The following is a 288,358-nucleotide window of genomic DNA, read 5'->3' as shown; positions in this document are numbered from 1 at the left end:
CATTCCCTGGATTTCTTCTTCCTTCTATTCCTTCGGTTGCCATTTCTATTGAACCTGCGATAGATAGAGACATATACACAGATAAACGTACAATGTAGCGAATAGTAAGTAGCGGTATTATATATATATATATATATATATATATATATATATATATATATATATATATATATATATATATATATATATATATATATATATATATATACAGAAGACATTTCAACAGACTAAGCCGTGGTGAATCGATGGGTTTAACTGTCTATGTCTATGTCAGTAGACAGACACTGTCACAGAGAAGTCCATCTTGTAGGTCTTCTTTATTTTGGTTCACTTCTCGAGGGTTTTCTTTATACTTATACTCATACTTATACTTAGACGCCGAGATCGAATGTTGTCTTCTCTACTTCTGTACTTTATCCCTCCATAAATGTATATAAATGTCTATATATACGTATATAGAAGACAGACTGTTATTTTACAAACTAGTGGTGGACAAACAGAGCAGATCGGTGGATGAATGACGAAAAATCATTGGCTCGGATGAGAAGGAGAAACCTGACTGTATACTCAGCGGCTGCTGGATCTTTGTTCTGTCGCGATTCATCGCCACCGACCGGAAATCAGAGGACGAATTTCTGTGTGTGCTAAGAGACCAAGCAATACAAAATACTAAATAGTGATTGTGGGAACACCGACATTACTTTGTGTGTTTTTTATTTTAATTTTTGGTTTTGTTTATTATACCTTTCTTTCTTTCTTTCTTTCTTTCTTTCTTGCGTACTTTTTTTGGTTTTATTTTTGGAGCCTTTATTATGCCGCAGATCGTGATTGTACGTCAGTAGGGGGCACTTCGAACGTCGTCAAGTTCATGTGGGAGTCGGGGAGTAGACTGGGACTCAACTGAGGACGGAAGGAATTCGATCCAAGCTTAAATTATACGTCACCTGAGAAGAATTGCATTGCTGGGGCTTTTAAATAATATTACAGTCGGTTTTCTAGTTTTGTTTGGGTAAAAGGGGCGGACTTTTTTTTTATTCGTGTGAAAAAATTTTTGCCAGAGAATTTTGGGGGTTGATTGACAATTTTTTAAATCGATATTAATTTTTTAGATTTTTAAATTTAGTGAAAATTATTTTTATTTAAATGAACAATATAAAAATTTTTAATGAAAAATTTTAAATTAAAGTTTGTAAAAAGTACAAAATATAATTTATAGAAGCAAAAAATATACTTATGGAGTTCTTTAAGGAAGTAATGTTATATATAATTATAAAATAAAGTAACTTCTTAACTCAGTTGAGAGTGTAACGTCAAACAGTAAGAATATTGACAAGCCTTCTGGTTAAATTAATTACCTTAATTAAGAGTGTATATATGTATTATAAGGTTCTCTATATACACATTATTAACCAAGTTTAACAATATTTAAATAGATTCAAATTCGAGCTGTCGAAACTTTCAAGATTTATATTTCATTAAAGTAACTTCACAAGTTAAATGGGTCAAAAAGTTATCGAAAATTTATCGCTCCAAATATAAATCTAGGTATCGTTATATATATATATATATATATATATATATATATATATATATATATATATCGGTATCTGTTACATCACAAAAAAAATTATGCCGTTGAAAATAATAAATAAACAACCAGTTCATCAATATTATTTAAAAACTAAAAAAAGTTTTATAAAAGTTATAAGTTGTGAGTCGGGAGGATATTGACTTCTATTTTCTCGATTCCCAGGGTCGATCACAGTCAAGCATTTCAAGTTTCAGTTCTAATAATTGTGTTTTCATTTGAGCGAAACGTGGCTCCAGATTCTTTCTTCTATTTTCTCTCATTCGATTGCTGGAAAAAAGAACTTTGAGGATTGAGCAAACACAAGATGAGCAAATACCAGCCAGCCATTTTATGATCCTTACCAATTGGTCTCTCTATCACTCTACATATAGATACTTTTATTTGCAGTAAGCTCGCGACTTTATTATTGATTCCCTCGACTGGCAAATACATGTTATATACTTCTATTTTTATTTTTATTTATATACTTCATATCATGCTCAATATATATATAAATGTAAATATAAATATAATAATAAAAAACCACCCGATTTGTCAAGCTGTATATGCCAATATAAACTTAGATATATATCACCTTTTCAGAAAAACAATGCATTATATATTATATATATGGTGTGTGAGTTATATGGTGGATGGAAAATAATGTAAATGAAAAGTTATCGAAAAAAATAAATTTAAAGTATATTTATATGGAAGTTTTCAAATAAATACTGATGATTTTGCCAATAGCTGTCAATTTAAAAAAAAAAATTATGAATAATAATAATTTTGATATTTTATTTTTTCTAACGACTGGTTTTATAATACTTACAGGTTTTATAATAAATACAGACTAATAATATTACGAAAAATTAGAGAAAAAATTGTTGTATTAGACTGGACAGTTAATAAAAAAACTAAAAATATAGTCTGTATTTTCCTCCAGGCATAAACAAATTATCGTCAATTCAGATCTAAATTTGTCATTAAAGATAAATTTAACTGAAAAATTATTTGGATGGCTTAAATAATAAGTTTGGGTAAAAGGGGCGGACTTTTTTTTTATTCGTGTGAAAAAATTTTTTCAAAAGAATTTCGGGGGTTGATTGACAATTTTTTAAGTCGATATTAATTTTTTAGATTTTTAAATTTAGTGAAAATCATTTTTGTTGACTTAAAAATAAAATTATTGATTTTTTCATTTAAATGAACAACGTAAGAATTTTTAATTAAAGTTTTGTAAAAATACAAAATAAAATTAAAATATAATTTATAGAAGCAAAAAATTCCGAATTATTTTTTCAGTCAAATTTATCTTAAATGACAAATTTAGATATGAATTGACGATAATTTGTTTATGCCTAGAGGGAAATACAGGCTAACAATATTACGAAAAATTAGAAAAAAAAATTGTTGTATTAGACTGTACAGCCAATAAAAAAACTAAAAATATAAAGTATTATAAAATCAATCGTTAGAAAAAATAATAATAATTTCTAATTGTCAATATTTGATATTTAAAAAAAATAATAACAGTAGTAATAAATTTGAGGATATCTGTAATTTAAAAAATGATAAAAACTTAGTCAAATAAATAAATGGATTAATAGAGTAAGATTGGCGTTCTCCATTCGGCATTCTCAGTCTCGAACAGATCGTGTCCTTTATAGTATTCGGTCGTTATATTAAAAAGCATCCTCTGGCCGTATACTTGGGTGTTTAATCCCATGGCTCTGGAGAATCGGGTGAGACAGTGCCCGAAGCGATGAATTCGCGCCTCTACGGGTTCTTTTCACCCTTCTGTCTTGTGTCTTCTGTCTTCTATCCTTCTTTCCACCTTTCACTGGTTGACGATACACCTCTAAAGAGAACCACTTTCTTTATTCTTATTGTTGGTCCTTTATTTAAACTCTTTTTTCCTCGGTTCTTTTATTTATTTTAATGCCGAGTATTTTTCTTCCTCTGCTACACTTATTTTTATTTTCTGGCTCGTCTTCATCTTCTTTTCATTCTACATTTCGACATTCTCGGGCTTAAGCTCCACTCAGTATCACTCCTTCGCGTGTATTAAAGTATCTACATATGTGTGAGTGTGGATTTTATACATACATAATAGCTCGGATACTATACAGAGCATTTCACATTTCTTTATTTTCCTCCCCGGTCACAGCCAACCCGGTCTACTCATGGATACATCGTACGTGTTGATGTTGATGTTGCTGTTGTGAATGTGCCTGTCCTCGAGATTTTTACATATAAGCAGATCTTACACGAAAACAACTAAACAACGGGCAGAGCCGAGAGCTGCGTCGTGGATCTTCCGCCAATTACAGACACGCAGCCTGAATTGTTGTCTGAATTCCCGAGCCTTGAATATATTTGTACAAAAGATACACCATGAATAATAAAACGGCGAAACTATTTTTTATACACACCCTCCACCCAGACAGTAATTGAAATAGAGTAGACAATAAAACCAGATAAAAAGGTTAACAAACCGCTAAATTAAATTTTAAAACGTAAATGCCAGTGCTGACAGGAACCGCCTGAAAATATGCAGAACCGAGAATTTTATAACTAAAAGTCGATCCCGTCATTTTTTAAATTTATTATGCATTCATTGTACTATTCTTTATGAGGTTTTTTTTTTTTATAAAGGGAATACAATATATGATGTGTGATAGAATATTTTAAGTTAAATTGAATTCAATAACAAAAATTAAAAACAAAATAGCAAGTATCATTTTTAATATTAAATATTTATTGTACTTTAAATTTACTAATTTAACTTGAAAAAGAAATTATTCTGAAATTTTTTTGTAAATAACTTTTCAGGTTATTTATAAAAAACTAGCTGATCCGGTGAACTTCGTATCATCCACAATATATTTTATTACACCTAATCAGCGATTATCAATCTTTAAACTCTAATCTACTTGGATAAAAGTTAAGTTATTAAATGAAACTCGCTTCTCATTGTCGCCTGACAATCAAGATCCCAAAAAATAAACATTGAATTTATGAAATTTTTTTTTTGTCTATGTATACAGAAGATAGACGATAAATAATTTTAGATCTATTGATTTCCTTAGCTGAACTTTCGGGTTTTCCAAAAATTTTATTCTTTCAAAACCATCCCTGACTTATAATGAGCAAAACAAAAAGAAAATTGTTGAAATCAGTCTAGTCGTTTTTGAGTTTTTGCGAGACTAACGCACAGCTATTCATTTTTAAAATAATTGTATAGAAATTAAAAAAAAAATCATTTTTTAAAGCTCCAAGATTCTAATTTTTAGACTTTTATTTAAAAATTTATCGGACTTGCGGTTCTAATGATATCCTAAGAACTATCGCAAAAAAAATATTCTTCTATGGGCTTGATGAAAATGATTTTTTAATTGAAATGAATTTCTAGGAAATTAATTTATTTTTGATACAAAAAATTTTTTTCTACCATTAACATTAATTTTAAACCGAAAAAAGTGACTTTTTTTCATTAACCAACCGTATTTTTGCTAATTTTAATGAGACAGCTTAAAAAAAATCTCAAGATGTTTTTTCTATTTTAATGAAAATTTTTTTCAAATTGTTCTATCAAAAAAAAATTATTTTCCATAAATAAAAAAAAATGTCCTTGTTAAGCTAGTGACTAATCTTGTACGCATTAGAACTTTATTGACCATGTATAAAACGGTCTCGGGCATGGCAAACACATCCGAGTATATCGAAGTATCGGGCAGGCGGCACAGCATAAAATGCGTTGGCGCGAACGGCAAAATCGCATCAGAGGCACCGTTTTCGCGCTCTATATCCTCGCGTGGTGATATCATAGTTCGTTGCTGCAGAAGAGGAAGAGGATGTTGATGTTGATGTTGGTGAGCTGGTGAGCTGGTGAACTGGTGCATCAGAGACGAGAGTGCGGAGCGGTAAAATAAGAGAGCCAGTGACACGGACAGATTCAGTGCATGCCGTCGTCGATTGTTCAACTTGAGAATACAATGGATGATCCATGCGAGGACAGGCTCTATCTTTGTCTCTGTCTTATTCAAAGTGAGGACGGGTAAATGCCGCATTCTCAAACTGCCACTGACTTGGACAACCTGGATCCCAGATGAGGAGAGAAGATCCTCCAGTTGTGTCACAGGAGGGAATTAACCTGAGGCTGGAAACTGAATCTGGAATGGAAAATTCCCCTTCTTATTCCCATCTTCGGGGCATTAACATGGCCCGCATTACCATTTAGCTGAGGACAAACGATTGTCTGCGAGCGTGAGAGTGACAAAGAGCAAAGTGGTGTGAAACCCGAGGTACAGGTGGCATCAGGAATTCAACCGATAATGCCAAAGTTAAGCGGTGCTATTCTTTCGGCTCTGGTGTTAGGTTCTCGTGTAACAACCGAGACTCACTTGTTCTCGGGTGGCTGTCTCAAAGGAACGGCAAAGTGCGAAATCCCGTAGATTGTTGCGCGAATCTTGTGGGAGATGGAACAAAGACTCGGTTATCCACCAGCATCTCCGAAGGATAACTTCGAGACGATTGAAACACTAGACAAGGCACTGCTTGGTATTGTTTTGTGTGTCATACTTTATACTGTTTGTCTTTGACATCGATATGAATTTCAAAAATTTTTACGTTTTTTTTTATCCTAAAAATCTTTTACGTCCGTGTAATTTTTTGTTCGAAGCTAGTTCTAAAAAATTCCGCTAGGTGGCGCACGATAGATAAATCTGTTCGCTTCAAGAGAGTTAAGTTTGTAAAATTAAGTATAAAATAAAAATCACTTTCTCTCCTAAATTAAATTATGTTTTTTATCCGAAAATAAATTATTTCTTTTATAAATATGTAATCAAATTAAAATAATTAAATTATTCAAAATTTAATTTATGCCTGGTATGAAGAAATCATGAAATAAATCAACAGAAAAAAATGTTGTATAAATTTGAAACGATTTAAAATATTGATTTAAAAAATGATTATTAAAACAAAATTTAAATTTATTTTTTGTTATAACAAATGACTTGATATGGTCACATAATACGGCAAAATTTTTTTCCGAACAATCAAAAAAAAATTCAACTAAAACTCCATCATATATCTTCTATCCTTCACCCTATTTAATTTTTTGCCGAAAACGTAAAATGAGATCGTTTTCCGCCGTGAATTTCTGTGCGACAAGATCGACCGTGACCTTTTCCCAGAGGAATAGGGTGACGGAGAGCGATTTTAAATAAAAAACTCCGAGGGAAGGAGACGTCAACATCCAACATAGAAGCATAGAATTCGACGGGCTGGCATACAAGGAACAGGGAACAGGGAACTTATTCCCATCTCGATGAATTCGCATCCTCTTGCGGGACGCAAGTGACACCGACCGGATTTGGCAGTCACACCATTTGACAGCAGCTAGATTGGCTCTCGGTAGAGCCAGACGAACCGCAAAAAGTTATGAATACCGGTTTTGATCTCCGCTCCATTGATGCTCCGAGATACCCGCCTAAGAACCACAAAATGAAAAATAGATCCCATCTTCCGATGAGCAATATAAAACTTAAGCGAGCCACAGGCGCGTCCTTTGCCCAATAAATACTCATCATGGTATAACTTTATCATCATCATACTATTAATACTACTACTAGCATTACCAGAGAGGTAGTGTAGGTAGCAATAATACAGGAAGTTCTACAGACCTGCTGTTGTTCAACACAAGGAGGCATGTGCAGCACAAATTGACAATATGTCCTCTGTCTCCAGTGCTTGCTCGAGTGGTTGTCCTGATTGTCCTCTATACACAAAATAAAGTCCCTTTCCTACCCAAGTTTATTTGTGACAACGAGAATAGGATCTTCAAAATAAGGACCCGCCTTTTGCCCGCAGAAGGCCCTTCTTGCTTCTTGCTCCTCATTCTATTCCTTTTGTGGCACAGACTTAAACGCAACCTCTATGCTAGATATATAAATAAATTCAGGTCTTATTCCTTCTTCCTGGTGCGCTTTCCATGTGTGCGTGTGTGTGTCTATATACTGCTGTACCACGTGCGGAAAGCACACATGTGATCATAGATAGATGTATGATGTATGCAGATACCATCTCAGCGAGTAGACCGAGGAAATGGGAAGGTAGACATGTCACCGCGATATACACACTTTCCTTCTCCTCCCTTGTTGCTTTTGGTCTTTTCTCTGTTGAGCTGGAGCTCCTTATATTATTATTTTCCACTGCTACTGGTAGTACCCCCCTCTCATCCCCGGCCCCATTCTGTGCATGGTAACACACAATGTATGTACACACCACGCCTCCGTGCTCCAGGGTAAGCGCAGATGTCGAGATAGTCTTCTTTCTATTTCTAGCTAGCGTAAGGACCAACATTGTGGGACACAATAAGGACAGGATGATGCGTGATCTGAAAGATAAGGGGATTCGCTCTCCACCACTCCCACTAGGTTTTTTGGTGATGGGTGAAGGCATTAGGAAAAGAAATGTGATACCTTATCGGGAAATTCGTTTTACGACATGAAAAGAAGATGATGATGATGATGATGATGATGATTTTTTTGGATCCAAATTTGGGAAGGAAGCACTCCCTCACCTTTTGCTTGAAAAATCAGCAGGGGAATTTATTTATCTTGGTGCATGTAAATTCTAAGAGATGAGACGGATTGTACTTTCGTGAAAGGGTTTAATTTATAAATAAGCGACACGTGACTCGACTCGTTCTTTCGTGGTGGTTGCGGTTGGGCTCGGAGCGCGACTTCCGCCGCTGCTATTAAATATTGCTCGGGTGTTCCATCCTCTGGAGATCCGGCGATTGAGATGAAATTCAAACACGTAGTTGGCGGAAAAGTCGACGGGGCGATGATAAGTCCTGGCTGGACTTATGACAACTGCGATATAATGTGAGACCACGGCACGACAAGAGGCCACTGAGATCCATGTCTGATAGCTTATCTTTGTTCTCTTATTCCAGCTCCTTATTCATCTTCTTATCGTTCTTTTAGCTTGTTTTGGGATTTTTTTTGTTCACCTCGAGGTAAGCTTTAAGGAGCAGGTATTTTTGGTTAGTTTATACCAGATGAGTAAAAATCGTGACTAACTATTTTTTGAAATAGCTTTTTCTTTTCAAATTGGTGCCTTATTTTGATACAACTATATCTGAAAACTGACGAGTCATTTTCTCGAGCCTCTTTCATTCATAAATTTATTTAGAAATTCATTTTTTTCAGACTAAATCACAGTATTGATGATCTTCACTTCCTCCCTCAATGCTTCAGAAAGGACTCAAAAGTGAGTAGAGCCATGTATGAATGTTAAAAAAGGGTATTCCAGTGTAGAGGCATCAATTTAGGACCTTTTTTAAAGCTCAATAAAAAAAATCAGAAAAACTTTTTGTATTCATTTTTTTATCATTTATTTATTCAGATTTTAAGAGGATAAGTAAAATTTTAAAACGAAGAAGAAACAAAGATTCTTAATCATCAAGGATGTTGTTACAGTCTCTACCACTGAAAAGAAAATTTTTTTTGTAAAACGACGAATGTTTGAAAAAAGAAGTCGATTTTTTGCCGATTTTTTTTCGCTTGGAATTTTTGAAAAATAGCAAAAATCCAAATTTTGGGTTTATTCTAGTAAGGACTGTAGAGGAATGTATTGAGCAGGTTCATACTGAATTTGAAGTTAATTGGTTCATTACAACTTGAGATATCATATATATTATTTACTGCGTCACAAAAATAGCTATCATTCGTAAATAATTGAAATTTTAGATCATTCTTACAGACATTTTTTTGAATTTATTTTAAAAATATGCCGAAAAAAATTTATTATTTTATTTGTAGATTATAATGATTTTTAAATTCCCTCAAAGTATTTAAAAGAAATAATTTTTAAATGGACAAATCATTAACGAAGCAGATTAAGATTTTACAAAAAAAAAAAAAATAATAATAAAATAAGGGCGTAAAACAGCGGTACTGGATTTTCTTATTGCGGGTATTCAGAGGTATATATGTATATATATAAAGTTTAAGTAAAAGGGCTTATCGAAACCGTATCTTTGGATACTTATCGGGAACCGATCTCAGCATTAAGGCCTTTCTCCATCTGTGGTCTACCGACATCGCCTCTAGGACCCGTCTCATCGGCGGGCCTCGTCCGATCTTCAGATATCCATTTACGATAGTACATATATATATATACTTATTCTCTATACATGTATGGAGTGTGTGGGTATAGAATATGGACAGCGAGAGATAAAGAATAAAAGAATAACTGAAAATAAAAGATTTATCCGAGTAAAGGTTTTTTTTTTTTTACAGAACGTCACACGTCTCACCTATACCTCGACTGTCCGTTATGTTATACCTTGTATTTTCGATGCTGTGTGCATTGTACAATCTCAATCTCTTATTCCACGGCCTCGACTCTTTACTTCTATAAAATCTTCTTTTATTTTATTATAATTTATAATACACTCGCACCTTGTATCTTAGATTTGTTCTATTGTGTTGGTAATCACAATTATTGAGATTCACTCTTTTGATCTAAAGATGTGATGCTCGATTTTCTAATCGACTAATTCAAATATCTCTTCTTCGAGGATGATGTGATATGATATGATATTGGTTTTATACTTTTAATATTGACATTTACGGGCTGGTATTTCAAACGGTAGCCAGCATTCCACTCGTTTAGATTCTCATGCTTTTTATATTCAGGCACTTTAATGCTAATGGGACGTTATGAAATTTTATAGGCAGAATTTATTTAGTTTAAAATTAGAAAGCATTTGAAGGTAATTATTTTTATTGTCAATTAATATCAACTTTATTGATTTTATAATGAGGATAATAATTAGGTAAAATGGTAAAATTTTGAAACATAAAATGTTATATCAAATTTTTCTCTAAAATTGGCTAATATTTTTGTGAATTATTAAATTTTTGATAAAGTCTGTAATTAATTTTTAATCCATGAAATTATGGTTCATAATTATTCATTAAGCACATTTTTTTTTTAAATATTAACAAAAATAATTTTTGTTATTTTATAATATTAATTTTTTAGAATTCAAAAAATTAAAAAATAAAATTTACGTTCAAATTATTTATTTAAAATTTTTTTTAGTAAATAAATTTAGTTAATATGTGTAATTTTTTCTTTTTAAACAAAAATCCCTTAACTTTAGGTCTTATTATCCAACTAAACCTAAAATATTTAATTTTAATTTTTTTTTTAAATAAAAATTACAATTTTTAACAAAAAATATCCTTAAATTCTAATAAACATAAAAAGTAATGTCTACTTTTTTTTTTACTCCAAAAATCTCGTAACTAAGCCTTGCATACGGCCCAAGAATAACAAATTCTGAATATAACACAACAATAATCGTATATTCAACCGCACATCAATGCGAAAAGGAACCAACAAGTGAATAGATCACGAAATGAAACAGCAATGGTTGATTATTAATAAATTACCAAGATAATGAAGTAACAAGGTATTTTAGTGAAAATTAAACTCGTTTTGTTCTCTTCAGCGTTCGCCAGCAAACGAGATAATCAATTGCACATTTAATTGAAGCACTCACTGGCATTCAGTGCTAGAACGTGCCTGATTGATTGGTGTAAATGATAGAACCTTCCGCCCAATTTCCTTTGTCCTCCGTTTCACTCAAATTCGCTGCTATCTCGTGCAGCGCTTTGTACCTGCACTCTTCATAAATACCCACGCCGCGGTCCAGCTTCCAAAATTCCCTGGCAGGCGTCGCTACTCTGCAGCGACGAAAATCGGGAGCCGAAAAACCGTTCGAAGGTTTGTATAAAAATTGTGTTTGTGTTTGAGGAATAGAGTTTTAAAATAAATCTAAAAATGAATCTCTGAAGATATAATTTAGACTCAGAGTTGCGAGCGACCCGCTGAGACGAAAATTGAGCCAAAGAATATTTGGTTGCGGCGGGGTGAGGGGCTGAGGAAGAGACAAGTTCCGTCCTCTCTTCAGATACAGATTGAGGGGTGTGATGTCTTTTTATCCAACATAGGCAGCTGCTTCTAGATACATAATGAAAGCTATAAAGAAGTTAGACCACATAGGGCATGCGCGTGCTGTTGCGCGCCTACCACGGATAAATCACTAAAGCAAGATTAATGGTCTATAGTTATATAACTTTTATATGGATATGTATGGATACATTTATGCATAAACCAAAAAAATTCATTCGTTTTACTCTCGGCGAAAAGATTTTGTTGTTTGTTAGTTTGAGTTCGTGTGGGGATCGTAAGTTTACGCACGAGGCAAACGTACAATTATCCTGCCACAATTTTTTATTCTCTGGTAGTAAATATTAAGACATTTATAATCTAAAGAACAATATTGATACCATGTTTATTGTATTAATTGATAATTATGGTCAGATATAGATTTAATTTATATAAATTATCTAGAAAATTTCTATAAAAAAAGTTTGATTAAATGTTAATTTTAAATCATGGTTTGAAAAAAAATTTTTTTTTTATAATATGTATCCTAAATAATTTTTCGTCATGAAAACTTTTTATTCAAAAATTAAATTTGTTTAAATTACATATATTTTTGATAATTATCAAAAATATAATTTTTTTTTTTTAAAAAAAGGGTCAAAAAACTCTTAAAAAAATTTTTTTTGGTCCAAAATTTTTGTTTTTGAATCAGTTTAACTTTTTATCTAATGTGAATTAGTATTTTCTTTAATCAAAATGACAATTTTAAATTTTCTTATAAATTTTGATTTTTTAGCTATTAATTTATTTCGTTAAGAAATTTTTCAAATAATTACTAGTTGAAAATATAACAAAATTATTTTAAAAAAATTTTCAACTCATCAATATTTAAAAATAATTGATCAAATTTCACGAATGACCTGAATTAAAATTTTTTTAAAGCTTACATTTCAATTAAATTTTCGTTAATAATTCAATAAAAATCACCTGAGTAAAATAAAATAAAATAAAAAAGTAAGGTGTAACTCAATAAAAATGAAGAGAAATCCTGAATTCCAAATATAATCTGAAGTAAATTGATCTGGACAGGCATCTAAATCGAATGTGTGACTATTTCCCTGATGAGATGCCTCGTAAATATAATCGAGAGCTATAAATAATAATTTAAGAGCAGCGAGCGGGAGTTTGAATATATATCGGTGAGTTTGGAGCCCGGGATCACCCCACACATGCATTAGTACCTTCAAGCATTCATACATTTTCATATATCTGTCCATTTATACATTTATGCATTCATACCCAGAACCACACTGTTATATATATTATACACGTTATATATGTTGTGTTAGGTGTTATATCATTATATTATTCGCGATGTGCATTCGCAGACCGCGGCTTAATATAAGACGTGCTCGGGACGGCGGAACCGACAGACGAGACCGAGAATAAGAGCGTCCAGCGACTAACTAGTGTAAAGATAAATTTCGCTCTAACGATTTGGAGGCGTCTTTGTGACTTACTGGGCGTGTACCGGTTTGTTAGGGCGGATTATTATTATCCACACGTTTTTTAATCGCGACCCCCGGGGGTCGCCACATACATATTCACATATTCACGTATTTACAATATTTTATCGATTGATTGAGCTGTATAATAATATTCATAAAATTCAAATGTCCCACTATTTTTATTATTTTATTAACATTTTTATAAATTCCTCTCTTGGCCGGTGTCGCTGGAAGCCCGAAAATAATAACAACAACTGTATAATGGATGGACCGAAAATATTCCTGAATGGAAACACCTGCAGCGTTCGCGCCTTCTACCGATATTTAGCGTGTAAATTTATAAAAGTCAATGACATTGATAGGTGAATTATTTTTTTAGTTAATTTAACTAACTGACACCATCCTAGTGGTTCTTATCTTCCGTAAATTTCTGTTCATTAATTCTATAGACAAATATTCAATTTATGACACCCGAATTTTTTTTTAAATATCTGGAAATCTTTTAAGTCTCACTGACATTAACAGTCATCTAATCAATATTATAAAACATCATAAATACTTGCTTTTTTTTAAATTTATATTTCAAAATTTAAAAAATTTATTGATACAATAAAAAATTAATTTTATTGAAAAAAAATAAATTATGAAGTGAAAAATAATTAAAAAAATTTTGTTTTATATTTGAGTCGAATAAAAAATTTTTTAATTGAAACTAAAACTTAATAAACTCAAAATAATAACCACCATTCATTTAGTTTTGAAATTTTTAATTTCAACAATCCAAAATTTGTCATAAATATTATCCGAGTCTTTCAGTACTGAAAGACCAGCCAGAACGCAATCCATAAATATAAATCTCAAATAAAATAAATTGCTATAAAAAAATTCGAATACTATTATAATATTAAACCGAGAATTTACACAACATATTCCCAAATCTAATAATCGTGTATTAAATGCCGTTAAATAGAATTTAACCGTTAAAATAAAACTTAACAACACTCTAATGGTATTTGTTGATTATGTTCACGAAAAAGTAAATAAATATAAATAATTTTGACGTGTACACATAGGCATATAACTCTTGTAAATATAAAAGTGGAGTCTCTGTCGCGAGTAAGGTCGATTCAAACCGCGTGACAAGCCGACGAAATTTTGCTCTTCGGATTCTCCCAAGACGCGACCCGTTTATTGTGTAATTTGGCTCCTCGCGAACATTTTTGTCGACTGATATACGACCACCCGACCTCTACCTGGCTGGATCATCATCAGAATTGCGTCCTTACCTCCTCGTTCTTAATCGCTTTCTATTTCTTGTTTTCTTCTGTTCTCTCTTTTCCCAACAGCATCATCCTCCAAAGGCATGTAGACATCGTGTCGGCATGCCAAGTGCCGTAAGGTGTGGAATTGGCTCTTCGCTCCATACCAACACTCGGGCACAAGAATTATAAAGAGCATTCGTTATTTTAAACTTTTATGTTCATCCAATTAGCACCAGCCTACTATATTTTTTACTCGCTAATGCTGAACCTTCACTGCACGCTCTCATCCCCCATCCCTCATCCCTCATTTTTCACCTCTATTCTCATATCGCGATAACAAGATATATATTAAAATTATAACGATAAATATTTTAACACCCCAACAAAGTGCCAAGTAAATCATCAAGTCTATTGTCCGATATACTTTTTATTATTTTTGCCAAAATAAAATGAAATTTCACGTCCAAATACTCAGGGAAGATTTATTTCAGAGTGATAATTCAAATTTAAGATGTAATTCTTTTTGACACAGTATAAATTATAAATAAATTAAATTAAATTTGGTGAATTCAAGTTTGATATGAAAATTGGCCATATAAAGCCATATATAATTTTTTATAGTTCTATAGTATGACTTAATGTGCCTCAATATGGTCTTAAATGGTCATACATATCCATATATGAATTTTGATGAAAACTAGTACTAAAAAATTCCGATAGGCGGCGCATGATCGCAAAATCTTCTCAATGTAAGAGAGTTAAATTTGCCAAATTAAATTCTAAAATTATGATGAGAATAAAATTTTTTTCACCAGTCTGTTGTTATTATTATGAAAATAAAAAATTTTTTTATGTTCATTATTAATATTTTTTTTAAAATTATTTATTATAAAAAAATCTAATTAAATCCTGGCTTAGAATTTGTCTCAACAAAATAAAAAACTTCATCCTCGTAACTTGCAGTATTCTAAAAAGAAAAAAATTCAATTATAACCAAGTGCCTGTTAGGAGAAACTTAATAATAAATCTCCGGAGTAGAGAGAAAAGGAGTAATTCAAGTTAACCATAAAGCATCTTCTTGTATCAGTTGGAGCTGGATTAGCCCGAGGTATCTGCAGTAGATCCACTGCCTAATCGCAGCATCTCGGTGTAAGAGATGCGGGTCAGACTGTAAGCACACATACACACATACCTAAAGAGAGTTACCAGTCAACACACACTATCAAACCCGAACATGAATTTTCGCGGCTCCGGATAATCTGATACTATCCAGAATAGAAGATGGTGATCATGATCAGCAAAGATAGATCGATGTGTGTCAAACTCTTGCAATATCCAGTCCTCCGTCGATTGTCCAAGTGATTAACGAGATTCTAAGCACAACTAATGCCCGGATAAGACGGCTAGAACAAACAGTCCCGTAGTGTCTTGTCGTGTGTCGTGGGCGTGAGTCGGCACCATGTCATCGAGTCAGCTGTTTGCCGGGCAGGTGTATAGTTGTGTATAGGTGTTCGGGCAATCCATTTATTTTCGTTATACATACATTAAATTTGGCTTTTAATTTTATAAAAATGAATAATGACAGCCATATTGCTAATAATCATTCTCATTTTACATTTAACAGGACAGAGGACACATTTATACCCTAGAACATACTTGATACTTGGCCTTGTGTTCTATACCGGCGTTTGTCTGCGGTCTCACCACATAATAAGCCATGGACGAACTTGTCTGTTATTAATTTGGCAGGTGGTACAGGTGTTGGCCATAACGGAGAGCCAAAACGAGTAGAGGGACTGGCAAAGATAAAGCACGATTTAAAATTATGCTTGTCAAACTCTGATGATTATTTGCCGTCAGTTGTTATTGGCTGAAGTGAACAATCTTGGGTTGTTGCCCATCTTTCGACTTTGGTCTTGTAGGTTTTTTAATTTACAGATTTTTAAGCTGATAGAAGAATTTGTTTGGAATCACTGACAAGCATAAGATCATTTTTGCATCAAAATTTTAAATTATTTACTTACTAATAAGGTGTTGAGAAATTTTTGGGTTTAAATAAAAATTGTAAGTAAATTTTAATTTAATTGTTCAAGGACTTTTTTTTTTTAATTATTGATAAAAAAAAATTATTTTTTGGAGCTATATAATAAAAAAATTAAATATTTTTGATAAAGTTAGAGTAATAATTAAATTACACTCTATTTATTTTGAATCTTGAAAAAGTTTGAACTATTCAATTATTTTAAAAAAGGTTAAAATAATTTGCCTACAAATTCAATCCTATCCCTTATTGTTAAAATTTTATAAAATATTCAATTACATTTTTATTAATAGTAAAAAAAAATTTTTTTTAATAATTGATTAAATTTAATCTTTCTTATTTTACAAACGATTCATAAAAATTTTACTAAATAGTTTACATGCGAAAAAATTCACTCAATAGTTTGAATATCAGAAAAAAAAATTAAATTTTATTTGGATAAAATTTAATTATTTAAAAAAAAGGTTTTTTGTATATTTTTTTCAATTTAACAAAAATTCGAGTATAAAACATTAAAAATAAAAAGACAAAAAATTTTTTCTTGTGATTTAAGTTGAACTTTTATGGTAAAATAAGTCGGGAATTATTTTTCTGGCCTATATGTAACATTTAATGGTGATGGCGTGGAGTTGCACTGCAAAAAGTGTGTATATTGCCGAGAAGTTAAAGAAAGAATAAGGAGGAAGTAAAAGATAAAAGAGAAAAATAAATGCAGACTCGCGCAGTAACGAGATCTGTGAACGTAAATACTCAGTCAAAGTGTATAGTTGTTGGCGGTGTACAATTTAAAGTAAAAGGCGTGTGTGTGATAGAAAGAGTGAACTCGTGGTAGTGTCGCTACAAATGATCTCGTCTGTCGCAAGTATTTTTTATTTTCCTCGCTCAATCTTTTTTAACGTTTTCCCTAGCCACTCTTCCGACTCTGGTTAAACTTCTTCTCAGTAGAGCGACTTTCTTAGGGATTTATTCTTGCTTTTCGGGTTTTTATTTCGCCGGATAGGAAGAAGGAACTTAACTGGGAATAGAACCCGGCTAAATACCCTCCGCGTTCGGCAGCCTGATATAATTGGGTGTTTTATGAGGCTGGTGTGTATGTGGCAGCGAACACCGAGAAATGGCTCCATACTCCCGTGAATTTTATGCAAAGTTATCGGCTTTCACAATAATCCAACCACAGTGGAAAGGATCATGGATTAATCGGTTTTGAGCCACGCGCGGGATCCCACGTTCAATGGAAATCCTATCAGCCTCGGCCATGCCCGTTAAATGCTAACGCGTGATAGCTGTAACTGACGATCAATTATACTTCTATTATCCATTCAGTGTCACCCATCGTGTGTTCTTTCCAAGGCGACACTCTAAAATTTCATTTTCTTTTTATTTTACTTTTTATATTAAAATTCTTTCAAAATATAGAAAAAAATTTCATAAAAATCGACGTATTACTTTATCAATTTTATGTGCTTTATATTTTAGATTAATAATAAAATTTTTATTAAAAATTGTCCTAAAATTTTCAATAATATTTATTCAAATTAATTCTATTTAAAATGTAAAATAATAATTAAAAATATTTTGCTCAAAATTTTAAAATAAAATCAATAAATTTTTTTTCAAATAATTTAGACCAATTTTTTTTTAATTTTAAAAACATCAAATGTGTTCATAATAATTTTTTTTCATCAATTAAAAATTTAAAATTGTTTAACAATTTTTTTTTACATAAAAATTATTAAAAAAAAATTATCTACAATTTTTTTTTAAATAATTACTAAAAAAAAATGTTCCAACCGCTCAAGCCATTTAACAAATTTATTTCAAACAACCGTTTGTTAAAATTACACCCAACAACTAGTACACCCACCCGACAATGTAAACTATAGAGCCTTTCTCTTTCACCGAATCCTAAAAAAGTGTAAGCCGAACTCGTTACCCAAATAAAAAAGCCCTTGCAGGAAAGAAAGAGGAGTAAGCAGAAGAACTTAAGAAAGAGACAGGGTAGAAGAGGGGGGGTGCAATAAACATTAATCACGGCAAAGTAACGTAACATTAGTGTAGTTAATTAGACAAACACCCCGACTGGCTTCACACGCACACCCTCCGGTGTCATTTTTTGGGCATACTTAATATTTTGTTGAGTGCATTCTCGACTCGAGTGCCGCGCTGGCAATCATGTCGCTTTTCATCTTTGGAGGAAGGAGTGAGGCTTGACAGCGGCCCCAAAAAGACCAGAATAAGACACGGGACGAAAATAAGAGCAGACTCAGATGGAGACGAATTGGCCTGTAAGAAATTTGCCCTCTCTTTTGAGGCTCGAATGTCCAATATATATACATATGTATAATTTAGCTTGAAGTTAAGGGTTAGAAAAAAAAAAAAAGAGTCATAATAACAAGCATGAGTCGGCGTTTCACACAAACAAGTCCCCACATGTCTTTAATTTTTGACACATGAATATCTCTAAGGACAAATTTAGGATGGTTAAATTATTAGTACTAATTACAAATGATATACACAGCCCGCTAATGACGAATAATGAGGACTCGCGACCACCAAGACTGAATATTTTGGACATTATTGTTTCTTCTAATAATAACAGGACATTTCGCTTGGAATAAAACCGAGGAAGGGTGTGATGAAAAAATATAATAAACCGCTACGAATTTGGTATCCACCTGAGCGATGACGAGACGAATCGAGTTAATTATTAGATGAACATGTGGGAATACACTTCTATTGATTTCCAGCAACACCATCATTTTAATTATACGGATCTGAGTGTGTTCGGCGGTCGAGATTAATAAAAAGCAAAAAACCCCCGATATATGGGTGTATATGTGTATTGTGTGGATAGATGTGGGATGGGACGAGGAGTCTTTGAATGAATAAGGTGAACGAATCGGATATATCCGATATTAAATGTATAAAGGTGAATGAACGCAGTGATGAGAAATCTTTTGTAAGATTCAGTCAAAGGTTCCTGGATATAGAGCGAAATATCCGTCGCTGAGTTTATTATTTTTTTTTTATGTCGAATCCGGGCTAGCTCAAAGACCGGTATGGTAGATAGGAGGTAATAGCAGACCGAATGAAATAATTAGGACTGATAGAGTAATATTCTGGATTGAGGATATATAAATTAGATTTGCACTGATAGAAGAATTTATTAATTTTTGTATTTTTTTTTTAGAATCTATTTTTTAAATTTATACTTTTAAAAAGAATTTTAAAATTAATTTTTGAGAGAAATTGTTCATTTATTTTTTAGTTTTAAAAAGAAAATTTTTTTTTTTTAAAGAAAAGCACATTTTAAAAAGTAAGATTTGGATTTATTAATCGACTGGTTTTAATGATTCAATATTTTTAGATTAAAAATTGCAATAATAAAATAAACTATAATAACACATGAATTTTCATCCGACTTTAAAAATTTTGACACTAAAATAAAATAAATACAATTTATTAATTAATATTAACAGGTAATAATTTTTTTAGACTAAATTATTTTGTTATTAAATTAATTTTTCTATTAAAAAATAATCAATGAACCTGATCTGATAAAATTATCTTTATAAAGTAATGAAATTGTAAAAAGTATTAAAGAAAAATTTTACTAAAAATTAATAGATATTTATTAACTATAAAATATTAATGATCTATCAAATGATTTAATTTTTAAAAAATGATTATCAACTGCTATTAAATATTAACAAATCCTTCGATCAAAGTGGATTGGTAAGTGCGAAGTTACCACAGTAGGGAATTTGTCGAAATCCTGATGGGAATTGAGATATCACTGGTAGTCGTATTCCTGTAAGAGAATGAGGATCTGAGGAGTGCGGAGAGAGGAGTGAGTATGCTAATAGATCCTCGAGGTAATATATTATTCCGAAAAAAGTTTAAACTGATGACGGTGATGATATTCCTTCTGCGGAATAACAAGGGAAGAGGATTCGCGGAAAGACTCCTTCTCCGACAGGTATCCAGGTTTTGTTTGTAATGCAAGCTTACATATATTAACGCTCGGAAACTCGATTCGTAGTGACATATCTCCTGCGGTGAGGCTGATTGCCTCCTCATTTTGTGAGCTTATTGCTTTTCACGTCAATTTGTCATTTCGTCCGTAAGCTTCAGAAAGCCACTTGATGGGACTTTGCTCTATAGTTTACTCTCTGCAATAGTTCTCTCTGTATAGGTATAGTTATAGGTACTGAGAAATTTACTGCTATTGCTTCAACTCATCCACTCGCGTAGATCTCTCAGTTGGCTCAGCCTTTCTCGCGTTTGTCCAGCGAAATTGCTTCCGACGTTTTCTCTCGCTTTACCAAATTACCTTTAAACTCGGAAACTACATTTATACCTTTTTGTACCTTTTCTAATGCACCAAGAGATCTAACGAAATTCCACAGTATTTTTATTCGCTTTCAAAGAGTTAATTAAATGTTCTACATAGATATTTTAGGATGTTACTATTATTGAGTATTTTATTTAATTATAAATGTTACGAATAAGTTTTTCAAAAAATCATAATTTCTCTCTATAATAACTCTCAAAATTATTGTTAAATATAATTAAAATACATTTATATTTTAAATAATTAACTTCTTCGAAATCCTACGACTTAAAAATTTAATTTTTTATTAGTTACTAAATACTATTTAAAATGACACTGAAGTTGCCAGACATTAAAAATTATTTTAAAATTTTATAATAATGCAATTATTAAAAAAAAATTAATTAAAAAGTTTCACATTTGAAAATTAATAAAAATTACAAGTGAAAATTTTTAGATGCATTTTTTTATTGTAATTAATTTATTAAAAAAATTTTTTAAATTTACAGCTGACCGCTAACTTCAGTATTATTATTTAAAACAGTAAGTTCGTGGTTTTGATAAATAAATAAATAATCAACGAAATAATGTGCAGTGCAGAAATTTAAACTTTCTGTACTTGTTGTAGTGTAATATACTATTTTTAATATAGTGAATAATTTAATATGGTAAATCTAGGCTTTAAAAAAAATTATATAACATTGATTAACTTATCACCTGATTTATTAGATCCGGAAGCTATCAATAGATTGTGTGTCAAATTTATATGCAAATCAGATGAAAAATCACCAGTATAATTTGTCACGACCTTGTCTTGAGAGACAAACAGCCGACAGGCTTGTATATATAGGTTAATTTCTGATGCAAGTAGTCATATCGAAGTCTAACATAAATAAGCTTTAACACGTCTCAAATTGGTTGATAAGAATTAAATTTTTTTCCAGAACCTTATAAAAAGCTTATTTTTTTTAAAAAAAAAATTACTTTTGTTTGCATCGAAAATAACACGTGCTTAAAGGCGATTTAAGTTCATTTTTTGGAAAAGTCATTTAATTTATTTATCTATTTAACCATTATAGATTTCATAGACTTCACCATTTATAAATTTACTGACCTTGAAAGTAAATAATCCCGATCACCCTCTACTCGAAATAATCCTCAAAAATTATCATAAACTTCCCAGCCAATAACTATTCCCAAGCTCACTTAAAATTAAAAAAAAACGTTAAATATTTGTCCTCACTTGCGCTCAATAGCTCAGCAAACATATTTCCTCCCCAACAATCGACAATCCAGGTCCCGAAAAAAGGAAAAAAAATATAAATAACAAAATTAGTCGATAGTTGTTCACCGACCTATCAGAAAAAAAAAAAAGTACACATAATAACTAATAACAAACCGTAGCGCGGAGCGAATATCCAAAGATGTGCCATGTGTCATGTATCATTTCTATCAATTGAAGAGATGTCTTTTACGCGGTTCGAGAATCGACGCTCATTCACTTTCCGAGCGCGATTGCAGCTTTCCTGAACTAATTGGCCCTGAATGGGGAGCGAGAGGTGGCAAAGGTGCATCGGAGGTATACCTTAGCTCCATGGCGGTCGTCTTTGGTGTGACACGAGACATAAAGGATGTCGCTCGATGAGAATGAGCCTGATCTTCCCTTACTTTTAACTTCTCTTCGTCTAATTTGATTCGGTTGGACCAGACAGAAGTTAAATGTGTAATGGTGTCTCATTGATGTCATTTTTCAGTACCTGTCACGCTTGACCCGTCGAATCGGGCCCGGCTTTAAGGTGCGTTCATCAAACTACATATAATAAGAATAAAAATGAAAATATAAATAAAAGTGAAACTGACTTTGACTCAAAGGGACGGTTTTCGTTTTTGATATTGAAGAAATAGAAGAAGAAAATAAAAAACTAATAATGTAATTTTTAAAAAAGCACCCGGAAGATTCATAAAACAAGTTGTGCCTTTTATGTTTACGCCTGACAGTAGAAGTGAAGAAGTATAAGATGGCATTATGCCGCGGTAGGTCTTAAACTCCATTATAATAAACGATTTCAATAACTCAAGTTTAGAGACCGATCAGCAGGGAAACTATTTGAAGCGCTTTGGCGGTTAAGCCCAAAAATGTATTTATATATCTGCATCCTCCAGCACTCCAGTCCGGCTCAGACACTTTACTTGGCGAAGCCAAACATTATTGGTCGCAATAACGGCAAGAGCAATTACTTTTTACTACTGGCATGGCTTCATTCGCGGGCAAGCCCCAGATGGAACGCCTGAGAAGTATTTTCTCGGGTCTCTACCCACCCTCACAGAACGGTAAACGGCATCGCTACTGCCAACCGGGTGACCGCAGATTTATTTCCCAGCCCGTGCCAAATTCCCTCATAAAGTATCCGAGCTTTGTTTGTACTTAAAGCCTGAGTAGGATGGACTAGGCTGAGGAGCCCAGGTCAATATTGCTAAAGGGTGCTCGATAAATTCGGCCAGGGTTCTTTTAGTTCTCCAGAAGTTCTAATGTTCTTTGGGTTTTAATTTTGATGTTATTGGTAATTATATTTTTAATGGAATTAAATTTAAATTTTATGATAGAAAAAGTTGAGACACGCTTTTATGAAAAAGTCGAAATTTTTATTTTATTAATTTGGATTTATAATGTTTACATTAATTGATTTTTGAAAATATATATTTTAAATCAATCATTTTTGACAAATTATTATATAATTTAAATATATTTAAAATTTATAAAAAATACATGTACAGAAATATAAAAACAAAATAATTTAAAATATTCAAAAAATTTTAATTTATGCTTAATATATTTTTAATATTATTTAATTTATTTAAATGATATCTAAAATAAAAAAAAGATCATTCAGCAGCCGAAATGAAAATAGATTTCACAAATAAAAAGAAACGTATTTTTTATAAAAAAATATTATTAATAATATATAAGTTCTGTTTTAATAAAATAATAATAAAACGAATACAAGAGTAAAATTACGTTAGATCTGTTTGAGAGAGTAGGTAATTTTTTATCTAGACTGATGGTGAGATATGCAAATTAAAGTTTATTTAATAAGCTTTCAGATGCAATTTTCAAAAATTTTACAAATTATCGTATTCAATAGTTATTTCGCAAAGAAACAGTAATAGTTCTAAATTTTAAGGATTTAGAAAAATTCAAATTTCTCTCATTCCTAAACTATTTAATTGTATAGCTGAGTTGAAATATAGCAAAATTTTTCAAAAGTTCCGTCATGAGGACCAATGCAATAGATTTCTATAAAATCTACTAAAAAATATTTTTTCAATATAAATTTGTATAAATTTTTTTAAATGACGGGAGGCTATGTTAACTATTTTAGTACTTAAAAGGCGTTGGAAAATGAGAATTTACTTAATTTATAAAAACGATTTTTTATCGAAACATTTTGATGTCACCGTCAATAAATCCTCTATTGTGCCCACATTATACTCTCTAGAATAAACCTTTTTGATGTTGATGGGAGTATAAACGAGCATATCATACTGAGATCGTAATAACGATAAGAAGTATACGTCTTTAATTTATCTGATGGCCTAACAAACAAACGCGAATAAAGTTGGTACATAAATGTCAAAGTACAAGTATGTATGCAGCTGATGCTCCCAACACTTACATCCGAGGACCGGTGTACAACGAGTGTGTGTCACATATCCCATAATGAGTGTCCCTGAACTCCAGATCAAGACTGCTGCATATACCATCTTCAATCTGCGTATTCTCGAGAAATACGTATGCAGCTTTGAATGCGTTAGTCAAAGCTGCTCCATATAATTCACATTCTATATAAATATAAATGTAATATTATATGATATGATATAATGCTAGGATCATTACACAAGTATTATACAGATACCTACCGAGCATGAAATGTTACTGCTCAAAATCAGTGTAAATGTGTGTGGTACGAATTTTGTACGAAGATTCGTCTATTCAAGTGACGAGCAGTAGAGAAATTAGCGGTTTTCATTTTTAGTAGGAGTTTCGCTTCGCTTTGATACTCCTCTGGGAAACGCAAAACTATGAAGCATCGTTCGCTGATATATGCTTAACATTCAACATAAAAGCCCTTTTAAGTCTTTCCAATTTGTGATTAAAATGTCGATGTAAATGTGAATTCCGAGCAATGGTAACTTCAAGCAGCGGTATTTTATGTAGAAGACCGATGAATGGCCCGTGCTGTTTGAAGGATTCTTAATTGAAAATTGGAAATCAGAAACTACGCTAACGAATCATCAGTAGTAGTCTTTGTGGAGTGGTTACTATTCTACACATTGACTAGTTTTATTTTTAATAAAATTTCAAGCAATACTATTTAGGATGATTTTAGAAATAAATTTTATATTTATTATCAGAAAATATTAATTATTTAAAGTATTACCAGTATAGAAATTTATAAAATAATTATTTTTAAAATAAAAATTTTTTAGTTGAATTTTTATTACAATAATTGATTAAAACTTTTTTATTTTTCATCCGTAATTTATACTTAAGAAACCTTAAAGTATATTTTTATAAAATTTCCAAATTTCATTTTTAAAAATCCATTAATTGATTAAATTTTTCTAAGAATTCATACTAATAAATTTATTTTTATATAAAAACTTAACAATTAAATTATAAATATGCAGGGAATAATAAATTAGAGAATTATTTTTCTTAATTTAACACAGTAATAATAATTATGTTCTTATTTAGTTAAATTCAATATTGAAAATTGAATAAATTAGTTTTTAAATAATTTTTACCATTAAAAATTGTCATGTAATTATTTATTTCTCTGTATATAGTAGTTGATATTCATAAAATAGCACTTTGCTTCCTCGCTCGAAAGAGGTTTACACGGAAAAATCGATTCCTTAAAGTGTGTATACTATAATGTATATTAAGGGTAAATATAAAGGAAAAATGAGTGAGATAAAAATTAAATAGTATTCCTGAAGATATTTTATAAGCCGATTAACAAGTTTAAGTGTATTATCATAATGACGATGCACTCTGTTTTTAAAATGGCTTATTTGTGTCGATCAAATTTGCCGATAAATGGAATTAAAATCTCCAGAAAGATGTCCTTGTCGCTGTCTGTTATTATTTATCATTTTAAAAAATTATTCTCCAGCTCCAGGCCATCTATCATCCTATTTAAAGATTCAAGAGCGGCGAAAAAAGAAGGAGGAGGAGGCACTCTCAACTTCGGCTTAGATGGATCCAGAATGTACGTCTTGTTTTTTGTTGATGCTCTCAAGCTTGAGGACGAGATAGCGGAAATGGAGGATAATGCGAGCAAGATGATGGGATCGACGCAAGGATCGAGGAAGAGCACATATGTGTACACATTACATACACTGTGTCACATAAACGAGCACATAGACGGAGAAAGCACCAAAGATGAGCCCATTGAAGCGTGAGCAGGCCCAGGAATGACTTCGTTGGTAGACATACCACTAGTTGTCATTGTACGGAATAATATAATGCAATATAATAAATAATATATATATATATATATATATATATACCGAATTCAAAAACTGATTTTCAGGGAGCGTGACGCCAGATGTCAGACCCCATACAAGTGGATCGAGGCGTGCCTGTATTCGCTCCCGGGACAGGTGACAAATACTGGAGAAAAAGGTGGACTAAGATGTTGCAGAAAGGAAATTTATAATTTATAATTTTGGCTTTGAATAGATGTTTTATTATCACTTGGAAAGAACAATTCGTTAATTTTTATATATATTTTTTTTTTTAATTAATTAAATTTAACTAGCAACCTTGCAGTCACTGTGTGACTGCCGTGATTTGTAAACTATGAAGAAATAAAATTTTGCTTTATTAAATAATGATTTTTGTTAAATTGCACTGTACTTTCTTAACTATTGACGTTTTTAATGATATAAGCTCATCCCGGTGTTACACTCATCAATAGCTTTCATTTGAGTACACACATGCATTTTCATATATTTTTCATATATACATATATGTAAATATATCTTTAAAAATGTCAATATTTCACAAGATAAAAGGTTATTTCTTAATTATTTATCTAGAGATGGAATATTTTCGAATGGAGCCTAAATACTTATTATCATAAATTGACTAATGGTGAGAATGATATAAAACCATAAAAAGGCACAACTCCAAGTCAAGACTTTGCCAACGATACCAAATTTAACCATAAAAATCTATTTTATCAAATAAATACACTTTTAAATTAGGACATTTTTTTTTAACTAATTTTATTTTTCGGTCCCATTGTAAAATTCTGTTGCAAGTACCAAAAAAAAAATTCCCTGAAAGTTTAGGTCTTTAATATTATTATCAAATCCTGGACCAAAAAAAAAATTAAGTGCAATTTTCTATTTCAGTATGATGGTGTTAACACGATAACTCTTAAACAATACAATTAATTGACCCGATTATTTTTTTATTCTAATCGTATATCTCATGCCAAGAGATGATTTGAATATCACGACTCTACGATAATTCGTTTAATTGTAAATAGAAGATTTTAATAATCATTGAATTATTAAAATTTGTAATTGTAAAGAAAATTTACTAAGATATTTTACTGAAATTTCTTTTGAATTTTTCAGCGCCGATCAAAATCAAAGATTGCATAAGAGTTTAAAAAGTGAAAAGTGAAATATACAGATGGTATTCTTGATGGAGTTTTTCCATTTCCGGCACGGAGGGATGTTGGATGAAATTAAAAAGCGTCACGATGTTCAGTCCAGGCACTCTGCCAATTCTCTAGGAGATCGTGTAATCTATCCGAAATAGAATGGATTTAAGCGAGCGTTATTTAGGGAATTCAATTGGGTGTTGCTTTTATCAATTATGTACCGTGTCCGCTTTATTACGGGCGAATACGGGTCAGGTTAAATACTAATGGATTACGAGATCGATATCGAGCGTAAAGCATGTTAATGTCGCGATAAATGGGGCTGCATTTCCATTTGTTTTACCAGAATTGATGTTTTCCTCCAGGAAGAGCAAAAATGATCTTCCTGTTTGATTATTCATGAGTGATTAATGTGCATGTTAATGTTTATGGAAAATTGTGTCTTTTGAAGCAAATGAAGAATGAACGTTGATGAGCTTAAGCTTGAACTATAAGAACTGAAGACGTAATATCATAAATTTATAAGCCGTGGGATTATTTACGCTCGTGTCAGCAAGCAAACACTGAAAGCAAACACTAGAGTTTCCCATTGACCTATTATTATGTCTATAGAGCACGGAGCTTCACTAGTCGTCAGATGTAGGATGTATTGACGGCTTGGTATTATGTGTAGCTTGAGGACGAGGACGAGGGAGGACAAAAAGATGAGATGAGAATGAAAATCTAAATGCAAATAGAAACAGTGTTCTCACCTATTCAGAAACGCATAAACTTTTGTCTGAGACTTTTAAAAGCACCTGAGTCATCTGATGCATGTAATATACTAGAGTCACTAGACATTGTGCCTTGAACAGCAATCTGCTTGTACTCCGACGCTGGAGTACATCAGGTCGCAAAATGCTCTACTATGTAGACAATATTCGCATGCATAGCTAAATTGGAGTAAAAGAAACATTAGACCTAAATTCCTCTGAAATGTGTCGTGCGAGTAACGATGATATGAATATTCACTAATGGAGAGGAGAGACTCGTTATATATTCTTGATGGACTACACAGAGGGAAAAGAATAGAATTTATTCCTTACGTAGAATGATAACCATTACCATGTTACATAGTAACGGAAATTTTTCTGAGAACCCTGTGTAAATTTGATAATAAAAATCTTAGAAATTGTGATAAAAATATGAACAATCACTCATTCGATGTGGAATTAAATTCTGAAAATAATGTTATTGTTTTTTTATTTTTTTTTTTTTTCGATGAAAATTTCAATTTGTTATTAACAAAAAACATAATTAAAATAAAAAATCTCCGTGTTTTATAAATAACTCAGAAATTATTGATGACATCAAAAATTGGAAAAAAGATCTTTAAAGAGGAGAAAATTTATGAAAAAAAGCCTTGACTCTCGAAACTCTAGCTTAAAAAACAATAATTTTTATTTAATGTTGAAAACAGGGTTCCGTTAAAATACGCCAGCGTTATTTTTTAAAGGGTGATTTTTTAATATTTCGCTGTAGCAATAGTCCAATTATAAATTAATTGAATGATCCAAACCAAAATATTATACCTCTAATAAATATTAAATATTAAATAATCTGTTTTCAAAATTACATGACCTAGATTTTCTCTAAAATTATTATTCATTTAAAATTTTGAGCGTGATATTTCTAACAAGTTAATTGTTTTAAATAAGAATTATCTATTTTTTTGACAACAATTACTAGAATTACTGTAGACATTTTTGTTATAAATAAAGCTGGCAAATATTCCAGTTCCCTTTCTCTACATAGATCCCAGTCGAGGTTTACTATCCCGAGGATGTACACTCCTTAATCATCCGTCACGGCGAATAATGAGTGAGTAACTAATTAAGTATTTACTTAGGATCCAATTGCCGATTTAATCTTCCGGATAATTCATTATATCTCGGCTGTAACTATTTTACGGCTTCATCCAGGAGCTCCCTAACCCTTTGCTTGCCTCTTTATCCTTATCCTCGACATTTTACTCTGTTATTTTCATAGCCGTTTTCCCGACAATGTCTCCTCTTCCCTGTTGGTTCCATTTTGTGAGATTGCGCCGAACGCAATACCCTTGTGCGCTTTTCCTAGCAAACATTTACCCTTTTCGCGAACAAAACCCGAACTGTTGCAGGGCACATAGCCACACAAACTAAATTTCCTTTCTTTGTCCCTTCAGCTTTTCACAACTTACACACACACGCACTCTCACAGTTTCTGGCAAAACTGACAGTAGGTTTTGTCTAGTTCTACTTCTGCGTTTGATAAAACAAACTCGTACTCCCAATTTAATCATACATGTAAAGCCACCCGTACCAGATGAGCATATGTTGGTGTCTGTTAGAAGAGCTGGAGAGAATTCAAACGGAATTCATATCCCGCAAAAATAAACTCCTAACAATTACATCATTCTGAAGCAGGAAGGTTGAAAAAAAAAGAAAAAAAAAGCGAAAACAAAAACAAACACAAGATAAGCTTTCGATCAGCGCTCTGCATCCTCATATCATATGCTCTAACTGTCGCCCGGCTCCTAATTTAATTCCTCGGCGAACCGTACCGGGTTTTTCCGTGTTCTGCTTGCCGGGTTGTCTGGAGCATTAACATACTTTCCAGTTTCCGAGCAAATGTGGCTGGTTTGGTTGCTGCCCCTCACACCTATACCTTTCGGAATTCTCATCCACATCCTTCTTACTCCTCTGTCCCACTAAAAGTACCGCCGAAAAAGCTTAACGGAGGTTGAACGTGTGAGCTGCAGCTCTGCCCAGTAAATCTGGCATCCAGATCCTTTTTTCAACTTAAACAACCCTTTAATAAGGACATCACGTCTACACTCAGACGCGCATATCAACCACTTTTCGATTTAGTTATCTTTTAAAATGGTTTATTCACAGGATCAACTCAATATTACCCCGGAAAAATTTTTTAATAGAAATAACATGTTCGTATTTCATCTGATGTAGTATGAAAACATCATATGTATCTGGAAAAAAAGTTGAATCAAGAAAAATTTACTCAAATCAAGAATAATTTATCAGATCAAAAATTTTTTTAATGTTATGATACAGTTTGCTATGAAGATTGGTCATGTTAGGACATTTTTGGTTTAATATGTCTCAATAAGATTTAATATGGCCATATTAGGCTTTGTATTGTCATATATGTCTGTATATAATGTTTTTGATCAAAAGTAGTATTAAAACATCCGACAGATGGCGTATTATCGCTAAATCGTCTCAATACAAGAGAATTAATTTTTTGACTTATTAAGTACTAAAATCAAAATTATTTTTTTTACTAACATAAAGTTTTTTTATGTAATTTTTTCCTACTGATAGTAAAAATATCATATTTTAATTTTTGCGTTGCAGTTGGTAAATTTTATTAAAAGGAGATTAATTGTTGTATTTATTTAGGTCTATTGTACATAAAAATTTATTATTTACCCTCACAATAACATATAGCCACATACGACAAAGTCAACCCACAAAATTACTCTCCAGAAAATTATCACTATCTTCAGCTATTTGAAACTTGTCTCAGCCGAGACCAGTTCTTGCTCGTACTTTTTGACGGCTCTTTCCTCCGAAGAACCTGGGATTCACGCTTATGCTGGTACGCGTGAAAGGGTTGCTAAATAAACCGACTTAGACATTCAGAGCACGTGCCTTTTTGGGTAAGTGTACCACGAAGGGTGAGGCAATAAAAATACGGATAGATGTGGATTTTACGATGTTGGGAGAAATCATTCGGGGAATGTGAATACTTATACTTATACCTCTGCTTACTTTAGCGTGTGTGTAAGTGAGTGGGGGTGTGGGGAGGTATGAGTTAAGAGAAAAACACAAGGAAATACTCTGGAGACAAGACATATCAAAGAACGCTCTTTGCCGGGACTCGGATCTGATGTTATGTTGCGCATCTCCTGTTTCGCCCTCATATGTGATATGTTAGTGTGTATGTAGCTGTTAGAGATCCCAATAGCATCCTGGATCCTCGTCCTCACACTACTGTTTTGCAGCAAAGAAACAGAAAACGCCCGCGGGCATATGTGATGCCGATGGGCATGCCTGTTATTGCGGTTATTGCGCGTCACGTTATGAAATTCGCTCGAAATCGTACTATGATATCTATATACCCTCGGATATATTATCCGTGCCTTTTATACCAGTATTTCCCTCCCCCCTCCCTCTTTCTGCCGATCCAGATACAGATAAAGATAAAGATATCGGTACAGAGAACATGTTCCTGATAGTCGCGAGTTTAAAGAAATGGCTGACGTTGTATGAAAACCGTCAGGAATACTATTTTCATTTATAAATAAAAGATGGATGAAAAGTATCGTGCAAGCGAAAAAATAATATTTTATTTTGGCTTACTGCCATAAAAAATTATTGCTGTCCGGCAAATGAAAATGCCCCGGGATTATTCCCAGAATTTTAATAAACCGGGTAATATGTGTGCTGTAAAGTAGAAAGAAGTTGGAAGTTGGAAGCCAACATAAATTAAAAAGGAAGAGACTGTTAATTTATTTCTATCCGAATTCTTCCTTTTATTAATCCGGTGTTACGTTATCCACTTTGTACCCGTAACCGTAGTTGTATCAATGAATTCAACGAATTTTATGTTAATTCATGGATTTAAGTGCTCGGATGCTCTGTGCTCTGGTAGCACTTTTCCTGGTACACTATATAGTTATAGGAATAGTCAAGGGGATTTCGTTGCGAGAACAGAGGACACCCATAAATCGTCGTTGAAAATTCTTGGCTGATCATAAAATTTTGTTAACTTTTACGAGCCCGACAAGGTATAATACCTGGCAAAGCTTCCGGAACTCTTTTTTTAACCAGGCCTTCTATTTTTATGCCGAAAAAAAATTCTATTTTTTTACAATCTTCATTTTGTGTAATTTTAGGAATAATTTTTTCCGGGTATTAAATACTTAAAAGGTTTAGAGTTATGCTTATGAAAAAATTTAATTGCTTTTAGAATAACAAAATTTGACATTTTTTAACGATAGTATATTATATTTTAGTAATCTGATTAGAATTTTAAATCTAATTTTCTAATTTTTTCCCAAGAATTTTTTATAGCTGAGTCAATAAAAATTTCTTCATACAAAATCAAAAAATCAATTATTTTTTATTTTTCTATTAATTCAAAATATTATGAAGTAAAAATAAAATTTTTAATTTTCATTTCAATTTATAAATATTTAATTTAAAAATTACCATGATTACATTCTTGTACAAATTTATTTTTCATAATATTACCCAAAACTTTGTACATAAAAACTTGATATAATTCTTCAAAAAATAAAATTTTAATTTTTGAATAATATTAATAAACTAATTTTTTTCCGTACAAATTACTGACCCAGTATTGGTACCGATTGTAACAATTAAAAAAAAAATAATCCTTAAAAGTAAAAAAAATTCTAAAAGTTAAAACCAGAAAGTCAGTAACAAAAAATAGAGTTTTCTGTGGGGCAATAGGCTTAAACTAATCCAGGTATATGTAACTTTTTGTACATCCCAGGGGGGATGTCGTTTATGGTCGCTGCAGTGTGGGAATAGTGTATATCGTGGGCATTAAAGGGCAACAATGCAATAGATCGTAAAAAAGAGGAAGATATGGCGCTTCTGGAGCCAAAGAAGAAGACACTAGTAAAAGTTGAGGAGAAGGGAAAGGGCCTGCAGGTCAGAATATAGGAGTCGTTCTTCCAACTTCCAAGGCAAGGTATGTTGAGACCTTGCATACATATATATCTGTGTCATACAAATACAGAAGGAAGAGAGATTCCAAAGCACAAACGGAGCAGTGGGCTTGAGTGGCCACAAACAAAAATACAAAGAACCCAAAAATATGTCAAGCGACCCAGGTCCTTTACTTTCCAGGCCAGGCCTCCCCGCGGGGCGCCTCCACAATAATTCGTTGCATCTCCGAATTTCGAGTATTTCAACGCCCTTTACACTATTCATCCCGAAATATTATTCATCTGGTGAATAAATAAATCACTTACATCATTTTGTCACTTTTAATTTGCTCCAAAATCGGATCATGATCATCAGAAATGATCAATGTGTCATTTTGAGAATGAACAGGGGTTCGACGCAGTTACTTTTCCTTTAATTATCGAAATTATCAAGTGGCAAGGAATAAATCTCGTATGACATGTGAAAGGCTGAATGCGTGACACACCTCAGGCGGTTCACTTCGGAAGCCGTTGGGATTGTCCTCGACAGGATAAGAGGACAAAAAATGAACCAGGGGGATTTGAATGAGCGAGGGTGAGGATCAATCCCTAAGTTCCAGCGTAGAGATTGATCGTATCTCTGCTCTCTTGATCTGGATATCTGGGTATCTTAAGATTCCGCGATACCGTGCGTACATTGTATTGTTCGAGGTATGTTGCTCGGCGTATGTGCTCTGGACATTGTTGCGCTCGGCATTGTTATGGCCACAATCAGCCGCGAAATCTCGGCTCATTCCATTCGTCACATACAGATCTGATGGTTCCTCACAATTTGACCCTTAATTAACATTTTTGGGGTTATTTAAAGATAAATTTTTCATTATTTATCAAAATTAATCTACTAAAAATTTAGCAAGTCTTTCAAATTAGTTATTTTTAAATTAATTAAAAAATCATACTACAAAATTAATAGAAAAATAAATTTTTGATGCTTAATAAATAGACAAAAAATTGTGTAATCAATGGAATTATTTTTTAGTATTTTAATTTGCAAATAATTAATATTTTTAGAATTTTTTTCAGTATATAAATTGTTATAAATTTAATTTAAAAATTCTAAAAGCATAAATGTGAAATAATTATTGATGTACCTTTTAAAAAATATTTTATTCAAAAGATATTAAAGTAGCAATAAGACCTAGTTAAGAAATATTTATGATAAAAATAAAAAAAAAAATAATTGGTACTTTAACAGCTTATTTTAAAAATAAATTTTTAATTAAATCAATTATTTACATTTTTCAAATAAGCTTTAATTTTAAAATTTTACTAATAATTTTATAAATTTTACTATTGCATTAATTTTAATAATCTTATAAAATTTTTTTAAAAATTTACTTTCATTCGGCTGGGAAATGGGTTTTTTATTACATCTTTTGGCACTCGAATTGAAAACAGTCTCATTATAATATTCGAATGACATATATTGCACATTGACATCATATCTCACATCGACACAATCTCATAACAAATAACAAGTAGGAGGATTAAGACAAATAATGTTTATATTATATTACATTCATAGCCTGTGATAAGAATCCTGATACCGATTTATGTTACGGATATGCTTCTCATAAAATAAATGATTCTTTTTGTTCTCCTTAATACACTTTTTTATTCGGTGTATTGTATAAATTAAATCGCGAGGCCATTACAGTATGGAAATATTATCTCGAGATTTTATTACTATTTAGATTTGGTTCAACTCGAAATTCAATATCGGCTTAATGGCATGTCGTGCATTTAAATATTACCTTAATGCAGTAACTGATATGCAATAAAATAATCCTGTGTAATACTTTACTGTATCACTGTTACTTTAGTTTATAATTTAGCATTAAATGGGACTGCAGAGGAGGTTTAGATTAGAGATTAAAGATACCTTAGATCTAAATCGGGTCGATCGCGCCCTCTGACCGCAAAAGGCTATACTTTTAGATGCTTTCAATGAATGATCAGAGGATCATAAATGTTTCCCGATGATCTACGATCCAAAGTTATTGTACCCAATGTCGGTAATGGAGTTTGCATAACTTATTTCCACTGATTTATAATTTTTTCGTTATCTTCTGCAGGATATTCTTAAAAATTATACACACTGAAAAAAACCGAAAAAATAAATTTTTTTAAAGAGTTTTTTTTATTAATTAATATGAAAATTAATACACATTTTGTAATGATTTCAAACTTTAGTTACAAGTTATTTCTTTTAACGAATAATCATTTTTCTAGTTCTTGTAAAAATTAAAAAAAAATTTGCACTTTTAAAATATTTAGTGGATTGAAATAAAATTTTTGGTTTTGTTATTAAATATATATTTCATGTAATAAATTTATTGTAATAATATATTCATTAAAATTAAAAAAATATGTATTAAAAAATATTTTTAATAGCCTAATATTTTCGTAAATATTTTAGATATAATTTAACAATATTAAAAATGTATTTAAAAATATTTGAAAATTGATAATAAAATATTTAAAAAATCTATTGAATTTATAATTAAAATTTTATAAAAAAAAAAAATATTGGTATAAAGTATAATTTTTTAGATTATTATTCCGATATTTTTTATTTAATTTTAAATACATTTTTTATGAATTAAAATTAAAAAAAATTTTTTTTACATAATATTATAAATTTTTCATAGAGAAAACATTAAATGTAAAATTAATATTTTTTTAAAATAAGTCCATAAGTAACCTTTCAATTTAATCGTTAGGTGAATTGATTAATGATACATTGTAACTGATCAAAGACCATAAATATAACCAGTTTCCAAATAGTATTGAGTCCTGATGATAATTAAAAGGATCAGTGGCAGTATATTATGTTTTATGTTATATTATAACGATGATAATCTAAATTCAGCGATTCGGCAACTCGGAACTCAAGCCCGTAACTCCCTTTGGTAACTGTTATGTTGTTGTTATTGTTGATGTTGGAGCAGAAGCAGTATTGCCTCTTCGACACAAATTAATAATGAAGATTCAGCATCGGTCTGTTCTGTGCAAACAGCACCGACGTAATCGACTGTTGAATTAAAATCTATGCGTTTGGTGACCGTATGAATATAAACAGCCGCGGGTTAACGAGGAATAGCATATTCATACATACACACCTACCAAGCTTAGAGCATTGCGTAGGGTATATTATATATATTCAAAGCACAATGGCAACAACAGTAATGCAACAGCTAGTTTCACCAGACCCTTTGCCCATTTGCATTACTAACATTTCTGACTAACGGTCTTCACTGAGCATAAATAAGACCGGTTGGTTAATAATCTTACTCAGTTCCCCTCCTCCACCTAACCGTAATCGCTATTTACTGAATCTTAACCTCTTAAACACTCTAGAGCACTGATAAAGGGTTTCATTTGGTAGTAATTAAATTTTATTAAGAAATAAACTCATTTTTTTTTTCAATTTTTTAAAAATAATTTAAATAAAAGTATGTATTGATGTATCGAAAATTAATTAAAGATATATTCGAATTACATAAGAAATATTTTATTCCAAATTTATGAAAAAAAATTTTAATTAGTTTAATTTTTTAATCTGTATAAAGAATTTTTTGATACACTGAAAGAAATTTTCTTTAAAAATTTCCGTTAAATTCACTGTAATCGTGCATTATATTATGAGTCTCGTTCTCGATGATGTTAACATGTAGTAGTATCTACTGCCCTAAAACTTCACAACTTTTAGAGTATTTGAATTCAAATTTCCCGCTGTGGGCGCTCCAAGCGTCCCGCTTGGGTCTGCTGCCGCCACGGCGTACTATATTTCTCATTATCGTTTTTTGTGCCTAAAACGAAACAACGCTTAGAGTTCAATTACAAAAAGAAATAAAATTTCTATAAAGAAAATTTTCAAAATGAGTAAAGGAAAGAAGCGATCAAGATCACGGTCCAGATCAAGTGAGAGAAAGAAGGAAAAATTACAAGATGAATTGAAAAGTATGAAAAAGCAGATGGATAACCTAACTCGAGTTGTTAGAGAACTCGTGGATGTCCAATTATCCCAGGCGGATAAAGATAAAAATAAAGGTATAATTTTAATTATTATTTAAAAATTAAGAAAGATCTCTGTAATTCCATACGAATATCAGAGAAGTCAGTTCCCATACGGAACTGGCTGGGAAGCATCCCGATTAAGTCGATACATACATACACGCGGATCAATATACTGATCAATGCAATTATTACATACATTTGTATGAATATCAATGCGTGAAATGTTGTTAGACTGTCTTTTGTTCTTTCTTGATAGAAAAAATAAGTTAATGAGTGTTCAACAAGAACAAAAGCTCAAAAATTAGCACAATAAGTGCTTTATTTAGGTAATGACAATAAGTCCAACCTAACCTAGTCCTTTCTTTTTTTTTTTTTTTTTTTTTTGTTCTTGTTATAACAGACCAAAATGAAAGGGAAAAATCACCAGAGGCGGCAGAAGATACACAGAGTAGTGTAATAACCGAAACGCCAGATGAAGAGGACAAGGGAGAGACTACTGAATCATCAGTTTCCTCAAAAGACAATAAAGAAGAAGATTCGGTGAAAAAAGATGAATCTAATAAAGAAAATAAAGTAAATGAAGGGATTTTAAGAATTCTAGGAGAAGATCCAGATGCTTCTGCGAAATCCTTACAAAAGTACCACCCTGAAATCAAATCCAGGTGGACAAAATGGACTAGAGAAGGACTTCCAGAGAAAGCCAAGAAAGAAATACTAGAAAAATACCCGAGACCGGGTGAAATTTTTCTAGAAGCGCCAAAAGTTAATTTGGGGGTGCCTATGACAGAAGTAGCCACCAAAAGAGATAAACATTTCATAGAGCTGCAGAACACGGTAGGTTCGGCAATTGCTGCACAAGCTACAGCAATTTCTATGATGCTGGAAACTGCTCCAGGAGAAGAGGTGGATCAAGAGTCCTTTTGTGAGCTATTATCCCATGCAGGTCAATTGTTAACTGATACTTTCTACCAGTTATCAGTTACTAGGAAGTCTTTCATCACGCCGTTAATGGACAAGGTCTATAAGACATCATTAGAGGAGGCAAAATCTGACGCCTGGCTTTATGGAGAAAAGTTTACAGATCAGGTTAAGGAGGTTAAGATTCTGGAAAAAACTAGCACGAATCTTAAACCGGCAGCTAAAAAAGTAACTCCGCCAAAGAGCTCGGGAAACGGGAAGTACCCACCTGCGAGGTCCAAGGGGTGGGTTCATCACAGTAAAAGAAACCGACCTTCAAGTTCAGCAGGAAGGGAACCTATCCACAGAACCAGAGTGGGCCCAAGTCGAGCAGCCGACCAGCGAGCCACACATCGTCGAGGAAGTAAATCAGGTAATGGCGGGACGTTTGAAACACTTTATAAAAGAATGGGAAAAAATAACGAAGGATCAATTTGTTTTAAATTGCCTCAAAGGTTATAAAATTCCTTCCCAAGAGTTTCCATTCCAGAGTAAACCTCCATTGGAGAAAAAATTCTCTGAGGAGGAATTGGTAAAAATAAAACTAGAAATCAATAAATTACTAGATAAGGCAGCTATAGAAATATGCAGAGATGAACCGGATCAGTTCATCTCATCCTTTTTCCTTGTCCCAAAACCGGATAAATCAAATAGATTCATTATTAATTTAAAAAACTTCAATAATTTTGTAAAAACTATCCATTTTAAAATGGAGGACATCCGCTCCGCGAGAAACCTAATCTCAAGATACATGTATATGTGCTCCATTGACCTAAAGGACGCATACTATTTAATCCCCATACACAATAATCACAAAAAATTTTTACGCTTTAAATTTGCAGAAAGATTCAACGACGGAGCCAGCTATAGTACAGTGAACACCGCTAGATCAGCCATAACGCTTATTTCACAATCTGACTTATCTTCGAACGGCCTAATATCAAGGTTGTTAAAGGGGGTATTTAGACAAAAACCATCTAAACCACGTTACTCAACCACCTGGGACGTAAACCCAGTTTTGGAGTACTTAGAAAAGTTGCACCCACTCAGCAGCCTTAAACATAAAGAGGCAGCGGAGAAGGTGTCACTTCTCCTAGCACTAACAACTGCACACAGACTTCAAACGTTAGCGCTGGTAAATATTGACAATATTAAAAAATCAGCCTCAGGACTAACAATAAAAATCCCAGACCTCATAAAGACATCAAAACCGGGCTCGGATCAACCAGAATTTATACTTCCTTTCTTCAAAGATAAGCCTAGCATCTGTACGGCTTCTGTAATACTAGAGTATATCCAATTTACGAAGGATCTGAGAAATTCCAAAAACAAAAATCTATTCATTTCGACGGTTAAGCCGCACGGACCAGTGGGCTCTCAAACATTGGGACACTGGATAAAATCCATCTTGCAAAAAGCTGGAGTAGATACCAGTCAGTTTACTGCATACAGTACCAGACATACAGCAGTCTCAACAGCATTTAAAAAAGGTATCAGCGTAGACACCATACGGAGAACCGCAGGTTGGACCAAGAATTCTCAAACATTTGCCAAATTCTATAATAGACCAGTTCAAAATTCAGAGTCATTTGCACATGCTATTTTAAAGAAATAAAATAATTCAGACTATAACTGTTGTCGTTCATTCTCTAAACATCTACATGTTAACATCATCGAGAACGAGACTCATAATATAATTGGCCGATCAAACGAGCGACCGCCGAAGGCGGTCGCTCGTTTGATCGAAATTATATGAAGAGTCTCGTTCGAAGATGATCCTTTTCCCACCACTATAAATAATAGTCAATAACACCCAACCCTAGGATCATCATAGGTAGGTACGACAACATCAATTAAAACGCTAAACATAATGAGAAATATAGTACGCCGTGGTGGCAGCAGACCCAAGCGGGCTGCTTGGAGCGCCCACAGCGGGAAATTTGAATTCAAATACTCTAAACGTTGTGAAGTTTTAGGGCAGTAGATACTACTACATGTTAACATCATCTTCGAACGAGACTCTTCATATAAATTCGATCAAACGAGCGACCGCCTTCGGCGGTCGCTCGTTTGATCGGCCAAATATAATGTGACCCTTTTCTTTCTTGCCATTTTAAAAATAAAATTTACGGAAAAATTCATTTATTTTGTAAAAAAATTTGGTGAAAAAAAGTTAAAAATTATCTTACTTACCGAAAGAAAACTACACAGAAAGAAAAAAAGTCTTGAGTCAAGCGTAAATTTTCTTAAATAAAGAAAATCTTAAGGAAGACTAAAAATTTCTTGAATTAAATTAAAATTTTTTTAAGCTAAAAAAATTTCTTCTTGCCCCAAAATAACTTCGGTCTTCTTTATAATTGTCTTGGTTAAAGAAAATTTTTTTTCTGTGTATAAATACTAAGTTAATTTATCGATAAATGTATTTTTTATACATTTGACATAAGTTTATACCACAAATCTCTCAACCCACTACAATAAACGATTCGTATTTGGTATTATATCAGCATGATACAATATAACCCACAATATAATATAATGAAATGAATGTTTGCTGGATATGAGGGTGTGCGTGGGCATATTTATCCTTATCTCGCGTTATGTTCGCGGCGCCCTTTCGGAAACCTGATGGAGCCCTACACTACTCTTAACAGCCTCGGGGCGATTAATGAATTTATGGTAGCTGGTTGGGAAGGTACGCACGCTTTGCTACGCCAGGATTTGGCCATAAACTAGTCGGCGAATCTAACCACCGTGTTTGAAACTACCCGGTACATGCTACACAGACATCACCTTGCTGTACATACAACATCGGCCTATGAGCTTTACTCGTTACTTTCAGCCTTGTTTTCACGTTCTTGACCTTGCTGTTAGTATGTAACACCGTCAAATAACCGCGTTAACTGTCCGCAAGAAATTTTTCTGATATGGCCGTATACATCCACACAAAGCCATATCAGAAAATTTAATATATATTTGTATCTGGCCGTATGTAGTCTGATATATCCATATATAACTTATAATATGTTCTAATGTGCCTATAAGTGGGTCTAATATGAGAATTAACCATATCAGGCCATTATATGACCAGACAATGCCATATATAGCCATATGAAGCCATAATATATGGCCAAATATGAAACAATCCCAGTTGATATTTCATACCAGGCCATTCATAGCCACGTCAAAACATATTTCATTAAATCATGCCATATTTGACCAGATAATGCCATATATAGCCATATAAGGCCATAATATATGGGCAGATATGAAAATATATGTTTTTATCTGGTGAACTATGACGTTATTCCCATGTTGGGTCATATAAGGCCATAATATGGCCAAATATGGCAATGTATGGCTTGATATGTCCTCATAGAACCTGATACAACGAGTTCAAATCATAATACATAGCTATATGAGGCCATATATAACCAGATGAAGCAATATGTTCGAGGTTTAAAGTCAAAACTTAACATGGTATATTGTAACACAGAATTTATAGAGTATAATGTTTTTGTTTTTTCTGAATCATGACTTAGTCTTCTAATCTTTTCATCTGAAGTATTCGACACTAATTTAATTCAAAATAAATTTTGATAATAACACACAGAAAAAAAAATTAACTTGAATCAAGAGAAAAATTCTTAAACTAAGAAAATAATTTTGAAGAGTTTTATTGCTTGGATTAAGACAGAAAATTTTTTAATCAAGTAAAATTTACTTAAATCAAGAAAAATTTCTTAGTTTAAGAATTTTTCTACTCAAATTAAGAACATGAAATTCTTCAAAATTATTTACTTAATTCAAGTAAATTTTTTTTCTGTGCAGTATAGCTATCAATGAATCAGATAAACATATATGTTATTAACTATAGTTAATTAACATAATATAATCATTAAAATGTAATTTGTCTCTCTTGTGTGAAACTCATTGTAATTATAATTATTATTAGCGGCAACAGCTGTTGGGCCTAAGTGTAAATAAATAAATAAATAAATAAATAAATAAATAAATAAATATGTAGCCATGTCAGGTCACATATGGCAAAAAATAAATACTGGCGATATATAAACACTACAGAAATTGTTTTATAGAATTATGAAAATTTCACCTTATCAAGGAAGGGCAATGACATCAACAAATTTAATCTAATTTTATTTGTCGTCTAGACACACTGAGAATATAAAATTAGTTTTATATTAAGCCACGGAATACCGGATAGTATCGACTTTGCACTGAACTAATTGCCATTTTAAATATTGACACCAATATACTCGAACCCGGCTTCGACAACTGGGGCAGTTTGGCCAAACTTAACTATAATTATAATCAACTTCCCCTTATGGAAAAAAGCGATACAGTGTCCCACACAGGATCGAATTATTTTTGACACAAGACGCTTGAATATTAATACCAACACCTCGACTATCATCTGCTAGAGAGGCTGAATGGAAGCTGTTTTTACTGTTGATGGAAACTGGCGAGAATGTTGCACTAGAATGGTCACATGTAAATTTTTTATTACAAACTCAAGCGCCAGTATTACGCCGACATTCAGCTGGAATGTTGTTTTCAGCCATCCAATAAACCGACTAATTCTATTGCGGTGAAAAACATGGTTCGCGGGCAGAGAGAAAAAATCAAACAACAGAACGGAAAAAAGAAAATAATCTATTTATCCTATTGCTGCTGAGTACTGTTAAAGCGAGGGCGCGAGGGCCGGGGGTTCTTGCCGGGATTAAGTGCCAATTAGTGATCCAGCAGTTTTCGATCCACAGAATTCCGGGGTATTTAATCCCCTCGTAGATAAAAAATTTATCTCGTTGCATATTTTTATCAGGGTGCAATAATGCTTAGTATGTATTCAATTCTATAAATTTATAACTTTCTATATATATAAATATGAAAAAAAAATGTCAATTTTATTTTTATTTTCACTATTTTAAAAAATTTTTGAACTTTTTTTAATTTTAATAAATTAAAAAAAATTTTTTTAATCATTTTAATGTTTTAAAATATTCTAATTTTATTTAAATAGCTTAATATGTCCATTAAAATTTTTTTATATGTTCCAAAATATCAATTCATGGCAATATACATGAAAATTCGGCCTATCAGGCTGAGTAAAAATTTTTTTCTATGACCTGATATGGCCAATTTTTATATGAGGACATATATGGCCATAAAATTTTTTTTTTTTCATAAAAGAATATTTATAAAAATTAATCACATGAAATCTTATACAAAATTTCGTTATATTTATGGCAATTAATAAGACTTGATCAAGTATATGACAATTTTCGATCACATATGAAAATTTATCTAGAATTTAATCAGAATTTTCCCGTAATTAAAAAAACATAACCAATTTAGTTTCCCTTGCGTAGTTAACGTCAACAATTCATCAACGAAATTCGGTCTAAATAATTAATTCGCGGGGCAATGCATCTAAATCCAAACTGTATAGCAAACAGGTGTATAAATGACGCGGTAAAAGTGATTGTAGAGCACACATGTGTGTAAGTTGACTGCATGCATGATATAGATATATGTGTGGCTATAAATAACTAAGGCAACGTGTTACCGATTCCCTTGTTCCCGTGTACGTTCAAGTAGACCTGTCAAACCCTCGAGATCGCGGAACCCGGGGCAGAACAGGGCACTGGCTGACAGTATGTTATGCTCATGGATATCGCCATATATGTGAGTGTGTGTCGGAGATATCGATTGTGCGAACGCAAACTGTGTCACTGTGGTTTATGCAAAATACTGTTATCGGAGAACTAGCCTATCGTTTGGCAAGTCAACACTACTCTGGTGGCGCGATCCGCCGTTACCAACTAGACCAACTCACGAAATCTAGATCCTGTCTACAGATTTGTTCTCATCCCATTATCTACTGAACTTGTTACACTATATTATACTACACACACATATCCGCTGATACATGCTCAAATTTCGTGTTAATGATCCATAATCTTCACGTTTTACCCTCATAATTTTTCACTTTTTATTTAATTTCGCTTTTTATTATACATTGTGGAAAACTTTATTTTTTGGTCAATTTTTCAATCTCGTCATTTTTATATAAAGCTTAATTGGATCATTTGTGGCCATGTATGGAAATAAAAAAATTATTAGGTATAATTTTATAATTTTTTATGTTTTCTAGAAATGTAAACGTCAATTATCAAGACTCATAAGACGAAATATTAATTTATTAAAATTAAAAATAAACTCTTTAAATGATTCAAAACTTTTTTTTATCAATTTTTATTGCCATAAATTTAAAAGATATGAAAGAGTTAAAAAAATGAATTTTATTTCATAAGTTAAATACCTTAAACTTAACTCTCTGGTAACGAGAAAATTTAGCGATCATGCGCCATCTGTTGGAAATTTTTAACACTATTTTTTTTTCTCTTTTATTGTCATAAATTCAAAAGTTATAAAAATACAAATTTTTATAATTACAAGAAAATCGAGTGCGCTTTGCACGCTTCTGTCAAAATGTATATTATGAAAAATTTAATTTATCAATATTTTAGTAATTTTATTCATTAATATTTAACCGTTGCCACCGTAACCGTTGCTTAGGTGATGACCATAGTAATAGATTGAAAAATATGATTTTTATTTCAAAACTTAAATACCCCAGACTTTAACTCTCTAGTAACGAGAAGGTTTACTGATCATGCGCCACCTGTTGGAAATTTTCAAAACTAAATTTTAAAAAATCTATATGAATATATCAGAAAATTTTTTCATAAAAATTTTACGTTCACAGGAGAAACAATAAATTTAAAATCAAAACTCGATAATGAATCTTGACCCAAAAAAATTATTTTTAAAAGTTTGATTAAGCAAAAAACTTCTTTTATCAAGTTAAATTAAGTGGAACTAAAATTAATAATTTTTGAATAAAAATGATTTTACAATTCAATTTTTATCAGAGCAAATATTGTAAATATCTCCCGACTCGCAGCAGTATGTGACTGACTCGTCAAACAACTAGAATCCCCGACAACCCGAGATTATCCCTCGGAGCTGTCAATGTCAGTACGAACAGAATAATAATCTCGAAGGTTACTAATCTCTCAAGAGACAGAAACTATTTGTCATCGTGATCAGCGATCTGCAATCTTGCTCAGTTAGAGGACAGAAGCTCAATTTTGACTCTCTTCACCTTGATCTTCCTCCATCTTTTGTCCTTATCTGGGTGGTTCTGTTCCGTGAATAGGGTATTGGCTGATAGATGAAAGGGCTCCGCGCGAGACTGTCATGTATGTACAAGTAAATTGACCAATCATCATTAATTCTCAATGCATATAGTTTCTCTCAGTAATGTAAATAGAACAGTCTGGCTGTGCCTCTAGATCCATCCATACATATAATTCTGGGGCTTACTGTGTATGTAGCGTATAGGGATACCGGGGTCAGGTCCCTGTCCTTTGAATTTGATTCAAGATTCTCTTAATCCATATGCATATACATCCCGACAGTTTGCGCTTTGTAATCTGAGGCGCGCGGCTTGTTATCCTTCATTTCGATAAGTAATTGGGAAATAATGCTCAATAATTTGGCTCACTTAATTACCTTGCACACAGTACCAGGCTAATTGCACATTACTCGGAGTTATCAACCGCGGAGGGATCAATATTTCAGCGCTAATTACGCGCTTAATTTTTGAGCTCCTATGAATTATTCTGAGCAATTGTCGTCGGGTTATCAAAGCTAATCTAACTTAATGCATTCACCTTCGATTATCTGACAGACTCTGCTTGGGATATCAAACGCTGAGGCGTTTGGCATCTACCTGAGCTTAATTACAAGTTATGAGAGTTATGCTAACTAAGTTGTAACTGCGATACGAAGTTTTTTTGCGTAAGTCCTGTAAAGTTTACTTAATTATAATGTTTCTTTGGAAATCGAGGAAGTACTTTTCAAAAATTTGGAAAATAGTCTGTCTCGAAAGGCCATTGTTGAAAATTTGTGATATTTTTGAGCTCAATACATGCTAAAATTTGAGCTTTTTAAGCTTGAGAAAATTTTTTTTGAATTTTTCAGCTCAAAAATTAAACCATCTTACACCACTGTCCATCTTAAAGCTTTGAATAAATTATGTTATTTTTAAATAGAATTTTTATATGAAACATGTAATTTTTTTTCAGCCCTATTGTTTCCGTCTTGAAAAGTTTAAAGGTTTGATAAAGAAGTTCATTTTTTTTTTAATTTTTGTAATGTGCAATATTTATTGAACAAATAAAATTATCAAGGAGCACTTTGTAGCAATTTTAACAGTTTTTTAATTGTAAAAAAAAATTTTTTAGTTCAAAAAATTGATTCGTTAAAAAAATCAAGATTTTAGAAAACAAAAATTTTCTTGGCAATTTTTAATAAATATTTATATTGAAAAAAAAATTAAATTGATTAAATAGAAAAATTGTTAAGCCAAAAAATCATTTTAAAAAATTTATTTTTTTTTAAAACAACTTTTATGTGATTAAAAAATGTCTCGATAAAGCTGTAAAAAAATTTTCCACCTCTTATGCGAAAAAAATATTCACCTCAACACGAGAAATAACGACTAAAAGTAAAAGTAAAAATGAATTTAAACTTCTGTCGGATTTTCCAGACATGTAAGTCAATTATCGTTGTTGTTAGTCCGCACAGTAATGACCATTATTTTTTTCAGGAGTTAGAATGTGAGAAAGGATCCTAGCCGTGTTAGGTATGCTCCACTCGGATATGAAAATAATACCGAAGGGCGAGGATTTTTACAACCGACGAAAGAAATAACCAGTACAGGGGTGGTTTACTTGAGGGAATTTCGGTCCCGCGTCCATTAACCCAGCGTATCGTATTTCAAAAATTCACGCGGAAGTTGCCGAGCTGAGTTCGAAGCCCACACGCGGAACTTACTTAAACAAATTTCCAGTGAGAGTAACGCGGAGGAAAAGAGAATGCCTGTTGTTTTGTTGCCAGGAGCGACACCCATGGGAAATTGGAATTCTGAATACTATCATGCTCATCTTCATGCTAAAAATATTGCGCTGAGTGTCATATTATCGTTGTCAATGACAGTTGATCCTCATTTTGACGACAATGATCGTGAAATTCACTTATATGTTCATTTCTTTAAAATGAAAATAAAATAACATAGAATTTACGGAGGATAGAAAATAGTTAGATTTATTATTTTTAATATAAACTAAGAATCAACTTTATTTTTTATAAAATTCTAAATAATATAATTTTAAATTAAATTTATTTTTAAATCTTATCAGCATCATCTTCAGAACATTTCAATTAAATTAATCAAAAAATTATTAATTTATTTAATTACTGTTCATTTGGATATTTCAACTTTTCAGTCGACATATAACGAAGTTTGATAGTAAATAAATAAAATAAATAAATATAATTTTCATTTTTCAATATGTGGTTAGCGTCCAATATAAATTTAGTTTAAGCGACTTGATTTTTTCTCGGTACCCGCTCGGAATCGTCAAACCGAATTCGGAGCGTATTGTTTTAAAGCTCCCCCAATATCCGAATGTTATTTTTTGTGATCGGTTCTAGTTATTGTTTTTTTTAATTTTTTTTTTCTATTATTTCAACTTGTTTGTTCTTCCTAAGAAGAAGCTGCTGGTAGAGGTAGGTCGGGGAAACTTGTTTCTTCTATTCCTGAGGTTCAGCCGGAGACAAACCGCCCCCGGTCGTCTTTTATACAAAGAAACTATCAGAGAAGCTCCAACTGGCGCCCATCCAACGCCCAAGTTTACTTTTCTATTCAGTGATCAAAGAGCTCGGCGGTGTGTGTCTTTTTCTGGTTCCACATACACCTAGACTGACAAAAATTTAGGTTGTGAAAATGCTTTCGAAAAAAAAAATTATTAAAATTTTTGTTCATAAATTAATAATTAAAAATTTTCAAAATTGTAATTTTGAATTTAATTATTTATATTACAGCAATTAATTATTGCATAAAAAATTAAAGAAACTAAAAAAAAATGTGCCATGTTTTTCTTAGGAAAAAAAAATTTACCAATAATAATAAAAGTATTTAATTATAATATTTTTTATATATTTCTAAAAAAATAAACTTTTTTATTGTAATAAAAAAAAAGTCGTGAACTTTAGTATTTTCCAAAGTGCACTTGGTATGCGAAAAAGGTCCTCAATATGTCTGCACCTGTTCAGTATGAAAGCTTCGTGTCATTGAGATTAAAAATGTGTTATTTTACGGGTGGTGTTTATAGCAAAAAATGTATATTATCTCGAGAAGGTTTTCTTGCTGAGTGTAGGTTATTTTTATAGGGAATAAAATTTCAATTGGATACACAAACTCGATCGGATGGCGGATGCCGTTCCTATCGCTTAATCCGTAGGATATTCGGCGCTTCTTCGTGACACTACCAGGCGAAAGGTACAACAACGGGCGTTATGTGCTGGAGCGAGAGCCAATGGCGCAATTTGCTCGTGCTGTTGCTTTTTCATTTCACGGGTTGCCGCACCTTGCATTTTAATCAATGTTAACGCTAAACTCCAGGCAAACATCTGTACAGTTACGATATCCGACTGATAAATTCTCCTCCTCCATCCCTTTCGCAATTGGATTCCACTTCTCAATAAAATCTCAATCATCTTCGTCTACTTTGCACCAATTACTTACGCCACGATTTTTATGCCCTATTTTTATCCCTTAAATTTTTATCAATAATACAGATATTGGAAAATTTTACAGGAAAAATAATTAGATCTTATCAATTTTTCAAGTATTGCCTGATGAAGTTTAGAGTAAGATTATTCTTGCAATTTTTCATGCAGCCATTAGTATCAATTTTTATTTATTTTATTTGTCAGAAATGTTTTTAATCTTAACCTTAACCTACGGGGCGTGGATCGAATCTCAACCAAGCTGGTTTCTTAGACCATCTTGGGATTCGAACCCACGCCTGGCCGGTGAGTCAGTCCAAGTGCTCTATAGGCCAAGCGCCTTAGACCACTCAATTAAAAATCCGACTCTAAATAATAATTAATTAAAAAAAAAAAAAATATGAAGGTCCCAAAAAAATTTTAATTTTTTAACCAAAATGATAAATCATAAGTAAAAAATTTTCCAAAATTTTTTTGATATTCTGAAAAAATGTATTTTTATTTTATAGGAGCTATTTACTGTTAAATATTGCTCAATTATTAAAAAAATGTTAATAAATTATCTATTAATTAATTTACTTACTATAAAAACTGATGTATCAAAAGCTTACTAAATGCACCAAAAGTATTTCTAGTTAAACAAAATTTTCTATCAGTGACATGCAAAGTAAAATTCCAAAATCGATTATAGATTCCATCGAAAAAAATAAAATCTAGATGTCAATGTGTGTGGCAAAGCCAGATGGTACCCTCATCGTAGCACAAGCTGAGGACCACCCCCCGGGAGGAGCATCAGCACAACCTTGATATTTCATGTAGGTCACATCTTTCACGCTCGTTCGGATACTTGAGCACGTATTCCGGACTTGTAAACAGTCTTCACCCCTGAAATATAAGTCGGGGTGAGTCAACATTTATTTTTTCATCTTGATTCCCCGTCTCTTCCACAGAGTATAAGACACGTAAATTCCCAGCCCGCAAATGAACGAAATGGAAAAAAATGCAGCCCCTAAAAAGTGTAAATAAACCTCGCATTGTTTTCGCCTCAAGCCTCGATTTACAATTCCAAAACTATCGACATCCAACTCCTGCATATGCAAGTCTTTATTCTTTTTCTTACTGCTGCTTCTTTCCCTTTCCAGCGAACCTCCTCCAGAACAATGATGAGAGCAAGCCAAGATAGACAGCCGTTATAAGCGTTAATAGAAAGTTGATCCGAGATTAAAAACAACGAACAGCAGAAAGTTCTTCAGGAAGATCTCGCTCCAGTGAATATCGACGGTAGAGATTTCCAGCGAAATCTCCAGTGAGCAGAATCAGAGAGATTGAAGCGGAGCGCATCCCTTCGGACCTGACTGCCGCGTTATCTGGACCAACTACGAATAGAAGATTCACATAACTGGAACGGGAGCTGGAGAACTACCAGGACGTAGGACGTAGCTCACTTCTTGCTCGATCGTGCAGCTGGTTTGCCATTCAGAATTCCCACCGCTCCAGCCTTCATGGAAATGGAATCAAAGTCGAGTTGGACTGACTGAGCCACTCCAGGCATGACTACCCATTCCTCCAGATACCTTTGCTACAGCTACAGCTGTATCCAGTCTTCCTTTCCTCATCTTCTGTCCTTCATCCGAGAGCTTCTATCCCTTTTTGTTGCCAGTGGCGAACTTGCTACGGCCGATACCACTCCAGTTCTCCAGTTGTCCAGTTGGATCCTCGCCAGGACGCCGCTATAGATGGGGCATAAACTTAATTTTGCTGTGCGCCGTTCGAGTGAACGATGGATATTTATTACGGGCCATCGATAATCTGATAGGTCGATTGCGAATTATTTCCATTCAACAGCCAGTAAGATTATTTGCTCAGTATAATAATAAGTACACGAGGTATTTGAGGTATATGCTCTGTAGATACTCTTTAAGTCAACAGCCGCGACACAGTTAGATTACGGGAGTTAATAATTCATTGAATTATGGGGTAGCTTCAGTGACTAGTGTTTGATCTATGCCTTGAAAAATAAAGACGCTATTTCTGGATCTAGGTCTTAGTTTGATAATGTATGCAATGTCCATATGCTAATAAAAGAGTTTATTGGTAATTTCTATAGTTAATAAATTTATTTAGTTTGTTTTAAATAATTTTTTTAGTAAGAAAATTACTTTTATTAATTATTAATTACTATCTTCAGAATTAAAGGTCTTGTCTTAAGTTAATGTTAGCTTAATATATCCATGTTAATATTTATACAATGCAAATTAAAGAAGAAGCCTGCACGCTGCACGTAATAACACACTTATCATCTCCGGTATTTGTCTGCACCCTACACGTAATCTACGATGCTCTCTGCTGCTGAAAGCCTTTGATCCTTCAAGGTAATTAGGCGGATTCCCGCGACAACGGGAATAAAGTATAAAGTATATCAACATTTGTGAATAATTATTATAATTATGTGTTATACAGGATAACGCGTACAAAGGTATGTCATGTACCTCACATGGAATTGTCGATGGAAAATACCTGAGCTCAGAGGATAAACCTGCTTTCATATTCCGCTCGATATGATTATCCAGTTGACGAATCAACCTTCAGTTCGGGATAACGAGACTTCAATCCGGTTTACAGGAATTTTTTTTTTCCTTTTGCTTTTGAGACGTTGGAGAAATGCATACGCTGCACACGGGGACTTATATCCGTGCTTCTAGCTAACATCGTAATCAACTCTTTAGTAAGCTTGGCAAATTTTTCTCTATTCATTTTTTATGACTATTTTTCATCAGATACAAAGGATGGAAGTTTATAATAAAGTTTTTTTTTATAAAAAAATTTATTTTGGGCTTTTTGAAGATTTTTAGCTTGGTAACGTTTGCTAGGGGCGTTACTAAGGTTGCTAAGTGATAGTTGTTTCTAAGCAACGATTACTACGGCGTTGTTACTAAGGTTACCAGGCAACGGTTGCTAGGGGGCGTTGCTAAAAGAGAAATGACTTAATTTTACATTTAATTTTTTTCTAAATATACATACAATAAAAATAACAGCCCGCGTACTAGTTTTTAATAAAAAGTTAACCTACTTTTCCGCGATCTAGCGATGTTAACCCGTTCAATAGCGAAAGTAACTCGTGGGCAGGTATTGAATACAACAAATACCCACATTATCAGTGTCTTCCCCGATATTACGAGATTATGACTACGTATGAATATGCATGAAGTAAGTAAGGTATAGTCATCGAGTCAGTAGCACACAACATCAATTAAGGGTTGTGTATCTTACTATAACTTGAGGGCTATGTATATCTATGCCCGGCAACCCCGATGCACACTCAACCATTGATAAACCTCGTCTTGTCGTTTTGTCTGCATATTGTCCTATGAAAATTTAATCGACTGCTGGATCAGCGAACGTATTCTACCAATTTCCATACGAATTATGCAACAGAGTACACAGATATCGATCCCCGTCAGATCGAAATGACGATACGTTTTTTTTTTTTTTTTTTTTTGAAAAATTCTATAACAATTAAAACCAGTTGGTCGGAATAGCATTTCTATGATTGATTTGGAAATGTCACCGACAAATCAAACTCTGTTATTTACTTTCCATCGAAAATAAATATTTAGATCCGATATTCTGCGTGAACAATTTTACTTGGAGTGTTTTATAGTTTTATTAAAGGAAAAAATTTTATTTTACCCTCAGAAAAAAAATTAAAAATTATTATTTTCTTAATTCACGACAAAACAAAATTCTTAAAATTAAATTTGTTTAGTTAAAAAATTTTTTGTAATTCAATTTAAGTAAAAAAAAAAATTTTCTTATTTATTTTAAAAGACTTAAATGAGTCTCAAAAAATAATCGGTTGTGCTGCTCTTGTAAAATTAAACGGTAATATTTATAATGAGCTCTGTAGGTGGAAATACGCCCGGATAATACGACGCATTTAGTGAATTTCCACTTGGAGTAAAACTTTATTTTATTGCTGCTTGAAATAACATAAAAATCCAGTAGCTTTCATACCGGGATCCGGATCTGCATCTCTATTCTCTTTCTCTCTATTTAAACTTTAAAACGGTCCTCAAGACAAATACTGTAGCTAGACTAGGACCAGGCCGAACAAAATGAAACTCTGTCGAGTGTTTTTCGCGTTATGCATATACATATCTATGTACCTACCGTCCAAGGAAGAGAACAGTTCGGTTAATAATATATATCGCGACGCGGAACTTAATATTGCGCTGTCTCATGTAAACAAATGAAAAAATATAAACAAAAAGTTCGGTAATGCTTATAGTTACAGTCATAGTTGTACTTATATATTTATCATAAAAAGTTTGCCCGAAAGACGTGATATAAAACTACCCGTATAAAACTCCAGAGTGGAAAATAAAGACACTCTATACGCGTCAAAAGGATGGATCTGAGGACGGGTGGAGACTATTTCATTCCCCCGGCGGGAACTGTGTTAAATAAAACAAAATTCCGGATTATTTATTAACAAGATCGAAAGCGTACCCCATGTCCGTGCAACGCACCCCCCGTAGCTCGCTGTTTTACCCGAACCTGCACGCCTGGTCCATTATTACCACTTTGGGACGCGACAAATATATAAATGCAAACTCCCTGGTGGCTCTGTCGATGGACTAGACTTCTACGAAAGTGAGTGTGGGATCCCCGGGGACTATTATAACCCGGCCTACAAAGAGCCTACGGTTAATGCATGATACCCCAGTTTCTTCACGTATAGATATTATAATCTATATGTGTCGAGGGTGGTTCAAAAAAAAATTTCTAAATATACAAATGTATTTTTTTTTTATAGTTCCATTCTGAAATTAAAATTTATTTTAGCCAAAAAAATTTACAAACAAGATAAAATAAAAATTTTGAGAACTTTTCTGGAAGAAAAAAAATTTTGTTTTGTCTAAAATAATTATTTTTTGAGTGAAGAAAAAATTTCAAAAATTTTTTTGTGTACTTTTGTTAGTTCTACGATTAAAAAAAAAAATTCTTAGTGTAAAAAAAATTTTTTAGAAGAGTTTAATTGTCTTGAATAAAATAAAAATTTTAAGAAACTTAAATTTCAATTAAATAATAATTACTTTTGATAATAAATTTAATTTTTTCACTGACATTATTTTAATTCGCCTGGAAAAAAATGTAGATTTATCAAAAAAAATCTAAATTTTTAAGTCATTAATAAAACTTTAAGTGAAGCAAAAATGGGAAATTCAAATTTTTTAAATTCCAGTTAATTGAACGTAACTAGGGCAATTTTAAGTGTAAAATAAAAAAAAACTTATTAACGAAATTAATAAGTAAATATCTCTTCTGAAGCTTATAAAATATTCCCCCTTAACACCCCAATAAATACAGACGCACGTAAAGCAAGATTTAGATATCAATATCTGGCACCCCGATCAGTATAATGGGAGCGGTTATTAAGCCGGCGTGTAGTCAGACATCAGTAGTGAGATATCAGGGTTTTTTATGCTGATAGAAGAAATAACTGCTGCGGTAAAGCGTGTGTAGGTTGGAATGCGTAGAAATAGGAGCAGGAAGGGTCGTTGCCAAACGGAGGACAGAAGATACAGAACGGAGGGTGAAATCGCGAGGGGTTTACGGTGTGCGCGATTCCCCGGCGTAGGTGAGAGAGACACGCCCTGTAGGTCGATACCGGAACGCATCCTACCCGTGGGTCTGCTCACTTTCTCTTCATCCGTCTCTCTCCTCGACTTTTTGCTCGTGTACCGAACTAGAGTAAGTACTATCACGTATCGACTGTCACGTGTCATTTTTGGGGTTTATTTTTCCTCTTCTTATTTAGCCCTTTTTCCTTTTTCCTCGGCGAAGATGCTCTCTTTGTCAATCCCGACGGAGCGAGCGAGTGGAGCTATCCAATTTTTAAAAACCCGCAAACTCACCCTCCTGCCGGTCCTCGGTCGTCGGTTTCAGCTGACGTTCGTTCGATGAATAGTGTAATCACATGGAAGCGTTGTACGATCGAGTTATTGCTCATTCATGAATTGAATATTTTTTTATTCCTTTTTCTTCTGTTACCAGTTTTAACTTTACAAATTCAATTGTAATTTTATTCTCTTTTAACGCTCTACGATATTAATTATACTTGTTATTAAATTTGGTGGAAATTTAATTATTGAAACGTTTTGTTTTACATCAATGCGTTAATTTGATTTAATTAAACATTGTGCTTCAATTTTCATTTATTATCATCACTTGAGTACTTACATCATACCATGTGTGTTGTCATTATTTGTATCATGTATGATTTTATTTTAGAGAAAAAAATTTATTAATGAAAATTTATTTTTTGTTCTTAAATTCTAATAAATGTAATTATTTATTTAAAATAAAAAAATTTTTTTATCAAAAAAATTAAATTAAATTTTTTAATTTAAAAATTTTAAATAATTGTTTAGATTATACTTGATGACTAAAATTTCCTTTAACGCATTCATTAATATTTTAATAATTTTTAATTTTCACTTGGTTAAAAATTTTATTAAAATAGTTGAAAAATATAAATATTAATATAACATAACAGTAATTCTTAGCCGCAACTCGTCTGCGAGTAATTTGGCTTAAAAATATCTTCACTTATACAGAAAATCATAAGCATAAAACGTCAGTCCGAGAAATCTAAATGTTCTTAATCAGTCGGTTGGCTCCCTTGTCCCATTCCCGGTTTTCACTACATTGCTCTTCGTTTCTTTTGTTTAATCGGATTCTGCCGCTCGAGTAATTAAAATTCTGGAGGCAGGCCTCTAGTTGGTCCATTTCTCGGTGTTGGTGAGTCGTGAGTCGCGAGGGCACTGGATGGTGGCGAGGACTGTATATAGGGTTGGTTTCTTCGCTCTACTCGCTCATTCGTTCATCCGTTTTGGTTGATAGCAGTAGACGTCTGAAAAGTTTGCTGGATATGAGTATGATAATAATTCTAAAGTAACCACTTGAGAAGGAGATGCTTTATCATCTTGCTAAATTCAATATCCATTGTCTGTCACACTGATGCTTAAGGAGTATAAATTATTCTCATTCATTAACTATCTAAATTTATAACTTTATTATATTGTTAATTGTTAATTATCATAAATTTGTTTTTATTTTCGTGAATATTTATTAATATTTTTTTTTTTAATTCTGTAGTTAAATATTTTACAGAAATTTTTTTTTTATTCAAGAGATTTATTTAAATTGAAAAAAAAAAAATTATGACTAAAATTTCAAATAATAAAAAAAACATTTAAGGAAAATTTTCTTACAAATAATGATAGAATAAATAATTAATTAAAAAATAATTTATATTTATTTATTTAAAAAAAAAAAAAAAAAAAAAATTTTGAGTTTTGCCTAAATAATAAAATCAACAAAATAAATTTTTTAAATATAAGTTTAATAAAAAAAAAAAAAAAAAAAAAAAATAGATATTTTTTTTGAAAACGCAAACAGTAATGTAAAAAAAAATCAAATAGCATTACCTCGTTTCCTTGATACAATTTATTAACCTTTATCTCAAGATTCCTCGCGGTAGTCCTGTAGCGTGCGAGCATTGTGTACTCGCGCAGGATGTCATTTACAAACGAAATCCCAGCTAGACAGTCAAGTGACCTTACTCCTCGGATTTTGAGCGTATAAAGAGGAAGATTATGCGTATATATACGTCTGGATGAAATAAACATATAGTATGTAAAATGTAAAGCTCGATTCTATTATAGAGGTAAATGGATAATAAAGGCTGAAAAATATATAGAGAATAAATTCCGTGCGTATAATGGCCCTTGAGTGCACCGGCTCACAGTCAGTTTATAAATAAATATAAATATATACAATATACGGTATAAACGATATTTATTGTATAATGTACAATAACAAAGAAAGACGAGATGAGAAAAGGAGAATGATAAAGTTTCAAGAAAACTTGTCCTCCAAATTGGATTCTCAAGACAAGTATGAGCGCACCATACACTGTACGTTTATATACATACACCGGATTGTTTCACCTTTATTAAAGTAACTCCTATTCGTTCCAACAGAGCAGAGGATCGCTTCAGGAATTTATCCCATACTCCCAGAAACTCGTTAGGCAAATTAAATTGAATATAAAGCTCATGCATTCAATGTTTTCCTAATAAAAATGATTAAGCGAAATGACTTTAAATGTAACTTTTATAAATATATCCTCCATAATTTTTAAAGAAAATTTTTGGATTTTATTTTTATCTTTACGCTTACCGGATTTTGTTGAATTTATATTTTAAAATAAATATTTAAATTTTCTGAAAAAAAATTGCATAATCTCAAAAATTTTTCAATTTTTTGACAGAAGAATATTAATATTTATTTCCATTATTGTAAACAAACAAACTAATAGCTTCACTTAAAAAAAAAAAAATTATTTTTATCAATTTTTTAAATACAAAATAATTCTTCAGTTGAAAAAATACAACTTCGGAAATTTAAAAAAAAATATATTTGATTATGATATCAAAAAAATTAAAAAAAAAGTTTATAATTAATTACTAATAATAATAATAATAACATGATTGTACTTTTTCAGTTAAAAATTCAAACAAACCGTATCCAAATCCTTAATTTGCGTTAATTCAAACACAAAAAGTAATTCGAACAATACAGTTCGACAAAAAAGGGGTATTTAGAGCATAAAAGCAGGGTAACTGATGTAAATTCACAATTTTGAGAGAATGGTCCTTGAATTTAAACGCACGGTGGTTTGGGTAGACACTAAACATATAATCGATGGTACTTTCGGGTAGAGTTGTAAATGTAGGCTTCGACAGAGGTTCTTTGTGAAGGCAAACGTAAAACCCAATGTTCGATTTGGTGGCAATACCGTAACTGCCCCAGCCAACTCATTCTCTCCTCATCTCTTGTTATGTATTTTCCATACAAGGCACAACCACCATTTGCCTCCATTATTCAATGCGACGCAAAATCGCGAAATGAAATTGCGAGTTGTATGTGATGACGAGTGCCGTCGTATACACAATGAAGACGGTTTGCGTCGAGGGCATTAACATACGCGGCTCGATATTTTCTCCATATCTGCAGACGGTATATCATATGTACTGAAGCAAGTGCTCCATTATTTTTCCCTATGATCGTTCGAGCAAGTGAAAATGCATAATAAGCACGTCTGCATACATCCATGCTCAGCTTATATTATATATTACATATATATTTTTATATTAATGCATGTATATCTACATACGTCAAATACCAACGCAGCTGTCCGACGGTCTGCTATTTTCATAAAATTCACGGAATTTCTTCATTCTTCAACATTAATAAATCGATTTTACGTGGAATTTAATTCGTCAATCAAAATACACTGATAAGAATTATTATTAACTGATAATAAATTTATTCTGATGATAAAAAATTATTTTTGATGATTTTTAAATTTTTGAAAAATTGTAATTTTTTTTTAAACTTATAACAAATCTTTATTAATTCTTAATTTTTTTTTATTTAAAACATGTTTAATTAAATTTATTTAAACTTTTAATTTTTTTTTCAATTTTAAAATTAAAAAGTTTTAATTTTTAAATAAACATAATAATTAAAAAACAATTTTTTTTATATAAAAGATATTAATATACCAAAATTATAAAACATTCTCTATTTTTCAAAATTATAGGACCATAAAAATTCCTTGAATAAAATTTAGACACTGAATTTTTATGCAAAAGTCCAACAAGTACAAAAATACGTTAAATATTGATAAATAATTTACTAATAAATAATGAAAAGCCCAAAAAAGTAAAAATTTTGTAAATCGAGAAAAATGATCAACTTAATCCAAAAAAAGAAACTCTAACAATAGCTTTAGCTGGACGCACCATCACTTATTTCTTGTTCTCAAATTTTTTTGTCGAAAGTAAAAGTTTTATTTCCCCTCTTGAACTGTGTGGCCCCACACCAAACTCGAGAAGGTTTCTTTAAAAAAGTAACCGCTCTTACGGGACTAACTGTGCTAGCTGTTTGATAAAAGTTGGACGAAAAGTCCAATCGTGTGGAAGGGCCATTAGACGAAAAGCTTTGGCGCTGGTAAGTTTCGAATACTCGTTTTTAAAATGTCTGGCTGTGCTGTACTGTGCATGACTATAGTCCAAATGTATGTAGCTTTTCCCACATAAATGCTGCAATTACCAGTGCAATGCTCATTCTGTGCTCTTTCTTTTTTATTTTATTTTTTTCTATGTACAATATACATGTTTTCTGGCACTGATAAATCCAGTGGGTCAGACGGCGCTGATAAAAAAACAAAATGAAATAAAGTCATTCCATCCTCCATTCCTTGTCCCGCCTTTCGGCCAAAGAGATTCATTTCAGCTGCACTTGTAGTGGTTTCCTTTGCAATTCACCCACGGAAAATAAAATGTGCTCGTTTAATTAACGTAGTGTACACATAAAGTATAAATATTATACGAAAAATTTATAATCTCATTTTTTTACATGCTAAATTACTCGAGTGTCGTTTTAACCTTTTTTAATTAAATGTGTTTACTTCCGTGGGAATATCTGCATTCACAATTTTAACTTTATGCTTCTTTTCGGTTTTTATAAACATCGGGTACAGTTTTCTTCTCAATTAACTTCTATTTTTTTTTATCTTTATATTTTTGACGGCGAATTTTAAAGCAACTGATTATCAATAATTCTCTAAAAATAATTTTTTAGGTCTAATTTTTCTTCTTCTCTCTCTTTTTTCACTTTCTCTTTTGAATTACCTATTTTTTCACAGCTTTCATTTTTTATTCCAACTATTTAATTAAAATTTTATAAATATAAAAGTACCGCAAGTATAGATTGCAAAAAAACTTGAAATTTTTGTTTTTCATTCATAAATCATGTAAATTTTTTGGCATGCATGTTTTTTCGAAAAATTTTGAAGCAAATGGTCTAAATATTTTACAAAATAAATTTTTCAGATCTAATTTTTGTACCTCTTCTGTGAATTTATTTTATCTTTTGAATTTCTCTATTTTTTCACTATTGTCATTTTTGGTGCAAACTGTTTATTTTTTAATTCAGTGAAAAAATTTCTTCAAGTATTTTATTTGAAGTTGAATGAAAAAAAAAAATATTCTTCATCATTTTTAGTCACAAAAAAAAATGAATTTTTATTAAAATAAAAATTCAAGGCTTTAAATCGTCAATTACACCAAATGCCTTCACATTAAAGATAATAATGATAATTATGATAGATATAATGATAATGATTCTTAAAGCACCGCGTAATAAACTCGAACTTATGAACCGTGCATAAACTTTTGAGCGGCTGTAAATTTCCGACATTGATCCTTCAGAATTCTAATTTAAGGGGACTTATGCAATATATAATATATAATAATAAGAATTGAATTATGTGGGTGGAAATTTAGCTCGCATCGATGAGTAATTTACGAAGTAACACTTGCGCCATGAGGGTTAAAAAATTTCGTCAGGAGCGCATCATCAGCTCGGAAAAGTTTCTCCATCAAAGTGTTGGAGCATGCTTCAGTATATTATTTCGCACGCATAGCAAGTTTGCTTCCGCCGTCTTGGGCCTGGATCGCGCAGTCAGCGAAAGAGAGATCAGCTTCGGGGATGGGGGTTGTAATGAGTGAATAAGTGAAATGAATGAGTAACCCACGAGTCTAGACTTATGAATTATCATGTCAAAGCCTCCGGAGGGTGGCCTGGAGAAAATCACTGTACTGAAGATCTTTACTTGAATCAGCCGACATTTATGCGAGTTTGAATAATTTACTGGGCAATACGGCCTATTCAGAGATGTCTGTACGTATTAATATTAATATGCTAGATTTGTATAGGCTTCCTGATATGAGATTTTAGTATTTATGGTACATGACAAGATATAGATAATTATTTTGAATTAAAAGTCTAAAATAATTGAATTTTTTGAAAATGTCTTCAGTAAAAGAATTTTATAGAAAATTTGTTTTTTACTGGACTTATAATGTTGTGATATATTTTTTATTGAATTCAAAATATACTCTAATTACATTTTTGATATTTTTTTTTATATATTTTTGTATATATTTAAACTGTATTTAAAATGTATACAAAAATCGGCAAGAATTTAATTTTTAAAAAAGTTTTATCTACTTATTATTATTTTCATATTTTTATACTTTTATCTTTAATAGAATTTATAAAAAATTTTGATAAAAATTTTTTAATAAAATACATTAAAAATATCCAAAAATTGGCAAAATGTTTAGGAATTAAAAAAATATTTTTTTTTTTTGTGGATTTCTATTCGAAAAATTAAATAATATTTTTAAGACAGATTAATTTTATTCGATCAAAAAAATTTCAGACTGAAAAAAATTGTTTATCAGTGTTCTTGTCAGAAAAAAAAAGAATAGATAGTTCGCTTCCATGCATTGTGCTTAAATAAAGAGAGATACACTTTTGTTGTTGGTATAAAATTGCTGTATGGAAAAAAAAGTAAATGCAAATTTAAAAATGAAATTTATGATAAATTGTACATAAGTTGATCCCTCCAGGGCTATATCCGGTGCGATACCAGAAAGCAGTAAAACCCCGGCAGTGTGACTCTGGGAGAACAGTTGTAGGTGAACCCAAACCAAGTAGTATAGAAAATGTTTGCTCCGGCGCCGCAGTGACATCAACAATGGGGCGTTTTCCGGAAAACTCGGATGGAATTTTTTCCAGGCAATCTAACGAGGACGTTTTTTCCCATCCGTTTTTTCTTTTCAGCGAGGGTGAAAGACACCACCAAAAATAAAAGTTTCCTGAAGACCACACGTCGTAAAGTTGGACGTACATGTCCGTGATGTGAAACGCGAATGGGAAACACGTCTTTTGTGCGTAGCAAGCCAAGTCGCGCAAAAAATAAGAGAATAGAAGACCGGAGAAGAATTCTCTTTTCTTATTTTCTTTTTCTTTTTCTTTTTTTTTTTTTTTCTATTTATTTTTGCTGTTTCTTGTCGGAAAGGGAGCAGGAAACTCGTGCGTGCGTGCTGAAGAAACAACGGAACAAGCTCGCATGCATTCTTCAAACTAAAGTAGAAAGTACAGTCTGGTACTCTTACTCTCTTTCAACGTTAATGGCAGCTTGCCCGTGTCCCACGCAATCTTAAATCTCGACGAGGCCGTTCATCCCTTAGGCAAATAAATGTGTGTGCTTCCTGCCAGTGCGTGTAAGCTATTTATTATTTTTAACGTACAGCTGAAATAACAACAGCCAACGGATTATTCTCTTGTACTAAATTTGTAATTAAAACTAGCAGAACTTGTCCACCTTGTCAACAAGGAATAAGTAATGTTACCTTTCAACTCATTAAAAAATTTTCTGATTTGCTTATATTTAATTTTTTAATTTAATCATATATGGCATTATATGGCAATTAGCCATAAAAAAATTTATATGGCATAGTATACTCATATATAATTTTTTAATATGGCCATATACGGTTTTATATGGCAATTTTCCGTACAAAATATATATGGCAATTTATCACATAAAATATAAATGGCAATATGCCATATAAAATATATATATGGCAATTTGCCATATAAAATATATGTGGTAATTTGTCATATAAAATATATATGGCAAAGTGCCATATAAAACCATGCATGGCTATATTAGGCCTGATATATCCTGGTACTGCCATATTTATGTCCTGATTTTTTTTATCTAATTAATTTTCATATCAGGTCATTAATAGCCTTAAAAAAATCATATATATTCATACCAAACTTGATATATCCTAATATGGCCATATATATCTCGATGTAAGCATATGTAATTTTTTTAATGGCAATAAATGATCTGAAATGTTTTGATTTGAATATTTTCCTTATGAGAATACATTTGGCCATATAAGGGCATATAAGGCCATCTATATGGCAATATCAGACCTTCTATGGACACAAACGATCTAATATGGCAAATTGCTATACCCCGCCATATAAAAAAATTTTTTCACTCAAAACCACAAAAAAATTTTAGACGTAAGTTAAGTTAAAAATAAAAATTTTCTATGCTTTCATAATTTAAAATAATAATTAATTAATGTTACTATTAACCTTCGTAATTCAGCCGCATAAAAAAAAATTAATTTTTTGAATTGTATAAAAATGATAATAATCATCTCGCCTCTGAAAACTTTTCTATTAACTGCCAAGGGAAAAAACCTGCAAAGTAGAGTTTAGGTAAAATGAAAAAATTTTAATTCAGCATTATGGTTTCATTATTTTCCCTAAAAAAATTCTTATAACTTATAATATAAGTATAAGAATTCATTAAAGACAAGCAACCAGACAACGGTGCATTTAAATCCCCCGTAATGGAACGTGAGATTTTTTTAAGAAGACATCGCGGAACAAAAGAGGGTTCAAAAATATATACACTGCAGAAAATGAAGCGGTAGAACTTACTCTGCGAGGGTTAAACCCCGAGGGACATCTTAATAATAATAATAATATAGACGTCTATTGGCAGTTGGTGTTTTTGTTTTTCTTCTCGATACCAATAATCCTGGTAGGCTTTTCACAATCATCTTCTTCAATACCTACTCTTCTTCTTGTTCTTCTACTATATCATTATTTCTCACTTGGCTTTTTTCATTTTCCCGACCGTCAACCCCACAGCCCGATTGTCGCCGACGCTCATAAATGTTTACCACGAAGCATGTAAATAAAAATCCACAATGTACATTATTATCCGCACTATTTTAAAGCTGAAAAGTTTTCCTTCGAAGACATTTATGGCAGTAGTTTACGGTGTGTAATCGTCCATATATTCGAAAGCGTACAACCACACATCCTCCGTCCTCTCCATCCGCGGTTTATTGAAAATAACTATAAATAAAATAAATGGTTAAGATCATTAAAAGTTTAATAGTGGAGCTTTATGCCAACATTTACATCAGTTTAATAGTTTCTCAGAGGCAAGTTAGTCACCAGCGCCGATATTCTTGCGGTAAACCGAGAAACGATTAAGATAGTTCGGTGTAGTAGTTAAATTTCTCTCTACAAGACAGAATACTAAAGATAACTCCTGTTTCTGTAATTACCTGCACTCAGACCTTCATTCAACAAACTTATTCAACGAATCAGCGACTCTATTTGTACATAAGATCCAGTAATTATTGTGACTTTATTGGAAGATTAAACAAGTAAAGTTAACTATCGCTTGACGGATCTAAAATCAAAGCTCAAACTTTTTTCTTGCTTTTTTTATTCTATTACTCAGTTGATCATGCTGTCAGTTGATAACTACTTATCGATCCAAGGCACTTTTCTGTTGATAAAATAGAACCCTATGAAGATCTTACGCCTTTCAGAAAATTTTTTAATTTATCTTGTATGACTTTAAACTCATAAATTGCCTTATTAAATAATTTATACGTTTAAATCCTGTCGTACTATAAAAATTGACCTAGTCAGGCTTGATATGACTTTATATGCTCATATGTGGTCTAATTTGTCCATATATACCCATATATAATTTTTTATAGAAATTAGTTTTGAAAATTTTCCACAGGTAGCGCATGGTCGCTGAATCTTCTCACTATAGGAGAATTAAGTTTGCGAAATTAATTTTAAGGTATAAAATTAATTTTTTTTATTATTAGAGTATCATTAAACTAATTACCATTTAATAAAATTTATTAATTTATTTTTTAACAATAAAATTTTGTTGAAAAATTATTGAAAATTCTAATTTTTTCATGTCTCTGACTACTCCTAACCCCTTAATATAGGCTGTCTGAAAAAGTTTATTCCCACGTTCTGAGACTGTTTTTCGATTGTTTAGAAGAAAAACTTTTCCTGATTAAAATAATTTTTCTTCCTACTTCTCTTTTAATACTTTATCGCTTTTAGGACACATTTGGAGCCAGGAAGATAACAAGGGCGAGAATAATAACAAGGGTCTATCCCTTGAACGAAAACTCGGGTCTACATAATTTTATCTGGGAATACAATCGCAATGTTAAGTTGTGTACCCGACAATAATGGCCATTAAAGAATGAGAAGAAAAAATAATGAAATAGAATAAAACCCCAGAAGAAAAATGATAAAAAAAAAAAAAAGTAAAGTAAGAATGAGAAAAAAGGGTGAAAAAGTATCACTGAAAATGTTACAAAGAGTTCGAGCCTTAGGCGGGGTTTCGCGGTGATGTATGAAGAGTTAACCGGTAGAGGTCCACCTTTTGCGGAAGCCGTGATACGTATACAACCATGATGAAGTTTGGCGGAGCTTTATGTATGTCCTAATGTTCTCTGACTGCGGAGGGCATTCTGGTTCCTCCTCCAGGATTTAAACTTTTTCTAGTTCGTGGCCAAGCTCGTTGTCGCGCGCCACCACCTCGAGGTATCTGGATGGTTCTGGGTTCTGGGCTCTGGATCTCATCTATCTCTCCAGGATTGTGTCTAGTCGGCGCCAAGTCTCGCGACTCGTTTGTATACAAGAATAGTTCGCCTCGTCCCAGCGTCTCTGGTGGCCTTTTCTGTGGCGCCGCCATGCATCTACTCTTCTTATAAGAGCATTCCTCCCTTTTTTACTTTGTTCCTTTCTATCCTCGTCCTTCCTCTCGCTATTTTACAATATTCATTCCTCGACTGGGCAACTGGACTCTGCATACAAAAGACCTAAAAACGGTCCACGTTTGTCCTACCCGAGCCAATGTATATTTTAAACAAAATTGTCTTTTCCTTGGCACCTGTCATCCTTCCTCTATTTATGTATATTCACGTTTGTGCCGAGGTCATTCCGTGTCATGGAATTTTTTTACATTTTTTCGGAGCTTCTTTTTCATTTATTTTTAATATTTTTTCCTTTAACGCTGCAAAAAAAAAATTCTTTAGTCAAGGAAAATATTTTTTTATTTAAAATAAAATTATTGATGATGTAATTTTAATTATCTTACACAGTAAAAAATTTTACCTCAATGCGTTAAAAAATTGTGTGTTAAATATTTAATACTTTTTTGTAGTAATTTAATACTTTTGTGTGTTAATTTAACACAATAAATGTTAAATTTACACAGAAAATTGTTAAATATTTAACACAAAAATTTTTAGGATAAAATTTTTTACTGTGTAGGGAACTATTACCCAAATATTCTACTTTCACTCTAGAAAACTCTTTTATAGTCACTGCAATACGATTATTGCAAAATTTGACTGCAGAAATTGTAAATGCTAATAATTTAAAAGTATTCAAAGCAAAGATGTTCGATTGTCTACTTGAACTCAATTATTTAATGGTATCCTTGTTTTAAATTGGCTTGCTTAGTAATTATTGATATTATGTATTACAAATTAGTAAATCTGAACAATTATCTTATTTAGACCCAAAGTCACTATTAAAAAAAAACTTTAATTTTTTTATTAAATTTATGTGTTCAAATAAATACACCAAAAACATGTAATGTATTTTATAATATATTATATCTAAATTTATGTTATGTTAAAATTAATTAAATTAGTTCTTGCAAAGCTGTTATTGTAAACAAATATGTAAAATTTCGTTCCATTCAACTAATCGCCTTCGCATATTGAATAAACACAGTACAATACAATACAATTTTTTGATATGGCCTGATCAAAATAATTTTCAAATCAGGAGTAATTTAATAAATTTTTTATAAAAAAATTCAAATATTTGAACTGTTTTTTAAAATTCTTAGTTATTATTAAATTTTACTTTGGTATTAATATATTATAAAATTGTGAGTTAAATTTACAATAAAAATAATGTTAAATTAAAGAATTTTAAAGGGTTTTATATTAAAAAAAATTATTAGTAAAAAATTGTGAAATTGACACTATCGATTTGAAATTTTAATGCACATGCCCTTTTTATTAACTAAATTGATGATAAACAGATTTATCACCCGGAACTCGAGGACAGAAACTTATGATCTGTTGCCGAAGAAAAATGAGTTCTGTTAGTCTCAGCACTGGTTTTACTCCATCGTGGACACTGTCCGAGTTTATAAGATCAATCTTTGATATCAGGCTCCCGCACGTTGTTCACTGTGTCGTTTATCACAAATCACAGGTAACCGGGCGAGAAGAAGTTGAAACATCACTAGAAAAAAAATAAGAAGAAGAAACGTATAAATATAAATAAAAATAGAAAAAATGTGGAGTAGTAAGAGTAATTTATAAGGAAGATCGGTTGGAGCATTTGTCCTTTATCAATCACAACTAAACCCGAAGCGGTTTAGTTCAGTTGTATAAATTCTTGGGACACATTCTGAGAATGAGACGATACTTTTATAAGGAAATGTAATTTTGTAACATAAAGATAAGATTTTATCTTGATACCTTACGATAACTGTACTTTCTCTCACACTTCTAGTTATACTTATGCTACTACTCTTCATCCCCACTTTGCACTTTAAAGTGGTAGTGCGCTGCTATACTATCCTGAGCCAAGACTGGCTTATATATGACCTCGGGGGTGAACACTGATATATGCATTCGAGATTTCGATTAGGCTACTTCACCTAAATAAATGTGATACTACTACCTACATCTCGTCTAACTAATTTTTATCAAACTGTCCAATTTCACTAACTCCGAGGTTTTAATTAATTATATTGCCATCAGGGTGTTGAATTATAATTAATTATGTTGTTAAATGAGCAAAAGTTGGTGAAAATAATTTTTAACTATGATAAAAATTAATTTTAACAATGATAAAATAAGAATGAGAAAAATTTTCTTTCCAGAATAGTCATATGATAAAATCGGTTTTTTTTTTTTAGTGAAATTTAGTGTCATTGCAGAAGCCTTGACTTAAATTTGAAACCTTTTCAAGGTTTCATATCATTCTCACCGATAGTCAATTTATTATGAAAAGTATTTAGGCTGCATTCAAAAATGCTCTATCTCTAGATACATTATTAAGAAATGACCTTTTATCTTGTGAAATATTGACATTTTTAAAGATATAAGTACACCCCGACATTACACTCATTGAGACCTTTCATTTGAGTACCCACATCAATTTTTCATATTTTTATATATATTATATATATGTATATATGAAAAATATATGAAAATGCATGTGGGTGCTCAAATGAAAGCTCTCGATGAGTGTAACACCGAGATGAGCTTATATCTTTAAAAACGTCAATAATTACGAAAGTATAGTGTAATTTAACATAATTACGAAATTACCTTGCATTTTGTAAAATATTGACATTTTTAAAAATATAAGCTCATCCCAATGTTATACTCATCGAGATCTTTCATTTAAGTACCCACATCAATTTTTCATATATTTTATATATTCATATATATGTATATATGAAAAATATATGAAAATGCATGTGGGTACTCAAATGAAAGCTCTTGACTGGTGTAACATCGGGATGAGCTTATATCTTTAAAAACGTCAATAGTTAAAAAAATACAGTGCAATTTAACAAAAATAATTATTTACTAAAACAAAAACTTTATTTATTTATAATTCACAAGTCACGGCAATCGCATAGTGACTGCAAAGTTACTAGTTATTATTATTATAATTTTAAAATATTTTAAATTGATATGAAATGAAAATAATAATTTAAAATTAAAATTTAATTTTCAATAATTAGATCCTCAAAAGTTAAGCCATAAAATACAATGAAAGTATATTTTATTTATCGGATTATTTCCCAAAACAGGAAATCCAAGAAGGGGCTGATGAGAAAAGGGAAGATTTCCTGTCAGCCGACTAAGACAAAGAAAAAGAGGCCGCGGAGATAGAATTGTAAAGACAAAGAGACACGTCTGCTGGAATTCACTGGCAGCTTCAAAGTCATGAGTACCTCGAAGTTCCCTCACCGCTGCTTACTCCTCGTGCGCCTCTCCTCTTAAGGGCAACTTTCCGCATTAATTTTGAAACATCGGCCTCCGGGAACGGTAAAGTAAGGCACCACCAGGATTTAACTAAGCCCTCGGGGGACACCAGCCGAGTCTCTCAGCCGCGACCGGAGGACAACCCACCGTTCAACTGGGAGGAGAAAAGGGTTAATCGAGATCCCGATGCAGAGCTACATACAGCCTCTCCTAATTTGGTCTACATTACGAGCTGTGCCCAGCTTCCCGCCAATTTTCACCCAACCAAATTAATTCACCGAGGTCTTAAATCACGACTTTAACACAAGTCCCTCGGGATTTTCCGTTTGACAAATTATAACGTTTTAATTATTTCCGAGTTTATTTAAACAAATATTTGCTGGCTTGGCTTTGTTCGGGGCCAAAAAGACGATCAATTTTAACTTTTACTTTTGCATCAAAAAAATTGTTGTAAATTTTCACGTTTGTTTCGAAATATTATTATTTCACTTTTAATAAATTTAGTTCTAAATAAAAAAAAAAATAACACTAAGAAAATTATATGAAAAAATTTTTGACTTAAAAATAAAAAAAATTTTTTTTTTTTAAGTTAAATTACAAACAAATTCATCACAGAGGCAATTTAATTGATTAATTATTTTTAATTCAATAAAATCACAAAAATAAATAAAATTGTTGCTAAAACGTCGTAATCAAAATTTTTTATAATAATAAAATTAAATTAAATGTTTGATAAAATTTTAAAATAAAAAAATTAAAAAATCTTCAATTTTGTGAATAATAATTACCAATTATTATTATTTTTATTATTAAATAGAACTTCTTCTTCATGAAGTTCTTATCGATATCGGCAATTTAAACTTTTTTATTATGGATTTTTAAAGTAAACTAAACTGATGTTTCCAACTCCTGAAGGATATTAAAGTTCAAAAGAGAAACTCTGGCGGTATTGATTTTTTCTCAACGAGTTTCATCGAGGGTTTAAGTCCACTTAATTAGCGATCCTGTATCTGGATTTAAATCAAAGTAATTATAACTTCTGTAATCAATTGATGTATCTCGATGCTTCAGATTAAAATGATATGATGCTCAAAATGATATTTGTCGTATCCTTCAGAGTCGACATTAAAATTAACTTCTCCGTTCAAATGGATAGAACCACTTTTTAATATTTACCCTAAGTCCTTTCGAATTATCTCAATGGGAAATTAAATATTTTATTTAGTAATGAGCGGTAAAAAATTTTTAGAATGCACAAAAATATTTTTTTATTACGTAATTTTTGCTGATTGATGATAAATCATCATTCATGCCTTCGGCAGAAATTTAATTCGTCATTGAGTTTAATGAATCCCCTCTATTCTTTTTCATTTAATATAAAATCTTAAGTCATCTTATTATTATTATTATAAATCCTCCAGTATTATAAATTTTCCTTTCAGTTTAAAAGTTATGTTCGACGTTTATATACATATTTACATACCGAATATATTTCAACGATACAAATGTATGTAAGAAGTTTCAGTAGCCAGTCGTCTTTCCGCGCGGATCGTAAAATTTATCATAATATTTCGGCATATTAAATTTTTTTATCGAAGTACCTATATATCATTTCCTGATCTAATTCAGACGAAGAAAGGCCCTTAGGTTACGACTCACTGCCTTTTATTTTCCTCCCATAAAAGTGTTTTCGCCGTAAGTTCTATTCGACATCAAAATTCCAAAAAAATATGTTTTTCTTTTCTTCTTTTTTTTTTGTCCCACTTTTGCTCTGTTCTCCTCCTTTCCCTCTCTTAAGCTTCCGTGATAAAATATTTTTCATTGGTAGTTATTTGTATTACATCATTTTTATATTGTAATTTAGACCGTTAATTTATTTAATTAATACTTTTCTAAAAAATATCATGTTAATTATTTTTATTTATGTTCGAAAGGAATTAATGGTGTTTTCTGCACTCATGTATCAGCACACACTCTCTGCTCGTTGCGCCAACTCTCTCATAGTCGAAAACCCCCTCCACTTATACAATAAACATTTGTATGATATTGAGCGTCTACTAAAGACTTTCGACAGAGTTAAATTTATTTTCAACAGGTGGCGCTGCATTTTTCCAATAAAAAAAATTTTTTATTAGCTTCAGTCTTTTCTATATTCAAAATAAAAATTTTCTTTATGAATTCTTGTAAAAAAAATTTTTTTTTCTATATTTTTTATCCATAGAAAAAAAAAGCTCTAGTTCTTACAATTGATAAAAAATTAAAAATGATCCAGCGGTATAATAAAAAAAAAAAAAAAAAAAAAAACGAATTTAAGAAATTATATACACATTTTTCAAATGATTTTATTTTCATAATTCTAACAAATTCTTTTCTCTGTAAAGCAAATTTCGATCAAAAATGACCAACAACCTTCCGGTCTGTTGAACTTTAATATCCCTAATTGAAACATCGAATTGATCAAGGATAACGGGAGCTTTTTAGTAGTCAGCTCGCGTGATTTATCAGGAAAAGCAATTTGGTGGGTAGTTTTTTTCTTGTCATCAGAGGATCATTAGTCTCAGATGTTATTGAAGAATTTAAGTCAGTAGCAACTAACATCAATCACACTTTGTCGGGTTAAATTGTTGGTGGTTTATTTTCGGCGTGTCCCTTCTCCACGTGATTGTCATTGTCTGTTGTCTGCCTCAAATCCAGACACCTATGTGATCATCTCTTGTCTGGTCGAACAGGAAAGCGAGCGAGCGAAGTAAACCAACCCGAACCACCTAGCGGGAGGACAATCCAGTCTCGTTAGATCCTTTCTTCACCACTGTCTTTCTTTCTTTTTATTTTTATTTCTCCCCAGTCGAAATCCCGGAGGACGCTTTTTGCACCCCTGTCGTAAGCTTTGTTCGCATTGATCCGACCGCCGACGTCCGTGTCGTAGAAAAGAATCTCCGGAGGATGGCTAGGATGTCGGGAATGGAAGGAATGGAAGTATAAGGTGACCTACCCTCTGAATGTCCTCCCGAAATGAGGCGCTGTAAGAGATTGCTGATGTTCTTACTGTAGATACATTCGGGTTAGGGGAAAAGTTCTCGCCTATCCGAAATACCGGTTCAGATCCAGATAAAAAAGGTACCCGAGACACTAATGGAGTGATTCGGATATTTTTTTTAGATTAGAGACTTTATTTGGTGTTTGGAGACTGAAAGACGGGAGTAATTGTCCGGGGATTCGATATCGAGTTATGGAAATCGAACTGTAATAAATTTAGTTTTATAATACCAGAAATAAAATAAAATTAACATTTTATTAATGTATATAATTTTGTTAAATTTATCACAATATTTATTTTAGTTTAGCAATTTAATTTTTACCACGCGAAAATCTTAATAAATTTTTATATTTCTCTTTAAAGTCTTAAATTTTTGTTACGTATAACTTACGAATTTTTGTGTGACAAAATTTTTTTTTTAATTTTGAAGAACTAATTTTATTTTTTTATTCTAAAAGTCCAAAATTTTGATAAAAAAATTATTTTTCTAAAGTATTAGTTTGTTAAAAAATAATAAAAATACCAATAAAATGGTATAAAAAATAAATCGAGTAGCAATATAATAATCAATTTAATTTAAAAATAAAAATTCATTGTTTACCGTATGAATGCCTAATTTTTGCAGCCGAATGAATGCAGTTCATTTATAATTTATTAACTTTAAAATTACTCTGAAACTTACACGTACTGAATACCAAAAAATTAAAAAATTTTTATAGACTCCCTTGAATTATTAAATTCAGTGAATATTTCAGCGTTATTGCAACCGCTAAATTTATATTTATTGTTTGGTTTACAATATTAATTTCAATTCTCTCTTTTTACGCATGTATTGCTGAAATTTACATTCCATACACTATTTATCTGTAAACGCGTTAAATTCTTGATTTTTACTATTGTTATTATTAACAATAATATATTATATATTAATTTTCAATTTAATATAAGAATTTTGTAATTTAACTTATTATATAATATATTCCTTAGCGTTGAAATATCTGATGCATATTTTAATTTAGATGCTTGAGAATTTACCAAGTGGTATAATATTGCATAGTTAAATTGTTTTACCTTCCGCAACGTATAGTGTTATTATTATTACAACTAACTATTATTAATAATTGATTCATAAACTGTAGACTTTGAAAATTCTATTTGTTTTTGATTAAACTTTCCGGGATTTTATTAATACTTTTACCGTTCGATAAGCTCCGTGTAAACATGCTAACAAATGACGATAAAGTCTTTGAAAAGCTTTATTAAACTTTCACAGGGTAAAGATTTACTTTGAAGATATAGACATAGACATTGACAAAGATACAAAGAATAAGCCAATATAGATGCATGAGACAATATTCGAGGAAAAGAGTCAAACACAAGGACGCATGAGAATGGCCCGATTATTTGGGTCGCGGTGGCTGATAGTGTTTCACAAAGCTCTCAAATATAAATTTGTTCGGGGATCAACTTCACTTTTCGGTCAACTTTGTTCCATAAAAGATTTCTGACAACTCGTTACATTTTCGTTCAGTTGAATGGATAAAATTATTGTGCTGGAGAAAAATTATTTAAGTAAATATTATCATCAACTTCAATTAGCTTCCAAGCGTCATCGTACTTTGGAAAAGTTTTAAATGGAACAACCAACTTTTTCAGTTGACAGACAGTTAATTATTTCTTGACGTCAACTTTTTAAATAAATGTTGTTAAATATTTATAATTACCCTTAAGAAAAAATTTTTTATTATCATATTAAAATATACACAGTAATAATTTCATATAAATATGTAATTTTATATATTTGAATAATTGTAATCATTAAATTTTACAATTACTAAATCTTATAAATAAATTTTCGTAGTTACTACAAATATTACTTTTCTAAAAAAATCTTTTCATATGAACACATATATAATTTTCAACATGTACATATATGACTTATATGACCATATTAGACCTCATATAGTCATATATGCCTACATATAATTTTTCGATCAAAAGTAGTACTTAGAATCTCCAACAGGTGGCGTATTATCGCTAAATCTTCTCGCTATTAGAGAGTTTCTACTAAATAATATAGAAATACAGAGTCAGAAGCTTGCTTTTTTATTTTAACTATCGTTCAATACTAAACAATGTTTTTTTATAAATATTATACCTCTATCAAATATTAAATGCTTTATTAAAGTCATAATAAATTTCGAACTAATTGTATTTTTATACAAATGGAAAATTCTTTAAAATGAAGTTAGACAATTTACTACTTAGAAGGTCGATATACGATTATTTGCAATCATCACAGACATATTCGTCGGAATAATCTTCGTCAATACCTACGCAAAAATCATGAGACCATTTTTTATTGCAATTCTTACATTGAATCCAAGACTCTGAGGATTCTGAGTAAAGTCCAATGCAATTAAGACAATAGCAATCATCATTTTTATATTTTAAGCATTTTTTTACAAATTTTTTGGGTTTGGTTTTATTTTATTTTTTGGTTAATTGAGGTCCTTTTTTTTATTTCATTTTGATTTTTTTTTCTTTGAGTTCTTGGTGATACTTTTAAGACTCGTAAAAATCGTGGTTTGCCCTCGGCAACTTTTTCTGAGAGGAGAATCTCCAAATTTTGATGGTAATGACTTCAGTAAAAAAAAAAAATTATTTATATGCTTTTTTTGGGGAGTGGGCCGTCATGCCCCAGAAAAAAAAATTTTTTTTTTTATTTTCTGCAAAATATTGACTGAAATATTTATTTGAAATAGACGGAAAATAAACAAATGTAATGGTTAGAAATCACAAAAAGAAATAACTAGCTTAAGTGGGCCGTTATGCCCCACCCTCCTCTATATACTATTACTTATTATTAATAAAAAAAAAATTAATTGAATTAACATTTGATACTTAGTAATTAAAGGATATTTTATTTTTATTTATATTTATGAATTTAAAAACCAGCAAAATGTCGTAAAAAAATAACTAATAAATATTAATCCAAAAATATTTCCCTAAAAGTTACTAGTAATAATTTTTGATCAATGTTAACAAATTTATATGAACCAAATTTCTTACCTAACACAACACGTTCTATCATAACACTAACGTATAAAATAAAAGCCATTAGGAAAAACCTTAACGTTAAAGTGTACTAAAGTTAGCTACCATTGAGTTGGTTATTGTTTAGCATCCGGGTATCTTAGCTTACTCAAATCAACATTCCACCAATTTTCATTGGATGTATCCGAGCATAGTTGGGACTAAATATACTGTGATGTTACTGGATTTCCTCCTGCTAGCATACGTCTATACGATATAATCCTGGTTTTCTCTCTTTCATATCCTTAGACCTCGTCTGGGCAGTGCATACTGTTGGTTTTCGTGTTGTAGCACCGAGAGCGAGTCGGGAAACTACAGTTCCGAAGGATAACAGTACAGTGAAAGTTAGTTGGCAAGTAATCGTTGGAAAACGTGCTCCTCGCTGGTACACAGTACAGGCATAAAGCGATGAACGCGGCACAATCATGGGATATCGGTAGAGAATAGCAAAGGGGTTGAAAAGTCTTGCGGAATCCATGGGGAGCGCTCGAGGGTTTATTTACTTTATGCGATTACGTTGGGATGAGACCAACCTTATCGTATTACGAGTAGTCAAGTCGTTCAGCAAGAGAAGCACCAACCGAGAGCTGCCGAGAGTACCTCTGGCTCGGGCTCTTATAAAACTTTTTCTTTTATTAAACAAAAAAATATAATATTCGTCCTTTAATCTTGGCATCTCGACAAGCCCTTTGAATCGTCCACCGTTTCATTTATATTCAAACTTTCCCATACTATTTTATTTATTTTGTTTTCCTTTTTATTTTAAAAACTCCCAACAAAGTTATTCACATTTAATCACGTTAGATTTTTTTCGGAAAATTACCTTTGATCTTGTCGATTAGAGTGAATAAGACCTTTTAACATAATTTGTCTGACTCAACCTTTCAGCTTTATATCCATCTCAGTATCCTATTTTCAGTAGTACAGGTATAACATTTATTCCATCATATTTATATTTATAAACCTCCGAATTTATTAAATAAGTGTCAAAAGTACCAAGAAACTCTTTACTTCAAGTCTTACGTCTTATTTTTTTAAATTTTAATCCAGATCTACTTTCACGAGTTCTTTTGTAAAGATGAAACTTTTGTGCAAGTTCTGTTTCGCACGGGAAAGTAATTTGCATTATGAAATTGCGATGTCGCTTCTGAGACTTGTTGATAACATCTTCGATCGAGTTACCAGATCCACTGCGCTCGGCACTGAAGATACACAAAGTCTCTTTCGATCCACATCCACCTCCTGAATAATAAATGTCAATCATTCCAGAGCCTCACTGTCCTGATCTATCCAAACTGATAACTTATACCTTCAAACTATAAATAAATTCTAATATCCGAATTAAACGTCAACAAACACTGACAATCATTCCAAATAACTATGTTTGAGATCCTAATAAAGCTTCAAGTCTTAATAACGAGTCAAATTATCAGCTTATAGGTTTTCGATAGCTGAAAAGCTCAATAGTAACTTTTTTAGTTCGTTTGTAAGCTGTTTTTAAGTTTCTAAGTTTAATTACAATGTAAGAAATTTTATAATGCGTTAAAAAAATTTTTTGTACAGTATAATAATAATAATTGTTTATTGTGCTTTAGCGTTAACTATTTTTTGGTTACAATACATGTTACAAATTTTACAATTAAAATGAAAATATAAATAATATTTTTAAATCTTAACGTCTTTTTTTATAAATTTACTTAGTGCTCGTTTGAAACTTACAAACTGTATTTTGATTTTTGATACTGGATATCATCTCAGATTATACTCAGTGATATCTGTGAGGAAAAAAATTTCCGATAGTAGCTAGAAAAATCTAGATTATACTGTGTGATATCTGGATTATACTCATTGTAATCTGGATTATACTAGCTACTATCTAGAAATTTTTTTCACTCAGTATAATCTGGGATGATATCCAGTGTCATCTTGTTTTTTCCGTGTATACATTGATAGAAAAAAAAATTTTTTTTTTAAATGAGCAATTTTGTAATAAAAATTTTTTTTTTTTTAATTTTTAAAAATTTCATTTTTTAAGTTAAGAGATAAAAATATTTTTTTGTTAAAAAAAAATTTAATTGATTTTTTTTCCCAAATCTAGAAAACCTTTTTTTAACAAAAAATCAACTGTAAAAAAACCTAAAAAATGGAATTATTTAAAATTTTCAAAAAAAAATTGCCTATTTTAAAAGAAATTTTTTTTTTTTAATGCAGTATAATTGTTCAAAAACACAAAATAAATGTGTCACTGTTATTATTAAATTATAAAATAACCCAAAATTTTTTACAATGTAGTCGATTGAGAAATTACGAGTTCGATGAGAGTTTATTAAATTTTTCCTATGGCGCCCAATTGCAGTATAGTCTAATCAATGCAGTTATTTGCCTATCAGTCTCTACAATCGTGTTGTCCAGCTTAGAATATAATTCAGCGAAGGATGTTATTGTCATTCGTTCGCCGGGAAAAAGATAATGAAAATTGAACCACTCGGAAATGAATTCTGTGGAAATACCTCGGCGGTGAATTCGAAAAGCGTATAACAAGAACAAGTTCCCCGCATTTTGGTATGACTCACCGGTATAGGGGGATGTGGATGTTTCTTGCATGACCTTATGTCCGGCATGTTGGTAACCGTTTGTCGACATAATCTACCGAGGAATTTAGTGGAGGAGGAACAGAAGTAGTCATTGATTTTCTGGCGTACAAGATCTCGTGCGGTCTTTTGACCACTGTTACAAATACTCTCTGCATTGCCGCAGTGTTTATTTTTTAGTGATGGTCTTGGCTTCTCTTCCCTACTGCTATCTCCTGTCTTCTTGGTTGCGCTCAGAAGCATTACACCCGCCTTCTACCTTCTATCTTCCACCTTCCACCTTCCGCCTTCCGCTTTCCACCGCTAGACTCGACTGTGCTGAACTGAGAAACTCCGAATAGGATACAGCCCATCCAGGGCTTGCTTGGCATTATGGACGAAAACCCGAGAGTTGTGGAGAGCAATCCCACAGAGATACACTCTGCACCACTTGGATAACGTGACCATCCAGCCCGAGAACATAATCGAGTTCGTTCAAAATCACTCCACCGTGAATGTCCATCGGAGGCTTTTGGATATAAACCCATTTCATATAACTTTTACTACTCTACTTTATACCGCCACTGCTATTACTACAACCACTATTACTACCCAAGCTTTTCACCAACATATATGTATGTATATTTATATAGCTACTGCACAGTTTTCTTTTCTTAGAAGACATTAATTTATTTTATACCAACTCTATATTTTCCTATACTTATACTCTTATACCCGTTGCACTCAATTGAATTTCAAGTCAACTGAAAATTATCATCATCGTCTATTGTGTTTATGTGACCCCTACTTACTTTTTTGAAATTATATTTTGCTAGCTCCATTATATTTTACGGCCGTGTTTCAAGTTATCGTCATTTTTACAAATATTGCTACAATAATCTCTGGAGGATAGAATTTAAATTCTGGAGAATCACCCGATTAACTCAAACCCAATTGATACGCTTTTATATAACTGATAAAAATTTTTAACTTTTATATTTTAGATTTATTTTTATAGCAAAAATAAAACCGACTTAAAAAAATGTTATGTAAAAGAGTTTATAAATAAATATTAGTACAGGTTGAAATAGTAAATATACTTACGCTTGTTATATTAAAAATAATCATTTTAAAGAATTAAAAGCGCCAAGTTAATAATTTTAACGTTGAGTTTAAGATTAATTATTTTATCTTTTAAATTTTTATGCTGGCTACATTTTAAAAATTTATTAACCTTTTTTGATAATTTTTTTCCAAAAAATACGATAATTTTTTATATGTAAATTTTTAACATTTGAATAATAATTATCATAAATTAAATATTAAAATTAGAATTTTATGATCTTAAATATTATTTTTGATAAATTGTTTATTATTTGCCATAGATTAATTTTTTCCCTAAGCTAATTTATCATAAAATTACCATGTAATTAAAAAAAAAAAAGATTTGTCCAATTTTTAAATTTCAATCATCTTCAAAAAAATATAAAAAGTAAAATTTCTCAAGAAATTTTCCTTTAAACCCCTTAAAAAAAATATCTATCAACTTTTCGACAAACACAAGTTTTCAAAAGCCAGATAAGACTTTCCAGACTTATAAAATCCAGAACTTTGTCAAAAGCTCCCCTAGATTACACCCAAGAATCTCGTAAGCCACTAAATTGCCCAAATTATTCTTTATAATTCCATTTAAACCAAAAAAAAAAAAAAAAAAGAATTCCAACATTGAGACTATCGAATTCCCAGAGCCTGAAAAGCCAGCCAACAATACCCTCGATGTTTATTACTGGAGGCAGCAATTAGCGTAAAACTATTATAAAGAAATTTAACCTTTATGAGATGGTAGGGTGCATTAACAAGGAAACATAAATAATGAAGGCTCGGCCTCACGTTTCCCTCGTTAGTGTGCTCTTTAAACACCAGGACATTATGGCGGCTAAACTTTTTCCTCATCACATCGTTAATAGAAACTTTAAAAGAATATTTTAGCGCTTTCATCGCTCTGGAGAGATGGGACCCGGCGCAGAAGAAGAAAAGTTGTTTTACCTTCTAGATAACGCGACTTGCGATATTTTCGGTTTAAAATTTTCCCTCTTTCTTCATAAGTCTCCAACTTAGACTCACTCCGACGGACTTTTCTCTACTTTCTCTCCTCCTCTCCAGGTTTCTCACCCTTGCTGACTGCTGAGTAATTAAGTCAGGGACATTGGAGCGTATAATCAGGGAACGTGAGTCGTTCAACTGACTTTTGCACTGGAAGCATATCTATTGATCAGATTACTTTTTTCCACTCTTTATTTCACTCACTCTTTTCCTCCTTTCCTTTTCCGTCAGTTCCTCACCCTTTGCTGATATTTTCTCGGCACCGGTTGGTGGTTGGCCAAGAGTTTCTCGCAGTATGCTTCGTTGAACACCCTTTACTCACTGGAGTCAGCTCCATACATATATATATATATATATATATATATATATATATATATATATATATATATATATATATACATACCAATGCGTTCTCACTCGCGTGTAGCTGAAATGCCTTACTGGCACGTCAACTCGGAAAATTACGAGGAAGGAAGGAGCTCCTTACGACGTGTCCGCTTCCCGAACAATGCTGGGGCCGAATTTAATGAAATAATACAATTCATGTGTTGTATATATATATTATAATATAATATAATATAGGAGACGAGGTCCAAACTGCTGATATTCCTTGCCAAGAACATTTAGTTCTATGGCTCTCGTTATTCTCACTCTTATTTTTTATGTTATAATGTTATATATTGTCGGGAGCCAGTGTTTTAACTTATCGGCTCAAGCTTCATTCATCTTTTATCATGGCCAACGGCGATTGTTCAATTTCTGGTCTGACCGGTGCCAGCTCTCGACAATTAAATGGTTTATTGTTTAAATGGCTTTTGAGACCTTTTGGAAAGTTAGTTCACGGAAATTCACTCTATGCTTCAAAATACTTTGGCGAGTTCTGTTTAAAGGGATTTTGAATTGGTATATTGAGCGGTTGAAATACTTGTTTGAGGGTAATTAATGGCAAATTATTGGAGTTAATGTGACGGCGGTCATGCATTTGGGAGTAATCGGTTGATTATAATTGTGGAAAGTTTAAATTTTAATTTTGGAAGTTTGTTTTGGTGAAATTCTGGAGTTAGAAATTTGAAAATTCAGTTTTTACTTAAAAATTGCAATAAAACATTGAGAAATTCATTTTTGATTTGAATTTTAAGGTAAAAAATTGAAAAATTGATTTTTTATTTAAACGTTTAGAGAAAAAATTGAAAAACAAATTTTTAAGATAAATTTTTGAATAAAAAATTGAAAAATCAATTTTTTACCTAAATTAAAAAAAAATTAAAAATGTTTTTTTTAATTTAAACATTTAAATGGAAGAATTGATTTTTAATTCAAAGGTTTGAATAAAAAATTGAAAAATAAATTTTTTATTTACATTTTTGAATAAAAAATTAAAGCTTCTAGGCAAATTTGGTTAGACATGATGAAAATGGCGTTCAAAAAAAAAAAAAAAGTAACAATGTAGCCATCAGAATATTGCATCTGAAAAGTAAAACAAAGAAAATCATCTCAATCTACGTTTATCTTCAACACAATCTCGCGCGTCTTAAAATGCCTGGAGAGAAACGACATTATACAGAGCATTTACTCCATAAAAGATAGAAATGAGAAGATCGGATCGGAAATTTCCTCCCGGTATCGCTGTAGGGAACTGAAAAAGTATAATGCTCCCAAGTGTACAGAGATATTGTATTAGTATAAGTATAAAGAGATACTGTAGGTAGTACCTCACTGGAATAATCTTACAAAAAATATATAACAGAGACTAGGCAGTAAACACATCAAATAATAAATTAGATATCGAGTTCTGAGGCTAATGCATTCTCACGTACTACGGATATCATTTTATACGACTGTGATGTGTAACACATGACACTTTTATTCAATGTTTCTATTATCCGGGCAGGCGATGCGGATGTTACATTAGGAGCCACTAGAATAGAGAGAGTGGAATTTAACAAAAGACGACAGCCAAGATCTAGACAAGTACAGAGTGTGTATAAAAGTATACACAACAGAATGATAAAAAGGAATAGAATAGAAAATATAAAGGATAAAAAAAAAAGCTCTTCCTTACGTTATTTCACCAGAGTGCAACTTTTATCTCCCTAAGTGTTTGTTTCTCAGTCAACTTGTCACTGTGTCACTTTTTCAGATATCTCACGGAAAATCTGAGCGAACAAGTTTCACTAAGATTATATTTACAATTATATATTGTCGGAAAAACTTGACGATAAAACTTTTATTGCTTCATTTGTTTCTGCACCCATAATGCCACGGTTTTGGTCAGATGGTCGCCTTTCTTTTCGATTAATGTCTCCGTAGCCTTTTAGGGAATTAATTTTTTTAATAAAAGCTTTTGCTCTTCAAAAGACAATGTAATTGTATTGTTTTAATTCATTTTCGTTTATTTTAAGAAGAAAAAATTATTATTATTATTTTTTTTTTTTTTTTTTAGTAAATCTCATAAAAATCTAGCTATTGCAGCCGTCCTCATGGCGCAACTTTTAAAAAATTTAGCCATTTTCTTACTCAGTTTATCGAACTAAGTCAAAAAATGTAGTTCGTTCAAAAGTTTATACATATAACGCGGCTTGTCTACACGATAGCGTTTTCAATTTATAACCGATTCTTCTCAAACTCAACATGCTTTATCTATCGATAAAGACCAAGGTTAAGTTCGAAAATGAGCTTAATCAGGCGAGTAGTTTGAAAATTACAGGATTTTGAAATTTTGAAAATCTTAAAAATTGATGTTTTTACCACTTTAACTTGGTGTAATTCCTGAACTAAACAAGATATTCAAATTTGGTAAATTGCATCGTAAAGCTCTTTTATTAAGCTTCAATTTTCATTACTCAAAAATGATAATAGCCTCAATATTACTCCTTTTAGAGTTTGTTTAATGAATCAGTCTTACTGTTGCAGCCGTTGTCAAATTATTGGCTGTATCATAGCATAAACATGATGTAGATTCAATAATCCCGATATTTATCAATCTTTTGTCTAATATGTTCGGGTAAGTCATCAGTAAATATGTCAAAAATTATCTCTAAATATTGTTTTCTTCAACTAAAATTTCATCCGGTTTCAAAATTCTGAGTAACTTGGAAATTGTTGTTTCTAAGCAGTTATTTAAAATTTGGACAGTGATAATTTGAATCTCATAATCTTCAAAATCGTTTGACAAATATTTGAAAAACTATTTCTTTACAAGATAATTTTTTGAACAAAATTAGTTTTGATAAGTTTTAAATTTTGTTTTTAGTCAATGAATTAATTTATACATTATTAGTATTGATATCATTTTATAAAAAATAAATTTTCTTTATTTGAGAAATCTACTTCCATTTCGACTGCCGAATGGCACTTATTTTTTTTTTTTTTTTTTTTTGTAATGGATTTAAATATTTGTTTATATTTTATCGTGTTCATACATATATTTTTATCGTATGTAAATGGTAAAATGACCATGACACGATAGGATATGAAATATAATTTACAAATGAAACATCATATCAATTGAATAATTCCAAATAATGAATAATGAAGATCGACAATAGCATTGAAAACAAAAAATACGTGGAAATGTAATTACTGAATTGTGAAATGTGAGATAGTAACAATGCTAAAATTTAATTGTTTGTTGTTCGTTAATGAGCCGAATTATTACAAATTGTTAATTATTTATCAATGTATATCACGTGTTCGACGAAAGGGAACGTGAAGCCACCAGACAATGAATTCATAACGAGAACGTCGTTCGTGCTTCATTTGGATAATTGGCAGCCAGTGGATGAAAGCGTGCCGCGAATCATGAGCTTTAAATTTACAATACCCTCAAAGTACTTTACTTTTATTATTATTAATATTAATTTTCTTTTCCAAAATAATTTTCCAAAAAATTCTCAAAAAAAAAAAAAAAATTTAATTTTAATTTTACCGATAAAACAATGAGAAATAACTTTTACGATATTTATTTACCCGAACAAGCCCGCGCAATTTATTCTGTAGTTTTAAAATCATATATTCTTTCCACGTCGTCCGTCCTCGGTAATTTATTTTCATCCTCCATTTCACACTCGACAATGTCCAATAATTGATACTCTCACGTGAGTAACTCGACCGCGAAATTACTACTGTCTGTGGTCCGTTTCGTGGGTGTTGTCGTTTCGAGTTGCAAGAGTTCACAAAAGGATCGGTGTGTGTTCAACAGCACACGCTCACACCGACACTTCATTTACAAGCGTGTAAGCTTATACGTCTCTTTAAACTCTTCATACTTTATGCTTGATGATATATGTTTCACAGGTAAATACGCTATTTTCTCCCCAGGTGCAATGCAAAGTACGAGTAATGTAGGCTAGATATTTTGGCAACTGTAAGCCTAGGGGGCTGCTCACGTACCAGTTGGCACGTGACGTGCACCAAAATTATGGAAAATTCATGCAAAGCACAACTCGATAACGTACTTTAAACTTCTCTCTTCTTTCCTCTTTCTGTTTCGCTGCTGTTGGAATCTAGGCGTATCAAGCAATTCATTCGTTCGACATGTCACTTCGAGCCTGGCGCCACTGTCGAAATTTGATATTTACACGTTTATATATGCAATTTGTCACTAGGCAATCCTATTTACAGGCTTTGATGAAAATAGAATGAAAGCTTTCGAGAAAAACATACTGTACTTTCAAAAGATTATTTCTTCAAGTTTGAATCTTCAATTGCGGGTAAAATTTTGAAGATACGGAAAAGTTTATGGAGAGCTTTTTTTTAGGAAATTTAATTTTTTTTTTTTTAAAGATTTCAGTCAATTTTATTGTAACTCTCATCCTTTGAAAAGAATATTAATTTAATTAAACTAAAGCTGTAAATTTATTGATTTCAAAATTTTAAATTCAATTTTGAATTACAAAATAAAAAAATTCTATTTTAATTTAAAATTAAAAATTTTAATTTTCTACCAAAATTTTGAGTTTAAAAATCAAATAATTAATTTTTACTCTAAACTTTTTGATAAAAAATCAAAAACAAATAAATTTATAAAAAAATTCGACCATTAAAAGTATTTTCACACCAAAAAATGTCGTATAAATTGAGATGCGATCTACCCGATTTAGCCTTGAGGGGTGAGAGCTCGCAGGAAGGAAAATCCTCGGATCAGCGGAGAAAAAAAGGATAAATGAATCGTGAGAGAAAGAGAATAGAAATAGAATAAAAATGTGTATTGAGGAAAACGGATAAAAATGCGTTGTCGAGATCGAAGATTAATGCCGACAATTGGGCCATGACTCATACGCGACTTGTATAGTCTACGATCTCACGGGCCGTTGGGTTCGGTCCTATTTGCTATATACTGTACACTATATTATTATATAAAATACTCGGGATTTAAAGCTAAGTGCAATGGCGCGAGTCAGTTCTGGAGACAAATTTCGCGCGATGACGTACGCGAGAAAGTTGAATTCTTATTACATTATTTATGTATCTATCTTCTGTTCGGTCTGTGAGTGCGTCGGAAGAAGTAGTTCAGCCATACTGTTCACATATACATTTACATACACACATACAAGGAAGCATAAATCTAAAAAGTTAATATAAAAGTATATTTGGCGACTTTCATGACATTATGAATGAGCGTTAAGATTTCGGTGACTACTTGTGACTCTTGACGGAGGGTGGAAGCAAAGAGAAAAATTTAGATGATTGAACATGAGTCATAGACATAAGCTCATACATATACACAGAAGAATAAATTGAGCACAAACTACAACAATATTAAGGATTCAATGACGCAGCACGACTGTCAATATGTTTAGATATGAAATATTTAAGATTTACGTCGCAAAGTCTCTATCATTTTATATAAACGTTTGCGTTTTTTATGTCTAAATTATGTCGGATATAAAAGTCAAGCTGGAGGTAGTTGTGTGGACCGTTTTATGCCGTTCAATAATTTTTTATATTAAATTTTAAAGCCCCCGAGAAAGCTTACACAAGGTAAACTTTACGCTAAAGCTTTTGTTGTACTTTCCATTTGATTTATAAAACGATTTAGTCGTAAAAGGCTAATACGGTTTTTATTCTCTAGGCGATACGTTAAGGATTTAATCATCGGGCTTTGAAGATTTTATTTCCCAACGACAGACTTTTAAATAGTCATAAATTGTTAATTATTTTTTTTTTTTGTATTTTTAATTTTAAGTATTTTCAATTAAAGCATCGGGAAAAAATAATTTTGTTATTTTAATTATTTTATAAAAAGAAAAATGTAAATTTTACATTAAAAAAAATTTTATAATTTATAATTAAAAAATATTTTAATAAGTATTAAAAAATTTTAAATTAAAAAAATACATTGTAAAAATTTATTTTAGATAAAAATTTTTTTTCCAGCATATTATTATTATTAGTTTATAATTATTTTATTTGTAAATTTATCAATTTTTCTTTGTAAAAATAAAATTATTCAACGGAAGAAATTTTACATTTTTATCTCAATAAATTTAAAAGTTATTTTTAGTAAACAAAACATAAAATTATGTCTAAAAAATTTTGTATTTTAAACCTAAGAAAAAAATATTTTTTAACTTCCGTAAATTTTACTTGATTCAACTATCATTCTTCCCTACAAAATCCCGAGACTCTCCCTTTTGAAAACCTTTGAGGGTGTAAAAATAGCGACACATTATCATAATAATTACCTCATTAGCCCGTAAATTAAATCAGTAATTCGTCTCTTAAAAAAAAAAAAAAAAAGGGTAATTAAAACGTAGATATACCTAGGCAGTGGATTCTTTTAATTTATTTTCAGCAAATGGGGGTTATCTAATTCGTGGTAGTGATTGGTGCGATTGGTGTATTGACTCAGGGGATTTCCGAAAGGCAAAAAACCTTAACTAACATGCAAATCAGGTGAGGTTAATTAAACCGCAGCGAAACGTAGGACTGAAATTGGCAGTGCCCCAGTCAGTCGGACCGTCATTTGGATTTTCCGAGTGGAAAATCCGAAATCTCACCGGTGCAGAATTAGAATCTAGCCTTTGCAAGCGCGCCATAAAATCGTTGAAATTTTAAAGTTTTAAACGGAGCATATGCCTCGAGTTTCTGCCAAAATTAATGTACAGAATAACATAATTTAAAGGCCGAGGTGGTAATTTTGTTCGACTGAATAATTGTCAAGTTCAGTAAGCGACAGACGGTTACCGAATTCGGGGTCTGCGCTGGAGCTAATACACTAACCTAACCGTTCAAAGAAATTAGATTAATTTACCGGATAAGTGTAGGAGCCTTATTTGCCGTAGTGTAGCTACTGGGAGTCCCCGCAGGGCAACGGCTGATTAAACTGCTCCTAAATCTAGACTATGTCAAACGGCAATTCGTTATCTGGCTCCAAGGGTGACTGAACACAATCTCCTTCATATACAAATGCATGCCTTGCTACTATACTCTACTGTATATAAAGAGAGTGCGGAGATATCAATAAGTGAATGCGTAGATCTATACTGGCTGGCCTTGATCCTTGACTAATAGCACTTGCGGCCCCTGACCCTATCCCGGTCGCACAATAAAACCGAAATACCCTTCGAACTTTACTGTTTGAGAGACGCTATGCATATACTGAGGACAAAACGCCGGCTTTCATCAACTTCCGTCAAACATCTCGTCCACTTCAGTTTTACTAACAAAAGAACCTCTTCGAGCCCTCGATCCTCGATAAACTTTTAACAATGAATATACAAGATTGTTTCTTTACATAATTGGATTTGTTTATTTATTGCAATTAACAGGGCTATTATTACACTATTAAGTAAACATTGCGAGGAGAAGGTTAAAGGAATAATATTTGCGAGTTTTGGGTTTGTAAGTCTTCGAAAGTCGGTTAATATTTTACTTTAAAACCAGAAAGCTATTCATCGATTTTTGAGGTTTTTAAAATTAGTACGGTGATATTAAGATAAATATATTGAAAGAAATTAAAAATTTATGTTGAAATTTAATGAAAATTATGTTTTTAGTACTTGTTTTTTTTTAGTTACAAAATTTATAAAAATTTGAATTCTTACAAATGACAAAATTAAAAATATCGAAAGAAATGAATAATTCAAGTTAAACTTAAATAAAAATCAGTTTTTAGTCCATTTTTTTTTTGATTTGAGAAATTAAAAAAATTCAAAATCATTTTTTGAGTTTTTGAAAATAAAAATATGTCAATATTTAAATTTAGAGAAAAAAATTATCTTGGTTCTTATTATCTTCAATTACAAAATTGAGAATTATAAAAAATAATTTTTGAACTTTTGGAAATAAAGACTTTGATATGTTAATGAAAAAAATTAAAAATCAATGTTAAAATTTGGTGAAAATGAGTTTTTAGTCTTTTTGATTGGATTTACGAAATTAAATGGATAAGAATAATTTTTTTTTTATTTTGAAAATGAAAAGATGTGAATACTTAAATTGAATGTCGATGTTTAGTAAAAAAAAAAAAAGTTTTTTTAGTCCTAATTGTCTTCAATTTCAAAATTTAGAACTGATAATCATTTTTGAACTTTTGAAAATGAAAACACTGATGTATCAATGGAAAAAATAAAAAATTAATGTTAAAATAATTCTAATTTTTTTTTATTCAGAAATCTGAAAGTATATTGAGGTTTTGAAGAAAACATTTAATAATTAAACTATTTTCAAAATACTTTTGGTATTAATTTAGAAGCATTACTAAAAAAAAAAAAAGAAAAAAATCACTGTTTATTTTTTTTTGTATGCTGAAGCAATGACAGAAGTGTAATTTTTTTAACTTTTTAAGCTGACAATGTGTCAATATTAATACAGAAAATGAAGAATCAGTTGACATGATAGAGATCATATTTTTAGTGTTGATGTACGGAGGAAAAAAAAATTTCTTGAATCAAAAAAATTATAAGGAAGACTGAAGTTATTTTGGAGCAAGAAGAAATTTTCTTGGCTTAAAAAAATTTAACTTCGTTCAAAAAATTTTCAGTTTTCCTTAAGATTTTCTTGATTTAAGACTTTCTTTCTTTCTGTGTATCTTTTCAATATTGTTTAAATTTTTCCAAGAAGTTTGTCAAGAATTGTAATGACTGATTGATCGAGAATTGATAGAGAATCATTAATCATTGTGCATTAGCCATTACTATCAAATTTTTATCAGCAAGCTATCGAATAACTATGAGTATAGGAACTATGAGCATAAACAGAGGGCGGATAGTTAGCAACAGAACCAATGGGACCAAATAATAGCCGTTGATAAGTATTAATTAAACGATGCATGGTCAAAAGCAGGTAATATATCTTGGTTGAACTATAAATTTCCTCGACGCTCTGTCACTCCTGATACTCCCTTGGCCGCACTCGAGCTTTTCATTAATCAGCGGGTGGTCCTCCGATAAATCTTCCCGGCGCCAGAGTAAGACCGGCCAGAAGAGGGGAGAAAGAGAGACGGAAAGAGAGTCAACGCCTTTATCAGAAATTATGCGATACTCCTAGCTAGTAATAGTGGTAGTCATGTTTATAGTCTATACATGCATCCATATATATATATATATATATAACAACTTGCCCAAGCGTATCTTGACCTTCTACTCTGCTCCTCCTTCCAGCCCTCGGGGTTGCAAATTTAAGCTCAATAAAATTCAAGAGTCCCATTATTAAATAATTATCACTCGTAACTATTTAATTTATTTTTTTTTTAATATTTGAAAAAAAAATTCTATCAATATTAATTATAATAATTGATATAAATTATTTAGTAGAGAGTTTTTAAATAGTTATTTTGAAATTAACCGGTCATTTGGTTTCGTTTCAATGACCCGCCGGTTGAAATAACAATTGATTATTGAGGAGACAGTTAAAATTGGCAATTAGTTCATTTACAATTCATGACCGTCTGCATCAATTTTGGATTTGATAATTTATAGTCGAGTGGCTTATCAAAATTACTCGCACGTCAATTTTATAATAAGTGCCCTCAATAATTCACAGTCGGCTATTGATTTTCAGTTAATAAATTAAAATAATACCTTTTAACATCCACTGGCGCTGCCGTCGTGTTAATAAACAACTTTATAATTTGTGTAATGACTCTTGAAATGCTTTCTGAGGTCAATTTTACTTTGAATTATTTTCTAAAATATTAATTTAAATTTTTAAAAAATTTATAAATAAATTTTGACAATAATTAAATTATTGTCGATTCATGAATACATTCCAAAGGGATGACAATTTTCTTTGTACATTTCGACAAAGAACTCGGAAATTGAATTCCTGTCTGTAAACTGATAAGCAGATTTCGATTGTGTTCTTTCAGTCTGTACTAATTTGAAAATCAATTGATACAAAAAAATTTTTTTTTTTTTATTCTTTGATAAAGAAAAGTTTTGTAAAAATAATTAACCCGCAATAAAATAAACATTTAAAGAGTTTCTCTGTAAAAATGTTATTTATTTTTAAAAAACAAACACCAGATTTTATCTCTCCTCTGATTTTAGTTATAAACTTTAAAAAGTACTAACGGTGAAGAAAGCTACGAGCTCAAAAGGCTTTTAAAAAAAACATTTGAGCAGAAAGTACACGAGCCAGTTCTATAAGATCAGCAAAGATAAAGAATATAAGCCAAGTCTTTTTCAGTCTGTCGAGGCTCGGATTTACCTCTGCTTTTATTTTTGTAAACAATAATTCTTTTTGCTATAAAAAATTTTCATCATTTTTAACTTCATTTTCGATTTTAATAACTATTAATTATGATTAATGACCAAACCTGACAATTTTAATGATATAATTTTTTTATAAGTCATCATATAGGCTGATATGGTCAAATATATTCGTATGTAATTTTTTTCCCTAAATAGTTCTAAAAAATTCCAACAGGTGGCGTTTGGTCGCTAAATTTTCCCGCTAGAAGAAAGTTAAGATTTAGGTATTTAGTTTTAAAATTATTATCTTTTTTTTTTGACATTATATTATAAGTTTTGTACAAAAATGTTTTCTCTAAACTCTACAAAAATCATATTTAAAATAATTGACCTAAAATTATCTTATAAAACATACAAAAATTAATTTTATATTTATGTATGTGGTATATACAACCTAAAAAAATAATTTCAGAGCAATTTAACCGTCGAAGAACCCCCAGAAACAGCAATTATCGACATACCGATCAACTATCAACATCAACTAATTCGCAAACTTTAAAAAGTAAATATCTGTTGGATAACAGTTTCAACACACAGTAAGCCCGCGGCATGCCGGAAGAGATAAAAAATAAGTCAATAAAGAATACCACATAAAAGAAGAAAAAGCGCACCAGAAATAGTAACCATCAAACTTTTTGATAAAGAGCTGCATCAAATGGTCCCAGCTAATCACTTAATCTCTTCTATCGCAATTAACACTTCTTTAAAAGCGATACTGCAATTTATGAGGTTAGATTTATTTTATTTATTTTCCGTCGAACTAAAAAGTTTGTGGATCGTTTATTGCATCAGCATGTTATGTCGAGTTTTCCGTTTTCCCTACGGACACCCCTATCTATCCAGAACCGATGCTTGCTTGCAGCCATTACCGGTATTACGTCCATTAAACTGAAATCATAGACGTTCATTTATAAAGCCAGCGGATATTTTCTAGAGTTGGTATTCACAGGAAGAAATTCTTCAATTAAACGCGCTTTTTCCTCGAGAATTCATCCTTCTTCTCTTTCTTTGCTTTTTAAGAAAGTAAGCCGATACATTTTCAGTTGTTCGGAAGTAAATCGGCGATTGTTCATGGAGTTGGCCAATTTGCCGTATAAATTCCGAGGAAAAGTTAAAGGCTGTAATAAAGTACCGCGAGAAAGAGTGACGTCGCGGTTATTTTAATTAACAGTACTTGCCGGGGTGAAACCTCACTCTTGCAGGCATTGTAAAGCTTTTTTTTTTTTTTTAATTTTGTTTCTTATTCCCCAGTACAGGTCTTGGCTTTTATTTTTTATTTTCTTCTTTAAAGTTTCAGTTTAATTTACTCCTTTATTTTTATTTTTATCTCTCCCTTCTTTTCTTCCCACTTTATCATGCGCCCTCTGTGGTAACCCCTGACACCACCGCGAAAAGCTTTCTGCTTCAACAAGCTAGCATACTTAATCTAAGCTGACTTAGCAGAGGCTCGTTCTAGGCCGCGCATCATTGAACATCTAGGAAAAATTAAACCGCCCCGCTTTTCAAATTCGCTACACCACTTTTTTGCCACGTTATCAATACTCTATCGGTTGATTATAAAGTGCCGTGTTCACTAAAAAGTAGATCAATTTATGAGCCGAGGAAAGAATGTCACAGATTTTTTTTTATTTTTATTACAGCAGTCGAGATAAAAAAATTGAAGGTGAAATTTTTTCTAGGTGAAATGTATGTCTGTTTTTATTATGTAGAAAGCGGTAATATTTTTACACACGTCGCTTACAATTTCGTCGGAATTATAAATATATTTTACACGTGAAAAAAAGTAATTTTTTTTTTTTTTTTGACGAGTGTCTAGAATATTATTAATGTTATTTTTATATTAACACATTCAAAAAATATGAAAATCTGTTTCTTGGAAAAATTAACTCGATTTGAGAGGGGAAATTTTTTGATAAAATATATTTATGTTCATTCAAAAAAAAAAAATTATTGAACCAAGAAAAAATTTTTGATTTAAATAAAAATATTTTTTCTACAGAAATTATTTTTTTATTTCAATAAATTTTACTTACTTAGAGAATTTTTGATAGTGAAGCTTCAAAATAATTTTTTTTCAGTGTATATCAAATAAATAATTTTAATAGTTTTTTTTTAATTCATATCATAAAATTTTTTTTATAATTTTAATTGATTTGAAAAAAATCTCTGCACTAAATTCGACTTAAGAAAAAAATTATTGAAACATTAAAATCATTCTTAAGAGTTAAAATCTTTTGAGTCTAGTAAAAAAATTTTTAATTTCAAAAATTTTTTTATAAAAAGTTAAATTAATTTTTTTCAGTGTGTTTAATGATAAATAATTTCTTTTCTTGAATATAAATTTCAAAACTTATTTATAAAAATATTTTCTTCACACATCAAGACTTCTCTTTACCTAAAAAAAAAAAAAAAAAAAAAAAAAAAAAAACAACTCCCAATTCATCACTCTCCACCAGAGTTTCCAGCATCGAAACTCTTGGACTAAAATACCCAAGCACCTAAATTTAGCTTGGCGTTAAATTCTAACCGATCGATAAATTCAAAGGTTGGAAAATGTATTAATATTCATCAATAAACTCCGTGAAAGTTTGCCTAACATTAAAACTTACACTCCAGCTACATTTAAACTAAAATCATAGTCTGAAGTAATTAATAATGCAATCACGATAATTATGGCATAACTCTAATAGAACCCTTTAAACACAAGCCAAGGGAATTAAACATTTAAGAATAAAACTGAAAGCAGATGAAGGACTCGAGAATCCAGCGCAGTGTTAGCCGATTAGTGAAAAGAGAATTTTCAATAGAAAAGCTTTCATATAAAAGATTTTACTGAGATCATTATTAATTTCTTTAGCTGCTCGCTCTACTACTCGCTTCTTGATTCGGAATAGGGTAAAGAATTTAATCTATCTTCAGAAAGTAACGTCCGATCTTTGAAGATGCCTTGTCTGGGGTCGAAATTTTGCTTCTTTAAAACTCGTCCTCTGGTACTCGCATTCGTACCTGCATTCAGTCCGAGCAAAGAGAGAACCTAAACCGCCCTAAAAGACCAGTCTTCCTTTCCCTTGCTTTTATTTCTTCGACTATTTTTTCTCCATCTCCGACTCGAGCTCCCGTTTTTATCATTTCTATAGCGTCTTTATCGCTTTACTCCAACATTAACCTTTAAAGTTATCCTTACTGTATTTATCGCACAAAAGTGCTTGATATTACCTCCAACCCCATCATCATCATCATCATCATCATCGTCATCATCATCATCATCTGCTGATTGCAAATAAAATCCGTAAAGTACAGACCGATTTTTAAAGCCAAGCTAAATCTCGCCCTCGCAATTTTTCATTTAGCTTTCCCTTTGATCAATCATTCCGCCTAACCATTCATCCATTTCGCAACTAAATACATACACATACACACACGCATGTCATATGTTCACACAAGATATACATTTACTGATTATCGCTGATTAATCACTTAGCATGAAAGCCCTCGAAGCGCCACTTATTAGCCCTCGAAAACACACATACCATGAATAAAGCATTGTACGATTTAGAGTGCTAAAAAAGGAAATCGTATGTGTAAGTGAATTCAACGACTCTTTTTTTATACCCAAATTTATGTCTTTGTTGAAAGCTGGACGCAGCCCTTCTGTGGATATTGAATATATATTTGCAGTTTACAATGGAAGCCTTCGATATTTGCGAGGATTGAACAAATGAAAGGAAAATGATAAATACTAAAGGGGGTACCATAAACTTCAAAATATTTTCATTTAAAAATTTATATCTACATCTCATCACTCATCACGATATCTCTGGAACTATAAGATCTAGAGACTTGAAATTTGGTAGGAATATTACTTTTGCCATGTAGAGGTCAGCTAAAAACGGATTTTAAGAACTTTCTTCCCCAAAGGGGTTTGCAAATGCGATAACAATAAAAAATTCCCGTTTTTAAACTATAGCTCCTATTGACTCCAAATTTGGTAGAAATCTTCTGTAAGAAATGTAGAAATAATCTATAAACGAATTTTACGATATTTCACCTCCCACAGGGGGTTGCGGGGGTGGCTATTAACAATAAAAATTTGTAATTTTCAAGCTATTGCTTCTATAGACTCTGAATTCTCATTTCAAATCTTTTTCTTCGTGTCAATTATTATTCATTTTTGGAAAAAAGCCACGCGAAGGTTATAGTGATTGCACATTGAAAGTTACAATGAATATCAGCTAGAATAATCACATGGATAAAAGGTACAGGTTAATTCGATGGAATTTGGAATTTGTGCAGGTCAAAACAACACTCCAATTAAATTTCAAATTTAGATCTAAAAATACAATTCTATAAGCGAAGCGGGTGGGTAATAGCTAGTTTGGAATAATACGCAACGACGTATCTTCGATTAAAGCAGTATACTTTTTTTTACAACAGTGTTCTGTCGTTTAGAGCCTTCTGCTTAACTGAATAATAAATGCTGATTATATTTATGTCATGCTCAGTTTTTTCTTTCTTCTTTTATTTATTTATTTTTTTTTTTGATCTATCAAGATATTTATATTCAACTTCAAAAGTGAATACAATGTTATCCTTGCCAAATCTAACCAATTGTTATAGACTTTGTAATTGTCAGAGAAACATTAAACTTATTATTATTATTTTTTATACACATAGAGTTGAAACAATTTGACTACAAATTATTTCAACTATAGATTTCATTACCAAATTTTAACCTGTTTTACTTTATTCTTTTAGCTAAAATTACTATTAAATATTTTTAATTTTGAATAATTTTAATTTCAAATATTTGTTCTTTCGTAAATTTTGTATTTTCGAACATAATTGTTTTGGGTAGAATTTTTGGCACTCACTAATGGTATAAATGGTATAAATGACGGACCCTCTAGTATATTTTCACTGACAACCCCATAATTCCACGGCATCCTCCCACCGATACTCACGACCGTTATTACCATGGGCGTGGTAATTCAAGCTTTTTATTGTGTACCGCTGACAATTGGCTTGTAAGCAGAAAGGTAAAAAAATCTTACAATTAGGGATTAAAAGTGTCCCCAATTCTGATCGAGTTTTGTCAACCGCTTATTGTTGAGTCACTTGATAAGGGTCAAAATTTATTCTTTTCTTCTTTCATGGTTTTGTTTAGATCGGCCTTTTATAGACTTAGGCTTTAATGGGTGAATCCGCGATGAATGATGAGCAGCCATCTCGCGGAAAGAGAGAAAACTGTGAGAAATAAGACTCACTCACCGGAAGACAGATGGCGACGCGGTCGATTTCATGACTAACGACTAGTCGGCGTTTATCCTCGCGGCTGTGCTCGTTAAAGATCCATCGAATAAATTACAAGTTGAGCACAGATGTTTGCTCGAATCGTAAAAGGTGGATTGTAACTTGATCATCCAGAGAGATGGGTAATGTATTTTTACTTCGGAGGTATTTATTTCGGAATTATTGGTGTGATTAAAGTGGATCTAAAATTCGGATTGGGAAGGTAAGGTTTCGTAGATTGTATTTTGGGATTTATGAGGAGAGGTTAATAGTTATGTTACGAATTATTGGCGCCCAAGTCGAAAAAAATAGCTTAAAAAAATACTAAATTGTTTTAGTATAGTAGTTAAGTTAATATTTTCAACTCAGGTGGTTTGAAATCTAATTATTTTATGATAAGAGGTAATTAGCATCAGAAAATATGCTAGCATTGAAATTCGCAACCCGTTTAAGGACCTTGAACTACAGCTTAGCACGTAATAATTGTTAAGCTCTGCATAGGTTACATAAGATATGTTACATGTACCATTAGAAGTATTAATTATAAAACTCGTTTTATATTTTGGGCTGAGCAGAATGATACACTAAAGTGTTAAAAATAATAATTGGTGTACGCCGGGTTCGAACCTGGTCGAATGCTTTGGTAAGCAAGGGCCAGATCCGATAGGATACTGCGCGCCTACCCTCATATTTATTAATACAATTAAACCAATAAATAAATAACATATAATTTTTTTTTTTTTTTTTTCAATCTAAATCATGATTCTACGGGGTACTACCGATGGTTCAGTATTACTAACATCGCCAAGAATTTAACATTGTAAGCCTTTCATAATCATATCTTAGATTATGTAACTATCTTTGGTTTCGATTTTTTGTATTATTTTTTACTCTTTTAGCTTCTGGTCAAAAGTTGTAAACATAGTTGTACAATTTTTTTTCCGTCCAATTTGATAGATTACTTTAACTAATTGTAAATACCTCGTTTTTAAAAACATACTAATCATTATAATAACATTACAAAATTGTGATTTGGTCCCTATTCTACATACCCTTATTAATAATTCCATTAAAAATCAAACTATTTATTATTCCTCCATACAATATTAAATAATATTATTTATATAATTTTTTTTCTGTGTAAATTGTTGAAAGATCCCTTACGGGTATCGAATCACTTTTAGTTTTAACCGTTTTTTCCCTGAAACTGATAAATATTGCTACGAGGATCTGCGGCGGCAGTCTAGTCACGGAAACCTGAGCTGTCACGAGTCAACCCCTTCCCGGTTGAGTAACGCGAGGGTCTAACACGCACCGGAGGGTAGTAGTCACGATTCCGTGAATCAAGAAAGAACAAAACAGAGTACATCCATACACAGAACAGACATACACTGAAATTAAGTCACGAAGGGATGGGTTTGGAGCTTTCATCACAAACACGAGGAGAAATGCCGTCAAAGTCCGACATCGTGCATATTCACTGTGTATTATGTTGTACTGAGGATTAATAAGTGAAGGAGGGGAAGATGAGAACCAGCAAAGACGGAGCTAAAGCAACGGGTCATTAGTTGGACATGTTAATCCTGAATACTATTAAAGTTGTAACGCAGCGACAGTGATGATTCCTCGAGCTCTCGAGCTAGCTAACTGTAATCAATCAAGCTAATGCTAGCTTCAAAGAAGCCACGGTTTTTGCCAACCGGAGACTGGAACTACATCGTCGTCTATGTACTGATGTATGCTGCTTTACACACTCGGTCTGGAGAACAAAAACTCCGACATCCAGCAAATTAAGTTAGATTGCTTGCTTGCTGGGACAAATAACTTCCTGATGAGTACCATGCATGGAGAGAAGAGACTAATTAGATTTCAAAAATCGGAAGGAGAATATGACGCTGGCTAAATTATTTTATTATTTATTTATTTATTCAATCATGCCTATAAAATTTAAAATATAATCAGGATATCAATGAAGATACTTATGATTAATTATAATATGATTTAACTAGGGTAGATAAATTAATATAATGACTGTAGATACCCTATCAATGGATACATGTATTATCAGAAATACTGGATAAGATATTGATGTTGTTAATATCTAAAAAGAAAATCACGGGTCAGGTAATTTAAGTGTTATGTTTATGAAGAAAAAATACAGAGGTCGGTCTACAAAAAATAGTTCTTCAGGACTGTCTTCTCTCATCCTTTTTCTTAATCACTCTACCTACTACTTGGGTCTCTCACCCCACTCAGTCATACTTTTAAACTTCGCAAAAATAACTTAAACTTAAAGTTCCCACGCATTTCCAAAATACTTTTAAAAATCACTCTTACAATTTTACTCACAACAATCTTACCTATCTGTCAAAACATCTGCACACAGTATGTTCGACGTACTTACTTAAATTATTATAATAATTTATAGAAATATGCTACTAAATAGTTAGTTCGTATTGATCTATTGCTTAAAATGTTGCTTATAATTTTTTTACTATTTACCCCATGCAAAATTAACTGGACATTGTGTAATCGGCGGTGGAACTTACAAAGAAACACATTCACATATTTGAACAGTTGTAAAGTTTTAAACCAGACCGGAGCAATGGTGTTTACTTGAGTTTAAATGCGACCGAATATACCGCAAACAATCGGTGAAGAAGGGGTAATAAAACCACATCAAAGTTACTCTCGGGGATAGGTTCAATCGACTGTTTTAAAGGGTGTGCTTTTGTATGGACAGCAAACGATAAAAACCATAAATAAATAAATATGTTTACCCTTCTCGGCAAAGCTTATCGCGAAAAAAATATACATTTTTTCCGTTTTGATCATTTATTCAACCCCGGTAAATCAAACAGCAAATATCGCTTCAATATTTTACCCCTTTTATTTTTTTGAGATTGTCCGAGTCAAAAATAATAAATTTAAATCAATTATTTTGCATAACGAGTAAGTCGTACACAGAAAAAAAGGTTTACTTGAGCCAAGAAAATATTTTTTTTCCTAATTATTTTATTGAGCGAAAAAAAAAATTTTTTTTGACACAAGAAATTTCACTTATTCCAACAATATTAATTCTCTTGCTTTAAGAAATACGTATCTTGATCCAAGAAAAGTTATTTAAGTCAAGAAAATCTTCCTGTTTTGAGAAAATTCAGCCTCTTGTTCCAAAAAATTTATTTCTTCATAGAAGTAAATTTTCTTGTCTTGAGAAAATTTTTCTCTTGCTCCAAAAAATTAAATATCTCGATAGAAGTAAATTTTCATTAATATTTTTAGTGATTAACATGTCAAATGAGAAAATCAAATAATATTGAATTATTTTTTTTTTATTCAATGTTATTAATTGCACGCCAAAATAATATAAAATGGGTATCAAATATTCAAGAGAAAAATTTTCTCAAGGTAAGAAAATTTTTTTTCTCAGCTAAAGTAGGTGGCGCTGCTTCCCTAAAGTATTTAAAAATCTTGATCAAATCTAAAAATTTATTGTATCAAGTATTTATGATAATTTGAATCAAGAAAAAATTACTTCCACTAAGAATAGAATTTCAAGAAAATTTTTTACTTCGACCAACACAACTTTGGTCTTCTTTCAGGCACCTGAAAATTTTCTTGAGCTTAGAATTTTTTTCTCAAGTCAAGAAATTTTTTTTTCTGTGTAAAGATGTAAGTTTATTTTTTGGATTTGGGTGACACCAAGCAGTTGCTATTGAGATTTGCGAATCCATACAAAATGACGTATCCAGATCCGCGTTTACCTTTTCCCAATACACATGTCCGCGTGGCAGCTGTGCATTGAATAGCAGTCTAGTCCTGACAAGTAGTAATTATCGGTCGATTCAACCTACCGGAATACTGTGGACATATTGCACGCTTCGATAATTGCATCAACTATTTGCATGCATTAATAGTCCGTTGGATACATTTCGAATTGATTTGCAATTTTGGAAGCGCGGGGTACACACAGACACCGAATCAGTGATTTGGTCCTCGTCGGCGGCATCACCGCGTCACCCCATCACATCACATGTCACTCTCTTTCGGTAAATTGTTTTTTCCTTCTTCATCCTGCTATTGTACGCCTACCCACGGTGTTTTAGTTTTTTGTGTTCGTTTCACGCAATATTTTATCAGCAGCCGGTGCGTTTGCAAAGTTGTTTGACAGCAGTATCAAACTTTTGATTTATTTCGAATGAATAACACCGGTGACAGGTTCAACTTTCGGATACTAATAGACACACATTTTATTACTTTTTTTCATTTACGCTCGCGTTTTCGGGTGAGGGATTATGATAAGTAATCAATGTTCTGATATTGTTTTACATTTTTGTTAAAAAAGCTGCGAATTTATTGTTAAAATTTAATATATAAACAACACTTTTTTACATAAAACCATTTTCTAAATATTCATAATTCAATTTTTAAAATATCAATAAATTTATGATGAGTCTCTACAGAAATTCAATCAATGATATGTTAAAAAATAATTTAATCATAAGTTTATTAAATCAAAAAACGTTATAAATAATGTTTTTTCACTTTTAATTTTATGCATGGGAAAAATTAAATTGTAAAATTTACTCAGCATAGAATTAAATATTACAAAGCGTGATTTTAAAAAGTGAAAAGACACAACTTCAGATCAAGACCTTTCTAATGACACAAAATTTAAACATAAAAACCCATTTTATCGTATAAATACACTGACCACAAAATTTTTTGCTTACTTTCTTAATAATATAGATTACAGTTCGATTTTTAACATTGCGGTTAAAATTTACTATTTCAGTTAATTGGCAACATTAAATTAAAAACTCTTAATTTAAAAATGTATTAAAAGACACTGCAGGCCTTGCAAACAATTTAAAAACTATACTAAATAATTAGGAGCAATTTATCCGCGCTATATCCTTTCTAAAAGAAATCAATTTGTTAAATAACATTTAAAAATGTAAATGTCCACAGAAACAAAAATTAAGTTGAATCACGTAAATAATTTTAAAGAATTTCATCTTCTTGATTTGAGTAGAAAAATTCTCAAAGTAAAAAATTTTTCTTGGTTTAAATAAATTTTTACTTAATTCAATAATTTTTCATCTTGATTCAAATTAATTTTTTTTTCTGTGTACTATTTTTTAATGTTAATGACCTTGTTGTAAAAAAGCAACTTTAATAAATAAAACAACAATATTTATTATAGTTAATTTTTGACTTATCAAAAAGCAAATTATAAATTTTTAAAAAATCAATTAAAGCCGTAGAATACTATAATAATTTTTGACCCAAAGACTCCGAAGACTCTTACAAAAAACTAGACAACCAAAACAGACTAGTTTTGATAGTGGAGCCCCATAACTCGAAGGATAATAGTACTAAGGATTCGCATGAGCTGAAGCATTGTTCTGGGTTCTGGGTTCTGGCCAACAGACATGTATTCACCGTCCACCGGGGGCAAGGCTGGTCGGCAAGATGAAAGGACCTTAGCGGGCTGAGAATGAAGGCCAGAGGCATCCCTCGTAGGAACAGGAGCAGGAACTAATGTAATTAAACGGCTTACAACTGCCCGAACCCATTCTCATACCCCACATCCTGCATCCTGCATCCTGAGCGACTACACACGTGGAATACGGGCAGTATTCCAGTCTGGAGATCTTCTGAGGAAAGACCTACCCCAGGGTTGAAGCCAAAGCCCGAGCTAATGCGAGATGCGAGCAAAAACCGAAGCCACCCTCCGCACAACGCGGATGATAACCATCCCAGTTCAGGGACCCTCTTTTATTCGGTAGTGATTCACGTGTCGTTGATTATCAGCCTGGAAGCATTTCTACCTTTTCAATTTGTTAATTTAATTTTCAAATATTCCATGACATTCCGGCTCTCTACTGCTATTATTATTATTGTTCCCTTTTACAGCCGGCTTAAAGGGGATTAATATTTTATATCCCTTTTATTATTTTGTTTTTTATTTTTTTAACTTTTCGGTAATGAAATGTAATTACACGTTGCGCCGTTAAAAATAAATAACGACGGTATTTTTATGTAACAAACTGTTAAACTGAAATATTGTTACGGTGAGTGGAGTAAAAAACGGTTTACTCTATCTAGTGGATGATAATAAAAATAAAAAAATGAATATCCAATATTCTGTTGTCGAGAAGAGAAAGAGGGAGAAATAAACGGGTGTGAGAAAATGCCGATGAAAATATTCTCTGTAATCCGTAGCAATGGCATGCGATCAAAAGCAAAGTGCTCTCTATCAGTTCGAACAATTCAACAATCCATTTCATCACACACCCCCGAAAAATGAAAAAAAAAAACAAAATCATCGGTGAACAAAACGAAACAAAACTAAAATAAATAAATATACAACAATGAAAATAAAAATAAAAATGTTTGAATGATCGTTGGGGTTTTCGCGGGCTCCTGATTCTCGATTGGCAGCCTTTTTTTATCACATGCCGATTTTATATCTGTCTACTCCGAGCTTACGCTCTGTTATGTTGTTTGAGGGTGTTTTAAATATAAATATATGTCCCGGTATTATTTTGTGTGTAAAAGCCGGCAGTTCGGCACTGAATGGTGTGCATGGTGTGCATGGTGTACATGGTGTACATGGTGTGTGTGTGTGGGTGTGTGTATAATACTGGTGGAGAGAATAGAAGAAGGAGAACAGCTAAATGTTTTTGTATAGATAAATATAATAGAGTTTTAAACGCAGCGTTAAACCACACGGTGCATAACCGTTAATGACATGCACCCCAAAACCTCGGGTTATTTTTTTTGTGTCGCGTGTGAGGGTAAAAAAAATAATTTCCTCTTTAAGCTTTAGTACTGAGTATTACTATGTATTTAATGCTATATTTATTATAAATACAGTAATTATACATATAGAAAAAAATTAATAAAAAATTTTTATATTAATTATTTGAATATTTTAATAAAAAATTAAAAATTTTGTTTTGAAGAAGAATAAAATTAAACATTTACTATTAACTAATTACAAATTAACATAAAAATTTTTTTTTTAATAAATTTTAAATGCAAAAAACTAATTTAAAACCTGAATAAATAGAATTTAATTTAAAATTAATACACTAGAGTGAAAAACCTTTTACAGTAAAAAAAAGTCTCTTTATATCCGCGAGTAAAATAAATTGGCTGTTACGACTTAAAATAACGACAACGAACAACTCTTAAATATAATGATCTCAAAAGAGAAAAAAGTTCTGTCCCAGTAGTTGAGAAATTTTATGTGTAGTTGCTCCTAAAGAGACATTCGGTAATGAAGCTGCGCTCTTAGTCCGTTGGTCAAAGGTTAACGGAGTGAAAATATTTATGTGTGTCCCATTAAAATATCCCTCACCGACAATTAATCCCAGACAATGAGACAATGCCTAGAAAAAAAATTTATGTAGCTTCGGATTCCACATATTGAGGCAAGATATCGATATCTGAATAGATATTCAGTTCCGTTGTGTATAAAATTGTATATCTATAAATCGGAGCATCAATTACGTCTCGCGACGCGTTTGTTCCTGGATTGCAATTAAAATGCAAAATTTAACGATTGGAAACCGGGTAGCATAGATGGTCTTCCCTTCCCGGGGATTTAACATACTCGCGTGTAAACCAACGGAAGGAATAGGGGTTGTGAATAGAAGTGACTAGTACACCAACCCAACACTTTTTCTGGGTATTTTTGCCTCCGTTATTCTCTTTGCTGATGTATATCCTTGTTGCTGGGTAAACACCTAAAAATCGATTATTCCGATGATATTCAATTTCACGATATCTCCGAATGCCGTCAAAGGAAAATCGAACAAAATAAAAACCGGAATATAAACAAAAATAAGAGTGTAAAGTCAACTGACGGGGCTAGATTATAGGGGCGGCTAGTCGAGATATAGATATTATAAATATAAATACACAGGAGGATAAAAATAGGGGCTGAGGAAATATAATGGAGAGAAGAGTGTGTTTACGCTCGATTTGTACCCGGGTTGGTGCACAACCGAGTGACTCCCAAATGCCGATAATATTCGGAATTTCCAATTCGAATCGGCAATTCTCTGTTACGCGCAAAGAAACTCAGAGACCAAATCGGTTTTCTCCTTTACGCGAGCACATGCACCGCCGTTTAAGTGAACACTCGGCTTTGCAATTACTAAATTGCATGGTGAATACTGCTCAAAGTGAAAGTATTTTACACTTCGGTTAATTCTAGAAATTGCTCAGTCCTAAACTTTGTACATATGTGGATCTGGGGATGTGCTTTAGGGTTAAAATGGTTTTTTTGTTTAATTTTTTCTGAAAAAAAAAAAAAAAAAAAAAAAAATTTTTTTTTAAATAGTTGATTTAACAGCCGGTCCCTACGATTGCAGCTTTATATTTCTCTTCTAGACAAAGAAGAATTGTAAAAAAAATGCTCTGCTATGTAATAGATTTTTTAATTATCTATTTCATAGCAAAGTATTTTTTTTTTTTGAAATTCTCATTTGTTTAAAAGAAAAACATAAAACTCCGATAGCTTTATAATCATGAGTGCAACAAGAATAGTACCATTTCTTGCAGTGAGTACAATGTGAGAAAAAGAGGGGATCGGCTGGTAAGACAATATCAGTTTAAAAATTTGTTTTTGTATTTTTAATTTTTAAAATAATTTTTGAAATAAAAATATAGAATTTTTTTTTAAGGAGATTAGTAATTGTAATTACTGAATATTCATATTTTTTTTTTCTTTTATGAGCTACAGTCATTTGTACTCAGCAAATTATAATTTAGATCGACTTTGCTTTGAAACAACGTTACTTATTATTATTACTATTTTATTTGTTATTAATGATATTATTATGTTATTTATCTCTTTTGTATTTATTTTGTAAGGCCCTTAGGGCCTAAAATTTTGATAAAAAAAGTAAATTAAAATTTGTTATGAATAATTTTATTTTAATATCAAAAATATTTCTTAAATAAAATTAACTTGATTAAATAAGAAAATTTTTATAAAATTTGTCTTAAAAAAAGATAAACAATTCTTAATAAATTTTATTTGATTAAAAAAAAATTAAATTTTTAATTCAATAATTTTTCTCTTAAATAAATTTAATTTTTTTATCCAATGTACTTACAATTGTTAAAAATGATTGTAATGTTATTCAAAAAAAAAAAAAAAAAAAAATCCTTACAGATTATAGAGTTAGAAAGTTTTCTGAAAAGTAGATAAAACTTGTACAATCATATCGCAATTTAGCGGCGCCAAAGACATATCTAGGGATCGATGCGTCATTCCTCAGCGTCAAAAAAGAACCTAAGGGATGAGCGATTGGATGCCCGCCCGAATAGAGTGAGTGATTTGTTGAGCCGAGGAGAAATAAAATAAATAAGTGGTGGGAGGGGGATGAAATTTATAAAAAAAGTAGTAAGGTATCCTTGAGCTATTGGAAAAAGTTTCTTCCCGAACGATAATTGAATTCATTCTCTCAAGTTGGCGAATCCACCGGTAGTAATGCGACATTGATCAAGTTTTTCAATTACGTAGCAGTGAACACGCAGCCTGAATCAGCATGATTACTGAACCACTGGCAAGAATAAAGACTGCAAAAGATAGAGATGAAAACTTTTATATAACTTGCCTTTTACTTTTATTATTTTTGTAAATGTAATGACTCCCGAAGAATTTTCCCTCGTTACAGACCAAGAACGACCTATGAAAATTTAAACCCCTTTATATTTTCCGATACACGTTTACTGCACACTTAACTCACCAATTTCATGTTGGCTGTATTATATATGTCTGAATAATATAAAAAGCAAACGACTCGCCGATAAATATTTCATGAGCAGTTATATTTGTGTTTGTACTTACGGGTAAAATAATTCGCGGACCCGTCACGGCTCTTTACCAAATTAAATGCTGAGAGAATCTCAAGAAGATATTGGAGTTTTATTTCCAAGAAGCTTTTATTGCTTCACTTTATCTGATCTAGATGGATAAAGTTGCGCTGCTTACTACTGATGATGTATCACACTCGTTTCGCCCTTTGTCCCTCACAAACTTTCGACATAGTTGTAGATAAAATAAAATTTCACCCCATTTTTATGGAACCCCGTTATAACCAAGTACAATTTTGTTAAGACGTGAGCATTAATAATTTTATTCTCTTCAGTATATTTATGATTAAAAAATAATTTAAACGTACACAGAAAAAAAAATTAACTTGATTCAAGTTAATTTAAAAAAGAAAATATTTTTTTTTACAAAAAAATTTTTTATCTATTATCGAAAAAGTCCGACGCAAATTTTTTAATTATTATTCTTATAAAAAAAATATAGTACCTATCCGGAAAGACAATTTGACTACCTAGTCATGCGTGTTGACACTAATATCCTAACACGAAGAAAGAAAAATTTGAGCATCAGTACTCCTGTTGACAGGACTTTTAAAAGGGTGGCATCTCATGTCCCAGATTTATGCAACAGATTCTCATTTCTTTTCTACAAACTAGGTCAGCATTGCCTTTTTATCCACCAATTGCGAATAATAATATTTTACTAGCCTCACCATAGTGTAAAATCATCAATATCTATAACTAGCGACCTTGCAGTCACTATGTAACTATAAAAAATTAAAATTATGCTTTATTAAATAACGACTTCTGTTAAATTACATTGTAATTTTTTAAATATTGAAGTTTTTAAAGATATAAGCTTATCCCGGTGTTACACTCATCAAGAGCTTTCATTTGAGTACCCACATGCATTTTTGATATATTTTTCATATATACATATATGATATATATAAATATATGAAAAATTGATGTGGGTACTCAAATGAAAGGTCTCGATGAGTGTAACATCGGGATGAGCTTGTATCTTTAAAAATGTCAATATTTCCCAAGATAAAAGGTAATTTCTTAATTACGTATCTAGAGATACATATATACTATCATTAGCAGCCTAAATACTTATTATAATAAATTGACTATCGGTAAGAATTAAATAAAACCTGTCTTTGGTCTACCAGCTGTTGGGTCTTTTTATAATAAAATAAATAAAAATTAATCTAAAAATTTATCTTATTAGATGAGAGTATTGTTATATAGCAAATATAATAGTGACTCACTACTCAATTACAGGCTTCTCAATTAGCATAAAAACGAAGTAAGTACTAATAAAAAGGAGTTTAAATATCAATATCGTTGGCAGTAAGTACAAAGCATAAAATATAAATGTAAAGACATAAAATTATTCGATAGAGGGAAAATAAACTCGATGAAAATGATACATCGTAAATAAAAGCTCAGTGCTCTCAATCTCAGCTCAAAGTAAAGGCAAGTATTTTATATTTATTTTTGTGAAAGCATTATGATGATGCACATGTTTGTATCTGAAAAATTTTCATTTTACAGTATATAATGCTCTCGTTTTATTTCATTGATGTTGGATGAGTATATAGACAACTATTTCCTTTGCTGGAAACATTTATCATTTTTTTTTGTGCGCTAAAACATGCGAAATCAAAGAGAAAATTTTTAATATTTCATTCTATTCAAAATGTTTTATTGAATGCTTTCATTTTTAGGGAGTCGCTTCTTTGAGAGATATCATGAGTCAGTCGAGAAATTATTATTTTGGTTCTTCATTAAAAGATATTTTTAATAAAAAAAAAAAATTAAAATATTAATGAAAAAATTTCTTCAATTAAAAATAGTAAAAATTTTTTTGTATAATAATTTATTTAAAAAAAATAATTAATTAATTTTATGACTGCAAATTTTATATTAAAGATTATTTTATTCTTCAATTAAAAAAAAATTCACGTCAATAATTATTAAAATAAAAACGTATGAATTAAATTATTAAAAATTTTTAATTTCACCGCAAAAATTCAGCTAAGATTTATTACCCCCTCTCTTGGTACCTTACATTAATTATTAACAAAAATGCGTAGTGTTGATTTAAACAATAATAGAAATAATGGTAAAATGTAAAATAAATACGAAAGGAAAAATAAAAGACAGACTCGAGTTGAATTAGAGATTCTTGGAGATATCCTTAATGGGAAGTGAGAAAATTTATGAAATTTACGGAGCGTACCTTCCAAGCTTTGGTTCGTGTCGGCAGGATTTATTGAATTCCATTTTACAATGAAGAATTTATCATCTCGGGAAGATAATGCAAAAGTGTTTCTGTGTGAGTGTGTAAAAGAGAGAGAGTATAGTTAGTGTGGTGCCACACTCACTATACGTTGCCTGTATGATTATTGAAGCAAAGTTAACCGTTCTCCTTTCTGGCTAGTTGGTGGTGTGCTTTTCGTAAGTTAAATGCAGTACTACTATCAATCTCCAGAAAATATCTTCCTCTGTTTAATTAGTTCATTAGTACGGAATGCACTTGCGTAATTTACGTTGGAATTTGTAATTTGTACCTCTGACTGCATTATGGGCAAACTGATTGCCTGAATAAACAATTTATTATTATCATTAAATGATTATGAAAAATATCAGATTATCTAAAAATTAGATAAATTACAAGCGCAAATTTTTTTTTCAAAATCAATTTTTAATAAAAATCAAAAAATTGACATTTTCATTTATTATTTCACTTTGGTATTAAATACTTGAGCCTTAACTTTCTAAGTACGAGTTAGTGTAGCGCTTATGCGACACCTAGTGGAAATCCGATGCAACTAAAAATTTTTTAAATCTTTAATCATTATTATTTATTTTTTTAATTGGCTCTACCAAAAGCTAACAATATTCAGTAAAATTTGAAGAAAAAATTGTTGCATTAGCCTGAGTAGCCAATTAACTGGAAAAATATAAAAAGTATTATTAAAAGCAGTCTTTAGGATAAAATAAATATTAATATATAATTGTTTATCTTATCGATTTTTCACTTTTCGATGTTACTATTTATAAAAGGAAGTATTAGTCTTGTGTGCTAAGGCTTATTAATTTATTATGTTTAGATAATGATAATGTTTAGTGTTTTTTCAATCAAATATTTATCTAAGATTTAATCATAAGTCTTACATATTTAATTAAATGCATGTTTATTGAGCATTTAATTTCTTTTAATTCTTCGTCAAGCTTATTTTTATATTTATTTAGTCTGCTAAATAAATTATTACTTTGGTCATACATTGATCACTCACGAGACACTCGCGAAGCATTCCGTGTCATTTTAATTGGTTATGATCTGTCTAGTGAATTTTTGGTGACACACTTTTATAGAGAAAAAATAAGTTATCTCCAGACAATTCGCCTTCATTTAATTTTTTCTTTCAATAATTTAATATTATAGTTATTATTTCACTTTTTTAATGCAAGTAACTTTTTAAACTATAAAATTATTAACTTTTAACTTCCTTCAAAAGTATAACTCCTCAAAAGCCAATTGAGTAATTAATTTTAAAAATTGAAGAAGTAATCTTTGAAAGCAATCTTTGGCTTTTAGGATCTATTAGATCATTTATAGATGAGAAAAACTTTGTAAAATTAAAGAGCGCCTAAATTTAAAGGGTACTAAGCTTTAAGGAACACTTAAATCTTTGGGATACTTAAATTTAAGGATCTCGTAAATTTCGGTGATCGCGGGTGGCTGTGCAACCTCAAACTCCGACCCCTAAATGCCTTAATATCCTAATTGACTTCTCTCTCCGTTAAGCCGACCGATACTTTCACAAAATAAAATAAAACAAAATTCACCTTCAATAAAAATAAATATAATTCATTCTTACATTAATAAAAAAAAAAAAAAATACTTGATTCAAAAATTTTGTTAACTTTCTTCAAAATATAATTGATTGAAATCAGGATGCTGTAGACCAAAATGATATTATATTTTTTATTACATTTATTTTAACATGTGACGTTTCGTCATTTTTATCCTGAGATTATCAGGATTCATTTTAAATTGATTAAATTTTTATTGAAAAAATTATTACAAAAAAATTCTACACAGAAAAAAAAATTAATTTGAATCAAGTAAATAATTTTGAAGAATTTCATCTTCTTGATTTAAGTAGAAAAATTTTTAAACTAAGAAATTTTTCTTAGTTAAAGTAAATTTTATTCAATTTAAGAATTTTTCGTCTCGATTTAAGACAATAAAACTCTTCAAAATTATTTTCTTGGATCAAGAATTTTTCTCTTGATTTAAGTGAATTTTTGTTCAGTGTATGTGTTTACAAACAAAAAAAAATAAATTAACAATTTTTTAATTTAAAAATTAAAAACAAATTAATTCAAAAAGGAGTATTATTACCTACAAAAAGTCACCCGGACCAGACTTCACCCTGAAGATTAAGTACCCAAGCCATACCGTGCTTTCATTTCATTCCAAAACGGATATTACTCATTTACTATTTATATTGTTCTTCATAATTTTATATTTTATTAGTGATTTTATCTTTATAGACTTTATATTTTAACTCATCTTACCATATGAAAAGATGTTGTAAATATGTATACACAGAAAGAAAAATTTCTTAATAAGGGGAAGATACTAACTTTAAAAACTACTGTATCATCATTTTCTTCAAAATGATATTTTCTGTTCCAGAATTTTTTTCTTAAATCAAGTAAATCTTTTTATCAGTACATATATATTACCTCTAACATCTCATCTCTAATAGTTATTGATACAGTAAAAAGCAATAACAAAACAATTTTAAAAATAAACTTTCGCCTTTCACTATGACTATAGTCTCGAGTATTGATTTCAAAGCTCCAATGGAAAAGTTTCTCACCGCTCTGGGAATACCAGCAGACGTGAAAATCGAATCAGAACTACACCAGTCTATTTGCAATCTCTCTCTTAAAGTATATATATTCTACCGAGACAGAAATTCGTATAAACTGTCCAAAAGTTTAATATACATCTATATCACAGTCGTTTATCTCTCACTAAAATTTCGTTAACTCTCTTTAGGAATGACTTATTTGCGACAAAAAAAAAAAAAATATATATATATATATATATATATATATATATATATATATATATATATAACTTGCATTTGCTGGTAAGGTACAAGGTACAAGGAGAAGTAAAGAGCAGACTTTACCGAGTTATTTAAAAGTCACTGTTAAATTCTTGACACGTTTCGAGCTTACAAATTTTATTCTTACCACGTTCTTATGCTGTATATACCCGATTGCTATAGAGATACACTAGCCTGCAAGTTTTTGGAGAGCCATGAAAATACACCAGTTGTCACACGCTGTTTGGTATTTTTAAAAATCAACAACAAGCACACACATTTTCCTCTCTTTTAATAAAAGCTTTCTTATCTCGGCAGGGGAGAGGTGATAAATAGCGCAGATGCTTTTGTCAACAGCAATTCATCTGCCAGATTGATAAAATTTTTTTTTTTTTTTTTTTATTAATTGATTGATTTTTTTGAGAAGAAAAAATAAGATTCGGGTGCATGCAACATAAGTTTCAACATAAAGGGTAAAACGGTTAATTAATCACAAGCTGACGCACCCTCCTCTCAAATGTTACTGATTGTTAAATAATTCGAGGCGATAATGAAGCTTGTCAGTGTCATTTAACTAACTGAGGCAACATCTGCTAATGAAGATAACCAAGGGTTTGTGTTTTTATTTTATTTGATCGGAAAATTAAACAGATTAATACTATTCAACAAGCATAGGTATTTCCAGTATAATTCTATCTGTTACATACATTTTTTATTAAGATAATTATCGATAAAATCGTACGCGAGTGTCATAAGAATCGTGGCATTGATATCTTGAAGAAAATCGCTTCTATCAAAGATGGTGATTAATAATGTAAGATAACAATACATTATTATGTTGCACGGATTTTTTTATTTGTAAATGGAATTTAACTTACAAATGACCTTGCTTTTATACAGTGAACTAAATATTTAATCAATTGGTTGGCGATAAATCGGTAGACAATTTTTGGTGATATATAACAGCAGCATGGCTACCAGACCACAACGCCTATCTCACAAGTTGATTAAACTTGTTAGTTTTAGAGTTATTGATATTTTTTTAAGTTTTTTTAATATGTTAAAAAAAAAATTATTCTAATAGAATTTTTTTACTTTTTTATTCCATCAAATTTCCGTTAGGTGTCGCATAAGCAGTAAACTAACTCGAACTTAAAAAACTAAGGCTTAAGTATTTAATACCACAGTGAAATAAAAATAAAAATGTCAATTTTTTCAATTCTATTAAAAATTAATTATTAAAAAAATATAAAAAAATAATTTGGGCTTTTAATTTTATTTCATTTTTAAATGTGAAATTTTTTAATAATTATTTACAATCATTTAATAATAAATAATAATTTTTAGTTGCATAAATTTTCGCTAGGTGCCGCATAGGCGCTAAAATAACTCGTAGTTAAAAAGTTACAGTGCAAGCATTTAATACCAAAGTAAAATAAATGTAAAAAATGACCCTCATCTGTAAAATTATTATGTCATCATGATTACCTTGTACACGCGGATGGAACGCGACGTGTCAAGAAAATAATAAATAATTATTTTATAAGCGTAGGTTAGTACGTGAATAAATTACTGACAATTTATAAGTGAGTATACTGCAATTTACCTTTTTAAAATCCTCTATGTTTTTCCAATTGCGTAATATAAGATATACCTATTTGCGGGATGTGTCATCGCAGTAAAGTCAACGGTTTATGACGAGCCTCCAATGACCCACGATCTCATCAACTCCTTGAGGATTTCAATGTCATTGCTTTTCAATTTTTTATTATATCACAATAGAAATTCAATTATTTTATTAAAAAAAAAAAAAAAAAAAAAAACATACATTTATTAATTAATTGCAAATCGTAGAACAGTTATCAATTTTTTATCTTTGCTAGAAAAATTATTATCGATTAAAAAAAATATCAAAATTTCCGGGAAAATATTTTTTTTTCTAATTTAATTTAATATAACAACATAAATAATTAGGCAATAAAAAAACAGGTCAAACCTTCGGCAGATAATTCTAATGCAATAAATGTAGAGAGCAAACCGAGGTTACGTCTCATTATCATTATATTTTTAGCGTCCTTGCGCGTATAATTGATCGCACATCCATGGGAAAATATAAACAATGTTTTGACATCGTCATCTAATTATATCTGAAGATAAAACACAAAAAAAAAAATATCGAACAAAAACACGACTCACTTATCTTAATTTCCAGAATTAATTATTATTGGGCAATTATTTTAATTAAATTATTAATAAATTCAAGGGTGAAGTTTGTAGAGCATTTGATCCTCGAGCAATTTAATTACAACGTTTAATTTTTATTAGAGTTTTACCAATCACAAAAATCAAAAATTTTCCATTTTAATTATTTACTTGAATTTTAAAAATTTTATCTGAGTTTGTGGACTTATATCGGGAGTGAAAAATCTAAAAATGAAAAATGTAATATTTATTGCGAGCTATCTACGACAAGGTTATCAGAATCGTCAATAGTTATTACTGTTATTAGTTATTAGTCAGTATTAGTGCGCATAAATGATAAGGAGACAATAACAGTTCACCACAAGTAGAGTAATCGTACAATATATATTATCTAGTTACACGCAATTCATGAATAACTGGAGAATAATTTACGATTTAAGAGCCCCGATGATTATTTTATTTTATTTGTTCTTTTGGCTTGAGTATATTTTAACCGGCTAGGATTTAACTTGGATAACCGTCAATAATTCATCGACGTAATTATTCACCCGTATAAGAGAATTAATTCAAACGTCACTTACAGCTTGTCTCTATAATAAGAGGTAAAACGCTTTCACAGGTTATTCTCAGACCAAAATTGTCCAGACAGTCGGCAATTAATAGTTTTTGATTATGCAACACTTAATTGGACCTAAATTTATGAAGAAATTGATGTTATTAAATCTACAATTTGTTAATTTAGCAGAAAAATTATTATTAAGTTAATAAATTTAATTTTATTGAAGAGAATTTATTTGCAAAATTTCTGCTCAATAATTGTAATTATATTACTCAAAGTTTTTTTTAATTTTCTATTTTAGGAAAAAAATTTACATTTTAAATTTATAAAAAAAAATTTTTTATACATACGAAGTATATTAATAAAGAAATTAAATTAAAAAAACATTCAATTTTTTATTTATAAGAACTAAAAAAATCTTTAAATTGAAATTTTTATTAAAAAATCAAGTTTTTAATTAAAAAAATAAAATTAAGACCCAAATTTAAGTTTAATTAATTAATTTTACTCAAATTTTCACAAATACAATCAAAATTTCTCACAAAAAATTCCAAAGTATAATTTAGCGCTTTGTCAAAAATTTATCACCCCCGCCATTTTGAAACCAATCGACCGATTTAATTTCTTTTGAAGGACAATTAAATTGATACCTTAAACAGTAATTACACCAAGTTTCGTAACAACCCCTTCAATTTTACCCCCAACAACAGCTATATCACTTTTTGAACTAACAATTTTTTGAATTTACTCTTTAAAATTAAAAAAAAAAAAAAAAAAAGCAAAATTCACCGGAAATTTCAGCAAAATAGGGAAAATTTTGTGTAATTATTTTCGTTAATAAAAATAATGGGCGATTGCTGGAAAATTAGCGTCAAACAGTCGACAAGATGTCAAGAAAAATAGGGAAAAAATGCAGGTGGTTAAGTCGGTTATTTAATGACTAGCATTTCTTTTCTTCCTAGAAGGCGTATCCGTGATTCAGACTTAGTTTGTTAGTTGGCTGAGCGTGATGCACGCAACTTTGACGGTTACTGTCGAGACTGCTAATATAAACCAACTGGGAATGTGTCATGAGTCTATCCTTCATTTTTGACGTAAACAGGACAAATATTTATGGGAAAAAAGCATTTTCAAATGTCAATGTTAGTGTTAAAAAATTAATGGATTATTTATATATCCGCGACAATTGTAATAATAACTATAAATCAATTTTATGAAAATATAAATGAGTAATTTCAATTATTTGCAATTGTATTGTTCAGTCTATTTATCACGCTCAAAAAAAAAATTAATTTAATCACCGTATTTATTTATTTAATTTTTAGTGAATATTTTTATTCAGAAAAAGAATAACTTCGCGATATTTTAACGTGGTCTTGCATCGTTATTGCCGTAATTTTGTACCCTAAGTAATGCAAAGTGCACCTTTTAATGTCTCCGCTCGAGTCTTATCTAAATTTATTTTTTTCTTCTTTTATATGTAAGTTAAATATTAAGTAAAATAAAATTTTGAATAAACTTTGGATTATTTATTTAATGTACGTGCTTAAATAGATAGACAGGAGACTAAAATAATAATTTAACTATTTATTGTTGCAAAGCAAGAGATTTTTAACCTTGCGTCTGTACTGAACGTGCGAATAATTTGAATTTGTCATTACATCTACGGTTTACGCCTAGCGTTTACTTATTCCAAGTGTATCCATTATTGCGCGGAAATAATTATGTGTCACATATATCACCGCGACGTACTTAAATTTAAGAATATATATTTACATATTTAAATTATAATAATAGTTGAACAATTAATTAGCGGAAGATATTAAGATAATTTATATGCATTATTTTTGTATTTAATTACAGTATTATATGTTTAATAAAACTAAAAACGGAGGATATTATTTTACATTGTATTTGATTAATTGTTCGCTTAATTACACATTTGCAAGACAACATTCCTTTATAACAAATACCTGACGTATCAACTATTTAATACGTCAATTCTGCTTATTAAATAATCATTATAAAATTTTTGTTTAATAATTTCAGTTAAAAATTTTCTAAATAAATTCGTTTAAAATTTTTTTTTAATAATTTTAATTTATTTTTTTTTTAATTATTTTTATTAAAAAATTAAATAATTATAAAAAATTATTTTTAATAAAAATTTAAATTGTTTAAAAATTTTAATTATTAAAAAATAAATTTTTTTTTTAATTTAAATATTTATACTTTTCTTTAAATAAAATTAATTATAAAAAAAATTAAATTTTATTTAAAATAAAACAAGTTTATTTTCTCTTTATAAATAAAATAACTATTAATAAATAAAATTAACTGAGATTGAGTGTAAAAAAACAATTAAAAATTTCCTCAACTGGTAATTAAAAAAAAATTAAAAGTATATATACTTCTGAAGCTATAACTCGTTCATTGTTATTTAAAAAGAGTGTAAAAAATAGTTGATGTTGATGAAATAAAATTTCAGATGGTAGTTTATTGCAAAACAGATTAATGACCGGCCATCATCCGACTTACGATAGTATGAAGATAAAGAAGTCACTTGTAAGTCGTTACATCATAATTGCCGTGCAAGTGCAATGCCAATGTCGACTCGGCTGGCTGTGTCGGTATATGTAATGTTATTACATATATAATAGAGCTGCGAGCACTTGCAGCTGAAAATCCCCCGCAGGTGAATTAAATTCCGCTTCTCTGATTAATTACGGACCTAACGACTTGAGAAGTTATTTTTCTTGCTATTTACAGCTGGTTAAATGACTCGTCGTCTTTTTATTACTTATTGTTCGATTATTACACTTTATATTAAAAACATTTTGCGTTGTGAAAAAAATTGCCTGTAAAAAAAAAATTGTTTAATTAAAATTATTAAAAAATAAAAATTTTAAATAAAATCATTTAAAAAAATCTTTAATTAAAATTATTTAAAAAAAGATTTTTAATAAAATCATTTAAAAAAATCTTTAATTAAAATTATTTTTAAAAAACATTTTAAATAAAATCTTTTATTAAAATTATTAAAACAAAATTTTTAATTAAAAATAAAAAATGAAGATTTTTAAGCATTTAATTATATTTAAAAAAAAAATCCAATTTTGATTGAAAAAAAATAAAATAATATTTAACTGAATAAAATAATTGAATTAGATTTCTTGGTGGACTGGAAAGAGATCAACTCTTGAGTTGAAATCAATAGTGTCGTTGTCTTCCAATCAATTTATCCTGGTAATTCCTTCGCCGATCAAATCATTTAAAATTTTCCATTTTCTGCTCCAATATAAACTTCAATATAGATATATAAATATAGATCTAATCCAATAAAGGACTACAGACACAGCTGAATGCTAAAAATATAATGTTCTTCTATTTCACTGTCGATATCAATATCAAATTTACCCATTCCAACTGTGGCAGTGCCTTTCCACCGCAGTTTGACGACCGACAAAAAATATCTCCTAAACTCTCACAATACCCGTCCAAATAACTGTCTCGGTTTTCCGACGGCCATCTTGTCGCTCAATCTTAAAGTTTTACGTGGAATGTCAGTTAAAAAATTCTAGAAACTAACGATACTTTTTTTCCATTAAATAAAATAATAAAAAAATAATATTTAAAGTTTAAAGTCGCTTATATTGATATGGATCAATCAAAACAGTTCAAATTTAAAAAAAAATTCTTCAAAAATTACTTAAAAAAATTTATGATAAGAAACTACCTAAGTTTCATTTTTAGCGCCATTTTTAAAATAGTTGGGGGTAATTTCAGCTACAGTAATAACCGTTGTACAGTGACTGCACGTTTTTCAAACTCAACTAACCTTCAATCAGTTAAACACGTGTTGAAGTTTTCTAATAATTAAATACATTTTTATCTGTGTAATTTTGTGATTTTTTAAATTTATAAAAAAACAGTTTTTATATTCAAAAAAATGAATATATTTTTTTATGTTTAATAGTTTTATATATGACACTGAAATTATCAGACACTTGATAAATTTTTAATTTTTATAAAAAATAAACAAAGTCTACACATAAAAAATTTATAATTTTTTAGAATAAATTTTTTTTTATAAAATTTATTTGTTAAAATAATTTAAAAAAATTATCAAATATCTTAATTTCAATGTCATATTTAAATATATAATTATTCATAAATAATAATAATAATAATAGTGCAATTTAAAATTATAAAATGAAAATAAATTAAATAATTAGAAAGTATTTTTATTGAAAGACGAACTTCATGGATCAAAGGTGTGTCGGTGAATAAACATAGACGAACAATCGGAGTATAATTTCCTACCCAGTTTCATCCTTACCGCAACTACCTCTTCACCCTTTACCCTTATCCGAACTCCCCCACATGTCCACTGGTTTTCTCCATCAATCCAGTCGATATCATTGCTACGCGGCATCCATACGTTATCCGGTCTTATCCATTTGCTCAATTATTCATCATCTTCCCCAAAATTCAACAGATTAACACGTCATAAAATCTGAAAAATCGAAACTATTAAACACCGATTTTAATTTCTAAAATCAAAATAAATTTTAATTAAGAAGAACCAAAAAATCTTGTGTAAGTTATCGGCGAATAAATAACTTCCCTGAATTGATCTTGATCGTGAAGGCGACAGACTATGGGGCAATCTCTGCTTCCTTTTGGAACTTCATTAATTATTAATTAATAACTCGAGCTTGAAACTGAAAAAAAAAAATAATAAGGTAAGTCAATAAATCTGGGAAATAAATAATTGCAAGTAATATAAAATAGATAATTAAATACTGATTTATAAAGACGACACGTTATCAAAGGATAATTGAATCAATAGATATGATAGTTGATCATTTTTCGAGCGATAATCTTCCACTTGAAACTTCTGAGATTTATGCAATTTTTGCATTAAATATTACCTTTTACGCAATTAAATGCACTCGGATTTATCTGGCGATGATAGTAATAATAAATAAATGATTAAATATTTTTTTTCAGTAGTTAACTATTAACTATCGACTATTGCTGTGTACATTGATCTTCACCGAGAAACTCTATATTAAATTTTCTTCGGGTGGTATATATTTTGTTATAAGTTATAAGTAATAACATATTTTCCACCTCTCGATTCAGTTTATCGTTTGCTAAATGTGTAGTGGGAGAATTAGTTGATTTAAAAGGCTCGCCGGCGGCGAAACACAGGCCAGTACATCGTCTAAGTATAACAATCAGTAATAACCCGAGTGTAATTTAAATTAGTAAACAAGTAATTAAGTGGCTCGATAATATCTTTGGACTTTTCTTTATCACGGTATGATACATTGATCTTAAAGTTTTTCATCCTTTGCTTCTTCATTATTTTTGTTTTTATTGATTAATATTCAAATTAAGTAACTAGAAATTTTTGAATTTATTTTTTAATAAATTAAGACAAAAATTTTGATTTTAAAATTTGAGTTAAATTTTTAGAAAATATTTTTTTAAATAAAATTAAAAATTTATTTTTTACAGTTAAATTTATTGAATTAAGTTTTTTAATTTAATTTTTAAAATTTTAAATCCAAATTAAAAAAAAAAGTATTGAAAATAATTTTTATTACAAATTTTTTTAATTTTTAAATTATAAAAAAATCTTAAAATTAAAAAAAGAGAAAAAATTTTTTCAAATTAAAATTTTAAATGAATTTCTTTGATCTATTGTTTAAAAAAAAAAGTCCCTCATTTCCTTAGCAATTAAATATTCTTACAAAGTATTATAAATTTCTCATTATTCAAATAATTTCTTAAAATTCTCGAGCGTAGTTCTTTACCCGGTCTATCCAATTATTCGGTTGATTCTTTCTAGCTGAAGTAAGCGACGACCCTTAGACTATTTCTGGGCAGCTCTTAGTGTTTGCCGTGAATTACAAATAAACGCAGCCGCATAACGAACCGAGTGAATCGATTTGCAAGTAGCCCACCGACACCCATCGCCCTTCTTATTTCTTATTCTCCCCTATACCTTTACTTACACTATTATCTCTCTATTATACACATCTTATTTCATTTCAATTCATTCCGATCCTTTCTTCTTTGGTCAGCGATTTATTTTTATCACGCTTATCTAAAAAAAAAAAAAAAAAAAATTTTTTTTTAATGTCAAAATCAATGAAAGTAAAATTTGTTTTAATTTTATTTAGCAAATATTTGAGCGTAAAATTTCAAATAGCTTTATCAGTAGCCACAATTAATAGTAAATATTTAATATCATTACGCGATGATTGATACAGTGAAGATAAATTTACAAACTTTTTATTTACATTTGCATTAAATTGCCTCAAAAGTTTACTAGTATGTATTTAATCTAAAATTAGAAATTTTAAATTATTTTTAGATTTTTATTTTTTAATTTTTATCTCAGAAAATTTTTTTAAAATTAAATTGGCAAAATTAATTGAAATGTTTCAATTAAAAAAAGATCTATTAGAAAATTGTAGAATAAAAAACAGATAAAAGATCTGAGATTGAGCACGGAAATAAATCAAAATAAAATACATAAAAAAGGTATTATTAAAGTGCATTCAATTAATTTAATCAGATAGAATCAAATGAATGTTTAAATTGATAAAAAGCGCATACCTATGTATATGAAAAATATAAATAGTGAATTAACAGTTTACACGTGCAAATTTCTTTTTTTTTAATACATCGATTGACCCACTTTGCTATCGAAAATAATATCCACTTGGCTTTCGCAGCCATTTGTTTTCCCACGAGAACAGAACAAATACTTATTCTGTGTATCATGACGATAATCACGCTCGATTGAGCATCCAGCTAATGCGCTGGAAATACTTTGATTTTTTATTAAAAAATACATATAAATCTCTACTTTTTTTTTTTTTATTTTATCATCATCATCATAATCATCATTATTTGATGATATCGTTCTATGTTTTATTATTATTATTATCAATAGTACTATTAGTCCTGTAGATATTAATTTTATCCAAGAGTACGGAAATGCAGAAATTAGGAAAAATTTTTTTTTTAATTATTTTTAATTTTACCAATTCATAAAATAAAATTATATTTTTTCAGATCTCTGACGCGTTTGACAAATTACTGTATTATTTTATCAAAAATAATTATTTTACCTCAAAATATTTTCTTAATCACTGTAAAATAAAAAACATCCGTACAACAATAATTATTTAAACTTGACTGTCGCACCTCATCCGGTCTTGAACTCCGCGTTGAATTTAATTACATAATTAAATTGCATAAAAGGAAAATATTTGTGTTGATTTTTATTTCATTTATTTATTTATGGATCATTTTTTCCTCGACATTCCGGTAATTATCCTGCAATTGTCGGTAAAGTAAAATCGTTAAATAAATAATAGCGTTATATCACATTAACTTAAATCCTTCGTATGAAAGTATATATCATACACTTGTTTGGTTCGTCACTTAAAATTTAAACACAAATGCAAGTGTCGTTTATTATATAACCCATCAGAGAATCGATTTGCAACCTGAAATTTAAATGTTTATAGATTATTTATGCACTAATAATTATTTAAACAGGTTTTTAAAGGAAAATCTTTAAATAGAAGTGTTAAATATTAAATACTAATTACTACTTATTACTTGCGGACAAAAAGTAAATAAATTTTGAATAGTATACTGGTCTATTTATGAATGTAACTTTGACCTATGGAAGTCACTGAATCCAATTTGCACGAGAAACGTTATCGCATGGTTGCATTTATTAACGCTGCGAGCACACCAGGCAATATCATCGACTACGCAATTCAGCGCTTTCATTATTAAACCTGCTTATAACAATAAACGTTACCTTTTTACACGCTAAAAAATATACTTTAACTGTTTTAATTAAACTCGAGCGTTCATTTTATGAGATACTGTTTTTGTTTACAATATACATGCATATATTTTACAAAATATCGTATAATTAAAATTATTTACCATAAATTTTATCAGTATAATTTGTGTATAATTATATCTCGCGCTTTTAATTTTAAGTTTGTTTTAGCCGGATTTTAAATAATTGAATTTAAGAAGTAGGGTATACACTTTTTTCTCTCTCGCTCTCTATTGAACAAACGAAAATATCTCTGTCATACTTTTACAAATGGAATCTTAAAGCTAAGAACGGATTTTACGAAATTCCACCCACAAGGGGGGTTGCGGGGGCGTTAACAATGAAAAATTCCCGTTTCTAAACTATAACTCCTATCGACTTCAAATTTAGTAGGAATCTTCTGTAAGAGATGTAGAAATAATCTATGAACAAATTTTACAATATCTCACCCCCACAGAGGGTTGCGGGGGTAGGTATCAACAATGAAAATTTTTAATTTCCAAGCTATAGTTCCTATAGACTCCAAATTTAATAGTAGTCGTCTACATGTGATACAAAAATGATCTAAGAACGGATTTTACACCGAATTACCTCCAATAAAGATCGCGGGGGTGGGTGATAACTATAAACAATCTTAATTTTTAAATGTAGCCATGTAAACAATCTTAATTTTTAAAGTGCCCAGCGGAGCGGGTGGGTAACAGCCAGTATCTAATAAATTTTCATTATTAATTTTTAAAATAAATTATTCTGTATTGAAGCTAATAATATAAATTATTATATTAAATAAATTTCTTAAATTAATTACAATAAAATCAAAAGACATTTGATCATTTTTAGAATTTTTTTATGAAAATTAATTTTGAAAATATTTAATACTTTTTTGTAACAAATAAATTTGTTTCAAAAAATTATTTTTGAAAAATAGTATTTTTAATTTTTTTAAATTTCTAAGTCAATTTTTTTTGCCTTTTACTTGTTAAAAATTTTTTTAAATGATCAAATATCTGCTAAATTAATTTTCTACTAATTAATATTTAAAATGTTAATGGTCACTTCACCAAAACAATTTTTGACATTTGAATCGAATTTATTTATAAAATTTTTTTAGATTATTTGATCATAAAATAATTAGTTAAATAAAATTAAAAAGCGCGCAAGTGTGTGACAAGTTGCAACAACTTAAATTGATAAAATAACATTATCATAAAATTAATTGTAGAATAAAACTTGTCGAGTAGTTGATGTAGATGGAGATGAAATAGCTAACAGTAGTTTTACGAGTTAAAGAAACCTGCCGTATCGCGGCTCGCTAATTCGTTAATACGATATGTACCGTTTGATAATATTAACATATTGTTAATTTTATAATTTTGTTGGGTTTTTGTATTGTTTATTTTTTCTGAATGTACATATATGTAAATACAGATATAATATAAATATTGTATAAAGAGGTGATTGTTTGGATTCGATAACATTGCGCGATGGAGCGAGGATATCAAACAATGGGCGAACCGAGTTCATCCAGTTCATTAGTATGTAACTTTCACATTGTTGTTATTGTTTTTATTGTTAGTTTACATACAGTCATTATACGATTGTCGATATTTGTTTTTGTTTATTTGTCAAACTTAATTTATTTCCTGTAGCAAACACAAAACAGAGTGAACACGTTGATGTGTATCGTTTACCTGTCAATCATTTTTTTTTTATTGTTAAGTTGGTAATTTAAAAGATTTTAAAAAGAACGCGCGCAATTTAAATTTCAAATTAAATTCAAATAATTTTTAGCATGCAATTTAATAATAATAAAAATTTTTATTATTATTATTATTTTTTATAAAAATAAAATTATTAGTAATGATAATAATTTTTAAGGCAAAGTAATAATAATAATAATCATATCACCTGTAAAGTTTTTTGACTTTTATTAATGTTACGTCCTGGGAAACATTAAAATCATTTAAAAACGAATCATAGTTCAATGACCTTAATTTTGTTTAAGCGACTCTAGAATTAAAAATATAACATTTTCATATATCAAATAATACGTAGAATTATCGTTTTAATGACACCAGACTCATTAAAGTGGAGACATACACAGGGCTAAGATATTTTTCCCAGAAAAACATTTTAAAAAAAAATAAATTTTAGCTTTACATTTACTTCAAAGAAAAGCCATAAAAATAGAATAAATAGTGCGTTATGTAAAAAGATAAGGGAAAAATATATTTAACATTTTGTGTACTTAGGTTAAGAAAAAAATAGTTACAGTGACGCATAGAATTTATCATTTCCGTTGGTTGCTGTTTATTCAAGAATTCTAAAATTTACTCAATAAGATAAAGTTTAAATAATTTGAAAATAATTAATTTAAGTAAAAATAACGAAACCTTACTGAAATAAAATTTTAATAGTAAATATTAACTAATAAGAGTCTAGATACAATTTAAAATAATTAATAAAATAAATCCCAACAATAGACTCAACAGTGATAGATAAATAGAGTAAATTTTAAATAAATAATATTAAAGGTAACGTTTAAAATTATCTAATAAAAAGAAAATAATCTAATTAATATGAAGATAATTAAAATAGATCAATTAACTATGAAACAATTAATAAATACAATAAGAACAATTAATTAGCTAAAATAGAAGTAAAGTTAAATAGCATTACTATCAATAAATTTTATCAATAAATAAAAAGAATGTGTAAGTGGATGTGTAGGTGCGCATACCCATCCGCTTGCATAAGGGCGTGATCTGGCCGCTTTTCTTATAGAGAAGGGGACCTGGAGTGGAAAAGTCCTTTTCTATTGGATGGAAATCGTCCCTTCTAGGACCCACAAATTAGGACCCCTTCCAAAAAAAAATTAAAACTATGGGACTCTCCGGAGAATATTTTTTTTTTTTATTATTCAGTACATTTTCCGACTCTGATTCAGACTCAGACTCATTTTTAGTTTTCTACCAGTGCAGGCCTTCCCACTGTGTAAAGTATTCTTTTATTTCTTTTGTACACTTTGAATTAAATAGTGATTACGAGTCGATTTTCAAACAAATATCCATCTCCAGAGATTGTCCAAATAGTACAGGTATTGTAAAGTTCGTTACATATTGATCTCAAAGCGTTTAGTCAATAAGCCGTCAAAAATATACGTTGTTAAAGATTATTTCTTAATATTGTGTCAATTAAACTTTGCATCACGTTCTTGATGTTTTATTAGATTTTATAATACGTTTATATTTTCACTAATTTTGTATCACGCTCTCATTTTTATGAACTTTTGTAGTACGTATTTAACCGTACATCCATTTATTTGCTTATATTTTACAATATATGTATTAATCGTAACTAAATTCTTATTATTTCTAAAATTTAAACCAACTAAAATACTCCCGATCCCAATCTATAGATCTTAAATGATCTAGATTAAAATTAAATAATTTAAAAGTTATGCTAAGACGTAACATTAAAAAATAATGATAAAAAAAAAATAATTAAAAAGTTTGTCCCTGTAATATTTTTTAATTTCTAGGTTTGAAATTTTTTTATAATAATAATAACATTTGTCAATTTTTTTAACTTTTATAAAAAAATTAATTATAAAAAAAATTCACACTTGTAATTTTTTTTCGAATTTTTAAATGTGAAATTTTTTTATTAAAATTTATTAATTGTAATTTACTTACAAAAATAAAAAAAAACTGACAATTTTCTTATAGTTTCATCGTCATTAACAATAAAAATAAATTTTTTAGTTGACAGAAAGAACGCCACTAGTGGGAGGCGAATACCGCAGAATGGTTGAAAAAAATATCGGGATATCCCAACAAACGCTAGTCTCAGCAACCAGCGAAAATGAAAATACCGGCCGAAAGCTTCCGCAATACATAGCGGGTCTATCAGCAACACTAGGAGCTCTCGCAGCGGGAATGGTCCTCGGTTGGACCTCACCCGCGGGAAAAGATGGAGTTTTGCTCTCCGCAGAATACAACATTCCAATATCGCCGACGGAGTTTTCCTGGATCGGATCGATATTCAACCTAGGAGCCGCGACAATCTGCGTGCCAATCGGCATCCTCAGCAACATAATCGGACGCAAGCGAGCGATGTTAATCCTAACAGTGCCATTTGTCCTCGGGTGGGTCTTAATAATCTGGTCGAACTCCGTGGTAATGTTCGACATCGGGCGCTACATTTTAGGCGTAAGCGGCGGGGCTTTCTGTGTGACAGCCCCAATGTACACCGGGGAAATCGCGGAGAGCTCAATTCGGGGCAGCCTGGGGTCCTACTTCCAGCTGATGATAGTCACAGGTGTCCTGTTGACTTACATCCTGGGCTCTGAAATCTCAATCTACAATTTGTCGCTAATTTCTGCGATAATTCCGCTGATTTTCTGCGGAGTTTTCTTCTTCATGCCCGAGACGCCGACATACTACCTGATGAAGGTAAAAAAAATTTTATTTTGTTTTAAAAATTTTTTTTTATAGTAGAAATTTTTTTTTTAAATTAATTTTATTTTAATTTACAAGCATGTATGGATAACATTTTCATTCCATGCTTGTAAAGGTGGACCATCTTAAGAACTCGGCTGTCCATCTTACGGCATAAAAAATTTTATTTTGTTTTAGAATTTTTTTTTTTTAATAATTTTTTTTTAAATTAATTTTTTTTTTAAACTAATTCTTTTTTTTAGACTAATTCTTTTTGTTGAATAATTTTTTTTTTTAATCAACTTTTTTTTTTTAAATTAATTTTATTTTATTTTACAAGCATCTTTTCATTTTTGATTAATCAAGACAAAAACTGGTTATCTTCAATTCTAAATATTTTTATCGAACTTTTTAAATTTTACTATAAAGTGCTATCGGTTATGAAGCTACAATTCGATTTTCATTTAGGAATCTTTATAATTCTTGAAGTAATTAATATTTAAAAGTTAAAAAAACTGCTTTTTTAAAATATGAAAAGATACCCTTTTGAAAATCAGTTCCTCATTTGATACCGTAAGATGTACTTGAGGAGTACTTGAGGCCTGTTATTGTAAGCATCGATAGTTTGAAAACGATGCTTATAATTCTTACCCAAAGGGCATATTCATGTTCTTTAGTAGCAATACCTTAGATCACAATAATTTGGATAAGGGTTTTAATTAAATATTAAAATCCTTGATCAAAATAACATAATTTTTTTTACTACTTGATGAAGGGCCAGATCAACGAGGCCAGAGAGAGCTACAGGTGGCTCAGAGGACCGCATTACAACATCGAGCCGGAACTGGAGGCCCAGAAGGAAGCTTTGGATGAAGCGAGCCGCAATAGGGTATCTTTTCTGACTGCGATCCGGTCAAAAGCGGCCATCAAGGGACTGCTGATCGCTTTCGGGCTGATGTTCTTCCAACAGCTCAGTGGAGTCAACGCTATTATTTTCTACTCGGGCTCCATATTCGAAACCGCTGGAAGCACCTTGGACTCTAGCGTTGCGACAATAATCGTTGGAACCATGCAAGTGGTCGCTGTATTCATCAGCACGCTGATTGTCGACCGCCTCGGCAGGAGAATGCTGCTCCTGATCTCCAGCGTTGCCATGTGCCTGACTACCCTCGTCCTCGGAGTCTACTTCAACATGAAGATCCACAACACCAGCGGGGTCGACTCCATCGGCTGGCTGCCTCTGCTTTCCATCTGTCTGTTCATTATTCTCTTCTCCCTCGGATTCGGACCTATTCCCTGGATGATGATGGGCGAAATTTTTGACAACCAGGTCAAGAGTGTCGCTGGAAGCAGCGCTTGCTTGTTCAACTGGCTCATGGCCTTCGTCGTTACTAAGTTCTTCAGCGACATTCAAGACGCTCTGGGGACTGATATGACGTTTTGGATTTTTTCGGTCATCTGCGCGATTGGCGTCGCCTTTGTTTTCTTCGTTGTTCCTGAGACCAAGGGAAAGACGCTAGAACAAATTCAGATTGAACTTGGCGGAGGGAACGAGAGGTCTTCTAGAGATTTAACAGGTAGTAAATCTTAAGTAGCGCAAAGATTTTTTTATTTAAATAATTTATCATTATTAATGATTCAAATTTTTTATATTGTCAGTAAATTATTGGTTTTATTAAAAAATTTTTGAACAAAAATTGTTCAAAATTTTATTTGGAGAAAAAATGTTTGTTTTTTTAAAAAAGTCAATAATTTCAATATTAAGATTCACAATTTAGTTATCAAAAAAATTTGAACCTTTCATGATTAATTTTATTTTTGAAATTACAGAAAAAATATTAATTATTTTTTTTTAAATCATTAACATTTTTTATATAAAATTAAATTTTAAATAACTTTTGTTTAAGGAGCCCACCTAGTGGGAATTAAAAAAAAATTACTGTATCAATTATCTTAACATTTCAAGGGTATATTTATACATATTTTGAGAATATGCAGTAAAATTTTTGAAGAAAAAACTTTAATAATTTTCGAGTTACACGCGATCTCCGACGACGCTATAAAAAAAAAGGTTCTCCACTGCTGCAGTGATTCCGGCCTTCTCCGTGGATGAAACCAAAAAAAAAAAATTCTCGTTAAACCAGAAGATATTGTCCTTACAATGACCTGCGGTCGAAAAAAAATATCAAAAATTGATAAAATGGGAGCATTTAAAAGAAAAAGTTGAATTTTACCCAAAATTTTGATCGTTTTTGGCCTGCCAAAATTCAATTTTTCATCAGATAAAAAAACTGATAGGTCATTGTATGGAGAACTATATACAGAACATGCAGAAAAAAATTTGATAGTGATCGGATCATTTGTCTCCGAGTAATCACTGCAGTAAATTCGAAAAATGCTGTTTCGAGAAAAACGCGTTTAAAAATAAAATGATCCTATCTTGAAATGGCTGTAACTCTAAAACTATTTGAGAAATCAATTAAAAATTTTATTATGTTATTTTTAAAGGTATAATTCATCGAAATATGAAAAAAAAAAATTAATTTTTAAAAAATTTCACACTAGGTCTGCCCCTAAAAACATTTTTTTATAAAACCAATATTTTCTCTGTAATATCAAAAATTTGAACCTAATAATAATTTTTATTGCAAGTTTGTATTTCAAAATATTTATTAAAAATAACATATTGTTACTTTAAATTATTAAATAAATGCATTTGTAATTATAAATTATTATAATAGATATATTAATGTTATATGAACTATAACTTAAAGATATTGTGATGATAAATTGTTTGTTGCTTTTAATACTTACCTTTGTAGTTAAAAAAAATTTTTTTTTTTAAGCACAGATAATATTTTAAGACACTTTAAATGTTTTAATAAAACATTATTGTATTCACTTTTATTTTCTTTTATAAGACTGATATCTTACATTAAATAGCACATCATGATTACGATGTGTATTTTAAATGTATTATTTATAAATATGTTTATTATGTACGTAAATAAAATAAATAAAATTGATTATATATAAGTAACTAAACAAAATAATGAAATAGTGTGTAAATGTTGTAAATAAATAATTCTTTGAATAAGTAATTAAATATTTATTTATCACCATGCGAGTTATTATTATTTATAATTGTTATTAAAAATTCAAAAAAAATGATTTTTAAAAAATAAAAATAAAATGCCGTGACCACAGCAACTTATTTACAATTGAGCAGTATGTACAAAAAATATTTGGAATGTAAATTAAAACTAAATATAAAATCTCACCGAGACAATTCGGGAAAAAGTGTTAGAACAATTTGGTCTATTAAAACATAAGCGAGATGTTTGTTTAAAGGAGCATTTTGCAGAGGATCCAAAAGCGAATCCATTAATTTACACCAGCTGTCATTACGTAGGACAAAAAACCACTTGGGCAGCAGATTGTGAAGTCCTTCTTTTGCACCCAAGTATTTTTCGTCATCCTGGATCATCGTGCTCAAGTTTTTTCTCGTCGATTTCGACCCGAACATCACGTTATGCAGCAGTTTGATAACCATCGCCGCTCTTCCACCGCTCAACAGCTTCGCTAATGTTCTGTCCAAATATTTGCTGCAGAATGGGTCTAAATTTAAGCGCAATAGCGAAGCTGCCAGCCAGACGCACGTTGATATAGAAGATGATACATTTAGCAAGCTGTCGACTGTAAAATTTAATTCAAAATATTAATTATTATATGATATTATTATACACCGAGACAAAAAAATGAGCAATTTTTTAATGAGAAATTAATTAATTTATTTTAAATTTTTATTTCTTAGCTGAAGAAGCAAAAATTTTTATTGAAAGAATATTTTGAATTTGGAAAAAAATAATTTTTAATGAAAATTCACTAGTTGTCTATTTAAAATTATTTTTTTCTAAATTTATAAATTTTTTTTTTTTTAATAACAAAGTTACTGTAAAACAATTTTTATTTCTTTATCTAAAAAATCTATGTTATTAAGAAAATAAGAAAAATTTGGTGTCCAGGATGGTCATATGAGAAAGTCGGTTTTTTTCAGTGAAATTTAGTGTCATTGCAACTGTCTTGATTTGAATTTGTGCCGTTTCATAATTTCATATCATTCTCACCGATAGTCAATTTATGATGATAAATATTCAGGCTGCATTCAAAAATTCTCTTTCTCTAGATACATAATTATGAAATGACCTTGTATCTCGTGATCAATTGACATTTTTAAAGATATAAGCTCATCCCGATGTTACACTCATCAAGAGCTTTCATTTGAATACCCACATCAATTTTTCATATATTTGATATATATATATATATATATATATATATATATATATATATATATATATATATGAAAATGCATGTGGATACTCGAATGAAAGCTCTTGATGAGTGTAATATCGGTATGAGCTTATATTTTGAAAAACGTCAATATTTAAAAAAGTACAGTGCAATTTAACAAAATTATTTAATAAAACAAAATTTTATTTATTTCTAATTCACAAGTCATCTAATCTGTAAGATTTTTAGTAAAATATTAACCAAATTAATTTCTCGTTAAAAAATTAATCATTTTTTTTTTAAATAAATTTTTTTTCAGTATAATTGAAAAAACTTACTTGCTTCAGCGATACAATAACAAGCGCCTTTGACATGGTGTTTTTTAGGTATAATCAACAGTAAATTTTGTTGATCAGCATTGCTTATATTTAAATTATTATCAAACGGACCTGACAATAAATCTTTTCCCTTGGTAGTAGACTCACTAAAATTATTATCATTAATGGGGTCAATGCCCAAATTAATTTGCTCTGTTTCAACGACCGTCGAAGCCAAAAAGACATTCATAAACTTATCCAAATTTTGTCCCTTTTCTTTCCTTAATTTATGAGCTACGCTCTGATAGAGCACACCAATGTCTGGTGTAGTGTAATTACTGAAGTAAGGCTTAAAATTAGGTACTGTAAGAAAAATGTACAGCAGTTCGCTGCTACGTAGAGTCGGTTTAGCGAGTAATTTTTGAAGAAAGTCTTCGTACCGCTGACGATTAGCAGCCAAAGAGACGTACTGATTTTTGCGAGTGGGCAGCGGGGAGTCATTCATCTCGCGGTCTCCGTGAAACTCCAGCAGCCTTGACCTGAGGGTATGAAAATCTTGGTCCCTGCGCAAGACACTCCAGGGTTTGTTGTCAGCAGAGCTGTGGATCTCGATCATATAGAGCGGGTGGTTACCATTGCCATCAACATGCGGCACGGTGACCCGCCAGGTGGTCAAGTCTCTCTCGCTGGCCTTGTCGATGCACAAAGCCGAGTCGTCCTGGTAAGTACGCGGGGCACAGTCGACCTCCTCGGCGTGGAAAACATCCGGAGTCTCGAATGTCGCGCCGTCAACTGTCGATGCACGCAGAGCTCCTCGGATTTTTCCGAACTGGTAGCTCAATTTTTGGCCGACTCCGCTGGTGTTGGACAAGCTCGTCTGCGAGGAGGACTTTGATGTCAGATTTGCGATAGGAGATCCGCAGAGCAGTTTGTACAGCTCGTAACTGTGGTGGAACGACGGAAGACAAATAGCCTCCAGGAGGGCGTGAGCTTCTTGATGCGCTTGGTACAGTGGCCTCGAGGTTCGAAGCTCTTGTATTTTACTTGGCCCGCCTTCCAGTATTTGCTGTAGCCCTTGAGTTATGTGCCAAGGCAAGTGGATGTACTCGCTCCCGGTTGGGTTTAAGTATGTCGAGTATATATTCTGAGCGTCGAGGTATAAATTTTCTTCTATTTCTTCCGTCATTTCGGGGTTCAACATACGCTTACTGAGATCATCTGTAAAGATAATTATTATATTCACTTTTTTTGTTTGTCACGGTAAAAAAAAAAATTTTTTTCAAAAAAAATTCTTGAATAAAATATAACTAGCCATCTTGCAGTCACTATGTGACTTGTGCACTATAAATAAATAAAATTTTACTTTATTAAATAATTACTTTTGTTAAATTGCACTGTACTTTCTTAAATATTGACGTTTTTAAAAATATAAGCTCATCCCGATATTACACTCATCAAGAGCTTTCATTTGAGTACCCACATGCATTTTGATATATTTTTCATATATACATATTTATAAATATATAAAATATGTAAAAAATTTATGTGGGTACTCAAATAAAAGGTTTAGATGAGTTTTATGTCAGGGTGAGCTTATATTTTTAAAAATGTCAATAATTCACAAGATACAAGGTCATTTCTCAATTATGTGTCTAGAGATAGAGCATTTTCGAATAAAGTCTAAATACTTATAATAAATTGACTATCGGTAAGAATGATATCAAACCTTGAAAAATCACAAACTCAAATGAAAACTTATGCAATGACACAAAATTTTTCTCATTCTGTTAATAATACAGATAAATCATTTTTGTATAAAAAAATTGTTTTTTTAACTCAACAATTTCAAACTAAAATAATTTTCTTGGTTCAAGAATTTTTCTCGTTAATTAATTTAATTTTTTTTATAATGATACTGAAATTTAGACATCTGATAATTTTTTAAACATATAACAAGAAAAATTTATATTAAAATTTCTATCTTTGAAAATTATAAATGCCTATAAAAAATTATAAATGCAATTTTTTTTAAATAATTTTGTAGGCCTAGTTTATTTAAAAAAAAAAAAAAAAAAAAAAAAAAAATTGTCAAATGTCATTTTTTTTCAGTAATTTAATTCAAATATACTAACCGATATCTAGACAAAATTGTAAGAGATTAACGGGTCCAGTTTCTTTGATATGCTGCATAAATAAATAAAGAAGCTGCGGATCATTGAGCACTTGATCCAAAGAAGGTTTGAGCGGATCGTCAGAAGTTTCAATAGCGATTACAGGAGTAATCCATGTCTGAAGAATTGGCACGTTTACAGAATCGATTTCTCCTGGCAGAAGTACTTCATAAGAGGTTCCCAGTTTCACCAGGAAGTTTATATTGTCTGGGTCTGCCAGAGCGTCTATTGCAGGCAGCAGGACCCAGTTTGCCAGAATCTCTCGCAATAAAACCTAAAAAATAAATTATTTTATTGATAATTGGTTTAAATTGGTAATTTTTAAGAATTTTTTTGCTATTATCAATACCTTGTTATTTGTTGAAATATAAGTACTGGGTAATAAATAAGGCAATAATCCAGAAACTAAGCCTCTGAGATAACTCAATTCTTCATCACGCGAGTAAGCCGCCGGGTGTATTCTATGTCCTAAGTAATCACGAGCATAGTCTTCAGGCTTACCACCTTTTTTTTTAGCACACTCTGACATGACACGCCAGTCTTGGGCATGCTGGAGTGCGATGGGAATTAGGTTGTTGAAAATTAACTCGGACACTTGTGTATTGAGGAGTCGGCTGATTATGTTTCTGATGGCGATTGTTGTTGTCAGGCGCAGTTGCTGGAGAAATGCCTCGTTTGATGAGAAATCTGAGTACCAGGTACACACGTAAGTCTGTAAAACTTTTTCCAGTAGCTGCAAGTTTAAATAAAATTTACTTTATTTAATATTTAATATAAAGTCATTGTAAAACTCTGAAGTTAACTGACATTAGAAATTTTTTTAACAATTAAATATAATGTTAAAGTTAGCAGTCACTTGACCTTCTTTAAAATTTTTTTTAACAAACAAACTTGTTCCAAAAAATTATTTTTAAAAAATTACATTTTTAATTTTTTAAAATTTCTCCATGTCATTTTTAGATACATTTCTTTATCAATCTACCAAATATTTCATTTCACCGAGTAATATCGAAAAATGGCATTGGCTCAAAAGTTTATATATGTGTTTTAGATGAGCAAAATCGGTCGGTTAGTGAAAATTTTTTTCCTTTAAAAAAAATTTTAAATTTCGTACATTTTATGAAAATAATTTTCCAGGTGTAACAGATAAATAAAATCTATCAAATTTATCTTTAACTTCATCTAATTATCTTCAATTTAAATTATCATTTGTCTGGTATTGATGATTTTTTTAATTAATTCCTAGATTTTAAAAATTTGAAAAAATTTTACATTAACGTTTTTCGGCTCTTTTTCTTCAAATAATTTTTAAACCGTAAAAGATAGCTTAAATCATCTTTTAAATTTATGTTAAAATTTGAGGTTTTCAAGAATAAAATTTTTGACTATTTGTTCAATCTAGATGTATAAATAAAGTTTATAAAAGTAAAATTGTTTTTATAAATATTTTTGAATTTATAATTAAATGTATTTTTTATTTTTACTTGCCATTTGGCCATCAGGCTTTGGCATAAATAAATAATCTAATCTAATCTAATTTTTTAAAAGTGATTTTTTAGAAAAAATTTATTTGTTAAATAAACTAAAAAATTATCAAATGACTGTTAATGTCGTTGTTTTTCTTTGTAATTAATTATGGCATTAAAGTTAGCTGTCACTGTTATAATTTTTTTATTTTTTTTAAAAAATAAATTTTCTCCGAAAAATTATTTCTGAAAAATTGCATTTTTTACTTTTTTGATTTTCTAAATAACAATTTTTTATTCTAATTTTTTTTGCCATAATTTATTTGTTAAAAAGATTTTAAAATTAATTATTATCTGCTAAATTGCTTCTCATAATTAATTTGCCATAAGAATTAAAATAAAAAAATTGACAGCTGTCAGCTAATTTAAGTATCATAGTAATTATTGAAACAAGACAGTTGTATTACATTTTGGAGCGCAGAGTCCAGATCCTTTGGAATTTTGACATGACTGTTGTTAACAGATGGCCTGTGTCTTTTACAATTATCACCACGACACACTTTGCAAGTTTTATTGCTGTTAAATTTATTACTGCTAAATTTTTTATCCAATTTCAGCAAAATAATAATGCGTTCTAAAATTTGTTCACCCCAGATGCGGCCAACGTTGAAAAGAACAAAAATGACAATTGCCCAAATGATACTGAAACATTAAATATTTAGAAAATAAATTAGTACTAGTTTTTTTTTATTTTCACTGATAAATCAATTTGGTTAAATGTCAAGAGGTTATCGGAGGTTTATCAACTGAATGCTTACCTGTATAAAATAGCGACAACAATGACAACAAAAATTAATAACAGTGAAGAAAAATATCCCGTGTTGGTCATGTTTGTGTTAAAGAAAAACTATTTTACTAAATACTATTGTTGTTAATCATTTTGTTATTTTAAATGCACATAAGCATGAGTAACATGAGTACATGACAGCTGGATCAGCTGTATCAACTGACACTACTAACCCAGCGTAATCAGTAATCGTAGTAATGTGGATTATTTTTATTATTATTTGTCATCGTCACTATTCACTATCAAATAAATCACTGACACTTTGTGAATTGCACAAAAAAATGGACGCGCGCTTACCAGCATTAGAAAATTTGTGTTTAAATTTTAATTGATTATTTTTTTGACAGGCGGCGCTGGCGGCAAGTGAAAATAGTAGATTTCTAGTTAAAAGCGGGTAAAAAAACAGTACGGGTGTTAAATGTAAACAGAAAGTAAAAATTTTAATGAAAATTAGGTTAGCCGACTTTTAAAAATTTTTAGAATTTTTTTTTTTTCATTGAAAAAAATATAGCAAAAAAATAAAAATAAATTTTAATTTGTGAAAAAAACTTAAGAACCTATGTGTGCAATTTAAAAAAAAAATTTTTTAACTCTAATTTAGTAAATGGAAAAAATTAAAAACGTCGGCTAAATTTATAATTTTATAAAATTATGTTAGTTATAACATACATGTGTTACAGTTTGTTTTTTTTTTTATAAATATTTAGTGTGTTAAAAAATAAATATAAAAATGTCTGATGCGTTTGAAGAAATTCAAGCGATAAAAATTAAAAGAAATAGTTTGAGGGAAAAATTGCAGAAAAGAAAACGAGAGAGACATGAATTGTTTACTCTTACTTTGCCAACAACGACAAGTCTTGTTGCGGATTCTGTCAATTCTGGAGGTAATTTTATTATTTATTTATTTATGACACTGAAGTATGACATTAAAGTTAGCAGTCACTTAACAATTTTTCAATTTTATTTATCAAAAAAAATTATTTTTTAAAATTGCATTTTTTGTTTTTTAAAATTTCAACATGTCAATTTTTTTTTCTAATTTTGTTTGCTATAATTTATTTACTATAAAATTTTTAAAATGATTAAATATGTGCTAAATTAATATTCATCACTTAAGTTGACAGAAAAAAAGATTAAATTAAAAAGTTTCACATGTAAAAATTAAGATAAATTACAAATGAAAATTTTTTGATTGTAATTGATTTATTAAAAAAATTTTTAAAATTAACAGCTGACTGGTAACTTCAGTATTATATTTAATTTTAGAGATAGATTTCGACTTAAATCGAGTTGTAGTTAAATTAAATATAAAATATTAAATTAAATATTTTTAATTATGATTTGTGTTAAATTAATTTTGGTAATTTTGTAGGAGATTCTATTGCATCGACAGACCGGCATGATGAGTTAGAACGTGAAATTTTGTGTATCTTGAGGCAAAGTCTTCCAACAACTTCAGCAGAACTCAGCGTCCAGCTGAGAAAAAATCTAAGTGCTGATGTTTCTCATGTTGATGTTAAGAAAATACTCGAGAAATTGGCAGCGCAAGATGTCTTAAAGTATTTTTTTTTATTATCAAATGTCTCTCAATTTCACTATCATAATATTTTAATGAAAGTTATATCAAACATATATAAATTTTAGAATGAGAGAAGTAACAGAGGACGGAATGTTGGGTTACACAGTACTTTCAATAGTTGAAAATGTGTCAAGCCAAAAAACTGAGGACTTGGTGGCCCACGAGAACACTGACACTACTTCGCAAGAAAAAACTGACGATGACGAGCCGGAGGAGGACGACGATGAGGTTAGTCCGGAGAAGCAACCTCGACTTGACATTAAAAACGCTGAAGATATCATGTCCCTCATATCAATGCCGACGATCCGGGAGAAGGAGAGTAAGAAAGTCGGAGAGCAAATTTTGGACTTGTTGTCCAAGCAAACTTCAAAGGAAAAATCTCTGGCTGAGCGATTTCGTTCTCAAGGAGGTGCTCAGGTGATGGAGTTCTGTCCCCATGGGACTAGATTTGAATGCGATAAAATAAACGCTAGCGGAGCTGCTAAGTGTAAAAAATTACATTTTAAAAAAATTATTCAGAGTCATACTGATGAGTCGTTGGGTGATTGTAGTTTTTTAAATACATGCTTTCATATGGATACTTGCAAGTAAGTTTAATTTATTCTAGAATTTTTTTAATTATTTATTTATTTTAATATTTAAATTAATTGTTTAATTTTTTAATGTCCTAAATTCTTTTAGCTTTAGGACATTGAAAATTTAGTAACCTAAAGCCAAAAGGGCGCAAAATTTTTTTGCCGATTTATATGTTACTAATTTTGCTGCAGAATTGAAAATATATATTGATTATTAGATTACAAATAAGGTAAAAGACCCAGTTATTAACACTTATCTAGTTGTTTGACACTTGCAATTTTATTCTAATTAAAAAAAATTAAATGTTTTAAAAAAACCAATTTTGTTGAAATTTATAATTAAAAATTTATATTTATTAATTTATTAGAGTTGATTTTTTTTTTTTAATTAAAATAAAATTGCAAGGGTCAATAACTGAGTCCTTTACCTTAGGGTATTTTTAAAGGTTATCTTAAAAATTATTTAAGTATTAATAATATTTAATTATTTTTAAAGGGCATATGTTTTGAGATATGCCCTTTTGGCATTAGTACATTAAAAAATTTTTTTTGACAAATTTTTACGGTATGAGCAGTTCTAAGTTATCTAAAAATAATAAATAAAAACAAAATAATTTTTAGATACGTCCACTATGAAGTAGACAACTCAACATCTTTATCCAAGGAAAATATCAACGAATCAGAAATTCAAACTGTAAATAATTCAACAAAATCAGCAGTAGAAACCCCTGGACAAGTAACAGGACCAGGTTCAGGCACTGAATTGACCCTCTATCCTCCCCAATGGATCCAGTGTGACTTGCGTTACCTGGACATGACAGTCCTGGGTAAATTCGCGGTAATAATGGCAGACCCACCGTGGGACATTCACATGGAACTTCCTTACGGAACGATGTCTGACGACGAGATGCGTCAGCTGGGAATTCCCGCTCTCCAGGATGAAGGTCTGCTGTTCCTGTGGGTGACTGGCCGAGCTATGGAGCTTGGAAGGGAATGCTTGCAGCTCTGGGGCTACGAGCGGGTCGACGAGATCATCTGGGTGAAGACGAACCAGCTGCAGAGGATCATCAGGACCGGGCGAACCGGACACTGGCTGAACCACGGCAAGGAACACTGTCTGGTAGGCATGAAAGGCAACCCTCGTATCAATCGCGGACTCGATAGCGACGTGATCGTTGCTGAAGTTCGTGCTACCAGTCACAAGCCCGATGAAATTTACGGGATCATTGAACGTATGAGTCCCAGCACCAGGAAAATAGAATTATTCGGTCGGCCGCATAATGTTCAGCCGAACTGGATCACTCTTGGGAACCAAGTCGATGGTGTTCATCTGATTGATCCTCAGCTTATCAAAGCCTTCCGCAAGCTGTACCCCGACGGGAATTCCATGAAACCTAACAAGACTTAATTTAGATTTTTATTAACATCAACACACATACGAATAATTTTTTTTTTATTAATTCGCCTTCAAGGCTTTAATAAACTTACATATATATTTATAAAAAAAAAGATATCTTCAACACCTTTTACCAGCTAATAATTTTTTAATATAATTATTTATATCGGAAGATATGTCCCTTATTTTTTAGTATTTTATTAAATAAATAAAAGTTTGTATATATTAAATAGGCACCAATTTTTTTTTTAATTATTAGTTACTGGAAGATATATTAAACGTTGATTTTATTTTCTATGGATCCAAAAGTATCAGATCTCCGAGAATTTAAATGAAAATATTTTTGAAAAATTGCACGCTAAGAATATTTTAAAAGTCAGTATGCATTTTTTCAAATAATAAATTATCAGTAGTTAAAATACCCAGTTGTTGACACTTGCAATTTTATTTAAATAAAAAAAAAAATCACCTCCAATAAATTAATAAATATAATTTTTAAATTATAAATATTAAGATAAATAATTTTTTGAGAAAATTTTATTTTTTTAATTAAAATAAAATTAAAAGTGTCAAACAACTATACTGTAATTATAAATAAAATTCCCAATTTTCTGATACCGTGTCATCTCGAATTAATAAATTTCAAATCGGACGTTCACGAGTACTTCGCTTAGGAAACTGTTTGTCACGTAACACCCTCGAGGATTCCTCAGAAGATTTATCACCGCTGTCCATAGACTTTTTCTTGACTTTTTTTGTGATACACTTGGCCTTCTTGAAGGCATCGATCCAGTGTTTTTTGTCATGCTCGTCTCTCACGAGCAAAGTACGGTCTCCAACTTTTAAGCAGCCGTCCTCATCAACATCCGGAGACTCTGGAAGAAGCTGATCCTTGGCAATGACAGGACAATGAAGATCGTAGTTTTTCGACCTGGACTTAATGACTGGACGAGTGACCACGAAGCAGTTGTCGAACAAAAAGCAATGAAGCTTCAATCCGCGAGGATCTTTGAGCTGTCCTTCGGTGATGAGCTCCCTCGCGGTGTTGATCAATCCTTCAGGATCGTATTCAGTCTTGGAGATTATTTTCATTCGAGCTAGCTCACACTCGGCGTCTCCCATGGCCTGGTCTATTTTCTCCAACATCTCTGTGAATATAATACTGGCTTCTTTGAGCATCGCGTAGTCCTCGTACGTCGACGGGGTTCGTTTCACTATTTCTTTTATCAACAGCGGATATTTAACGATGCGAGATCGAGCCACGTCCAAGTACGTCCACAAATCAACTGCCCGCGGTGATTCCATTTTCTTCTTGAGGAACTCCTGAAATTTTTTGCTCCGCGTCCGTTTTGTCTCCAGCAGATGCCTCGCCATTATTTGCGACCTGCACCTCTCGATGTATGGCTCTGTGAGCGTTGACAACCACTCGAGTATCGTCGGGCCAATTGAATTGGTAAGCCCCGACGTGTCTCGCAGTTCTATTAAATCGTCCCGGAGTTTGCTGTGCACGTGGATCAGCATGTCAATGTCACCGAACAAAATACGAAGTTCACTGGGTGTGAAAATATCTGTCGACTGCAGAGGCTCCAGGTAGGACTCTTTGAGTTCCTGGAGGTCATTTAGGAGCACATTTTCTCCGCAATAAAGCTCATAAATAGCTTCCTGTCTTTTAATGTCATTTCTGCTCATAATTGAAGTTAATTTCTCGGGTGGGTATTTTGATACATCTGTCACCCAACTGTTCATCACTACGGTTCCTACTTGCTCGCATTTACTCTGCGTTCTAAAAAATAAATCACTATTTTGAGTGAAAATAATCATAATAAATTAAAATAAAAAATTTAATTCAAGTTAACAGTTACTTGACTATGTTTTAATTTTATTTCATTTAATAAATAATAATAAATTTGTATAAAAAAAATTTTTAAATATTTTTTTACTCCTAATTTATTTGTTAAATAAAAATAAAGAATTTAGAAAAAATATTTACAAGTGGGCCCAACCATTTTAATTTTCATTTTTTTCAACGAAATTTCTATTTGATTTTATTGATAAATATTTTTTTAAAAAAATACATAAAAAAAGTTTGATTATCACAATTTTAACAAATTTTACATATTTTCTTAATTTTTTTTTTTTTTAACTGTTCTTTGCTGTACTTTTCAAAAAGAAAATATATTAAAAACATCAAAAAAAGATAAAATATAAATTTTATCCAAAAACATGAGCACCAAAATTTTTTCCAACTTTTGAAGGCAAAAAAGTTATCGAAATCTTTATTTTTTTATTTCACGACATTTTTTATCATAAATGCGACGTAAAAACAAAAAAAATTTGAAAATATTAATTTTTCACCTAATATGGCCTAAAATGGGGTTGATCCCACTTGTAAATAATTACCAAAATTTATATAAGTCTAATTAAATAAAGATTTACCTGTTACTAGGACCCGACTCGCCGTCCTCGTCAATCATACCCACAGAAGTATTACTATGAAACCCAAAAGACCGCTGCAGCACATTGCTCAATCGACCAGTAGTCGACGCGGCTAAAAAATTGCTAGCCAACTCAGTAATCCTCCGTCTTTTTTTCCTCTTGATAATTGTTGAATCTAGAGAAATATCCATTGAACTCACACTGATCACATCGCTCTTGGTCCTTTTTCTTGAGGATCTCTAAATAATGTAAATGTAAATACAAACAATCAAAATTGAAATTTAAACACTGCAAATACTAAAGAAGCTGTCAAAAATAATTACTCACTTGCCAAAATTTTTTCTTCGGCTCCTGAAACGCCTCATTGATCTCATTTTCATCTACCTCGTTCATCGTTTACCAGCAAACTGTCATTTAGCAGATCAGCGTAACAGGAATGTAATCAAACACCGGCCTTGGATTTCACTTTATTTCTATCCATTCACTCAAATTTATTTTAGTTTTTAAAAGTGACTCAAAATTTTTAAAAAATTCTATGAATTATTTATGTTAATTTTTTAAGTAAAATAATAATTTATTATTTTTTGTCATTCAGAAATACAATTTCAGGCAGGTGTTGCTAAATTAGCTTGTTTTTCAAATCACTTCACTTCAGTATAGTTTATGACAACTAATTACTCAGATTATACATTAAAATTTCAATATATTATACATTGTTGTTTTTTTTTATTTTTTTCAACACTCTGAAGTTAGCTGACAGCTGTCAATTTAAAAAATTTTTTAAACAAATTACAATTAAAATAATATTTTAAAAAATTTCCACTAATAATTTTTTTTTAATTTTCACGTTGAAAATTTTTTTTTTACAATAATTTAATTACTATGAAATTATAATAACACTGAAGTTGACAGAGATTAAAAATTTTTTTAGAATTTTGTAGCAAATAAATTATTAAAAACAAAATTTTAATTAAAAAGTTTCACATATGAAAATTAATAAAAATTACAAGTGAAATTAATTTTCATTAACTTCAAAAATTATAATACTAAAGTTAGCAGTCAGCTGTTAATTTAAAAAATTTTTTTAATAAATCAATTACAATAAAAAAAATGCTTCTAAAAATTTTCACTTGTAATTTTTATTAATTTTCACATGTCAAACTTTTAGATAATATCTTTTTTTTTTTATAATAATTTAATATGAAAATTAACTTAGCTAATAAGAAATAAATTATGGCAAAAAAAAAAATTTTTAAAAAAAATTGACGGTTAGAAATTTTAACAAACTACAAATGCAATTTTTTTTAAATAATTTTTTCGAGCAAATTTATTTGTTAAAAAAAATTAAAAAATTATCCAGTGACAGCTAACTTTAATGTCATGATTTAATTTCTATAAATATCTAAAAAAAATTTCTATGTCTGTCAACTTCAGTGTCATCAAAAATTTATGAGAATTAATTTAGCACATATTTAAAAATTTAAAAAATTTTATAACAAATAAACTATGGCGAAAAAAAAAATAATTGACATCTAGAAATTAGAAAAAATAAAAAATGCAACTTTTTAAAAATAATTATTTGGAACAAATTTTTTTTGTTAAATAAAATTAAAAAATTGTCAAGTGACAGCTAACTTGAATCCCTTGAATAAAAATACATGAAAGTGTGAAGTTAGTCAATAGTCGAAACTCGCAAAAAAATGGGACCTGATTCCTTATTGGTTAAAATTAACGCGCGCGCGCAGCGCGCTATTCAAATTTCTAGGATCATAAAAAATTTCTAATGTCAGTCAAGTTCAGAGTGTCTTCTGATTGTTGATGTTGATGGAATAAATTTTATCAAGAGAGTTGAAGATATTTGGTAAAGTGATGAGTTGATGAATTTCGGCCGCTAGATGTCGTGAATAATGTTTCCGATGTTGCAGGTCTTCATATATGTTGATTAATCAAGGTCACAATAAAATAGGCGAATCGCGCGCCACAAACTCTTAGCTCTTAGATCGCCTATTGTCGTGACCGTGCTCGAGTACCAGCAGCAGCTTGGAATTTAGAGAAATATAAACAGTGAGGTGAACACTACTGAGTGCGTGGAGTGTTGTGCTGACTTTCTAGACAAATACTCACCATGTCGTCGAGTAAAAAAATGAAAAAATTGGAAGACCCCGGGTCAGGCGACGGGAACGAGTCTCACTACGATCTCGAAATCCAGAAGACTCTTGAAGAAATAGACGGTTGCCAAAATCAAATCGATGGGCTCAACGAAAAAGCCAGCGACGAAATCCTCGAGGTTGAGAAAAAGTACAACAAGCTACGTAAACCATATTTCCAAAAGCGCAACGACATCATCAAGAGGATACCCAATTTTTGGGTCATTGCTGTATCCTTTTTAATCAGTGACGTTATGTTTTATTATTTATTTTTGTTTTATCTTAATTCTACTTGTTAATACTTTACGTTGATTGACATTTAGCGGTAATACCGGCGTCTACCGGTGCTGCACGCCATCTTGTTTCTTATATATAAGTATACACAAATGTAAATATATATATATGTATATTTGTACTCTAGTTTATTCACAACTCGTGTTACATGGCGCGTTTTGTTACTTTCAAATTATTATTGTAATTATAATACTAAAATCAGCAAACATCTGACATTTTTATGACATTAAAGTTACCAGACACTTCAAAACTTTTTTATTTTATATGAAAATAAATTTAGCAGATATTTTATAATTTTTAGAAGTTTTTCTAAATAAATTGTGGCAAAAAAAATTGACATTTAGAAATTTAAAAAAATTTTAAATTCTCTAGTGACTGCTAACTTTAATGTCGTTAATTTTATTTAACAAAAAAATTTGTTCCAAAAAATTATTTAAAAAAAAAATAATAGTAAAGTTAGCCGACCTTTTTCTAATTTTTTTATTATTTTGCATGAGGCTGAAGTTAGCAAAAACTTGACAATCTTTTGATTTTGCCTGAAAAATAAACTGAACATGGAAAATTATTTATAAAAATCTCATTTATAATTTTTCAGAGCTTCTGAAAATGAAATTTTTCAATAAAATTTTCTTGATATAATTTGTTTGTTATAAAAATTTCTAAAAATGATCAGATGTCTCTCAATTTCAGTATCATTATTTTTCATTAATTAAATTAGAATTAAAAAATAGTTTTTCAAGTTTTTTACAAATGAATTTTTTTTTTTTTTTTTTATAATTTTTTCTATAAAAAATAATTCTGAAAATTTTTAGAAATCGGCTAACTTAATTTTTACTTTAAAAAATTGCATTTTTAATTTTTTAAAACTTTATAGATATGTAAATTTTCTTCTAAAATTTTATTTTTATTATATTTTATTTGATAAAAAATTTATAAAATGTCTCTTCAATTAAATATTATAAATTAGACTAAATTAAACTATTTTTTTTTTTATTTTTAGCAAGTAGCTTGTATAAAAAAAATTTTCTTCCTTAACTATTACAAAAAAAAAAAAAAATAGTTTGTCAACAATAAAAAAATTGCTGAAATTCTTGAAGAAGAAGAAGAAGACGCACTGAGATATTTGAACAAGCTAGAAGTCGAAGAATTTGAAGACATCAAATCTGGATATAGGATTAATTTTTATTTTGACGAAAATCCCTATTTTGAAAATGATGTATTAACTAAAGAATTCCATTTAGGGTCTACAGGTGAGTAGCGTAATTAATTCACTTATACTTTTGTGAAAAATAAATCCTCACCATAGAAGAAGAATAGAGAAATATTGTAGGACGTAAATTTGTAAAATGATCTATGTTATTATAAAAACTCCTGCTGATTTGCAGGAGATCCAGCATCGCAGAGTACTGTTATCCGCTGGAAGGAAGGAGCTGACTTGACAAAAAAGTCTAAGAACAAGAATCAATCCAAAGGACGTAAGAGGACACTGAGCCATCGGTCCTTCTTCGACTGGTTCACGGATCACGGTGATCCTAGCTCCGATGAGATTGCAGAGTTAATTAAAGATGATATGTGGCCAAACCCGTTACAGGTAAAATAATTTTATTATTATCTATATTATTAAGAGAATAAGCAAAATTTTGTGGCCAGTGTATTTATATGATTTTTCATGGTTTCATATCATTCTCACCGATAGTCAATTTATGATAAGTATTTAGGCTCCATTCAAAAATGCTGTATCTCTAGATACATAATTATTAAATGACCCTGTATCTCGTGATTGATTGACATTTTTAAAGATATAAGCTCATCCCGATGTTACACTCATCAATACCTTTCATTTGAGTACCCACTCCCTCCCATATATGTATATATGAAAAATATATCAAAATGCATGTGGGTACTCACATGAATGCTCTTAATGAGTATAACATCGGGATGAGCTTATATCTTTAAAAACGTCAATAGTTAAATAAGTACAGTGCAATTTAACAAAATTATAAGTACAAATTTTTTTTTATTATTAATTTTTTATGAAAAAAAAAAAAAATTGAGATTATTATTATTTAATAGTCTTAGTAATATTTATATTAATGGAAAATTTACGTTCCAGTACTACTTAGCGCCAGATATGGATGTAGAAAACGGAATCGAAGACGAAGGAGAAGAAATGGATAGCGACGAAGCAGAAGATGACGAAGAAGCTGGAGAAGAAGGCGATGACGGCGCTGATGGTGATGAAGGAGATGATAATATTGTTGTCGTTGAAGACGATGCTGAGGAGGAAGAAGATGAAGAAGAGGCAGTGAATGACGAAGAAGATGCGGCGAACGATGAAGATTTACTTGTAGATGATGAAGCTGATCGTGAAGGTTAATATTTTTTTTTTTTTTTCTAATTGATAAATTTAATTTGTTTGATTAATTGATTAAAAAATTTCCATTTAATTTTACAGATGGTGAAGGCGAAGAGCCAGAATAAAGAAGACGCGAGGCAACAATTGTTGCAAGTTGCTCGAGATATTAAAAATAAATCATTTAATTTAGAACCAACGAGTACATTTAAAGTAAAAGAATTAAAATTAAAATAATAATTAAGTATCCAGGGATTTTTTCACGTGACCAACTCCTGTTTGGCGCTCAAACACGATTATTGATAATGATAACGAGCCATAGTATGTTGAAAATAATTTTCAGCGCAAGACAGGTGTTGCGAGTCAGTGCTTTTTTACCTCATCGAAAAAAATAATTATTTTCTTTTAGTTAATAACGAGATAAATAAATTTCAGTGACTCGTTATTTTTTATTTTAACATTTTTATATAGTTTGATAAATTTTTCATGAGAATATTTTTTGCTTTATTTTCCCACGTGGGACCTTAACAAATAGAATTTCCACATATTCTTATAATAAAAAAAATAAAAAAAAAAATAATGAATTTGTATATATATATTTGAAAATAGTAAGACCGATAGTTGAAAATTAATTAAATTAATTTTTCATCGGCCACTACAATATTATTGATATGACTCATCTTTTTCTGTGTATCTTCCATTGTAATCATGAAAATTTTAATTATATTTTAAATACAAATTAATGTTAATCATGATAAGTTTAATACTTGAGATGATGCTTATGTGTATTTCTGAATTATTTTAAATGAAATTGACCTCAAGTTAATTAAGACGTCAACGTTAATCCTATTATATACTAAATAGTTATAAGATTTATTTTTAAGATAAATGTTCGGCTAAAATTCAAAAGATCAATAAATTTTTTATTATTACTGATTTTTAACGTCGCACAAATGATTTTTTAAATAAAAATATGGCATTCAAAATTGACGTCTATGTAAAAATCTGAAAGGAATAAAATCAATTTGCAATTAATATTGTTTTTTTATGACACTGAAGTTAGCCGTCAGCTGTCAATTTTAAAATTTTTTTTAACAAATCAATTACAATAAAAAAATTCTTCTGGAAGTTTTCATTTTTAATTTTTATTAATTTTTACGTGTGGAATTTTTTAACTAAATTTTTTTATAATAATTTAATTGCTATAAAATTATAAAAAAAATATTCAATGTGTGTCAATTTCATTGTCATTGTATTTTTAATTAATTTTGTTAATTTTTTTTTTTTATTAATTTTTAATAAAAATCAAAAAATTTGACAGCTGACTGCTGATTTCAGTAATATGTTCTTTTTCAAATTTAATTAAAGCATAATTCGCAATTAACTGGACTATTAATAATGTCAATTAAGTAAGCCGACATCTAAAAATTTTTAGAATTTTTTTTTACTGAAAAAATGAAGTGCAATTTTTTAAAAATATTTTTTAGTTCTAATTTAATAAATTAAAAAATTTAAAACGTCAGCTAACTTTATTATTATTTAATGACATTAAAGTTAGCCGACATCTTTAAATTTTTAGAATTTTTTATTATTGAAAAAATTATTAAATAAAAATTTGCACGTGTAAAAATCTCCAAAAACTGCAAGTGCAATTTAAAAAAAATTTTTTTTTGTTTTAATTAAATTATTAAAAAAAAATCAAAAAATTGAGAACGTCAATTAACTTTAATTACATTATTATCTAATCTAATAATAATATATAAAAATTTATTAACATACATTTTTGCAAATTGCTATTTTTATTATTGAAATTCTAATTTTGTTATTATTTTTTAAATCCACAAATATGTACTGTCTAAATTTGATGACATTCCAGACATTCACAGTGACAGTAAAACGCCACCAGGTGGTGTCATGTGTCAAAAACCATTTATAAAAACTTAGGCGGTCATATACAGTATAATATAAGCTATAGTCCAACCAATTATTAATTCTAACCCCCTAAAATTTGTTTGTAATCAAGTACCCAGAGTGCTTGTGTAAAAATTATTGAATTCTTCAATTCAATAATAAAATAATTATATTATTTTTTGTAAACCTGGTGATAAAAAAGCAAGTTTTGTAATCTTTAATAATGGCGGATGTATTAGATATTGATAATGCTGAAGAGTTTGAAGTTGATGACGAAGGAGATCGTAAGTTTATTTTTATTTTTAATTACAGTTATCATTACTTAACCCAATACTTACTCATTACTCAATATGATTTTTAATAATACAAAAGTTAGCCCACGTTTTCAATTTTTTTTATTTGTAAAATTAGAGCTAAAAAATATTTTTTTAAAATTATATTTATAGTTTTTCACAAATGATAATTTTTTCACTGAAAAAATTATAGAAAATTTTAAATGTCGGCTAAATTAATTTTCATTGATTTTTGTTGCAATTTATTCTAGAGGGTATCGCTAGATTGAAGGAAAAAGCGAAGAAGAGGAAAGGTCGTGGACATGGAGCCGAGTTAGCTTCTACTCGTGATGAAGTTGGTCACTACGAATCTATGAATGTCGTGGAGGATGACAATGAACCTGGTCCTCAACGATGTAAGTTTATTTATTTATTTATCTATTTAAAAAAAAAACGCCCTCGGCAATTTATAACAATAGATTTCAATTTTATGTAAAAAATGTTTAGTTAATATTTATTATACTGAAGTTAGCGGTCAGCTGTTAATTTTAACAAATTAATTACAATAAAAAAATGCTTCTAAAAATTTTCACTTGTCATTTTTATTAATTTTCACATGTTAAACTTTTTAATAATATTTTTTTTATAATAATTTAATATGAAAATTAACTTAGCTGATAAGAAATAAATTATGGTAAAAAAAAAAATTTATAAAAAAAATTGACATTTAGAAATTTTAAAAAACTACAAATGCAATTTTTTAAAATAATTTTTTGGGGCAAATTTATTTGTTAAAAAAAATTAAAAAATTGTCAAGTGACAGCTAACTTCAATGTCATTCCAAAAAAATTTTAATATCTGTTAACTTCAGTGTTATTATGATTTATATACATTGAATAATATCTGCAAAGAGAAGATAGATTTAAGAGATTTGAAAGAAGAGAAAAACATAAAAAAGAAAAAATTTATATTTTTTAATAATTGATAATTGATAATTTATGATTTGTAATAATTATTTATACACCTGAAATGTTATTTTAGAATCACCCTTTTTATCTTATTTGCTGATCCTCCAAAAATGTCAATATCAATAGCATATTTGTTGATGATTTTGCCTATTTTGTATATCGGTGCACGCGTAGAGAATTGCGACCTTATTAACGGCAATTCCAACAGTCAGTCCACGTAGACAAGTGCTACCTAGCTAGGTACAATAAAATTGAGACGTTCAACCAGTTCTGGGACATATATATTCTTATTTATAATATCCGCTCTGCAGCAGAACGTTAGATATTCTCTCCTGACTCCACGAGATGCACATTTAATTAAAAATTTTTTCTAAAACTCAAATTTTTAATTTTTTTCTACAAAAAAATTATTATAAAAAAATATTTTTTTTTTTTTTAATTTATTTGTACACAATTTTTTGCTAAAAAAATTATTTTTTTATCAATAGCTGTAGAAGGTTGGATTTTATTCATAAATTCAGTCCACGAAGAGGCTCAGGAAGATGACATCCAAGACAAATTTTCGGAGTACGGTCAAATAAAGAATTTGCACTTAAATCTCGACCGCAGAACTGGATTCCTCAAAGGTTATGCTTTAGTCGAGTACGAGACGTTCAAGGAAGCCCAAGCTGCCAAAGAAGCGCTGAATGGCACTGAAATACTAGGACAAGCTATTTCAGTTGACTGGTGCTTCGTTAAGGGTCCCAAGAAGTAATTTTTCCCTTTCATATAATTTTTCTATCCACAATAAAATTTAAAATAATTAAACTAATCTATTTTTATTTTTCAGAGTCAAGAAGAGGAGTCACAGACGACGATAAGCCTGATATTAAATAAAAATTATTTTTTTCAATTAATTTCAAGCTTCTATAAAACATTTCCACGTGTATCAGTTTTTTTTCTAATATCATATATCTATTGGTATAAAAAAATAAATCATTAATCAGTATAACTATGTAATTTATTTTGAATACAATTTTCAAAAATGAATATTTATCTTAATAACTATACTCGTAATTAATTTTGTTTACCGATATATGATATAAAAAAATCTTATAAATAATACCAGAAAGTACTTAGGCGTAGTAATTGAGATTAGTTTTCTTTTTAGCCTGTACTTCATTGATTGCTTCCATCAAGTCTTCGTGAGTTACTGCTGTTGCATTGCGTCTAAGTGCAATCATACCCTTAAAAAAAAAAAAAAAATTATCAATATTTTACTTGTAAAATAAATGAGACTTAAGTTAGCAGACATTTAAAAATTCTTAAAATTTTTATAACAAATAAACTAGCAACCTTGCAGTCACTATGTGACTGCCGTGACTTGCGAACTATAAATAAACAAAATTTTACTTTATCAAATAATGACTTTCATTAAATTGCACTGTACTTTTTTAACTATTGACGTTTTTGAAGATATAAGCTCATCCTGATGTTATACTCATCAAAAGCTTTCATTTGAGTACCCACATGCATTTTGACATATTTTTCATATATACATATATATATAATATATATAAATATATGAAAAATTGATGTGGGTACTCAAATGAAAGGTCTCGATGAGTGTAATGTCGGAGTGAGCTTATATCTTTAAAAATGTCAATAGTTTACAAGATAAAAGGTCATTCGAATGCAGCCTAAATACTTATCATAATAAATTGACTATTGTAGAGAATGATATGAAACCTTGAAAAGGCACAAATTCAAATCAAGACCTTTGCTAATAAGACTAAAAAAAAAAACGATTTTATCATATGACTATCCTCGGCAAAATTTTTTTTGTTCTAACAATATAGATGAAGAAAAAAAATTTTTTTTAATTTCTAAATGGTGAATTTTTTTGCTAAATTTTTTTTAATGATAATTTGTTATAGAAATCTAAAAAATTATAAATTTTAGAATTATAAAAACACTTACAGCTTCAACGCAAACTGCTTTGCACTGAGCGCCGTTGAAGTCATCAGTAGATCTAGACAACTCTTCAAAATTAACATCAGGCGACATGTTCATTTTACGGGAGTGAATTTGCATGATACGAGCACGAGCTTCTTCATTAGGATGCGGGAACTCAATTTTCCTGTCCAGACGTCCAGATCTTAGCAAAGCAGGGTCGAGAATATCAACCCGATTGGTCGCAGCGATAACTTTGATGTCGGCCGTGGAGCTGAATCCGTCTAACTGGTTCAACAGTTCCAACATAGTCCTCTGGACCTCTCGATCTCCAGCCTTCTCGGAGTCGAAACGTTTGGTACCGATAGCATCAAGCTCATCAATAAAAATAATCGCCGGAGATTTTTCTTTGGCGAGAGAGAAGGCGTCTCTCACCAGCTTGGCACCATCTCCAATGAACATCTGGACCAGCTGAGGCCCAGCCAGCTTCAAGAAAGTAGACTTGGTCTGCGCAGCGCAGGCACGAGCCAGCAGAGTCTTCCCAGTACCAGGAGGCCCGTAGAGCAAGACTCCCTTGGGTGGTTGGATCCCCAGGTTCTGGAACTTCTCCTTGTGAGTCATTGGAAGCACCACAGCTTCAATCAGCTCCTGGATCTGTTTGTCCAGGCCTCCAATGTCGGAGTACTGCTCCGTCGGCCGCTCGTCGACCTCCATGGCCTTCACTCTGGCGTCGTACTCAGCTGGAAGAGTCTCCAGGACCAGGTAACTGTCTTTGTTCACTCCCACCAGGTCACCTGGCTTGAGCGAGTCTGCATCGACCAGCCCGATCGCTGGCAAGAAGTACGTCTGCCTGGTGGACGTTTTTATCACAGCACACTTACCCTTGCGTTGAGAGTCCAAGTCAACCACCGCGCCGTCCTCTTCACCCATGTCCTGTGGGTCGACGTCCAGCAGCTCGATCACGTTTGACACTAAGTACGGAAGTGTTTTGTTTACTTTTATCTTCTCCGTGTTTTCTTTTATTTTGTCATTCTGCGCCTGCAGCTCATGGGAAATACGCATCACGTCACTCTTCATTATTTTTATTTCATTGTCCAGCAGACGGCTCCGGGATATTAGTTCCTCTGCCGTCATACGTTTGACATCCTCGCCCAGAGTTTCCTGTTTTTAAATATACAGGTTAATTTTATAGTTCTAATTATTAGTTTTATTATAACAATTTTTTAATTATCAACTACGCCTAGAAAATTATTTTTAAAAAATTGCATTCATAATTTTTTGGAGCATAAATGAAATTTTTTTTGCTATGATCTATTAGAAAGTTTAACAATACTGAAGTTAGTGGTCAGCTGTCAATTTTAAAATTTTTTTTTACAAATTAATTACAATAAAAAAAATGCTTATAAAAATTTTTACTTGTAATTTTTATTAATTTTCACATGTCAAACTTTTTAATTATTTAATTGCTGTAAAATTCTAAAAAAATTTTTAATATCTGTCAACTTCAGTGTTATAAAATTTACGAAAATTATATGTCAATTTTAGCATAATTTTTTAATTTTAAAACTGATGAGTTGCTGTTTTATAAAGTAATAATAACCTTAAAAATAATTAAGAGTTAAATAAATTACCTCTTCGCCAGCCCATATCGACTTATCTTCTAAAGTTGTTGCTGCCATTAATATTTTAATTAATCCCTTTCTTTTTTTACTAATATGAACTTCTTTTTATCTATAATTGACAAAAATAAAAATGGATCCTAACCAGAAACAGAAAACAGAATGAATCGTCGATTTTCACTGCTGGATGTTGGATTTATTAATTTTATATGGAGACTTCATAGTGTAAATTCTCTTTAGTTACATTTTTAAGAAAAAGTATTTACTTTATACAGTAGATGGCAGCTCGAAGAATTTACTTTTTGGCGGGACTTTTAAAATTTTCTCTTGTTTTATTTTGTTTGTTCAAGAAATTTAGTTTTCTATAAAATTTTCATGAAGTCAGCTGACATATGATAATTTTTAGAATTTTTTTTTCAGCAAACAGATTAATATAAAAAATCTTACTTGTAGATGTATCAAAAAAATTATTATTGTAATTTTAAAAAAAATTTTTTTTAGTAGTAATTTATTTGTTGTAAAAATTTTTAAAATTGACAGCTGTCAGCTAACTTCAGTTTCATAAATTTTCATAACACTGAAGTTGACAGATATTAAAATTTCTTTTGGAATTTTCTAGCAATTAAATTATAAAAAAAAATTAATTAAAAAGTTTGACATGTGAAAATTAATAAAAATTACAAGTGAAAATTTTTAGAAGCATTTTTTTATTTTTATTAATTTATTAAAATTTTTTAAAATTGACAGCTGACCGCTAACTTCAGTATTATAAATTTTCACTAAATTAAGAAGCTAAAATAATGATCATGGCTGAAGTGTAATTTCTTCTTTGACGAAAAAGTTTAAAAAATTTTTTTAATTAAAGAAGAAATAAAAAATATTATTTTTTCACACCGTAAGTTTATTTATAAATAATCTACTTTTTAAAAGCAAATTCAAACGTCAGCTGTCAGCAGCAGCAGCTGAACGTAAACGTAGTCGAGGGTTACATGACCACCAGCTGGCTGAAAAGAAAATCACGCATCATAAAAACGTATGTAAAATTGATATATATATTCATCAGTATCAACACTTCTGTCAGTTGGTTACTTAGTCTCATACTATAATATAAATAATTGTACATATATAAATTTTTTGCGTACATGAACAATATTTGTCATCAAATATTCCAGTGTCATGGTCAAATGTAATGTATTATTTCCACGTTCATAAGTTATTTTCTAAATATTTTATACAATATGGACCGGGTGATAAATAAAAAATTAAATAGTCTTCTCAGTGACATGTCATCCGTACATTTATTACATAGCAAATTTATTAATAATAACACTAGGTTATTTTAAAAATAAAAAACAAATTATTTCATACAAATAAACACAAACAATTACCTGATTATTTATTCCCAGACGTTTACTGAGTCACCTGAGTTACACAAGTGAAAGTGTTATTTTATTAGCTGGAATATTATTGTAAAAAAATAATAAAAAAAAAAAATACGATGGCTTCTAAAAAAAGTCCCGCTAAAGTTACCTTGGGAATGATAAAAGGTAATTAAATATATTCACAAATACTTTTACTTTTTTTTTTACATAATTTTATTCCAATATTATTATTATTTTTTTATTTATTGCAGGTAAACCAATCACTACGTCTGTACCTGTAATAAAATACCACGCGAGTGACGACGAGCTGGAAGAACTTTACCCGAGCACTGACGAAGAAAAGCCAAAGACACCAGAGTCAGAAAGAACATCACCAAAATCGAGTCCGTTCAAAACAAAAAAATTAAAGTCTGACAGCAACGAAAGTAATGAAGACCTGGGTGAGCAAAGGTCCTCAAGCTTGGACTTGTCCGAAGGAGGGACACCGCCTTCAGATCCTTGGAAAGTGTTGTCAGACATCCGCGGTAAGATAACAAAGACATTTGAAGAAAAGCTGTCTGAAATAAAGAGCGAGAAGAAGAACAAGAGTCGCAGCAGAGAAAACTCCAGCGTAAGCGACCCTGAGGATCTGGGAGATGTAACGCCGACCGAAGATGTCTCGGAGAAGGTTGATAAAGTTGAGAAGGAATCTCCGTCGCCGTCTAAAAGCAGTAAGCCGTCTAAGAGCCACAGGTTTAGGTTTTCCAATATAAAGACTGGGTTGAAGGCCAAGGACAAGGCTCGCGAAGAAAGCATCGAGAGCGGAGTCGAGGCTGCTGAGCTGGTAGAGGTCGACTCCATGTCGCAGTCCAACATTTCCAGGGGCCAGGAAACTTCGGAAATTTCTAGCACTTGCACGGTTAAAAATTTAGCGTACTCGAGGTTAGTCAATGATCCTCAGCCTGCCAGACAGTTCTCCAAGCCAGGAATGATAATAACAGAGTTGAAAAGTTATCTGCTGTCCAGGATATTTGGACTTTTGGTATTTCTGGGGTTGATAAGCTACCTAGTACCTATTTTAGCTCTAGCAACTGGCATATTTGCTGGTAGTGTTGTTGTTATCACAGTACAAAGAATGATTAGCAGAGTTAGCAAGGTTGTTGCGATGCCGGTCGAGATAGAAGATTCTCAGAAACTGGCGACCATCCCGGTGCTCGAGATACCTGCGGTTGAAGAGTACGCGGTGGTTGATAAATTTGAGGGATGGCTCAATGAACTCCCGTACAATTATGATCCAGAAAATTATCACGTTGCCAGGACTCAGTCTGTCTACTTTAAGCTCGAGGGAGATTCCCTAAGGGTCAGCGAGACCAGGACACGAATTCCAAAGCGAGCTGTCTGGAACGAGCCTCAGCCGACTGCTAAATTCACGCGCAGACGAGTTTACTCTTTGGTCGGAGCTAAAGTTGAGTTATTACCCGAGGGTCTGACTCGCAGGCGGTAATTGTTTATTATAATTAATATTTATGATAATTACTATCCATTTATGGAGAAAAATTTTAATTTTGTTTTACGTTCAACAGGAGATGGAGCAAAAAATATCCCATATGCGTTACATTAGGCCGTGAGGGTGTTGTTGAAAATATAACACTCGAGACGCCGTCTGACGATGAATTACTTACTGAGACTGAGAAGGATAAGTTAATTGTCGAGGAGGATGAAACAGGCGACGATTTGTCTTTTTCGAAAGATACTAAAGATGTATTTGAAGATTGTCATGATGATGTTGAGGATCTCAGATCGAAGTTATTTTTTTTTGGAAGAACAGACCGGCAAAAAGAGGATTGGTAAATTATTCAAGTGTTTTTAATTCAAGTCTTTGTTTATTTTTCAAAGTATAAGTGTGAGTAATTTTTATTTATTTTTTTTTTTTTTATAGGTACAGACGACTTGTTTTAGCAACAAGATCGTTTAACAAACGTAATTCGATACCGTCCACCAAGGAACTTACGTCATCGGCAAGCAACTTATCACTATCACAAGCTTCTAGTGATCCTAAAAACTCAACCACAGTACCGACTAATGTTGATATTCCTCCGGAATTATCATTTCATTCTTATATGTCACGATATGCTGATGTAAGATATTTATTTTATTAATTTATTATTGCATTATTATTATTATTATTATTATTATTATTATTATTATTATTAAGAAATTTTAATAAAAAATGTTTACTTACAGAATTTTAAAAAAATTACAAGTACAAATTTTTTTTTTAATATTTTTTTTTATAATTAATTTTTTAATCAAAATAAAAAAAATTGACAAATATTATTATTATTATTATTATTATTGATAAAAAAAATTTTTTTTTGTAATACAGATTTCAACACCAACGGATTCCAATGGTTCGCTTTCAGAAGTAGAGGTCCTGTGGTTAAACGCATTATTCGGTCGAATACTATTCGATTTACACAAATCACCAGATATGATAAACGTCCTACAGGATAAAATCCAGCGAAAATTGTCGAACATCAAGCTCCCATATTTTATGGAAAGTTTAATGATTTCAGAGCTGGTAATCGGTCAAGGAGCGCCATTCATCCATAAAGCTACCAAGCCGGTGGTCGATGAAAGAGGACTGTGGATTGACTTGAATGTCACCTACGAGTGTGGGTTGACAATGACAGTCGAAACCAAGTTAAATTTGATGAAATTGACCCGAACTGGCTCTGTAATAAATAATCCTAATGACAGTAATGGTAATGAGTCGCCCAAGCTTGCCAAATCTCCAATGTTCGATAGTGACGTTGAAGACAGTCCTGAAACCTCGACTGAAGATGAAGAGAGCATAAATATGCCAGCTAGTACTCGAGAATCAACGTGAGTGATAAATTTTTTTTTTTATTTGTAATTTATACTTTAAAAAAAAATTTTTTTTTTTTTTATAATAGACCCTCTCAATCTTCCGGACGAAAGTTTCTCAGCATGGTCGATAAATTGGCGGCGAATAAATACTTTCAACATGTGAGTATCCGGAATTTAGTGGTGTCACTTATTCACCGAGTATTATAATTTAAATAGCTTAAACTAATCATATATACCATGTGTAACTGACTGCATCTTTAGTAGAGCATAAATAATTTTTTTGGCAAGCTGGTCGTGCGAGAATAAACGCCGAAATAATCTCGCATCTCGCAGCTTTAGTCCAGATGCCGGCGTTGACTCTTGTCTGGTTAAAAAAAAAAAATGAAATAAATTAATATTAAATTTTTCTATGGTTCATAGGCTGCCGAGTTGACGTACGTACGCAGAGCGATGGAAGGAGTTTCTAATACCGAGATACGATTGATGGTTAGTGTATCAAGTATAGAAGGATGTCTGTCTATCAACATACCACCACCCCCATCAGACCGGGTTTGGTATGGGTTCAAACCGATACCCAAGATAAATTTAGACGCCCGGCCAGCTGTTGGTGAACGAGCAGTCAACATTGGCTATGTTACTAATTGGATTAAGACTAAGCTGTTGAAAGAGTTTGATAAGATTGTTGTATTGCCAAATATGGATGACTTGGTCATACCACTTGCTCCAAATTATCCGTATCAAACTCAGACAAGTTAAATTTATTTATTTGATTTTTATTTTTTAATCCAAAAATTTCACTGCGAATTTTTTCACCATTTTTTTTAAATCTATTGATGATAAAACACTAATCATAATATATGTATTTATTTATTTATTCACACGGTGAAAAATTTTCAACGCTTTTTTATTATGTGATATCACTTTATTTTTTATTAAATTATCAATTTAATTGTGTATATAAATTGAAAATATTTAAGTGAATGGTCTGCTATCGAATGCTTGCAACGAAGAAACATTGCTACTTTTTTTTTTTAATTAATTTTTTTTGCATTACATATATTATATTTATTATTTAAATTTTGTATTTTATTTCAGATTAATACTGTATTATTTTTATCATTATTTATTTTCTGCTAGTCACATTGGGCAGCAGTTTAGCTGTTAAGTGTTTGATGATGTATGTATTGTAAAAATACTGTTTTACATGACTTATTAAATGAAAAAGTTCTGCTGGACCAATCAATTATAAAGAATAAAAGTTAGAGAAAATAAGTACGCCAAAGGAAAAATATATATACGTAATTAATAATTCACGTAGCCAGAAAAATACGTAAAAGAATGTGAAAAAAAACATTCTATATTATTGTTCTTCGTGTCTATTTTCCATGTATTTGTTACTGAAAAAAAATTATAATAAAACTATCTATATATTTCTCGAAAAAAAAGTTTTTTTTTAATTTTCCTTTATGTTATTTATAATCAAAATAATAACAACATACATTGCAAATAAAATATATTAAAATTAAGATTGTTGGGAAGAAATAAAATTTAATTTCTTGAATAATAATAATTAAAAAATAAATTTTTTCTATAAATAAAAAAGAAAAAATATCAAACGTAATGTCTAAAAAAAAAAAATAAACAATACTTAAATTAATTAAACATTAAATTTTCTCTTTATTATACAAGCATATGTATATACGATCATAATTCCATCTCTTAAAACTCTTCTTACAAATCAATATCACAGTTTGGAGATCGACAACTTATTCTCAAGGTACTCTAATATGTACACTCAACAAAAAAATAATAATATATAATTATTTACACTCTCTTTACAGGTTTATAAAACAATAATTTTAAATATTCTCTGAAGAAGAAATCAATTGTCTTTTTTTTTTTTTTTTTTTTTTTCTTCAGCTTTTGAGAAAACAAGGAGCACTTTGGAGTTCACGAACAGCTTCTGCCCAGACTTCGAGTCTGGGGGCACAGGCCAGGGTGAGATCACCAAGTCTCTTTTTGGCCATTATCACAAATTCTCCCTGTCCATGTCGCGCATCGCAAACTGTCGGCAGCCTCACTCTGACTTCTCGCTGAAGACGAAGATCACCTGAGTCTATTTCATTGTCCTGTAAGTCAAAATTAAATATTAATTATAATTTTTAGACAAATAATAAATTTAATTAATTTTTTAAGCAATTAAATTACAAGAAAAATTTATTTAATAAAATTTAATTTTTAGGTCTAAAAAATTATCAATGCATTTTTTAAAAAATAATTTTCTGTAACTACACGGAAAGAAAAAGATGACACTGGATATCATCCCAGATTATACTCAGTGATATCTGTGGTAAAAAAAATTTCAAATAGTAGCTAGAAAAATCTAGATTGTACTGCGTGATATCTGGATTATACTACGTGATATCTGGATTATACTACGTGATATCTGGATTATACTCATTATAATCTGGATTATACTAGCTACTATCTAAAAATTTTTTTCACAGTATAATCTAGGATGATATCCAGTGTCATCTTGTTTTTTCCGTATAGTTTATTTTTCAGAAATTATCAGTCTAAAAATTTGTTTTACTTTTTTTTATTAATTAAATTAGAACTAAAAAATATTTTTAAAAAATTACACCCATTCTTTTCAAATTTTCTACAAGTGAAATTTTTTTTTTTATTTTTTTACTATAAATTTTTACAATAAGAAAAATAAGAAAAATTATTATGTCTCCTAACTTTATTTTTAGAAAAATTAATCATTAAAATTTTACAAATAAACAGAAAAATTTACCTCAGTTTCTTCAACGCGTCTGAGCGTTTTGGTCACCCGAAGGATAATCTCCGCGGCATTGAGATCCGGCCTCTTTTCAACCGCGCTGACAGTCCCACGAGCAACAAGATCACTCTTGCAGTAGGTTTCAGCAAGCTCTTCTTTAGTACAAGGCCTGCACTCGGTTTCCTCGTCCCTCCTAATTTTTTTCCCCTCGTTGTTGACGTGCTCCAGCTCCAGGTCGTACCTCAGCTTGACAGTTCCACGGGTCGGCGTCGTTTCATCGGCCTCCACGTAGAGCGCGGCCAATTGTCCGCGGGAATGGAAGCAACGATGCAGCGCTTCGTGTTTTCCGTCACCGGGGGCATAAACCAGCCGGAGAGTGCCCTTGCCCTCGAGGTAAACTCGTGCAGGACCTGACGCTTTCACGCATCCTCGGAAACTTCTACCGTCACTTCCTCCAGACAACACTACTCTCAAGGCTCCTCGTGGGTAGCGCCACGACACCGTGCCTCTGGAACATCTCAAGTAAACTGGACGCACTCCTCGACCGCCGCCACCGCTGGAAAATAAAAATTAAATTTATTTTTTTAAATGAATGTTTTTTTTTTTTTTTTTTTTCCCTAATATTACCTAATTTTTTATAACATTAAAGTTAACAATCACTTAAAAATTTTTTAATTTTATTTATCAAAAAAACTTGCCCTAAAAATTTTTTAAAAAAATTGTATTTTTTACTTTTTAAAATTTCTACATGTCAATTTTTTTTTGCCATAATTTATTTGTTATAAAATTTTTAAAATTATTAAATAAATACTAAATTAATTTTCATAATTTTTTCTTCTAATTTTTTAAAAATTATTTTTCAATAAAATAAATTATAAAAATTTTCAAATGACAGCTAATTTAATTTTCATAATTTTTGATCATTCTAAAGTTAGACGACGATTTTAATTTTTATATTTTTTTTTCAGTAATTAAATTAAAACAAAAAAACATTTTTTAAAAATTGCACTGACAGTTTTTCATGTTCTTTACAAATGAATTTTTTTTTTATTTTTTTCTAATAATTTTTTCAATAAAAAAAAATTCTAAAAATTTTTAGATGTCGGCTAACTTAATTTTCATAATTTTTTGTGATCCTGAAGAAAACTGACATCTGTCAATTTTTTGGATTTTTATAATCACTAAATTTTTATGAAAAAATTTGATATTTGGAAATTGAAAGAAAATACAAATGCAAATTTTTTGAAAATAATTTATTTTTTATAAAAATGAAATTATCAAATGTCAGTTGATTTTTTGAGTTCTATAATTTTATGATCTATGAAAATTAAGTTAGCCGACATCTAAAAATTTTTAGAAGTTTTTTTTTATTGAACAAATTATTACAAAAAAATAAAAAAAAAAAAATTTCACTTGTATAAAACTTGAAAAACTGTAAGTGTAATTTTAAAAAAATATTTTTTTGATTTAATTTAACTTTGAAAAAAAAAATTAAAAATTTCGGCTAACTTTAGTATTATTTATGATCTTGAAGTTAACTGACATCTGTCAATTTTTTGAATTTTTATGTAAAAAATTTGACATTTAGAAATTAAAAAAAAAAAAAAATTTTTTATTATTGATTTTTTATAAAAACCAAAAAAATTGTCAAATGTCAACTGATTAAGGTATTGTCATTTTTTTGATTAAATTTGGAATTTTTTGAGATAAATTTTTTATTAAAAAAAAATTCTAAAAATTTTCAAATGTCTGGTAACTTTATTTATATTTTTTTATGTCAAATTTTAGGTATAATCAAACTTATTACGATAAAAATAAAAAGAAAATCACCTAGACACATATTTTATTTCCAGGCGCAGAAGTCGTCAGTGTTTAATAGAGCATTGTTTACTTTACAAGCTAAATAATGTATACAATTTAATCACATTGCTGATAAAGCGAATTTTTTTCAAGCACGTAATGCATTAAATCCGGAATTATTTATTGAAGTAAAGAGAATTTGATAATAAGATGATGAAAATAAGGAACAAATAGATTGAATAGAAGAAAAATAGAAAGCATCTACAATAAGGAAAAGAGGATGAAGATGATGATGACGATAAAGAAGGAGGTAAATATAAATAAGAAAAATAACTTAGAGTATAACGACAAGAGGGCCGTTCCCCTTTGTCATAGGGAGCTGAACCGGTTCTTGTGTAGTCGTATGACCGGTTTACATTTTGATAAAAGTTTACTTTCCTCCTGCAGCTATTAAATTATCGTCTCGCCTTGGCCAATACTTAGTTACTAACGTTTTATCTCTTTTTAGCTCCATTTGTATTTACGATTGAGTATCAGCGAGCATACCCAGTGCAACTTGGACACACGCATTTCTGAATCAAGGGCTAAGAATTGATGTTAACCATTTTTTAATTTTTTTTTAACAAATAGATTTTTTTCAAAAAATTATTTAAAAAAAATTGAATTTTTTTTTTTAATTTTTTTTGCCATGATTTATTTGTTAAAAAAATTCTAAAATATTTGCTAAATTAATTTACATCATACATTAGTATTGAGTGTAATAATTTTTCAATCAGCATGTGACTCAAATAAAAATCCAATAACTGAAGAATTTGTCACGGGTCGTATCAAGGTATTGCGAGTAAGCCAAAAAAGGTGTAGTGCTCGTGCCAGAGGAACGAGGGTCTTGGTGAATTTATTATTATTGGTTATTATTTGTTATAGTAGCCAGAGTTAAATAAATGATAATATTTGCAAATAAGGCACAGCAGCCAAGAATTCCAAGGATTTTTTATTGAGTCGTTGGTTCCGCTTCTATTACCATGAATTATACCCCGGGGCTATGGCTATTTCGTTTATATTTTATTAGAATTAACATTTTATTTGTTGTAGGTCGTAGGAGTGAAAGGCTACTACCAAACACATACTCATGAATAAAAATAATAAGATAGAAAATTAAAAGGAGAGAAGGAGAGATCTAACGACCACCAGAAATGGAGCAGCGAATAAATTTTCTCTCTTTCTCCATTCTTGGCAACAGATAATTATTTTCCGGTATAATTATATAAATAAGGAGAATAAGTAAAAGCAAAAGTTCTCGCGCGCATTCAATTAATTTTAAAAAATTACAAAACATTGTAATTAGCGACCGCTAATTACGGTACTTTTTGTGCTCATGTGAAGAAATCAGAACGTGTTTTAATTGTATAATTTTGTGGAACTCGATTTTTATTTAAGTTGAATTAAATTAAATTCGAGTTGAAATTAAAACTAAAAGTGTCGTAAATAAATCGCAAGATTTAACTGACCTTCCAGTCCAATCGCATTGATCAGCCGCGGGAACGATCGCATGCCCATGTGTTGGTGCCGCTGAAGTATTCGCGGCTAAAATTGCGATCAGGATTGATGACAAAAAAATTATGTGCATCATGTTTTTATTTTGTTTTATTATTCATTAATTGACACACTTTAAAAACTCTTTTTTTATAGATGACCAAGATGATGATGATTAAGTTCAATTTAATTGTCACAAATAATCATCACTCCATTCTGTCACTAATAATTACCAGCGTATTTTTCAGCCAATTAATAAACTGATAAATAACAAACTGTTTTTATAGAAAAGTATCACAGCTAATAAAGCTTTTCTCGAGTGAGCAGTGTCAGAGTCCTTGAACTGTGTATCCAATTAGCTGAAGAATCTAGATCTCGATATAACTTTAATCAAATCACTCAACTTAGCGAAGATGATATATATTTTTAAAATGTACTTAAGGGTAAGTAAATACCCTGATAAACTTTACAATATATATAAATAAATTATAAAATCTTCACTTATTATTATTATTTATCAATTGACAGATTTGTCAAGAAGAAATCGGCAATCATGCGAAAGCATGAACCGCACACTTGGTATCAACAGAATAACTCACGAGCATGACTGCAAGCAACTTGTTCCTGCTGACACGAGACTGAAACTGGTTGGCTTAGATCAAGCAACGACCAACCGAGCGTTAACCCAATGGTTTTCCCCTACAAGTTCTCCAAGAAGAGGGGACTTCATATGAGACTATACATGTACTCCAACTCCAACCACTGGCGACTCCAACACACAAACACTAAATTGTCCGTCTGTGCTTGTATTCTAGAGTTGTGTCACGCAATCATCACCAACTCAGTCTCCAGCATAAGCATCAAATCCATATAAAAGAGGATCAAGATCTCTTGCGCAAGCGCAGCTACCCCAAATACTAAATTGGACGGGCTTCAATCGAGTACTAACAAAGCATCTCTTCATTTGACTTAAATTGACTTTTTTTAATTGTTCATAAATTTTCTTATAGTTAAATCACATTTGTTCATTGTTTTATGTTTGATTTATTTTTTTTTTTTAGATAAAGAAGAAATTAGATTGTTTAAATAGAGAAAAAATTTTATTTAAAAGAAGAAATAATAATATATTGTTCATTATTTTTTTTAGTTTATTTAATTATTTATTCATTCAATTTAATTTAATTTAAAAGAAGAAATAATAATATAAAATTGTAAATAGTATTTATTTATAAATTAAAATCGTATGGATTACAAAGAGATTATAATTTTCTATTTTAAGTATATAATCCATATGCTTTTTGAAGTAAAATTAAATCTAGGACAATTAGAAGCTGATATGAGAATTCTAAAGCAAAAAACTAAGTAAAAAGTTGCCTAGAGGCGACCTGTACGGTTCTATATGATCATCCTTGCTTAATGTAATATAATGTTACTCGACTTGGCCTGTAGTAAAAAGTTAATGCTACATTACTACAAGTTGGTATGTATTTTTGAGTAAACTGGCTACTTGTATGTTTATAAACTAAAATAAAAATTTCCCATATAATAATTTTGCGTAGTCTTGAGCAAGGAGCAAGGAGCGGCTGACAAATTATCATAATATAAATAATCTAGGTGGGCGCGCCACCCGCAGTGACTGCTCCGTCTTCTCTGCGAAATTTCGGCTGTGTATTTGGGAGGCCACTAATGTTATTCTCCGTATCTAAAAACTACTCATATTGTATAAACTTTCTAGTTATGCTAAGGACATACCTACACTACAACTCAACACAAGATATTACAATTCTAATTTCAATGACAAAAACCAACGGTTGGGAAAGTTTAAAGGTAAATAAAAAAAAAATACCTGATTATTCCAAATGATCCGTGACAAATTAATGTAGATTTCTTACCATTAGCATATTTACTTTGAAAAAAAAAAAAAAAAAAAAATAAATAAATAAATAAATAAATAAATAAACTAAGTTATGCGTAAAAAAAATTAATTTTAAGAAGAAATAACATATTTTCATTTCATTTAAAGTACATACATTGCAAGTAAATTCTTCGTACAGATTGTTATTTATTTTGTATTATGTGTATCATTTTGAGCAGTGTATCCGATGACACTAACGGCTGATGCAGTTCACCTCTAACCACCTTCTTTGGTTTCTGTTTTAGGATGAATGTTTCAAAAACATCAGTGATTAATTTACCGAGTTACTTGCTATTTTTACCGATTATTTCTTCTAATCCGTTGATCATACATTTTTTTCTAGAAAAATAAATATTTAAATTAATTATATTACATATTTTGAGTATATATAAATTATAATACACTGAAAAAAAAAAATTTATTATGAAAAAAATGAGTAATGTTGTAATAAGAAATTAATTTGTAGAAAATGTTTTAAAATTTTATTTTTTAACTGAAGAAATAAAAATTTTTTTCAAAATTTTGGGACAAAAATAGGACATTAAAGTTTGCAGTTATTATTTTGACAAAAAATTAGTTCCAAAAAATGATTTTTAAAATATTGGATTTTTAATTTTTTTAAATTTCTAAATGTCAATTTTTTTTTTGCCATAATTTATTTGTTAAAACAAATTCTAAAAATTTTTAAATATCTGCTAAATTTATTTTCATGACAAAATTTTTGGATGAAAATTTAGGAAAAAAAAAATTTTTTTGGATGAAAATTGACAAGTTGTCTATTTAAAAATATTTTTTTCTAAATAAAAAAAAATTTTTATTCCTTCAGCTAAAATATGCAATTATTTAAAATGAATTTCTTTTTTAAAAATTGGCCCATTTTTTAAAAATAAATTTTTTTATTTGAGTGTATAAATATATAATAATAGAGAATATATGTATTTAGTCGTCTGGCCGTTGATGAATTTTATTTAACCTAAAGACGACTGACGTCATTGGCGAGACAACTTGAACGTGCGTTCATACATCTATTAACCACTAGTTAAAGTTTGAGTCGAATATATATCGAGAGTGTACGTGAAATTTCTATACACATGAACAGAAGGCCCGAAGATAAAATAAAACTTAAACGTCGACGTACTAAGACTGAACGGGATGCGAGCGCAGGACAATTGGACTAAATTACGTACAAGCACGCGCCGCTTATACACAAGGGCTCTTCAAAAACCAATTGGTCCACTCGCTCATCTCATCTCGTTTCAACTCATCTCCGTATCTACTCGTGTTATGTACTACTAAATGACTTCGGTGTTGCTGTTTTTTAGGTGCGTTAAAATAACGAATCTCATCTGCCTAACACGCGATATTAAATAATAATAAATTTTATGTTCGGTTTCAGGTACAAGGTGAGACAGGATATGAGAAGAGTACTTTATATTAAAGAGCTTCCAGTCGTTAAATTAGTATTTAGGTACAATTAGTATTGTACACTGAACAAAAAAATTATCTTGAATCAAGAAAATAATTTTGAAGAGTTTCATTGTCTGGAATCAAAAATTAAATGAAAAAATTTTTAATTAAATAAAATTTACTTAAAGAAAGAAAAATTTCTTGCTTTAAAAATTTTTGGTTATTATTTACAAGTGGGGTTCACCCTATTTTTGGTCATATCTAGGAGACAAATTAACATTTTCAATTTTTTTTTATTTTGCTTGTTTTTACGGCGCTTTTATGATAAAAAAATATCGCAAAAGAAAAAAATAAAGATTTTGATAACTTTTTTGTCTTCACAAGTTGGAAAAAATTTTGGCTCTCATGTTTATGGATAAAATTTCTATTTTATCTTTTTTTGATGTTTTTGATATATATTTTTTTGAAAAGTACACAAAAAAAAGAATAATTATAAAAAAAAAGTTGAATATCACAACTTTCAAAAAAATTTATAAATTATTAAAATTGAGATGATTAACTTTTTTTTTAATTGTTCTTTTTAAAAAAAAAAATATATCAATAAAATGAAACAGAAATTTCGTTAAAAAAAAAAAATGAAAATTAAAATGGTAGTCTCCACTTGCAAATATTTACCATTAAATTTTTTTTTTTTTTAATTAAATTGGAATCAATTGAAATTTTAAGGTCTCATCAAAAATATTATTTTTTTTTGTTTTAACCAGTACTTTAAATTCAATCTAAAGTTGTTCAGGTAACTCACAACTCGTAGAATAAAATACTATATTCAATCATTTATTGCAGCGAGCTTTGAAACGAGCGCAGAGACGATCAGACGAAAGACTATAAAATGAACAGAAGAGAAATAAAAAAATAAAATAAATAAAAATAAAGAGAAACCAAGCAGAAGAAGTAAGAGAGAAAATTGACAACAAGATAAAATGACCGGCGGCTGAGTTTCAAATTATTGGACAACAGAATCGTGACTCTCGGTGTCGTTGTCGTTTTCGTACCAGTAATTTCTTCAATTCCATTTGTCACGAGCCTGCGGTTGTACGCTACTATTGTCAGCCGCAAAATGAAATTTTCCGAGGGCGTTGACGAAGTGTGCCTATATATTATTTTTTATCCCCGTCAATCCTCGCCAATCAGAGACTTTGAGTTATACCAACAAAGGAATGAAATATTAAATTTATAATAAATTTAACCGCAAAATTTTACAGAAGGAGTATGCTTAGTAAATAAATTTTTAAATTTACAAAAACAGGAGTCTAATAATCTAATCAAAATATTTTTTACCTGTCTGTAAATATAAGCGGGGGTGGTCCTTGTCCAGTTTTGAACAACAGACACTTTTCAATAAGATCTGCCAGGTACTGGATAGGATTGTCCGGCTCATCGATCAACAAATGGGAGATCAGGTAGTTGTTGAGCTCAAAAATTTTATGGCTGGTTAAATACTCATGGGCTTTATGTTTCGGGCAAACATTTTCCATTAGCTGCAATACCAAAAAAAAAAATAATAAAAGTAAGTATAAGTATAATTCAGAGAAGCTCATCATATTAACTGTTTTTTATTTTTATCCTAGTTCAGTGTTTATTTATTTATTTATTTATTCCCTTGTAAAAATTTTTCGGACTTTTCTCTGAAAAACTCTAAAAAAGACTTATCTTAAGTTCTAAAAGACTTCTAAAGACTTCTTCAGAGTTTTTGAGAGAAAAGTCCGAAAAATTTTCACCCGGATTGCTTTACAATAGATCCAACAGCCAAGGACAGTAATATGGTCACTTAAGACACTCATATACATTTGATGACATAGAGCCCTATTTAACATGAAATTTGAATTTTTTTTCAATAATTTCAATTCTTTTGTTTGTACAGTGAAAAAAAAAAAATTAAGTTGAATCAAGAGAAAATTCCTGAACTAAGAAAATAATTTTGAAGAGTTTCATTGTCTTGAATCGAGACTTTGATTGCGTGTCAAGCACCAGTGAATCTACGTCTGGTATTTTAAGAACGCGCTAATCTGTTAGACTGCAGTCGAATATAGACTGGAGTCTCTTCGTGGATTTTTGGCCGTAAATGACCGTTTCGTGTCCTAGTCCATTCAGTTCAAGCTGACTCAGAGGAACTGCACCAAAAAGACAACTTATAATAACAATAATAAATAATCTCAACAGAAAGATTCACAGCCCGAAAATACTACGTTGCCCGAGGCAATTTGCGGGGGCTGTGTACTAAAATCGCCTCTAAACGCTCTGAATTCCTGAAAAATTAGACTGATTCATCGGGCGTATAATGGCGGTGTGGTGAAACCATAAACCGAGCTCTAGAAGTCTAGACTCGTAGAGAGGATAATCGCGGGGGCGCCTGAGGCTTTAGCTCCAAGAAGAATTATAAAAAACTACCTTTAATTTACAATCCAGGATACTTTAATCCCTAAAAGTGTAAAGCGACCCGAAGACTAAGGATAAGATCTTGGACTGTCTTTTGGATTTAGCAGGACATCGTCTGGGACCCGAAAATTTTTTTATAAACTTTAAACTGGAGGCTTGATGCTCCCTAGAAGAGTTCAAAATTAATAAATGCCAAAAAGGCGTACACAGAAAAAAAGATTTACTTGAGCCAAGAAAATATTTTTCTTCCTAATTATTTTCTTGAGCGAAAAACAAATTTTTTTTTGACACAAGAAATTTCACTTATTTTAACAAAGTTAATTCTCATGCTTTAAGAAATACGTATCTTGATCCAAGAAAAGTTGTTTAAGTCAAGAAAATCTTCCTGTTTTGAGAAAATTCAGCCTCTTGCTCCAAAAAATTTAATTCTTCATAGAAGTAAATTTTCTTGTCTTGAGAAAATTTTTCTCTTGCTCCAAAAATTAAATATCTCGATAAAAGTAAATTTTCATTAATATTTTTAGTGATTAACATGTCAAATGAGAAGATCAAATAATATTGAATCATTTTTTTTTTTATTCAATATGATTAATTGCACGCCAAAATAATATAAAATGGGTATCAAATATTCAAGAGAAAAATTTTCTCAAGGTAAGAAAATTTTTTTCTCAGCTAAAATAGGTGGCGCTGCTTCCCTAAAGTATCTAAAAATCTTGATCAAATCTAAAAATTTATTGTATCAAGTATTTATGATAATTTGAATCAAGAAAAAATTACTTCCACCAAGAATAGAATTTCAAGAAAATTTTTACTTCGGCCAACACAATTTCGGTCTTCCTTCAGCCAAGAATTTTGTTCTCCAGTCAATAAATTTTTCTTTCTGTGTAGAAGAGCTCAAAATTAATAACGTCGTGTGATAAATGCTAAAAAGGCGTAAAAAAAAATTTTTTTACGCCCTTTTTTGCATTTATCACGCGATATGTTTGTGAAACTAGCGAATAGAAAGGAAGATTTGCTGGAATTTTCTCAAACAAAATACAAATAAGCCTTGAACCGAGGAAACGTTACACGGTCATAGACTCCCTGGTATGGATTGTACCGTAATGTCTCGTTTGGATTTTACATTACTATACACCAAGTACCGTGGGTACGTCTGCGTGCGTGGATCGTGGATCTGACAGACGTAAGACGTATCTAGCTGGTACAACCTCCTCCTTTAGAAGCCGTTCCAGCATAACGAGGCATACATACAACATACACCATACACCATACACCGACTAGGTACACTATGATTAACAGAAAAGCATTGGTACAAGCGGTATGTGCCTTTCATTATCCACCTAGTACCTGGTGAAGTAATGTTCCTGTCCCTGGAATAAGTTTCATGATCAATACCCAACCGGCGAGATTAAATGGATGAGAACAAACATTATACGAATAAACGGGGAGTTTAATTGAGGATCGATGAATCATTTCAATAGAATTCATTGACGCCCGCATGGAAATGACATATCAGATCAATGATAAATAAGGACCTCTGAAAATGAACCAGTCCGTGTGATGGCGAGGGAAAATGGCTAATACAAGAGAAGAGATGCCCTTAAAAACGCAAAGTCGAGGGTCATAAAAGTTCGCTGGAGGGGCTTTACTTTGGCCACGTGTCGTCCACGCGAGAGGGGCTACTCCCCCTGACACACTCGACAGGAGTCGGATATGACGCTCCTCGAGGATCGTGGGAATATTTCGATGTAATGGTAATGGTGCTCGCTAAATTTAAAGTTATGAGTTGTAGTTGTAGTTACTCTAGCGAAACTTTTTGATGTTCGCCTACTATGTCTACGATATCGTAAATACATTTGTAAAGACCGGATTTGATAACTCTTCAGGTTCTGCGAAAAAAAAAAAAAATTTAACTTGAATCAAGAGAAAAAATTTTGAACCAAAAAAATGATTTTGTAGAATTGCATTGTTTTGAATCAAGACAAAAAATTCTTGAATTAAAATTTTTTTATACCAAGAATAATTTCTTAGTTTAAGAATTTTTTTATTCAAATCAAGAAAAAGTTTTTCAAAATCATTTACTTGATTCAAATTAATTTTTTTTTTTTCGTGTATAAAAAATAATTAACAACACTTGATTATTTAAATAGGCCATTTAAGAAGTTACTTTTTTACAAAGTTAGTTTATTTATTTTAATATTTATATTATAATTAATTTTAATATTTATTTTATTTATTACAATATGAAGAAATCTAATATATATTTTAAAATAATTAATTTTTATTTTTCAACAGGTTATGGGCCAAGGCTTATTATCTTCGAAGTATATGGCGTTTAGTTCCTTTATTTTATCTAAAGAAGAAAGGAAAAAAATTTTTTCAACAAACAATTGGAGGGTAAGCCGAATTCTACATAGAAGAGGGTAAATATAATGATAATGATTATTGTTATTGTCATTATTATACTTCGCAACAGTGCGTATGAAAAGAGCTAAACTTATACATGTATGTATTAATTGAATAGGTTATGCACGCGATCTATGACGCCTGAAAGTCTGGGAGACGTGTGACTATGACGGAGTTTCTGTGGGAAACTTGGTAGCTTCATGTAGTTTTACGAGCAAAAATAAACACGAGGGGAAGGGCATGGAGGGTATGCGTTATATTCTACCGTCCTATGGCTCCTATGGCTCCTATGATTCCTTTGGCCCGGCAACCTACTTACCGGATAAATTAACATGTATATCGGGTAATAGGTAGTAGTGAGAAGCTTTCTTATTCTCGAATAAGTTGTTTATAGTCACACGGACGCTGATTAATGTGGTTATTACGGAATTAAGCGCCATGCTTGTACACGAAGACACTTGCGTGGGAGATTGTCAAAAAATTAAGTACTCATGCCAGCGAAGATGAAAAAACAAAAGAAGAAATGGAGTTTAGTCGGGGGTCTTTGATACCAAGCATCCTCCTACTTTTTTTTTGTTTAAGTGTCATAACTAAAGTATAAATATATAATTGGTAAAAAAAAAAAAAAAAAAATAAGCTGAAGGTGAAAAAAGTCAATGTATAGAACATTGACAAAAAAAATTGTAACTGTTGGCATTTTTTAAATCTTTACTTTAAAAATTTATATTTGCTCTAAAAATTTTTCTTCTATTCTATTATTTTTTAATATTTCTTCAATGTATTGTATTATATTAATACAATAATTTTCAAGGTTGTAGATCATTGGATTTATTAAAAAGTTGAGGGAGGAACACCACTGAATAATATACTGACATATATAAGAATAAGAATAAAAAAAGAACTAGCAACCTTGCAGTCACGGTGTGACTGCCGTGACTTGTGAATTATAAATAACTAAAATTTTGCTTTATTAAATAATGACTTTTGTTAAATTGCACTGTACTTTCTTAACTATTGACGTTTTTAAGGATATAAGCTCATCCCGATGTTAAGAGCTTTCATTTGAGTACCCACATGCATTTTCATATATACATATATATAATATATATAAATATATGAAAAATTGATGTGGGTACTCAAATGAAAAGTCTCGATGAGTGTAATGTCGGGGTGAGCTTATATCTTTAAAAATGTCATTAGTTGACAAAATAGCAATGTAAATTCTTAATTATTGACGTTTTTAAAAATATAAGCTCATCCCGATGTTACACTTATCAAGAGCTTTCATTTGAGTACCCACATGCATTTTCATATATATATATATATATAATATATATAAATATATGAAAAATTGATGTGGGTACTCAAATGAAAGCTCTTGATGAGTGTAATGTCGGAGTGAACTTGTATCTTTAAAAATGTCAATAGTCTAGAAGATATAAGGTCATTTCTTAATTATGTATCTAGAGATAGAGAATTTTCGAATGTAGCCTAAATATTTTATCATAATAAATTGACTATCGGTGAGAATGATATGAAACCTTGAAAAGGCACAAATCCAGGTCAAGACTTTTTCAACGATACCAAATTTAACCATAAAAACCCTTTTTATCATATAAATACACTGGCCACAAAATTTTTCTTATTCTCTTAATCATATAGATAACCATTATAAATTGTAACGAACAGCAGATGGAATATCATTGTAAAGATTCAAGCCACTGAAGAAATTTCCAGATGAGAGTCGTGTAAAGATAAAAGATTAAGAAGAGCGATACATGTATTACCTGAGGAGAATCGCAACCGCCGATCTGACTGTTCTCGCCTTTGGATAAGTTAGTATCCTCTCTAACTTCCTCGTAATTTCGAGTTTTTAGCGGTGCGTTTGATTTGTCTTTACTGCTACCAGCTTCCTGGCCACTCATTATGTTTATTTATCTTGTTCGCCGCCGAGGGTCGTGTCACCGCTCCGTTTTCTGTTGATCTTTTCAGCTCTGTCGCAACTATATTTGTGAAAAACAAAAGAGCAAACACCGATTAATAAAAAGCGCAATGCAACTGTTTTAATAAATCAACAGTAAATTCCTCAGCAGAGTTAAGTAAGTATGAAAAAAAATGGAAAGTCAATAATTATAATAATGCGTGAAATAAGTTTAAGGTATTTGAGTGACTTTTTTTGGATTTTTTTCCAGAGAAAGAGGTCCAGTTAGACAGAGCAGTGTCTCTCTAAGAGCCGAACCGGTCGATGATTCGTTTCTTCTGCTCTTTCCTCCATCTTCGGCGGATCAGTTGATGCCCAAAGAAACGCGCAATGCCAAGCACGGTGACCATTTTCCAAGAAACCCTGCCCGCAACCCCTTTTATGTGACCTTAAAAGGTCTGGTAGCTTCCTCGTGGACTGGATACTCTGAAGGTCTCGAGCCGTCTAGGGTATATGCGTATATTTCAATGCTTGCAAAAAATGTATACGCTCAACCGGTCGCTGCATAATCATCTACTTCATGTTTAACATTTTTTAAAATTAAGAAGAAATATAACTAATAATAAATTATCATGTTATATTTTTAACAAATATATGTTATATATTGATAAATTTTTCTCTTTTCATACGCACTGTTACGAAGTATAATAATGACAATAACAATAATCATTATCATTATATTTACCCTCTTCTATGTAGAATTCGGCTTACCCTCCAATTGTTTGTTGAAAAAATTTTTTTCCTTTCTTCTTTAGATAAAATAAAGGAACTAAACGCCATATACTTCGAAGATAATAAGCCTTGGCCCATAACCTGTTGAAAAATAAAAATTAATTATTTTAAAATATATATTAGATTTCTTAATATAACAAATAAAATATTTAAATAAATAAACTAACTTTATAAAAAAAATAAGTATGGTTTAAAAAATTTTAATTCAAGAATTTTTTCTCTTGATTCAAGACAATGAAATAGTACAAAATCATTTTCTTGGTTCAAAATTTTTTCTCTTGATTCAAGTTAAATTTTTTTTTTTTCGTAGAATCTGATGAGTTATCAAATCCGGCCTTTGAAAATGTATTTACGATCTCGTAGACATAGCAGGCGAAACATGGCCCATAACCTGTTGAAAAATAAAATCAATTATTTTAAAATATATATTAGATTTCTTCATATTGTAATAAATAAAATAAATATTAAAATTAATTATAATATAAATATTAAAATAAATAAACTAACTTTGTAAAAAAGTAACTTCTTAAATGGCCTATTTAAATAATCAAGTGTTGTTAATTATTTTTTATACACGAAAAAAAAAAATTAATTTGAATCAAGTAAATGATTTTGAAGAACTTTTTCTTGATTTGAATAAAAAAATTCTTAAACTAAGAAATTATTCTTGGTATAAAAAAATTTTAATTCAAGAATTTTTTGTCTTGATTAAACTCTTCACAATTATTTTCTTGGTTCAAAAATTAGCGTTTTGATTTAAATTAATTTTTTTGTCAGTGTAGTCTTTCTGAAAAGCTTAGAGCTGAAGCTGAAAGCTCAAGATGGTTGCTTGAGCAAGCAAATAATTGGAATTATTTTTTTCCAACGGACTTCACCAGGAGTAACTGGAGGAATAACATCAGCGATCGTAGAAGCTCCCAAGCCCAGAAATAAATGAATAAGAATGCAACGCATCCTAAGGACAGCGGTTGAATATATTTCTGTATTATATGTATATATGTGTAGTGTAGAGAAAAATAAGCAGAAGAAGAATACAAATAAGAAGAAGAAGAAGAAGAAGCGATCGAGATTCGAAAGCCGATGTGGCTGGTATACACAAGTTGAACCGATAAATCAGACGCGCGCGTGCGACACACCGAAGGTTACTTCTTTCCACCCATAGCAACAAAACTGTACATCGTCGATGTAGCAGCCCAAGATTGGTGGTGAGTCAACGTCCAACGCTCAACTCAAGATCAACTGGACAAAGAAATAGAAATAATAAATATTAATGGCCGATTGACAAAGAGTAAACGCCGCCTGGTATGTGTACTGGCTGCTTAAGCTTCCTTCAATCTGAATTAAATCTGAATCTACCATATAATATTTATACTGACTCTCTTCTCTCCGGCAGCTCAACTTGTATATGTAAGCTTTTATTTAATCGGTTTTATGGAAATTTAGTGCGTGGTTGGACACTACAATCCAAGATATTTATGTATTATATTATATTAAATATTATAAATTTCTACTCTACTCTAATAATATATAATACAATTTACTGATTACTGAGATCACCAGGACAGCTCAACCGGTTTATTAAACGGATTTGTCGTAAATTCACCAGGACATTTTATGGATTATTTTAATATTTTAATAAATATAATATAATACATTTATGGTTATTATTTAAGAGCGATGGATTCAAAATGCACTTATATATATTATTGGAGACTTGCAGCGTAACGTAAGAGTGAAGGCTATCGAGAAATTCGAGCCACAGCTAGAGGCGCTCTCAATTCTGGTTGACACCAATCGTAGTGACTGAATTCCACCAGAGAATTATTGTCCCCAGAGGCTTTGACGTTGCTCACGATTATCCGGAGACAGTGTCATTTTTAAAGTTGCTTTTTTATGACACTGAAATTAGCAGATATTTAACAATTTTAAATTTTTTAACTTCCCGCCAAAAAAAAAATTGAAAATTTTAAAAAATTCAGAAAGTCATTGGTTTCTATCGCGGTTGGCGCCATTCGAAAAGGCTTGACCAAACTTAGATTTTGAATACAGTTTGAATCGGTAAATTTTGAGAAATCTCAAAAAAACTACAAAAAAAATTTTTTCAAATGTGGTTTTTTTGGAATTTAAACGGCTCTACCGATCAATTCCAAAAACTAATAAGCTCTTAACATCGAAAAACCACGTCGATCGCTGCCAGCCCGATCAAAATCGGTTGATTAAATTACTTCGAAATTTCTAGTTCAATTAATTTGAACTTTTGAAATTCTTCATGAAGCTTAAAAAATTGCGTCGAATCCCGCCAACCGTGTGAAAATTGGTTCATTTATTTAAAAGTTATTGCGGTTTGAAAATTCAAAAAATTGTGTTTTATCAAGCTTTTATTAAATTTTTGAGCTTGGAGAGCTCAAAAACGTAAAGAGTGAAATTTTGAAAGCTTAAGAATAAGCGGGAAGTTGCAGGGATGGTCTTTAGGGTCAATTGTTTTCCTCATTTTTTTAATCAATAATTAAATTACAAGTAAAAAAAAAATTTTTATAAGCCAAATTTTTAAAAAATAATTTTTTTCAATAAAAAAATTATAAAAATTTTGAAATGTCAGCTAATTTAATTTTCATTGTTTTTTTTACTGGTTCATATTAGCGATCGTTAGGCTTATACTTAACTCCCGGGTTCGCATTGGGCAAATATATATATAAATATATTATTTTACAGATGTGTGAGATGTAATGGCGAGGGAGCACTTTTGTTTCTACCGTTACTTGGTGGATACGAGAACCCGGATCATTATCTTTATCAATCTTAGCCTGAACGTAAACGTTCACCAGTCCAACCATTCGTGACCATCTTTGGCCGCGGAGCTTACGGAAGAGCTCTCTCATCTGTATTTTAGAGCAAGACCGAGGAGATTAAGAAGACACATGTTAGTGTGTGAGCCAGAAGACTAGTCCTGCTAAAACAACCTTTTAAATTTATTTATTTAAATTAAAACGGACTTGTCTTCAGTGGTTTTTATTTTGGCCTCCACTCTTCACAACTCGGTGTCAGCCGAACAAGATACTTAACTTCCACGTGTCACTCACCTCATCTGGACGTTGTTAATCTGCAATCATACATATAATTACAACATATACTTAACAAGCAAATTTCTGTTTTTATCTAGAAATTTTTATGTTTTTATTTACATTAAATTTAAACGACCACACATCAGAAATAATATTAAGCAGGTTTTATCAGTCAAGTCTGATTATTTTTAATAAAAATAAGTGTAGAGTTTTAGTATCTTAACTTTATCTTTTGTGTATAATACCTAGACCAATGCTCTGCCCGTAGATTAAAATTCAAGTGCTCAACTAAAAGCCACCCTGTAGTTTACGGGTTTTTAATCTTAATCTCGATTAATACTTACACTCCACTTGCCTCGAGTTTACATTAGCTTCAGGGGCTAGTTTGGGCCATAATCTCCACTTTTCTATTTATACATCATTTCTACGGCCCCAGAGGACGTCTAAATGATTTGTTGCGTCGCTTTGTCCCCCAAAAAACGTCTTTATATTTTTTACAGAACGACATTGGCTGTCAAAATTTATAATCCTGAAAAATTGATGCTGGGTGGGTTTTTTCACACGTCAGCAGAGTATCTGGAAAATAACCTCAGAAGATTCATATTGTAAGTAAGAATAAGATTACTTCAATGACTCAATAGCTGTATAAGCGTTTAGGTTTACTTATTGTTAAAAAAAAAAAAACTTATAAAATAATATTTGTTATTTTTAGACTCGACTTTTGGTGAAGAAATCGCGGTAATTATTTACAAGTGGGGTCTCTATCATTTTAATTTTCATTTTTTTGAACGAAATTTTTTTTTTTTTAATTTTGGTGTATTTTTTTTTAAATACATAAAAAAATGAACGATTAAAAAAAAAAATTTAATTAACACAATTTTAACAAATTTAAAAAAAAATTATGATATTTCACTTTTTTTTTTAATTGTTCGTTTTTTTGTGTACTTTTTATGTACACCACTATAAATCCGCTTAAGAACAAGCAGAATAAAAAAAAAAAAATTTTAATTTTTTATCTAGGTATGGCCAAAAATACATCTGATCCTACTTGTAAATAATTACCGAAATAGCAGGTAGAAAATTTTTTATTTCGATGAAGATTAATTTAGCAGATATTTTATAATTTTTGTAACAAATAAATTATGGCAAAAAAAAATTGACATGTAGAAATTTAAAAAAATTACAAATGCAATTTTTTAACAATAATTTTTCGGAACAAATTAAAAAAAATTTTTTATTAATTCAATTACAATAAAAAAATGCTTCTAAAAATTTTCATTTGTAATTTTTATTAATTTTCACATGTGGAACTTTTTAATGAAATTTTTTTATAATAATTTAATTGCTATAAAATTCTAAAAAAATTTTTAATATCTGTCAACTTCAGTGTCGTATTCTGAACCCGTAAAAAAAAAAATATCAGCCGAATCTGTCGAAATGTTGTTTAATTCTGGAACTACCTTAATGTAATTTTATTTCGGTATAAGTGAAACCTGATTCGATAAATTAAAAAATTTTTAAATATTTTTGATTTGTATCAACTCTTGTTGTTAATTTAAATGCATTGACTTGTTTATTTAACGTCATATCAATCGGAGTTACAAGTGAGAGTAACCAGAAGAATTTTATAAACAGTATACCCAAGGAGATCGTAAAAGACGGGAGTACAAGGCGCCAATCTACGTAATGTTATGATGGGAGTTTGCGCTTCAAGAGGTACTAGTACCAGATAAGAGGTAAATGTTTTATTTTAGAGCCGCTTACCCAGAACGTGACCAACCTAAAAATTGTTTTGTTATTTCTTCTCATTTGTTCTTCTCCGGCAGATACGACTTTTGTTACCCAGTACCAGGATTTAAATTGTCGGAGCAGAGTTTCTGCGGTTGTCTGGTGGAAGAAGAATCCAAGGATTAGCGACGGTATGGCTCTGTTTTAACTACTTACACTTAAACTCCAAGGGATTTTGACGAGCAGTCGGATAAAAGTTTTATGACGTGGTTTTTTTAAATTCTTTTCCATTTGGCCGTTGATGCTGGTGTTCATTCATTCATCCGGTGTTTTATTCGCGCAATATGGGTACACATATATAAATATATAAATACAAGCATCATCATTCTTGTTCACCCGCTTTCTCATCCGGCGTTCTGTGACTTTCTTGCGTCACACATCAAGCTAATGTGCGTTCCCATCCAAAGCAAGCCAACGGACTTTTATTTCTCTCTCTCTCTCTCTCTCTCTCTCTCTCTCTCTCTCTCTCTCTCTCTCTCTTTAAGACTTTCTTGGTCTCTTTCCCTTTAACTCATCCAGCTTTTAAAGTAGCATTTAATAAGACGTGAATCGTTATTCGGATCTTTCGATCCAGAGTTACTGTCAAGGATCTACGGGGATCGAGCGTCTGTCGACGTCTTCTGGGGCGATGCGATACTTTGATAAGAAAATTGGACACTCGGAGGCATTCGGCGTGGACTTCACCATCAACAGCTTAAAACAGTAACGGTAAACGTGTTATTTACCCATTACACGACAAGGCTCATGATCACCAACATCAGGACCAATAAGAGAAGTCGAGCAAAAAGTTACACGGCGAAAAAAACATTGGGATTTTTCCTATTTTTCCAATGTTAACATGGGAATTTTTTTTCTTTATTAACATGATAGAAATATTCATGTGACATAGGAAAAATTCATTTATCACTAAAATTTATGTAACTTAATTTAATAATTATAAATTTACATAACAATTTTCTCATTCCAGCCATTTCAGATAATTTAAAAGTAAAACAGTGATATACAGTCGGTTTGTAATAAAAAATTCGAAGAAATTTTTTTCAAATTTTGCTTTACATTTCGATAAAATTAAAAATCCAGCAAATTATGGACGGTGTGGCTTAAATTGCCATAACTTTTTCAAAAATTGACTGATCGGGACGTTTTTGTTTATTAAATGTTCTTTTTGGGAAAAAATTGTGGCGGTCATGCAACATTAAAATTACTTAAAATTTAGTTAAAATTAAAATTATTTTGTCAGATATTTAGGCTACAGTTAAGATTTGAAATTGTAAAATATAGTAAATTCAATAGAATAATTTAGTTTAAAATTTACAGTTGTAATAAAATTAAGTTGTAAATATTTGTACACTTAAGATCCGTAGCCTTTTCTCTCCGGCTTATGGGTTTTTCCCATAAAAAAATTATTCAAACTTATCTTCATCGTTATTTTTTAGATTTTCCAAAAAAACTCCGAATTTCTCGATAATAGTCATTTTTAATTTCTTTTTCCTTTCTTTCATATGAAATTTTGAAATATCCTGAAAATTTCAGAATGATGTTTTTTCGATTGAAAAAAAAAAAAATTTTTTTTTTCATGTCCCAAATGAATTTTTCCTATGTCACATGGATATTTCTATCATGTTAATAAAAAAAAAAACTCCTATGTTACCCTTGGAAAAAATTCCTATGTTAACATTGTAATAATAGTGAAAATCCGTATTTTTTGTTCGCCGTGCGAGGAAAAAAAAAAAAACATTTAAAAATATTATCGTTTATGCTTCTGTTAAGTTGAGAACAGAGTTTCACCTCCTAGAATCTTAACCACATACTCGCACACGTGTTCGCTTCGGTTCTGATTCTAAGATGCCGGACCTATGTGGTACTTTTTTGCCAGCAATGTCATTCTTGGGATACTCTTTCGCCTCTTCTGTTCTGTTTGTTCTCCCTTCTAGAGGAGACTAGACATAGTGTTTTTGTCGTTCTGCAAGTAACATCCAGCTACTATGCTACCAACACGACACAGTTAAGTCTACTCACTTAAATCCAGCTGGTAAATGCTGCGATTAGAATCTCTGACACAGATAATGTTATTTTTACAGCTTTTTATCGAGTAACACAATACTTAAATGTATATAATCCTAGTACATACCATATACTACTCTGTATAAGTAATCCTCATTGGCATTTCCTCGATGTCAAGACATCGGTATCCACGACACGTCTCCTTGTAATTTTTATACCATTACACCCATGTACTGCTCTGAAAAACAATATATACTAAAAAATTATGGGCTTCCGAGTGAAACGAGTCTCGATCTTACAACTCGCTGGCCATAAATGTTGTCGTCCGGTTCGCCGGTCATCTTCTGAGAGTATTATAATTTTTTATTTTATTTTTTGCTATCATCACAATCATTTAGAGATTACGAATATTTCTACTGGCAGATTCGCACACCCTCCGGAAAGACTCAACCTCTGCTGCATCTTTTAGTAAATATATAATAAGTTTGATGAAGCTATATTTATACAGGTTGGGCAAACGCCGACGTCGAGAGCTTAATGATTAGGGACAGAGTGCTAATGGCTCGCTCACAACATTTCTTTGTTCAGTCATTGCTGGTATCTATTTTGTATACACTTAGTTCTCTGCCAGTTCACGTTAATGTCTGTAAATATTTAATTCAAAAATTTATCATGGTTATAAAATACTACTAATATTTTGCTTGGAAATTAAAAATTTTTGTAGTAAACATAAAAAATACTGCCATGCAACAACACGCGACTATTTTTTAGGTTATATCTGTGCGTAATAATTAATAATTTAATGCTAAAGCCAAGGTTTTTAATTTTTTAATTATCAAATAGAATTAAATAATATTTTTTAAAAATATTGCACCTACAATTTTTCAAGTTTTTTTGAAAATCATGATTTTTTTTGTAATATTTAGTTTTTTTCATAAAAAAAATTCTAAAAATTTTTAAACGCCGGCTAACTTAATTTTCATACAATTAATTATAATATAAGCCGTGGTCGCTAGTGTTCTTAATTTGTGTCCCGCTCCTTTATATTTATCCAAATTTCAACACAATAAATAAATAAATACTTTTATTAATTAATAAATAAATGTTTCATTTAATTATTAATTAATAAAGAAATTTGGATAAATATTTCATTTCGGCTTTCGAAATTCGAATGGCCCTTTTTTCTTGACTGTGAAATCGAGGAAGGGACTCTAGAACAAATTTATGGCCATTATGAGGTTGAATTCCCGAGGAGGGTAAGTTTATACATTGATATTTTGTTAATTTTTATTATTTAATTTTTAAACATTTTTTTAATTTTTAAAATTTTTTATATTATTTTTTTAATTTTATTTTAAAAATTTTTTATTCTATTTTTTTAATTTATTTAAAAAATTTATTTTATTTTTTTAATTTATTTAAAAAATTTTTTATTTTTTATTTTATTCTTTATCTTTATAGGAACCTCGTTTTGAAATGAATAGATACGAGCAGGCCAAAAAATTTGAACCTGAATTGGCGAGATTTGGTTTAATGATTCTTAATAAGTGGCTATCTAATTTACTTAAATCTGTTTTAAACTGAACATAATGTTTGAAATGATAATTCACAGAATAAATAATTAATATGACAGACAATATTTGCATTGACATATAAAAGGTAAAATTTGAATTTTTTATTTCTCAAAATTTCCCAAAATAATTATTAAATTATTTTCTAAAAGAAAATAGGTGTACTCTTGTGTGGTTTTGCACAGTTCTGCGGATTAGCTAGTATACATTATATTTTTTTACATAAATGTAAAAAAGAGATGTTGATTGATTCGACAGTAAGGTACTGATAAACAAAAATTTCGCCGAGGGTAACGTGATCCTAAAGCAAAGGTGAATATAAAGGTAGTGTATTATATTTATTATATTTATTATATGATGTATTTGGTCCGTTCATATCCGATGCAGTAACACGAGACTTGACGGCAGTTAGCTCCGCTCGACTAATTTGTGAAATTTAATCAACCACGTCAGCCTGTATACGTCGGTTTGTATTTTATTTATGGTTTGCCGTTCAGTTGATCGACGAACTCGATATGCCACGTGCGTGGGGTGCTTCCTATTTCGCGGTAGCCTTTATTTTAGTCAACACATTCTATTAGAACAGGTTTAAAAGTTTCCATTTACATTCACAGCTCTTATTTCAGATTCGCTGATAGTGTACTTGTGGAATATATAATATTCATGGCGCCGTCGTCAGCGTAATTTTTGTAATTTTGTAATTGTATTGAGTAGTAAGCACATACAATTGTCACGTACAAGCTAATGATTGATGGGAATGCTGATGACTGTAATGAGCAGCCGAGCGTGTAAACTCTGGTGACATATGAGGAAGAGCTCGTTCCGGGTGGTGACTCCATCGTAATTGGTAATTAGATGCTAATGTTCGGTGCAACGATCTCACTGGACGTTTCAATCTGATCAAGAAAATAGTATTAAACACACTGAAGTTCATTTTGCTGTAAAATTATTTGAATTTTTTCATTTAAAGTAAGTTAAATTGTAAAAAGAGTTACATTTATTAATTCTAAATTTTTTTTCATCCATCATTAATTTTTTCTCACTTAAAAATTTTAAGTACAATAATTAATCATTCTATCTATAGTTAAATAGTTTGATAAGTATCCAATTTTTATTTGATGAATTTAATTAAATTTTTTTTTTATATATTATAAAAATAACATTAATGTAAATGAAAATTAATTTAGCAGATATTTTATAATTTTAAAATTTTTTTCCGTGAATTTATTTCCAGTTTCTCGGAGCATAAAATATGAAAAAATCCTGATGTAGGTGTTAAAAAAATAAAGATAGAATTTGAAGCTTCTAACAAGCTTCAAACTGTACTTGCAATTTATAAATGACGTAGTTCTGAATTACAGTTCAAGTTGATGGTAATGGCAATGATCCAGACCTAGAATGTGCGTGAATGCTCGGATCTGAATAAAAAAAAGTATTACAAGAGCAGAAAGTCAGCTCTTCTACTTGGTTATCAGAGAATCTTGAACGTGACTGTCTGATTCAACTGCCCCCGCATATCCATATATAATAAACTCCAGTACAAGCACGGGGCACATCTGGTTGGTTCTTATATTATATGTACACATGATATAAGAGCAAGAGGCTCACCTATAACTTAGAAACCGGTGGAGCTATTCGAGAAGAAGCTGGCTTTACTCTCTCATATTACTTAGCATACTCGAGCAGAGTAAAGATAGAAGCAGTAACCCAGGAGTAACCTGGACTATCCGACTACTGGTAACATAATCAGAATTATAATAAATATAAAATCCTCTTGCGGGTTGTTAGTTTTAGTGTGTAGCTATTACGTGGGTTTTCGACGAATCCAGAGATATTAAAGTTTAATATATTTTTTGTCAGATAAACGAGGTCTGGTGAGTGGAGAGGAAGCCTAAAAAACGTTATGTATGAGATGGAGTAGTCAAAAAAGAGTATAAGAGTATAGTATCTGAGACAACAACATGGTATTAAGAAAAATATGGCCTTATGTCAGACGTTAAAGAGTCACTCTTTAGATAGGAGTAGAGTGAGCTTTTTGTATACATTGGAGGCGGCATAAATCCATATCTTTATGTCGATTCTCCAACCGAGAGTAGATCTCTCCAAGTCGAGAGGAGAGAGGTGTACACACACTATACGCTAATGGATTGTGGATGCGTTAAGACTTTGGCTGAAGAAATAAAAAAAAAAAATAAGGTAGGATAGTAGTACTGGAGAGACCAAGACACTCCAAAAGGAGTCCTGCATAAATTTAATGTCTGAGACCAGAACCAGCGCATATACACCACATATACGACCACTGAGGTTGGCATAAACAATGGGGTTGTACGTACCTCACATACAATGGGCTCAACTGGTTGTAGAGCTCTAGAAAATACTTTGGCTGTTATATTACATATTCTTTAGCGAGCTCGCGATCAAGTTCGGTCATGGCCGCGCCTTTACTTGCTGCTATCAAGTATTAACTGCTTGCTCTCTTTCTCTTATCCAACCAAGCTCATACTCATACTTTTAGTATCAATGTATGTATGTATTATATACATAATAACAGTCCGGGGTTTTGCTCTCCTTTTTGCCCTGTATTCAGCAATACAATGGTCTCTTGTGTGTCCTGTTAGCTGGCCGCGCCCACGCGGACACTCAAGCCCGCGGTGATTCACCCGAATCCTCCACATTATATCCAGCGCTGGTTGCATTTGTCTGCTGGTGCATTGCTCGGTTTTATTTAACCGAATTATTTTTATTGGCTTTCTTGGAATATTACTCACTGCAATAATAATTACATTAATAATAATAAAACTTGAGATATTTATCCAAGATTGCATAACTGGAGCTAACTCCAGTGAAAGTTTATCAAGGAATGAAATAGAAAACAGTCGTCCAGGATATTATACCAATGGACCCATTTATCAAATTTTTATTTACTGGCACTCACTTGTAAAGCTTGAGATAAATTATTGCTATTATTTATCTTTTTAATCCGCTGGATTATATTTCTTGCCGCTGAAGAACTAAACGCAATTCTCCAGTGACTACCCCTCTGTATTATAATTGAACCGGTTTTGTCTCTTTACTTTACTTCGCTGGTGGATTTTCATTTGAGCACTCATAATATAATTTCTTATATATATTATTACAGTGGTATGAGTTTACGCTCTGCTCGAGCGGGCTTTTACCGCGATCTTGACACGTATTTAATGCTTAAGTGACTTATTTATAAACCAGCAGAACCACCAATTATTCGAGTATTTATATTATTTTATTCACCCCACCAATCATGGGTTATAGAGTTGTGTAATTTATGAATTATTCATCTGTAATTAGAAAAAAATTACTCATTTCAACAATAATAATTTCATTTATTATTATCATTATTCAATTATATTATTTTTATAAGTAGTTAATGAGAAGTTTCAATTTTAGAAAATTTAATAAGAAAAATTATCACCATGGTCAGAATTTTTTTCTTAATTTAAAAATAACAATTATTAAAAAATAATTAAATAAAAAAATAAAAAAATAATTTAATAAAAAAACAAAAAAATTTTTTAAATAAAAGTTGTCAAAAATGTAATTTTATAAAAAAAATTTTCTTTTATAATTTTTTCTTAAAATCAATGAGAAAGCCGCAAATTACAGTGAAAATTTTAGTCATATAAAAAAATTTTTTGTAAAAACTTAAATTTTCCAAAATTTTTTTTATAAAACAAAAACAAAATTTCTATTTAAAATTCTTGCACTATAAAAAAAATAAATATTTAAAAATTACAGATATTATCATGAACTACTCCCACCGTAGTGATCTTCAGCAGTAATTAGCGCTGAGAGTACTTAAGTGACACGCCCTGGTACGTAATGCCGATTATTTAGCATATTATATATCTTTATCTGTATCAGTATGGATCTACATAAAGTACAACTGAATAAATTAACAGTAAGGATCAAGTTGAGAGGGAAGAAACAACAGTTGGTTGGCATTAGGGCGATCGAGTTGCATTGCTCTGGAGATAAGGTAACTTTCACAGTGGAAATTCACAGTGACCATGGCTGTTATATTCCTGGAATTGCTTTTCTGGACGTGTGGTGCCACTCTGTACACTAATATAGCAGGAGGACAGGAGGCGTAGGAGGACGAGGACGTGTTGCTCGAGAATCAAGAAAAGGAATAAACGCTCACGCTTGGCCAGAGTAGAGGGTGAGGCGGACGACAACTTAAGACGAGTCGACGCAAACGAGAGTCCGGTTTTATTCAGATAAACTAAACCCAGCACAGTTAAGTCAAAGGAAGGACTTTACTGACTTGTACCATTAGGGAACGATAATAACAATGATATGGAGCTGAAAAATATAAAATAAAAAAAAATAAAAAAGACCAAACCCGAAAACCTTTTTGAGCACGAGCGAGCATTATTATTGTCCTCTGCCTCCATATACCAGAAATAAAATCTCGTATGGCGTATGGTATATGTATTCCGTCGCCGCGAGATCGCCCGGGAGCACAGTTAAGTATAAAGAAGAGAGAAGAGAGAGGATTTTACCTTTACTCCGTACGATTTTTAACGATCGTCCTCGAAACGAGCCTCTACGTCATGCATAATGCAGAAGATGCCGAGAATAAGTCCCCAGGGACCTTTCCGTACCCAAAAGAGCGTATATTTTTTATTTCTTGCCCTTTTTTTAATTTTCGGCAACTGACATCTTATCTTGAACTTAAACAACAGTAAAATGAATGACGCATCAGCTTCATCCTCTGGAGGACGAAATTCTATCCTTGTTATATTAATATTATTATCTTGCCATGAAGAATTCTCCATAGTTATGGTTATTCTGGTGGCACGGCTGTCCCCCTGCTGGCTGGGTACTCCTTGAAAAAAGAACCAACAAATATTAAGTATTAAGTATTAAGTATTAAATGAAGAAATAAATAAATAAAGGTTTTGTATTAACTTTACTTGAGGTTGAGTTGGTGCCATGGGGTCGACGAAAGTGCCAAGTCATTTGATTATGCAAACCAGCCAGTTCGATGACCATCAGCTTTAATTTCTTCATCGCATGGTTGGATTGTCAGTTTAAAATATTTTTAACGCGTCACTGGGTGAGTAAAGATAAATACAAATATTAATTGTAAACAACGTTGTAAGTTGTATATAACTGTTAATTTAATTTGTTTATTTGGAGATCTGACGGGAGATAAATTCGTTATTCATCACCATGAAGAAAGACGAAAAAAAATTAACTTGAAATAATTTTTTGAAGAACTTCTTCTTGATTTTAATAAAAAAATTCTTAAACTAAAAAATTTTTCTCGATTCAAATTAATTTTAATTCAAAAATTTTCTTACTTAATTTTTTATAAGTTAGTTTTTTTTTTTTTCTGTGTATCACATAGGACCAGATAAGACCTGTTAACATAAATATTTAAGTGACTTTAAATACATTGTTTAATTCTAGCAAAAAATACAAAACAACATACTTACAACACATGTGAAATGCGATTATTATTCAGCAAAGTCGATGGATAACTTCTTGAAGCCGGTTTATCTGTCGCTTCGATACGCACACGAGCCACAATCGGTCATGCACGAGCTGTATAGATCCTCAGGGAAGAGAATGCTCTGACAAGCTTTTTCTTCTTGTTACAACTTTTATTTATTCCTTTTTCGTACTTTCCTTATATATATTATTTATCAGTAATTATATATTATAAAGTCACATTTTTTTGTTTTTAATGAAAGCGGTAAAAACTTTTTATTTACAATTAATTTCATTAAAAAATTATTTTATCATTTTCAAATTAATGATATTAAAGTTATCCAACGTTTTGATTTTTTTTTTAATTTATTAAATTAGAACCAAAAAATATTTTTTAAAAATTGCTCTTATAATTTTTCAAGTTTTTTTCAAATGAAAATTTTTTTCATTTATTTGTAATAATTTTTTCAATGAAAAAAAATTTTTTAAATTGTCGGCTAACTTAATTTTCATTCAAATGAATATTTAATTGTTAAAAAATTTTTTTTTAAAACAGAAAATCACCAAAGTAGGTGAAGATATGATTAGTATTTAATGTCACCGTCTATATTTATTTGGAACTTAATATTTATTTATTTTAAGTATTTTTCATAGAGGAAACATTTAAAGGTTGAGTCATTTTATTTAAGCGAATGACGAACCAAGATAGTTGAAGTCAGAACTAAAGCTAAAGAAAACAAGCCAAGATAAGGCCTGAACAGGATATATTAGGGCAACTCTCGAGACAGATATACAGCGTGTGTAAAAAGTAAGAACAAATAAAGATAGAGTAAAGTTGTTTGATTTTACCTTTGGTATTTATACTTTGAATCATAAATTACTATCAATTGCTCACACCTGCGTGCTTTAATCTAATCTCGGTAATATACTTTTTTATCTGTTTTACAGAGATGACGTTGAGCTGGTCTGTATGATGCATCAAGGAGCTGCCTTGAAAATATCCTGGCTCTACTCTTCTATTCCAACTCCAATTCCAATATAAGCAAGTTAAGAAGATGGCCTCTCCAGCCTACAACATATATGTGGATAAATAATAAGCATATAAAATATATAAAATAAAAAATGATGCTCGTTGATGCTGGAGGGCACTCGCGTGCTCAACCATGACTACGCTCTAGTGTAGCGTGAGCCTGAAAAGTTCACTGTAAACACTTTATTCCAGCACAAGTACCACAGCTAAGGTGAAGCTGACCGGTCTACGGTTTCTGGTCTCTGCAATGTGCTCGTTGTAAATTTAACCCGGGGGTAAAAGATCTCTCAAGAGAATATATAATGGTCTATACAATAATGGTTTTAGTTGCGTATTAAATTCAATGGGTTATCTTGTGGTGAATAGCGCTCGGGAAGAAAACGCCCGGAGAAAGATCTGACCATGTACGTGGTGAAAGTCCCCAGCCTCTACTACATATATACATATATAATATTCTAATACGAAAATCGGCTTTTCTTTGTAACACTAGAACCATTCAATTTAATGGTAAGAATAAGTGTTATCGTTTTTAATTATCTTCAGCCATTGTCAATGTTTCGTAATAATTTTCAAATAGTGAGTATCATTGCAATACAATTAATAAAGCTAAAAAAAAATTTCTTGACATATATCAAACTTTAAATCAATAATAATGCAATTAAAAACATGTTAACAGCATTATTAGACGCTTGAAAAAATTTACAAGCCTTAGAATTAATATTACAAGTCAACTATTTCTTCAAAAGAATAAAACAACCCCATAAAAACATATGTAGTTAATAAACATTGTCAGTGAAGATATAAGTCGCATCTAGAAGCGACAACACCTAATATAAAATAATAATTTAAAAGGATAAAGTATTGCACCGGATGAGGTGAGATGTTGTCATGTATACTGGTGTGTCATGTGCCAAGACGACTGATGAATTACAAATCAACTGTCAAGCGGTCTTGGTTCTTTGCACACACATAACATTTACACACCTGCTTTATACCTAAAAAATATAATATTAATGCATATTATTCTTGTTTAAGATTTTTTATCCTGAAAATGTCGCAGTCGTGATTTAGGTGACCAGAGACACGATTGATAGCGGATAAAAATATATACACATATATAAATCCAAGTGTTTACGTCATCGAGGCCGCCAAGTTTACTTGCACGTTTTATTTCACGGTGTTCCAGTTGAGCGATCGTAGCTTGGCTTGCATAAACGATAATGATTCGTGCTCTCTCTCCCTCATTTTCTCCAGAGTCTTATATCTGTCTTGTGTTATGTTGTTTTACGCGAGATGTGATATGGGAGTGGCTGTATCTACGTACATGAACATACTCCGGTCTCTGGTCGGCATCGCCCACAAATGTACATGTAAATTTACTTCTATCGAGATCATGGACTCACAAGGCGACTGTAAAATAGTCTAAGTATAAATTTAAATAATAATTTTAAATAAATTTATCCCTGATTAGCATTTTCAACGATTTAACTGATGATTCGTAGCCCAGATGCTTCTATGGGTTTACGACAACATTGATTTACTTCTTTTCAACCAGCAAATTTCAGAGGGACCATAATTAGGCCAGAGATAGCTAATAATGTCAGGAGGCTCAGGCTGGTCTAGAAACAAAACAGTTAGAAATAAAAATAAAAATAATAACCAAAGGGCCAGAAGATTTTTCGAGTGAATACATGTCTTCTCATCCTTCACTTACAGATCTAGAATAAAGAATAAGCCCAGGAAGAAACCTGTTCGCCACTCGCCAGGGTGTGCAAGCGAGAGATAAAAAAAGAACAGTAAACCGTGGACAGTGGTGAGCCTGGGGCAAACCCGTGCTGCATATGATTACTAACAGCCAGGACCTATCTGAATCTACCCACAACACGGCATTATCGTCCTGTAATCTAAATCTCGTATTGCTGGTCAGGATGTCAATACAAGAGATTAAATATTTATTGACTTGCCGCTATACACTTGAATTAATTGGTATGACTGAAATTTAATTCGTCTCCTGAAACAATTAAAATTCAATTTTAATACACAGAAATAAAATTTACTTGAATCAAAAAAAATTTTTTTGTTCAAAATTATTTACTTGATTCAAGTTAATTAGTTTTTTTCCACTTATTTCTTCTTTAAGTAAATTAAAAAAAATTAAATACTATTTTTTAGGAAAATAAAAAAATATTTAATAGTACCTGGATTGAATTGGATTGGATCAGATAAACGAAATAAAGAAGAATAAGTTAAATTATTATACATGCAAAGGCAGAAAGTATCGGAGGTTGATTGGGTCGCCCAGCCTTGGGATTAATGGTAGTACCTGTCTGGACCTTGAGGGCGTAGGTGTGTCTTGGAGGGTTTATTTTCTGGTCGCTCCCCTTTCTCTGGACCGCTTTCTTCAGCGAACCTTGTAGTATATTGCGCCAATATACCGCCAAATCACAAAGGAACCCCACCAACAGCCAACCGTCCTCCCGAATCTCATTTTCTGTCTCTGTCTTGAAACCCATTTGGATCTCAGGTTTCGCCTTTTTTATAATCTTTGCGACGGATCATCAGATGGCTTGCTTCCTTAATCTCCCTAGACTGCTAAGTATTATATGGTATAGCACTGGTACTCTATATATAGTATGTATGTGTATACTGGTTGGATGACATTTCAAAAAATAACCGCAGCACCACATAACTCATCTTAATCGGAGTAAAATGTCAAGAGTGTAGAAACACTAGCTTATAATAACCAAAACTAACAAAAAATATTAGGCTCGAATATCATGTCTGGGGGTCAACATATCAAATGTTAAATGTAACCAAATGGGCTGAGCTTACTCTTATTTATTACCCCAGTTTGGAGGTGAACCAGCGACATTGGTTAATGTCCCCAGGATCCAAAAAAGAGACTAATTTTATTTTTTAGTCGATAAGCCCCTATTGCTTCAGTGGCAGATATAAATGGTTTAGTTTGACCGTTTACTGAGAAACTAAATTACCGGTAGTTTATTTATCAAACTGCTGCGGGTAGAGGTGAAGGTGAAGATGGAGGAGAGCCACCCCTGTTGTGATCTGGAAAAAAAAAATTTTATTTATAATTTGTGTCGTAGTCTATTTCTTTAGTTCAACGATTCATCTAAGTTATAAATTATAATTATACTCTTTACGACATCTGAATGAAGTTAATTAAGTTTCACAATAATTAATCAAGCCCGTAGAATATAGTTATCAGTAAAGTGATAATAAAGAATTAATTAAATTTGTGGATAAATATAAATATCAAGATGGTACTCTGCGATTAGAGTACAGTGGTTGACAGAAAAATTTTTTAGAGTGGAAAAATACTCCCACATCATATTTAAAATTGTAATAGTGAATTATCAGAGATGCAGACAATTAATAGGATTTATTGGGTCTTTATCAGGCATCTGAAAAAATGAAATATATTAATAACCATACAATACAAAACATTAATATAGTTGCCCTACTTACCATAACATAAAATGTTTCAGTTTAAAAATTCAGTTTAAAAAGTCCATGACCGAAATAAAAAAAAAAAAAAAAAAAAAAAAAAAAAAAAAAACAAGAATTTTCCTTTATTGCGATAAGCTAATCACTGGTTTGGGGATTAGACCTTTTCTCGGTTAGTTTTTTACAAGCATGTCGCTAGAGACCGGAATATCTCCAAAGGAATTACCGATACAAATACAGAGTAGGTTTTAAAAAACTAATGTAAAGAATGAGTTGTTAAGATGAAAGAATGTTAAGTCATTTATAAATAGATGAAGAAAAGTTGTATAGTTTCTTGTATTCATATGCGGACGTGAGTAGAGTCGTTGAATTGATTTCCTGGAAGACAACTCTTGAATCCCTCTTTTACTTCTTAAACTCGAATCCTCGCGGCTGGTAACTGTCAACTAAACAACCGACACTAATGTACTGTAATGTTAAATATATACATATATTATTATTATGTTATATAGCTTTGGTTTTTTAAACAGAGGGGTCTGTATAAAGGCAACAAGTGTTTATATTCGGCGACGGAAAAATAAAACATTAAAAGGTTCAGACCTTTTTTTTTTTTTTTAATATAATAACAATAACAGTTATACTTACTTTGAATTATTTAAATTTTGGTATATTATTTATAACATTACCATAAATATATTAACATTAAATGGATGTATATAAAGTAAATATTATTTGAGATTGCAGATAATATTGGCTGAGGTTCGTGGGTGAGTGAGCACATCTTCCGGTGTGTCTTCAGGTGTAGCGAGCACATTCCTGAAGGCTATCTATCTCTTGGCATTCTCAATAATCACCCGATTATTAAATAAAAGGCTTCTAACAAGATACTGAAGAATCAACGCTCTCACAGGTCAAGGATACCCTTTAGCTGCAAGATATAATAATATAATACACATAAGCCGAAAATATGCAAGGTACTTCCTGAAAAGAAGCTATAAAAGTGAGAAGTATCAGGACAACGAGCCCGACTAAAGGACAAACGCCCTAATGAGCTCTATTTATACTCATTTCTGAATGAGTTGAGGTAAATTATCAGCGTAAAAGACCACAGCACGCGCTCACTGTTCTTTTGTTCGCATTCATATACAGGAAGAAATACATCTAATAAGAAACAGGTACCTCTGAATTCCAGAAATGAGTCAACAACCCAAGACTTTTACCGTAGTTAAGGACTGAGTATTGTTCCACGAAGGCTCCAACCACTTATACATTTTCAGGATTAACTGGCTATTCTATAAAGGGTACATTTCTTCTTATTTACTCCAAGAGACTCGATATAATAACCAGTAATGTAACGAATTTTAAAAACTTTTACCCGTTTAAGAGTTTATTTTTTGAAGCGTTCCGCTGAAACATGAAAATTTTTTTAAGTGAGTATATTATTCTATTTATACATACACATATATATATATATATATATATATATATATATATATATATATATATATATATATATATATATATATATATACTTCTTTTTATATTATGGAATAAAAAATAATCTTTAGTGACAGACCTCAAAGAAATTAGGAGTAAAAAGATCTGAAACATACGGGTGCCTTGAACTCTACTCTTCTCGTTCTTTTAATATTTTTCTTCTTTGCTCTCACGATGAATCCACGTTAGATCACCCCTCATTCTCGGCTCGAAAATTTAGAAAGAAGCCCATCCAGCTGTTTGTGCATGATCGCGTATTACTGTATACCGTGGAACCGAGGGATGTAGTGGCATTGCCAGACTAAAATTTAGACTGACAGAATATAGCAGGGGAATTTTTGTTTAAAATAAATAACAGGGTGTACAGAATAGCTGGAATGCATACTACACTCTACACACGTGCAACAGGTCTCGAAAAAATTATGTTATATTATAGTTGGATCTACACTTTTTATTATACGTTCATATGTATTTACTAAAATATAATACTTCTTTTGGACACCTGCTAAGACACGCCCTGCAACCTATTTCTTCTTACAATATATTTATTTGAATAAAATAAAATATTATTTAAATTAATATATTGATTATTAAATTAATAAATTAACTAGCAACCTTACAGTCACTGTGTGACTGCCGTGACTTGTGAACTATAAATAAATACAATTTCGCTTTATTAAAAAATAATTTTTGTTAAATTGCACTGTACTTTTTTAATTATTAATGTTTTTAAATATATAAGCTCATCCCGATGTTACACTCATCAAGAGCTTTCATTTGAGTACCCACATATATTTTTCATATGGAAAATATGTCAAAATGCATGTGGGTACTCAAATGAAAGCTCTTGATGAGTGTAACATCGGGATGAGCTTATATCTTTAAAAATGTCAATAGTTCACAAGATACAAGATCATTTCTTAACTATGGATCTAGAGATAGAGTATTTTTGAATGCAGCTAAAATACTTATCATAATAAATTGACTATCGGTAAAAATCATATGAAACCTTGAAAAGGTACAAATTCAAGTCAAGACCTTTTCAAAAACTAAAAACGTCGGGTAACTTTAGTATTATTAAATACTAAAAATAAAAAATTAATATATTCACAGTCACGTACACCTAATATAATAAAACCGGTAAAAATCTTAAATGAGGGTATTGTATTGATAAAAATAAAAGGTCAATTCTAATAGCAATATATCAATGATATATTAGATGATGAACGGATCCACGCGTTTCTCAGTAGACCATAAAATTACACCGATTATTCCAAAGAAGATGATAATAATTATTATCATTACAACTCCCAGTACGGGGATTAACTTACCACCCACACGCTGTCGTGATCCATATCCACACATGCTCACATATATAATAGTAGTGTGTTTGTTATATCGACTAGTTTCTTGATCGTCAACACAATGCCACCGATAATAATAGACTTGGTTTGATATAATATAATATAATACAACACACAGCACTAAGACATTGCCGAGATGAGTATAGGGTGAATCTCTTTATGATTAAACAGACCGGCATGGCATGTCTATTGTTTAAGATTGAGAGCAATAAAGCCTGGAACGAAGAGCGTTCGCAAAACGGTTTTGCTTTTGCGTAAGAGGACATTGATTTTAAATTCAAATGTCGGGTGATATAACTGTTTACTGCTTTGCAGAATATAATTGATAATAAATATAAGGATAACCAGTATTAATTATTATATTTATTGGTATTCCATCGGCATTAATTGGAAGCTGGGGACAGAAATAAAAATAAAAATAAAAATAGTGAGCAGAGTGAATATGAAAAAATAAATAAATAATTTATTTTAATGAGTATATTAAACCAGGACTGGTTGAGGTTGATGAAGAGTCTCGAGCAACAGTCGTACGTAGGTGTTGCGATTTAAGAAGAAGCTGAAGCTGAATAGGAGGCTGGAGACTGAGGTGGGCGGTACGAGCGCGTGCGAGGTTCGAGACCGGGATCAAGCTGATGATTTGCGCTCAAGAAAAACAACTCTGCTTATGGTGTATGCTACAGCTAACAACTCGTGCTCGTGTCAGGCTAAGATTAGTTAGTACATGTAGTGGTAGTGTCCATGCTTCAGCTGCTAAAATAAAGAATTACGTTTAATTAAGAGGAAGAAAATAAAAAAATATAACTGGTCTTTACTTGCATTGGAGTCCAGAGCTCTTGTCATTTAATTTTATTTTTTATGTTACAGATCCAGCATACAGATTCATCCCGCTTGCTTGTACTTGGACTTAGCTCCCATCTAAATGTTAGATATTATATTTTATATCCAGCAATCCAAACACTACTATTTGAACTCGTGACATCGCTGTAAATTTATAAATTTACAACTATAATAATAAATTAAAATGGCTTATTGTTGCTTTTTGTTCTTTATCTTGTTTTGTTGGTTTTAGCCTTTGTGACTATACTAGCTCTGAGCTCAGATTGTTATGATTTAAGTACACACGATACTTGATACTTCCTATTCCAAGATTATTGGTTGCGTGATATACACAAACAGCCGAGTTGAGCTGGTGATATGATGTGATATGTGTATGACTAATACAACTGCTGGACGTGTGTTAATTTTTATTTTTTAACACGGCTTATTTTATCGTGTTGTGACTATCACGGTAACTATAACATAAAACATAACAAATAAGAATAAAATCCACGGCAATTATAATCTAGGTATAATATTTAATGCGTGGCGAAAGATAACGGAGTACTTTCATTCCTACATCCGGCCTTACATCATTCGCGTGATTGCCTCGACAATTAGTACTTCCTTATTCTGCATAGATCACTTACTCTTTTTCATATTTATGCTGGTGGTTAATTTATCTCAAGCTTAAGTTGTAGGTTGGAGAGTAATCGTCCAAGTTGTAGTGACAAGCCGACTCTTGATTTTCATGCCGGATATGAAACCGCGATAAATAATCATCTAATTAAAATTTAAATAAATAAGATTAATTGTAGCTCTTTTTTTTTTAGATTATGAAGAAAGAGATGTTATCCTTTTCTGTTTTATACTTACTAACTTGACAGGTAATTTAGAGAAATTTATTAGTCTTATAGCCATCAATTATGTTATAGGAATTGACCAGTCATCCATTATCTTCTTAATAGTACCCTCATTTGGAGAATAGTTCGCTACAGGGTAGTTCAGCCACTACCAGTCATCTGGATATTTTTTTTTTTTTTTTAAATAAATTCATTTTATTTTTTTATCATGTTTTAACAAACTTATAAGTATGTTTCTTTAACTTTTTATAGAAATTAATATTATGAAATTATGACATTAAAGTTAGCAGTCACTTAACAATTCTTTTACTTTTTTTTTAACAAATAAATTTTTTCCGAAAAATTATTTTTAAAAAATTGCATTATTAATTTTAAAAAATTTTTAAATGTCATTTTTTTTTCATGATTATTATGAAAATTAAGTTAGCTGGCATCTAAAAATTTTTAGAATTTTTTTTTTTATTGAAAAAATTATTACAAAAAAATAAAAAAAAAATTCCATTTGTAAAAAACTTGAAAAATTGTCAGTGCAATTTTTTAAAAATATTATTTTGTTCTAATTTAATTATTGAAAAAAAATTTTAAATGTCGGCTGACTTTAGTATTGTTAATTATTTTGTTATAAAAATTCTTAAAATTTAATACATACCAGCTAAATTAATTTTCATAAAATTTATGACACGGGACAGCCATTAAAATTTTTTTTATAATTTTACAGTAATTAAATTATTATGGAAAAAATTTAATTAACAATTTTAAATGTGAAAATTAAAAAAAAATTCTTAATAGAAAGTTTTTTAAGTATTTTTTTTATTATAATTGATTTTTTTTTTCACTTGACAATTTTTTAATTTTCTTTAACAAAAAAATTTGTTCTAAAAAATTATTTTTAAAAAATTGCATTTTTAATTTATTAAAATTTCTACAAGTTCATTGTTTTAATATTTTTTTTTTTTTGCTATAATTTATTTCATTAAAAATTTCATTTATTCCAATTATGAATTTTAATGATAAAATCAAAAGACATTTTAATATTCTAAAGAATTTTTTAGCAAATAAATAATTATTATTATTATTTTAAAAATTAATTTAATTATTTGTAAAATGAAATCCACTTTTATAATTTAGATGATAAATATGAAAATATATCATGTAAGCAAACCATTCGTAACGTGATTGGTTAAACATCTCATAAGAATGAAAATAAATGCAAACTCTACAGTCGAAGCGCGTGCAAATTTGAATTCTAGTACTAAAATCTATTGAAGAGTCTGCTGATTTAACTTTCATTAATTTTGAGAAGAATGTTGCGCCATCTATAAACGAAATAATAAATCACAGCGCGCCAATCTGAATTACCCATCACATGAAAGTACTTACCGTTAGTAAAATATTAAATAAATTTATAATAAAATTTAGACAATTAAAAACAAAAAAACAAATTCTTGAAATTTTTTTAGATTCATTGAGACACATTGAAAGTCTTGAGAAGAATTCCAACAATTAAAGAACATATATCAAAGCTCAGGAGTGTAAATAAAAAAGCGCGTTGTCATTGGTCGACAACTGGGGCCAAGCTAGCTCCCAATTACCTCTCAATAATTATCAAATAAAAAATAAAAACAATTATAATTTTAAGTGAATTAGTCAGTATTATTATGGAGTGCGTGAAAAATAATTAATATGCCAAGTTTAATGTCCAGTAATGCCTGGTTTAGAGGAAGAAAGTATTTGGTTCGAAACGAGTCCGTCAGCGAGTAGCCTAATGTCCGATGGAGTCGCTGCCGAGCAAGTGAAAAGGTTTTTTTTCACGTCTCGACGATCTGACGAAACAGGACAACAGGACGAATCACTTGAAATATTTATTCCCGAGGTAATTTTTTTACTTTTTACTAATTTAATCTCCAAAGTAACCAATAATAATCATTGGAGAATTTTTAAGTAATTAAAAATAAATATATAAATTCGGCTTGCAGATTTTTGGTTATGTTCTCGCCATGCGGCACTATTTCCCAAAATTTGACTAATATTTTTAAATAATTAATTTATTTACTAACATAATTTAAATTAAAATAAGTAAATAAATAAATTAATTAATTATAATTTCCAGTTGTTGCACGCAAGTTACAATTTTTACGTGTGGCCATCAGCTCCAGTTCTCGCGTGGTACCTTTGGGAGAACCGCGAAGACTTAGTAGGCAAACGTATCCTAGAACTAGGATCAGGAACCGCATTGCCGGGTATCGTCGCTAGTAAGTGTGGAGCACACGTTACTTTAAGTGACGCTGCTAATTTACCAAAAAACTTGCAGCACATCAGAAGAAGTTGCGAGTTGAACGGCGTGTTGTCTCAAGTTAAAGTCGTCGGCATAACTTGGGGTCTCTTTTTATCGAGTCTTCTGAGCATTGGTCCACTGGACATAATCCTCGGGTCAGACTGCTTCTACGAGCCCACGGTCTTCGAGGATATCGTGGTGACAGTAGCATACCTGCTAGAGCGAAATCCGGGAGCAAAGTTCCTCTGCACTTACCAAGAGCGCAGCTCAGACTGGTCGATAGAGCACCTGCTGAACAAGTGGGGCCTCACTTGCAACCAAATACCTCTGACAGGCCTAGGAGCCGACGCTGGAATAACTCTTGAAGAGTTGATGCAAGATCACACTATTCACCTGCTAGACATTCGTAAAGCTGATTGATATATTAATCCTTATTAAATTAATTTAATTAATTAATTAATTAATTAATACTTATTAGTAAAATTATGGCTAATGCTAAAGTTGCTAAATCGTTCTACCGTCTCACTGCTGTAAATCTTCCTTGGACAATCGGCGATTTGCAATTAAAGCAGTACTTTTCCCAGTTTGGTACCGTTGTAAACGCAAAAGTATTTTTCGACCGCAATACCGGACTAAGCAAGCACGCAGGGTTGATTGAAATAGCTGACAAAGATACTTATGAAAATATTATTTCAAAACAAAAGCACACCATTGAGGAGAGAGACATTTTTGTCCGTAAATGGATAGAGTAAAGTAAGTTTAAATAAATTTTGACAATTAGATAACCAACAGTTAAAATTAGACGATCACAACTATGGCTGATGAATCTTACTCAGACACTACCGAGCTAGAAGAAACTTTTTCCCGTGCAGCTAACCACCTCCAAACTATGGTCTCCAGTCTCGACTCTGGCCAGCTTCTGGCATTCTACGGCCTCTACAAGCAAGCTACTGTCGGAGTTTGCGACACTGCCAAGCCCAGCTGGTATCAGACACAAGCCAAGTACAAGTGGGAGGCCTGGAAGGCCCTCGGAGGCATGACCAAGGAAGTTGCGATGCAGAACTACGTCAGCGCTATCACCAAACTTGATCCCAATTGGGAACAAGACGCAAAAGTCGGCTCTAAATCATGGAACGCGGTCAGCAGCTTGCTCAAGACAGATGTCGAGATCTCAGACGCTGAGAAGACTCTTCTGGACTGGGTTAAGGATGGAAATGATAAAAGAGTCTGGGAAATATTGTCCACCGAGGCCAAGGGCTTGAATGTTCCCGATGAAGATGGGATGATGCCCATTCACTGGGCTGCTGATCGTGGCAGTCTCCCGACTATCAAGTGTCTTATTGAGCACGGCGCTGATGTTGATGCTCAGGACAACGACGGGCAAACTGCGCTTCACTACGCCGCTTCTTGCGGGCATGCTGAGGTCGTTAAATATTTAATGTCCATCGAGGCTAAATTGCTGCAAGACAACGACGGGTTTTCACCTAAAGACATAGCAGATCAAGATTTAATAGCCATGTTTTGATCTTATTAGTGTTTACATTTTTATTGATTGATTTATTAATTAATATACAGGATTTAATACTGTAAAATGGGATTATTAATAAAGAATTATTTAAAATTTAACATAAGTATAATTTAACTTTTATTTACGCACATACAAATGAAACAATTGTTATAATTTTATTAAAGAAACAATTTTTATTTATTTATTTACAAATAAAATCCTTTAATACTCTCCAATAATATTCACAGCCTAAGCTTTCCTTAGGTAAATGCGTGCTCCATTGTCGGCGTGAAATTTTTTATAAATAAATTATATTTATTGTTTTTTTTTTTTTTTTTTTTTTACTGTAATTATTTTTAATGGATACTGTAGTGCGTCAAAAAATAATTTTATGGGTTCTGTTGTAAGTATAAAAATAATTTTTCTTCACATTTAATGTCTTTTGTTAAGCAGTTACGGTGAAAAAATGCCGAGTAGGGATAGATTGTAATATATAATATATAGTAATAATAATATTTATAATATTAATAATAGTAGTAATAAATGTAAGGAAATTTCTAAGCCGCAAGTATAAATGTAATGACTTACTCGAATGCATAAAAAAAATTCTACACAACGCTTGTGGTAAATATAAGCGTGAGTATTAAAACACATTAATATACTGTTATTAAAATAAACTTGCATCTTCATCACAGTAACCCTATCAAATAGGCAATTATAACATAATTATAATAATCAATAATAACATAAATATATAAATTTAAAATCTATTTATCCTACTCAGCTCTCATATATCATATGGTAGTAAAATATCAAACGTTTGTGCGATTAAAAAAAATTTTTTTTCACTAATGTAAATAATTAATAAAGTTTATAGAGATCAGGAGCACTTCTAGCGAATGTTTAATTAATTGTTTACTTTTATGAAAAAATTTAAGTATAAAATATCTAATTTTATTTATTGTATTAATATTAGGCACCAATGTCGGTTGACTGGACGCCAATTTAAGAGTCCTGATTACAAGGAAGCCATGGCAGACATTGTAGTTAATTAATTTTACAAAAAATAGCAAACATTCGATTATTTTTTTTAAAAAAAAAAAAAAAAAAAAAAAAAAATTCCTGGCATGCATTTAATATAAATTTAAATTTATAGAAAATAAAATTTTCGAATGTCTACTTTTTGCATGATATATTAATTAAACATAGCAATGTCATGTTGAACCTACTTACGTAAGTTACAAAATTGTTGGTAAACTTTATCTGTATTTTAAAAATACTATCTAATTTAAAAAGTTTACGATTAATTAATTAATTAATTAATCAATTAATTAATAAGTAATTAAATTACTTGAATGATTGAGTTTGATGTATTTAAATTACCCTTAAAGATTAGTACTCTCGTGATCGGATTTTGGTCGCATGGTTGGAGGAGGAGGAGGAGGAGGTTGAGGTCGTGGAGGTCGTTGATGAAATCTCGGAGACACTGGTGTGTTCTGATGAGGAGGTGGTGACTTAGGAACTATCACGGTTTCAGTCTGGGTTTGGACGTCGATGATATTGCCCTCGGAGCGAGTCCTGGAGTGGGACTTGGTCGGCTCAGGCGGCAGATCCGTCGGCCTAGGAGGTTTTTCCGGACGGTCGTTGGTAAACGAAACGGAGGTCGGTCGGCTGCCTACGCTGGGACTTCTCTGCAGGTTTGGAACTCCTCCATTGGTCTCCGCCGAATTTAAGTTCCCTCTGCTGCCCCGGACTTGTATTATACTGACCTGCTGTTTGTCAACGGAATACATGTGAGTCCGCTCCAGAGTTAAAGGCTGTAGTTTATATTATATGGTTGTATAAATATTAACTACAGTTTAACTGATCAACAGAATTGTATAATTACTTACACCGACGTCGGCGTCCAGGTTGTCGTTACTCTGCCGTAGATGTTGGCGCATCAAGTTGGAGGGCCTGGCCAGCCCAGCAGGCCGCTCTGGGACAGCTGGCTTACTATTTCTCTCGGGTGTTGCGTTATTCCCATCGATTTTTTTGTTACGTATTTCCACCGAGTCATCTAATGATCATTAACATAAATAAATTTTTATTTCATTTATATATTAAAGAGCTCTATTGACTAACTGATAATGAAATAGATAAAAATTCATTCTCGATGGCCTTATATTGAAGTGTTGTAATTTTTTTTTTAAATATTTCTTCAAATTTAATTTTTTGTTTTTCTAAGGACGATATTTATCTATAAAGCTGTCGATTTATAAAGTTATTAATTTTTTATGATACTGAAATTAGTTCAAAATTTTTGTAACAAATCAATTACAATTTAAAAAATTTTTACAAATTATTTTTTTTTTTTATTTTTACATGTGAAATTTTTATTATAAAAATTATTAAAGAATGTTTTTTTTTTTTAATCATTAAAAAATGTGTTTTTTAAAAATGCTAAAAAAAAACGGATTTTTTACAAATGATAAAAAATGTATTTTTTTTAAATTATTAAAGAATGTATTTTTTAAAAATTATTAAAAAAAAAGTATTTTTAAAAAATTATTAAAAATGTATTTTTTTTAATCATTAAAAAAAATTTTTTTTCATAATAATTTAATAGCTATAAAATTCTAAAAAATTTTCAAAAATTTAACAACTTAATAATTTATTACCTGTATTAGGATGAATAACATTTGTTATAGTACGTGGTGCAGCAACAGGCATTTTACGTCGTTCCAAAGTAGAGGTTGCTGGTTTTTCAGCGGGAACAGGTTTTGATTTTAGTACATCTTGATTTTCACCAGAATCAATAGTAACTTTAGCTTGAACCTGAGTTCCTCCAGTTCCACTCCCAGCACTTATGCTGGAAGTCCGCAAATTAACACCCTCGAATCCAATGGGCGGATTTGGATCAGAGTCTTTACGTTTATGCTCAACATCATTATCAATTTTATTATTATCAAAAATTAGAGGACGTGGTTCAGTTATCTTATCATTACTATTATTAGTCACAATTGTTGAGTCAACATTAGCAATAACTTCAAATCCTAAAGGCGTTTTATTGGTTTCGTTCTCCGAAACTTTCTCCGTTTTATTGTCATGATGGGTCATCAATTCAGTATTAACTTCATGCTTTTGAGCCTTGTAAGTGTGACGGTTAAGAGTTGCTGTGGTTAAAGGCCGTGGCGGTTTGTCTGGAGCAGGCGGTGGTTTATCATCGACTCGTCGGTCTTGTTTGTCGGGAGTGCCTCCGCCTCCGCTATTCCCAGAGCCCGGTGGGGTTGGAGCTGGTTTGTTTTTTCTTCGAGCTGCCGGTTTCGGGCTACCTTGTGGCGGGCTTTCTCCTAGATCGCTCAAACTGCTGTTAGAAATGCATCTACGCATCCCGATAACTTGCGATTCAGCACCGTTTACCATTCCAAGGTCTAAATCACGGTCGAAGTCTATTTCGCCGGGAAAAAACCAGTCTGCGTAGGTTATCAACTGCTCGACTATGAGACTAGAGTTATTAGCGGTACTCATGTTCATTCTGTTTAATTGTAAAAAAAAAATGTATTATAATTATTTCACACTTATTTACGTACGCAGTAAAAAATATTGTGCATTTGTATTAAATACAATTTGTGTTAAAATAACATAAAGCGTTTCACTTTGTCGTTGACTTTATATAAAATTTTTTACTGCATTTATTTTATGTAAAAATACTTACACCATGGTATTAATATCTTCCTGAGGGCTCCAAATTAAATTAGGAGCAATAACAATAGCAATATTCTGAGGCGACATTTTATTAATGTCACTATTCTTGGTAAGAACAGCCAAAAATTTAATTAAAAATTTCAAATTTTCTAAATTAGCTGGTGGAAGTTTGTGGAGTACTTCCCAGAGAGCCCTTAATCTAGCGTCGCTCTGACTTATTTTAGCAGCTGCCATCCACTCTGGATACAATCTTAAATAAAAAAAAATTTAAACATTAATAATCTAATAAAAAAAAAATAATTAAGTCGATCAAAAATAAATGATATATTTTAAAATAAAAGTCTACTGGCGAGTAAATACTTTATTTATTAAATAAAACATCTACTAAAGACATAACGACATTAAATCAGTGTAAGTCAACGTCGAGGTCACATCAATTTAATATTCTCTGGTTGACGATCTATCTCGACGACTTAATCTAACGTAATAAACCAAAACGATCCGTTTTACTATTTAACCATTCATCAGTTGCTTGTGAAAGCAATCACCGCAACAAACTCAAGCGTTATATAAATAAATATAAATATTAGTCATGTAAGATTTAATTTTCTTAATTAATTTAATTATAATTAAAAACCTACTTGTAGGTAAGAAGAGGTTCAGGTAATTCTCTTAAATAAGACTTCAAAGCACCCGCGACGACATGAGCGTCTTTGTACTCCAACGCAGTGGGTAGTGTTAAACAGCACGCGTCTAAGCTTAATTTTATTCTTCTTAATTTAGACGCACCACCTGCTATTCTAAAGAGTCCCTCTTCTTCCATACCAAGTCTCAGTAACGTTGATACGCACAATTGGATAGGTAATGCTATTTTTCTATTCGTTACCCTCAAATGTTCTTCTAGTGGGTAACCGTACACTGGTTTCATCTCATTGTCATCTATAATAAATTTATTTTATTATTATTTGTTAGTTTTATCATGATTTGGTCAAAGTTCATATTTCTATGCAATGTTTTATAAATAAACTTATTTATATCATAATCAATAATATTTATAAATTTATTAATAACAATAATAATAATAATAATAATAATAATAATTTAAAAAGAAAACTCAAAATATAATTGATGATGAAACGTAAAATGTAAATATTTAAATAATTTAATATAAATAAAAGTATTTATCAATACGTAATATTTTTTAGATTGAAGCTTGACGAGTCATGCTTTCATTAAATTATTATCCTCACGCTCATCACAACTATTAAAGCTAATTAAATTAGATGGATTGAACAGTGAGCAACGAACGATAAATGAAAATGAAACTTAAAAAAAAAAAAAAAAAAACAACTTACTGATATAACTCTCTAATCCAGGTATCAGTTCTTCTAAACAATGTAAGGCACTTTCATGGTAAGCTCGTTGAAGTTTCACATACTGTATAATTGTTTGAGCAAGTTCCGTTTCGCGGGACATCAACTGGAACATTTCGGCGGCCAATTGATCTCGACACTGTTCCACTTTCGTCTCAGCCTCTTCAAGCTCTTCACGCAGGCTGTCTACTTTGGTAGCTCCCGTTCCTAAGATAAATTAGAGAGTGAAAATTTTATTTTATTTTATTTTATTTATTCAGTGCTTGATACTCGATACTTAACGCCTGATAAATTTTAAAAACTACACAATCTTCTTAACATAATCTAATTCTAATTAATTACCAATTACAGGTAATATATTCACATAGCATACCTCCAGCGTTGTGTTTGATGGCCTGGTGATATCGCGTTCTAGCGCTGTCCATATCTAAAGTCAATCTAGCTAAATTTCTCTTGTGTTTAATGATATTGGGTACATCAGTCTCGAGGATATGGTGAAGCGGTGCAGCGACGTACTGCTCGACTTTGGCTTCATGGTCTACGGTCTCGTTTGCCAACGCGACTTGGGCCCGTCCGCACTCAGACAGCGCGAAACTCATCAGACCCTCCACTGCGGCGTTCTCCAACATCGTCTGTCCCAGTATATACTCCGGGCATTTTTTCTGAAGAGCATTTTTTAAATAATCAGCATACAATGGTATTTACTTACCGCTGACTCACCATTAAATCATGCAATCAATTATAAGTATTACTAAACATATACATACTAAACGTTTTTCCTTGTAAGCAGGATCCGAAACATTTGTTTGAGTAGGCAAAGTCCCCAGTCTTTTACTCAGTCCAGTTAATGCCGCTCTTATTTGGTCTACATGTTTGTCTGCTGCCTGCAGATCATCAGTCAACACTTCAGTTTTTCCTGCCCTGAAAATAAATATTTTTTTTTTGTGATTTCTTCTTTTAAAATTTAATTATTAAAATAAAATAAATCATACCTGGAAAATGTCTGATCAGCGAGTTGTTTAACTCGAAAAAATTGTTTCTTCATTTTACAAAACAAAATAATCCAAAATCCAACACTTAATTTAAAAAAAAATCACAATTTAAAAAATACACACTCAGGAGGCGTTTTTGTCGTTGAATTAAAAACAATAGATTTTTTTTTTTTTTTTTTTTTTTTTGTATACTTTATATTATCTCGCACTGTTGATTGTTGATTGCCAATTAGTAATTACGGCATTCGACAAAGTCTCGCCAACTCATACATATCTAGGCCGTGTCCTTTAATAAGCACACATATAAACCATAAACTCGAAGGATCTCTTGGTTGTGCTTGGCGTGTAGTCGTGTCGCAGTGAATCCGTCATAATGCTCAGATCATGATCTCACACATTTATACACCGTAGACCGCAGCCGGATATCTATATATACACATATGCATACAGATATTCAAGTCCATGTACTCGAACTGGTAATATGCCTATAAGTGAGTGAATAGCTGAGTAAGAGAGATACAATAATATATATTATATATAAAGACAAAGTTAAGTATGAAGCGAGAGAGCACTAAGCAAGTTAAGTTAACAACAGGGCCATATAACCATAATCTATTTTAGTACATTTATAAGTATTTATGATGATGATAATAGTAACAATAATAATAATAATTACAAACCGTGTTTTAAAATTTAGTGGAGCCTATCGGTATCAACTTATCAAATAACACTCATTATCATCTACACCAGCACAATTTATTATTTTAATATTGGTAATATCCAATAAGTGTATTTTATTTATTTAACTCTTTTACTTTAATATGAAACAACTGCGCGCGCTGTTGATCTTGACGTATCCCACACGTATTACTTGTCCAGAGTAATTTATATTTTCTTACTTGCTTTTACTTTCGCTGTTTATTCTGGCAATCTTCAGAGCCTTTAAAATTACAAATACATGTGTGAGTATGTCTACATATATTAATTCTTTATTTTATATCGAAGTATATAAATATATGCAATGCAAACATAAAACATACTTATTATACCTGTCTGTGTCTAGATGTCTAGATGTCTGCAAGTGTCGAGCATGGAGTGTAGAGTTTTACAAAATCAAAATGAATGTAACTAAGCGCTAGTGTGTTGCTTCTTGACCATCAATCCCTCCAATAGACACTGAGCGCTCACCCGACTGCTATACCAAGCCGAGAGATAAGTAACAACATGATAGCTTGATAGCTGAGCCGTGGAATGCTTAACATCACTCGAGTTATCGTAATCCTTCATACAATCGCTAATATTTAATTATATCAGTTTAGTATCGATTCAACGGCAATCGAGAAACGTCACTATGGTGGTTCGAGATTTTAAAATCGATTGTGTGGGTGTATGTAAGGTAGACACAGTCAGCGCAGCTAACTTCACGGTACTGTTTAACTCTTTTAAGATGTGATTTTATTTTTGTGATACTGAAGTTAGCTGACAGCTGTCATTTTTTTTAAGTTCTTATAAAAATCAATTACAATCATAAAAATACTTTTAATTATTTTTTTTTTTATTTTCACATGTGGAATTTTTTAATTAAAATTTTTTGATAATAAAAAAAATAATAACACTGAAGTTAGCCGTCAGCTGTTAATTTAAAAAATTTTTTTAATAAATTAATTACAAAAGAAAATGCTTCTGAAAATTTTTATTAATTTTCACATGTGAAATTGTTTTATTTAATTTTTTTTTTATAATAATTTAATTGCTATAAAATTCTAAAAAAATGTTTTTAATATCTGTCAACTTCAGTGTCATAAAAAATGATACAAAATTTTTTTGTCAGTTAACTTCAGTGTCTTTTAATAATGACACTGAAGTTAGCTGACAGCTGTCAATTTTTCAAATTTTTACAACAAATTATTGCATTAAGAAAAATTTAAAAAGTTCTCACTAATAAATTTTATTAATTTTCAAACGTGTAAGTTTTTTAATGAAATATTTTTCACAATAATTTAATTACTAAAAATTTCTAATGTCAGTTAACTTCAGTGTCTATTTATTTTTTTATTTTTCAGGAGTGAGAGAGAGACAGTAGGAAGTAGTGGAATCAACTTGATCAACAATGCGTGGTGGTTACTGGTACTGGTTATTACCAGCTGGGTGGAGTGGGAAGGACATATAATAATATGGATACTGGACCCAGTATTTCGACAATCGACACATGCCGCGACCACATTTCAAAGGGAAATACACGACTCCCGGTGGTCACTTACGCTAACATACAGATGTCTGATTGTTTTAAATATTTACTATAATTATTTTAATTTGTTTGTTAATTGGTTTGTTGTTTTTTCGTTTTGTTAAACTCTGTTCTGGTTCGGGATTGTTTACTAATTGACAACATGGAGTTTGACAGAAGATTTTTAAATGTCCTGATGCTGAGCTTCGGGTTCATGCTCGTTTTTACGGCTTTTCAAACAATGGGCAATATTGAAGTATGTATTTATTGTTTTTCTGTTATTTGTTGTTATTAAGTGTCACGTGTGATTCAGCTGTCATTCTGAATGATAGCAGTAATATCAATATGATTTACGAATTTTAAATCTTAGAAATCAGCTGTTGAGAAATATTTATTATTTTATCAATAATAATAAATTACTTCAAAAAATTATTTATTATTTTAAGATTCTTGATAAATGTTTTTTTTTTTTGGAGATATCGATCAATTTTTTTTATACTTTCACGAATTGCGACTTATACACGTGTCGCACTAATTCAAGGACGAATTTCTTTACATAGTATTGTATTTTATTTATTTATTACTGTAAATACTCTAATAATACCATCACATTTTTTTTTTAATTATTTATAACTTCAATAATCCAGAAAGCTATTACTTATTTTATCACAAGATTACAATAGTATATTTTTTGTTCACAAGTCGTAAAAAAAATTTTTTTTTTCAATGCAATGAAAATAAAATTGCTATCTGTACGCAGACAAAATTAAAAAATTATTAATAAAAATTTGTCAGCAGTCGCGAAAAGAAGATAAGTGAGCGATTAATTAGGTCGCTGAACAGTCTATCAACAACATTTTAATCTAAAAAAAAATATAAGTTATTTAATAACAATTAATACGCATTGTATTATTATTATTATATTATTTATAATAGATTTAGAATAAATGTTAAGTACTTTACGAAACGATAAATAGCGAGCTAATGACCTCCTGGCATTTGGTGAAAGTAAATATTATATTAATAGAGATCAGTAGTCGAGCCCCCGACGAGAAATCAAGCTGTCGACCTTTCGCTCAACGTCAAATATTTAATTAAAAATCTCAAAAGTTATCTAAAAATTTTCATATTCATATTAATAATCATCAATAGCCGTGAATATTAAAACCTCATTGCATTGACCTGAATCCAAAATGTCAATACTGTCAACAAAATACAAATTATCTAATTAATAATAAATAATTGCAGAAAACAGTGTTGGAGAGCATAAAAAATGAAGACTCAAGTTTCAGCGGTGACGGTTACACAAGCCTGGCAATAATCTACGCAGCACTAGCGATATGTAACTGGATGGCGCCTTCATTCATCTCAATAAGCGGGCCCAGAGTAGCAATATTCGTGGGATCATGCTGCTACGCCTTTTTCATCGCTTCCTTCCTGAGCCCAAGCGCGACATTCCTGTACACGGCATCAGCGATCCTCGGATTCGGAGGATCGCTAATTTGGACCGGTCACGGTCAGTATCTAACGGAGAACAGCGATTCCGAAACCATGTCACGTAACGCTGGTGTTTTCTGGGCAATCTTCCAGTCGTCGTTATTCGCGGGTAATTTATTCGTCTACTTCATGTTCACTGAGCCGACGATTGAAGGCTCTACAAGGCACCTGGTTTTCTGGGTGCTAACGGGCTTGTCAATCATCGGGACATCACTCCTGGCCTTCCTGAGACGGCCCCCGCTGCTGCTGTCACTTGGCGAGGCAGAAGGTGTCTCGCATGCGGACAAAGAGCTGGCGATGCCCGAGCCTCAAGGACAGAAAGGATGCACTGCTGCTTGGAATGCATTTAAGGACGCGTTGAAACTATTCACGACACGCAAGATACTGCTGCTGTCGTTGACATTTATCTACACCGGTCTGGCGCTTACATTCTTCTCGGGCGTCTACTCGTCGAGCATCGGATTCACCGAAGCCATGGGTGAGAAACGCAAGAGCCTTGTTGGGTTATCAGGAATTTGCATCGGGATTGGCGAAGTCGTCGGCGGGGCTATCTTCGGAATGCTCGCTTCCAGAGCTGGTCCCATAGGCAGATGCACGGGCTGGCCAGTGGTCGTTATCGGGTTTTTTGTTACTCTCTTTGCCTATATTTCTATACTTCTCAATTTGCCTAACGATTCCCCCTTCAGCGACACCAATCAAACAGGTTTCATCCAGCCCATACCCGTTTTAGCAATGATTGGGAGTCTTACCCTCGGATTCGGCGACGCCTGCTTCAACACGCAAATCTACTCGCTCCTGGGAGTTCTTTATGCTAAAGAGAGCGCTCCAGCATTCGCGCTCTTTAAATTCTGCCAGTCTGTCGCTGCCGCGGTCAGTTTTGTTTACAGTAGCTACATTGGGTTACACGCCCAATTGTCCATCTTGATTTTTTCTATGGTTCTTGGAACCGTCGCGTTTTGTTTCATTGAACGCCGATACTCTAATAGAAAAAGCACTGATTATACTGAAACTGACACTACTTTGGGTAATAGTGTCAGTGTTGAAGAATCGTAAGTGTTCAGGCATAGATAAAAAAATTAAGTTGAATCAAGTAAATTATTTTTTTAATTCTATGATATTACAGTTAGCAGTCACTTGATTATTTTTTAATTTTTTTTAACAAACAAATTACATTTGTCATTTTTTAGAATTTTTACTGGTCAAATTTTTTTTTTTATATAATTTATTTGTTACAAAAATTATTAAAGATCTGCTAAATTAATTTTCATTAATTTCTTAACTTGAGCAGAAAATTTTTTGTTAATTTAAGTAAATTTTACTTGATTAAAGAATTTTTCTCTTGATTCAAATTAATTTTTTTTTTTTTAGTGTAGAATTTAAAGAAAAAAAAATTTTTTTTCGCTTTACTGATCAAAGCATTTTTGTAATCTTATTAGTTGATAAAGTTAGAGATAGTCCTTTTGTAAAGAGACTGGCAATAATTTTCAATTGGTGTAAATATTCAACTGATTCTTAGAGTAGAGATAAATTATTTTAATTGTTATTATAAGTGAACCTTGATGTAGATAATTATTATCAAATGATGTCGAGTAAAATCAAACAAATTTGAGAAATCATGTCGCAAATCAATAAGTAATAATCTATAGAATAGATTGAAAAATGTTGAATTTAAAAATGACAAAGTACCTGATAATATTCCTTTTTTTAAATTTTTTACATCCGTTGGTTGTAAACCTGAAATTTTATTTACATCACTTATATGTATATATTTCGTTGTTTATATATATATATATATATATATATATATATATATATATATATATATATATATATATATATATATATATAAGTATATTTCTGTAATAAAAAAAATAAAATTTTTTAATTAAAATTTTACTGCTATTTTATTTTCCAATTAAGTTTTTTTTTTTCTTAAGAGTTTATTTGTAAGAAGACTAATAAAACATTTTTACAGGTGAAGAACTTTTTTATGAAGCAATAAATTTTTATAAAAATTAATTTAGCAGATTTTTGATAATTTTTTTGTTAAATAAAATAAAAAAATTGTGATGTGACTGCTAACTTTAATGACATTACATTTTTTTTTAAGTTAAAGATGAATGACCCACCTGTCAGTTTAAATTTTCCCGCGCAGCAACTCCATCTAGCGGGAAAAGTTTAAATATGGCAGTTAGATATGTTGCCGCTTGATGATAATGCAAATAAATTGTTTCAGACCGTGGTATATTAAGTGTATTACATCTATAAAAAAGTAAACGCAACGCTTATCAAAGTTAAAAACAAAACATGCGGTGATTATTGTTGATTACATTTGTTTCCGGAATTAGCATGCAAGAATATTTATAGAAGGGGAGTGACCGTTTAACAATAAAATGTCATTGAATTATTAAGGAGTTAGTACCTGGAAAGACTTAGGATCATAAGAAAATCATTACTTACTTGACCACACATATATATCTTAGTCTAGTTAAATCTATATATACATATATTATATGTATACATAATCCTGAAATGCGTATTTCATCGGTGAACAATTGTAAAAGTGACTTATCCGAGTATGCTGCATCGATGATTTCTCCAAAAGACAATAATCGCAAAAATATTATAAATATTTATTATTATTTTAATACTAATAACAGTGTAAGATGTAATAATAATATATTTGAGTACTATTATCAAGAAAATGTCATTGCCATGGGTGTTATTTAACGTGATTTTCGCCGACGTGAATTATCGTCGATGGATATCTCCTAAACACGTTGTCCATACTCTCGAATTGCTTTTGGTTAAAGATGGAGAAAAGTAACACCGATAAATTTATATCAAGAAGACGCTTGGTTAAATTGAAGCCTCTTAAGGTTAAAGACGAGAGAGTTGCTACTTTGAAAAAGGTAATTAAGGATTTTAATTTAACATTTAGGTTACTAGTCATTTGATCATTTTTTTAATTAAAAAAAAAAAAAAATTTGTTCCAAAAAATTATTTTTAAAAAATTGCATTTTTAATTTTTTTAAATTTCTAAATATCAATTTTTTTGCCATAATTTATTTGTCACAAAATTTATTAAATATCTGTTCAATCAATTCTAATTTTTAATTTGTTTAAAAAAAATTATTTTTTTTAATTTCTACATGTCAATATTTTTTTGCTGTAATTTATTTGTCAAAAAAATTATGAAAAATTTTATTTTAATTTTTGGTTATGAATTATGAGTCTCAACATTTAAATTTGTCCATTTAAAATTTAAATCTACGTTGAGTGTCTGACGTGAGTCATACTTAGTTTTTTTTTTTTTTTTTTTTTTTAGGTATCCGCAATTCTCAACAAATCTGAAGTGAATAGAACACCTGAAGAACTTGAACTATTGTCTTCCTGCGGTGATATTGTCAAGGAGGTTAATTTAAGGTATTTAATTTTTTTTTCTTTAGTTATGAAAATTAAAAAATTTTTAAATAACTTCAAAAAAACAAATCAATTTTATTTTTTATTTACAACTATGATATTAATTATTTCAGACAAAAAAAAAGAGATAAAGTAAAAGCAAGATTAGAAGAAGTCGAAGACCCCCCGGATATTTTGGAAGAAAAGTGTATGAGATTAGCAGCTGCAATCAGCAGAGCAACAACCCTGACAGTTTACACCGGTGCTGGAATAAGCACAGCAGCCTCTATTCCCGACTACCGAGGCACAAATGGCGTCTGGACGCGTATGCAGCAGGGTAAAGATATCGGGTAAGTGTCACAGCATAAATATTAAATAAAAAATTTATTAACAAGGACTTTTGTATCAGGAACCATGATCTCAGCCAAGCAGAGCCAACGGTCACACACATGGCTCTGTATGCCCTCTACAAAGCGAATATTCTCAAGTACATAGTATCGCAAAATTGCGATGGGCTTCATTTACGCAGCGGAATACCGAGAACCTCATTATCTGAAGTTCATGGGAACATGTACGTAGAGGTATGTCGGAACTGTAAGCCGTCACGAGAGTACTGGCGACTGTTCGACGTGACAGAAAAAACCGCGAGGTATTCACACGGGACTGGCAGAATGTGTCATAAATGCAGCTCAGTGCTTCAAGATTCGATAGTGCATTTCGGGGAAAGAGGCAATTTACCTTGGCCGATAAACTGGAATGGTGCTAGTCGTGCGTCGAAACAAGCCGACGTGATTCTCTGTCTGGGTTCAAGTCTCAAAGTACTGAAGAAGTACCCGTGGTTGTGGCAAATGGACAGGCCAGTACACAAACGAGGCTCTTTGTACATCGTAAATCTCCAATGGACTCCTAAAGATGAGAGTGCTACGCTTAAGATAAACGGTCGCTGTGACGACGTAATGAGGAGAGTTATGAACCACTTAGGATTAGAAATTCCACAATACAATAGGTCAAAAGATCCAATCTTTTACCACGCGATAAGACTGCAGCCCAGCGAGCTTACCACGACTACTCAGCCGTGCTTAGAAGAGCCTCCAGTAGCTTTAAGTTGTAGAGATAAGTTGAAATTAAACTCTTTGGACGTGAGTGAAGACGTCGATGAGAATGTTACTGACAATTTGGATGAGATTAAAATAAAACGAGAACAACAAGAAGATGAAGACGATGAAACAATACCAAAAACGGAAGAAGACTGCACACCCCCTATTGAGCTCGCCGAACAATTAACCGCCTACTCGGCTCCATTTTTCGCAGCACTACCATTCCTTTCCATGGGCTTGCCGCCATATCCTTCCATGTTTTTCTATCCGCCGGTGGCGTCGTTGCTGTACTGTCCTGTGATACAGTCGCCCGCGCTCAAGCAGGATAGGATCAAGGAGCCTGACCCGAAACCTGCGTGTGGGTTCTGCATGGAGAATGAAGGCTCGCCAGTATGCTTGTTCTATCAGCTCGACGCTGATCAAACTGACCAGGCCAGCGAGGTCGCGGTTATGGACGCCGAAAACGAAAGCAATATCGAACCAACCGAAACCGAGGACGCTTCTGCTCCCACGGCAACTGCCAAAAACCCCGGGTGGTTCGGCAAGGGCTACCGCAAGGGATTTCGCAAGAAGCGGTAGCATCAGCTAATCTCGGGAACGTGATTGATATTTCACGCTCAACTAATCGTAGACAGCATGAATATCAAACGAGGAATAACTCTCCTAAGTAATCTCCTTATCAACAAACCCAAGTATCTTGCTCTGTCAGGACACGCTCATTATTATATTATCAAACTCATCTTCAAGTTTATTTAATATCCGCGTATTAATTATTTTGGTTAATTAATTTAAGCGAGAAACCTGTTGTGTTATTATTTTATTAAGTATTATCAGCATTATTTATATATATATATATATATATATATATATATATATATATATATATATATATATATATATATATATATATATATATATATAAAAATCCTTATACATTATTATTGTAACGATGATAATAATACTAATAATAACAAATGACTCGTAAATATAATTTAATGATAGTTTTTTGTGTAATTAAAAATTTATATGAAAAAATTTTATTCATTTTTCAGGTATGACAATTATGAACGAAAGAAATCTTTTGAAGATTTATGCGCATGAAATTTATCCAATAACCTTAAGTGTGAGCTTGAAGATACACAGAAAAAAATATTTATTTGAATCAAGTAAATAATTTTGAAGAATTTCATTTTCTTGATTTAAATAAATTTTTTTAATTCACAACAATGAAACTTTTTAAACACAGAAAAAAAATTAATTTGAATCAAAACGAAAAACTTTTAAATCAAGAAAAATTTCTCAGTTTAAGATTTTTTTTACTCAAATCAAAAAGATGAAATTCTTCAAAATTATTTATTTGATTCAAGTAAATTTTTTTTTTCTGTGTATATCCTGAAAATTCCTTCCACTTATGCTAGGCAATTTGACTCGTTCCACCCGTCTGGATAATTTTTTACAAAGTAATGTTAGGTGGGTATAGAAAATATAAGATTAAGAGTGTTGGCATCGTCATCTCGGCAGTGTCATTGTCGATTGTCCTGATGATATCAATAACCAGTGTGTTTCTTGAAACAACTTGAACTAAAATTCGATCCCACGCTACCTTGGGAGCGAGGATCTAGTATAGCGGTAAGTACTATTACTTGGATTCTACCGGGAAAGTTTCTCTGCAAAATGGCGCATACGTGGTGGGCAGACGAGTGGGAGCCCGGGTTGTGAGACCACCAGCGCTACACAATCGATATTCCGTCAGCCAGAGGGGTGCTGAAGGGAGCGTAGGCTTGGGACCCGGGGAAGAGAAGAGAAGAGAGCCCGACGAATGAGCTGGTATATTTTATGTGTACGTATACCAACGAGGGAGCGCATACTCAAAGAAAGTTAGAAAAAGAGAGACCAAGTCGCGACGTTTGTGGCCGCGGACGTGTCTCCTCTGTGAAGCTAAAATTTTATTTTCTTCATTATTAAATAGTTTCCCGTTTTAATTTATTTTTAATTTTTAATTTATTTTCACCTTTGTTTTAGTTTTATACCCGAACAATAAAAGTGTATTACTGGTGAGAGTTAGTCGACGTGCTTGGATAGTTAAGTTACAGAGCACCATCAGTAACATCAACGTCAATAAATATCAATAACATCAACATTGAATAGCATCAAGCCCAGTAGTAATGAAGAAAAGCCTGCTGCTGCTGCTGCTGTTGTTGTTGTTGCACATAGAAAAAAAAATCCAGCAGTGAACAGTCACTAGTCCGGAGGTTCGTCCAGCAACTCTAAACTGTTGGTGGCAATTCGACGGTTACGACGTCCCGTTCAAGAAGAAAGACTGCACGGATGACCCCGGCGTTGTTGTACGCGCGAGTCCTCGTGCTGCTGCTGCGGCTCTTATAAATACCGGTGAGTGAACGACGTACTACTTGTACTTGTCGTAGTAGTGAGTAGGAGTACACACCACATAGACACTCTACATTCAACATTTAACATTCTACATACATACATACTAGTGTAGCTACTCTCATAGGACACGAGATGCCGATTGTAGAATTTGCGAGAGAGTAAACACCGGAGCTAAGAGAAATAAAGAAAGAGTATTAGTATATTTGTGTTAGCATGAGGATGTTGAACGCTGAGACTCCAGTCAGGACTCTGAGTGGGAGGTGTAGGAGGAAAAACCGCGGTCTGTTGCTATGGTGACACCCCTAACTACAGCATCGGGCGTCCTAGTATGGAGTTTCGAGTTAGGAGTATGGGTACACGCTCCAAGCTGTTGATACTTGACTGCAACCCCTACCCGCTAGGGATACCACCCGGAATGGCTACAAAGCTCTGACTTTAACGACAACTGTCGACAGTCAACAAGGGTGTACACCCTGAACCGCGATACTCACTCCTGGATGTAGTTACACCTGGCCAAGGACACTCTTTATTTGTATTATACCTCCTCTCTTGCGTATGTTTCATTTTTATCATTTTAATTCTTTGTCTCTCCCTTCATTTTTTAGTTCAAGCTGACACGAAGTTCTGCTCGAAGTAGATACAGACACCCTTTCACGGTTTTTTTTTTTTTTTTTTTTATCGTTTGTCTGCAAGTCAAGAAAACGACTTGTAATTAACGCCTCATTATTTATTCTGGATGAGAGCAGGCCGGATTGTGATAGCTCCACTGAATACAAGTACGGAAGTCTTGCTGTTGTCATCTACATGATGTATGATGTATGATGTTGTGGTGGTCTGTGGGGACGCTGAGCATTGTCTACCTACTACACGCCACAAGAAAAGAGAAAATAAAAAATTTTAAGAGGATTAAACAATTGACGTCTATCAGGGGTTGCATTTGAGTTCCGATGTATCACTGGTTAATAGCTTGACAAAGCTCGTACTTTGCAATGGCATGCTCTTCCAGTGGTCACGTTTAAACAAGCCCCTGAGCCATTATATTGGTCACTCTCTTACAAATACATCGTCGCCAAATCACCATCTCCTCTCGTCCTCTCTTATGTTGAATGGTTGCTGCTGGCTTAATACTCGCTTGTAATTGATGTTAATTAGTGCTATTGTGCCAAGCCCCAACGTCCAATCAGCCACCTCTTGGACACACACTACATACTATTTATCTTTCTCTATTTGTGTTGTTGTTTCTCCACAAATTATTTTATAAAGATTTTGCGGCGTCCTTTTCATCTTTAATAATTATTATTTCTTTTTTCTGGGTCTTGTTTGATCTAAACATAAACATGTTCATATAAAAATAAGTTAAGATGTTTTTTTTTTTTTATGTTATATATTATAAATGTTTATTTTATAAATATACTTTTGAGTTAGTGTCCCATTTAATTCTATTGAAAATACTTCACAATACTTGTAATTGCATTTGAAGTATTTTTTATCTAGTCTTCACACCGGTTTGGCTTATCTAATCGCTCCCCTGTATTTGTTTTCCCGCCACTATCTCGTTCAAACGTATCGTCAGGAGGCCATCATGATCAGAGGGGAATTATAGTACAGCCGAATAGAGCACACAATCCAACACACACACACATTGCAAAAAGTACCAACACTCCTACGGCATTGTGCTCGCTGGATTCGACCTTCACGCCTAAAGTTTGTCAATAAAAGTATAAAGATATTAAAATAATCCAGGTGTCAAGATAAAAACACTTGACAATCCATAAAAATATAATAATACCAACAATAAAATCACCTCTGCTCCGAAATTTTACGAGAAAAATTTTCTCGATTTTTACATCTTTAAAATAAATCTACATTTTAATTTTTTTATAAGTACTTTTAAATCTTAGTTGACAAATGTATGTTTAAATTACAACAGGTGTGAATTTTAAACACTTATTTCATAGCAATAGCAGTATAAATATACCACTAAGTCTTGAGCAATCAGTAAAATCGAAATTTTTTATTGTATTGATTTTCAATTTTTTTAACAGGTAGTATCATAAATTATTTGAATTCTTACACGATCAAATAATTCTTAGATTTACTTATCGATGTTTAAGAGTTAATATCACTACATGTAATATTTTTTATCGATAATTTTAATAGAAATAGAAATTTTTTTTTAATTATTTGAATTAATTATGCGGCAAAAAAAATTTGCAATATAATTTTTTTTGAAACTAATAAACATATAAGTTACGAAATCTTATCCATATTTAATTAGCATATTTGACAATTAATTAAAAAAAAACTATTTAAATTGCAAATTAATCAGCAATATTTACGTATGATAATTTTTAGACAATTTTTATAATTGCAAAGTGACATTATTATTTCATAAGAACATGGAATTCATTTTACAAAAATTTACATGCAAAAACTCTTTCTTAAATATTTCTTCATACGTAAAATTTTTCCATAAAACCTGTCAAACTATTTTTAGTATAAATTTTACGACAGATTTATGGCTTGTCACAATATAACAATAAAAATTTTCAACAATGCAACTGAAAGTCATACTCTACATATTACCCAGCAAAAATTTAACAATTTTTGTTTTAATAAAAAATTCAACTCTTAAAAAAAACCATAAGAAATTTTATCTGCAATTCTTATTCCATAAAAATTTAATTTATTCTTTAAAATTAAAATCCATATGTATATAGATATATATCCATACCTATAACTTCTAGAGTGCTGTCATAAAAACTTCATCCATCAACCAAGCGTGTATAGTGGCCGATTTCCAACTCCTGTAAAAATAAAATAAAATAATAATAATCCTCCATTATAAATGTATAATTTGTTTATTTAAAATAAAAAAGTGTCGGTTATCCGCAACTTTCTGTATCATAATACCTCCAACCAGTAGTTCCCGGGATTTATATTCAATCTATACAAATAAATAACATCTTTCCTGTCCACGTCCGTGCTTAATATTTTCCGGTATCAGCAAATAAAAATGTGAGTACGAAAATGATATTGAAGTTAACTGACAACTGTCATTTTTTTTTTTTTTTTTAATAAATTAATTACAACAAAATATTCTTTTAAAAATGTTCACTCATAAGTTTTTTTAATTTTCTCATATGGAATTTTTTTTATAATTATTTTATTGCTATAAAATTATAAAAAAATTTCACATGTCAATTAACTTCAGTGTCTTAATTAAATTAATAAATAATACTGAAGTTAGCTGTCAGCTGTCAATTTAAAAATTTTATAACAAATCTTTGACTAATAATTTTTTTAAATTTTACATATAGAATTTTTTATAACATTGAAGTTAGCAGACGTCTAACAATTTTTGATTTTTTTTTGTTAATTAAATTACAATTAAAAAGATGTTTCTAAGAAATTGCATGAATATCAATTTAGCAGACATTTGATAAGTTTAAGAATTTTTGAAACAAATAAATTATGACAAAAATAAATTGACATGTAGAAATTTAAAAAAAATAAAAAATGCAATTTTTTTAAAAATATTTTTTGGAAAAAATTTATTTGTTAAACAAAATTAAAAAATGGTTAAGTGAATGCTTACGTTAATGTCATAAAAATTGCACTTATAGTTTTTCAAGTTTTTTACATGTGAAATTTTTTTTTAAATTTTTTAATTGAAATTTTTTCAATAAAAAATATCTAAAAATTTTGAAATGTCGGCTAACTGAATTTTCGTAACAATTTAATTATTATAAAATTTTAAAAATATTTTTAACGTCAGTTAATTTCAGTGTCTTAGTTAAATGAATGAATAATACTGACGTCAGCAGTCAGCTGTCAATTTTAAAAATTTTATAACAAATCTTTGACTAATAATTTAAAAAAATTTTCACATATGGAATTTTTTTCATAATAAATTAATTATAATAAAATTTTAAAAATATTTCTAATGTCTGTTAACTTCAGTGTCATGTATGAAAAACCACTTGAATAATAATAACAACAATTACAATAATAATAATAATAATAATAATAATAATTCGACAGTAAAAAAAATTTTTTTCCATAGGTTTATTTCTTTGTTGCGCGTGGTGGAACCGGTGGTCGCGCTAGTACGAAGTATTCGCGTCGTCATCACAAAGTGGTGGTAGTATTAGTAGTGGGGTTCATGTAGTAAAACACAGAGCGTAGATTTACGGTCGGTTGTACATAACACACACTGTAATATCCCCAGATGTATCCATATCCTTGCGCACACATAAACACAAACATACACACACATTTGTGATGTATGTGTATATTTATATGAAAAAGATATTAAGTGGGGATACGCACGGTGGCGTCGGACAATGGACCCGCCCGGGTGCTCTGGTGGCGTCTCGCGGCACTAAACTCCAGCCAGTACTACCGGATCATCCGTGGAACGTTATTCGTTGGATCTCGACTGTGGTACTGTTGTGTCGTGTGTTGTATATTGCTCGGTTTACATATATATATATATATATATACTAAATCATATATCATCTCTAACAATACATAAATAATTTTCACCGGTAACACCGGTGATAATGTACATTGTCAATGTGACGTTTAATCTCCGTGAATTGTTTGTTGATTAAATTGAAGTTTCAATTAAATATATAACTCATATATTATCAATACCGATAGTAAAATAATAAAAATAATATTTTCCACTCCATAATAATAAATAAAAATTACAGTGCGCATATTGGAAAATTCCATTACAAATATAGATTTTAAATCTTTCATTTAAAGGATGATAATAAGTCATACCGTGTATTCGTGAAATTATATTTAAACGCAGGTGATATTCCCGTTTTATAATAATAATATTTATTGGTATGGTGTTTATTGGCAATAATAGCTGTCTTGTTGCTCTCGAGTGGAGATCAGAGCCCGTGAAGGCGACTTGGGGATTCAGACGCTGATATGAGGCGTATTAGTGGTAAGATTATCATCAAAATTATGACATTTTATTTATAATTATAATTTTTAATTATTTAGGTAAGTCAAAATTGAAAATTAAAGATATAATAATAATAATAGTAATGAAGACTAATTGGTGACAGTAATAATAATTATAAGAAGGTTAATTGAAGATAAAGAAGCTGCACTGAAAATATCTTATGCGTGCTTACAGGCTAGATGATTCGCTTAGTAAACAACTCGATCTTCAATGATATACTAATAGTATAGTATATAGGTCTTATATTATTGTAAACATATTGTCGATTTATAATCGAGTCACGCGATGCGGGGCACTTTTTTTAAAAACTTCACAACTAGCGGGTAAATGTCTGCATGCCGGCAAATTGAAACGCAGCTGTTACAATACTACTACTGTAGTAATACACGAATTTAGTTTTAGTATTATAATATAATAATAATAATAATGATAATGATAAAGGCCGTTTAAAACACACAATGACTCGATCTCAATACGAATAATTGTTCGGTTTAAATGATCGAGTCTCCATCTCTTTTCGATAAATTGCCAGTTTGCCAGTGGCGTAACCACAAACTTTACCAGCTCAGCTTTTATTTATTATATTATTTATTGGTTTTTTTTTTTTTTTTTTTTTTTTTTTTTGCCTTTTCAGTGTCGCTCCCTGCGAGGGAGTCAGTTTGAACTGAAAAAGTACAGTTAAATAAAATAAAGAAATAAAAAAAGAAAAAACTGAATAACCAGCGAGGAGAGGAATCCCTAAAGTATCGGCTTACGAGCTGGCATCGTAAAATCTTTGCACGATTCCCGTTCTACCTATCCGGTCTCCTGTAACGAAGCGTAAAACGTACGGGCCAATGAGAATTGCAACAGCAAACTTGGTTTAAAAAAAAAAATTTTTGCTTTTCCCTTTTGAGTTCTACTCAGTTACATTTTTTATTTTTATCTTTTTGCTCGATTTTACTTTTCCTTTTCTTTTATTATTTTTTTATGACACACAGCTTGACGTAAAAGTGACTAGTAAAATTTATCTGGGCGTTTGAACGAACGGAAATCTGAAGGATCTGGTGATAACGCAAATACCCGAGAGAAAAGAAATGATGGAGGCGCTGGAGGTTGAGGTGAAGCTAAAGTAGGTGGAGGTAATATGGAAAGAAGTAAAGGCACTACACCGGATCTCTTCTTTGGATATTTGAGAATCCCAGTGGGTACCCAGCCGGTCATACCCGTCTACTCTCTACATACAACATGCAAGATAATATAATAGAGAAAGATAGGCTTTCATCGCCTGAATATATAATATACAATGTATATATTATATGGTAACAAACATCGGACCGCAGCACGCCGGTTGCGTAAAGACCGCCGTAAATTAAGCCAGATCCAGGCTTAACGACTTCGAAGAGTAATTACTAAGTATTTACCGTGGCGCATCGAATTTTCATGGAGCCCTCGCTTTCATTCCGGTATCTGTCTTGCTCATCTCCATCATTCCTGTTATTGTTATCTGCTCTAGCTAACCTCGGTTCACCATTTAATATCTTTCCTCTTCTAACCTGGCTATGTGTATACTCTCTACCAACAACTATCGCCATTATAATGTCCGAGAAGAGAAAATGTATGGCTCTTCCGCGGACTTAAAAGCTCCATCGACGAGTGCACTCTTGGACCTCAGCCCAAAAAATTTAAGCTGAGTACACTGCACTATCTCTTCAGAATACTCCTACGTAAAATCGATTCCTATGCGACAGGATTTTTCTTCCCGACCAGATAAAAATATTTTATCACTGTAATATTATTCCTGTTATTTTTTTCTCCACACTTTGCCACCACGAGTGTTTAATTTTTTAACAAAATATAATTATAATTACAAAAAAACAACCTCGTTATCATTGTTCTCCTTCGTGTTAACTAAAACGATGACGTGTGCTCGGGCAATTAATGTCTTAAGTAAATTACACCGTGTAATTTTTATTTCAACTTACCTACAACACCCCCATTTTCACATCTCTGATATTATATTAAATATGTGTGCTATAGTGTATAATAATAATAATAATAATAATAATAATAATAATAATAATAATAATAATAATAAATATATACAAAGCACGAGCGATATAATCAACTGGAACGTTGAAAGGAGAAAATAAAGAGCACAGACGCTGACAGAAATATCTTTTTATCAATACAAATTCCGTATTTCTTTAGAATTCTCCCTCTGCTTTTTCTTGTTCAGAGATTTCGGAAATCCGTACAGACCCTGTCTCGGTCACGAACCTCCACATTCTACATTAAACATAATGGAGCTGTATTTTTGATCGTATATTACAGTATATACCCTGGAAGCTAGATGTAGGCGTAGCAATGCAAGTGGTAGTGCCAGTAAAAATGAAGAAGCATGCCCTTGCAGTTGTCGACAAGGACTCTCAATGCTCTACACCATCTCCAACACAGAAGCTACTAGGAAATGGATTTAATCCGTTTGGAGTAGGTTGTCGGGGATTTTAAAAGCCTGGATTCGACATCCAGAGTCGTTCAATCTACTCACCAAGTTACAGCGATCCTGGATATCGCGTGACACCGGAAGAGACTCGTCACGGTGTATTATATCCATGCTGGTTGCTGGAATTATTTATATGTATTAAGAATAATATGAAGAAGAATATATATATATATATATATATATATATATATATATATATATATATATATATATATATATATATATATATATATATATATATATATATATATATATATAAAGAAAGAAAGAAAGAAAGAAAGAGACGTGTGTGTCACAAACGAAAGCAAACAAAAATACATCATTTGTGAGTATATGTTTGATGGTTTGATGGACTAAGTTATATATTATGTCTGAAATGATTCTGGTAATGGTCTCGTGTTGATTTTTTTAGGTATACTCTGGCTGGTTGTGTTTCATGGCTCTTTTTTTTAATTCCCGACAACCTTGAACGGCCTTTGTTTCGTCGGCGAGGACGCGAAGAACCGGTAGTGAGGAGAAAGAGAGCAATGAATGTAGAAGAGGTTGGTAGCCTCGCCGAAAAACGGCAAGCGTGTGTTCGATATAATACGAGCACCTACAGAGAAGAAGACCCGTAACCACAGACCGTAAAAGTTTGTTTATTAAAATTGATCGATCGCCGAGCATCCTAGTGTAATGTAGATTGTTAAGCAGTCTTCTGTCTTAGGTATAGTAGGTTGTACCGTTACAGCACACACCGACATTATAAATATGCTCCTAGACTTACTTTGTTATATGTTATAAGTATGTATTATATGGATTCTTTGACGCGACCAAGAGATCTATGGTGTGTATGTTATATATTTATATATATCGCAGCAAAACCCTCCGGTAGATGCCAGAGACTCAAGATAAAGACACGGAGGGGTTTCCACGAAAGCCTTACTCCCTGTTGCTGGTGCTCGACGTTGACGTATACCAGAGAAAAAACGTTAAAGACGTACGACAGCTCCGTACTTCAGTAATGAGAGTGGAGAGAAAGAGAGTCGAAAAAAAGAAAAAAGAACAAAGTATAGGCGAGAGATTAGCAAATGCGTCCCTTTACTTTGGCTGAAGCTACACGCTGTTGTATTTATATATATGTATACAATATATACCAATTGCGAAGGGTTCTGCGTCATCACGTCACATGAGTTTACCACCGTAGAGTTTGTTGGAGTAGATGTTGAGAATGGAAAAAAATACTACGACTGTTATTGCTGGTACTTTTGTTATTGCTACTAGTACCAGTGTATGCCGGTCAAACTACATAATACGGCTACTGGCTGGCCCTTGGCGGCCCGTTATTCCTGTCTTTGTGGCTTCAATACGAGTACTCGACATCTTATACACCAGCACAAGGCTCCAAGTTGAGTGTGTGGCGTACACAATGTACAATGTACAATTTACAATATACTAGAGAAGAAGAAAAGAGAAGAGATGGGAGTAAGAAGGCCAAAGATACAGTATACAATATACAGAGCTAAGGTTGCCGCAGCTTCAGCAAGAGGTACTCTCCTGTATGCTGTATGCTCAAGAACGGCAACATGGCTGTTCGCCATTCCATATTGTCAAGCGCAGCAGTTTCGCTTGGGGAAAAAAATTATGACCAACGTTGAGTAACCATTTCGTCTCACACCTTCTCGGTATAAGGCAATAAAAGTGAGCATGTGAGTATGTATATAATGGGTGCATGGATATTACACATTATATTTACAGCTGAATGCTGCTGAGGTAGCGCTAAAGACACAAGAGGAGTAATCGAGTGGCTGACAGCTGTAGGATTGCATTAAAACAAGGAAACCCGGAGGAATCCATAAGAATGCCAAGGATCCCAGGAAGTGTTTACACTCTTAACTTTATTACATACTGAGCGTACCGTCTTCAGCTTATTTCCCTGGTAATTTATTTCTTATCGCTCAATCGAGCTGGCGAAGAGTCGAACTGGGACTGGAGACTACAGCCGGCATTTGGGTGGTTCTTCACCTCATCCTCATCCTACTTATGCAATACCCAGCAAGAAAAAAAAACTGTACTGTATACTGAGTAGAGGTAATTCGAGTGCCAACCACGCTTAGTTACCCGAAACGTGGGGAATTGCTTGGTCACGTCTTGTTTACACGGAGTCTACCGAGGTGTGGCAACGTGGTATTTTAAATACGAAGATCATCGGGCCCAGGACGCAGGACTCATTTAAATCTTTCAGGCCCTCAATCAAAGCAAACTTAAGGGGCGTGATATTTTTATAAGAGAGTCTAGTCATTATTTTGTTAATATTTTTTCCCGGGATTTAGAATTATTAATCGAATAAATTATAGAGAGGAGAGTTGACGCCAGATAGAGTAGAGAGTTGTCAAGAGTATTATTTATTTTTTACTACTGAAGGACGTCAAGGATGACCGTCACAAGATGTGGCAACATGGTAGTGGCTAAGATGTATCTTTTCTACTAGTCGAGCCGAGAACATTAGTTCGCTTGACTTTATTCTCTCTTTTTCTCTCCATCTTGTAGTATAACGATGCCTGAGCAGAAAATAACAACAAGTTTAGTTAAGACTTTGTACACTACGTACTTGGTCTCTGATCCTATATCCATGGTACATAATACTCTATCAGTGCTGTGTTGCTTCCAGTCATAGCCTCTAACTCTTTACCTTATATAGATTTGATATACACTTCCAGCAATATTATCTTGAGAATAATAATTGCTTACTGGTAACTAACGTACCGTAGAAAAATTAATAAAAATCTGTAAATATCTACAGCAGAGAGAACGTTTATATATTATATTATGTGTAACGATAATAATTATATTTTATTTATATATATATATATATATATATATATATATATATATATATATATATATATATATATATTATATAAAATGTAAAGTTGAGCAAAGTAAAATTAAGTGTAAAATGAGATCACAAAGGTGTATCTATGTTGGTACATATGTATAGGTAAAAGTACCCGTGAATAAATTTTGAAATCGTTCAAAAACTTTCTTCTCTACTTATACGCCATCAATACTGTTCACCGATATATGTATGTACTCATATATATATATATATATATATATATATATATATATATATATATATATATATATATATATATATATATATATATATATATATAGTACATACATATAAAGCAAAGTAGTATTAAGTATATATAGTAGAGTGTATTCTCGAAGTAATGCGGGCCAGCGAGAAAATACAGTTATACCACGGAATATAATACAAACAGTACATAGCGCGGGTGTATGTACTCGGTATTCGAAGAAGACGTGTGTCCAAATAAAAGTAAAAGAGTCAAAGCCCGTGAATCTTGTTGGCTCCGCCTATCCATCCGCTTGTCTCTCGTACATCCACATGATACATGCATACATTCGAAAGTTTATGTATATTTATATTGTACACAATACACATAAATGTATGTGTGTAATATTCGAAGCAAAGACACACGCAATGTCTTTCTATTCCTTCACTCATATTTGCTCCGCCGGATTACTGATACGCGTACACGCACCTAAAAATGAACCAAGGGATTCTTTGGACAGACTTTTTGTCTTTTTATGAATTTTATATATTTATTATAAATGTATTATAGGGATTTTTTTTTATATATTCACCGTGTCTCGAACGAAAGGAGCAATTTTCACCGGGTATGAAGCGATCGCCGTATCCTGGAGGTAATAGCCGTGCTTGGAAGCGAAATTATTCACCATATGAGTTGGTTGACGCCCACGTAGACCTGAGAGCGAGGGAACGAGGGGATTTTAAGGAGGGAAGCAGAGGAAATGACCGGTAATCAACATCGAGGCATTAGTTCAAAATCATAACCTCCCTGGGTAATTTTTAAGTGTTATAAACACATTTTGAAGAGTTACTGATGTTCTTGTTGTAATCGACAGGATATTTATATGTAACATGTATTGGCTAATATATATGATCTTGATGTGTATTATGAGCAAGGTAACTAGCATCAGCGAGAGCAGGAGCACCCGTGGGTTAATAGACGCTGGAAGAAATACGAGAGGCTTTCCAATGGTTTGTTGTTTGCGGTCTCTGATTTCTCTGGTCGAGGTGAGTGTGTTCACCGAGGAGAGTAGCTAAAAAAGAGTCACGCGAACTGAATTACGCCGACAGGGCTTCCTTTTCGCTGGTTCAATCAACGGCGAACTATGACAGAAAGCATTGTCGAGGAAAAATTAAATGTTTAAGTGAGAGAAGAGTGATGGAAAGAAGAAAAAAGAAGAAAAATGGCTGATCAAGTATTGGAGGGTTGAGAATGAAGGAGAATACGACGCCAGTGTTCTCAGGCGAGAATCGATACTTGCCATTTAAATGGCGGTGAAAAGGGAATTGAAGGATGCACTGAATCTGACTAATGATCGCATCCCATTCCAAAGAGGGATTTTCTCATATTTCCCGTCCTCATTTCTCATTTACTCTTTTGTTTTAAACTTTTTATGATAATTATTATTCAGAGGTTTTATTATTCTCTGTTTTTCGTCTGCGGTTACCTCAGAACGGGGACAACACTCAACGGAGCAAATGAAAAAGCTAAAGCTCGTAAACCACAATCTTCTGCTCACATATTTCACTTATATAGCCGGCTGGTTGGCTGTTGTTGTCGCATCAACCGAGAAAGTATTGTGTACATGTGCAAGAAAGGACCAGCTCGTAAACTTCTTGGTCTTGGTCTTGGTCTTAGTTTTGCTGCTCCGACAGTCTCGCCGTTTTCGGCCCGTAAATTTCTGGAGCGTCTCGTCTAGCTTATACTCCAACTTGAGCTCATCATCATCATGACAACACACTCAGAAAATTCAACGATAGAACACCAGCTTTATCCTATCGCAAATGGAATTTCCACTTTTTGTCTCTTATTTTTATTTTCATTATTTTCTGGATAGTAACTAAACGAGAATTTTCACCCGACGCAATACGCTAAGAGTATGAAGCGACAAAGGGGATGGAATAGGAGCCTAATAAAAAAAATACAGGGGTGGAAAGAGTCTCAACACGTTCAGGTTGGCACTTGCAGAATCGATTCAGCGGAGAAGCATAAGCAAAATATGGCCCGTTTCTACTCCTCGTGCAAGTCTTCCTATCTGATCATCATCTCGTCACACCCCCACACTCCAGCTGCACTGTGACTGAATTAGTCCCTCAAGACTTGCGACACTTTGTGCGTCTCACGTGTGTCGTGTCGCCGTCTTAACTTTATTGAGAAGAAATTTGCATTAAATAAAGTTTCGCCTTCTTCATTGCTTCTCAGTACAGAGCACAGGGTAGGTGATATGTTGCTCGACACACGAGACACACGAGATAGTCGTCATGACTCACATCGCAAATCGCCAATTTTCATGGCTTTCACACGAGACACTGGAATCGATCGATATCTTCTCTCTTCGGGGGGATTTTTTCATTACTATTGCCGAAGAATAGCAGGGGAGAGGTAGAGTGGCTATTCGTTGCAGATATGGAAGATATCTGGACCTGATCTGATAGATTGTCAAAAATTATGGTATAATTTGATATATTTACTGAAGAAATGAAAAATTATTGTCCAGATTCATTTAAATTTATCAATTTTTTGAGAAACTCATTTTCAAATACAAACTACAAATAGTTTTGTTAAAATTAAGCATAAATAATTTTAAACAACTTAATTTTCTCGATTTGAGAAAAAAAATTCTTAAACTAAGAAATTTTTCTTGGTTTCAATTAATTTTGATTTTAATTCAAGACAGTGAAACTTTCAAAAATATTTTTTGGTTCAAGAATTTTCTCTTCATTTAAGCTAATTTTTTTTTTGTGCAAGAATATTATTTTGATTTTTTTAAATCAAGTGGAAAAATATTTTATTAAGGAATCATTGGTTTAAATGATTTTAACAATTTTTTTACATCATTTACAACGATAAAAATCTTCAAAATGATATAGTTGATTTTCTTCTGAATCAAGTTAATTTTTTTATCAGTGTAAAAATGACTTATCAAGTCGAGAAATAATTACCAAGATTTAGAAGGAAAAAAAAAAAACAAAATTTCATTGAACTCTTGAGACTTTCCAAGTCCTCGGAGCATCGGATGGTGATGGTGATGGTGATGGCGACGGTCGAGCATTAGGTATCGATTCCCCGCTAGTTGGACCGTAAGCCGTTCAATGGAAAAGAGAGTTTAAATCTTTCTTCCCTCTTTATTTCTCCTGGGCGCAGCTTTTACCGATGAACGATGATCTATATACATATACATAAGCTACTCTGGATGGTTTTCGTCTTCAGCCGAGTGTACAGTAGCTTTTGCAGCTGTGACGGCCATCCGGAAAAGCTGCGTCGAAAATGAACGCGCGTTATAAATACCCGGGGAAGTATAAAGGGGCATGGAAGTAAGGCATATATCTATATCTATCTATGAAGGTGAAAGAGAGTGGAAGGAAGAAGGAAGCTGTGTATATATGTCATAAGAACAAGGGAACAAGAGCGAGAAGTAAGGCTTTCATGGTGTGTATACGGGCACGTGGCACTAGACAGCGAGTGCTATATTATCATCTTTATTTCCTAGGCATCCTTTCCGTTCTTCTCTAATATATATTTTATCTCCTACTCTTAACTTCTATTCTCCAATGAAAGGACTCTTCTGTGGGTCTGTACTGGCCTCCCTCGCCTGCATTGTCCCTGCTTTTCACTCTGGCACATATAAATTTGGTGAAAAGTCCTCGTGCCAGATGGACTCGAGGATTTAAATTAAAAACTTCTGAAATTTTTGGGGGAAGCGTCCAGCCACTACTTAGGTGTATTTTATTTATATTAATTGAATTTCTGAAATTTATTAAGTATTTGTTGATATTTAATACGCTCTATTTATTTTATTATAAATGATTTTTTAACACCGAATAATTTCATAGATATTTATTAATTTTTTAAAAAAATTAATTTAGATTTTTGAATAAAAAATTTTGAAAAATTAAATAGATTAAAAAAATAAATCAAGTAGATCTAAATTTTTTTTATGAATAAAAACTGATAAAATATTATAAAAAAATTTTAATTTATTAAAAATAAAATTAAATTGAAAAAATGAAAAAACAAATTGATATATAAGTGAATTTATTAACAGTTAATAAATTCTATCAGTTTAGATTATTCATTGGAAGCATCTATATATAGTCGGGATCTATAATCGTCGAAAATTTTCTCCCGGATGAGATAAAATGGAATAAGACCAAAGACAAAGAAAAGAAAAATGAAAACTCAAAAGTTGTGAGTCACATTGATAGGCACGGAAGTTTTATTTAGTTAATTTAAAGCTGTGAAAGTTTGCGAGAAAGGTGAGATGGATTATTGAAGATCGAAGATTTAATTACCATCTATTCTGGGGTATTATAATTATTATTATCATTTCCATTATCAGCACTTGCAGCGTCATTATTGTTGCTATTAACATCGGCATCATTATTATCCTGAGGATCGTATCCTGAGTCGAGCATGAGTCGACTTTTATCCATGACTGCCGTGGATTGTCCCGGATTTGCATACACTCTATTACTGCGCCATACCCGATGTGATACCGGCTCTGGTATCTTATATTAATTATCGGGCATATAATAGATTATATGACCGTCTGGATGGACATAACGATTTATCATAATTGAACGCTTCGGTGTAATCCCGATATGGTCATCATCTCTTTTCTATGCTTATAATTTATAATATATATTAACCTTTATGAGTTATAATATATGGATGATAATGTGTTTGTGTGTGTGTGTGTGTGTGTGTGTGTGTGTGTGGGGATATCTCGATAGGCGTTTTTTATTTTCGTTAGATTAATTCTCTTCCTCTTTGGCTTTAAACAGTGAATTCTTTCAGTGGCCTTACTACAACTACTTCACTGTTTATTAATGTACTTATTAATATTTATGCAGTTGGGCATAGAAAGGAAAATTTTATTCTTTAGAATAATATCTTGATCCCGGTTAAAATTGAAAAGTTTAAATGTTTTATTTATTTTTGATGGTCTAAAATAATTGAACTCACAAATATGATAGTTATTATTTATTTATTTTTTTTTTTTTTATTAAAGTTCATTAAAAATAAAACTAATTTTTTTTGGCATAAAAAACTTCAAAAATTAAGTAAAAAATAGATTTTTACCAATTTTTTTTTATTATTATAGTAAAAAAATTCTTAAAAAAATAATTTTCTAAAATGTTAATTTCTTGAATTTTCTATTAGATATTAGATAAAAAAAAAAATTATTTGAACAATTATCTTTCATTAAAAATTAGTTTTTTAAAAATAGTCAATTATTTTTAATAGTTTTTAAATAAATTTGCATAAGCAAATTAATGTTTCTCTGAGTAAGACTAACAGCTTGTTACACGTGTAATTTGAATATAAATATAAACAAATAGAGAATGAAAAGAATAGCATAATAATAAGAATAAGAACAAAAAAAAAGTAACCTTTAGAATCCATTTTCCTGAAGCGTGCTTAAAAAGTGAATTTAATATATAATGTACAATACAAAGCACCTCGACAGAGGCAGCATGAAAATGCATTAACTCACTCGCGATAAGTATTTACATGGTGAAAAACCTGCAACCTTCATCACGACTATAAAAACATTTTTTTCATTTTATTTTATTTGAAACTTCTGTTCTTTATCAACAGTACGTGACACTTGGAATTATTTTCATTTAATTTCAATAGCATAAACACATTGTCAAAGATTATTGCTCAATACCAAGAATGCAATAATCCCCAATGCAATACAATAAACAGTATTGAATTAACAATTACAAAGAATTTGATTAATTATTAATACGTACAATGAAATATGAGAAGCGTGATAATAATTTCATTATTGCAGCAATTTTGTCTGGACTTTTTCCGCTGTGCTCCAAAAAAATTTATTAAAACGTACTTACGTAATTACTAATGAGTAAAAAATTTAATGATTCATTTTTGATCGTTAAAAATTGGTATTTGAAAGATAACGTCGAAGTTTTAGTTGAAAAAAAATTTTATCTATCTCCTGAAATCGTAAAAATAGATTTTTTATCTATTATGAAAATTCTTGGGTGCTTTGTCATTATTCATACAGTAATAATAATAATAATAATCTTTCCTTGCTTAATACAGTTAAAATTACAATATGTCGATGCAAGCATTTAACAAAATTATGCTTGCAAAAAAATTCATTGATTTAATTCGTTGATCTACTTTATTGTTGTTGGTCAAAAATTTATTTGCCGAGAAATTTAATTAATTTTCTAACAAAATTTAGATAGTATTATTTATCAATAACTTCATAATAAATTATATAAAATATTTCAATTATATTATTGACAAATAAACACTCAAACTGATTAAATTATCTTCTTTTATTAGAACAGATCTACTGTGTCATTTATAACTTTTTGTCTTCATTATTAATGACATATCAATTCCGATAATCAATATTCAGTTATTTCAGTCATTTTTTCATGAATGTAATCCTTAATTATTGGATCAAAAATAGCAAAACAAAATTACTGATGAATAAACACTCAAATTGATTAATTTTCAAAATAATTTTATCTTTTATTAAAATAGATTTATAATTCTGTAACTTTTTCTTTTAATTATTAATTTTTGATTAAACTTCTACAATTTCAATAACAAATCCATAAATAAAACTTCAATTAATTTTACCAATTTATCCAAACACCTGTCAATGTTTAATTTACTGCTAACAGATCAATAAAATTGGTATTGAAGTTACAAAATAAATCAATAGCATCAAAAGTAGAGCAATTGAATTTAAAATTCAAATCTTGCTTCATAAACAATTTAAAATTCTCTCAACAGAATCATAGTCATAAACAACAGACAGGAACAACATAACTTCAATTATAATCCGAAGTTAACATATATTGTTGGGCCTCGACTGCGGGTATGCTCGTTGAAACAACATGTACATTATCCGTATTTTTGCATCGCATACCTATCTATCTTATATGTACATACGTATGTAAATAAGATGTTTGATGCCCCCGCGTCCCGAGTCGTGTTCTATGAATCAACATCAACATACGTTATTCTGTACTTGGAACTCACTGCAGCAGCTGTGACGAAACAGTACGAGGACACTCGACAAACTCCATCAGAAGACTATACAGCACTTTGTGCAGATGCTGACAAGGATGAATCATTATTATTGTGCCAAATGCTTTTGATTACAGGCTATGGCTTTGTTTGAGCACTTATTCTGTTCATCCTGGATTGGGATTTTGATTGAAAATCCTTATAGCTTGTGGTTAATTGATATTGCTATTGCGATTGGATTTTCGACAACATCCATTTCTGGATCATAGTCTTGAGATGAGGCTTGATGGAATAGTCTACGTCTTCTCTGTCGCATAATCTTCAACCTAGGAAGATAATACTCTTAGACAGAGACGGAATGCGTTAATGCAAGGCAATGTAAGTCCTGAATTGGATTTACATGGGGATTAGGAATCGGCGTATCATATTCTTGAGATTGCATGCCGAGTTAGGAGATTAATAGAACACAAGACGAATTTATTATTCACTGATAGATTTAATAGTTGATCAAAAATTCTAAAATCATTCATTTTATTTTTCAACTATCAATTTGATCTGTGATAAAATTTTGATACACTTTTTATTCAAAAATCCAAATAAATATTTATTAACATTTAATAGACAATTTATTAATTAGCTGTAAATTTTTTGTAATTCAAATCTTTCAAAAACTGAAATTATGATTAGAAAAATTTTTTTTACTAATTTTATTTTGTGAAAAAAAATTAATTTGGTTCCAAAAATTTTTTTTTCACATTTAAAAAAAGGACTTTAAGATTTTTAAATTCAACCAATATTCAATCCTGATTATAAATGTCAGTAAATCTTATCTAATAAAAAAATGAATTAACAATTAATAAATCCCTTTATCAGTGAATTATTCTCGGTTGGTAAACCAACCGATCAGAACAAGGACCTGTCATGCGCACTTATACACATGTCTATCGTACGTGTACTATTACGTATACTCTGACATACATGTGTGTAATAAATACATTTGTAATGAAACATATAACTGGTGTGCGTATATTGGCATGCACATGACGTCCTCCTCAAAGCGTGTAGCTAGTGAGTAGACCGATGTATCGTTGGATGTTCGATATCGTGATTGTGATTATGTTGGAATTGTACGAGCATGTAATGTGCCAAATACAGCTGGAAACCTTAGTCGTGTCTTTGTACATTATAAATTTATGCATTATCCACAGCATACTTTATGCTTAATTTCCCCTTCTTTGATTCTTATATTTTTTATAAATATTATATGGGATATGTATTGTCTTCCCTCTTTATGGCGCTTTTTATTCCTCTCGTCTTTGTAATAAATTTTCCCGAATCGCTCCTTTCCTCGAGCAATTATGGCACGCGAATAACGGCCTCGCCCAGAACCAGAACAGAGTTAAGTTTTCGATGAATTTTTACGAGCTGTTCTCAGTCTTCTCATCTCAAGGATGCTATGCATGCCTCGGGGGAATACGGTGATGATGATAATAATAAAAATAAAAATAATAATATTAAACCGCATAACTTTGAGTTGCATCTTCACTGCCGGAGCCGGAGCCGGGAGCCGTTGAAAAAAATTACAAGTCCTTTAAGAGTTAACGGCTTCATCCCCCGAGTTGTTGTGGTTCAAGTTGTTATTTTATATTCTATGGGCGGCGATCAACTGAGAATAAAAAATATTATTAAATTAAGCGAAGGAGAAAGAGCGTACATGCCTGCCGATAGAAGGGGATTAGAAAAATGATGGATAATTAACAGTTGATAAATTTTAACAGCTCGTCAAGCTGATAAGGGTTGATGAGGGTTTTTAATATTTAATAAATAGTTTGATGGCGAATAGGAGAAAATTATTATTTGTTAAGGATTATTTACGGGTCGTTTATTAGGGAATTTTTTTATTTATAATTCTTTTTTTTTTTTTGCAATCTATGAAGATATTTGAAGGAATTTTGATAATTAATTGATTATAAAATAGTGAATTTTTTATGATATTTAGAACTCGAATTTTGTCAATTTAAAATTATTTAATGAAAAAATTTTGATATCCAACTTTTTCTTTTTTTTTTTTTTAAAGAATAAAATTAATGTTTTTATATTGAGAAAAATTTTTTTAACCAGAAAAATAATTAATAATAAATAAAATGATTATTAAGTCGTGAATTTTTTATTAGCGTACAGAAATTTTAAATTATCATCAGTTTTTTTAGGAATTGATTAAAATATTTAATAAAATTTCATTTGAATAAACAAATGATTTATGGGAAAAAAAAAAAAAAAAAAAAAAAAAAACAGTCATAAAATAGTCATTTTTTGATAATATTTTTAAATGCGCGCTCTACCAAAAAAGAATTCTAAAAAAATACAGTAATTAGTGGAAAAAAAAAAATCCACTTCATCTTCCTTCACTAAATAAATCTTTCCATAAGATGTTCCCACCATAAACCTCAAACGTAAGTTAATTATAATTTGAGTTCTTAAAAGTAAATTCTCGGGCTTTTTACCGTAATCACCCTCGGTTCGATTTATTTTGGGTAGAGTCAGGGCGTAGACCGGAACTTGCTCTCGGCAGGGTAACGGGCTTGACTCGACTCGAGGCGGATAATCGTACAATTTGCCTGCCTCGGGAGTACAGTAGAGAGCCGTCCATAAACAGAGCACTGAAAATAGAACAGAGCAGCGTTATATAGCAAATAATATATAAACCTCAGCACGTACCATAAGGACAGTAGTCTGCAGTCTAGAGTTTACCGTCTAGTGTCAAGACCGTACAAGATAAATGTATTTATAATTTAAGGCGAGATGGAAGATGTGAGATGGGTACGCTTGTCGAAGACCGAGATATCTCAAGACGGGTACAACCTTCCGTTCTTGGTATCGCGTTGCTTAATCCTCGCTCTCTTTTATCATATTTTTTACTTATTTCTTATTTCTTATTTCTTCTTTCTTCTTTCTTCTTTAGCTCGGCAATATAAAAAGATTAACTTAAAAGTCGGGTAGAAAATTTCAGGCGTTTAATAAACGAGTTGTAAGCTACAGGCGCGGTCGTTTACAAATTCTTATAAATTTTGAGACCCAGATAATTTTTTATGCAAACGAGAGCTAATTTCGGGACTGTAAAAAAATAATTAAGAAGCTGGCTGGCGATTGGCAAAGAAGAAATAACAATTTTGCCAGGCGAGAACGTTCACCTGCTATGTTCTTATCGATAAGAGCACAGGGTGTGTACTCAGAGGGTGAAAGGACATAATACTTGCTCAGGCATTGAATATGAAGACCCAGGAGGGAGAATATTACATTGCTCTTGGTAAAGAAACCGGAAACAAAGTGGGAAGGTGGAAAATACAGACAATGGGCGTATCGACCGCGACAATTCTCCTGGTGTTGTTTCTTGTTCGGTTCTTCCTACTCCGTATTTTAATTCTTCTTCTTCTTCTTCTTATTCCACACTATTCGCTACCCTTGCAATTGTGACTGTTTATATAATACGTCTACTTGCAGTTGCAAACTCCGTAGCGTTGACTTCCGACTGAGAAACCATCAACGATACGCAATTGTCTTTAGTTACATTTCATTTTCGCCAAACCAACATTACTTTTAATTCTTTCGCCCTCTGCATTTATTTATAGAGGCTTTCATGTTTCCTGTTTGATTTTTTACCAAGGTGCTGCAATACTTGCACTTATTTCACAATATTTATTATTATACATTACGTATTTTAGTCGAAAATTTCTTTTCCAATAATAAGTTCTCACGTTTCAAAACCTTGGATGTGTTTTAAATTATTTCACAAATTAAATGTGTAACATCCTCGATATACAAATCAAGTTTTGTAACTTTTTACTTCCATATACGGACACTTGACTGATGTACTGAGAATGTGTGTATTGGCGTGTCATGTGAATGGGTTGTTTGATACCGAGGTAATTACGATTATTGTTCGACAGCTTGTACTTTTTATTATGGAAATTATTTAATCATAATATATTAAACGTGAAAATAATTTTAATATGATTATTATATTTACTGGGAAAAATTCAGGAGCAAATTTATTCCAATTATTACAGTGGAAAAAAATTACTTGATTTATGAAATATATTTTTAAATACAATTATTGCTAATTTTGTACAAAAAATTCTAGAATTAAATTAAATAATTTCATTTTTTGTCCAAAAATATCCTTTTTTTAAAAGTAATTTTTTTTAGTGTAAAACTCAGTAAAACTTTCAAAAAATTCAATATTATGATACTAAATTTAATTTAACAAGTATTTTTTCATGTCGATAATCTTGTCTATCTCCAAAAGGTCAAACTTGACCTTCACTTTCCATTTCAATTTACTGGCTTCCAAATTTAAATAATTATCAAAAACAATTAAGTAACAAATTACCATAAATAAATTTCTGCTCCACCAAAAATTAAAAAAAACGCTTGGCAGGTAAAACACAACCAAGTAACATAGATAAAAAAAAAAAAAAAAAAAAAAACAATAAACTTTATCATAAATAATGAAGAGAGAATATTTGATTGTCTGAAGGGATCTCTGGCAAAAGAAGAGCGCCTGAGGCATCCCAAGTATCATCGATGGCATCCTTCTGTTCTAAATACACTGACATAGGTTTAGCGCCTTGAGGCTGCTCAGAAAGTAAAGACAGAGTGGAGTAGTCTTTTCCCATCACCCGCGAAATAACACATCTGTCTTGCATCCTCTCTATTTCTCTAAATCTTTCATTATACTTAAACTCTTCCGGGTTTGCACAAAAAGAAGCATCCGTGGTGCTGGGCAGACAAGAATCAAAGGCGCATCGTCTGTATAAATTTAAGATTTGAGCCGGAACACATTACCAACTACTCTGACATTCTGACTCAGATGCTGGTGATGTAGATGAAATTGTTGTTAAGGCCGTCGACCTTCCGAGTGTCTTCTATGCTTGCAATGGGCAATGGGTAATGGCCAACTTACATACAATATTCTGCTACCAGCGACCTGTTTTTATTTTTTATGTTTTTCATTGCGAAACTCTGGTCATCAATGAATCCACACACATTCATCCACCCCACCAGGTATTTTTTTCTTCCCCACTTCCTTTTTCACTCGATCACTCGAGCAGTATCTCAGTCGTACATCAGCGACGTCGGCGCCTGTACACAGGTCTGGTACCACTTAAATATTTATTGCTTATTACTTTACTAATTATTTTTCTATTCATTTTTATCGAGTCGTATATTCATATTCATGTTATTCAAATTTTTCCTCGCTGTCGTTGTACTAATATCATCATTATTATCAAAAACCTACGCCGGTGAGCTCGACCTACGCTTATCCGACTCGTTTACCCACCTTCGGCCTCGTCCCGCGACCCGTGGGTCCCTTTTTAATCCAACAGCCCGTCCAACTTACCTGGACTGAGTTACAGTGTATTATATATTATACGCATACATACGTACGTATCCGCCGTCTACCATCACTACCGCGGTTTCACGGATACACCCAGCAAATGACTCCAAACCCAGAACTTTCAGTCAGTTACAGTCGCGCGGCCGTTTAATCTAAGCTTTTCAGACAAACAAACAAACACTTTACTATTTTACCTCTATAAGTTAATTAAGTTCGCTGTTTTCTACCCCAGTTCGAGAAACTGAGACTCTTTCACCCCTTAAATACCAAATCTTGGTCATAAAGTATTCTTCAGTGACTTTTATAAATGTGCGAAAGGTTCTTTTTTTAAATTTCGATCTAAACTACCAAGTTTTATGAATAATTTACCTCAAAAAGTTAATCAAGTTTAGAGTTTTTTTCCCTCAGTTCTAGAAACTAAGAGCTCTTTTTCTTTTCCTAAAATACAAAATATTATAAAGTGACTAATTGTTGATGTGCAAAAAGTTACTTAAAAAAATTTGCTGCAAATCTGTAGGTGGCGATAGGCTTGGTAGCTTAATTGGCAGAGCGCTCAACAAGTACTTAGAAAGGTCCGGGTTCGATTCCCGGCTTGATTCCAGTCTCCATTTTTTTTTCTAATGAATAAAAATTCTTTTAATTTCTTGAAAAGTTCTCTCTAATTATAAAATCATTAGGTATAAGTTTTTTTGTGAATAATCTTTTCATAAAAAAAATCAATTGAAAATTTTTTCTATTTAAAATTCCCACAGATGGCCTACAAATATTCACTGTTGTTATTAGTACTGCCGTAATGTAATACAGGCCAAATACCGACGATTATAATCATAATAATGGTGAGTTTACGATAAGAACATACATCAGACAGTGTGCCGCGAGTGCGGGGTTAATCACTAAATCGATGAAAACTACCGAGCGATAAGCTTCGCATCAGTTATCAGCAGATTACGAGCTAACCGAGTTTCTACAGCATTATATTAACTCATATCATTATTATGTGTACCATCGCAATCAGCGTGTGGTTTATTGAGGCTGTGACGGCATTAAATACCAAGAAATAGCGTACAGTCACCTACAACATCACCCACTCAAAGTACAAGTTGTCGGTTACCGGCTGGCTCGCTGGCCGATAGGTAGATGCGAGATAGCTCGATCTGACTGTACACTCCACACAAATATCCAACATAATAATAAATACATAAATAAAAGTAGCCGATCCGAGAAACTGGTGTCATATAAGGAGTGAAGTGAACAACGATGGCTATTACTTCGGTGTCGAGTTGTCTGATGGGCCCCCCGCCGCTGCCCCCAGGTAAGCGGTTTCTCGCGAGATCCAAGAAGCTCTCCTCGACATACCTGAGCTTCCGTGACCCGGCAGTTGAGTCGTGGATGCCGTTCCCCGGCTCTACATCATCTTCGTTCCCATTCTCATCTTCGGCTGGAAATTCAGTCCGAGATAAGGAGTTCCAGTGCAAGATTATTAAACCGCATCTTCATCCGGCGAAGCCGCGGTCCCGCGCTTCCTACACCACCAGCCAAGACGAGTTTCATTTCCCCAGGACGAATCTATTCAGGAGTCAATCGGAAGGAAATTTACGTGCCAAGAAATCTGGAAATCTCGGCTCCCAAAATGCTGCAGGAAGTCTCAGTCCGCTGGACAAATGCATTAAAGCGATTTACGGTAGCTGGAAAAATTTGATGCAACGTAAGTGTATGCTTCGATGCCAAGGACATTATGTCCGTCATTTTGGAGATCAATTTGTTATTTTTTAGTTCTTCTTCTTCTTTTTGAGGTTTTATTTTTTTTGTTTGTACTCTATTTATTACGGTAAATTTTATTTGGTTTGTTACCGCATGATTTACCTCGTAATACAGTAGTTTCGTCTTGAGACATCAATGGACTCGGTGACTTGACTGGTTATATTGCCCCCTACAAGGTGTAGAGCCTTCATGATCTAACGGCCTTTCGCTGACATGGTATTTACCTGTAGCGGATAGTGTGTCGAACTTTTAAGTTTAGATTCTGAGTTATTTTATGTGGAAAAAAACAAGTATGGAATTTTTTTCAATTATTTGATGATTTTTTTTTTTTATTGAAGAACTTCATTATAATGGTAAAATATAAAAATAGACCAATTTTTTGATAGGTATTATTTTAAAATAAAAAAAAAAGGTCTTAAAATTTTTGCAGTATTGAATTTTTAATTTCTAGAGCTGTTTTTAAATAAGGAATCAGGTCCCATTTTTTGCGAGTTTCGACTATTGACTAACTTCACACTCTCATGTATTTTTATTGTAGGGATAATTGCATTTTTTATTACTTCTAAAAATTTTTCAATCGATTTATTTTTTATCAATTTAAAATCTAAATTTTTTTGATGATAAAACAAATTAAAAAGATATGCAAAATACTTTTTTATTTTCAATAAATTGTTAAAATTATTGATCTAATATTGAAAAAAAAAAATTTTTTTTAATAAAATTTAATTGAGAAAGATTAATATATAAATTTTTGACCTTAAAAGAAGAATTCTGTAGTCTTAAACAATTAATATTTAATTGATTAAATTATTTTTTATTTTTTAAAGCTTTGTATAGATTTAATTATTGTTTTTACAGATAAAAAAAATTTTTTTATAAAAAATCAGACGTACAATTTGGGGAGGAAAAAAAAAAAAAAAGAACTTTAGCGAATTCTAGATCCTAAATCCGGCAACCCTGTGGAGTTTTTGTCTGAAATATGCAATATGCAATATACAATATACATAATCTAGTTTATCTGGTGTAGAAGGATATACCCGGTCGGGGCTTATATTAAACTCGCGGAAGAGACTTGAGACCGATCGTGTGCTCGGTGGAGCTTGAAGCAGGTTCGACATTCGACGTCGTGTTCGGTGACGCCCGTAAACGGTAGCGAACCGATCGATCGTCTAAGGATAAACGAGTAGAGCGTTGTCGAGAGTTTTGTTAAGTCGCCTCTACTCGAATTGAGCTCAGAGCTGGCTTACTCTCCAGAAAGTAATGAGACCGAGCGAGAGGAGAGTAATCCAAGGGTGGTCTATACCTGGTCGTACCCAATACCGATCCTGATAGATGCAGCACACCTCGATAAGGAGTTTTCTTCTTTTCCATTACGGCGGTGTTCCGATTACAAGATCTCTCTTTTATTTACTTATTTTATCTTACATAAAATACCAACCAGAGTTTACTCATTTCGGTTTTTGTTCGGGCTCTTGCGACACCTCTGGTGATAGAAAAACTTGGCAATAAAGATAATAAATATATTTCACCTCTGGCTCTTTAATACACCTTGTCGAACTAAACCCAGTTCGCCTGGTACACTTTAAATGGCTCTTATATTTACTCTCCAGTGTAAATAAACAACTCGGCTAGTATAAATCAATGATTAAAATCTTTACTCGAATTTCTCTGGAGTAAATAATTTAACCCGCGACAACTGCCTTAAATAAAAACTCTTACTTTTAATTCCGCGTAATAATAGCTCTTGATACCAGAAATACCACCTTTACATTGCCTTTACCTTCTCGGTGTCCTGCATAATTGATCCGGTTAACTATTCACGAGTTATTCCCGTGCAAAGGTGAATGGTCTCGGCACAAATTAATCTAAGTTACTTGGGAATACTAGTGATTGAGCGAGCAGAATATTGCTTATAGCTTGTGCTATTACTGAAGAGTGATAAAAAATTAATGACGATACGTCAACGGTTGCCGAGAATATAACAGTTCAGAAATTCCTTTTATAAATAGAGAGAATTGTTATTTTCTATGCAAAATTAATATTTTTTATGGCAAAGAGGATTTTTTTGGAACTGTAAAAATTTTTGTTTTCATCTAAAAATCAGTCCAATTTTACTTAAAGTAAATTTCAATTGATTTAAAAATTATTTTTTTTATTCTTTAATTGAGTATTTACTTTCTAAGCTTAAAAAATAATTTTTAAAATTAATAAGCCCCGTAAATTTAAATGAAAGTTTCTTTTGGCTTTAAAAATAATTAAAAAATTATTTCATTAAGTCAAAGAAATTTTTCACTTGAAGAAAAAATTTTTTTTTCTAAAAAAAGTGATGTAGAAAAAAATTAGCTAATTAAAACTTGAATTAACAATTTAATTAAAAATAAAGCTGATTAAAAATCATCTTTAGCTCTAAATAATTCGTAAAAGGACTTGTCAGCTAGCTGAATCCTCGTGGAGAATAGATCTCCTTCCTTTTCTTGAAGCATAGCCATTAGCAATCCGTTTGGTTGTTACTCTGCTGGGAGACAGTAAAGACACAGCCCAACTATTCGGCTCGGCATGTTATTCGTCACACCGCCACTATCTCGAGATATCCACCTACGGACTAGAGATATAACCCATAGACCAGACGGTCTATGTCAGATAGTACGTGTCTATTATACATATATACTCCACCTTTCACAAGCTAGTACAAGTACAAGCACACGGATGCTGGGGAAACCTTTCCCGGGCTAGGCGTTCTAGTTTGGAGAACGGGGAAACCCGTTTACAGCTCGAGAGATCGTTTTATCGTGGTGAGACCATAAAACACAGCGAGTGTTGGTCGTCGTGAGAGGATTCCTTACATTCTGCGACAGATATCTCTGTCCTAATATTGTCTTCGTTCAGCCTTTTCCCTTATAAAGAGCCAGCTTATATTTTGTCATACTGCTTAGCTTTACTTCCAAGTCATTAAATCCACATTCCTCTTCTCTTGTTATACCAAGACTTATTTGTCTAATATAATAGCCGATGCTCAGCTCATTTCACACCACCAATAATTTTATTTTATAAAATTCTTTTCACTATTTTTATTTCATCGGATTGCTTCACATTTATTCCATTAAAATGACAATGAAATTAATTTATCTGGAGCTTTAATCACTTTGCCGAGCGAGCAATTGATTAATAATGCTTGACAATCTTAATAGAAAGCAAAGGCGTACAGTCTAAATCTAAATACAGCCAATTGTATTAAGTGAAATGTATTAACTAGAATTTATGATGAAAATTCTTATTTTTATGATGCCAGTCCGAAAAGACTTTGTTAAGTTAACTAGCTTGTTTCCATTGTGTAAATTATAATTAGAGGGTATAATGTATGAACTAGCATTATACGTTTAATAGCTTATTATAGTTACTTATATGTTCACACCGCGAGCATTATATATTATATTATATTATATTATACGGAGTAAAGTGTTTGCGTGCCTGTTTAAGTACGTAACCCAAGATTGTACTGCTGAGATGTCGTCATTCAAGTAATAGTATCGCGTGAAATAATCGGAGCACCGAGCAAGGCCGATAATGGAATCCGTCCATTGACGCAATTATTTTTTTCACTCTTGTGTAGTTTGCTTATCAGTTTTTTTGCAATGGTATCCGGGAAATTTATTTTCAAGACAACTCTGGCTTCATTTCAGAATTTTTTTTTGTCTTTAATTCACTGATAGGATTTTTTTTTTTTTTTCATTTGATAAGATTTATTAATTGTTAATATATTCTATTATTTTAAATAGAAATTTTTTATATTGAAAAAATTATTTTTTTTTGTTAATAAATGATTTTTTATTTTTCATTTTTTTAAAATAAATTTTGCAATTAATATTTTTAATGTTAAAAATGAAATTTTAATATTAAAAAATATCCAAAGTTCAATTAACAAAATTTTTACTAATTAAAAAATTTTATAAAAAATTAATTGATTATTTATTAATAAATTTAATTTTTTGGAGAAAAAATTGAAAACATTAATTCTTAATAAATCAATAAATTTTTTTTTTTTAAATAAATGAATTTATAAAAAATTTATTCTTAAATAATAAAAGCAACAATTTTAATTAAATTAATTTTTTTTATACTTAAAAATATTTCATTATACGCCCATACAATATATATCATGATAAATATCACAATCATTTATTAACAAAAAGAATTTCTATATATTAGATAAGTGTATCTCTAAACTGGCGGTGGCCAATCGGGGAATAGTACAAGCAAAGGTAGAAGTAGGAAAAAGTAAACAACCTGTTGATACCAACAATAAAATTTCATTGAGGCTCCGCAATAACTTCTTAGACTAAAAGTCTGGGATATTTATAAAGTGTGAACGCGAGCGTGTGCGGGTATCATACATGTCGAGGCTTTTTATTATATTTGTTTTTCAGCCGTTTTTTAGGGTAATACTCACACATACAAATATATAAAATATATACCGACTAATATATTTCCTATGTACATCAGTCTCGGAATATAACACATGTTAGGCGTGTACTGCTCAAAAGTAAAAGTACATATATATAAATAAGTATCGTATTTCCGTGGCAGACTTATGAGCGAGCACGTGTCCTAGTGGAGAGCATGAGTTCCTGCGGGATGAAAGACTCTGTTGGGTATTATGGCCTACAAGGTGGTCGGTCATGATAATTCTACTTATACTGAGTTTGCCGTCAAGTAAATATATTACGAGGAAGAGGTTAAGCCAGACCACGCTAGACTGTTATTAAAATTATTACGTTACCAAGATTATAGCTTGCTAAGTTCATCACCATCGCCAGATTATAATATATATGTTTTAAAAAATAGATAATAGATATGAGAGACCAAAGACCCTTGGTAATTATTTCTTGGCTTTAGCTCTGTCCCGGGTTTATCTTTTTTTTTTTTTTTTTTTTTTTTTTTTTTAATTTGCTTCGAACAAATTTTTATAGAATGCTTCTAATTAGAGATATTTTTTTCTCGACCCTCCTGAAAATAATTGGATTTTTTATGACTTTTGTTCTAGACAGTAGATTTAATTATTTTATGGTAAAATGGGCGACGTATGCATGGAAAAAAATGATTTATAGGACTTTGAGAGATATATCGTGGGTTTGTTATTTAATTTTTAACGTTTGAGATTTTAAATTGTTTTTATTTTATTAATGAAACTAGAAAGTCAAAAAATTTTTTTCAATCACGGTTTTTTTTTTCTAATTGATAAATTTCACAAGAGTTTTAAATAAATATTTAAAATTTCAAAAGTTACCTGATAAAATTTTAATTTTTTTCTGTAAAATTATGTAATTATATTTACTCAATAGTTTGATATAAATTATTTTAAATAATACCAACAATAATAATTGAAAATAAAAATTTTAATTGCTTAGTATACATTTATAATTTAAATTTTATATATCGGAAGATATAATTTAAAAATAATCATAAAAATTTAATGATTGTAAATTTTACAATTTTACATTGATATTTCAATTATTACAAAACATCAATAAAAAAATAAACAAATTACTTCAATACAAATTTAAATAACTTCTTGAATATTCAATTTGAACATTCTTAATTAAAAAATTTATTGTAATTAAAAAAAGGTGTATTGTTTAACAAGTTAGCAATTTTATTTAATAATAAATAATATTTTTCAATTTCTTATTTGAAAAGTTATTAAAAATATTAAAAAAAAAATCAACTAGATAAAACCTTTCTTAAAAAAATTTCATAAAAACAAGAAGTTAATCTTTCTCCTCATATATTTCCCTATTTTCATCAGCATGTAGGTACGCAGTAAAAATAATGTACCAAGCCCGTCAGTAGGTAGTACGTGCTTCCAGAGGGAACCTCATTTTTCCAGTCGTCTCCTCGTTTTCTAGCTACTTATCTCGTTTTTTTTCTATTTATTCCTCGTACACTAGTTTCTTCAACTTTATACCACACTTTTTTTGTCTTAACAACTTTTTTGTTCTTGTTTATTTGATGACGAACGTGTGCGGAGATAGTGGGCTCAGTGTTCTCGCCGAAAGAAGAACGGTTCGAGTGTCTCTTCTCCAACGCTTGGCTCTCTCGCAGTGGTCGTTAAGGTTTTTAACCACTCTCATGAACCTCATCTCGCCTTTTTTCCTCAATCTTCATCTTCATCTCCTCTTTTATATTTATACATAGTTTTTTTACTCTTATTTGCACTGCCAACCAATTGACTGTGTTGATTTAGAGGCCACGTCTATCTCGTTACGTCATGACCTCTTCTCGTGGATTTTTTACTCTGCTTTACGCTTTAATAAATCTCTTCTCCTATAAAATATAAAACACCAAATTTAAAATATAAAAAAATTTAGCTGATTATTTATTAATTTATTAACGCTAACATTAAGATTATTTTATAGAAATTTTTTTTTTTCATTAGTCCCGTCAACTCTTTTATTATAATTTTAAAGATTGAAGACACCCACAAGCCCACCTACGGCAGGTACTTTTAAGAGCAGCTCGGAGAGTTAAGCCCAATAATATTTTAATACAACATAACAGGCCACCCATAAAAAACACTCTGTGTTTTCTTAATCTTCCTAGTTTGTTATATTCCTGATATTTATTACGGTAAAGAGAAACTCAATCGCGCAATCGACAGGTTTTCTTCGCCCGTAAAGACTTACCTGCTCATATGTGAGGATATAAGTTTGTATACTGTCTCATATTATATTTGTATGTACTGGAATTCATGTATTAGAACTACACAGATAGATGTAACATGTAGTTGCTCTGGCGCTAATCCGAGTGGCGCGTGGCCCATACTCATACTTATGCCAGAGAAACGTGGGAAGACGATGAACTAGATCCGGGTACGCTCTGTGCACTCACTTATCGATCCAAGTATCGATTGTCACCATCCATCTTTCTTTCCGTACCTAAATTTTGGTGTTTTTTTTTTTTTTTTTTATCATTAATATCATAAATATCATGAAAAATAAAAAACTTGCCTGAATTTTATCGAGAAAATTGTTCCAATATTTTTCAGTAAACTCTTGACCATTTTTCGAGAAATTAATACAAAAAAATATCTGAATAATTTTTTTTTTAAATTTATTTATTGAGAAAGTTTTTTAAAAAATAAATTATTTTAAAAATGTCAGATGTCTATCATTTATAAATCTGATTTCTTCTAAAGATTATTTATTTTTTACAAGGAAAATTCTAAAATCATCCTTTAGGTATTCAGTTATTAATCCGAGTGTCATTTGTCACCATCAATCTTTTTTTTAACCATAATACCTGAAATTTTAGAGTTCAATGGATTAATTTACCTATTGATCTTTTTTTTGGTGAATTTTTCAATTTGGTTAAAAAAATGTCTAAATAATTTGTTAATAATTTTTCAATAAATTTTTTATTAAAAAATCTGATTATTTTTTTAGATAAATTTTTTTCTTAATAAAAATTATAAAATAAAGCTGCCTAATTTTTGACGATAAATATTTTTTTGAATGCTCAAAATTTTAAATAGAAGTAATAAAATAAATTTGTATTTAATTTTTGTCACAAAAAATAATTTTTTTTAATTTGATATTTGGTGAATTTTTAAAAAAATTTTGGAGTAAAGAATATTTTTTCTAAATTTAATACTTATCAAAAAATGTCAGATGTCTATCATTAATAATTCTGATTCCTTCTGAAGATATTTAACTTTTCCCAAAAAGATCTTAAGACTTCTATTTCTGTCAGAATTCCCGACAGTTAAGCTTAGAGCTTCTAGATCTAAGGATAGTTGATTGAGGATTAAAACAACGGGGGAAAATGGGTAGTGATTTAGAGGCAAGTGTATAAGTATGTAATCCAAAGGTTTTGGGTGCTGGTCTGATATTAGTTGAACTGGTTTAGCTTTATATAAATGTATAGTCGTCCTACGCCGATGAGAACCTGTTCTTCTGCTCGGGCACGCTCCTCCTTGCCGGTCCGAGTCATATCAACAGAACCGGGGGTCTTTTTCTCTCCTGGAACCTTTGAATTGCTCTTGCTCGCTCCTTTGCAGTGTCGTAGACCGGCAAGGGTTGTAGTTTCTAGTGGGACCGCGAATTTTTTTACCTCTTTACTCATTTTTCTCCCCAACTCGTACTCATACTCATTTCGCTCACACAGCGGTGAGGCATACATACACAATGTACATTGTACAATACACCGCTCACCAGTGGAATAAGATTTCGAGTCTTAGTCTCTTTTATTCTCATTTGCGAGAAGAGAGCATGGGGACAAAGGCTCAACGTGAGTTTAGTCTCTGCTCTCTGCTCTCTATCTCCTGTTTTATACTGTATGCATATGTACAATTTACTCCTCAACAATAAGTCCGTTAAATTGTATTCAGTTTTTGCTCTACGCAAATTAGTGTTATTGACGTGCCCAATAAAAGGCCAGCTCGCGACAATAAACGACTCAAAAGAGAGAGTGTCAGTTTCGTTTCAGGACAGTTTTAAGTAAACTTGAACTCCTTTTAACTTTTAATGCTACTCAATCACCACACACTCCACAATGTGTTCAAGTTTATCTAGAATAAAAATTTATATTTATTGATTTTTATTGTGTTGATGTGACAAATTATTGTTTCAAGACATTCATATTTATATCAAGAATATAAAAAACATTTTATATGTATTTCTTTTTTTACATATATTTTAGTTTTTACTTTAAAAAAGTTTAATTATTTAATTTTTTTTTTTATTATAAATGATAATAGTAATTACTTCTTTTATACATTTAAAATTTTTTATTTAAATACTTCAATTAATTATTTTTTTTATTACGAATAATTTAAAACAAAAATTTTAATTTCGCATTATTCAAAAATTTGAATTTTAAATATCAGAAGAAATAATTTAAAAATTAAACATTAATATTTTTATAATAAAAAAAATTACTCCAATATAAATTCAAAATAAAGTTATAAATTACAAATAAAATTTTTTTTAATCTTTAATGTGTTTATAATTAAAAAAATTCCTTGTTTTTTTAATTAAATTTCAAAATATTGACAAAATTTGGTGAACCTAAAAGCATAAAATAGTTAACAATCTAAAAAAAAATGTATGAAAGTGTAATTGCAGAGAATACATACCTCAATAAACACAAAAAAAAAGTGATCCATAAATAAATATCTAAAAAAAATTATTTGGTGATTGCAGTTGGCGGTATGAGCCGGCCGTCGAAAGCCGTGACCCAGGTAAAGAAGGTGGCACCACCGGCCGTGCCCGATGTCTTCCGACACTCAGGTTCGTCCTTTGGATCGGCAGGATACGCCAGCAGCGAGGACGGAGGCTTCCTGTCGAGTGGCGGGGGTGTTCCTGGTGACGACGGGTCCTATGGAATGCCAGCGGGAAAGAGCCCGGGTCCCATTTACACGCATCCTGGATTCGCATTCCCACCAGTCGTTGGCAAATATGCCCACGCTGAGGATCAAGGTTAGTTACATTTACATTTAGACATATACACACATATGATATATATCCTCACATATATCTTTGTCTTCTTCTCTTAATATATTATTATTATTTTTTTTTTATTTTGTGTATCTGCATAAAATTGAGAGTAGAATTTATCAGAGACCTAGCCGGTCTCTCTCTGGTTTTGTTTCTGGTATTATCTCTTTTATACATATATATACATATATAAATATATATAAGTAGATTGGCAACACCGCTTTGCATCAGTGGTAGTAATACTGGAACTCGCCCATAAAAGGCATAAAGTTACTTTCAAATAATAATAATAATAATAATAATAATAATAATAATAATAATAATAATAAAGAAAAAATGAAACTGATTGTCGGTGATGGTGTTGCAGGTATCGACATGACACAAAGCCCAGGACGTGACAGCCCAGGCAGCTCAGGCTCAGGATCCGGGTCGAGACACTCAACCGCGTCATTGGACTCAGGGCGGGCCTCAGGCTACCACTTGGGCCCACGAGGACTTGGCTCCGGAGGCGCTCTCACCTCCTCGCCGAGGTGTTCCATTAGCTCGCTGGGAAGTCACCCTGACCGGCCCTCGGATCTTGATGTCCACGCCTGGCTTACCGAGCTCCAGTTCGAGGAGTACTTTCAGCTCTTCTCTTCCGCGGGATATGATCTTGCGACCATAACGCGCATGACCCCCGAGGACCTCACAGCTATAGGTAATTGACATCTTGATTGTATTAAATTACCGGGATATAGCCACGGTCATAAATCGTGCTCAAGTAGACAGATACTTTAACAATAATAACGATTATAATAATAATAATCGGCTGTGATATGATATATAATATACTGGAAATTTAATTTCAAACACGTGTTGGATTTTTTTATCTTAAGACTGATGATAAAAAAATTTTTTTTTTCCTTATTCTATGTGCGTATAATTTTTTGAAAATAAAATTTGGTAATTTATTACAAAAATAAATTATTTTTTTAGTCTTATTTGATTTTTCTAATAATTTTGATGAATTTTGATGTTAGACAATATTTAATGTCTGATGAATTCAACATCAAAATAATCGAATCAATATCTATATTATTAACAGAATAAAAGCAATTTTGTGTCCTGGATAGTCATATGAGAAAATCGATTTTTTTAGTGAAATTTAGTGTTATTGCAAAGGTCTTGACTTGAATTTGTTCCTTTTTAAGGTTTCATATCATTCCCAGCGATAGTTAATTTATAATAATAAATATTGTGGCTGCATTCGAAAATGATCTATCTCTAGCTAAATAATTAAGAAATGACCTTGTATCTTGTGAACTATTGACATTTTTAAAGTTATAAACTCATCCCGATGTTACACTCATCGAGACCTTTCATTTAAGTACCCACATCAATTTTTCATATATTTGATATATATTATATATATGTATATATGAAAAATATATCAAAATGCATGTGGGTACTCAAATGAAAGCTCTTGATGAGTGTAACGTCGGGATGAGCTTATATCTTCAAAAACGTCAATAGTTAAGGAAGTACAGTGCAATTTAACAAAAGTCATTATTTGATTAAGCAAAATTTTATTTATTTATAGTCTACAATTTTTGGCAGTCTCACAGTGACTGCAATTATTATATATAATAATTTTAATTAAAACTTATAAAAAAATTCAAATAAAATTTTTACATTGAAATATAATTAATAAATAAAAATAATAATAATAAAATATTGTCTAGGTATCAAGAAGCCAAATCATAGAAAGCGTCTAAAGGCAGAGATCGACAATCTGAACGTGAGCGACGGTCTGCCAGAGCACATACCCGGATCATTAGAGGAATGGTTACGACTACTCCGACTGGAGGAGTACTTGGGAGCGCTGCACCAGCAAGGCATGAGATCCGTCGAGGACGTCACGACTTTAACTTGGGAGGATCTCGAGGACATTGGTATCGTCAGACTGGGCCATCAGAAGAAGCTTTTGCTAGCAATTAAGCGAGTTAAGGACATACGAGCGGGCAAGAGGATCCAGCCGCTGGACTTGGCGCGACTTCCTCCCCATCCTGGACACACCCAGGACGTCGTTATCCAGCGAGGAGGCTCGGATCTTCCGTCGCCGGACGAGGACTGCTCGTCCCCGGTCCTTAGGTCTTTCCAGCGGAACGAGTCCTCGCCTTGGAGAAGCATGTACGCGGCTTTGCCCGCTGGAGTAGATTACGCGACAGTGGCTCGCGGACCCCGTGGAAAATCACTGGAGAGCCTCGAGGACGCTCCGCTCACTTATCCGCCTTCACCGGCGCCGTCATCGCACGCAGACACGATAAATTGGCGGCCGAGGTGCTTTGAAGACGGGGACGTCACGCCGACCAACGAAGTCTCGTCGATGATCGAAGCCGGTGGTAACACTCTTCCTAGACCCAGACACTGTCTCGTGCGACCGAGACCCGTCGCCAAGGTAAAAAAAATCTTGTTATTTTTTATTCTAGTCTAGTCTAGACGCGGATGTTATAATAAAATTTAGCTGTTGGACCAGGTCACCGCAACGCCAGGACAATTCAAATCTCTGCCTCGAGACTTTGACAACAAGTACCAGCTGACATACGGGCTGGAGAGCAGCCCACATTTATCGAAACGCCGGCCACCTTCTCCTCCTCGCCGTCAGAGCTCCAGAGATATGGGGAATAATGGAAACGGCGATGTTGTTATCGATTGCAGTGGCCCGGTGCCTACCACCTGCGAGGAACATCATCTTCATCATCATCATCTGCATCATCAACAACCGCCTCCTCCTGCGCCTAGTGGAGCGCCTTCTACACCACAAATGCACCGGCCATCTTCTTCCATGTCCCGCTCTTGGGGTAGTGTAAGTACTAATGTCAATGACGAACATGAACTCATCGCATCACTCGCTCTTCAGCATCGCAACGGATCTGACGCTAGTTTTAAGGTTTGTTTGGATTTTTTTTTTTTCGTAAGAAAGAAGCACTTATTATTGACACTTTGTTTTATTTTGATATTTTTTTTATTGTTTATGAAAATTTATTTTGCAGATATTTGATAATTTTTTTAATAAGAAATTATGGGAAAAAAAAAAAACAATTAAAAAGAAATTTAAAAAAACATTGAATTATTTTAAAACTATTTTGTGGAAGAAATTTGTTTATTAAAAAAAGTTTTTAAGTGGTTAAATAATTTCTAAGTTTAATGTCATTTATTTATAAAAATTAATTTAGCAGATATTTAATAATTTTCTTAAATAAATAAATTATAGTAAAAAAAATTTTAAATAAATTAAAAATTGAATATTTTAAAAATAATTTTTGGAAGAAATTTGTTTGTTAAAAAAAATTTTTAAATGGTCAAATAATTGCTGACTTTAATCATTAATTATTTAGGACAAAAATTCAATTTTGGTGAAAAATATGAGATATTTATAATTAAAAAAAAAATTTTTTTAAATCTATTTATTAGTAATTATCAATTTTCTAATTCCATTTATTAAAGAATTAAAAATGGAGTAAAATTTATTTTTTTTTTAATTTAAAATTTTAAATATATATTTTTGATTTTAAAATAATGAGTGTCTTTTATCTTATTTTAACAATTTTTAAATATTTTACCACAGAATAAGTCACTAATAAAAATTAAATAAATTTTTCAGTCAAGTTCGAGTACAGAATCTGATTCTCTACCATTTGCGAATGAGAACGCGGGTACAATAAAACAACGTGTAGCGAGAGTTCAGGAGTACGGGCAAAACTCGCCGAATTTAAGCGGTCACATAATGGGGCACCACCAGCAGCATCACTCTCACCACCACCATCCGCAGCACCACCATCACGTAGTTGGAAATGAATCCGGGCGAGATGAGCCCGCAGACGTATTAAATGACATCGGTAACATGCTAGCCAACCTGACAGATGAGCTGGACGCGATGCTCGAGGAGGAGAAACGGCAAGGGCTCAGTTCATAATCTCCTCATCACCCACTTAAAAAATAACATTAATAATAACAATATATTATTATAAAAGTAACAATAATATACTTTGTTCTCTGTACTTGTATTGCTGCCATAGATCGGCGCGATTTCAATTCGTTAGCCGTAGATGGAGATCGAGAGTCACGCACTTCATTGCGAAGTAGATCGAGGATAGCCAGAAGATGAATAATATAAATAACGTAACAGGTCGATTGAGCAACATCACTTTTAGCAGCACATTTTTTGTTCTGTTCCTCTGCTCTGGTGATCACAACAAATATATTGATCTGTCTTCTTATCTGTACTGCTCTCCGAGCTCGGGTGAATTTTTATTCTTTGTAAGCTTATATTTTATTTTTAATATCAAAAAAAAAAAAAAAAAAAAAAAAAAGCTGAAAAAAAAAATTTACAGAACAAAATCAAGTGAATGTTTGATACGGCTTTAAATGAAAATGAAATCGTTTTAAGCCTCGTAAACCAGTGTCAGTGTTTTTCTAGGGCTCATCTTTTTTTCATGATAGCCATAAAAATTTATATGTTTATACTAAACTGAGAGTGTCGCACGTGGGACTTAATTCAACTACTGTACTCTGTACATGTACACTACCGTTCACCTCCTCTAGTTTAGAGTAAAACACTACACCCTCATGGTATATTATATTATTTACAATACTAAAGCGAGCTTATTTTTCGTCACTATTCCCTCAGTTTATTCATACAATATCAACATCTAAATAAAACGCGTCTGACTTGCCATTATCATTGAAACTCTTCCGAATCATCGTAACACATTCCATTCAAAACCTTTGTTTTTATTTTTACTATTCTCATTCTCATTCTAGTTTTATTTTCAATCTCCTCGACGGTTTATCGCCGAGATTTTTTACGCATAAAAAAAGTAGTTCAGTAATAAACGTCGTTACGACCGGTAGTAACAAAGCTAGTTTTTTTATAATGAAAAAAAAAAAAAAAAAAAAAAAAAAAAAAAAATTATGTGAATGACAAACTAAACAAATAAAAATAATATCTTCCTACTGTTTAAAATTAACAATAAAATAATAATTAAAGACAAAAATACACAACTAACAGGAAGACTGACTATTGAGCAATTTCCAGAATAAAAGAAAATAAATGTCGATTTTTAATCGATATTTTTTTGCCAATGCCTTTACTTGTTTTACGCTGGAACAAGCATCACAGAAATTATGTTTACTATTGTATGTGACGTAATCGCCGTATATTTATACACAATAATAACAATAAAAAATGAAAATAGAATAAAAATAGATACTGATAATTGTGAGCTATTATATTAATTATGTTACGCGTAAAAAATGCCAAAGTGGGGTATAAAAAAAAATTTCTTTTTGCCATTCAACGTAAAAATTAATTTAGCAGATATTTGATAATTTAAAAAATTTTTTTAACAAATAAATTGACATGGAAAAATTTTTTCAAATTAAAAATGCAATTTTTTTAAAATAATTTTGTTAAAGAAAATTTAAAAAATTGTCAAGTGACAGCTAAATTTAATGTCATCCATTTAACCCAAAATCAATTAAAAAAATTTTTTTTTTTTGGCATTTTTATGCGATAATATAATATAATAAAATAAAATAATTTACCAGCAAAAAAAAAAAACAATGTTTTGATAAGTTTTACACTATTGAAATAAAAATAGAAACATAATAAAATAATTAACTGCGATTAAATATTTATACAGGTGCTCTGTTGCACTAAACGCTCGACTGTGACGTGAGTGCGTTTATAAATGTTTATGTAAACGTTTGTAATTATATTACTTTGTAATGTACTTTTAACGAAACAAGCATAACAGTGATACAATACAAGTAAACGTTTGTATCTGTTAAGACTTAAGAGCTATCAAAATATAAACATAAATTATATTATATTATATATAAATATATGTAGGTCCAATATAAGGATCGAATAATGTGCCCGGCCATGTGACTAGACACTTTCAACTTACTACTTAAGATTTACATTAGAGAGTAATCTATTAAATAATAAATAAATAAAATATTAAAAATTATAATTAACGCAGATCCGATACTGTCGGAGTGTGTACTTGTCTTGTTAACTACTGTAGAAATATAGTTAAATATATAAATATATAAATATATATAGATACCATGGAAGAGCAGTGGATTTAGGGAACTTGTCGGAAATTAATAAATAAATTCTCAAATATAAATATTAACAGATGGATTTATTCCTCTAGATTCATTAATTTCTTATTTTATTTAATTTTACTTATTTCAGCCCATCTTTATATTTTTCTATTTATATCTAATAATATTTATAAGTGCATAGTTCCGTTTTACGAATAGAATTAAATGGTTCAGGCAGCTGCCGATAATTCCCCGAATGTCAGTGCTTTACACATGGTGTATAAATATTATAAAACTAGTTATAGTTTTTTGTACAAAGGTACGTTAATGTGTGTTTGGGGTGCTTTAAGGTAAGCACACCCTACATACTTCGACTTTACTGTACACCCTTCCATGTTGTTTTTAATATACATTTAAATATATTATTTAGTTCAATAATTATAACAAATTATTCATCATTTAAATAAAGCCGATCTAAAATCATTCCTGACATATCATATAAGGTTTATTGTCATTGTCATTGTGTCATTAATTTTAGAATTAGCATTAGTATTACAGATATTTTTTTGTTGATTGAAATTTCCTTTCAAATTAGTAAAATATAATATGTATTTTTAAAAATCAAAAATTATGTTTATATGCTCATAAATATCACTTTTTTTTTCTTTTAAATATTTATTATTATTAATTTTAAATATATGCGGTACTTTGCTTTTGACAATCATTATTTTGTTTTAAAAAATTATGACAGTATATTAATTCAATCTCGATTAAATTTAAAATTTTAAATAATATTTTTTCTAAAGATCTGAGTTTATTTTTAGCGGTACAAAATTTTTAAATTTTTTATTAAATTTAAGCGAATAATAAACTATTGTGCAAACAAATGTCAATTTAAATATAATAAAAAGTGAACAATACTTTATTGTACCGCTTAGGTTATTGTCATTATTTTCTTCATCCGGTACAAATTTATGTAATATTTTTTTTTTCATTTAATTACTGTAAAGTTTTTTAAATATTTATTTTTATCAATTTTGTTTATATAAATAAATTAATTTCCTAATAATAGTAAAAAAATAAAATTTTAAATATTAATAGTAAATTTTTAATGAAAATAAAATTATCAGACATCTGATAATTTTTCTAATTTTTCTTATTTAAAAATTTATAATAAAAAAATTATATTACTCTTGTAGAAAATTTGAAAAACAATGAGTGCAATTTTTTAAAAATATTTTTTTATTTCTAATTTAATTAATGAAAAAAGTTAAATTAAATTTTTAAACGTCTGAAAAATTTTTTTTTTTAATTTCACCCATTGTTTTATAATACTGAAGTTAGCAGTCAGCTTTTAATTTGAAAAATTTTTTTAATAAATCAATTACAACAAAAAAATGCTTCTAAAAATTTTCACTTGTAATTTTTATTAATTTTTACATGTGAAACTTTTTATTTTAATTTTTTTTATAGTAAATAAATTTTTAATTACTATAAATTAATATAAATTAAAAAAGGTTTTTTACAATTGAAATTTTTTTTAATTTTTTTATCATTTTTTCAGTAAAAAAAAAATTCTAAAAATTTTTAAATGTCGGCTAACTTAATATACATTGATATTTTTATAAAATTCAATTCATCAGATATTTTATAATTTTTTTTAACAAATAAAATATGACAAAAAAAATATAGACATAATAAAAATTAAAAATTGAATTTTTTTAAATTAATTTTTTAGTACAAATTTGTTTGTTAAATAAAATTAAAAAATAATTAAGTGACTGATAAATTTAAATGTCATAAATTTTTAGCGGTACAAAAATAAAAAAAACTTTTTATTAAATTTAAGCGAATAATAAGCAATTGTTGAAACAAATGTCAACTTAAATATAATAAAAAGTCAACATTAGTTTATTGTACCGCTGAGGTTATTGTCATTGTTATTTTCACCATCCGGTACAAATTAATAATATTATTATATTATTATATTACCTATCTGTTCACTTCATTATTGTAAAATTTTACAACAGAATTATAATAACAGTAGTAACATAAATATTGAGTATAAGCAACGGGGCTCTGAAATTCCTGTAGATATTTAACCACATGAAAGTCTGTCACTTGGGCGTATCATCCTTTTTACACAATTCCGTAACAAGACCAAGTGCTCAAGAAATACGATCGGAGAAACCTGGTCTTGTAAATATAACAGTGACGGTTACGGTAACTCACACACTCACAACACACTGTGTACACATATTACATTATATATTATATTATATTGTAGAAGGCGAGTCTCAATATTTCCACGGCAGCGAGGGCGTATCGTGTAACAAGGCTTGAAAACGTCCGGTTTCAAATTTCAAACGACCGGCGCCATTTTCCCCGCGCATGCGCGACAAGTTGCGCTTCAATGGCGGCGCGCAGTGGGGAACTGTCAAACCACTGCAGTTTACACTACACTCGCACCTCATTCTGGAACCAGAAAACAAGACTCAATACAATATATATGATATATATTTGTAGTGTTATATATATGTATATAATGCAAGTAAAGATAATATAAAGGAGAAAGGACCTTTCGTATCTAATCAGCTTTGCCTGATTCTTTGTATCCGTCAACAAAACCCTCAATTATAAGTAAGTTCTTACAATACATGTCATGTTTTATATTTTATTTTCATTTACTTTGTTTCTTTAATTACGAGAAAGTTTTAATGACCAATAGTTAATTGCTTAGGTAAAGTATTAAAGTAATTTATAAAGACCGAAAAAAAAAATCAAAACTGGATCAGATACAGCAATACTTTTTAATGAAAATTAACTTAGCAGATAGTTGATAATTTTAAGAATTTTTTTGTAACAAATAAATTATGGCAAAAAAAAATTTATAAAAAAAATTGACGATTAGAAATTTTAAAAAACTATAAATGCAATTTTTTAAAAATAATTTATTTGTTAAAAAAAATTAAAAAATTGTCAAGTGACAGCTAACTTTAATGTCATTATGTATGAAAATTAATGACATTAAAGTTAGCTGTCACTTCACAATTTTTTAATTTTCTTTAATAAAAAAAATTTGTTCTAAAAAATTGCATTTTTAATTTATTAAAATTCCTACAAGTCTATTTTTTTAATAATTTTTTTTGCTACAATTTATTTCACTGTGTCCTGGAGCGGATTACGAAAATTTTAATTATTTACCTATTACTTGACCTAAAAATTTTTATGAAAATTAATTTAGCAGATATTTAATAATCTTAAGAATTTTTTTAACAATTGAATTATAATAAACAAATTTTTTAAAAATATTTTTTCACTAATAATTTGTTTTTTAATTTTGACGTGGATTTTTTTTTAATAATTTCATTGCTATAAAATTATAAAAAAATTTTTAATCTCAGTTAACTTCAGTCTGATAAATTCTTCAAAAATAGTTTTTTTATAATAAAATATTTACTATAAAAATTTCAAGAGTTAAATGTCTGCTAATTTTAGTATCATATTAATTATTCATAATTAAAATTTATAATTTTTAACACAATCAATTTATTTAATATTTTCGTAAGTTGCTTTTTATACTTGTAAATTTATTAATTTAAAAAAATACTCGGATGTCAGCAACTTTCACTCATAAAATTTAAATTAACACATTTTAACAATTGAAATAATTTAAATTACTAATTTTATAAACAATAGACACAAAAGATACAAATCATTTAATATACAACTTTTTAGTTAAAAAATTCGGAGTCCTGGAAATTCTCAAGCATGAAGATGACACTGAAAGCAGACATCTAACTCGTGTTTAATTAAAAAAGTACTCAAAGGTAATTAAAAAAAAAAAAAATACTGGAGTTTTTTTCACAAGGCTTGACATTTCTTCTTAACTAATTTTTTTTATTATTTATTTACAATTAAATTGATAATAAAAAACTAATTGAATTTTTGTAATTTTCAGCATCAGAGATGTTGCATATCCTCGACCCGTTCAGCCGATATAGATGTGATGTATACATCTTAGTGGGAGAGAAACTAGACTTTCAGTGCATACGCGGGTTTGTAGAGTGCCCGTTCTGGAGATCGTAGGCGCTGGCGTCCACGTTGCGCTGGTTTTGCCCCAGCATTCAACATCCAGCGTTCAGCACTCAGTATATTGTTGTGCTCGTGAGTACGAGGGACCACAGCAAGTAAGCTAGTGCCAGTAGCTGCTCTGGACTCAGTACTCAGTCCTTGCATTACCTTTATGTCAGTGTAGGAGGTCTGTGTCGCGCGTGCTCACTGGAAAACTTATAAAAAATAGTAATTATTATTATTTCTGTGCGTACAACCGCGCTCGGAGTTGATGAAAAATTTGAGTAGCATCCTGAGCGCAAACAGTGGCGGGCGAGTCCACCTGTTAAGCCGCGAGGAAGCTGCTCTTGTTTTGCAAGTGGTTCCACGCGGTTTTTAGTTTTATTTTTCGTTATTTTTTTTTTTTTTTTTTTTTTTTTAGCTAGTTTTGGTTTTTTTATATTTATTTACTGGTAAAGAAGATAAGGATTAAAGTTACATGCTCCTGGATTACTTTACGGTACAAAAGCAAGAAAAGATCCTGGATAAGTGGTACCAGTGAGTTTAAAGTGTTATTCTTAAAAGGTGTGTGTTTTTTTATTTTTTATATGACATGACATTGAAAGTATCTCATATTTATTGTTTGAAGAAATGACAAAAAATTTTTAAATATTTTTCTTTGTTTAAAAATTTTTTTTTTGTCATTAAATTGATTAATTTAATGACAAAAAAATTCATTAATTTTAAAAAATAAAAATTGTTCAATATTTTCACTGTCATTTTTAAAAATTTAAATTACAAATATTAAAAAAATTTATTATACAAAAACAGAAATTTAGTAATTATTTTTTTACAACAAATTATACACTTATACTTTTTAAAATTTTCACTTTTGACACTAATGTTTACTCTAAAAAAAAAAAAAAAAAAAAAAAAAAAAAAAAATTTCAGATAACTGCTTTGTATATCATAAATTTTCCAGTGTACTATATGTATGAATGAATCTAGGATACGTATTAACTTGATATATTTGTTCGCAATTGAAGGTGGGTTATTTGGAGTAAATTTGAATGGAAAGAAGACAGGACTTGGTGTTATGTTCCAGTGTCACGACTTTCACATTAATAGGACGTCGATATTATTATTAATATAATAATAAGTGTGCCAGCCGTTTAATGTCACCGCGTGGGGTATTTCCGTATCTACAATATCTATGGGGATCTGTGACGCACGTCGTTCGCAGGTCGAGGTCGTGAGATTCACGGATTATTTATTTATATTATCAGACTATTAAAAGGTGTACTCCAATCGAGTAGGAAGGAAGGAAGAAAGAAAGAAAGAAGAAAAGGCGCGTAGGTAGATTATACAGCTGATTGATCTGGAACTAAAATCCCACGGGGGTTTTTAATGCTACCGTGCCGATAGTTTCACCTTTTCTGATTGTATCAATCGATGATTATTAACTATTTTTTTTTTGAAACCTTTATAATTTATTATCTTCTACCCAGGAGGTTTATTTATATATTATAAAGAGTTTCTTATTCACAGTTTAAAGTATCATTATTTTTACCGACAAATTACACGTTCGTTAAATTACTTAAAAATAATAGCTCACATTTTTTTTTATTTAAAAATTTTATTTTCTTCTGTTTAATTATTCAAAAATTAAAAAAAAATTTTATTGTTTGGCAATCTTATCAAAAATTTAATTATTTCCACTAATATTTTATTTTAATATCTTAAATCAATAATTACAAATAATTATTTTTAGCAAATTTATTTTGAATAAATTTTTTAAAATAAAAAAAAATGAATTTACCAAATAATTAAGAACGTGAAGAAAAGAAAATAATAGTTAATATAAATCTAATGTAATTTTGAGTGAGAGTATGAGTTTATAAGTATGAGGAGGATACAATCGCGTGGGATAATTTAAAGTTGCGGCTGAGTAGAGTGGTTGAATAGTCCGGTGACGATGGTGTGTGTACCGCGATAGTACCGTTTGTCAAAACGGTCGACCACAAGTAGAGAGAGAGAGAGAGAGGAGTTTGGAGTACGAGGACGACAACGCAGGTAATCTTCAGCGTAAATGCTTCCATACAGTTAGCTTGTTTTATTTTTAACGTATGTATTTAATTTTTAGTAGGACGATAGACGTTCAACTGGATATTGGAAGACGGAGAGTATAGGGAATTCGTACATACTTATACAGTAATAGTAAACTACAGACTAAAGTGCGAAGATATCTCTCGGAAGATATCTATAGTACTATGTACTATACCGTGGATTCAATTCAAATAAAATGAGAATAGAATGGAGTAAGAAGAAATGTCGAGTAATGAAGAATTATATTAAAATTCCTGGCGTATGCTTCCGAGACGGAAATAAAGGGATGTTTTGAAACGCGTGATAGTATGTGGAATTTAATTCTTCGGGTATCGATCGCGTCAAGAGGGTTATAATTGCGCTGAAAAATTCTCCGGGGTAACCGAGTTATGAGGAGTTTAAATATATTTATAATTTATAATAATAACAGTACACTAAAAAAAAAAAAAAAAAGTTAACTTGAAGAGCTTCATTGTCTTAAATTAAAACGAAAAATTTTTGAATCAAGTAAAATTTCTTGATGAAGTCCTTCAAAATTATCTACTTAATTCAAGTAAATTTTTTTTTTTTTATGTAACAGTAATAGTAATAAAGTAATGAAAAAAAAAAAAAAAAAAACCAAAATAAGCGGTATTATGTAGATCCAGTTTGTTGTTATGTTATTCTTTCTTTTTATTTTTATTATTACAAGGACTGTTGTTTTTATTATTATACTGATTACATACAATAGCGGTTAGTTATTTGCGAATACTAAATGTGCACTTTTAATTTTCAGACCGAGCATACGTGACCGGTTAACCAGAGCTGAAACGGTGCTTTCATTGGAGGGCACTTGCAGCTGACCAAGTAAACCAACTTTACACAAAGAAGACAAAGGACCAAGGACTTTAGTGTCAGAGAAGAAGAAGCTTAATAAAATTTTAACGAGTCTGTCACGAAATAGTTGGGTTATCTCATCTCGAAACATAAAACACCAGTTATCGGATATTATTTCCTGCGTTTACCTCCAGTTGAATTTAAGATTGGAGACACTTTTTATTTTATTACCGTACACTGTGCTGGAAAACGCCCGTGCCAAAGAGAGTAAAAAAAATCTCAGCATGGTTGAGTAATTTTCACGGACCGAATTCTAATTTCAGGCGATAAATATTACACTAATAATAAAAATTTCAATAATACGGTAAGAAGAAAATAAATTTAAAGAGACAACGAAATATATTTTTCTTTCTTTGTAGTTGGTTTTATTTTCTTAAATCTCATTGTGGAAAATAAAAATAAGAAAAAGGTGAAGAAGACATTCTTTATGAGTGACAGAACTTGTGTCCATGAGCGATAGTTTTGAGCGAGTCTTTAACTTGAGAGGTATACCTAGGTATACGATCAAAGGCCTGCAATCCTCGTGGTAAGATCCGTCCGGCGACGAACAAAGGAGCCACGTTCAAGGCAGTGAACGAGTGAAAGAGAAACGGTGGATTGGTGATGCAAGGAGTGTAGGCAACAAGGAAAGGTGAAGAAGGCTAGCCAGCTGTAACCGATGCTCCTGGTGTATGAGAAGAAAGAAGACAACCTCACGTTGAGAAAAAAGGGGAGAGCTAGCGGAGGATCTAAGGGACGTGTGTAGTAGCTTTTGGAGCTGTATTTTTACAATATATACATATATAAGTGCGTATATATATGAGCAGCGCTTCTACTTGAACATCTACCTACACCACATTGAGAATCGAGAAAATAACAGAACGAAGAACGAAGAACTAAACGGTGAAGGGGATAACGACCAAGAGGGAGCTACGTTGCCGTGGAGACCGATGTTCAGGGCCGTACAATGGCCGGGGCGCTGTCCGAGAACGCCCCGAGACCGGTGAGCGTCGTCACCGTTGACGGAGGCACCCCGCAGACCGTCGAGCCGCCACCAGAGACCACGATACAGGAAAACTCCAACGCAAATGGAACCCGTGAGACTGCCAGATGCTTCGCGTCGACCGAGGCGCAGACAGACATGGGATTGACTCCTCGCGTCGAGGGAATTAATCCAGGGTGCGATGATCTCAGAGACGCCAGGAGGCGAGAGAGACGGGTAAGGCGACACCACCGCAGGGCCATGAGGAGCTGCTCCATGCCTCCGACCTATCCCGGGGGACCTGGATGTGTTCAAGCTAATACAGGTGTTGGAACTGCGCCAGGAATGCCGCTAGTGCCGCCCGTGAGTGGGTTTCTACACCCCCCGCCGCCACATCTGGGTCTGAGGGGACTCAGCTTGGGTCTGCCATTTCCGGTCCCGGCCAGCGTATCCGCCTTTGGCAGGTCAGCTCTCTATTTTATTTTTTTTTCGGTTTGAAAGGTCCTTCGAGTTTTAGGCTAATTAGGAATAGCTGGCTTGGATTTGTTTTGGTATTTATTTTGCAGTTCAGAGAAAAATTTTATTATTTATTTAAATTTTAATGACAATTTTTTAAATAATTAAATTTTTATTTTTTATAAAAATCCTTAAAATTTTTTAAATGTAGCTGAGGCCAGCTTATAAAAATTTTTGGTAAATATTTACAAGTGGGGTCAACCATTTTCATTTTTTTAGACGAAATTTCTATTTGATTTTGTTGATATATATTTTTTTTTTTGAAAAATAAGCAGAATAAAAAAAAATTGAAAATGTTAATTTTTCACCGAGTTATGGCCCAAAATGAGGTTGACCCCACTTGTAAATAATTACCAAATTGTGTGTTAATTAAAAAAAAAAAAATTTTTTTTTTGGAGTAAAATTTTTATTCAAAGCTTGAATAAATATCATATAATTATAATAACCAACTACAAAATTTCCACTCACGATTACCAAGCAAAAACTCATTCAAGCCATCAAATATTTGATTTTTCATAAAATATGAGCCTTACTTATGAATGTCCTTAATTTAACACGCCAGCCAACGTTTAACCCGACAAGTCAATTATCTTTTTTAAATTCCTCGGTTCTTTGACGAATGACTTGGATTTTTATCTTTTTACCCAACATTATTTAGAAACGGGCCCATTGTCATTTATTATTATCATTGTATCTACGTAAAGAAAAAGTTGCCATGTATTTGTTCATATAATATAATATGTATAAATATATAAATGTATATGAACTGTGAGGCAATATTAGCCATACCCATACACACAATATAATAAACCCATAGCAATGGAGTTACACTGTGCGGGCACAAAACCTCGCCGAGAAGTTGAGAATGAGCCGCGTCCTTGGTAAGAGTTTTAAAGTTAAACACGTGTTGTTTTTTCTTTGATATATAAGTATTATCCTTATAATAATTTTATCTTTTTAACGTTTTTTTTTTCGAGTTTCACTACGTCAGGTGTGTGATGAATGTACTCTTTTCTTCCTGTTCATTGAATCGTGGCTTGTATGTCAGGGAGATACGTCAGAAGTGTATACACACTCTAAGCTCGATACTAAACACTGGCTACAGTACACTTTTACATATAATACAAAGACAAAGGAAAGGCAGCACACAAATTTTATTATTATCACACACTCATGTATGAATATCAGAGATTTATGAGAAAAATTCCCTAACCGGAAGCGATGAATCGCTGGATTGCCAGTACAGTCAAGACAATGAACTAGAATTAAAGATTTATTTATATTACTGTGACGCGTGGTCTGTCACGATAACAAAGCCTAAAAACTCTTCTCTATGTAAGTGTCATTAAGATATTACCGAGCGTTATCCCTGGATAATTCTAAATTATAATTCTGGAGCTATCTTTTTCCGAGGCATCCGAGGCATCAAATTAAACAAAAACAAGAATAGAATTAAAGAACGCGAGAAAGATGAAAGATTAATTGATAAATAAACTTACTTGGTGACTACTCATTTTTTCATTTATAATATTTATAATACGCACTGCATCTACAATGCTCATCACAAAGGCTCGTTATACTGAGGCAGGATTTTTCCTCATACTCATGCTGGGTAGATACAGAGTAGAGGAACAGTACAAGTCAGAGCCCGCAGCCGGCACGGAGAAGTTCAATAGTGCCTCTAATTACGATTCACCGAGGCGATAGTAGGCGCGGATTTCCCACGTGTCACTGGGTTACTATGTATTTTTTCTCCAAGTAATGAGCAACAACCGAGCGAGCTTGTGTTCATTTTATTTGTTTTTCATTCTCCTCTGCTATTATTTCTTTCATCTTTCATCTTTGTCCGTTCTAAAAAATAAACCAACTGTTCTAATCCAGAGTTTTATGCCTGTATACTTTTGTGTATACTGGAAATAAAAAAATAATTAACTTGAATCAAGAAAAACCTTTTTAAATCAACTAAAATTTATTGATATTAAGAAAAATTATTTATTTGATTCAAGTAATTTTTTTTCTCTGTATGTATGTATGCATGTATGTACATTAGACTGTCAGAGAAAAAAATTTTTCTGTTTTTTAGTAAATGCTTCTGAAAAGTTTCTTTGAATGACAAAAAAACTCTTCTAAAATTTCAGCTTGATATCGTAAAAAAACTTTTTTTTTTTTTCATTTTCAATGTAAATAGTCAGAAAAAATTTTTTCTCCAATTTTTGTTTACATTATCTGATAGGAAATTGAATCCTTTACAAAAAAGCGTCATTTGGCCGCACCCGACATGGATAGGTAGATTTATTGTTTGAATAGTGACAAAAAAAAATATTTAAAAAATAGGAATTGTAAAATATGAGTTATTTGACGATAAAACTAAAAATTATTTTTTTTTTAATTTTCCCAAATACGAAATAAATTGGAAAAAGTTCAAATTGAAGATAATTACGTGAATTTTAACATAAATTTGATCAATTTAAGTTATCTTTTACGCCACAAAAATTATTGGAATAAAATGGGCCGAAATACGTTCATTGAAAAATTTTTGAAAATTTTCAAAATTACAGAATCAATTGAAAAAATCATCAAAAGTAGACAAATGATGGTTTAAATTGAAGGTAATTAAATGAAGTTTAAGATAAATTTGAAAAATTTAACTATCTTTCACATCTGGAAAATTATTTTAACAAAATATACAAAATTCAAAATTTTTTGAAAATGAAACAAATTTTCAAACACTTACAACTCGTAAACTAACCAGCCGATTTTGCTCATCTTCGAACTTGATCTTGGTATTAGTCCACAGAATGAACCCACAAAATTTCATAAAGATCGGGTGAGAACTATGGGTGCAATCCTGTTGACATGGCGGGTTATATCACAAATGCCATTTTTTGACATTACTCGATGAAATGAAATATATTATGACAAAATTTTCTTAAAATATAGATTTATGAAAAAATCTATTTAAAAAGGTCTTTGTCATTTTTTTTCAAAATTACAGCTCAATTTTTAAGATATCAAGCTCAAATTTTAAACTTTTTTTTTGTCTATTAAAGAAACTTTTTAGAATGGTTTACTCAAAAAAAAATAATAAATTTTTTTTTGACACAGTTTAATGCATATGGTGGTACCCCTATTAGTTTAAAAAACTAAACTTATATCGAAATTTCATTCTTTTTATCAGCTGAATCTCGTTATATCCCCCGAGCATTATAATAAACTAGTCAGGATTGAGTATAGAACGGCAGAGAGAATGAAAACCGGGAGGGAAAAAATAAAAGAAAATAACCAGTAAAGTTGGATATTCATGTTCCATTTGGACGAGCGATTGCGTTGCATACATACATACATACATACATATATATATATATATAACAGCAGTGGATCACGAGCCGCTGGCATTACAAGCAGAATATACGTAGACTACCAGGGGTACGCTGTTACACTCCTGTTCATATTATTCGTCCCCAGTCGTTAACTCTGTAAGCTCACGTACATCAGCCCCTCGTCCTCGGATCAACTTTATTTCGTGAATCACTCGGAGCCCCCTCGAAAACACTCGGGGCCAATGGCCCATGCACGTCCAACTACCCAAAAAAAAATGACAATGCTCGGCTCAGCTTGAATTATTCTCCAGAGAAAAAGCGACGAGTTTTTTTAAATTTAAGGTATTGAAGGAATTGGAGATAATGATTGATTGAAACGTTGGATTTTATTTTTTTTTTATACTATATTGAAAAGTTTTTTTTTTTTTTAAAGAAATTACTTTTTATGGTATTAAAAAGAACTTTTGATTCATATGTTTGTTGGAGGTAGTTTTATTGGAGTAGGAAAGAAAGTAATTGAAACAAAAGTGAATACAATGCATAAACTTTGTTGTAAATCATTCTTCATTCTAGTTAATAATGTCGCTTTGGAAAATAATGAAAGAGAATGAGATTTCATTTTTATTGGATTATTAATAATTAGAAAAAATTTTAATATTAATTTTTTTTAATTTTTTGGAAAGAAAATTATATTTATTAAAACTTAAAAAAAAATTTATTAATTTTTATTTAATAATCTGACTTTCTAAATTTCACTTTTGCTTTAATTTAAATCAATAAATCAAAACTTTATTTATTAGCTGAAATTTTTAATAACAATCAATTCAATGTTAGTAAATTGATATCAAATTTTTTTATTGAATAAAAAATGAATTTTAATTGAAAAAAATTATTTAAAATCAAGAAAATTATTTTTTAGAATTTTTTAAAATTAATTAAAGAAATTTTTGAACCAATTAAAATTTATAAAAACCAAAAAAAATAATTTTTTTCTTTTCAATTTAAGTGAAAAAAGCTAATTTTAAATTTAATTATCTATAAATGAATATTAAATCTTTAACCTTTACACAAAAAAAAAATTAAAGAATTTTTCTCTTGATAAATAAATTTATTTTTATCATAAAAGCTCTTGAATTAATTCACAATACAACCCCGAGTTTTCAAGCATACCTTAACAAATTCCCAAAATAGAGTTATCCGAACTTCCGCCGGCTCTTTTTGTTTTCCCCTAAAAAAGCATCCACCAACAGTCAAAAAGTCCTCGGGCGAGCAAAGTTAGCCTTATAATCGGTGTCACTCTTGAGCCAGAAACAACCGAGCTGGCGTATCTATTCCCAACAAAATTTGGCGTTTGCTTACTTAAAGTAAGTACGTCGCTTCGATTTAGATACCGGGTCTTTTCGCCCCTCGAAAGTTAGCGATTCCAGCCGGTTAAACGTAGCTTCCCGGGGGTGAGTTCCCCGAGGAAAATCGATAATTTATTGGAGTGCTCGGCCAAATGTTCCCGTTACACCGGCGTACTTTAATAATCCGGAACAGTGCAGTACACACACACACACACACACACACATCACCAGCATGTACTCGTGCATTAACATTATTCTCATGACGACTATAGCCCGTCTAATTTACGACAAGCTTGCGCCAGGAGATTAAATCCTCCTTTCTTTTCCTATCGGCACTTCTTTTAGCAGGCCTTTAAAATCCCCTCCTAATATTTGTGGATTTGAATTACGTCACACTGGATCCTGGATCCTAGATGGTGATGTCGGGTTTAATTTTATCGAACACGTTCTTTCAGGTTGCGAACATCACGTTTTAGTTAAACTATTTTCTTAGCTCGTGTAACGCGGAAATCTGATTCTCTGTGTTTCTTCTCTCTGCCTCTACTAATACCATTATTTATATATATATATATATATATATATATATATATATATATATATATATATATATATATATATATATATATATATAGATCTAAAAGCCTGAGAGAATAGTGCACTTTCTATTCCGTTCGTCATTATCGTGAACGCGTTTTTATTATTTCTGTTAAATTTCTCTAGACATGAGTTATACTAATGTACATAAACGTAGAGCTTCTATTCTGGCATACGGTAAATAAAACCGAGCAAACTGATTGCTCGGTCTGTATTCTATATCATATATGTACTTACTACTAGTATGTAGTGCTTGCTGGCTTTGAAATAGACAGCATCTAGTAATTGCAGATGTAGTTATAGTTATAGTTATTGATATTGATGTAGTTGTTTAAGATCACCCGGTTGTAGATGTACATGGTGATGATCATGTACCAGCAGCGATCACGGTGCTAATGCATATTGCTGCACAATAATATTGCTGATGGTGGTGCTCTTAAACAACTACGACGACTACAAGATAGTCCGGTGAAATAAAAAGGATAGCAAGTCTGTGTCAGTGGGTCAGTGTTCTATACTCTGCTCGACTTAAACTCTGGCTCTTATTTCTTGCAGAGACGCAGTGCCGAAGCAGTGTTGCGGACTCGGCTCGCCTCCCGTTCGCTGGTCCATTCTCGGCGTGGGCATTGTGGGCCTTGTTTGTGCAGCTGCGGGGGCTCTACTTGGCGCCCTCAGGGCAACCGGTCGCGACCACATCGCCGTATCACTTCTCATGATTGGTAAGACCACTGTTACTTGAGTTTTATATTATGTGCTGATCGCTTTTTTTAGGATTTATGCCCGAGTGAGTCACCTTCTGGGATTAGAGGTCGGGATGAATATCTAATTTTTGGAAATTTTATGTTCATGAAAATTTTTGGATTTATTAGTTGCATAAGTTTGATAGTGAAATTTACAGACATATCATGATTTTTTTTTTATTTTTAAGGACTAGCTGATTTGACTGATTTATCCAAATTTTTAAATTGAATTGCAAATATTTCTTTAAAACTATAAATAGAAAAAATAAAAAATTACTTATTTTTTAAAACATAAAAAATTATTTTAATTTAGCAATTTTTAAAGATAAAAAGAAATATTTTTTTTTTTTTTTTTATTAATTAAATTAGTTCATTGCATTGTTAAAAAAATTTACTGAATTTTATTACATTTGATTATTATAAAATTTAATGTCTTGTTGTTTTTTTTAATTATTGAATTTTTCTTTTAAATAATAATTATAAAACTAGCAACCTGCAGTCGCTATGAGACTGCCGAGAATTGTGAACTAAAAATAAATAAAATTTTGCTTAGTTAAATAATGACTTTTGATAAATTGCACTGTACTTCCTCAACTATTGACGTTTTTAAAGATATAAACTCATCCCGACGTTACACTCATCAAGAGCTTTCATTTGAGTACCAACATGAATTTTGATATATTTTTCATATATACATATATATAATATATCAAATATATAAAAAATTGATGTGGGTACTCAAATGAAAGGTCTCGATGAATGTAATGTCGGAGTGAGCTTATATCTTTAAAAATGTCAATAGTTCACAAGATACAAGGTCATTTTTTAATTATATATCTAGAGAAAAACCGATTTTATCATATGACTATCTTGGACACAAAATTTTTCTTATTCTCTTAATAATATAGATTATGATTTTTTAATTTTAACAAAAATTTATAACGTTCATTATTAATTGCATAAATTTTTTTATAATTATTAATAAAACACAAAAAAATTACTTATTATTTAAAATATAAAAAATTATTTTTTATAGATAAAAAAAAATTCATGCAAAAATTATAAATGTAATTTTTTAACTTAAATCAAGAAATTGTCTGTTAATTTTACCATCAAATTTTTTAAAAATAATTAAACATTTTTTCTTTTCTTTTTTTTCCTTGCAATTAAATTGATAATTGATTACTAATAATTGAACTATCTCATTAATATTACTGACATTTATTCCTGTCACCACAATCTAATCAAATAAAATATATAAGCGTGTGATGACTATTAACATCTTTAAATGTAATTTTTATTTATTTTGATATATCTCGAGTAGAAATAAAACGGATGATTCCCGTCCGTCAGGATATGATTAGGATATGGAGGGATAGTGAAATTGATAGCTCGGATAAGCCGATAAAGTGTATTGCAGTCCAGCGAATCTATTTTCGATCCGAGTTTTCTCAGGAGAGAGTACCGAGCATAGAGAGAGGAAGAGAAAGACCGATTCGAAGGAGATAGATCGAGAGAGTTGAGCTGCTGGTATCATTCTATCGAGAATACACGCCCATTTTCGTGACCCACTTGAGTCTTCATGACAAAAGCTATTTTGGATAAATTGTTCTCCAACATTAAACATTGGAATGGCGTGTCCATTTAAATCAACTCGCAACAGACAGCCGTCGATCGGCTGGTATATTTCTGGCTACATGTCTATGATAATGTATTACTTTATTGTATTGACTTGATTCTATATTTGATAATGCACGAACATATATGGAGAGAATTTCAGAGCTTATATTATTTATGATTGTTATTTTATTTATATTTAAATTTATCAAAATTGCTCTATTTTTAAATTTGATTTACTCCACTGAATTTTTGGTTCTTATTTTTTACTGGAAGTAAAAGTTTTTGGGATTCATTTAACTGGAAAGTAGTACAGAAAAATTTTAATTATTTTTTATAAATTAATTAAATATTTTATGTTTTAAAAAAATTACTTTCCAGAAAATTTTTTATTTATCTATTAAAATTTTTTTTTTTTGAAAATTCTACTCAGCTTTGAAAAAAAAAAAAAAAAAATTAATTTAATTTAAATTATTTTTTTAATATGATTTAAGAATTTATAAGAGTAAATTAAATTGACTTCATAACGTTGATGATCGTGATTGATATTTATGAAACATTATTTCTTATAGCAATGATTATATTACGCCATAGTATCTTTGAAATAAACGATATCAATCGTTATTTTTAAAAGGTTAAAAATTATTATAAAAATAATTTAAAGATCCAAAGATCTGACACAATCGTAACAATCTTTTAAATAAAAAGATAAATTTTTCCAACAAAACTTTCTAAACTTAAAAATAGTTTTAATTTATCCAGCAAAAAAAAATTTTTCTTTTTTGCACTATTGTGGGTACTTCAATAAAAATAACTCTTCATTCTTTCCTCAGTTCTTTTATTTCATGAAATGACCCGGTCTGATATAAATTGCGGGTAATTTTCATCACAAACTTTTCTTTGTGCAACGTTGCCAACTTTTCTGGTAATAAAAAAAAAAAAATCCACAAAAATAGAATCTTAAGTCAATACATTAAAAAAAAAAAAAAAATTACCTCAATAATTAATGAATAAAATTTTCGGGCTGTAAATAAAAATAATTAAATAATAAAAGCCTCGTATTTTAAATTCAATAGAAAAAGAGAACAATTAGCGTCCGCAACGCTTCTTGCGCACCGCAAATTAGGTCAATTTCGGGATCCCCAAATTCAGCAGTGTCTACGTCATACCCTACAAACTGAACTCGTCCTAGTCCTACATCTCTCTTTCTCTTTATCTATCTAACTCCAACACACTGAAGAGAGACCTCGGGCCCAATGCTTGGCTAACAAATATGAATACAAATAAAGAGATCAGCCTTGTCGCTGAAAAAAATATCAACTAGTAAATAATAGATATTTTCTCTTTGTCAGCGTATTTAAATGCGCTTGCATAATTACAGTATCAACATAATGTAACTGAGCAAGCTTACTTGAAAAAGCCATCAAGAAATTGCGCAAGCAGTGCCCGTAGCAGTAGCATTGATTTAGCGAGCTCAAGTGCGACAATTCGATAATTAAGTCGCATTAATAGTTGGAGCTAAATGCTGCGGTTAATTATGGATGCAGCGGCTAGCAAATTACCGCTACCGTCATCATCATCGGCATATTCAGACTAAAGACTGAAGCAATAACTACTACTAAGGAAGCGGAGCCTTGAGCTAAACAGAAGACAGAGGATACTCGACAGCAGAACAGCTAACAGCTGGAAACTGGTCATTTTCCATAATGAAATTAAGTCGTTTCTCATGCTATAGACGGTACATACCAACCGTGTCTGGACTATCTTTGTCCGTCCTCAGATGCTGGCTCTCTGATGTTAATGTGTGTGCTTGTCTACTGTCTAGAGATTATTCTTCAGCTGGTAACCAGTTTTACATAAAACACATTATATGCCCAACCGTGCTATGTGTTTATGCTTAAGGTCGTACCAATCAATCTTTAACAAAAACTCCAGGTATCGAGTATTAAATGTTTAGTATAAATAAAAATAAATATAATCATGAGAATTGCTTCAATCTTACAGCGTAAATCTTTGTGCAAAGAAGATTTTTTATTGATGGCGGATATACTGCCACTGGGCCCATAACCTGATGATTAATAATTAAAAATTTTGCCTTAAGTTCAAAATACAAATTAATAATTAATTTTTTATATATTGGTTGTGTAAAAAATTTTTTTCGACGTTTAATTTTATTAAAAAAAATGTCTTTTATTTTTTTTTTTTTTTTTTTTTAAGATCAATAAAAAAATCCGTGATTTATAAATTAAGATTTTTGTAATTAGCAAAAATAGGAATTACAGTAAAAATATTAAGAAAAAAAATACATTATATAATGTAACGTGGCGCTTCATATAAAAAATTGGAAAAATTACAGATTCAGATTGTAATTATTACAGATTTTGTAAGAATTATATTGAAAGCTTTGAAAATTAACATTCAAAGTTTGAATTTATAAAAATTTTATTTCGAACTGCAATTTTTCTAGTTTTTAATATGAAGCGACGCTTATTGTTATTTATAATGTAATTTTTCGCTTTTTTTTTTTTTTTTTTTTTTTTCCGTGTATAAAAAAATCATAAGAAATATTTTTTTTTATTTTGTAGAAAATTAAATTTTCTACAATTTTTTTTATAGAACCAACATTTTCGCCGTATACAGAAAAAAAAATTAATTTGAATCCAGATGAAAAATTTTTCTAATCAAATAAAAAAAATGAAATTCTCCAAAATTATTTTACTTCAAAAATTTAAATAATTTATTTTGAAATTTTGAGAAAAATCAATTTCACTGGACTGAAACAATTAGTGCTGTTGAAGCGATTATCCGAGTGATCAGGATTTAAGGAAAATTATTATGCGGGCTAGCTTGAGGATTTGATGCGGCCCTGGCTCCAGAGAAAGAGCTACGGGTTTTAAGAGAAAGAGAAATATTGTGCCCTGGAGTACGAGTAGAACGGAGCGATGGCTGGTGTAGTCGGTTACTTTCTAAATGTCGGCTTAGTATTGGTATTGGTATTGGTATTGGTATTGGTATTGGATGTAATATGGAATTATAACCTAAGACCCGAGTCCCGGCTTACCGTTGCATTCAAAGGAACACTCACTCACTCGTTCGCTGGTCATGTTCACAATGTAAATGTAAATGGGTGAATGAGCGAGAGGTACACTCGATAAGTGCCATCACCCACACTTGCACTTGGTACCGTATTGTGGATAATTGGGCAAAGTACAAGCGCCGAAATTGGATTTTTTAAGAGGAAAAAAATTTTTTTTTTTTTTTAAATAATTGAGAAGAATTTTTGGAATATTAATTTTGATTATGAAAAAAAAAAAAAAAAAAAAAAAACAGATTTTTTTTAGCGAGCATGGATAAACAAATTAAATCGAGCGATAATTTATGATGGAATATTAAAAATATGATAATGTTACTCAAACAAAGAAGAATATAAATATATTATTAAAACAAAGAAGATATGGAAATACGAAGGTTAATATATAATAAATTAACATAAAATAAAATTCTGAAGAATTTTAAAGAATTTTATTTTACTGAGAAAAATAATATCACAAAATTGAAATTGTAATAAATTATTAAAATGAAATTTTTACAAGCAATTACACATTAATTTAAAGTTAATAAATAGCTTTCACTTAAACAGTAAAATTATAATAGTTAAAATCTATCCAAAGTTTCGCAAGTTTAATATTCAAAAGTTCAAGCCATAAATTAAATTAACAAAGTAGATTTACCTCGATTGCTTGTAAAAAAGGAGTAAATGTAACTAGGGTAGTTTTGTTTTGCAGAATCAAAGAAATGTAGGGGAAAAAAGTTGTAACTCAATAGGATACAGACAGAGTGGAGAGACTCTCAATTAGTTTGGCTGGAAAGGACTCGCTGAAATTACAGAATTGAATTAAATGTAGAGACTGAAGTGAGTTTGTGTGTATCAATATTGTCAACAGCAGCGTGGAGTTGGAGCTAAATGAGATCGAAATGTATGTATTATTCCGTGCTGTGGAGTAGATACTGAGTTGTAAGAGCGTCTGGGCAATAGCAGCAGGTTCGAGGACCTCAAACAAACTCGCCAAATATATAATACGTGTGTAATTGTGAGTATAAACATAAACGTATGAGTTTTTCAGTGGCGTTTTGTAAATACACATGTACCGGTCTAATGGCGGATGGAACAAAGCACGTCGGATGTACGTCGGTATCTTTCAGTTTGTACTGAATCCTCTTCTATCCGCAGTTCCAGCATCCAACATCCAACATCCAGTTGCAGTGTATACTAGCAATGCATACCATCTGTACTGCGTGCTGGAAGTAGTTCTCTGTGTGAGAGCCACCACTGCTCCCCGGGTTTTAACTTTAAACAAGCTCCGATGCTGTGTATTATGACTAAAAGGAAAAAAGCAAAGACAAAAAGCAAATATATATGAGGACGGGAATTAAAATAAAAAATAATAATGGTAATGGAAGTAAAAAATAATGGTAGGGGGCAAAAGAAGCTGGCTACCTTGATGCGGCTCTCCAATCGCTCTGTAGCATTGTAGCATGTGTGTTGTATGCAGTTCTCTAAGGATCATTTATCGTTGCAGGTATAGGAGTGGTCTTGCTGACGGTGAGCGGAGTCGCCTGGCGAGTGACCAGCCGAGAAAATTGCGGCAGCTTCTTCGGTTTCACGGGCATCTCCGCGAGGATTCCACCGGCGAGGCCGATGCATCCATACGCGGCCATGATCTATCCGGAATTCCAGTTCAGAACACCACCGCCGAGTTACCAGGTAGATAAATGGGTCGTTGAACGTGACAACTGTGCCCCTCGTTATTCTTATTATGCCCTTTTTTTTATTTTATTTAAGTTTTGTTTTAGATGGGATATAATCTTGAGTTTATTATGGGGACTGAGTCAATGTTGCTAATAATAATGATAATGATTATTGAGGATTCAATGCTCTTAAATTAATAGATAATTTTTTTTTTTAATTTAAGAAAATAAAATAAAACTCAGTTATTTTTTTGTTTTTTGATTTTAGAAAACTAATTATTTCAATTTAAAAAAAAAAAAAAAAAAAAAAAAAAAAAATTTTTTTTTAAATTAATAACTTATTACTAGCAACCTCATCAAGAGCTTTCATTCAAGTACCCACTTGCATTTTGATATATTTTTCATATATACATATAAATATATGAAAAATTGATGTGGGTACTCAAATGAAAGGTCTCGATGAGTGTAATGTCGGGATGAGATTAAATCTTTAAAAATGTCAATATTTTCTTAATAATGTAGACTATAATTTTTGGAAAAATTGATAATTTTTGTTTTATTTAAAAAAAAATTACATGATGGTTAAAATTAGTTATTTTTTTTTAATTTCAGAAAACTAATTGTTTTCAATTAAAAAATAAAAAAACTAAATATTTTTTTAAATTAATGACTTTTTTAATCTTTAAAAAAATTAAAAAATCAATACTTTACTTTTAGTTCTAAAAAAATTAAGTATTGATAAAAATGAATGATATTTTCAATTTTCAATTTCAAAAAACTAAAAATTTTAATAGTTTAATAATTTTTGTTAATTTTAAACATTTAATTATTTTTAATATAAATTTTTTAAACAATTAAATAAATTACTTGAAACTAATTTTATAAATAAAATGTATAAACAGTTAGCCTGAATTTGACTAGCGGTCTGACCTAAAAAAAAGAGCCTTAAATTCTCAATTAAAAATTAAAACAACAAAAAAATAAAAGTAAATATTTATGATTAATGATTAATGATTAATGACTAATAAAATGTTTTATTTACCAGGCCAGTATGCAGGAATACAGACTGCGATTGCTGCTGCTGGACAGACTTCAACCTACCTCCTCACCACCTCCGACCTACAGATCTAACGCCGCGAGCATTATCGCGCCTTGTACAACTCGGGAGAGCAGACCTCCGAGCTACTGCGGCCGCGGAAACGTCACGCCAAATGCGACCCTCGCACCCTCGACTAAAAAGGACGCGAACCTCGTGAGGATCGTCCAAACGGAGTCTGAACCGGTGATTCTCAGCGGGGACCAGACACCTCCTGTGTCAACTGCCGTGGAGGTCCTCGCTCACCTCTAACTCAGCAGTTGTTAATAAAAATAAAATTAATTTTTATTTAAATATTAATGCTAATAAAAATAATTATAATGATAGATAATGACGAAGATAATAATAACGACGAAATAACAACAATGAGGATGTTGAGGATGACGAGGATGAGGACAGCATCATCATCCGTAATGGACGACACCGATTCCTAGGCAACGATTTCACGGTACGTTGTTCTTAACTCGTCGCTGCGCATTGTAGATATACTTCCGTTCTAGAACACGTTGTCTCTTTCACCGTTCCTATGTATGTATGTATGTATAAACTTCCGCCAGGAACATCCTAACGTTTCACGGCCCGTTGACAATATCACTCTGCTGATAAATCCACGGTGTCTCTTTTCCACCGTTATTTTGCTCTATTTGCACTGGGAAAAATATAAGAAAAATACAAGATTGACAAAATTATTATTTAAACATTGTGAATAAAAAAAATAAAAAATATTATTAAGTATTAATTCAAAAAAAAATATTTTCAAAAATTAAATTATATTTAAAAATATTCAATTTTTTATTAATTAAAAATTGACTAAAAAAATTTTTTTTACCATCAAAATTAATTTAGCAGATATTTAATAATTTTAAGAATTTTTTTTAACACATTACAGCTGTCCAATTTTAAAATACAGTAACTGCAAAATTTTTATACCTGATTTTTTTTAGTATTGTTGCAATTTTTATAACTTTTAGACCTTAATTTTAAGTATTTTTTTTTTTTTTAATATTTATATTCATAAATTTAATTTTCTATCAATTTGGCGCACAAACTTTTTTCTAATAAGAAAAATTTTTTAAAATCTTAAAATTGTCAGTTACTGTATTCTTGAAATTAGGCAGCCGATTAATTATGGCAAAAAAAAATTGACATGCAGAAATTTGAATAAATTAAAAATACAATTTTTTTTCAACAAATTTGTTTATTAAATAAAATAAAAAAATGAACAAGTGACAGCTAACTTTAATTTTTGTGCCACTGAAAATGTAAAAAAATTAATATCTGACAATTTAAAAAATTTTAACCTATAAATTATTTAAAAAAATTTTTTTTTCTATAATTAATTTAAGATAAAAATTGTCAAATGTCTGATAAAAAATTAAAAAAAGAAAAAATTCTTCATCTATTATTCTTTTGTTGAAATAAATTTTTGTATCTAAGAAATAATGATAAAATTGTAAAAAAAAAGCAATTAAACGGTTGTTTGTATTAGGCGACGTAAAAGGTTTAGTTGTTAGCTCGAACGCAAAGTTGTCTGTAAAAAGGGAACAAATAAAGCCTTAACCGCAGCCCTTATTTAAATTTCGAGCGTGTCATTCAACCGCGAGAATTTCTCTTCATACAGCAGACATTCGTTACACTCGGACGGGCTTTGCGATCGGCTACTCGATATACAGCCAATATTGATTAACGTCTCGTGAAATACCCGTGCAATGTAAAATGTCTATGTAATTTACGCAAACACTATCTGGTAAAGCATTAACGAGTAGCATTAACAATTCCCGATTGACCATTTGCTGGCCGTTGTCCATTTAATTAAAGAGCGTTAAAAAAATGTAATTATAGAAACAATTAAGCGTTAATCGGTATCTTAGCAGATAGAAGGTTACAGACTGAGATATTTAACAGAAAGAGATATTTTATTTGTGTATAAAAGTATAAATATGACATGAGTTGATAAATATGGGTAAAATGGGCAAGCCCGCAATTAAAAAGCGTGAAGTTTAGAGTTAACTCTATCTCACATGATATGTATTTGTATTATTATTATTATTATTATTGTTATATAGAACAATATTGTATGTCCAAGTTGAGTGTAATCGTTTGAATTGTAATTACAATAATAATTATAACTATAAATACGAGTGCAGATATCCGTACAACGCTCTCGTCCTCTCGATTTTAAATCCAACTTTCTTTCGACGTAAACGCTAAGTAAATCCATAAATATATTTTTAAAAAGTAGATAATGATAATGAGTTTATGAAATCAATAGTTAAAAGTAAGAGATTGTTATCCAAGAGCGTTGATATTAATATTAATACTGATATAATTAATTTAACAAGAGATCTCTGTTTTTTAGAGTCTCACGTTCTGTTGGATCTATAATGTTTAATGTTAAATATGATCAATGTGTACTCCATCGATTTGCGATTGCGACATAAATACTTCAGAAGAAAAGGCGGCATCAGTGTCAAGTGGCCATTTTAATTGTGTGTGGGCGACATCGCACATACTAATGATAATAATAATGATAATGGTAAATTTATTGTACGAGTAAGCTCAGTTTTGTCACAACTTTCTGTGTGAAGAAATTAAGATTCTCAGGACGAGGGTGAAAATTTTATTTCAATCTGAAAGGGATTTTTATGACATATTTATTGAGATTTAAGAACGGTGCTACCTGCTGGATAATTATATTTACTTTATTTTATTTATAATTTATTAATTGAGGGGTTTTATGTAGTTAGGATCAAAAAAATTATTTTTTATTATTTCTTCTAAAAATACATTTTTTATAAATTAATATTAAAGTTTATTTATGTATGATAGGGTGTGCAATAATTCAATTAACATCAAGAACCGTTTAAAATTAGAATTTTGAGTTCTGCTTTTAGCAGGAGCTGTGTTTGCGCATTTCCGAAGATATTTTGGGATATTTCGCCGGAAATGCTCAATTGAATCTCCTGTTAAAAATTCTATGAAAATCAAATAAATCCTCTTGTCCTGAAATATCTCAGGAAATGCCTAAACACAGCTACTGTTGAAAGCGGAACTCAAAATTCCAATTTTAAAAGGTTCTTCACGGAAATTAAATTTTGGCACCCCTAATGTATAATTTAGGCACTTTTTTTTTTTTTAATAATTTTTTTGGATTTTGTAAAAATATGGTGATTATTTATAAGTGGGGTCCATTATTTTAATTTTCATTTTTTTTATAAATTTTTTTTTTTTTTTTTAAATACATAAAAAAAATAAACAATTAAAAAAAAAAGTTGATCATCAAAATTTTCTAAAAAATTTATAAATTTTTTAGAAAATTTTGCTATTCAACTTTTTTGTTTTCTAAATTGTTCATTTTTTTTTGGTACATAAAAAAAAAATTTAAAAACAAAAAAAAAAATAAATTATAAATTTTATCCAAAAACATGAGAGCCAAAATTTTTTCCAACTTTTGAAGGCAAAAAAGCTATCAGAATTTTTATTTTTTTCTTTCACAACATTTTTTATCATAAACGCTTCGTAAAAACAAGCAGAATAAAAAAAAATAAAAGAATGTTAATTTTTTACCTAGATATGGCCAAAAAATAAAGTAGACCCCTACTTGTAAATAATTACCAAAAATATTATTTAATATTAAATATTAAATAAATTTTTAACTTTGAAAATTTTTTTTCAACAAAAATTAAATAAAATTTTTTTTTTAATATTCAAATTAGTAAAAATAATTTTAAAAAAATTCTAAGTGCATATGACCTCTTAAATTAATACACAGGCTTGTATTAGTTCAATAAATTGTAACGAAGATAAATTTCAAAAAATTGATGACAGAGCAGCCTACTGTACTGTAATGCAATTGAAATAACAATGAATATGAATATTAATGTATATTGTTCATGAGATATTATAATTATTAATTGTATTGTAAATTATAAGAGCGAAGGTCGACAAATGATATGATAAAACATCGTATTGAGACCGTTGTGGGAATTGTCCGAGTGCCTGGTCTCAATGCCGGTTACTGGAACATATATTGTATTATTTAAATGACGTGTAAAATTGATATGATAAATTGTAGTCGAAGACATCAATAATAATAATACTGTATTGTGAATTATAAATTATAAATTATAAATTACGAATGATAATGATTATTTTTGTAAAAGTTGTGAGAAAAAATAAGATGATTAATTAATATCTTCTCTCGCGACTGGAAGTATATGATTATTCGGGTAAAAAACAATATTTGCTGCCAAAAGTAACTTTTTAATTATATGAAGATTAATTATATATTAATTGTAAAATTATATCGAACGTGATTCGTGATAAAATATTAATAGGATATTAAGTCATTGATTTAATAGTTATAAGTAGTTATTAATTATATATATATATATATATATATATATATATATATATATTTATTTATTATTATTGTAATTTTAATTTTAATATTTATTAAAATTACAATTATAATAATAATTTAATGATATAGACGAATTTGTATATTGAAAAAAAGTGTTCGAAAAATATATATTTATCTTACTGGTCATGTTTTATTAATATTTAAATTTATAAATATCGTCTTCGCTTACCTACTTAAGAAACTCACTTTCTTCGCGATTTTGCTGTTAAGAAGAAAGAAAAAACTAGGACGAGCGTCATTTTAATTACTTCGGACGAGATATGATTTCACATTTTTCGGATTTGTTCATTTTTTTAAAGATAAAAGTTTCTTTTGCTAAAAAATGTGTGGTCAAGTTGTGAAATATAATTTACAATGGTAATTTTATGGTAAGTGCACGCAATTGGAATTCTTCTATGAATTATGCATATTTTTGCAATTGCCGATTAACTAAGTTTTTTAATTTTGCTTTTGCATTGCGTTAATGCAATCGATTTCTGCATCAGAGCGCCCTCTGGTGAATGATATTTTTAATTCAAAGACCGATTTTTATCGGTAAGGTGTGAGACTTTTTTGTATTTGTGTGTTGGTTGATAAAGAAGCTTCCCTTTAGAGGCAAAGAAGCTAGGGAAGAAATCAAGAAGATCGGTAGCTTCTAAGTAAGCGATCGCTGATATATCTTCTTGGAATAAGAACCTAGTGCGATCTGGTGAATAATTTGTTAGATAAATAGTATTTTAAAGTTTTTTTCGATTGGTAATTTTTTTAAGAATTTAGGAAGAAATTTTTAATTTTTTTTTTTTTTTTTTTTATGAGTATACTCATGAATTTTTTCTTCATAGTCTCAAGAAATTTATCAGATAATTATTTCTAAATTTCTTCTTAATGTATTTGTGAAGATATGAAGAAATTTGTTTTTATATTTATTTTATTTTTTTATTATTTAATTTCAATGTCTACATGGAAAGAACAAGATGACACTAGATATCATCCCAGATTATACTCAGTGATATCTGTGGTGAAAAATTTTTTCAGATAGTAGCTAGTATAATCCAGATTATACTGGATGATATCTGGATTATACTCATTGTAATCTGGATTATACTGGGTGATATCTAGATTATACTAGCTACTATCTGAAATTTTTTTTTTTACCCAGTATAATCTGGGATGACATCCAGTGTTATCTTGTTCTTTCCAGGTAGGCAGTATAGCCAAATGGCAAAAGTATACAAAAAAATTATAATAAAGTACATGTATGAATAATGAAGATATAAAATTTTTTAAAATTAAAATTCATTGTCTCGTTCACGCTTCATGAAGAATTCAAAAGCACTAGTCTTAAAAGTATTTAGGCTAAGTGAATTTGTGATTTCAATTGATGATTCCCTCCTAATTCGGATCGCAAAAATTACGAAGGAATGTTTAAATGTAGTAGTTGAGAAGTTAAAAAAAATATTTTCCTTTAGTCTCATAAATTTATTAATTAATTTCTAAAAATTCTTGAAATTTCTTCTTAACATACTTGTGAAGATATAAAGAATTTTTTTTTTATTTTTTCTTCGTAATACAATGAATCTATTAGATAATTTTTTAATTTCTTCTTAACATACTTGTGAAAATATTAAGAAATTTTTTGTGTAATTTTATTTTTACAGTCTCATTTATTAATTAGATAATTTAAAAAACTTCTCAAAAATTTCTTCTTAACATACTTGTGAGGACATTTTATTAAATACTTTTCAATTATGAAAAAAATTCACAAATTTCTTTTAAAACGTTCATAAAAAAATTAAGAAGTAAATCACCAATATTAAATTATAGATCAAATAAGCTTCTTAATGCTTAAAATGACATAAAATCTTTTTTTTATTAGCTATTAGTCATAAATAACTAAAACCTCTAATTGATTAATTAAAACTTTCCACTAAACCATAAAAAATCAATCAAACTTACCTTTTCTTCTTCCCGTAATTTCTTTTTATCTTCCAACTTCAAACCTTAAAAATACTATCTTAGAAAAAAGACACTAAATCTTCTCTAATTAAAAAACGAACACCCAATAAATAGTTTTTATCACCCCAGCCATTGAATTCTTTAACGACCTTACTATCCAGCAAAATTTTGACTCCTTCAATTTATCACAAAATCCTTATCAGCCACCCACACCCATAAAATACATAGCAAACATTTTTTCACATAAATGGGAATAAAAATTGGCAATAACTATAAGAAAACATTTTTTCACATAAATGGGAATAAAAATTGGCAATAACTATAAGAAAACACATAAATATATTTGATATCAATTTCGATACATATAATCAAAATATTTTGATATACGTACTGATTTTTATTAATAATGATAAATCATAAATTATAATTTTTTTTTTAAATATATATATATATATATATATATATATATATATATTTAATATATCTTATAATAATTCTTAAGTTAACGCATTTACAACCACTCGAGATATTTCAAAAGAGATTTTTAAAATTTATTTATTATTACAATATATATTTATTATTTATTATCAATAAACTTTACTAGCTCCACTTCTTTGGCTTGTGGATATTTTTGACTGACGGTAAAATAAATAATTATTATTATTATCATAATAATCTTAATTTATCGCAATAATAATATAATATAATATAAATATATTTATTTTATAAGCACACATCTGTACACGCACACAATAATTATTTACATTATATAATTATAACCCGACCCGCGAAACTCGCAATAAAATTTTAATATTCTATTTAGCGTTTTTTTTTCCGACCGCAAAATTATAAAAAAAAAAAAAAAAAAATTAGGATGAAGAAAAAAATAAAAGAAGAAATGAAGTAAGTAGGTATTCTCCGGCGAGCGTGAATGCTCGAGTAAATGAAAAAAAAAAAGGTGTTCTAGTGGCCGGGGATTGCAAGTCTCGCGAGGACGCAGATGGGAGTATAATATATATTTTATATATATAAACTTCTTTTATTTTTTACTCTTGTTCTCTCAAAGTACATAACTGCGAGTAAGGACTCTAACGGCAAGAGAGAAGAAGAAATAGACGGAAGAAAGAATAAATAAAAAGTAAAAAATAAAGAGAGAATTACTGTGTAGTGCCCGGTAAAATACGTCTCTGTTATATATATTTATACGTAACGACACCTGCGAGTCAGTTATTCGTATATCGCACCAGCGACAAAGCGATACAAGTAAGTATTAATGTTATGTGAGGCGCGAGTGTACTCGACTGACGGAGAATAAGAATAAAATAACAACTTTTATAAATTTTTCTGTTACAGGGTGATTTAAGCGAAATTATACCGAGGCCCGCTGCAAATTCGACCGGGTTTAGGAAAATTGATTGACGTCGTTAATTTAAACGACGTGTGACAAGAAAGACTATTTATCATTGATATTATATATGTATGTATATAGAACTTTTGGTTTTATCGATTTAACTTTCTCTCTTGAAGTCAGATTCATATTCTCGGTTAGTTAGTATTAATTTGTTCAAATATCTATGTACAGATTTTTACAGTTTTCATTTTTAACTCAGACCCTTACGGAGTTTGATTTTTTTTATAGTTTGATAATTTGGAAATAAGTGTGAGTATATTTGGAGAATATTTGCTGGCTTAAATTTTTCGGAAAAAAAAAAAAAAAAAAAAAATTTTTTTTTTTCATTGATAAATATTAATTTTTTTTTTTAAATAAATTTTACTTTATAAACTAAAGATTTGAGTAATTTTTACCTAAAAATTACATTTTTATAAATTAATGAATTAGAAAAAAAAAAAAAATTTCATATCTGAATAATCAGCTAAAGAAAAAATTGCTATTATTAGTCACTCCAGCAGAACTTAATTCCTCAACTAGCAAATACCTCACAAAGTCCCGTATTGCGCTAAATATAAATATTACTAATAATATAAAAATCGGTTTGGCAGTATTCAATAAATACACCCGTACTAACAATAGTACAATAAATAATAATATTATCACGTGAAAGCACGCGAGTACACCGCACTCTTCCTCTATATTCACACTTGAATGCACTCTGTACACAATAATAATAGTACGCATATCCATTATAATAACCATATTAATAATAATAATAATGTTGATAATAATATTAATAACAATAATAATAATAATAATAATAATAATAATAATAATAACACAATATCGTTAAAATCATAGACGAGTATAAATAATAAACGTAATGGTTAGTTTGACCATTCGCAGAATACGATAACGGTAATATCAGCGTAATAATAGAGACCTCTAAATATGATTATTTGATCGTTATTTTCTACGCGATTTAACGACTGATACATTTATATAAATATTTGTAATTATTTATGTTCATTTATAATTTAAATATCGGACATCTAAGAGGTATAAAGTTGAACAAAGTTTAAACAAAATCAGCGACACTATTTACTCATACTTGTACGAGGTTTCGTTAATCCACATTAACAGTACACTTTACCCGGTTTACTTCGCTCTGAAGAATATCACTGTATATCGTGTATTGTATATTGTAAAGGTATGATATTCCACATACACATTATACATTATCCATTATATATATGTAGGTTGTGTAGTTAGGTATGGGTTTATATTACATTATAGCCAGAAGAGTATCCCGGGCGCGTTTGTCGGCCGATGGTTATCTACTCTCTCTACTCTTGTTTCGTTTGAGCAAGCGGTTGAGATTTAATTATTCACACGTAATTACTCCAACGCTCCCATACACCGGCTACCCGTTGTTGTTCTACCTCTACCTCTACCTCTACCTCGTAGTTTTAGTTTCACTTCTCGATGTAGTTGTGCCAGTAGCAGTACCACTCTTCTCTTTCGCTTAGCGATGCCAATTCACCCTCCACAATTTCCCTGCTCACTTATTTCTTCCCTCATTTTAATTATCTTCACTCTTA

General features: G+C 30.9%; 17 protein-coding genes and 8 long non-coding RNA genes across 39 annotated transcripts; 16 read left to right on the top strand and 9 right to left on the bottom strand.

The window, feature by feature from the left end:
• Positions 1 to 110,724: 110,724 nt before the first annotated feature.
• On the top strand, positions 110,725 to 115,825 carry LOC141532427 (uncharacterized). The gene is made up of 3 exons (XR_012480087.1): positions 110,725 to 111,049; positions 114,161 to 114,340; positions 115,687 to 115,825. It is a non-coding gene; the product is annotated as an uncharacterized LOC141532427 (long non-coding RNA).
• On the top strand, positions 113,040 to 113,428 carry LOC141532434 (uncharacterized). Its single transcript, XR_012480088.1, has 2 exons — positions 113,040 to 113,175; positions 113,259 to 113,428. It is a non-coding gene; the product is annotated as an uncharacterized LOC141532434 (long non-coding RNA).
• On the bottom strand, positions 115,502 to 118,287 carry LOC141532422 (uncharacterized). 2 transcript variants are annotated; one of them, XR_012480086.1, is made up of 3 exons: positions 118,005 to 118,145; positions 116,346 to 117,922; positions 115,502 to 116,056 (listed from the first exon to the last, which is right to left on the bottom strand). It is a non-coding gene; the product is annotated as an uncharacterized LOC141532422 (long non-coding RNA). The 2 variants fall into 2 exon arrangements; XR_012480085.1 differs by having other exon boundaries at positions 115,503 to 116,056; positions 118,133 to 118,287.
• Positions 118,288 to 118,379: 92 nt separating this feature from the next.
• On the top strand, positions 118,380 to 128,076 carry LOC141532410 (facilitated trehalose transporter Tret1). Of its 2 annotated transcripts, none has more exons than XM_074250749.1 (3): positions 118,380 to 118,524; positions 124,845 to 125,534; positions 126,295 to 128,076. In XM_074250749.1, exons 2-3 carry the CDS (start codon positions 124,887 to 124,889, stop codon positions 127,108 to 127,110), a joined length of 1,464 nt encoding a protein of 487 aa, XP_074106850.1. In that variant the 5' UTR covers positions 118,380 to 118,524; positions 124,845 to 124,886; the 3' UTR covers positions 127,111 to 128,076. The 2 variants fall into 2 exon arrangements, with proteins under 2 accessions (XP_074106850.1, XP_074106844.1); XM_074250743.1 differs by lacking the exon at positions 118,380 to 118,524 and adding an exon at positions 122,401 to 122,615.
• Positions 128,077 to 128,604: 528 nt separating this feature from the next.
• On the bottom strand, positions 128,605 to 134,837 carry LOC141532407 (sorting nexin-14). The gene is made up of 6 exons (XM_074250738.1): positions 134,585 to 134,837; positions 134,234 to 134,468; positions 132,650 to 133,033; positions 132,262 to 132,574; positions 130,151 to 131,347; positions 128,605 to 129,215 (listed from the first exon to the last, which is right to left on the bottom strand). The coding sequence occupies exons 1-6, from the start codon at positions 134,653 to 134,655 to the stop codon at positions 128,797 to 128,799; spliced, it is 2,619 nt and encodes an 872-aa protein (XP_074106839.1). The 5' UTR covers positions 134,656 to 134,837; the 3' UTR covers positions 128,605 to 128,796.
• Positions 134,838 to 135,097: 260 nt separating this feature from the next.
• Mettl3 (methyltransferase like 3) lies at positions 135,098 to 138,190 on the top strand. Its single transcript, XM_074248688.1, has 4 exons — positions 135,098 to 135,497; positions 135,986 to 136,172; positions 136,258 to 136,779; positions 137,389 to 138,190. Exons 1-4 carry the CDS (start codon positions 135,344 to 135,346, stop codon positions 138,173 to 138,175), a joined length of 1,650 nt encoding a protein of 549 aa, XP_074104789.1. The 5' UTR covers positions 135,098 to 135,343; the 3' UTR covers positions 138,176 to 138,190.
• Positions 138,191 to 138,212: 22 nt separating this feature from the next.
• LOC141531149 (rho guanine nucleotide exchange factor 3) lies at positions 138,213 to 141,259 on the bottom strand. 2 transcript variants are annotated; one of them, XM_074248700.1, is made up of 3 exons: positions 140,927 to 141,259; positions 140,600 to 140,838; positions 138,213 to 139,961 (listed from the first exon to the last, which is right to left on the bottom strand). In XM_074248700.1, exons 1-3 carry the CDS (start codon positions 140,990 to 140,992, stop codon positions 138,806 to 138,808), a joined length of 1,461 nt encoding a protein of 486 aa, XP_074104801.1. In that variant the 5' UTR covers positions 140,993 to 141,259; the 3' UTR covers positions 138,213 to 138,805. The 2 variants fall into 2 exon arrangements, with proteins under 2 accessions (XP_074104801.1, XP_074104810.1); XM_074248709.1 differs by having other exon boundaries at positions 138,213 to 139,946; positions 140,927 to 141,257.
• A 1,340-nt stretch (positions 141,260 to 142,599) lies between these two features.
• Positions 142,600 to 146,331, top strand: Set (NAP domain-containing protein SET). Of its 2 annotated transcripts, none has more exons than XM_074248137.1 (5): positions 142,600 to 142,976; positions 144,101 to 144,290; positions 144,435 to 144,631; positions 145,154 to 145,412; positions 145,496 to 146,331. In XM_074248137.1, the coding sequence occupies exons 1-5, from the start codon at positions 142,725 to 142,727 to the stop codon at positions 145,519 to 145,521; spliced, it is 924 nt and encodes a 307-aa protein (XP_074104238.1). In that variant the 5' UTR covers positions 142,600 to 142,724; the 3' UTR covers positions 145,522 to 146,331. The 2 variants fall into 2 exon arrangements, with proteins under 2 accessions (XP_074104238.1, XP_074104232.1); XM_074248131.1 differs by having other exon boundaries at positions 142,601 to 142,976; positions 144,426 to 144,631.
• A 1,065-nt stretch (positions 146,332 to 147,396) lies between these two features.
• Tsu (40S ribosomal protein S12 homolog tsunagi) lies at positions 147,397 to 149,535 on the top strand. The gene is made up of 4 exons (XM_074248033.1): positions 147,397 to 147,588; positions 147,849 to 147,992; positions 149,033 to 149,294; positions 149,374 to 149,535. Exons 1-4 carry the CDS (start codon positions 147,528 to 147,530, stop codon positions 149,402 to 149,404), a joined length of 498 nt encoding a protein of 165 aa, XP_074104134.1. The 5' UTR covers positions 147,397 to 147,527; the 3' UTR covers positions 149,405 to 149,535.
• Rpt5 (26S proteasome regulatory subunit Rpt5) lies at positions 149,527 to 152,287 on the bottom strand. The gene is made up of 3 exons (XM_074248023.1): positions 152,108 to 152,287; positions 150,504 to 151,637; positions 149,527 to 149,770 (listed from the first exon to the last, which is right to left on the bottom strand). The coding sequence occupies exons 1-3, from the start codon at positions 152,153 to 152,155 to the stop codon at positions 149,660 to 149,662; spliced, it is 1,293 nt and encodes a 430-aa protein (XP_074104124.1). The 5' UTR covers positions 152,156 to 152,287; the 3' UTR covers positions 149,527 to 149,659.
• A 912-nt stretch (positions 152,288 to 153,199) lies between these two features.
• Positions 153,200 to 157,772, top strand: LOC141530403 (testis-expressed protein 2). Its single transcript, XM_074247482.1, has 7 exons — positions 153,200 to 153,642; positions 153,729 to 154,956; positions 155,040 to 155,303; positions 155,396 to 155,594; positions 155,843 to 156,342; positions 156,414 to 156,486; positions 156,748 to 157,772. The coding sequence occupies exons 1-7, from the start codon at positions 153,594 to 153,596 to the stop codon at positions 157,081 to 157,083; spliced, it is 2,649 nt and encodes an 882-aa protein (XP_074103583.1). The 5' UTR covers positions 153,200 to 153,593; the 3' UTR covers positions 157,084 to 157,772.
• Positions 157,773 to 157,984: 212 nt separating this feature from the next.
• Positions 157,985 to 163,095, bottom strand: Metrn (meteorin). The gene is made up of 3 exons (XM_074247470.1): positions 162,421 to 163,095; positions 159,128 to 159,668; positions 157,985 to 158,456 (listed from the first exon to the last, which is right to left on the bottom strand). The coding sequence occupies exons 1-3, from the start codon at positions 162,540 to 162,542 to the stop codon at positions 158,244 to 158,246; spliced, it is 876 nt and encodes a 291-aa protein (XP_074103571.1). The 5' UTR covers positions 162,543 to 163,095; the 3' UTR covers positions 157,985 to 158,243.
• A 1,362-nt stretch (positions 163,096 to 164,457) lies between these two features.
• On the bottom strand, positions 164,458 to 188,181 carry LOC141532073 (uncharacterized). The gene is made up of 14 exons (XM_074250239.1): positions 188,069 to 188,181; positions 187,225 to 187,412; positions 187,090 to 187,149; positions 186,700 to 186,838; positions 186,286 to 186,611; positions 184,683 to 185,061; positions 184,081 to 184,514; positions 176,729 to 176,960; positions 176,403 to 176,422; positions 173,490 to 173,713; positions 173,276 to 173,403; positions 172,397 to 172,612; positions 167,106 to 167,305; positions 164,458 to 164,699 (listed from the first exon to the last, which is right to left on the bottom strand). Exons 12-14 carry the CDS (start codon positions 172,532 to 172,534, stop codon positions 164,645 to 164,647), a joined length of 393 nt encoding a protein of 130 aa, XP_074106340.1. The 5' UTR covers positions 172,535 to 172,612; positions 173,276 to 173,403; positions 173,490 to 173,713; positions 176,403 to 176,422; positions 176,729 to 176,960; positions 184,081 to 184,514; positions 184,683 to 185,061; positions 186,286 to 186,611; positions 186,700 to 186,838; positions 187,090 to 187,149; positions 187,225 to 187,412; positions 188,069 to 188,181; the 3' UTR covers positions 164,458 to 164,644.
• LOC141532081 (uncharacterized) lies at positions 181,203 to 182,802 on the top strand. The gene is made up of 3 exons (XR_012480024.1): positions 181,203 to 181,432; positions 181,638 to 181,835; positions 181,900 to 182,802. It is a non-coding gene; the product is annotated as an uncharacterized LOC141532081 (long non-coding RNA).
• On the top strand, positions 187,890 to 191,795 carry LOC141532087 (uncharacterized). The gene is made up of 3 exons (XR_012480031.1): positions 187,890 to 188,027; positions 188,168 to 190,235; positions 190,422 to 191,795. It is a non-coding gene; the product is annotated as an uncharacterized LOC141532087 (long non-coding RNA).
• A 3,128-nt stretch (positions 191,796 to 194,923) lies between these two features.
• LOC141532074 (uncharacterized) lies at positions 194,924 to 196,472 on the bottom strand. Of its 2 annotated transcripts, XR_012480020.1 has the most exons (4): positions 196,268 to 196,472; positions 196,042 to 196,174; positions 195,392 to 195,867; positions 194,924 to 195,322 (listed from the first exon to the last, which is right to left on the bottom strand). It is a non-coding gene; the product is annotated as an uncharacterized LOC141532074 (long non-coding RNA). The 2 variants fall into 2 exon arrangements; XR_012480018.1 differs by having other exon boundaries at positions 194,924 to 195,867.
• A 1,296-nt stretch (positions 196,473 to 197,768) lies between these two features.
• Positions 197,769 to 199,085, top strand: LOC141532057 (histone-arginine methyltransferase METTL23). Its single transcript, XM_074250219.1, has 2 exons — positions 197,769 to 198,127; positions 198,365 to 199,085. Exons 1-2 carry the CDS (start codon positions 197,960 to 197,962, stop codon positions 198,947 to 198,949), a joined length of 753 nt encoding a protein of 250 aa, XP_074106320.1. The 5' UTR covers positions 197,769 to 197,959; the 3' UTR covers positions 198,950 to 199,085.
• Positions 199,086 to 199,203: 118 nt separating this feature from the next.
• Positions 199,204 to 200,160, top strand: LOC141532065 (acyl-CoA-binding domain-containing protein 6). The gene has a single exon (XM_074250228.1). The coding sequence runs from the start codon at positions 199,344 to 199,346 to the stop codon at positions 200,052 to 200,054; it is 711 nt and encodes a 236-aa protein (XP_074106329.1). The 5' UTR covers positions 199,204 to 199,343; the 3' UTR covers positions 200,055 to 200,160.
• Positions 200,161 to 200,357: 197 nt separating this feature from the next.
• On the bottom strand, positions 200,358 to 206,909 carry LOC141532027 (rho GTPase-activating protein 44). 3 transcript variants are annotated; one of them, XM_074250185.1, is made up of 10 exons: positions 206,769 to 206,909; positions 206,089 to 206,573; positions 205,864 to 206,017; positions 205,470 to 205,758; positions 205,079 to 205,303; positions 204,365 to 204,662; positions 203,734 to 203,973; positions 202,697 to 203,553; positions 201,929 to 202,095; positions 200,358 to 201,853 (listed from the first exon to the last, which is right to left on the bottom strand). In XM_074250185.1, the coding sequence occupies exons 2-10, from the start codon at positions 206,139 to 206,141 to the stop codon at positions 201,422 to 201,424; spliced, it is 2,715 nt and encodes a 904-aa protein (XP_074106286.1). In that variant the 5' UTR covers positions 206,142 to 206,573; positions 206,769 to 206,909; the 3' UTR covers positions 200,358 to 201,421. The 3 variants fall into 3 exon arrangements, with proteins under 3 accessions (XP_074106286.1, XP_074106293.1, XP_074106299.1); XM_074250192.1 differs by having other exon boundaries at positions 200,358 to 201,808; XM_074250198.1 differs by having other exon boundaries at positions 200,358 to 201,805.
• Positions 206,910 to 207,375: 466 nt separating this feature from the next.
• Positions 207,376 to 211,578, top strand: LOC141532046 (UNC93-like protein MFSD11). 2 transcript variants are annotated; one of them, XM_074250208.1, is made up of 3 exons: positions 207,376 to 207,514; positions 208,152 to 208,571; positions 209,564 to 211,578. In XM_074250208.1, the coding sequence occupies exons 2-3, from the start codon at positions 208,479 to 208,481 to the stop codon at positions 210,863 to 210,865; spliced, it is 1,395 nt and encodes a 464-aa protein (XP_074106309.1). In that variant the 5' UTR covers positions 207,376 to 207,514; positions 208,152 to 208,478; the 3' UTR covers positions 210,866 to 211,578. The 2 variants fall into 2 exon arrangements, with proteins under 2 accessions (XP_074106309.1, XP_074106313.1); XM_074250212.1 differs by lacking the exon at positions 207,376 to 207,514 and adding an exon at positions 207,894 to 208,054.
• Positions 211,579 to 212,093: 515 nt separating this feature from the next.
• Positions 212,094 to 215,141, top strand: Sirt7 (sirtuin 7). The gene is made up of 4 exons (XM_074246584.1): positions 212,094 to 212,724; positions 213,141 to 213,238; positions 213,349 to 213,564; positions 213,624 to 215,141. The coding sequence occupies exons 1-4, from the start codon at positions 212,626 to 212,628 to the stop codon at positions 214,888 to 214,890; spliced, it is 1,680 nt and encodes a 559-aa protein (XP_074102685.1). The 5' UTR covers positions 212,094 to 212,625; the 3' UTR covers positions 214,891 to 215,141.
• Positions 215,142 to 215,721: 580 nt separating this feature from the next.
• On the top strand, positions 215,722 to 257,043 carry Ckn (CRK like proto-oncogene, adaptor protein). 4 transcript variants are annotated; one of them, XM_074250895.1, is made up of 6 exons: positions 215,722 to 216,702; positions 250,646 to 250,921; positions 251,307 to 251,636; positions 252,661 to 253,376; positions 253,443 to 253,868; positions 254,583 to 257,043. In XM_074250895.1, exons 2-6 carry the CDS (start codon positions 250,654 to 250,656, stop codon positions 254,892 to 254,894), a joined length of 2,052 nt encoding a protein of 683 aa, XP_074106996.1. In that variant the 5' UTR covers positions 215,722 to 216,702; positions 250,646 to 250,653; the 3' UTR covers positions 254,895 to 257,043. The 4 variants fall into 4 exon arrangements, with proteins under 4 accessions (XP_074106996.1, XP_074106982.1, XP_074106991.1 ...); XM_074250881.1 differs by lacking the exon at positions 215,722 to 216,702 and adding an exon at positions 221,117 to 221,665; XM_074250890.1 differs by lacking the exon at positions 215,722 to 216,702 and adding an exon at positions 221,118 to 221,665 and having other exon boundaries at positions 253,455 to 253,868.
• LOC141532558 (uncharacterized) lies at positions 216,709 to 219,924 on the bottom strand. The gene is made up of 4 exons (XR_012480110.1): positions 219,616 to 219,924; positions 219,437 to 219,509; positions 218,117 to 218,401; positions 216,709 to 218,027 (listed from the first exon to the last, which is right to left on the bottom strand). It is a non-coding gene; the product is annotated as an uncharacterized LOC141532558 (long non-coding RNA).
• A 4,177-nt stretch (positions 257,044 to 261,220) lies between the features above and the next one.
• On the top strand, positions 261,221 to 283,526 carry LOC141532530 (uncharacterized). Of its 4 annotated transcripts, none has more exons than XM_074250915.1 (6): positions 261,221 to 261,334; positions 261,528 to 261,670; positions 263,967 to 265,492; positions 271,360 to 271,523; positions 277,742 to 277,926; positions 278,956 to 283,526. In XM_074250915.1, the coding sequence occupies exons 3-6, from the start codon at positions 265,014 to 265,016 to the stop codon at positions 279,256 to 279,258; spliced, it is 1,131 nt and encodes a 376-aa protein (XP_074107016.1). In that variant the 5' UTR covers positions 261,221 to 261,334; positions 261,528 to 261,670; positions 263,967 to 265,013; the 3' UTR covers positions 279,259 to 283,526. The 4 variants fall into 4 exon arrangements, 3 of the variants coding, with proteins under 3 accessions (XP_074107016.1, XP_074107022.1, XP_074107034.1); XR_012480107.1 differs by having other exon boundaries at positions 261,311 to 261,670; positions 278,956 to 279,454; positions 281,366 to 283,526; XM_074250921.1 differs by having other exon boundaries at positions 261,311 to 261,670; positions 263,967 to 264,371; positions 264,427 to 265,492.
• On the top strand, positions 262,055 to 263,572 carry LOC141531774 (uncharacterized). The gene is made up of 3 exons (XR_012479978.1): positions 262,055 to 262,437; positions 262,857 to 263,158; positions 263,229 to 263,572. It is a non-coding gene; the product is annotated as an uncharacterized LOC141531774 (long non-coding RNA).
• Positions 283,527 to 288,358: the final 4,832 nt, after the last annotated feature.

Source organism: Cotesia typhae, unplaced genomic scaffold (assembly GCF_013202065.1).
Source record: "Cotesia typhae breed Kobodo isofemale line unplaced genomic scaffold, CoteBio_Ctyphae contig_119, whole genome shotgun sequence".
Taxonomy (NCBI): Eukaryota; Metazoa; Arthropoda; class Insecta; order Hymenoptera; family Braconidae; genus Cotesia; species Cotesia typhae.
Note: the sequence above shows the minus strand (reverse complement) of the source record. Positions and strands in the feature narration are given on the sequence as shown.

Bases quoted from the DNA above. Each gene is read 5' to 3' on its own strand.
- LOC141532407 (XM_074250738.1), bottom strand. From the start codon at position 134,655: ATGACCAACACGGGATATTTTTCTTCACTGTTATTAATTTTTGTTGTC. The intron at 132,575-132,649 runs GTATTGATAATA...TTTATTTTTTAG, and splicing joins ATATTTCAACAAATAACAAG to GTTTTATTGCGAGAGATTCT. The intron at 131,348-132,261 runs GTTAGTATATTT...TTATCTTTACAG, and splicing joins ACAATTTTGTCTAGATATCG to ATGATCTCAGTAAGCGTATG.
- LOC141532027 (XM_074250185.1), bottom strand. From the start codon at position 206,141: ATGAAGAAACAATTTTTTCGAGTTAAACAACTCGCTGATCAGACATTT. The intron at 203,974-204,364 runs GTAGGTTTTTAA...TTTTTATTTAAG, and splicing joins GAACCTCTTCTTACCTACAA to ATTGTATCCAGAGTGGATGG. The intron at 203,554-203,733 runs GTAAGTATTTTT...ACAATTAAACAG, and splicing joins GAAGATATTAATACCATGGT to AATGAACATGAGTACCGCTA.
- LOC141530403 (XM_074247482.1), top strand. From the start codon at position 153,594: ATGGCTTCTAAAAAAAGTCCCGCTAAAGTTACCTTGGGAATGATAAAA. The intron at 153,643-153,728 runs GTAATTAAATAT...TATTTATTGCAG, and splicing joins TACCTTGGGAATGATAAAAG to GTAAACCAATCACTACGTCT. The intron at 155,595-155,842 runs GTAAGATATTTA...TTTGTAATACAG, and splicing joins ATATGTCACGATATGCTGAT to ATTTCAACACCAACGGATTC.
- LOC141532073 (XM_074250239.1), bottom strand. From the start codon at position 172,534: ATGAGTGGCCAGGAAGCTGGTAGCAGTAAAGACAAATCAAACGCACCG. The intron at 167,306-172,396 runs GTAATACATGTA...TTGGTATTGCAG, and splicing joins GCGGTTGCGATTCTCCTCAG to CTAATGGAAAATGTTTGCCC. The intron at 164,700-167,105 runs GTAAAAAATATT...TTATTTTTCTAG, and splicing joins CCGCTTATATTTACAGACAG to AAAAAAATGTATGATCAACG.
- Metrn (XM_074247470.1), bottom strand. From the start codon at position 162,542: ATGATGCACATAATTTTTTTGTCATCAATCCTGATCGCAATTTTAGCC. The intron at 159,669-162,420 runs GTCAGTTAAATC...TTTATTTTCCAG, and splicing joins CAATGCGATTGGACTGGAAG to CGGTGGCGGCGGTCGAGGAG. The intron at 158,457-159,127 runs GTAAATTTTTCT...TTTGACTTACAG, and splicing joins GACGCGTTGAAGAAACTGAG to GACAATGAAATAGACTCAGG.
- Rpt5 (XM_074248023.1), bottom strand. From the start codon at position 152,155: ATGGCAGCAACAACTTTAGAAGATAAGTCGATATGGGCTGGCGAAGAG. The intron at 151,638-152,107 runs GTAATTTATTTA...ATTTAAAAACAG, and splicing joins CGATATGGGCTGGCGAAGAG to GAAACTCTGGGCGAGGATGT. The intron at 149,771-150,503 runs GTAAGTGTTTTT...TTTTTTTTTAAG, and splicing joins AAGCAGTTTGCGTTGAAGCT to GGTATGATTGCACTTAGACG.
- LOC141532046 (XM_074250208.1), top strand. From the start codon at position 208,479: ATGGAGTTTGACAGAAGATTTTTAAATGTCCTGATGCTGAGCTTCGGG. The intron at 208,572-209,563 runs GTATGTATTTAT...AAATAATTGCAG, and splicing joins AAACAATGGGCAATATTGAA to AAAACAGTGTTGGAGAGCAT.
- LOC141532057 (XM_074250219.1), top strand. From the start codon at position 197,960: ATGCCTGGTTTAGAGGAAGAAAGTATTTGGTTCGAAACGAGTCCGTCA. The intron at 198,128-198,364 runs GTAATTTTTTTA...TATAATTTCCAG, and splicing joins TTGAAATATTTATTCCCGAG to TTGTTGCACGCAAGTTACAA.
- LOC141532530 (XM_074250915.1), top strand. From the start codon at position 265,014: ATGGCCGGGGCGCTGTCCGAGAACGCCCCGAGACCGGTGAGCGTCGTC. The intron at 271,524-277,741 runs GTAAGACCACTG...TTATCGTTGCAG, and splicing joins CGTATCACTTCTCATGATTG to GTATAGGAGTGGTCTTGCTG. The intron at 277,927-278,955 runs GTAGATAAATGG...TTTATTTACCAG, and splicing joins CACCACCGCCGAGTTACCAG to GCCAGTATGCAGGAATACAG.
- LOC141532410 (XM_074250743.1), top strand. From the start codon at position 122,565: ATGGAGCGAGGATATCAAACAATGGGCGAACCGAGTTCATCCAGTTCA. The intron at 122,616-124,844 runs GTATGTAACTTT...TAAATTTTTTAG, and splicing joins CGAGTTCATCCAGTTCATTA to TTGACAGAAAGAACGCCACT. The intron at 125,535-126,294 runs GTAAAAAAAATT...TACTTGATGAAG, and splicing joins CGACATACTACCTGATGAAG to GGCCAGATCAACGAGGCCAG.
- LOC141532065 (XM_074250228.1), top strand. From the start codon at position 199,344: ATGGCTGATGAATCTTACTCAGACACTACCGAGCTAGAAGAAACTTTT.
- Set (XM_074248131.1), top strand. From the start codon at position 142,725: ATGTCGTCGAGTAAAAAAATGAAAAAATTGGAAGACCCCGGGTCAGGC. The intron at 142,977-144,100 runs GTATCCTTTTTA...AAAAAAAAATAG, and splicing joins CCAATTTTTGGGTCATTGCT to TTTGTCAACAATAAAAAAAT. The intron at 144,291-144,425 runs GTGAGTAGCGTA...GCTGATTTGCAG, and splicing joins ATTCCATTTAGGGTCTACAG to GAGATCCAGCATCGCAGAGT.
- LOC141531149 (XM_074248700.1), bottom strand. From the start codon at position 140,992: ATGAACGAGGTAGATGAAAATGAGATCAATGAGGCGTTTCAGGAGCCG. The intron at 140,839-140,926 runs GTGAGTAATTAT...TACATTATTTAG, and splicing joins CGAAGAAAAAATTTTGGCAA to AGATCCTCAAGAAAAAGGAC. The intron at 139,962-140,599 runs GTAAATCTTTAT...CACTCAAAATAG, and splicing joins GAGTCGGGTCCTAGTAACAG to TGATTTATTTTTTAGAACGC.
- Ckn (XM_074250904.1), top strand. From the start codon at position 240,945: ATGGCTATTACTTCGGTGTCGAGTTGTCTGATGGGCCCCCCGCCGCTG. The intron at 241,393-250,645 runs GTAAGTGTATGC...TGGTGATTGCAG, and splicing joins CTGGAAAAATTTGATGCAAC to TTGGCGGTATGAGCCGGCCG. The intron at 250,922-251,306 runs GTTAGTTACATT...ATGGTGTTGCAG, and splicing joins TGCCCACGCTGAGGATCAAG to GTATCGACATGACACAAAGC.
- Tsu (XM_074248033.1), top strand. From the start codon at position 147,528: ATGGCGGATGTATTAGATATTGATAATGCTGAAGAGTTTGAAGTTGAT. The intron at 147,993-149,032 runs GTAAGTTTATTT...TTTTATCAATAG, and splicing joins TGAACCTGGTCCTCAACGAT to CTGTAGAAGGTTGGATTTTA. The intron at 149,295-149,373 runs GTAATTTTTCCC...TTTATTTTTCAG, and splicing joins TTCGTTAAGGGTCCCAAGAA to AGTCAAGAAGAGGAGTCACA.
- Sirt7 (XM_074246584.1), top strand. From the start codon at position 212,626: ATGGAGAAAAGTAACACCGATAAATTTATATCAAGAAGACGCTTGGTT. The intron at 212,725-213,140 runs GTAATTAAGGAT...TTTTTTTTTTAG, and splicing joins GAGTTGCTACTTTGAAAAAG to GTATCCGCAATTCTCAACAA. The intron at 213,565-213,623 runs GTAAGTGTCACA...CTTTTGTATCAG, and splicing joins CAGCAGGGTAAAGATATCGG to GAACCATGATCTCAGCCAAG.
- Mettl3 (XM_074248688.1), top strand. From the start codon at position 135,344: ATGTCTGATGCGTTTGAAGAAATTCAAGCGATAAAAATTAAAAGAAAT. The intron at 135,498-135,985 runs GTAATTTTATTA...GTAATTTTGTAG, and splicing joins GGATTCTGTCAATTCTGGAG to GAGATTCTATTGCATCGACA. The intron at 136,173-136,257 runs GTATTTTTTTTT...TATAAATTTTAG, and splicing joins GCAGCGCAAGATGTCTTAAA to AATGAGAGAAGTAACAGAGG.